The sequence below is a fragment of the Amphiura filiformis genome, chromosome 14 (assembly GCF_039555335.1).
Source record: "Amphiura filiformis chromosome 14, Afil_fr2py, whole genome shotgun sequence".
NCBI lineage: Eukaryota > Metazoa > Echinodermata > Ophiuroidea > Amphilepidida > Amphiuridae > Amphiura > Amphiura filiformis.
Window position 1 is genome coordinate 39,266,346 of NC_092641.1, and position 288,358 is coordinate 39,554,703.

At 36.3% G+C, this 288,358-nt stretch overlaps 7 protein-coding genes, 2 long non-coding RNA genes and 1 other non-coding gene across 10 annotated transcripts; 5 read left to right on the plus strand and 5 right to left on the minus strand.

The window, feature by feature from the left end:
- Window positions 1-18,731: 18,731 nt before the first annotated feature.
- On the minus strand, window positions 18,732-195,170 carry LOC140170072 (uncharacterized). The gene is made up of 2 exons (XR_011861473.1): window positions 194,998-195,170; window positions 18,732-20,354 (listed from the first exon to the last, which is right to left on the minus strand). It is a non-coding gene; the product is annotated as an uncharacterized lncRNA (long non-coding RNA).
- Window positions 21,549-33,509, plus strand: LOC140170070 (trehalase-like). Its single transcript, XM_072193390.1, has 13 exons — window positions 21,549-21,837; window positions 22,738-22,838; window positions 23,190-23,322; window positions 23,727-23,814; window positions 24,058-24,158; window positions 24,403-24,495; window positions 25,890-26,135; window positions 26,320-26,369; window positions 27,304-27,492; window positions 28,858-29,087; window positions 31,023-31,247; window positions 31,391-31,444; window positions 33,191-33,509. The coding sequence occupies exons 1-13, from the start codon at window positions 21,704-21,706 to the stop codon at window positions 33,335-33,337; spliced, it is 1,791 nt and encodes a 596-aa protein (XP_072049491.1). The 5' UTR covers window positions 21,549-21,703; the 3' UTR covers window positions 33,338-33,509.
- LOC140170068 (trehalase-like) lies at window positions 39,596-53,227 on the plus strand. The gene is made up of 13 exons (XM_072193389.1): window positions 39,596-39,965; window positions 42,868-42,968; window positions 43,244-43,376; window positions 44,050-44,137; window positions 45,304-45,404; window positions 45,723-45,815; window positions 46,492-46,737; window positions 47,623-47,672; window positions 48,136-48,324; window positions 49,250-49,479; window positions 50,809-51,033; window positions 51,555-51,608; window positions 52,480-53,227. The coding sequence occupies exons 1-13, from the start codon at window positions 39,784-39,786 to the stop codon at window positions 52,624-52,626; spliced, it is 1,839 nt and encodes a 612-aa protein (XP_072049490.1). The 5' UTR covers window positions 39,596-39,783; the 3' UTR covers window positions 52,627-53,227.
- On the plus strand, window positions 55,834-69,045 carry LOC140170484 (trehalase-like). Its single transcript, XM_072193844.1, has 13 exons — window positions 55,834-55,970; window positions 57,816-57,916; window positions 59,477-59,609; window positions 60,290-60,377; window positions 61,030-61,130; window positions 62,252-62,344; window positions 62,744-62,989; window positions 63,389-63,438; window positions 65,527-65,718; window positions 66,082-66,311; window positions 66,703-66,927; window positions 67,618-67,671; window positions 68,899-69,045. Exons 1-13 carry the CDS (start codon window positions 55,834-55,836, stop codon window positions 69,043-69,045), a joined length of 1,797 nt encoding a protein of 598 aa, XP_072049945.1.
- On the minus strand, window positions 72,351-81,517 carry LOC140169015 (uncharacterized). Its single transcript, XM_072192305.1, has 2 exons — window positions 81,393-81,517; window positions 72,351-74,606 (listed from the first exon to the last, which is right to left on the minus strand). Exon 2 carries the CDS (start codon window positions 74,373-74,375, stop codon window positions 73,116-73,118), a length of 1,260 nt encoding a protein of 419 aa, XP_072048406.1. The 5' UTR covers window positions 74,376-74,606; window positions 81,393-81,517; the 3' UTR covers window positions 72,351-73,115.
- LOC140170071 (uncharacterized) lies at window positions 115,714-174,669 on the minus strand. Its single transcript, XM_072193391.1, has 7 exons — window positions 174,225-174,669; window positions 171,126-172,307; window positions 170,302-170,474; window positions 169,304-169,469; window positions 159,994-160,103; window positions 126,549-126,657; window positions 115,714-116,368 (listed from the first exon to the last, which is right to left on the minus strand). Exons 2-7 carry the CDS (start codon window positions 172,288-172,290, stop codon window positions 115,785-115,787), a joined length of 2,307 nt encoding a protein of 768 aa, XP_072049492.1. The 5' UTR covers window positions 172,291-172,307; window positions 174,225-174,669; the 3' UTR covers window positions 115,714-115,784.
- Window positions 195,171-197,503: 2,333 nt separating the features above from the next.
- Window positions 197,504-228,769, plus strand: LOC140170073 (trehalase-like). Its single transcript, XM_072193392.1, has 15 exons — window positions 197,504-197,623; window positions 198,539-198,664; window positions 200,525-200,593; window positions 205,478-205,578; window positions 205,967-206,099; window positions 206,642-206,729; window positions 208,482-208,582; window positions 210,107-210,199; window positions 210,736-210,981; window positions 220,702-220,751; window positions 221,183-221,371; window positions 225,022-225,251; window positions 226,133-226,357; window positions 227,169-227,222; window positions 227,961-228,769. Exons 1-15 carry the CDS (start codon window positions 197,616-197,618, stop codon window positions 228,213-228,215), a joined length of 1,968 nt encoding a protein of 655 aa, XP_072049493.1. The 5' UTR covers window positions 197,504-197,615; the 3' UTR covers window positions 228,216-228,769.
- On the minus strand, window positions 225,660-225,733 carry Trnat-ugu (transfer RNA threonine (anticodon UGU)). Its single transcript has one exon. It is a non-coding gene; the product is annotated as a tRNA-Thr (tRNA).
- A 7,692-nt stretch (window positions 228,770-236,461) lies between the features above and the next one.
- LOC140169410 (uncharacterized) lies at window positions 236,462-244,424 on the plus strand. The gene is made up of 2 exons (XM_072192669.1): window positions 236,462-236,468; window positions 242,854-244,424. Exons 1-2 carry the CDS (start codon window positions 236,462-236,464, stop codon window positions 244,422-244,424), a joined length of 1,578 nt encoding a protein of 525 aa, XP_072048770.1.
- Window positions 244,425-253,596: 9,172 nt separating this feature from the next.
- On the minus strand, window positions 253,597-280,229 carry LOC140169017 (uncharacterized). The gene is made up of 3 exons (XR_011861321.1): window positions 280,215-280,229; window positions 261,575-261,664; window positions 253,597-254,338 (listed from the first exon to the last, which is right to left on the minus strand). It is a non-coding gene; the product is annotated as an uncharacterized lncRNA (long non-coding RNA).
- Window positions 280,230-288,358: the final 8,129 nt, after the last annotated feature.

The window sequence follows — 288,358 nt, forward strand, 5'->3', positions numbered from 1 at the left end:
GCCTTGGGACAGATTTTCAATGATTACGGTAATGTTATGTAGCTACTAGGTATGATAAAATGATTTGTAAATTAAATACTAATAATGCCAGCTCTTTGTTATGTATAATGCACTTATCAAATGCAACCCCGGCCCCTGGGGACCCGGGGATGGCCGGGTCGTGAGCCGTGGATGTTGGGTTTAAAAGTTCAAGTCCCGGGTAAACACCTGGCCAGTCCCGGACCCACCCGGGCAAAACTCTCAGCCACTCCCCGGCCCTCCCGGGGCGAATATCCGATGCAAACCGATACAAACCCCGGGTATTCCTCGGCCCAAGTTCCCGGCCCTGAGCATCGGATATAGGCCTGGATCTTAATATGGTTTTAATATCGCGGCAATCTTGTCATGCGGGCTCAAAATTCGGCAGGTATGTCTTCAATGGACTGCCAAGCTCTGGACATGCTGGGTGGATTCAAACGCTTCACATATAGGCCTACATGTGTGTTCCATTGTAAATACGTCAGAGGGGGATCCCTGTGTGCCATCACTATATTTAATATGCATGCTTGTTTTAAATATTATAAGGCATGAAATAAACCAGGAATCTTGTATTGATGTAGGGCCTACATGTAGGTCTATGATTAAAACATCAAAGATATGAAAGAAACAGATCACAGCATTTACATCTATCCAGGATACGAGAGTGGCGAATGTTCGATCTTCGCATTAACATTTTATGCACATAATATTATAGGCCTATTTATGATTTGTTGATGTCAATACAAAAACTTCCAATTATAATGCGGCTATTCTGTAAAGGCCCATAACCCCATTCAAATAGGCCTGTCTTGTATCTTGTTTAAAATCGAATGACCATCTATCAAAATTTTGGCGCACAAGTTATTAATATTTTGTTTCATTTTGGATATTATTTACCGGGATTATTTAAAACATCCTTTCAACATCCTTCCAACATGAAAATATAATATAGTTTTGAAAATCTGTATATTAACACAAGACATTGGATTCAATTTTTATATCATACACCTATAATTATTTTTTTAAAGAAGAAAAATACAGCTCTTTACTCTGCGGGGGTGGTTTTGTCCATGATACGGGAGTGGCGAATGTTCGATCTTCGATCTTTGCATAAACATTTTAAGCACATAATATTATAATAAATAAAATACATTTGTCATAAATAAGCATATAACAGGCTCTCGTTTGGACGTGCATGTCATGAAGCCAGTGTGGTCTGGTTAAACATGTTAACTTTAGAGGCCCGCTAAACACCAGATACATGGCCTGCTGCAAAATTTGGAAACAACAGCCAAAATTTTGTTTTTGAAATGGATTTATATGAACAGTAACATTAATGTGGCAACTCAGTTGATTATTAATATACACCCACGGCTCAAGTACGGCAAAAGTGATAGGATTACCCGGCCCATAAATGCGGGCATCCTTACTAGCAAACCACGGCCATGTTCACGGCCCGTTTTACTGGTTGGAAAACCCCGGGTAAGGTACGACATAATCCCGGCCCTCGCCCTGGTAAAGTCCCGGCCCAATTTCCCGGGGCTTTGGCCGACGTCAATTCTTCTACCAGTCCCGGCCAACACCCGGCTCCCCCCGGGACACATTTTGAGTCAATCCCGGGTCACATGATGTCAAGTCCCGGACCATACCCGGGTCCCCAGGGGCCGGGGTTGCATTTGATATGTGCATAAGCATAGGAAAGGATCGTATATTCAAGTACACCCATATTACCTCCAACAGAGATCTTAAATTTCGATAGGATATAATAGCAAACACAAAGAGTGATTTAAATGAAATAAAATTGTCGAGTCAAGTGAATCTAGGAAAAATTAGAAAAACGTGTAAAAATAACTATTATCAAAAATATTGTCTAAATGTTATTGTAAATAGGTAAGCAAGTTCGAGCGATCTGGTATTTATTTCTGGAGTACGCATCCTTTATTGTAAACCTTGGTGTCTAGCATTGTCTTAAACACATACACCCACTCGCTTCTAATAAATGTTATAAAAATTATATAACTGTTATGGTAAATAGGCAAGCAAGCTCGGGCGAAATGGCGTTTATTTCTCTTGTACACATCCTTTATAATCATGTTTATTGTGATTCTCACATGTATATTATTGTGTCTAACATTGTGTTATGCTCTGCCTACATGTTTTTCCTTGTCATTCCTGGTTGAGGATATGTGATTTTATATCAATTATTGGCTATGAAAATGAAGAGTCAATGCAGGTTTTTATACTTGTGATCATTCATGCTTAAAGTTAAGTAACCCCAATTACCATTATTTCCATAATGAGAAAGTTTCAGGAATTATCAGGAGTGGTAAATGTGTGTTCAGCATTATTGTTTTTTCTGATAATACTGAATCAGGAATCATCAGGAATAACAGTAAACAAAGGGGAACTACCACGACCTCCCAGGCAAATCAAGGAATAAAATTGGTACAATCAGGAATCTAGATGTGCTAGTGAGGTATGCATAATCGTATTAACATGCAAACCAGACAGGAATATCATCCGCACCCAAAACACAACACCCCTTTACCAAAATACCATACACACATGCACGTGAATCTACAGTATCCACTGCAGCTTTTGCTGTTGTATCTCTTTCTTTCTCCCCTTTTTATAAAGCAATACTTACTTTTGTTAAAGATGTCAACATACACATAATAATTTTTATAGTCGTATACACCTTTTTTTTTATAAACGCAGATGTTGGCATACCTCGTTATGTTCCTTTCCCCGATCGATTATCCTATCACGGCAAATTCAAACTTTTTGTCAGCGCACGAATTTATGTAGCATAATAAAATGTGTCGTTGCGCTTGTCGTACAAAAGCTACGTTGAAAGATGTGATGCGATCAAGCAAAATCAGTCGGAACTCGGAAATATCGATTTTGAGATATAGCCAAGCAAAGGTAAGATTTCCTTTTCTTTCCTATTGTTTTAGAAACTCTTTAATTGCTCATATCTTTGGAACTGGTTGTTCAATTTCAATGGGGCTTTCTGCAAAATCCAGCTTTGTAAATGCTGTTTACAATCCTATAGGAAACTGAAAATTTATTATTGCCGAGTTCCGACTGATTTTGCTTGATCGCATCACATATATATCCCGACCCCGTAGGTTGTACGGCAGATAGACGTCTCATATCTGAGAGGTTACGACTACGGCCGTGGGACGTATCTTCCACAAAGAAAAAGAGAAACGTGGTTTTAATAAACCAGGTTTTTCCGATAAACTTGGTATCTCGATTCGTCGAGAATCCAAATTTCTCGTTTTGGGAAGCAATTTTTTTTTGAAAAACTTGGTTTCTCGGCCGAGGAACATTGTTTTTCGTTCAAGAAACTACTAGATTTTTCGAAAACATAGCTTATCGAATTTGATAAACCTGTTTTTTTTTTATTTGTTTGTCGATTCAAAATGCTAAGTTTTTGAAAAACTTGGTTTCCCGAGCGAGAAACTTGGTTTATCGATCGAAATACCTGTTTTTTTTACCGAAAAACCAGGTGTCTGTCTTTCATTTTGCAAAATACATGCACCATAGCCGTCTAACTAATCAAAATGTCGCGCCATACGAGAACGATTTAGTTAAACCACCGTACAACATGTATTACAAGGAATTACAATCTCTTAAACATCTCATTATTATCTTACAAACCACTAACAGGATCGTGACTCACCTGTTCGACGATTCTTGATCAACTTCTTCCTCCAGCATGTCCAGTGTAACCACCTTGACGCCATATCCTTCAATAGCAGCAGCCATTGATAGGATTACTATGAAAGCTGGCGGACCTGAAATTAGGCAAAATTGCATAGCCGTCTTATAAACAATGAAAAAAATCCAATAAAGGGCTCTAGAAATTAAATTCGCGCTTCGTCAGTCATTGTACCAAAAAACGATACACCCTTAGAAATATTTTACTCTACTTGAGTAAAAAGTCACAACTCAACACAATGAGTAAAAAATTACTCAAATTGAGTAAATAATACCCAACATTGAGCTCACTTTAATAGATATTACCCTTAATGTTGGGTAATATCAATATGAGCTCAATGTTAAAGGGCAGGTCTATAGCAAAAACAACATCATATCATTGGCAAGCTAATATTATGAGGACAATGACAATGACTCCTTTTTTGAGAAAATCAGACGTTTAAAATTAATAAAACCAACTTAAGCGGTGAGTTCCTTCGAACGAGACAGATTTGGCCTAGAAAAACGGTGACGTCATAAAATGAGATGTGCCCGCTGTGAGAAAAGGGACTATAAACGCTCTCAATGGTCACAGAAAAAAAATCCAAATTAAGTATTACAAATTTCATGGTTTTTAAACATATGGATAAAATCAGTCGCTTCTTTTTTTATATATTAGACAATTGTGATATTACAATTCATATGTTTATCAATATCATGAGAAATATTAGGCCTAAAAAATAAATACATAATTTGAGCTCAGAATTTCATCTGAGACTAGCATATAAAACCGTGTTAAGTCCACAAACTCGTGTATCTGATTTCCCTGTATATTGCAATGCTATAGTTTCAGCTAGATGACATTACAAAGCAAACGCATAGTAACAATTACTGTGTGGGCTTTGTTCCCGAAAGAGACCAATATTGTGCATATTGTTATGCAGCATTGTTATGGTATTAAGTGATAGTACAACTCATTGTTGCTAATGTCAAACTTGTCAAAGTGATTGTGATTGTATGATGAGAGGGGAAGAACACGTACGAAGCTGAACTTTAAGCACACAATTTCTCCTTTTTCAGGAGAAATACGCACAAAAAAATTGCAACAAGTGTCAACTTGTAATGTAATAATTATTCTCTTCGAATAGAGATAAGCTTGTTTTTGCTATAGACCTGCCCTTTAAGTAATTTTTAATCATTTGTTGAGTTATAACCTATATGTGCTCAATGTTGAGTATTTTCTACTCATTTGTTGAATTGTGACCTTTTTACTCGATGTTGAGTAAAATATTTTTGCAGTGTACAAATTGATCTCTTTTATAAAAAAAAAGCAAGGAATTAAAAAAAAATCATACCATATCCGATAATTAGCCAGAGCCACAAAGGGACTTGTTTGCGAGTTGACAGTGTTAAATTCGTCTTTCTGCACAGGTGGACACCCTCGATCATCATCCAAAAGAACACGCACAGCAATGAAAAATGCATGAACACGGCAATAGCTGTACACCCTATCTGTAAAATAGAAAAGTGAATTGAACCATTGGAGTACAACATTATGCAAAAATAACCTTTGCTTTTATCATACTGGCAAACCCGGGTTGTCTATGATCAGCACGTTTATATTATTCGGACTATGGAGGGGGACCTGACGATGTGCGTAAGGTTCATGCTAACCTGGTATTCGACATCATGCAGACAACCACGATGATTTTTAATATTTTGTCAAAAGTTCCAGTGGCGTAGTGTCATAAAGAGGTCTGGAGTGGACACTTGCCGGCAATCGATCAGAAAATTGTAAAAAAATACCATAGCAAATGTGCCCCCAATCAGACCAGTGTCCCCAATCACGGCACCACCCCTCCCCTCCCCATATGATGACCCACGCTACGCCACTGAAAAAGTTTAACATGCGTACCTCGTTTTTGGTTTCTATTCCAGTTAGAAACAGAAGATCAGCAACGATCAGAGAAATTGCTAAATTGGCGTGGATTATGATACGTTGACTACTGTAGATGCTAGATAAAGAATAAATCATCACTGAAACAATTTAAGTTATAATATAAAACAAAAACTCAAAATACGTTCTTACTTGTCTAAGGAAAGTCGGGTTTCGTCACTTCAGTTAACGCGGAACGGTAAACTCCAAGATTATTCGCGGTTTCGCCAGTCTAATTTAGGGTTGAGCTTGCTAATCTAAGGATTGGGCTCCGAAATCCTATATTCAGTCTGCTGTCAAAGATGTTGCTGTGTCGAAAGTAAGGTTATCTAATTGTCGAATATAAAATAAGGTTTCCTATATGTCGAATATGAAAGAAGATTAGCAGATTTCGTTACCGTAAATACAGGTATAATCCTAGTGTCACAGCAAGGCAAATGATCGACATCGAGACACAGGTTTTGGTTAGAATATCCAGAACGATCTCATCTTTCTTGCTAAGATTAATCTGTTATAAAAAAAAAAGCAAGGCAATTTTGATTCATATAGCACCTTGTGACAAAGTTTGTTTATGATTAATGTGAATTTTGGTGATTGATATGTATATACAATACATATCCATATGCTACGACACAATTTCAGATTCAATGTTAATCAAGTGCCGACATTCTTAGGTAGTTCAAACGGTGAAAAGTATTTTTTGTTGTTTTTGACACATTCAAAATCTATTTGACCCGTTTCCACGGCATATGATCATGATGATAAGAAGACAATGGGTCATACATTGCGATATGAGAAACTAATGTGATTTGTGATCTGACTTTAAGATTGAAGAATATTTCACAAAGGCAAACAAGCAATTCTTACATTAATCATATGTTATCATGGTGGGTGTGTGTCCGGTAGTAATTTATGTTTGATGGGTAGTTTATAAATGGGGGTGTGTGAGGGTGTAGGGGGAGTGTTTGGTGGGTAGGGGTGGGTGCAGTTGTGGTAGGGGTGTGTTGCACTTACCTGTCTCAATTGCATAAGTACAGCAAAACTGGTCAGGTGGTTACATTCGCAATTGATATGTGTAGTAGTGTAACTTGTTAGTTTACAACCATCAGGCGACCATACCCTTTGATAAGGAGAATACATACATCAAGATTTGTAGATAAAACATAAGTTTAGAGCGGTTAATGAATAATACATAAATAGGTTTATTTTCTTCTTTTTAAATTTCTTCTTGAGAAAATGATCTCCCAACTTCCTAATAATAATCCCACCACTACCACCAATATCATTGTTTATGTTCTAAAAATCTCTTACGTTGTAAAATGTTTAAGCATATATCTACAATAACCATACTTTCAGCTTAAGTTATTTTAATGTAGAAACAATAAGGACATGCTCACTCTTTACTTGGATTCCAATATGCGCAAACAAATTCTATTACTTCTGTTTGTATGCCATCAGAGAGAAACTTCTGCAGCTCAAACTGTCAATGACAAGAGTAAGAGTAAAATTAAGCTTTCAACATTTTTACTTATTTTATGGAAAGTCTTTAATGCTTATAATTTAATGTGCAGTAATTGTATGTCACTCCAGTACATTTGAGAGAATAGCTTCTCTCTCTATTATGTACGTATCAGTTTGTTTCTTCTTTTTGTTTATTATTAATCCGACGGTTTTTTAAAGTCATCTTCAAGCACTTGCCTAACTTTGAACTAATAACGGATTCATGATGTATATGATAGATAATTACTTCGCACAAGTTGAATCGATTTTATAAGAAACGTACCTGACGTGACGATAAATTCAACTTTATCGGTTTCTCGAGAAATTTTGTGACTGGTATCCCAAAACTATTGTAGACGTCACAGGCCATGATATTGCTGAACAATAATGAATCCATTTGGGGTGATGGTCTGCCCTGAACATCCGTAGGTACGAGGTCTGTAATGACCTTAGGACTTGACACTATCGCAATTCCTTTTATAGTAAAAAAAGTAGATGTAGTATAAATTACTTTTGTACTCTTTCTTTTGAGCAGAGTTTTTCAAATTTGCACAGATGGTTTAGTGTTTGAAAGGGTAACATTTGTCCCACGTTTGTATATACGCTGGCCAAGTGACATGATAAATCGAATTAACTACCATAGCAAAAGGTGAAAACAATTTTGAACATATCGCGCTGCACTACAAGCAGGTGCAATCAGCGATATAGAGTAATAACTAGATAATTAAAGGACCAATCACAGGACGAGCTAGCTGGAGGAATGGCGACCATATGCTAATTAGGAGATTGTTGTTTATGTCCGTGACGTTATTTTTTTGACAAAAATTTTTGTGCTGAAAAATCACGAACAATTTCAGGTTTTTTTTCCATTACTGTTATATTGTGAAAAACCATATAGCTGTGGAGTTAGTCCAATATGTTAGGAAAATATTCAAACCGAGGACCCCATGTTGACACTGGCTAAATAAGCTGTATTTTCACTCGTAAGGGTGACAGTCACTGTTGCAATTTCGTCATTTTATTTTTCACAGACGAAATGAGAAGATTTGACCTTTTGAGGTCATTTAGTAGAACTGTTTACCAGTCGTTTTGATTTTCGTAACAACAGTTCGCCCTTGAAAAGTGAACTTTGACGTACGTGGTGGGAAACTTTCTTGCTACCACTTGCCAAGTTTTCTTACGATGCTTCCCGAATCTTTTTATCGTGTGGTTGATAAATCAATGAGCGGCAATGACACACGGCACCAGGGCATTCGCTTAACTGCCTTGGATGCAATCATAGATTGAATACAATACCGGTATTTTTAAAGATACTTCGATGACTTCGCCTATTTATCTGAGGACAGTAACGTCATGTTGACCATGTGTCGCCACTGACCATGCTGACGGCAGTGTCAATTTTCTGTCATTAATTTGTCATGAGGTCCGATATGTTTTTAATGACTTCATCTTAATGCAAGTCTTTATAGCAATACGCTGAATATTACGAAGCGCCGGATGTAGCCTCCTGTGTGGAAGCTTCATTATTCTGCTTCAAATAAATGACATTTGACCTTTTAAATGTGTTGGATGCGTTATCACACAAAGTATGCATTTGGCTATCCACACATTTTTGTATTGAGCGTGTTAATCTACTGTAGTAGACCATTTTAATTTATTATCCCTCTAATCCCTCTTACTATTGAAGATCCACCAATGACCTGTTCTGATCCAACTGCTAGCTCTGGGTAGGGCAGTCACTGGAGATGTGTTGTGTCTTATGCATGGAATGGTATGAACTGTTTATCAAAAAGGGAATGCAGAGCAGGCTATGAGCGTGTGGGCCTTTAAGAGTTGAAAGATCCCTGCATTTACCTTCTTGGTGTACATCGAAGCTATCACAAGGCACCGTCACACACGAATCAACCGCACGGATGCATACTCTATTCTCTTCGCAAGATGTGCATATGCTGGCAATCGTTGTTTCTACAAAAGAATTGTTAAAAGTGTGTACACCTAGACATTTAAAATTCACCAAAGGAATGACGAAAAAAAGAAAGAAAGAAATAAAGAAAGAAAGAAAGAAGGAAGGAAAGAAGGAAAGAAGGAAAGAAGGAAAGAAAGAAAGAAAGAAAGAAAGAAAGAAAGAAAGAAAGAAAGAAAAAAAGAAAGAAAGAAAGAAAGAAAGAAAGAAAGAAAGAAAGAAAGAAAGAAAGGAAGGAAGGAATGAAGGAAGGGAGAAAGGAAGGACGGAAGGAAGGAAGGAAGGAAGGAAGGAAGGAAGGAAGGAAGGAAGGAGGAAGGAGTGAAAGAGGCTTTCGTAATATGAATTACCGAAATGTTCGCTGACGAATGTCTTTTCTTTTCGGATATGACTGGTTTCCAGGATGATGTCACTCATACTGCCTCCTACTTGGTCAAAACCATTTAACACGTCATATACGGAATGAGAATGGTTCTGTCCATGAATAATAAAGACGCATTATTTTGTTAACGACACACATTTTTAAATGGTCTTTGGCGCGCCACGCCGGAAATATTTGAGGGGGTTCGACCGCCTCAGAAGCCTATAATAAACTAAAAATGAAGCTCCAATTTGGGATCTGGGTGATTCTCTGAAAAGGTGAACTTTTATGTCCCGCGACTTTCGGCGCTCATAAAAGTTTTAAAAGCGGATTTTTTTTTCTTTTTTGGCTTAGTCATGGACTTTTGTATGTATAAAAATAGTTAAGAACATCCAAGTGGGGAAAAATTAATTTCTTGGAGTCAAAAAATTCTTCAATATCTGACGACCCCCCTGAAAACCCCTTGTCCCGATGTCACGCACCGAATTTTAGTGATTTTGTAGTATTTTTGTGAACAAGTGTGGGAAGTGAAAATTACCACTGACTGGGGTAAATATCATGTCGAAGAAGGTTTAAATGCTTAAAACCACTTCTAAAGTCAATTTTATGGAATAATTCAAAAATGTGTGTCAAAAAATTGCTGTCCCTTAGTTTTGCATCATTGCCGTCACATTGGCATCAAAACGGCTGGAGGTGAAGACCAAATATCAGAGGTCAATAATTTGACCCCGTACGCTGCCGTTTACAGACGACGAAAAAACATCAACCCGAAATAGCTGCACATTGGCACTCTTTTCCTGCCAATTTTGAGGGTATCTTCAATTATACAGGCGCGTACCTTTATTCAACATCATCTCCAAACGTTTCTGATCAATTTGATATAAGTGTTATTGTTGAATTTTTCCGGAAAATAATGATGGTTGAATATGTCCCACAAGCTGTTGTGGTGATATATAACACGTGGGTAAACTTTACCCTGCTATTAACCGTAAGCAATGTCTGAACCATCATCTCCGCTACATCAGTTGGCGTCACAATTTGCCGTGGCGGAGATGATTCTCTATAGGAATTTGTGTAGAAATATCATCTCTGTCACATCACCATCATCTCCATCACAACACCGGATCTTGAGATACAGCGAAATCCAGTTTAGTTTATCAGAAAATGCTTACCAATTCTAAACCTTCTCATCTGTATGAATTTCATTTTCAAGTAGTGTGAAAACATTACTGAAATCAAATTTATCGGTGCAATTATAACGGAGATGATTCTCTATAGGAATTTGTGTAGAAATATCATCTCCGTCACATCACCATCATCTCCATCACAGCAATGTCATCTCCATCACAAATGTTGTTGACCTTTATTTGACCTTTGACCCAGACAACATGGAATTTACTATTTGGAAATGTAATTGATATTGTATGTGTTTACTATGTCAATAGAAATTTATTTAGTTATTTCAAGCAAAATTATGAATATACTTAAGTTTGTATAAAAAAATACCAACAGACATGACTTTTTCCGTACAGCCTGCCTCTCATTGTCCCAACTAAATGACGAAAGTACAAAATCATATTTTTTTTAAATGAAAAAGCAAACATGAATCAGGCAACTGACAAGTTATCCATAAAACTCATATTAAGAGTTTTAACAATTTTTTGTCCTTTTTTCCTTTTTGGCCTAAATGTGACGGAGATGATGCTCAACTGGCACAACCTGCAGATTACGCCCTCTATAATATAGAGGGCGCCCCTAAAGATTGCGCCAAATATTGTTTTCATGCACTAGAGACTTACATCCTTACAGATATGTAAAGGAAACATTTTTATAATCATTTTCAAATTCATATATGCCTATCTTCCAATAGTACACCTTTTCAGAGAAATACCCATCTATCTGGCGCACATTTTACCTATTATTGGCCAACTAGAATAAACCTTACAAAGTGTGTTGATTATATGTCTACTAAATCAAAGGCAAATCGCCCATTCACCTTTTTTCAAGAACATTGTCACGTTCTCATTTTTGACAGTGGAACATTAAAGGTTGATTGATGTGTTAAGGAAAAGGATGCCGACAGTGTACAAATAGAACCTGTGTTACAATTTACCAAGAACAGATAGTATTAATCAAAAACATGCAATAATGGTTACATATCGATATAGTCCGAAGGGTCCTTGACCTAAAACCCAAGGGTCGAAACTAATCATTACCCTATCTCTAACATATAACCTATAACACAAGCCCGAATTCTAACCCTAATCCTATCCCTCACACCAATTCTAATCTTCATCCTAACCATACTCTACCTTAACCCTAATTCTATTAACCTAAAATACCCTAAATCCTAACTTCAACCATTCTGGGACTAATGACAAAGCTGTTCCCATAATAATGTGCAGTGAATTCTCATACATTTTGTCCATAATTCGAATTCGCTTAGAAAGAAAAGCAGTATCTTTCTCATGACGATAATAGAAAAATTAGATTTTTTGAGACACAAAGACTAACCCTATATATATATAACCTTTTTTGATATTCTTCAGAAAACGGGTTATATCAAATGATTAATATCAGTTACATTAAATGATACCTTCTTTCTCTTGTTTACATTATGTACCAAGATACAATTTACACAAATTGGCAGCCATAGCAACAAGTTAAAGTATGGTTGAATTCGGTGATATTTATCAGTCTCGCTTTGTAAATAGTTTGTAACATAGCATCACCAAGGTTGAATATGTTAGGCTCCCATGATACTTTGCGAGAACAGTGTGCAACATGCACGCAACATGCTTTATTCCTTACATTCAAAATGTTAACGATTTTGGTTGTGTACGATCTTTGAATATAAATTCTTAAAAAAATTAAGGTTCATTACGTCACTACAATATACTAACGTCCATGGTGCGTTCTCCAAAATCGGTGCATATCTCTTGCCGAACAACGCACTGCATTATGGGTCCGATATCGCTGTCTCCCTTAACTCTTAAATGTCTTCAAGTGAACTCTATTCTGTTTGCATTATAACAACGTAACCATCGTGTAAACGTGACCAAGGCATGAGACAATAATGTTGTATAGTTTCGGTTGTATAATTTCTTTACCAGAGCTTGCTCTCATTATAAAAATGACCCATTTGCCTGGTTATTACAGCTTATTCCAAGTAGTGAAGACAACTAAAAACACCCTCTTGCTGATATTACTTGCATAAAGACTTACATATGAAATTAGTTTATGAAGCGTTTAATAAGCATATTAAATGAAGTCATATAGCTTCAGTCGATCCTCCTGCATGCGATATGCATATTAATAGACGTTTAAACATATCTCGAGCGTCTATTCTTTTGTAATCTCGTTGGAAATATTTATGTCAATGGTCTATATTTTTCAAATGGAAATAATCCTAGGGTTACTTGGCCAAATAAATCACGTTTTCAAATGAAGATTGAATATTGTTCCCCTTCTCTGCTCGTGAATATTGTACTGCAAAATTAAAAAATATATCTTTTGTATACTTTGATAAAGGTAAACTTCAAACCTGATATTCTGCGTTTCTGAGTTTCTAGCAAAGGGTACAGACAAAGATATCGGCAATGACCCCAGTCAAGAGCTTAGGCATGATAAAAGGAAACCACATATAACCAAAACCAATACTAAATCCTGAAACTCATAACTTGAAACGACCAAAAAACATATGCGCTTCACTATGTGGGTCAAGACTTTTGAATTTGCCGAGTTCAAGTTACCCATATTAAACACTAACCCTAGTTGTAACAAAAAAAAATACAATTTAGAACTTAGTACTAGGCAAACATGCAACTTATTGACTGTATTAAATATTACTTTATCGTCGAGATATTTTTTAAGCTACTATATACATATTAAAGCTCTTTTTCAATGAAATCGGTGATATACAAGCGATGATATGGCCAAAATATATGAACAAAATGAACGTTATAATAATAATCTGGTAAGCAATAAAAACCATTATGAATGGAATACACTTACATATATGTTATTCATAGCGTCGGTGTAACTTTTCAAAACAACGTCCGATGTCTATAATGAAATACAAAGAATATAAATAAGGAGTATGCAGCTGTAACTGCCCGGCAGGGTTCATATTAAAATGGTCATAGCTTTATAATAATATTGACATATTTTTGCATAAGCAGACGATGCTGTCGTTGTATAATAAATAATGAAAATAGTCATTGTATGTTCAGAAAGAAAACGTTAAGAAGAAAAGGGAAACGAGCAAAAAGCAAGGACGTTAATTTCAATAGAAATATATTCAACGAAACAGCAGCAAATAAGGGGTTGTGCAATATTACGAGCCCCACGAGGGTAACATTTTCAAATTGCTCGCCAAAATTGCTCCCCCCTCCACTAGCAGACAAACATATGTGATCGGTTGAAAAATCCGTGAAAAATCTGTGATCCAACACAGATGTTTCTCGGATTTTTCAACCAGTCGGACTACCACGAAATAGTCTTACTTTGAAAGTAAAGTCATTAAATATTAATAAAGTGGTCTTTAATCTACAAAAAAATATGTTTTGGCAACCATTGAAACCTGGTTAATCTTGTTTTTTTAGTCAAAATAAAAAAAAAACATGCTGTATTCAGGTAGATATAAGACACGAGTACCACTAAATTTTATGTGCTTCGCCTTGTGACCAGATCAGATGTTAATCTTTATTCCAGACGCCATGTTCGCCTTCGTGACGGAGGAGCACAGTCCAGCTTGGAACGGAGACTAGCAATATGTACGCACGTTTGGAACGCCGTATAATTGTCCGGTCCAAACAGCACGTATGGAACTACGCAATCTCTCTTAAAGCCATATTATAACATTTTCTTTAAAAATAGTTTAGTATTCATTTTCAATAAAATGTTAGCATCATCATCATCAGTCGGCTGCGGAGCAAGCGAAACAATTTTGTTTGGCTGCAGCATCCCTTCAGTATCTCCCAGGAGGTGCTGGACATACTGTAAGTACAGTGTGCGCGGCCGTCCCGGTTTCCTCTTCCCATGTGGTGGAATATAAAGCGCATATTCTTTCCCAGGCTCGCCATCTTCAAGACGCAAATGTTAGCAAATGTTAGCATTTACTGTCAGATATGTCCCCTTTTAATTTTGAGCCGAACAAGTGAGGTAAAGCAAAGAAAATTGGAATTTACTATAGCGCAAATGCATGTTACTCCGGCGGTTGTAATATATGGTACGATCCTCTGTCGTGTGTGTGTGTGTGTCCCGCACACACACTGCATGTGCGTATTTTTGGGGGGGGGGGGGGCTTTGGGGGCGCCAGCCCCCGGGGTAAAAGCAGAGGGCGGTCAAAATGAAGGGGCGGCGGAAGAAGAAGGGGCGGCAAAACAGGGGCGGCAAAAACGAAGGGGGCGGCAAAAAGAATTAGTAAATAAAAAAGGGCGGAAAAATTAGATTAAGCATGAAAAATTGTGCAAAAATGGTACTATACATGAAAATGTGCAGCTTTTAGGGCGCTAGCGCCTGAAACCCTTTTTCAAACGACCGAGAAAAAAATTGGGTCAACCTTTTCGGGCTGTTGAGGAAGGGGCGGCAAAATTGAATTTTCTTCAGCCCCCCGGGATTGGGGCGGCCACGGTACGCCACTGCACTGTTGCTGTCTTGACATCGCATACGCGTTCGACTAATATTTCTATCGTAATTATAAAACGACGGTTCCGGCGGTTTCAAGTTATTCAAAATCTCGGATTTTGACAAAACTACAGCACCTAAAGTCTTGATTTTTGCAGAGAATATTTGTTTACTTAAGTACATTACAATCGTGTAAAAACCTGAATTAAAAACATTTTTGAGGGCGTTCTCCTCAGCAAATGTTATAATATGGCTGTAATATATATTGCCGAATACTTACATCTAAAGAATCATTGGAATGTTGACCCAATGGTCCTGTGGTTGACGAGTCATAACTCCCAAGACATTCTGACGCAGGCTTAAATGTGGTTGGCACTATTTGAACACCTGAATCTAAAATGAGAACAACAAGTTATTAGTTTTATTGAAGACTTTGATCTATGATTTGTAACCCGTAGACAGAGAAAATCAGTCCTTTTTAAAAAAAAAAAAAAAAAAATCCTGCTTCTACCATTAATACGAGCAATTAAAGTGTAAGGGTTTTGTCATTTTCAAGGCCATGTGTAAAACTGTTTCAAATTTATTTACAATGTAATTCAGTTCACGAATATTTTGGCGCATATCTTTGTGTAAAAATTAAAACGTGCGTTGTTTTATCCGGACTGTTAATCAAAAATAGTAAACAAACACATGTCACACAAACATAATATAATACAAATTGTAAACCTACCTGAGTTTGGCACAGCTACCAAAAGAAATACAAGTACCGATAACAGTATGAAAGCCATCCGAAATATTTTATCAGGAATGACACTAAATTCCAGCAATAATCAAGTCAAGCATTTATCATGTTTATTATCAGATTATCGTTCCAGAGTGACGAGAATCAAGGGAATCTGTGCATTTCTCGTTCCAGCGTAGCGTTTCGTGTTGTAGATGTGAGTTATTTTCACTTTCCTTTTTTATACGTTAATAGACAACTTTATTTAGCTCTTGTTAATTAACAACTAGTGTATCGTCTTCTTTATACAGGGTGATCAAATAGCCAAGACATAGTTTATAGTAGATTATCATTACGAAAGTTAAGATGTGCATGTGATTCATAGTGTAAAGCTATAAGCATCATGTTTAGATTAAACCGTATACTCACATTCCTTTTACTTAGAAACAATGTCGCATTGTTAAAGTCAAATAATTATCTTGTGCTTTGTTCCAGTGGATTGGTCGCTTGAACCACAAAGGGATGTATCAACCCCCTAAGTTTTTACATCCGGCATAATAAAACGCGCGCGTTTACGCCAAAAGGACTTATTGCAATCGTAGAGCCATACTTTGCCCTTATTTCAGAGATAACATTTTTACCCCCAGGACCTTACCCGGGGTAGGACCTATCATTACAAATGACCAGGGGGACAATAGGTTATTACAGTAAAATCCATGATTTTCAGTTTGCTCTCGTACAATGATTCAAAGAGGAATGACTTTTGTGATGTGCCCTGAGTAATTTAATTGGATGATTTATCTTTGTTTACAAAATTACATGAGTGATGACATTTTGGGGAAATTCCCCTCTCAAATTGAGCAAAACAAGTTGAATCATATCTAATTTGGAATATTTGGAAACCCTCTGAGGTTGTAAATTGAAGATGACATCGTATGGGATTCCCCTCAGGAAGTAATGTCACGGGGATTCCCCTCAGGAAGTGATGTCATGTGAAAGGTTGATGTTATAATTAAGGCTTGGGAATTTCCAAGATCACATTTGGCTATTAATATGTGGGACTTCCCACTGCTTGATATATAAGAAAATGTAAACACAATTATTGTCACAGTTTATAGTGTTGATCTGGGCTAGCTAGCTAATATGCTTACAGTCCAATTCCTTCAAAGAAAGGAAATTGCAAACCAGAAATATTTTATGTAGTCAAAGTACTACTATTTACCAGTGTTGTCGGAGAAGATCTAGAATACGTCAAAGAACGTACTTCTTCCAAGAAAGGAATATATATTCTTCTGTCGACTTGCTGAAGTCTGGTGTTTTGATTCAACGCAACTGTCAAAATAAGTGGGGACAACTGCATCGCAGTCCTGCTTCCTGAAGATATTGTGTGAAAGGTGGAAATAGCACCAAGTTTGGAGAAAGCAGCGCAAGGAGTTTAGTATTGGAGAACGGCGCAAGGAGTAAAGTGATTTGGAGAAGTGCGCAAGGAGTTTAGTATTGGAGAACGGCGCAAGGAGTTTAATATTTGGAGAATTGCGCAAGGATCGAGTTATAAATGTGTTTGGAGAACGACGCAAGGAGTTTAGTACTTGGGAGAAAGTAACACCATTTTCGTATGAGGATTTTATACGCAAGGATTTATAAATGCAAGTGTACAATGGACTTAGCTGATTTTCGCAGGACAAGTGAATAAGGATATATTACATCAGTCGTCCAGAACATTGCAAGAACTTTATGATCAATGAATGAATGAATCTTTATTTCCATAATAAAAAACAACAAAATACAAAGAAATTCAACATCATAAAAATAAAACAAGACAATTATGGAGGAGATGATCGAAAGGCCAATAAGGCCAGCATTGACCATCCCCTTAGAACTAAATTAATACAACAACAAACAAAAAGAGTATATTAAGCATATCACACAAGAACAAAAACGGGGCTCAAGAACTAGTTGTAAAATGAGATTAGCTGTGTTTTGTTTCGAAAATGTTTGATTGAGTTTGCTACTTTAAGGTTATCGTTCAGGGAATTCCATAACAGTGGGCCGGCAGTCCTGATTGAATGATCAGTGAATACTTTCTTGTTTCTTGTTTGATTATTCTTTTTACTGTTTCTTGTGTGATAGCTATGAAGAAGAATGCTGGCTAAGTACTAAATAGATAATGAGTTATTATATTTGATTATTGTGTATGTGCATTTGTTGTCATTGTACCAATAATAACGTGCTTTCAATTAAAGACTTAGATTGTGTTAGCTTAATCAAACAGTGTATTTGTGTTGTGCATTCGTGTGAGTTCGGGTAAAAGGTGATTTTTGAGTCAAGTACGACTCGTAACACTTTTATGATGAAATAGACTTTTCCTGTCTAGCCTGTCTAGCCAAAAATCAATCTTTCCTGTACTTTTGTATACGTAGCCAGAATTTTCTTTTCTACTTGAAACCCATACACACATGACTTTAGTCTCCCACTACAGTACGACAGCAACTTAGCTCACTTCCGGTAATTTTTACCGGCGTGACCTTTGCTGTTACGTAACGTAATGTTGTAAATCAGGTGGCAAATACAGTTTTTCAGAAAACATCAAAAAAAATGGAATACACGAGTGGTTTCTCCCTTCATTTCCATATTGAGCCCATAGATAAGATATGAAACATGAGTATAAGGCAAACAGTAACGTGTAAAAGTCCAATTATTGTCGAGAAAATGAATGTTTATTGTGCGCGAAGTAGCCTAAAAAATGAGAAAAAATGCATGTCACGATCACCAAAATGGTTATATCTGCAACTATACGCCAACGCCGGTCGTATGCTTTTCTGTAATGATAGATATTAGCTAACTTAAGCTTGTATTAAATTTTCAGCGAAAATGATTGGTGGAACAATCGAGTCGTAGGTTGGAAAGTTGCTTTCAAAACGGCTTCCCCTCGCAATCGTGCGTGACCATAAGTGACCAGTGTCAGCAGGAAAATTAACAGCCGGCCTTGTCCATATAATCGATTAATAATTGTCAGGATCGTCCAGTTGACTACAGTGATATTTATTTATTCATACAAAATACTGCCCTGTCATACACAATATCGAAGTCAATATAAAACGTAATTTCAAGCCATTTGACTGAACTTACAAACAGTTTATAAAAGATTATTGTTGAACGAGACACTGAATTAGAAATAACATTGCAAAAGGTACGAGAATAAGTCGGCAGGTTGTGATGGTCTAGTGGCTAAGTCCGTGCCTGAAGTGCGTGAGGTTGGAAGTTCGAACCCTACCATAGCGGGTTTTTTTTGTTTTTTTTTGAAAATATTTATGATATTACATGTAGTAAACAACTTTCAGGAAGGGTTTCTGATCATTTGAAGCAGAAATAATGAGGTAAAATGAAAGAAAGCATTTTTTTATCTTGACCGCTTGTGGTGTTCTATTGAAGATAATTAAAGTTACTCTAGACAACGAAACGCTGATTCCAATTATGTGTATGTCTGGGTATGGTGTAAGAACGGTGTAAAAATTACAAATAATATTGTGCCAAAATATCAGGTTTGAAATTCGTAAATTATGGCTGACGCTATCTTATTTTTTTTAATATGTAGGCCTACGCATAAAGAAAAACATTGCAAACGTGTTGCATAGAAATATTTTTAATTGATCATAATACTGACGGGCCTACACCATAGGCCTAACAGAACAAGAGAGAAAAAAAAATCGAAATGCTGTAGGATTCGAACCTTCAACCTCTCGCACTTCAAACCACGGCGTCAACCACTAGACCATCACAACCTGCTGTAACATACTCGTATCTTTTGCAATCTTATTTCTCATTCAGGGACTCGATCAACAATAATATTTTTAAAACTGCTTTTAAGTTCAGTCAAATGAGGTGATATTACTTTTTATATTGACTTCAATATTTTGTAAGTCAATGCAGTATTTTACTTGAATAAAGAAATATCACTGGAGTCAACTGGACGATTCTGACGATTATTATTCGATATAATGACAAGGCCGGCTGCTATTTTGCTAGTGACACTTGTCACTAACGGGACACGCACGATTGAGACACGGGCCGTTTTGAGAGTAACTTTCCAACCTACGACTCGATTGTTCCACCAATCATTTTCGCTGAAAATTTAATACAAGCTCAAGTTAGTTAATATCTATCATTACAGAAAAGCATAAGACCGGCGTTTGCTCATAGTTGTAGATATAACCATTTTGGTGATCGTGACATGCAAGTTTTCTCATTTTCCCGGCCACTTTGGACATGTTCAAGCTTCTTTATTTTCAATATTATTCAACTTTTACTCGTTTTTTGTTCTTTGCACAAATGTTTGGTATCTTATCCGTGATCATGGTACACAATTTAAGCAAATAACGACCCGTGTCTCCCATTTCTGGAGCTATTTCGCTAAAACATGTTTGCCGGCCAAATTTTCAACATTTAGTTACGTAACCCGTGTTCACCAACCCGTAAAAATTTTCTATCGAACAAAAGAGGTCACGAAGTTGCCGTCGTACTGCTAGGGGAGTGCGAATTTTAAATGGGGTTAGCATGGGTGACTCCATTTCAAATGAGGTTACCTGAATGGGTGATTCCATTTCAAACAAACGGGGTTACCTGAATGTGTGACTCCATTTCAAATGGAAGATTGAGGTAATACCTTCCACTGGGGGTGTATGGATTTTAACTGGAATAGCCTATAATACCTCATTCCTGAATTGAGTCGGACAATTTATGTCCGTTCAGAATAACTTTAACTCTCTTCTAAGTTTGTATCGGTATGTTTGCCAATTGTAAATTGGCGTCTGTCAAAATAACGAAATTGACCCTTGAACATTTTGAACACGCGGTAGTATCTTTAATGCAATACTCAATCGAAAAGTAAATAAACGTGGTGCTATAGCAAATATGCAACCGTACTATACCAAGTGCTCCGTAATATGATGCTCCAATTAGTCAAAATATACATCAAGCATTCAAAGGGGGAAATAATAGAAAAGGTTATTCCACTTGAAATCCATATACCCCTTATGGTAGCAAGATCTAAATCTCCCACATAGGGTTATATATTTTAAACGAACTCCCTCATTTAGGCAACCCTATTTGAAATTCACACTCCCTGTGTGTGTGAACGATTAAGATCATGTCTTCTAAAAAGAGTGTGTAGATTTCAACTGGAATAAGAACGTGAGATTCTTTTTACAAATTGAATGGCTCACTATAATTACACATAAATGAAGAAATTAACATGAATTTCGAGGGCTAGGAAATACAAGGCCTCGTGTCCAACTTTTTTCAAAAATGAGATCAAAAATTTCAGAAAGAAATTATCTTTCTAGTAAAAGCCCCATCCACATAAAACACATTTTTAGAGTCAGAAGTCAGTATAACAAGCTCTCATCATGCGACCAAATTTTCAATCCTTTTCTCAAATTTTCAATCCTTTTCTCAAATTTTCAAAATTTTCTCAAATTATTTAAATAGATATAAGGCCTTGTGTTTCTAAGCCATCGGTTTATAAAATAAACGACTCGTGCAGGAAATCGCATAATCAATCGTTGAACATTAATTTTCTTTCACTGCGTAATACTTTGACTGGCAACTGGTAAATAGTACAATGTCAATAACTAATTAGATTACACAGTGTTGCAAATCAGAACGGTAGTAAAGTTGTGACTCCTATTTAGTCGCAAGTCATATGGTAGAAAAGTTGCAATTAACTGAGTAACTTGTAAAATTCTACTTTTTTCGGTCAACGCAATGTATGTTGTGACATTGATGAGTGTTCTCTAGAAACGTGCTAAAACGAATGTACATGTGAAGAAGGATTCGGTGCATACACCTATCAGTAGGCTTACGCTTCCGATTATGATCAACATGAGGAACATTAGGTCCACTCCACTTCTAATGGGAACTTGTACAACTCTAGGGATATTAGTAAGCTTAACTCTTACTGTGAGTGTAAGGGGCCAGGAACTATCTGATGCATTACCGTGTGACAGGTACAGTATAATCATGATATTGTTATCATCGGATACGTTTTTCTTTTTTACATATTAAATGGTTTAAAACAATTGTGTCAATTCCCAAAACAATTGTTTCGATTCATAAATAGAATTCTACCTCATCTTCTGTGAGTTAAAAATAATAATTTGAATAGTATTGAATAAAAGAAAGAAAAAAGAAGAAGAAAACATTTTGTACAGAAAATAAATTAAAAACAAAGAAAAAATAGGTTTTTGTTATTTATAAAAATAATTAGATACATGATCACTTACTAATACCTTCAATGTTACACAGATTTTATCACAATTCAGTTTGGACCATAATAGTCAAATCACGGTTTCTTTAATTATAAAACATGTAAAATGTACGACCTGACCTGCTTCTGTAGCTTTTGAGAACATCTATTTCATTTTTTGAACAATGTTTAATTATGTTTATTAAATATGAACAACCCACGTATATCGGGGTTTATGTCACGTCTTAACTATGCAAATTTACCATGGACAATGAATATTATGTACTTTTTACCCACTCATGTTTACGCTAACATTTTAGACAAAAGAGCATTCGAGACTTTTATGGCTTTAGCAAGCTTTGGGTCGCAAATCAATGTTTGTTACATGAAAATTTCACACGAAGTACCTAGGGAGCTAGTACCTTTGAAAGGTTTAATCAAATTTCTCAAGCTCTGTGCATTGGTGTAAACTTTCATTGATAAGTAGATATGCTTTCTTGACTGGAATTCCTAATAAGTTCCGGCAGTATTTCTACGAGTACACTGTCGGTTATCACAGTACCGGTGCAGGCCTACTCAGCATTGGTGGGTACACGTCAGACCAATGAAAATATAAGTTATAGTATATAAATCTTCCAGAATATCTACCTTTAACTTTCAGTAAAATCTTTTGCGATGGACCCCTGCTGGAAGCGGCGCAGAATGCTTACATATACAATGATTCTAAAACGTTTGTTGATTTGCACCTCAAGTACCCACCAGGTAAGATACAAAACACCTACCAAAAAGTAATTACCCCCTAAATGAATGACCATTATTTCAAAACGTTTGATCATATGCCGAATTTGGGATATGCATTCGAAACAGAATTAATTGCTGCGCATTATGACACACGATATGTTGCAATATATAGGCCCTATATCCTTATATATTGATGTCGCAGCGTACATTTAAAAGAAAGTAACCCAAGATTTGAACGTTACAGACAAATCCCATTGTCTTGTATTCAGTATCCATGGAAGGAAATGTTTTCAGCTCTCATTTAATTATTCTTCTTGTTTCGTGATTTTGGAGGAGGTCAAAACATGTGATAATTTGTATGTCTTTCTTCAGATGAAATTCTAGCTGCTTTTGATGATTTAGACGATCCCACTGATCCAGAACTAATGCGGATGTTTGTTGAGACATATTTTGATGGTCCAAATCTGGAATTCACGGAATGGATCCCTACAGATTGGGAAGAAGAGTAAGATTTTTTTAATTTCCCTCAATTTTACAACTCTTTAGAGAGAGAATAAAGAAACAATGCGAAATTGTTATTGTTCTCCTTTGATTCGAATTTCAAGCAAGTCTGAATAGATTATAATTACTGTCCCTCCGAAGGACCAAATTTCCTTTTAAAGCTGAATTTAATCGTTACTTTTTATGTACAAAATGGACACAGTATTGGCAAAAAATCGAAAGTTTAGTTGGGCTACAAAACTGCAAATATTAATTAACATTGCGAAGAGAATAAATTCATTAACGGACAAGAACACAAAACAAACCAAGGATCAATAGATTTCTAAATTTATAAACAAATTCAATTTTAAACAATCTTCCGAATAACTTTCATGTACATTTATTTATATATGTTACGTTTTACATCAGTCCAGACTTCCTGAACAAAATAAAAGATGCGCAATTACGTGATTGGGCAGACGATCTACATGCGCTATGGAAGGAACTCGGAAGAAAGGTATTGCGTGATCTTAATTTTGTTTGTTTGAGTGTTGGTTATGGAAGTTCCATACTGAAACACGCTTAATTGTGTGCTATATAGTGGTGGGGTGCATTCATGATATGTGATCAAGCTTCAGTATAATTATTCTAAATTTTATGCAATGAATGTAGAAAACCATTGAAAAAGAACTAGTGCTATAACAGACTACACTTTCTTTATTGTTACTTTGGGTCATTTGTTTAACCTTATCAATATCAGATTAACTCAGACGTTTTAAACAATCAGGATCGATACACACTCATCTATGTGAAGCAACCCTTTGTTGTTCCTGGAGGGAGATTCAGAGAATTCTACTACTGGTGAGAATCGAAACCGTTATTACAAACGTTTAAAAAACGTGCTGTTGTCTTCTTTCTAAAAGGGTTCTTTATCGAGTTTGCACATTGTGTGTACAACTTTATAAAAGACACTAAAACTAAATTACAAAATAAAGTCGACAGATAGAGAATTTTGCGTAATTTGATACCTCATTAGATTTTATAAACTTTTCAAAATTCCTATTTACTGATTTTAAACATTTGATTATAATGATTTATTTTGTAGGGATTCATATTGGGTGATTAAAGGCTTACTAATATCAAGTATGACAGAGACAGTGAAGGGAATGCTATCAAACTTTGCTGACATGGTCGACAAGTAAGTCTACCTTCTCTCGCCATTGACCTGAATTTCGTAATGATTAAGGGGGTACTACACCCCTGGCCAATTTTGTGCATATTTTTGCATTTTTCTCAAAAATTATAGCGCATTGGTGACAAGTAAGGTATGTATATTATAGGGGCAAGAACTACAACTACTGCACTGAAAATTCAGCATCTCAAGGCAAGTATTTATTGATTTATTGATCAAATATTGGGTTTCCCTCATTTTTTTTTGTAACTCCACAACTGTTGTCTGTGCTGAAATAAAATTTCCAGTGCAGTAGTTGTAGTCCTTGCCCCTATAATATACATATCTTGCTTGTCAACAATGCCCTATAATTTTTGAGAAAAATGCAAATATAGGAACAAAATTGGGCAGGGGTGTAGTACCCCCTTAAATTAATGCATGTAGAATTTCAATCTTTTGTTTACTATATCAAATCATGTAAAGGCTGGTCATTGGAAACCAGTCTTTAATATTTTTTAGGCTTTGGGGCTATCGTTGGTTTTATCAACCACTTGTGTTGTGTTTTTATTTTCATCTACATCTGTGCTGATCACAATAATATGCAATGTCCTGGTTTAAATGTATGACTGCGTTTATGATTGTCTGGTTCCGAAGGATGCATTTTTTATGTATTCACGTAGTCGTGATAAATCTGAAATGAAATTATCATATCATATCATATCCGGGATCATATCATTTTATTTGCCAGTAAAAAGCACATATACCTATAAAATATTGCACAATATAAAAATTACACACAAATATATAAATTACACATGCAAAGATATAAAATGTAAACCATGGAAGGTCATAAAGCAAGAAATTGAATTGACCCAGGTTGGAGAAAATAGAGAGAAGACATGCATTAACTAGGAACAAAAACAATGGACAAGAGAACCCCTGGCAGGGATAGCCAGATAGTGACAAAGTCACTTTCAAAGTGGCTAAACCTAATTGGTTCCCACAGGAACACAGACAAGCAACACAGGGAACGGGGCAAAGGATGAATCTACCTATATTCTCCAACATTCAATTATAATTTTGCAAAAAAAATAAAAATGAAAGCATTAAAAAAAACCCGTTTATATGAAAAACAACAACACTGCAACAAAAATTTCAAAAATGTTGTCACAATATTATTGCAAAACAAAATTTGGCAAACATTTTCGGAAAATATTATGTCAGCACTTAATGACATTATTTTTCTAGCGTTTAAATAATCCGGCAAATAAACGTTTTCTGTAAAACTTTTTGTGTCTGCTGGGTATATGTATTGAGCCTAATAGTAGTGTGATTTATAGTATTGTTTACTGCTTATCAGTCATGTCTAGGCATATGAATGTAAACATCGTTTACATATTTCAGTAATTTCACCATTTCAGACTAGGGTTTGTGCCGAATGGGAACCGAATATACTACGAAAACCGAAGCCAACCTCCATTCTTCATACCATCCGTGTACGAATACTTTAAAACAACTGGTGACTTTGAATTCGTGAAGTCTCTTCTACCAACTCTAGAAAAAGAGTATTCGTTTTGGATGTCAAACAGAACGGTACAAGTACAGAAGCCGGGAAGCGACGAGAGTCACCTGCTGAATCGTTATGATGTGTTTATGGGGAAACCAAGGTATTTCTGTCTTAATGTTAGCAAAACTCGTTTCAGTTGAAGCCTGACTAACTGTGTGCGTCATGGTTTAAATTTAAAGACACATCGAAAAACTTGTAATTGTCATATAAATCAACAAGAAATGGGGGTGCGTGTTTGTCTAAGTGTTGTCTATTTTTGTCATTTTTTGTCATATTTCAAATAGACCTGAATCATTCCGAGAAGATGTTATTACTTGTTCCAGTAGTGACCAAGGTAGGAAAACGAAAGAGTGTATAATTTTGTTCTCTATCTCTATATCGTGTCATGTCATACCGGATAGGCAGGTGGTTTAGAAGATTATCGTATTGGATTGGACCTAACTATACTCGTATACATCCCCAATGACACGATTGTAGTGACAACAAAAATTCCTATCATTTATTCTCATTTTTAGTGAGTTAAATTTATTTCATGAAAACTCTCCTCATTTTACAATGAAGGCGACTAATCTAGTTGCGCGTACGGTGATCGCGTTTGGGTATTACGTCTACCCAACAGAGGTCCATTAATAAACTAGAGACGGTCCACTGTACATGTTCACGTAACCTCCTTCGATCAACTAATACTTTTATATACCGGGAGCGAATTCTGAATTATTCTAATTAGCACATACCTTTGGATACCTCCATATTTGGTATTACATAATTAATTATTAATACCTCTACGTTGTTTTGTTTACATAGTGACGTCATTTGAGCTGGTCACTTCGTCAAACATCCGACGAACGAACATTTGCACTTTTCTTTCCATTACTGTTATATTTTGAAATACCATACAGCTGACGTGTTAGTCCAATATAAATAAGCTGGTTTTTCACTGAAATGAGCCGGTTCTTGGCCGCAAAATCAATTTTACAACAACACGCTTGCACACATTTGCTTAAATGTTCATTCACGTCAATTTTCATAGAAGTGTACTTGTGCCACTATTTAACCAACATTATTTGTCCATGATAAATAATTATGTTGAAATGTGCAGTAATATTTTTTTATTATAAAGGTTTATCTGAAGAAAAATATTCTATCCTTTTCTATCAGTTCAAACACCGTGTTTATAACTGATTTTTACATGTTTTACCGTCTAACTATGACAAAACATAAACTTATCCTATACTAAACCTTGCATCTAATCTGATAATCTATTTTAGGGGAGTCGGCCCGGATTTGCTCTGATTTAGCATCTGGCGCAGAAAGTGGTTGGGATTACAGCAGTAGGTGGTTTCAAGAAAAGCAAACCGATCTAAAATCAATCCGCACCAAACAAATAGTTCCTGTAGAACTCAACAGTATACTTTGCATGAATGAAAAGATATTAGCCGAAATGTTTGCAATGGATGGTAAGTAAAGTAATTTAAAAAAGTGCGATGAATTACTTATCAGCGACCATATATTTATAAATACGTATTTATAAATACGCACGTGACCCATGGGCACGATATACCAAGATCAACAAGCGTGACCAAATGCTCGTGCCATTGAAAAGGATACGAACTCTATAGATAAATATAATCAAAATTAAGAATTAATTAAATAGCTAAATTATTTCAAATGGGGGGATTCCGAATTTATAATATGTTATCAAAAAGAATATTTTGAAAGTATTTGGTGACTCAAACAATATTTATTGAGGTTTACAACTTAATTACAATGTTGAACAAAATAGACAGTTTTGCTACACAGTAGTCTCGTGTTGTATACCGCCTTTGCATTCAAATGTACAGGAAGATCACCCGCTATGTAGAAGGTCACTTCAAGACTTACTGTCTACAAGCTGTTATGGCAGCGCGTAGGTGGTCAAGTGCGTATTTATAAATACGTATTTATAAATATAGTCGAAGCATACTTATCAAGGTTCTCAGTACGAAAAGAGTATAAGACGTGCTAAATATTAAAACCCTCTCACACGGGTTTCGACTGCAGAAGACAAGTTCCAAAATGTATTTAAAAATGAAAAATCTCAAAATTGTACACTTGCATGCATGACCAGATTTCACTAATGGAAATTTATAATCAGAATTCTTTCAAAAGCGGTACGAATTGGGCAAAACTATGAGAATTGAAAATTTTCTTATTTCTATGAAACTTTAAACACTCTGGGACTGATCGGGCATGCTGTACTAATTAGCAGGTTAAATTTTCCTCGTTTAATAAAATTATGTGACAGGTTGTTTACACGTTAATTGGTATTTTTTATTAATTAGTTTTGTCCAATTCTCATTACTTTTGAAAGAATTATCATTATAAATTTTCATTACATTACAGTCTAGTATTGGTTCAATAGTTCTTGAGATAGCTCTAATGATTGTTTGAGAAAATATTTTAAAAACATGCACTATACATATTGAAGCCTATGGCCTCACAGATCTGTTTAATAATGTCCTTATTGCTTAAAACGTTTTATTTTCTTACAAGAGAGTGACGTCAAAAAGTATGACACAACTTCATGAACACATCAATATGACATCATGTGACCAAAACTAAAACCTAGAACTTGATGAAGGACCATTGTCTTGAATTCTTGAAAAAAAAATTACATTATTTATTATAGTCTAATAGCATGCTGGGATTGCCCATAAATTTTAATAATCTGTACCCAAAACAATTTACGATTGTTTGATCCGAAAAGCCTTATTTATTGCCTTGCACTCGTGTTTACAAAAACAGGATGAAAAAATATTAATACATAGTACACTCTCATCCAGGTCAACAGAGTAAGGCTGACGAGTACATGCAAGCCCACATCAGGCGTCGCCAAGCAATTCAAGATGTATTCTGGGCCGAAGATACCGGGGCGTGGCTGGATTATGATTTGGAATTGGCTCGGAATCGAAATGAATTTTACCCCTCTAATGTCATGCCTTTATGGGCCAATTGCTACGCAGAAGGAATCGGTGATAGTCAGATTGAAGAAAAAGTGTTAAATTATATGAAGGTTAGTTAAAATTTATTTTCCTTGTTTCACTTGCGAGGATGAAGATAAAAATGTCTATGTCACTCGCAAAAATAGATTCTAGACAGTTCATTGGTTGCCTTGCACCAATCACAATTATTGTTATCATCAGCAACGTCGCTAAAATATTATCCCGTTTTAACCATCCCAACAACACTCGCGGCGCGCAAATCAATATGACCCTCCATGTCACTAGCTGGCATGCTGACGCACAACTCACAATCTACATGCATGCTATTGAGATTGCTTCATGTGCTAATGGCTCACTTCCTAAGTTTCGCTAATTTAGCAATGGGTAAATTATGGACAAGCATGATTTGTTACGTCTCGCAAAACTTTGTAAAATGAAGTGATAAATGAGTATTCACGTTACAGACTCCTGAAACAATCAGCCATATTTCATAAAATAGGTGGTATATAAATACTCATCGAACCACACTATGATAAACCGCCTCAGGCGAAGGACAGTTTCTGGAAATCTGGATTGAGCAAGGTCAATTCTCGCTATTCGCAATAAGGGCGCCGCCAGCGGTTTGCGATGTAATCGTGATGTATCATGGGAAATTCTTATTGCGAATAGCGAGAATTAATGTATACTTATAACATCGCGGATTGATTTCAAAATATTTTATTTTGAGAATTGTCTTGTTACATCTCGCCAGAAACATGAATTACGGAATGAGAAAAAAAGTCGATTGTGTTTGCGATAGTGTATACTAGTGTATCTATACTTTGATCAGCTCGTAATCGACGGGCCTTATAACATCGCGGATTAATATCAAAATATTTTGAACAATTTCTTGCGACATCTCGCCAGAACCATTACGAATTATTAAAGGTGGGTAACCTGATTTAAAATCTCATCACCCACCAGCATCAAAATGCTGATTTTGTATCAGATGAAAGCTCATATTTTTCTCATAAACATATTGAAATTTGGCGTTCCAAGTCGGTGTATTTCCGAAGAAATCATCAAAAAACTGCCGTATGGTATACCATACACTGATAGCCAGAATGGAGTCAAGTGACTCTATAAGTGGAGTAAACTAGCACTGACTCTCCAAAGGAGTCACCTGATTATCACAGGAGAGTCAGTTGACTCTATCTGTGGGGTCAATTGACTCTACATTCAGAGTCGTAGACAGAGTCAAGAAATTTATGACTCTTCAAGGGAGTCAGATTCTGTAATTGCTTGGCTCTTGACACCATGGAATGTATATTCTCCCATTCCAAGAGGAAGGTGGTCAAGCCAAATTTTCTCCATCGTGTCGTCTGACAATCGCCTATGGCGTGAAACTCGGAGTAAAGTCTCCTATATATCCGGTAAGTCTATACTTTGAATTTTTATGTTGATGTACATCTATGTGTATCAATATTTTGTCTTTCTTCGAATTGTCGGAGTGACCCTGTAATGGAGTCAGGCTGACTCTATTAATGGAGTATGGGTTACTCCAGGAGCAGAGTCCAGCCACTACGGGACTCTATGTCTAAAATGACTCTATAATGGGAGTCGAATGACTCCTATGTAGAGTCATCAACCAATCCAACTATAGTAGCTAAATATTATATCGTCAGTTATAGTTTAAAGTAAAAGTTTGATGAAAATAAAACCTTCTCTATATTCCACAGGTTAGTGGGGAGTGCGGCTGGGGATTTGGTTGGTTTTGGGTTATTGCTCGGAGGATCTGGTTTGCGGGTGGGAGGCATGTGGTAGTGATTTGGGCGCTTTGGTTATGAGGGTGTCGATATCCAGTGTCATCAATCTTGTAATTTTAATCTGTTGTAAGGGTAAATTTTATATTGTATATTTTATGTATGTGTATTTTCCTTTTTTTTTTAGTTGTAAAGCGCAATGGGGCATCTGCGATGCAAATTGCGCTGTAAAAATATTGGTTTATTATTATTATTATTTCTTAGGATTTGGGTGTTCTGGACTATCCAGGAGGAATCCCTACCTCCTTACTTAAAACTGGCCAACAGTGGGACTACCCAAATGCCTGGCCACCCCTTCAAGAAATGGTCATACAAGCTCTGGATTCCAGCAGCGTGGAAGAGGCGCGGGTATATGCCTTTGAACTGGCACAGAACTGGACAACTACGAATTGGAAGGCATATATAGAAAAGGATGTTATGTTTGAAAAGGTAACATCATATCAATCAATTCATTTTCAAAATTAGTTTATGCACTTTTACTATCTTATTTTTCAATATTTACCTAAATTTATTTACACTTTTTAACTATAATTTACGTTGTCTTACTGCTTCTTAATTATTGTTTTCCAAAGTATGATGTCGAGAAACAGGGGGTTCCAGGACACGGCGGAGAATACGAAGTACAGGTAAGCATATTGGAAAGTATATCCCAAATTATAATCGTCTGCACGATAAAATTACACCGTAATATTGTTTATCTGTCATTTTTTTGCTGAATTTAGTGAATAGTTTGCTGAATATGAATATGAAATACTAAAGACATTGTTACAAGTCGTTAATGTCTCAAGGCCAAAACACCTTTTACCCATTCACTTCAGAATGCACATCAAAACACACTGTTTGATTAAGTTAACAATATCTGAATCTTTAATGAAAAAAAATTATGATTTAACGATAATTTGCGAGTGAACATTAATACATAAGATCATTGACAATCACTTTCAGATTTCACACCACCAAATAGTATTATACGGTCGTGCGCCCTGAATGCATTTCTCAGAAAAAAGCCATGCATCATAAGCCTAAAGTAAGCATTAAAATGAGCAGAAATTTGCATAACTTTGGCTAAATTTGGATTGGTCATGATTAGTAATATCAAATCCTGCAAGTGTACCACAGATGGGAGAGATCGAGTATCTTTTAATGATTTTAAGCAGTCGTTTCTGTACAGAAACACTGGCATGATTTTTGGGTAAATTAGGTAATTGCCGGACATCATAGACTTCGAGGGCCAGTCGTAAAAAATAATGACGGTCAACCTATATTTTACAGTCAGAGGGATCAGGCTAGGACTAATTTCAACCGTCATAGCTGTCGCTAAGAACTGAGTCGCTCTTGCGAAGAAAAAATGACGTTTTCTTGAGGCGAATTTAGTACATATCTCTATGGGGATTTATTTGGTGGTGTGATATTATAATACACTGTTCAGGAATGTCTCCGGCAATCTTCTTTTTGTTGATTACAAAGCTCAGTTGCACTCAATGTTCCGGCTGATGCATAATCCTGATTCACCTGTCCTGCGAAAATCACTGTTAAGCAGCAAAAAGTCCATTGTTCACTTGAATTTATATATCCTTGTGTATAAAATCCTCGCACACATCACAATAAGTAGGTATGAGAGGCAAACCTCAATTAACACATTTGCTAGTCAGCCTAATTCGCCTAGACCGGGGCCAAAACACAATACATATTTACATAGAAATTTAAAAGAACAGATTGGACAGGCTGGTCAAGGAAACCTACATAAATATGTTTTCTATACTTCGCTTGACCCAAATATATGATTTTTTTATGGTGATAAGACAATCGTACATGGAATTTTAGAGTGATTTTGATAGCAGTTCCATTAAAAAAAGCTGCTATCATGAGACTAAGATCTAGAAACACCACCGAAAATGCTGTTTGGGGAATTTTGCTAGCAGAATCTTTTTGATGAAAGTCAATCTTTGACAAGATGTAACCTTGCTACGGAAAGTGCTATGACAAAAAGGTTTTCAGTTTTCGCTTTCTTTACTCAAGGGCTTTAAATATAAAATGATGCAGTTTGATGGCAAATTTGAATTCACCTAGAATACCTACAATAAGGCAGGTTGAACGGAGAGTGTAGTCGTTCGATCAAGCATGTCGACATACCGTTCCTTGCCTTTGTTGATAAGCATTAAGATCAACTCATCTATACAATCGATAGGTGTTAGCAAAGGCAGAAGTGAAGTGACAATGTTTAATAATAAAACACATCGATGGCATTTCAGCCATCTCAAATTACAGAACAGGTGGTATCATGTATAATCTGCTTTATTATAATTTAATTAATGTAAAAAAAAACATATTGGAAAACTTTATACAAAACGCATTTTTTGTCTCTTTTTAAGGCTGGTTTCGGCTGGACCAATGGCGTTATGTTAACATTACTTGAGAAATATGGAGACAGATTGACGTCGGCTGCTAACAAGACTCAATTATGTGACACAAAGACAATAATGGTGTTCCTGCTTATTTTATACGGAATGTTAATATAAATACTATATTTTGTACATTTGTGAAGAATATGGTTAAAGGCTCGGATAGCGACGTTTTCACATTATTTTATGTTTGTCCTGAGAGCACATCATACAGAATTATCGAATTGCGTTTTGAAAATGGAAACAAGGAATGTCCGTTTGATATCAAATAATTTTGCCTTTTTTTAAATATTCGCGATATAATACACATTTTATGGCATATGATTTTAAATCATTATTTTTGAAGAAACCTCGAAGTCCTCGAAGTAAGTTGTATAAATCTAAACGATATATACTTTTAGCCGTCCATCATATGAAAAATTTGACATTTAGTATTGAAGATATACATTTTTCCCCAAAAAACCTAAAATTGTAGGTCTTTTTGGGGAAAAATGTATATCTTCAATATGAAAGGTCAACATTTTCAATTGATGGTCAGCTTTTCATCGCAGCTTAGATTTATAAAGTTTACTTCCAGGATTGATAAAATATCGAAAATATCAAAAACATCATATAATATTTTGAGAATTTCAAACAAACCTAGATTGTTTGATATATGAATGACATTCCTCGTATTTAGAATGCAATTTGATATGTTTGATGTGCGCCAAGGTCCCACAAAATACTGTGCAAATGTTGCTATCCGATTCCTTAATTTATGCAAGCATCATTTTATTTTTTCAATTAACCCTATTCTATTACCCCCACAAAAGTGGTATATTTGAGTGCTGTGGAGGTATCATATTAACTATTGCATTGCAGTGTTATTGGTCGGGTAAAAACCAATAAGTGGCATACCATTGGCAAGCTTGGACTTTAAGCTTTTAGAAAAGCAAGTTTATTATTTAATTATGTAAATATTATGCAAATTAGCTCATGAATAATTAATGAGCTCATAGCCAAATATGATCAAACAATTATTTTCATTTACAATTTTGAAGTGTATGAGTACATCAATGTGGCATTATGCAGTTTTAAATACACTGCCGTGTTTCTACATATAATAAAAAGAAATCCGAGTTACTTTGGACCATATTTAAAAAGTTTATGGACAGTTTTGGGCTATTTTTAGGGCAAAATTTGGCCTAAAAATGGTCAAAATATGCAGGTTTCCAACATTTTAAACCATTTTATGATGTGTTAATGGTAGTTGTATTAGGAAAAAAGGTGTTTTGTTGATAGAGAAGTGATAAATTATCAAAACTATTCCAAAGATAAGACCTTTATTTTGTGTAAATAATTTTTTTACATGCATATTAAACCATTTCGTGCCACTTTATGATAATGATCTTCATTATATTTTGGGTTTTGGTAAAAACGATTTAATAACATTTCGGGTTATATAAAGGTCATAAAAATGTTTTAAAAAACGTTTTGTATGAAAATCCAACATAACATCAACAGCATTTTTAACATATTGTCAAAATGTTATTGTAAAATATTTTTTGTAAAATACTTTTTGCCAAATATTGTAATATTTTGTCAATACTTAAATAATATAAGAAATACTTAAATAATGCTACTGTCTGTTCAATTAGGTTAGATTCTTGTATTTTTAAGATAATTGAAAAAAACATTGTGGTCAAAGTCATCAAAGAAAAGTGTTAGCACAGCCTTAGACCCAACGGGCGAATTTCTCGACGGGTGGCTTAGCAATTGGCTTGTCTAGCCTCAAGGCTTAAGAGGTCGTAAGACCAGGCTTAACTGAAAACGTATTTCCCGAAGCACGGCTACCATAGCCTCGAGGCTTCGTTGGCCCGTGGGCCAGGCTTGTAGGATTAGCCCCAGGCTTCAGTAAAATTTGCATTTCTCGAAATCAGTCTTCTGTAGCCGTAGTCTACGCAAGCCTGTTAGACCAGGCTTACAGTGGCTTTTCTTGGCATTGCCTCAGAGCAGGTCTTAGGTCGTAAGCCTTGGTCTATTTCAATTTACAAATTATTTAAATTGTAACGCAAAGTTTATCTTTCATATTTTTGACGGTCTTTCAATTAACATGAGTAAGCAGTCGCGTAACTAGGGGGGGGGGAAGCCTCTTGCCCCCCCCCCCCATGAAAAAGGTAAATTAGGCCTACTTCTGAGAGTTATTAATTAATCTCATATTTGGTCATTTTAACCTTAAAAACTCAATTTTAAGGTTAAATAAATTGCATTTATCCCACTTTTGTACCATTGGCCTATATGTCACCAGCTTTAATAGCTTAAATATGGCATTTGTACCATAATTGTTTTTTCAATCCCACCTCCGTCCACCCCCCCATGTCAAAAAAAAAGAAATATACGCCAATGTTCCGGGGACACATTCCAAGCAGATCCCATAACTCCTCAGACCCACTCCACCCCTTACAAACCCAAACAGCATGAACGATACCTGCTCCTCATTTATTATGTTTGTCCCCGCTTTCCCCACCCACCCCCAAATGAAAATGTCTAGTTACGCCACTGTGGGTAAGTAATTGTTTGATTTAGTTGAACATTTCAGCATTTTATTTTAGTGTTCATTTGCGTTAGTTGAATTTTGTGAAGTAGCTGTTGCTATCATAAGACCTACTCAATTTGAATGATGATTTTTTTTACAACGAATATAATTTTTAAAAATTCTTTCATCATCATCATGATCATCATCATGATCATCATCATCATGATCATGATCATCATCATCATGATCATCATCATCATCATCATCATCATCATCATCATCATGAAGACCTATATGATACCATCTGTCCCTATAGTTTGATACTCGTACTTTTCATAAGTAGGCCTATTACAATATTATTTTGGAGTGCCTATATTATACCAGGTTGGACATCAATTTAATACAATAGAAGGACAAAATTGGTAAGATATAGTAAATATTTGACACGAAACAATAGTGCATGCAGTATTAAAACTGAATTTACGGATAAGATGCATATAATATTGCTATATCTTCTACTTAAATAATTATAAATATTGTACCAACAGATAACTTCATGTGAGATCTGAAAAGACTACTGATATCAGCAGTAGGCCTAGATAGCACGTTGGTTGCTTTCCTTTTTAGGGGAATCACGGATTCCTTTCCATTAGGCTTACAGTTTTACCCTTTTTGGGATGCAAAGAAAAAATCACAAGTATAAAGCATAGACGTATCATTCATACAAGTTGGACTCATAAAAAGTCAAGCGGAAATAAAATAATACATAAAAGACACAAAAACAGGCACAATATTCTTGCATCAAGTTGTGTACGGTATAAGCCCAAGCACAAGACCGCGGGTCCAGGCTAGTCTTTGCGCCGGGAACATTGCGATAATGAAACGGCAACCTTGTTAGTACGGTAAACCGTGAGGACCACAGCTTATGTGCATCTACCTCCAACAGCCTATACAATTAAGTCGCTTGTTGAAAGGGACGAGGTTGTCAAGCGTTAAGCCTGCAAGGCCACTAAGACTAGGTTGAATTTGCGTTGAAGAAATCCGGCTAGAGTTAAGACTCGGGCTTCGAGAGCGGGCTAGGCTTAGTAGCCTCAAGGCCACCTTAAGACTACGGCTTAATAAGACTCCTGTCGGGAAACTCGCCCAACGTGATTTATACTTTTCAAATTCCAAAGTTCAATTTGAAACCCCATTTCTTTTCAATTTTTGTCTTTTCCCGCTATATTTTTATAAAAAGCCGTAGATCGTCGGGTACCATAAACTTTTTTGAATCAATCCATTTAGTGCAATGGGGGTGAATGTCATAATAATTAGATGCGCTGATAGAGTACTTATTCGATCATCCGCATCATGAAGTATTGTCCAGCAAAATAGCTATATTTGCCTGTAATTCGTGTTGAAACCCCATTACTGAAACATTACGTTGTTATAAAAATGTGAAGGTGAACTAAGGTTTTCCGAATAGGTCCAGGTTATATAGATACATTCCTTGTGTATTTATTTATTTATTTATCTATTTATTTATTTATTTATTTATTTATTTATTTATTTATTCATAACTTTATAACTTTATTTATAACTTTATTTATTTATAACTTTATTTATAACTTTATTTATTTATAACTTTATTTATTTATAACTTTATTTATTTATAACTTTATTTATTTATAACTTTATTTATTTATATATCTATTGTGAGGATGAGTTTGAAAAGGTGCGGGGCCTCAGTAGCGTAGCCAGCGAGGGGGGGGGGCAGGGGGGCAGAGGGCCCCCCTGACAAAAAAAAAAAATGAAAGAAAAAGTGCCCTCTGACATAAAATGAAAGAGAAAATCAGGAGGGCAAAGGAAAAGAATTCAGGGCCAAAATAGTGTAAAATACAACTTTTTTCCACGCTACGCGCGCACATTGTAACAATATAGCCCTTTTTTAGCCGGATAATGGGCAAAAATAGTGTAAAATGCCATTTTTTTGCGCTGCGCGCGCACATCATCCCAATAAGGCCCTTTTCGGGAAGCTCGAAGACATACAGTCTCTATGTATTGTATGATGCAACTGCAATTTTTTTCGTCTGTGCCCAAAACAATTTTATTTTGCCCCCCCCGACCAAGAAAGCTGGCTACGCCCCTGCGGGGCCTAGGCCTATTTTAATACTACACGTTTATTTTCAATTTGTATTTCGTTTTGTTTGTTGAATACACACTATGATAGAAAAAACATTTAGAAACAAAAGAACTTTTGTACAAGAAAATATAATTGAAAACAATTACTTAGGTTACAGAAAACAATGATGGTATTTAACAAAAATAAATTTAAATTGTATCAATGAAACCAGTTGAAATAAGAACGAAATCCATAATTTTAATGTCATTGTTTAGGAAAAAAATAATGCTCGGATCACCTAATTTCGTGCAACAAAAACCGGTGGATCATCATCACCTGTAGAACCTATCCAATAACCGGAACGCTATAACAATTGAAATTGCAGGACAGATTCGATAGGGTCTATGCCCTAAGTTGAGAATGGACCGTCCCACTCGATTTATGAAAAGGTCGCTAACCCTTTTGGTGGACCCAAGTAACTGCCTAAAATGAGGCTAAATTGAAAAGAAATGGGGTTTTAAATTGAACTTTGGAATTAGAAAAGTATAAATTACGTTGGGTCTAAGGCTGTTCTAACACTTTTCTTTGATGAATTTGACCACAATTTTTTTATTTTTTTCAAATATCTTAAAAATATAAGAATCTAAACTAATTGAACAGACAGTAGAATATGTTGCATTTTCAAAAAATAATGTTATGAAAATGTTTTTTCCTTTATATAACCAGACATTTAAACGTTTTCTGGGAGAATTTTCTAAACTTTCTAAAAATGTTGAAATGTTTTGCGGCATATGATGCTATTCTAGAGAAGAAAAAAAGGTGTGACTGGGTAGCCGCAACCAAAAAAAAGGGGGTCTTTGGGTGACCTCAACTAAAAAAGGGGGTCATCGGTTATGACTTTAAAAAAAGGGGATGATCGAGGGGCCTATTGACAGGCACATATATACCGTCACTTCCAAAGTTGAGTGCCCACCCCGGGAAATGTTGCAAGTATATCGTGGGTAAAATTGTCTCACACACAAATATCATAACGGTAAGGTAAGGTTTAATAATGACTGTGTCCATATTTTGATTGATTTAAAAGTTGTGACCGTAATGGAAAAATGTACTAATATATTCATCGTAATTATATCGACATTTTAATATAATTTGTAAAATTAAAATTGAAGACAGGATAAAGTGTGCATTTGTTCTACTTGTCTGAAATAATCAAGTTTGTAGCTTACTCTGAACTTTGGCAAGTTGATAATACAATGTCTGTGACTTCTTCCTTACGTGAACGATTTTACGATTAAGTTCATTACATTCATTGAAAGGTCTCCACGCTTCATTATATGTGATGCGATCAAGCAAAATCAGTCGGAACTCGGAAATATTAAATTTTCAGTTTCTTATAAGATAGTAATAAGCATTTGCAAAGCTGCAATTTGCAGAAAACCCCATTGAAACTGAACAACCTGATCCAAAGATATTAACAATTAAAGAGTTTCCAAAACAAAAGGAAACATAAGGAAATATTGCCTTTGTTTGGCTATATCTCAAAATCAATATTTCCGAGTTCCGACTGATTTTGCTTGATCGCGTCACATATTGAATTGCGACGTCACTGTATGGCAGCGTTCTGTCTGAATCATTCAACCAAGGAAATAGTAGATTTCCATGATTCAACATGCTATGGGCATTAATTTTCTTACCATGCGTAACGCTTGGACTGGCAGCTTGTATACAATGTAAAGAACTTGTTTGATTACACAGTGTTGGAAAACAGAATTGTAGTATAAGTATAGTAAAGTTGTGACTCTCATTTAGACGTAAGTCATAATGGTAGAAAAGTTAAAATTAACCGAGTAACTTCTAAAATTCAACTTTTCTCGGTGAACACAATGTCTTACTTTTGCAAGACATTGATGATTGTTCTATAGAACCGTGCCAAATTGACATGTGAAGATGAATTCACCTGTCAGTAGGCCTACACTACAGGTTATGATCAACATGAGGAACATTAGGTCCACTCCACTTCTGATGGGAACTTGTACGACTCTAATGTTGACTCTGGGGATGTTAGTAAGTCTAACTCTTACTGTGAGTGTAACGGGCCAGGAGCTAGCTGATGCATTACCGTGTGACAGGTAAGTAACGTATACTGGTATGCCTATTGCCAAAAAAAATCATCGCGAACATTTTTCGGACCCCCTTTCAGGTCTCAAAAATTTCAGCCCCCACCTCTTTTGACATGCAAATTATGGGTCAACCCCATAGAAAATCCTATAAACGCAATTTACCCAGGAAAATTTGTGGTCATTTTTTTCAAGGCACCGCTTACGAGGGTCAAAACTTTTAAAGCCCCCCCCCCCTTTTTTTTTGCATCAGCCCGCCCATAACAAATGTATGTGGACGGTCCCTTACCTGTTGGTAGGGGAGACCGTCCAACTTCGTGGGTAAAGGGGCTTGTTGAGTACTACATTTTTGTCAATTTGGTAAGATATTTTTTTGTAATATATATTATTAATATGCATGTCACTTTGTATAATTATGTTATAATAATGGGTTTCTATCATTCCTATCACACTGCCAGTATTTGTGATAAAAAGCACAAGTTCCCGGCATAAGTTTCACTTGAATAACTCGACTCTAATCTCGAAATGAACGAGGACGCAAATGCCACGACTTTTGTCGAATCATTCAGTTAAACCATTCCAATATCTGTGGTTAAACAGCTACCGCGGTAATCATTCGCCTAATGGCGTACATGGGCTCCTTTTCCTTGGGGTAAAATTCATGAAAATCCCAACAAGAATGAAGGTTGTACATAAAATCATGTTATGTTATGTCAAGGCATCCCCGGAAGGCAGCCCAGAGCGTCATTAGGCGAACGTTTACTGTACTTTATTTATAGTAAGAGTTATAATTAGCTATAATACATACGATCAGGTTGTGTAATAAAAATTTAATATATTCGGCCAAAAATATGGGCATTATACATGTTCAGCGGAGTGCACCAAATCCGAGTAAATTACTAGTTTAGGACATTACTTCAGGGACCTTATTATTACTACAGGGTTCAAAAGAAATAACTCCCCCCTAAAATTACAAAATATTTCTTTGCATAACTTGACATACATTTGGTTGATTTGAAAAATTTAAAAATCTGTGAATAGAGGAATCATTTTGCTACCCTCCCAGTTTTCTTCTTTTTGAAAATCATTTTTTGTTGGTCAAAAATTATCTCATTTTCCAAAAATGATGCTTTCAGAAAAAGTTGCACTTTTCAACTTCCTATACATGTAATGTACAAAAACGTTCTTGATATCAACGTGATCAATGTAAATTGTTAGTTAATTTGTCTTAATTTTTATGTATTCGATTACTCAGTCACCCATGCAATCATCTTTCAGTATAAAACAATTATTCATTGACATGAATTTTGACATGAATGGGATTTTCAGTCGGTGTTTCAAATATGGTTAAATCATTAACGGAGTAAAGATAAGGTTTGCAGTGTGATGCTTATTTCTTTCGCTGGCTAGAAGAGATGAAAAATTTACTTGCAAATTGCAGACTCAAACAGTTGCAAAGATCTATCGCAACGGCTCTCTTGAATAAAGACGTGCATGGCAAAGAAGAAATGGGCAACAAAGATTGGAGGTTGGATGTCAGCATTCAGCCAATTAACTGCATGCAGCCAATCTCTTGTGGCCACGTCATGAGTGTTATACCTTTATCCAAGAAAGCCATCATTTTAAATCAAAATGCAAGATGCCTCAACTGACCCAATACAGGTAAATGTTCACCCTTTTGGCCAAATTTTTCGTGGAGAGCTCATTTCTCCTTCCTAGTGATTTTATCATTTTGAAACAAAAACTTCAAAGAAAATCTCATTTTACGCCGAAATTAAGTTCAACAAATCTTTGTTTTGCACTGAACGATGATTGCATGGGTGCCTGAAGGATCAGAGACAGAAATTGGCGAAGGAAAAAAACAAATGAAACAACGTTGGGAGGGTTGAAAAGCGATTCCTCTATTCACTAGTTTTTACATTTTTCAAATCAACAAAATAAATGTTAAGTTATGCAAAGAAATGTTTTGGAATTTTAAGGGGAGAGTTATTTCTTTTGAACCTTGTATTTGGGAAATGTTTGTCACTCAAGGTCGCCTAAAGTCACGTGGTCCATAAGTGGTATACCAATACCATGTTTTTTTGGCATGAATTGACATGGGCCAGTATTGGTCAGTATCCTTCCCGGTATACTTAGTAGCCACCTGAGGAGGAGGCCCTCAATATTTTTCACAATTCTGTTTTTTTATATTGTACATTGAACAAACATACCCTGGAAAAATCAAGACCCTGTGTACTATAGCTTTGTCAAGATCCTAGGTTTTGAATAAAACGCAGGAACCGTCGTTTTATTATTACGATGGAAATATTAGTATTTAATACACTCTGTCTGGAGTTGTTCTTTTCACCAGCTTATATATTGCCTCTTACTTTAATTATAAATCCACTGATTTGGGCCAAAATGTCATTTTGGCCCAAAATCACAAAAATAACGGTTTTTGGCCCACTTCTTTTTCGTAAAACGTAAAAATTCTTGGGCCAAAATTGTTTTTTATTATTTTTAAAAACTATATAAAAGTATCTTTTTTTTAATTTTTTAAATTTTGACCAACTTCACCAAAATATTTGAAATTTGGGGGAAAATCGGGCTTTTTTAGTGCAAATTTTGGTGCAAATTTCTCGAAGTTAAAAAAAATGAAAAAACTGCTCTTAGATACTTTTATCTAGTTTTTTAAAAATTAATAAAACAAAAAAAAATTGGCCCAAGAATTGTTTTGTTACGTTTTACGAAAAAGAAGTGGGCCAAAACCGTTATTTTTAAGATTTTGGGCCAAATCAAGTCTTTGCCATTCTAAATATGTATACTTTTATATACTTTTTAGACCAACAATTTAGCAGTTATGAGGCCCGAAAGTTTTCATAATTCCAGGGTTCAGACCAACCTTAATCTTCCATAATCTACCTTTAATTATCAGTAAAATCTTTTGCGATGGACCCCTGCTGGAAGCGGTGCAGAATGCATACATATTCAAAGATTCTAAGACGTTTGTTGATTTGCATCTCAAATACCCACCAGGTAATATACTTCAACACTGTTTATTTCATAAGTAACAATTATGTTCTTTTTTTTTAAGTTGATATAATTATGATGTAAACTACAAAATGTACCTTGTAAAGCGCATTATATGCGGCTAACACACATACATTGGTCTTATATTTGTATATTATACAAAATTCAATTCGGTCAAATCCCCAGGATCAGGACATCTTTTAGGGCTAATGACAACGGTTTCAGACAAATCGTTATATATATATAATGCATGTTCCACTATCTTTTATTGTATCCATCAGATGAAATTCTAGCTGCATTCGATGATTTAGACGATCCCACTGATCCAAAACTAATGCGGTTGTTTGTTGAGACATATTTCGATGGCCCAAATCTGGAGTTCACTGATTGGATCCCTACAGATTGGAAAGAAGAGTAAGAATTTATTTTTAATTTTCCCTTAATTTTACAACGAAACTCTTAAGTAAGCGAAATAATGTGAAATCGTAATTGCTCTTATCTGATGCAAAATAGTTCCCGATGCTTATCGCAACATTTACATAAGTGTAAATATAATACAATTACTGTCCCTCCCGAAGGACCAACATTCCCCATATAGTTTGTCCAGCTCGTAATTAGACGGGAAAGGTTCGTTTTTTGCCACTACGCCGAAAAGTAGACCCACGTTAAGACTGCTATTAGTTGACCTGTCTGGTCTAGATTGTGTGTGTTAAAGAAAGTAGACAAAGTATAGGACTTGAATCATTATTATTCCTGATGCTGGCGAGATGTCACAAGAAAATTCTTTAAATAAAAAATTTAGATATTAGTCCGCGATGCTATAAGGCCCGCCGATTACGAGCTGATCAAAGTATAGTCCATGTCGTTGTCTAATTTTAAAAACTACTTTTTTTACGAATAAAATGTTCATGATATTGGCCAAAAAAAAAAAAAGGAAAGCCAAAAGTTTAGATGGTCCTTAAAAATGCAAATATCAATTAACATTGCAAGTTGTTGTGTGCACAGCATATTTTTGAAATTCATCAACGAACAAGTACACAGAACACATCATTAAAATCATATTTGCATCTCTTCCGTTTTACATCAGTCCAGACTTTCTGAACAAAATAAAAGATGCACAATTACGTGATTGGGCAGACGATCTACATGCACTATGGAAAGAACTCGGAAGAAAGGTACTGCGTGATCTTAATTATTTATTTTGTTTGTTGGGGTGCTTGTGGATTTGTTGTTTGTTTGTGTAAAGTTTTGTGATCAACGTTAAGCATAATTATATTAAAGTTTATGTAATGAATGTAGAAAATCAGATTAGAAAAGGTTAGAGGACATCTCCTATTCCAACGTGTGTTGTGAATTGACCACGTAATAATCGCACACTCAAGGGTATAGGTCAATTGCACGTATCCACTCCATCTTGCTAAAGAAATGTATTTAGGCCAGGCGGCGGATGACATGATCGAGCCGGCAACTTGTGAAACCGCTCGGCTGTATGGCATTTTCCAATATAGTCGGTTAGTTTTGTGGGGTTCATTATCGAACCCCAACGATTTTAGCTTGTATTTATATTATTTATCAACATAGACCTATTTGTTTGTGATATTTCAAGCGTTTTAAAATGTCAAAATAATCCCATTCAATTACACGGTTGACGATGAAAATTTACTGAATTTAGACAATGCAATGCGGCCACCACCAGATTTAGGCCAAAATACAACAATTAATATTGATTTGAATATGTTATCTTCATATTACACGCCACCCCCCAAAAAAAACCCCAAACATTTCACTGTTTCGTAGTGAATGTGAATGTGGATGGCGGCGTGTTGTCATTCATACTACAGTTCATTCATTAAAATATCAAACTCACTCGATATTATCGACCATAAGGCATATTCTAGCCAAATTTGGACATAATCCGGCTAGTTTTCCTATAGGTACCTTGCAATATTCATAAACATTGGTCGTAATGCCCATATTTGGCATTTGGCACATAAACAAATATTATACACAGAAATATATACCTAAGAAATTAACACACACGAAAAACAGCTAGCTCCTCTTTTGATGTTTACTGAGGTATAGCAAGCTTGGTCTTCAGCACGCAAAATTGGGAAAGCTATTTAGCATAACAAAGGGTTATTCCCCATTACTCTGTGGAGCAAGGAAAGTGGTTATTTGCATAGTAAATACACTATTAAATCACGACGAGATTAGGTGATGACGGTCTTAGCTCATCAAAGTTTGTCACTCGGTGAATTGCAACTTGTTGTAATGATTGAAAAATAACTAGATTAGACCACAATTTTGTTTTGATCATTTTGCTTAACCTTATCAATATCAGATCAATACAGACGTTTTAAACAATCCAGATCGATACACACTCATTTACGTGGAGCAACCATTTGTCGTTCCTGGAGGAAGATTCCGTGAATTCTACTACTGGTGAGAATCAAAACCGTTTTTAGAATCGTTTTAAAAACGTTTTGTTGTCTTCCTTCCAAAAGTTTTCTTTTCCGAGCGTGCACATTGTGTGTACAACTTTATAGAAGACTTTTACTGACATAATCGTATTGTATTTTGATGATGTACTGCGCCCAAAAAGTATCCGAACACATAAAACAAAAGCCATTTCTTAAAGACACTAAAATTAAAATACAAAATAAAATATTCGATAGATAGATAATTTTGTTTTTCGTATTTTGATAGCTCATTTTCCTATTTATTGATTTAAACATTTGATTATAATGATTTATTCTGTAGGGATTCACATTGGGTGATCAAAGGCCTGCTAATATCAAGCATGACAGAGACGGTGAAGGGGATGCTATCAAACTTTGCAGATTTGGTTGACAAGTAAGTCTTTACCTTCCCTCATCATCTACCTGTTTTTTGTAATAGATTATACAATCAATTAGAATTGTATTATTATTTTTTTAATCAAAATGGTAAAAGGTGTATCATTGGAAATCAGTCTTTATTATACCTTTGACTTTTGGGGATATCGTTGGTGTTACCAACAAGCTGTGTTTTGCTTTTGATTGTATTTTGCTTTTTATTGAATCTGTGCTGATCACCAATGCAATACCCTGTTGTAAATTAATGCATGGCGGTGTTATCTTCAATTTATGATTGTATCCAAATGATATTGATTTATTTAGTTAATTAGTGGTGATAATTTGGAATAGATTTGATATGAAATGAAGTGAGCGGTTAGAATAATTTTGTAAAAAAAATGAAAATATTTTCTTTGAGCCTAGAGGTGTGATTTAGAGTACTGTTTGTTAATCATTGCAAATCTTTCATTCATAAACTTGTTATAATCTCCTTATAATCACAATTGGTTAATTTATGTTACGCATGAATTATTTTTGAATTAGCGACCAAGGAATTTACAACTCAGCTCAAGACGGCAGTAAATCAATTTTTCAACGGCGATAATCGTACTGCTGCCAACTAGGGCTAAAGCGCTTGATCTCTTGTTCTCTTGTAATATAACTTTATAACTTTATCACATATTTCACCATTCCAGACTAGGGTTTATGCCAAATGGGAACCGAATATATTACAAAAGCCGAAGCCAACCTCCATTCTTCATACCATCCGTGTACGAATACTTTAAAACAACTGGTGACTTTGACTTCGTAAAGTCTCTTCTACCAACTCTGGAAAAAGAGTATTCGTTTTGGATGTCAAACAGAACGGTACATGTACAGAAGCCGGGGAGCGACGAGACTCATCTGCTGAATCGTCACGATGTGTTTGTGGGGAAACCAAGGTAAATGACCACATAGCTTTTAGGGGGGAGTGAAGCACACCATTTGTTTATACAGTAAAATCAATGATTTTCTTTTGGACCCTCAAACTCAAATCACATACGTTAATAATGCTTTAGCGATTGTGGAAACGATCGATTTCGATTATTCTTTTTAATTGATTATTTTCGATATATAGTGAACATCCGTAACGTGACTGTAATAGGTTGAGCATCATTTGTTGGATATAATCCCACTATTAAACATTGCTGTGGGGAAAGATGTATTTAGCAGTTATTATTATGGTTGTAGTTTCAGCTAATAATCACTACAAATATTTAATATTTTAAAAAAAAACACATATTAGTGGAAAACATTGCTTAAAGAATATATTTGCTTAATAAACAATCGATTAATTTCGATAAAACCAAAATGTTGATACTTCGATTACGGCGTTTTTAAATAATCGAGTACACGATTAAAAAAATCGATTATTTTCGAGTAATCAAAACATCGCCCAAGTCTATCGCGTTAGTTGGTACAAATATACTTCTCTCAAATATCACGGAAAAGAAGACGGTACGCCTTTTGTACGTCAATAGAGACCGATAACTCAAAAGTATATTTCATTCATTCTATAAATTATTGGCAAAACTCAAAGCCTTCAATTAAAGCCTAGCTAATTGTGTGGGCCTATTTTTGTGTGTGCCATGGTTTAATATCACACGTTGTAAAACATGTAATTGTTATTGAAATCCACAAGCAATGAGTGTATTTGTCTGAATTTTGTCCTCAATTTTCAGTGCATGAAAAAGTGGAGTAAAAATTTCGTAATTTTAAATATGTAGCTAAAGAGCAAGAAATATCTGCAAATATGTTTATCACTTGTTTTTTCATATTTCAAATAGACCTGAATCATTCCGAGAAGACGCGGTTACTTGTGCTAGTAGTGACCAAGGTAAAAAAACAAGAGTGCAAAAATGTTAAAGGTCTGGTGCCGTATATTGTCCAATCAGAAAAAAAAATATTCAAAAATTAATCTGTATACAAATATATAATAATTATACACCACACACACGTACAAAACAACAACTGAACCAAAAACAACAACAACAACAACAATAACAACAAACGCAACAAGCAAACAATGATCGATTAGGGAATACACGATGTATTATGTGTCTATCGGGTCATACTGGATATATGCATGTCCACATCTACGTCTACGTAGAAATAGACGTAGATGTACTTTTACCACTGTTTACCAAACACCACTTTGTCCATATAAATAATTATTGTTTATTTGTTATCACAGTGCAAACCAAATGTATAATAGTAAATATTTCGTTTTTAACAAATCTTTTACAATCCATCAACGCCAGTATAATTACCATGCATCTAAATCTGATAATCTATTTTAGGGGAGTCGGCCCGGATTTGCTCTGATTTAGCATCTGGCGCAGAAAGTGGTTGGGATTACAGCAGTAGATGGTTTCAAGAAAAGCAAACCGATCTCAAATCAATCCGCACCAAACAAATAGTCCCTGTAGAACTCAACAGTATACTTTGCATGAATGAAAAGATATTAGCCGATATGTTTGCAATGGATGGTAAGTAAATTAATTAAAAATAGTGCGATGAATAATTATTGTCAAGGATAATATGATATAAATAGTATCAAACGTTCTTAGCAATTAGCACTTCAAACGGATATTGTTTAAGTGCATATTTGGAAATTCCAGTTGATACCCATACACCCCTATGAACACATGACCTTATAATCTTCCACACATTGAGTGTAGATGTCAATTGCACCCATTTCACCCCGTTTGAAATTCATACTCCCTGTGTTGAAGATTATGGTCATGTCTTCCAAAGAGAGTGTGTGGATTTCAACTGAAAAACAAAGTGAATTGCTAAAACGTTTTATTTCCTTCCAAGGCAGCGACATCCATCAGTTTGACGTACCTTGACGAACACATGTGACACCACTTGACTAAAACTATAACGAAGAACTTAAAAAGGGCCCATTGCCTTGTTTTCCGATTAAAAAATGCATCATTCACTGCCAGCCAACACGCTACGTTTTCACGACGTTCGCTGACTTTGTACTTTTAGGTTGTAATTACGTAAATTTGTGAGCTTGTATTTGTTTTGTGACAACGTTATTCTCGGCGTTAATTTTCGGACATTGATAACGTTAACGTGGTAATGACGTGCTGTTTCGACGTGAAGTTGTGAACGTATTATTCAAATGTCCCTATTAAATCCGGCCGCACGTTGTAACAACGTATGAATAATAATATCAACGTCCGAAAATCATCGTCGCAAATAACGTTGTCACAACACGAATACGAGCATGACGAGTGACGTATTTACAATGTAGATGACACCCTAAGTACAACGTAGATTACTTTTATACGACGTTTTTGGCTTGGAGTGCCCATACGATATATGTGGTATGGAATAACTACTGAGAGAGAACTATTTTTGCATTAACTCTTTAGACTACACCTTTCATAAACTCTCCTGCAGGCCAACACAGTAAGGCTGACCAATATATGCAAGCTTACATCAGACGTCGCCGAGCAATTCAAGAGATATTCTGGGTTGAAAATACCGGAGCGTGGCTGGATTATGATTTGGAATTAGCTCGGAATCGAAATGAATTTTACCCCTCTAATGTCATGCCTTTATGGGCCAATTGCTACGCAGAAGGAAACGGTGATAGTCAGATTGAAGAAAAGGTGTTAAATTATATGAAGGTTAGTTAAAATCTCTTTCATTTCCGTTCTTTACTTGCGGCGATGAAGCCGATGAAATCACAATGGTTACAATCAGCAAAGTCGTTAGAAATGGTATCACTTTTTAACCATCCTAAAAAAATCCGCGCCGCGTAATTTGATATAAAGAATTGAAGACATGAGCGCAAGAAGACCGTAAGTCCACTTGGCCCCTCAACATGTATACACTAAAGCTACGTATAGTTTCTTAGGGTTTTATAATTTTTAATACATGTTCCAGGGTGAAAACATCATGAAAGTTTGGGAAATATTTGTTTTGGCCCCTGAACATATATAAAACATTACCAAACTATACGAAACTATACGAAACTTTCGTGTATACATGTTGAGGGGCCAAGTGGACTTACTAATTGCTGAACCAAACAAGAAATGCTAACAACTTACTTAATGATACTACAAGAAACGTATAATAAAAAGTTTAAAAGACGTATAAACTTTGTTCTATAAAATCTAGTTTTCTCTGCAATAAAATATCTAAAATGTTGGTGCGTTTGATATAGCTTTACATTGTTTTTTTTTTATAAGTTTATACATAATTGTTAGAATCCGTTTGAATATCAAATGTCACCCCCTAAAAATCCACGCCGAGTGATTGTTTTCTCCTTTTTTTGTATTATGCTACACACCATTTAAAGAAATGATGTCGCCATATCAGAACCAAATGCTGTACAAATTAGAAGCCCGTTTGCAAAGAACATTTTGGAGAAGCTTGCATGATAAAAAATGTTTTGTTATATTATCGATATCTTGATTGTGGAACGTTAATTTTGACATCCAACTACTTACATTATTTCTCAACTTGCTGTCACTCACTATTACATTTTCACTCCAAATTGAAGCTACTCTGGCAAAAAACGATGTTTTCGCTATCGGTATGTTTTGAATTCCAGAGTCGACAGTCATAACAGTATGTAATGGCACTATTCGCCGTAGAAGTGATATAATAATCGGATTAACTACCGAAGTAATAGGGTAAAATAATTAGGAATATATCGCACTCACTAGTACGTTCACGCAATACCTTTGAACCATATCAGGCTGATCACTCGTACCTTTAATTATTAGTATCTTTGAAAAGAGCGGTATTGTATTCAATCTATGATTGCAGACATATACACAGGTGATGAGTGCACCCTGCTTGTAGTACAGTGCAATATATTCAACATGTTCATACATAAATTTACAAATTGTCACTATCAAGGAAAAGTCGAATGAGAAACAAAATCTAGCAGCGAAATATTATGATATAAGTTTGGGTTGTATAAATAAAACCTTTCATATATTTCTTAGGATTTGGGTGTTCTAGACTATCCAGGAGGAATTCCTACCTCCTTACTTAAAACTGGGCAACAGTGGGACTACCCAAATGCCTGGCCACCACTTCAAGAAATAGTTATACAGGCTCTGGATTCCAGTAGTGTGGAAGAGGCGCGGGAATATGCCTTTAAATTGGCACAGAATTGGACAACTACGAATTGGAAGGCATACATGGAAAAGGATGTTATGTTTGAAAAGGTAACATGACATGGGCAAAGTATAGAGATGCTAATAGTTATATAAAATATATGTAAACAACAACTTGAATTCTGACGCAAAATTTACCTAGGATATGAATAAAGTAATTAATTGATTCACATTGGAAGCTTACTTATTTCCATAGGTTGTCATCTGGTATTTCGTTCACAATAATAACTGGAGTATCCTCTCATTATATCTAAATGGGATATTTCAGTTGAAATCCATACACCCCCTATGGAAGACATGACATTAATCTTCCAGAGGATTTTGTTTGAGCCTTGTCCAATCAGGACACAGGAATTTCAAATAAGTTACCTGAATGGGTGTCTATGAATTGCCCAATGTACGATAATAACAATTTTTACATCAATGTTGATATTCCGGTTCCAGAAGCTCACAAGTACTCGCTAAAATGATCTATTAATTATATTTCTAAATCATATTCATATTTCAACGTGGATTTATATTTTTTCTTTATTTATGTTTGTTTTCTGCTTCTTTTATTCATATTTTTCAAGTATGATGTCGAGAATCAGGGCGTTCCAGGACACGGCGGAGAATACGAAGTGCAGGTAAGCATATCTGAAACTGTTTCCCTAATCATACTGCTCAGGCTGTACTGAAAATGAAGAAAGTGAAATAGATTAACTGCATGATATTGTTATCTGTCATTTCTTGCTGAATTGTTTGCTGAATACTTGAAGATATTTGTAATTTCATGCAACAAGTCCAAAGATTTCCACTCACTTGCAGACGTTTCGAAAACTGACAGGTTTCTTTATCGATGCTATTGTTGCAATGACGATCTGTATACAGCTGATGATTTCTGCTGATTAGCAACGGAGTTGCCATTTGATTTTTCTTCAGTTATCAGATTTTCAAATACGTGACTCACGCTGTATTGCCCCTCGTCTCTAATGGTGATCGCCTATGCACCTCTTATTACTGTGGTTGCCGAATATATGAATATGAAATACCAAATACATGAATAAAGAAGAAACTTAATATTAAGTTCCATAAGCGAGCCAGATAATAGAGAGATTGCGATTTCCAAACGTACGTATCGTCCGCCCGTCCCGTCAAAGGAGAGTAATTTTAAATAGATACACGGGCGTATGATACGCATGTTTGAAAATCGCAACCTCTCTGGTAGGACCATTTTAAAGTACCTGAAAAATGGTCTTACACAATACCATCTTTACTTGTGAAACTCAAGACAATTGATTGGCGTGGGCAAAGACAGAGACCGAGACAAAGTATTCTTGTCAGTTTGTGAAATGACAATGATTTAAAAACAAATACGCCGGCATTTCTCAACTTATTTCATCCAGCATTGTCTCAATTAACAGAACAGGTGATATCACGTATAATCTGCTCGTATTATGATTTAATTAATGTATTGGAAAACTTAATACAAAACGCATTTTTGTCTCTTTTTTTTAGGCTGGATTCGGCTGGACCAATGGCGTTATGTTAACATTACTTGAGAAATATGGAGACAGATTGACATCGGCTGAAAACAGGATCCAATTATCTGATGCAAAGACAATGATGGATTACCTGCTTATTCTATACAGAATGTTATCCTAACGTAGAATGTAGATTTATATTTTTCATGATCTAAATCAATATATTATTGAAAAATAACAATTTGATGTTTTGCAGAAGTTCATTCTACAAATCATATACTTTGAAAACTTGCTTTATTTATTGTTGTTAATGAGTTATTTAAGTTTTATAAAAGTGTTGTTGTTTCAGCCCTCTTTACAGCATATTAACTCAAGAACCACAGGACCTACAAAAGTATATCTGTGATATTTGAATTCTTCTACACACTAGCTACGAAATGAGTAATGCAATTTTTGCCAAAGCTCACTGCCATTCCAACGCAAGATGCTGTGAACTACCAAATCGCAATGGTTTAAGCTAAATAAACTTGTGGAGAATATGCTTTATTTAAGAATAGTGGGATGGCCATATTTGACCATTTTTAGCCAAATAACTAAACTTATGCACTGTACTTCTTAAAATATTAAAATATATTATGTATATTAAACTATTAAGGAACTGGAATGAGCGTTTTGAGCGTTTCGATAGTAATTTTTGTGGGACATGAGAGCACATCAGACATATCGAATTGCATTCTGAATACGAAGAATGTCTTTCTGATATCAAATAATTTTCATTTTATGAAAATCACGATATAATACAAATTTTATGACAAATTAATAACATTTGATATTTCTTACATTTTTGAGATATAACAGTCCTCGAAGTAAATTTTATAAATTTAATGATATATTCTTAAAGTGTACGTAGCTGGGAGGAAAAGCCGACGATCAATTGAAAATTTTGACCTTTCATATTGGAGATAATTTCAATTTCAAAAGGTCAATTTTTTCAATTAATCGTCGGCTGTTCATCCTTCCTACATACACTTCAAATATAAATCATCAGATTTATAAAGTTTACTTCGAGTACTGTTAAATATCAAAAATATCAATTTGTAATGATTTGCCATAAAATCTGTATTACATAGCGAATTTCAAATATTTGATATCAGAAGGACATTCTTCGTATTCAGAATGCAATTCGATATGTCTGATGTGCTCTAATTTCCCACAATAAATACTGTCCAAACGTTCACACCCCTTCCCTGAATACATTGATATTATATGAAATGATTAATGAAGCCGCTAATTGTATATATCATTTCCATAGATCATTTTACGGTTCTTGAGTTAAGGCCAATAATCTATTAACGAAAGTTTTGGGAATTTCCCCTACCGAGTAAAAATCATGCACATGGGAGGAAATGACACCCTTTATATCAAGCCATCTCCTTGATAGAACCCATCTTATTACGTACTTTTACAAGGCAAAAAGCAACTTTTCTAGGCATTGTTGACATGGTGCCTTCGCACTTTTGAGCATGTTTTGAGACGCTTTGTATGTTTGAAGGTGCAAAATTAACAATAAGGTGCCCGCTTTTACCGCCGCGTTCAGCAACTCATATCATCACGACATTTGTAAACAAACCGTGCTCGAGTTTGATTGACAGATGACGTCAGACGCAAACTAGTCTTTTTATCTTTGTCTTCCATAATAGCAGCTATTGAAATTGCGAGGTTTTGCCAGAGCAGTGACGAATTAGCGACGAAGATTATCGCGCTCATTACAATAAAAACTATAAATTAACATACAAACTTTAAAACTTGCTGCTTGGGCGTTACAGTTTGCAGTCATAGTTATATTCTGTCTTAGGTGCGCTGATGACAAGGCCTAGATCTGCTGCTGCAGTTGTAGTCATAGTAAGCTGCGACTGGGCCCGGGCTGTGGAAGATTCCAACGGGCAATATCATCAGCAAAATCCAGGTCATTCAGCATCCAAGCAGAATACCTGCTTGACCGACGTGCGTAGGTAACAATTCCAGCGCCAATTCCAGAAGTTGATTTCTTCAGAAGGTAATCTACCAGGATAATGAACAGGAATGGTCCTAACACATCACCCTGAAACACCCCAGGTGTTACTTGGAAAGGCTCTGAAATACTTCCATAATAACGGCACTATTGGAGTTCTTGTAAAGCACCTGGATGGCATTTACTTTGGTATTCCATAATGCCGCAGCACTGAAAACATGACGGACCTGTCATGATGATGGAGTCGAAGGCTTTTTTGAAGTCCACAAAAGTGACTGTCTGGTCAAGGGAAGTTGGTAATCCTTGAAGCCTTCCATGATCCTCCTCAAAATGTGACCCACTAAGAGCCCTGTGGGAGGGTAAAATGGGGGGGGGGGGAATTATTTGGCGAACCAAAGGGGGGGAGGGGAGGGGCAAGCACTTTTTGGCAAACCAGCCGGGGGCAAGCGATTTTGGCACACATTCATCGGGCGCCTTTTAAATAAAACGCTCTAAAAAGGCTTAGGAAAACAGTACGGAAACGCTTAAATATGCAAATACAACAATTTGGCATGCGCAATGGGGGGGGCAAAGAATTTTTGGCGGGCCGAGAGGGGGGGGGGCAAGCAATATTTGCCAGGCCGAGAGGGGGGGGCAGGCAATTTTGGCAGGCCGAGAGGGGGGGCAAGCGATTTCTGGCGAGCCGTTTGAAATTTTACCCCCGGGTGGAGCTCATAATTATTGCACAGCCCCTAAATAGAGTATAAATTATACTACGTGTTTATATTGCTTCAACAGTATATACACTGTTAAAACGTGTATTAAAAGATACCTATTAAGATAGTGGTTAAAAAACTCCCGTTGATTAGGCTAAATATTAAATAGATAAACGTACATTATACGGTTAACTCCTTTATTTGGGTATATTAACTAATGTAAAATTTGCTTGTTGTCTTCCGCTGAACATATTGTGTATTCGTTCACCTCAAATTGTATGAAACTGAAAATTTTCGCGCACTGAGCGTCCAGATATGCCGGTAAAATTGAACCAAAATAATGCACGTATTTTTCTTTGCCGCCAGCACCCCTGACAAAAAGTCCAGTATGTCACTAGTAGGGGAGCGTATGTTTTATGGCATCAAATTACAATACATTGCGTTATCTATTAGATAAAGACGAAATGCAAAGAATAATAAATTTGTACACGGGGGCTCACGTTTAACACACTAGGTTTTGCATGTGACCTTTGGAATTATTATTACACAGTCTTGAGCCTTACAAATCAGAACAGTTGTTGTAACTGTTACTAAGTCGCGCTTCTGTCGTGTGGTAAAATAATTGAAATATTAACTGAATAATTTAATTGCATGCTGTGCCTTTATACTTAGCAAATTAAATATGAGGAACATTGTGTCCACTCCACATTTACCGATATATCATACCACTGTGGGGATAACTCTGGGTGTGTTAGTAATTCTAACTGTTAGTGTGAGTGTGACGGGACAGAAGCTGGTCGATGCACTACCATGTGACAGGTAAAGTATTCATAAGCTCTTTATTAGCTACAGGTTCCCTTAAGGTTTCGGCCATAACAATCTCTTATTGGCAGCTTTTATAGTAATTTTTGCCCCTGTCCTTAAAGACAAGTTAACCTATTTCGCATTACCCATAAGGCCCCGGTGCTTAATCTCGCCGATTACCTCTGCGTCGTCTCGCAGCATTTCGATGGCTCTCCTGCGGCTTGCAGTTTCAAGCCGCAGCACGCCGATGAATTAATATAGTGGCCATATCCCTGGTTGCAAATTCGCGAGCAATTATGGGCATCGAGTTCGCGACATCTTGCCATCTTCTTGCTCTGCGGTTTGCCATTCATTGCTTAAAACCTTTATATTAATGTTTATTGTAGTACTTACTTGAGTTTACTCACCGTGAGTATTTGCGGATCAGTCGATATAATCCGGCAAAGAATCAACGCACTCAAGGACACTAATTTGTAAGGGTATTGTTGTCAAGTGTTATAAACCGGTTGCGAGAAATGTAAGAGTTGGTCCGATCAAGCCGATGAACGGGTGACTGAACATGGCTTTTCATCGGGCAGACACACATTTTGTTAGTGCATATCGCAACAGTATTTTATTTCTCAGCATAGGCGCATCGGCGTGGGTCTGCGGATTGGGTTCCGGGCACGCCGCAGAGTTAATCGGCGAGATTAAGCACCCAGGCCTAAGGCAATATATACGACCTAAATCACTGCTAGATGGAGATTCAGCAGTCCAGCTTTCCAGAAAGTGACCTTTGCTGACATACCTGAGGGAGCTGGTAATCACATGTTGAATGTTGGTAACAGGTGTCATTCTGGAAACATATATTGGCCATGTGGTTAAACGAGCCACTACCTCCTTACGTTTCAGCTATAAAGACGTCGGGGTAATATAATTTCGCTCTGAAATAGTCTGAAGCGTAAATGATTTGAATTATACCAAAAGAGGGCGCTATCAAGGTTAAATGTTAAAATAGGATTGTCCGATAATCCTACTTTTTCTTTGATTTGTTTGAATTTTGCGAGATAAAGTAAAAGTTTTTACATTGGTTAACTCCTTACTCTTACCACACATCTATTTGACCCCGCAAGAAAACCCTCTTACCACACATCTATTTGATCCCGCAAGAAAACCTCATTTGAACCATCAGCTCAGTTAGTGTTGCCGATACCTTACAAGCAGTGAAAGAAGCATAAAGGCGTGGCAAATCAACAATTGAGCCAAATGTCCTACGTCAACTACGTTTATCCAAACGGAGAGACACTTCATTGATAACCCATCCAATACTTATTGATGTATGTTGCTCCGTCAACTCGTAAAGAAAATATACTTTCAAACAATATCCAAAACCGGGGTCTATAGTTAAATATTCATATGAAGAGTCTATGAAGCCGTGGCAAACGATCTTATATTATGCACTGAACTGCCACGAGTTGGTGCTTTAGCCGCAGTGTTGGTAACACTGTGCTATAATTGCCAATGATTTCTATACTTTTTGTTCTGGATAGATGAAGATACAAGTTGTGCATATAACTAACACTCTATGCTCTTGCAAGCCTTTAGATACATAAGAACCACAACCATCCTACATCATAGAATAACCATCACAGCTCCTTCGAATTTCATACGGGTAGACCGGGAAATTTAGCAGTTAAGCTATAGGTTTTAACAATAGAAGACATTACTTATGATACTGCTGGGCGTGAAGTGATGCCTCTTACTTTATATAAATAAATATATTTATAGACTCAAATCGGGTGTGCGTCCACAGTTAAATTACTGATACATTTTGCAAATCATTTTAAAAATATTACCAGAATATCTAACTCTAATTTTCAGTGAAATCTTTTGTGATGGACCCCTGCTGGAAGCGGCGCAGAATGCATACATATACAATGATTCTAAGACGTTTGTTGATTTGCACCTCAAGTACCCACCAGGTAAGATGCCACAACACCAATATAATTATTATCAAACTTAACACAAATGTGTTTAAAGTTCATACGTGATACTGTATTGATATACTGTTAACTAAACATCTATCAAAATTGAAAACTGATATAGCCAAAGGAAACCCAGTTTTGTTTTGCAAATTTTGATGCCTCATTTGTCTTATTTGCTCAAAATTTGTTGCCATCACGGTGGCCCATTGAATGAAAAGTTCACCTAAACCCATTAAAAATGTTGCCGAGTGCCTGGTCGTCACTGGTCACCGTGGGTCATACCGGTGACATCCCGTTATCTCTAAGGACCGCTATCTCTAAGGTTCGCTATCTCTAAGGTTCGCTATCACTAACGTGTAAAGATTATGGAGATCAGAATCCCGCTATATCTAATAGAGAAAAGGGTTCGCTATACCTAAAAAAAGGTCCGCTACTTCTAAGGTTCGATATCACTAATTTAGAATAAGGTTCGCTAGTTCTAAGGTTCGATATCACTAATTGAAAATAAGGTTCGCTATCACTAATTTAAAATAAGGTTCGCTATCACTAATTTTGAATAAGGTCCGCTATCACTAATTTATTGAAGGTTCGCTATCTCTAAGGTTCGTTATCACTAATTGCAATACAGGTCCGCTATACCTAAGGTTCGCTATCACTAATTTTGTTTAGGGTTCGCTATCCCTAATTAATTAAGGTTCGCTATCATTAAGGTTCGCTATCTCTAAGGTTCGCTATCACTAATTTCGATTGGGGTTCGCTATACCTAAGGTTCGTTATCACTAATCTTAAATAAGGTCCACTATCTCTAATTTTAAATAAGGTCCGCTATCTCTAATTTAAAAAAAGGTCCGCTATCTCTAATTTTAGAAAAGGTCCGCTATCTCTAATTTTAAGTAAGGTCCGGTATCTCTAATTTCAAATAAGGTCCGCTATCTATACCTTATTTAAAATTAGAGATAGCGAACCTTATTTAAAATTAGAGATAGCGAACCTTACTTAAAATTAGTGATATCGAACCTTAGGAATACCGAACCTTTTCAAAATTAGTGATAACGAACCTTAGGTATAGTGGACCTTTTTAATAATTAGTGATAACGAACCTTAGGGATAGCGAACCTTAGAGATAGCGGTCCTTAGAGATAACGAACCGTAACCCCTTGACCAGTCATGTCATGATGTATAAAATGTAAATGACTTCAGTAGCTTTTTAGTGCAACTTTAGAAAATGCATCTTGTTTATTCAAGGAGTCACCATGGCTACACACTTTTTTAGGCTATCTAGACAAACGAGGTGTCAAAATTTGCAGAAGTTTGATTTTGATATTTCAGTTTTTAAATTTGATGCATAGATGTTTTAGTTATATATCGTAAAAAGGGGGTTATTACTTTTTGATAGGCGGTTATATACATAACATATACCGCGCAAAGTCTCTAAGGACAATGAAGCCATTAAACACAAACCCCAATTCAAATGTCGAGCTTGTATATCGGTGTATACTAGTATTATGATGACGATTTTATACAAATAATTAAATATATTTTAATCACATTCTTCAGATGAAATTCTAGCTGCTTTTGATGATTTAGATGATCCCACTGATCCAGAACTAATGCGGATGTTTGTTGAGACATATTTTGATGGTCCAAATCTGGAATTCACGGAATGGATCCCTACAGATTGGGAAGAAGAGTAAGTGTAGTTAAAATGTGCGTTTCGTTTGCTTATTTGTTTTCCTTCAATTGTTACAGCGTAATTCTTCAATCGAGCAAGCGAGATAATGCGAACATGTTATTACTCTCCCTCGATGCCAATAAGATACTGATGCTCACCACAACATTCTAGAAGTGTATATCGACTATCTATGGATAAGCTTCAAAGGAAGGAATATCCCAAATATTCCCGTGGACTATTCCATTTTTGCCAGTATTGGCAAAAAGGGTAAATTATTGTACATGGGCTGACTCTAGTTGAGATATAAACCCCTATGGAAGTGTGAATTTCATAAGGGGTTACCTGAATGGGTCACTCCGATAGTGGATATGTGTAGTGGGACTATAGCGACTATAGTCGGACTAGTAACGCGTGTCGGACTAGCGGCGTTTCGGAGTGAGCGGTGCACCCTTTTGAATCCTATCAACATGGAACTTTTATTGATTCTGCTTGAAAGGTACAGGTCAGCATATTATGTTCACATTACATATTCACATTGATTATACATATAATATATGAGTGAATGTTCTTAGTCATCCAGCAGTTGTAAGTGGAGTTTTTGAACTAAATCTGATACAGGAACTTACTTTTTGCAACTGCAATATACACTTGATCAGACAACTGACCAGTAAATCGAATTCTATCATCTTTATCGCCAGCCCAGCTTTTCTTAACAAAATAGATGATGCATCATTACGTGATTGGGCAGATGAATTGCATGCGTTATGGAAGGAACTAGGAAAAAAGGTATTAACCCTAACCGCTTAGGGGCTTTTTGGTGACGGAAGGGAAAGAAGGAAAGAATAAAGAGAGAAAAGAAGGAAAGAAGTTGTTTGCTCTGGGTGGGATTCGAACCCGAGACCCCTCGCATGCCAAGCACTCGGTCGGCGACACTTGGCCACGGGTCTTGGGTTTCGCTGGCCAGCGAAACCGTGCCTATATATCACTTAGGGCGATTGCGTCATCACACCACGTGGGATGCATGCACGAACAGCGCATATATGGCCAGCGAAACCGTGCCTATATATCACTTAGGGCGATTGTGTCATCACACCACGTGGGATGCATGCACGAACAGCGCATATATCAAGTAGTATTTTGTAGTATTCAGGAGCGTTAGGGTTAACAGGGCCGTTCAGTGGGCCCGCTCGTGGGTTACAATCTGGGTGGTGGTAAAATTATGCGATGAAAAGTATAAAAAAAAGAAGAAAGAAATTGAAAGAAAAAGCAAAAAAAGAAATGTTGTAATAATTCGTAATGTACGTCTTCTTGTAGGCTACTATTATTGTGCCCCAATTTAACAATAAAATATTTTTTCACCGGCTTTGAGCGCAGTTTTCCACCACGGTTAAAGATCACACCCTTTCTTGTTGTTCTTTTATAACCTTATCAATATCAGGTCAATAGTGACGTATTAGACAATCAAGATCGATACACACTTATCTACGTGGAGCAACCCTTTGTCGTTCCTGGGGGACGATTTCGAGAATTATACTACTGGTGAGAATAATTTTAAGAATTTTTAATTTTGTCTTCTTTTATTTTCATTTCCAATAAAGTTCCTTTCTTCCTTTCTCTGTTGTGCGTACATTATACAATGCTTTTACTCGAATTCTCGATTATACTTTGTATCGAGCACACGAATATTTGTTTTTGTACGTTTTAATCGTTTGTGACTTGTGCTTTATATTATTTAGGTGGGGTTGAGTTGATGGGGGTAGGGTTGTGCGCAGACATGTAGGGGTGGGGTGTTTTTAAGTGGGGGTGTTGTTTTTGTTGGCCTGTGTACTAAAGTGTGCGGTTGGTTGGTTGGTTGTTCGAGTTGAGTGATGTCTACTCTAAGCTTTTTAGTTTACATTAATTTTGGTTGTCAAGTCAGGCTTGTTTTTATAAAACTTTCAAAACCCAAACCCAAGCCTTAGACAGTATACTTCGACTATATTTATAAAATACGTTTTTATAAATACGCACGTGACCCATGGGCACGACATACTAAGACCAGCACGTGTGACCAAATCATCATGCATTGACCACTATACTGCAGATACGGGTAGGACCTCTGTAGATAAATATCATCAAATATCAGTGAATAGCAAAATTATTACACATGGGGGAATTCCGAATTTCGAAAGTATTCCAACATTTTGAAAGTATTTTACGACGGGAAAAATATTCAACGACGGAAACGTTAACAACACAATCACAAAGTTGAACAAAATAGACAATGTTGCTGCACAGTAGCCTCATGGTGCTATGCCTTTGCATTCAAATGTATATGAAGACCATCGGCTATGTAGAAGGTCACTTCGAGACTTACTGTTTACAAGCTGTTATGGCAGCGCGGAGGTGATCACGTGCGTATTTATAAAAACGTATTTATAAATATAGTCGAAGCATACTGTTGGAGAAACGAATAGCTCAAACTCTTGTCTTAGCAGGCAATAAGTAGAGACACGCTCCTTAAATTGTTGTTTGCCTCTGCAGCTGACATGGTATTATTTTTCATGAAGTGTAAATGCATAAGATAAGAAGTATTTTTAAGGACTAAAAATACAATAAAAGTACTATTGCTATGTGTTGCATTGAATTACATATTTGATTTTAATTATCTTATTTGGTAGGGATTCATATTGGGTGATTAAAGGCCTACTAATATCAAGTATGACTGAGACAGTGAAGGGAATGCTATTAAACTTTGCAGACTTGGTCGACAAGTAAGTCTATCTTCTATCATCATTTATCGGTTTCTTGATTATTTTAATAATAAGCCTATAAACATTTTTCATATCAATATATGAGCTATTCCAGTTGAAATCAACATACACATCTTGTGAAAGACATGACATTAAACTTCCACACAGAGAGTATGAATTTCAAATGGTCCCTGAAAACGTTTGGGTTAAAATATAAAAGTTGACATTTTTGGTACAAAAATTTTCAATAAGCACTTGAAAAGGGGCGGGATTGTTTGGTGAAAGTAAAACCAAAGAAAACAGTGTTCAGTGGGTGAGAGCGAGTAGAAAATGGGGATCAATTTTTAGGGGATGAGAGGGCCTTGTACCCTCCCCGTTTATTCCTATTCGTATACTCAAACATTGTGTGCACTTTTCCAGACTAGGGTTTGTACCAAATGCTAACCGAATATACCAAGCAAACCGAAGCCAACCTCCATTTTTCATACCATCCGTGTACGAATACTATAAAACAACCGGTGACTTTGACTTCGTAAAGTCTCTTCTACCAACTCTGGAAAATGAGTATTCGTTTTGGATGTCAAACAGATCGGTACATGTACAGAAGCCGGGGAGCGACGAGACTCATCTGCTGAATCGTTATGATGTGTTTATGGGGAAACCAAGGTAAAAGTCGTTTTTCACTTTAACTCTTCGATCCAACATATCTTTCCCAATCCAAACTATCCATTTGATGCAAATGTAATATCAAACTTGCTAAATGTCACGAAAAAGTAGATACCAGTACTCTGTGTGCCAAATGTGTATTTTGTGTATTGGTTTATTAGGTACTCTTCAAAATGAACCAAGAAACATGAAATCAAATCATTTAATATCACCATGAAAATCACCAATAAGCAATGTACTCTAATTTTGTCCTCGATTTTGCATGAAAAAGGGATACATTTGATGGCAAATCATGACGTCAAAATAACTTATAAGAGCAAGTTTTACAATTTCTGAGATATCTCTAATATTAATTTGTATTTACTCTTTTCGTATTTACAATATTCTTATTTTAAATAGACCCGAATCATACCGAGAAGACATTGTTACTTGCGCCAGCAGTGACAAAGGTAAGGGGATAGCTTAAGAGACCTGGTGTTACCTTTAACAATTTTACCTGGGAACCCCCCCCCTTGCCCAGTACAATAAAGTAGCTCCTTTGTAATGTTTATTTCGCTAGAATTAATCGGGAAATTAATGTTTAGTTTTCCATCATAAGTGTGCAACTTTTGCGGACAAGTGAGGGAAGTTGAACCAAGGTATATTATGTTACATTATGTCGTTAGCATCAATAGCTTAATATACGGAGGTCCGGGGTTCAGTTCCTGGTCCAGGGAGGTTATTTCTAGGCCATCTCGAGGGAAAAATTAGTTAAAGCTGATAACATAACATGTTTATATCAGATTTCATGAATTGAGTTATTTATTTCAGTTGGGGTTATTTCCAAGCACTCACAGGAAATACATGATATTTATCTATTTATATCTTCCACACAGGGAGGGTAAATTTCAAAAGGAGTCACCCATTCAGGTAACCTTGAAATTCACACTCCCTGTGTGAAAGATTAAGGGTGGTCTTAACCCTGAAATTATGGAAATTTTTGGGTCTGGAAACTGCTAAATCGTTTGGTCTAAAGTGGCTTATATGAAAATATACGTATTTAGAATGGCAAAGACTTGATGAATTTCTAATAAAGAGCTTTGGGTTTAGGACTCGCTAAATATTTTAGGCGGCGAGGTAGGTACCAGGATAAATCACACGGCTTGGTTCACTCGTCTCGGCTAGTCCCTCAGATTGGTAGTTCTGTTCATCGGGTGTTTATCGTAGATTTGGCATTGTATGAGCGCTAATAAAAAGCTCTCCATAGAACTAGAGGTTCGACCAGGGTCTTATTTAGGCTTTCAGACTCAGCCAAGCACGAATATTATCACACCAACAACAAGACAATATAAACCATTATTATGTTCTCAGAATCTTCCTTCCTATACTTTGTACAGAGTTGAAGAGTCCAATATAATCAACACTTGGACTCAAAACATGGACTCTGTTGGATAGGCTCACTTTTCCCCAAAAAATTGGTTTCTACAATTTTTTGACCAAAACTCATTTTTGACTAACTCATTTTTGACCAAAAATCACATTTTTGATCAAAAATCACATTTTTGACAAAAAAATCACATTTTTGACCAAAAGTCATGTTTTTTACCAAAAGTCATGTTTTTGACCAAATAAAGATTCTGAAAAAATAATAATGATAAAATTGGATGTTTTTTTTCACCCAATACAAAATTTATTGGGCTCGCTTTGAGTTTAAAAATATTGGACTCGATTTCGTCTCGTCCAACAGTTAAAAACTCAAAGCTCGACCAATAAATTTATGCATTGGGTTCAAACCATCCAATTTTATATCATAATTTACTGATATTTAAGTTATTTATTACCTTACTACATCTTCTTCATTCCGCATGAAACTTTATATTAAAACTAACAAGTGAACTGGGAGTAGAACAAACTCCATTATCAAAGTAATAATTAGCGAGAATTGTTCTCGCTCTAAACTAAGAAGTTGCGTCCAAGTCTTGACGCACACGGATATTTTATAGAGAGTTGTTATCTCTCTGAGTGACTGCTACAAGCTACAACTCATTCTCAGTTTGCGTCGTCCACAAGACCTCCGTTTACAAAAGACCATTGTGACGTTTTACGATAGTCTAATCGAAATGATACGAGAGAGAGATTTCTCACTCGGGGTGAATGACACCATAATTTTGATTAAATAAATAAATGAAAATAGAAGGGCACGGGATAATAAAATAATATGTCGCCACAACAAATTCATCAATGAGATCAAATCTGGGCAAAGATGCTCATTTTTGGCCCATTTTTTTCGGACTACGTCTTGAGTATTTATTTATATCATTATTAGTAATAGTAATTTTTACAAACTAGATATAAACCTACTACTAGATAACATATTGGAATTTTGAATTTTGACCAACTTTGAGAGATTTGCACAAAAATGGTTGAAAAATGCTCAATTAAAGTAAAATATTCACAAAAAACAAAACAGAAAAAACCCCGATGTCTTCCATAGGGGTGTATGGTTTTCATCTTGAATACCCATATGTTAAACTAATCTGAAACTTTGTTTTCTATAGAGGAGTCGGCTAGGATTTGTTCTGATTTAGCATCCGGCGTGGAGACTGGTTGGGGTTATGGTAGTAGATGGTTTGATGAAGATAAACCAACCGATCTGAAATCAATCCGCACAAAACAAATAGTTCCTGTAGAACTCAACAGTATACTTTGCATGAATGAAAAAATATTAGCCGATATGTTTGCAATAGATGGTAAGTAAATTTGTTACAGGTCATAATCTGACTTATTCCAAGTGTTAAACTTTGTGAACACGTTGCTACACTATAAATTCGTAGCCTCACAGCTCACTTCATCATATTTATGGAAATCTGCCCTGAAGATATCTTGCTTTGGTCATATATACAAAACTTGTCAATCTGGAAAATCCTAGCTTTTAAAACGCCTTCTGTCACAGTCACCTTAATATAGCAACAGGGATTTTCCATACGCGATGCAATATAAAGAACATTCTGAAAGGAAAATCAGGGGATTCCCCAAGATGTATTATATCAGGCAAAAATATGCGGATATTAAACACAATGATATAAACTATCCGTTTGCATTCCTCTAACCAGGTCAGCAGGCTAAAGCTGACGAGTACACACAAGCTCATATTAGGCGTCGCCAAGCAATTCAAGAAGTACTCTGGGCCGAAGATACGGGGGCTTGGTTGGATTATGATTTGGAATTGGCTCGGAATCGAAACGAATTTTATCCGTCTAATGTCATGCCTTTATGGGCTAATTGCTATGCAGAAGGAGACGGTGATAGACAGATTGAAGAAAAGGTGTTAAATTATATGAAGGTATATAATTTTCTTTACTTTCTAAACTTACGGCGATGAAGATTAATATCGATGTCATTCGTACATATTCTGTACACTTCTATGGTTGTTGTAAAAAATGCTACCCAGTTTTAACTATCCCAAGAACGCAATTATCGTGTATTCGAAGATATTTCCCTCCGTGCACCGCCATGTAGACGCACACGAGCAAGTATCACCATCGAGGAATAACAGCATGAATGTGACTTGCAAAATGTTGCATGAGATCAACTTTTGATTAAATTTTGAGTCAATATAAATAACAGCGAAATACTCGTACTATGACTTCAACTTGGCTTTTACATTTTCCTGTACATGTTAAAGTAAAAGTATGCTGAGAGTATAAATAAAACCTTCATATATTTTGTTTTAGGATTTGGGTGTTCTGGACTATCCAGGAGGTATCCCTTCTTCCTTAATTAACACTGGCCAACAGTGGGACTACCCCAATGCCTGGCCACCAATTCAAGAAATGGTCATACAAGCTCTGGAGTCCAGCAGTGTGGAAGAAGCGCGGGAATATGCCTTTAAACTGGCACAGAATTGGACAACTACGAATTGGAGGGGATATCTAGAAAAAAATGTTATGTATGAAAAGGTAAGCGAAATGTGCAATGTAGATTGACGGGTTCAGATCCAAAAAAAAAAGCGTTATATCCATTTTTTTCGATTCGAGATGCATGCCTAGGCAAATAACTCGTCACAAATAACAAACTGTTATCATAATTTCAATATACATTGGATCTTTCTTTAATAGAGTGTTATCATTCAAAGCTTGCACAATAGGGCAAATGTTGGTAGTCTAAGGAATAATGTAATTAATTGATTATTTAATATGTGACCCATCACATCCAAACAGACCACTTCGCGGCTAGCTTCATTGGTAGATAACAATGAAAGAAGATGGCAAAATATAAAGAAAATATAAAGAATTCTGAGCTTGTTTTGCCATATAAAACATTTTTACTGTGTCTGATTTCAACAAGTAAGGTGTCATTTTTAAGCTAAAAAGCAGCAGTTTATCCAAGTCTTTAAATCTCCATTTTCATTTCTGCCCCGAGGTTGTCTGTTTCGATGTGATGGGTCACATATTCCTCCCAAATAACCCATGAAATAAAATAATGTGCTCCAAGATTAAGCTATTGTGGATCTCTGCTCTTCAAACACACAAGCACTCACCATAATATTATTAATTACTATATTAATTACTTATTAAGTTTATATTTATATTAATATTTCAATTTTTATTAATATTTCTTTTGCTTCTTCTTTTATTCATATTTCCAAGTATAATGTCGAGAAACAGGGTGTTCCAGGTCACGGCGGAGAAGCTGAAGTTCAGGTAGGCCTATGTGAAAATGTATTCATAATCATATCGTTTAAATATAGGTTGTAATTCCTAAACTCCGTGCCCGTACGCCCGTCTAACGAAAATCATACTCCTTTGACGGAGCGAGTAGTTCGGTACAGGATATTGAAGGAAGGTCAATATTATATTAATAAAATGATCTATTTGTTTGTAGGAAATTATTATAATATTAAAAGCAACAGCGAGTTGTGAAATTTTGACTTCGTGCATAGGCGCAATTCATACGCGCGCATCTTGTCTGTTAAAATGGGTGTGAGATCGGCCGTATAAAAAGAGATTGCAACTTGCATCTTTGACTGAACTTCCGTGTAACGCACTGTAGGCGTTGAAATTGGCAGTTTTGTACGAGCTGCGTCACGCGGTTAATGCACCGTGACTAATGCTCCCCGCGAAAAACAAAGGATGGCGGCGAAGTGTATCGATAACAAATTCCGAGCCTAAGCTACGACGATATCAAACCATGTTACTAAAACTAAAACTAAAACCAGAAACTTGAAAACACCCATTGTTATCTGTCATCTAAGACTTGTATGAACAGACAAAAAGGAAATATGAAATACTAGAGACGCCACGTGAACAGCGACAGTGTTGCAGCGTGTGGCACACTGGTTAAGGTCTTTGCCATTGGTGTGAAAGATCTCGGGTTTCAATCTCCGCAGGACCAAACATTAAAAAATAAAGAAATACAATTCGCTCTCCCCGTAGCTCATGTAGAAAAGGCGGGGCATATGAGCTATGATAAACGACCTCGTTGCAGTCGGTTCCAATTAGGACAATAAGCCCGATTGTTTGCTACATTTGCCTGTCCTGATGCCCCGACCAACTTCTTCAGGTAACTTGTGCGTTTGTGCCTGGACGAAGGAATTTCAGCTGTTAATGCCTATGAGCGCACCAAATAATAACACCAATTGAAGGACTTGAAAATGATTGTCCATGGACAATGCCCGGGCACAATGTCATATGTGAAAATCAAATGCGAGTGTCAGTGTCAGTGTGAGTAATAGAAGACACACAGAAAAAAATGACTGTCGTTTTGTGATAGGACGATGATTTTTGTTTTATTTATATTTTCCTAGCCGATTACATCCAGAATTGTCTCAAAATTGATGCTAGCATTTTACAGACCTCAACATAATGATTTAAATATGTATTGAAAAAAAAAACAAAGGCAACACGTTTCTTTTTTGGTCTTCTTTTTAGGCTGGATTCGGCTGGACCAATGGAGTTATGTTAACTCTTCTTGAGAAATATGGCGACAGATTAACGTCGGCTGCTAACAGGGTCCGATTCTTTGATGCAAAGACATTAATGATTTATCTGCTTATTCTGTACGGAATTTTATGGTAAACTGGTTTTATGTCGGGGGGGGGCACCGACCATGATTGAAAGGGGGGGGAACCGGTCTGATTGGATTCACAAGCCGTTTTTCGGCAATTTTTCTATGGTGGTTTCTCAATTTTCACATCGATTCACATGTGTACCCAACCCCCAGCCCATATGACGCTACGCCACTGATTCCCAAGGAAGAATACGTATGAATACATGAAATCAAATCAGGCTAGTCCTCTTATAGACGAATCCAACGAGCCAAGTGATGGTCAACATTTAGGCGGCCATTACTGGGTCCTGTCTGCACAAAACTGGTGTTGTTACTGCCCAATTAAAAATTGATGTTGAATTGTATTGTGTTGTAAACTTTCATCATTCGTTTGTCTAAGTGTAACACGGGTGATGGAATGCAGTTTAATATCCCCGCCAAGGCCACATCATTTCACATTTTAGGTGGAATAGACCTAAGGGGAGACCCAGTTATGGCTGCCATCACATATATTGAGGTGTAGGAATGCGTGAAATTGGATTCGTCTATAATGACTGATTCGTCCGTATTCCATAGTGGCGTATAGTGGGGCGCCGCGAATAAACAACTTTTCGAGAAAATCGGGTTTGAAGAAATGCCAATTTAAAATCGAGTTGTGTAAATGAGACATTCATTATATTTTGTAAATGATGTGAAATTTCTGTAGTAAACTAAATAGATTTTATTGTTATATATTTTTCAAAAGAAATAAATACATACTATTGCTGGCAAACTGACAATAAAACTATACGTCACTATGGAAAACGAACAAAACGCAATACCCTAACCTTACGTTAACCGTACGCCACCTCGGTCGCCGTGTAATCCCTATGGCGTTACTTTTCGTCGTTCGTATTCCATAGTGGCGTATAGGTCCGATACGCGTACGCCACTATGACATACGATGTTTTTCATTTTTGCCGATATTTCATAATTATAAAATGTGTATAAAAAGTGGCGTATGGTCGATACGCCACTATGGAATACGAAAATGTCACTTTGTAACTATACGCCACATTTAATTAATTAATTACTAATTAATTAGCTAATTATGACTGATGAGACTTAGAAAAATGAAAGAGAACATCATTAAAAACATATGTGCCAATTTTCAAAAAATGACCAAATATCACTATACGCCACTATGGAATACAGCCGACGATTTGTCCTCATGATGGGTTAAGTAAACATGTGATGGAAGTATAAGAGTTTGAAGGAGCAATCCGAGCAATGTAGAGATGGTTGAACCCCGGACCTCCCATTGCAGTTGGACGTGTTTATATTGTTCTTCTATTCAACGGGGTTGGAGAATGGTTAGCTTATTTAATTAAATGGCACGAACTATGATATCTCTACTTTAATAAGCATTGCGTAACAATGCATCTTTTAACTCTCTTTGTTTTAATAATATGGTTATATCTAATCTTTCAGTTTCTCTGAACTGGTGGAAGTATTATTATTATTATTATAATCTGACGTGGACTGACCAGGTACTTAATTTAGAACCTGGGTGTAAGGTGATGTAAATGTAATATTAACAATGTCTCTAATAATGGATATTCGGATTAAATAATGTATCACTATCAGAAAAACAGAGGTGCCAACGAGGCTTTCCTTCGACTTTCTTACTGTCTGTCCCAGAATGTTTTCTTTATTATTTACTTTTCCAACTTCATTATTGTCTTTCATTCCGTCCTGTCATTGTATGTTGCACTAACAATATGTGACCGTTCACCACAAACCAGCCGTAAAGTCGGCAAATTGTATTCTGCAGTTAGTGTAAATTGTGCATAAAGGTCGTATTCATAGGTACCTCAAGTTGGTGCTACGTGTATTTCATTTTGCTAGCGCCAGTCAAACACCTTTTAAAACAATCAATAGTTCTATTGTTGAAGAGGATAATGAGCTTCTACTTATGTCTATGGAATTCTTAAATAGCTCTATTCGTGCAATTTGTTAACGCACAGACACGCTACGCATACGCAACGCTTATCTGCATGCACGGCGCATCTCATGGAAGCACCACGGAAGCACTAATTTCACAAAAACCTAGCGGTCAAATGGCTCCGTTTTAGCTGATAAGATGTGCATTTTTTCAAGTTCTTTCCCCCGATTTAAACATCAAGATATGAATAGATTGCTCCCAAACTTCTCAAGGTGCTGTGTATTTACCCGATGTTCACGTAATGTAAGGTAGAAAAACGAGAACTGCCGCAGTCTCCTGTGAGCTTCGATCAAAGTTCAAAATGTGACCACTTTAAACTTCAACCGCTATAATTTCAATGTTCATTTTCTCGGTAAAATGACGATAAGGTAAGCAATTATGCTCATCATAAAAAGCATGATCGATTCATTTTCCGATTTTAGGCATCATATTGTGCAAATAGGCATTTGTAAATTTTAAAAAGTTAATTTCGATGCCTTATATGGTCAATATCTCAACAAAAAAAGGCCAATATCAAACCACTAAAAAAAACCCGGTTTTTGGAATGGTACTTCAAGATTAAGAAAAAATATAACAACAATTTTTGGAAAGAGTGTTTTTTTTTGTTATGATGTACCAAAACAAAATTGCCAAAAATTCACTTTTTGTAATTTTCTTCATAATTGTTTTTACACCAAATCTGTATTTATATTAAGATTCATTGATGTCTTGCCTTTATAAAAATGTATACTTTTATTTGTCTTGCGTGAATAATTACAAAGTTATGACACTTTTACTACATGCGTGTCTGAGAGTATACAGCCACCTTAAACAATTTGAATACCTGGGTTCAATGATAGAACAAAGGTGATAGCACATCTGAGATCAAAAGAAAATTAGCTATGACATCGTGGAAGGGAACGTCCATCAAAATCTTCATGTGAAGAATGTTTCATCACAATGAATGTATGGTGCAACACGTTTGGCTTCTGATAAAAGTAGATGGCGAATCATAGCGTGCTCTTGTGATGACCACAGCAGTGCAATCCTGCGCGGATGTTTTAATAACCAGATATACACATCAATGAAGATTACAATCTTCTTACTTTGAATAACGTCTCTGTGATAAAGCGCACAGGCTCTTTCAAAAATATTGGGACATGTCCCAGCTAAAATGCGATACGTTACGGGCAAAAGAGCTCGTAGCATTTTATGCAGGATTTTATGAAGGTTTCTATTTTGGGTGTGTTCTGATGTAGGCTTTGAGATCACTTTTTACAAATTGCTTTAACATACAAAAATTGCAACACTTATTCAAATTGAGGGTTTATTGTATTTATTTTCTCACTGTAGATTTATCTTACACTGCTTCATAAATTTAATAGTTAACGTGATCATATATCGCTACTACTACCATTCAATTAATGACGATATTAACAGCATATTATGAGACCCACTGAAACATGCCGACACAAAACCTGGAAAATGACGCTACATTTATTTATTTATTTATTTGGAAAACGCTTTTATAACAGCGGCACCCACCGTCTTGGCGGTGCATCCATATAAACAAAAGTTAACAAGAATTAAAAGATGATACTGAAAGTATTTACAAAAGTTAACAATACAAACAGAAATACTAAAAAGAATACTTAAAATACTAAAGTAAAAATACAAAAAAGAATACTAAGTTGGCTTGCATTCATCGTCCGATAAGGACAAGCCCCATAATTATCGAAATTGTCCAACTTTGTCCTGGTTTTGGGAGGTCTCATACATTACAGTACTTTGCACCACAGGAGAATGCGTACTAGTTGGAAATGCTTTTCAATGGAACATGAATTGTGCCGCCTAATGCTGCTACTTAATGTACGTTATATTCCGTATTGATAAACGTTTCTAAACGGTTACGCACTCCATGATTTCTTACCATCATGTAGAGGAGTTGTTTACTTTGAATACAAGTTTTGAATGCATCACTAACTTTCATAGACTGTACGTGTTTATGTCACAAATAGCACTGTTGACATAGCAGAAAGCCGAATCTTGGCCGAGTTACACAATACTACGATAGAATTGCTTTATTCCGTGTGGTAGTAACTGGATAATTAATATTTATCTTTTTATTCAATTTAATTAAAAAGTACTCTGCGTAAAATATCTCTCATATAGGTTTTTCTTTGGTGTGCGTTCTGACGTGGGTCTTGAGATCTCCAGTTTGTCCGAAGCTTTTCTGACAATACTCGCATTGAAATCATTTGTTTTTGGTGTGAGTTTTGATGTGCTTTCTAAGAGTCCACGAGTGTGAGAAGCATTTCTTACAATTATCACACTGATAAGGTTTCTCTTTGGTGTGAGTACTAATGTGGTGTTTGAGATTAGAAGAATCCCTGAAGGTTTTTTGACAATACTCACATTGAAAGGGTTTTTCTTGAGTGTGACATCTGATATGATATCTAAGTTTACTTCCTTCTTTGAAGCCTTTCTGACAATATTCACACTTATAGGGTTTCTCGCCTGTGTGTGTTCTGATGTGGATTTTAAGTTTCCCACGAAGTGCGAACCGTTTGTGACAATACTCACATTTATAGGGTTTTCTTTGGTATGAGTTCTGCCGTGGTTTTTGAGGCCATCTGAACTGGCGAAGCATTTGCCACAATATTCACACTGAAAGGGTTTTTCCTTTGTGTGAGTTCTGATATGCCGTTGGAAATGTGGATTTCGCGAAAAACATTTCTGACAGTACTCACAATGATAAGGTTTTTCTTTGGTGTGGATTCTGATGTGCAGTTTGAGACGACCAGAAGTTGCGAAGCATTGACCACAATACTCGCACTGATAGGGTTTCTCTTTAGTGTGTGATCTTATGTGGTATCTAAGAGTACCAGAATCCGCAAAGCATTTGTAGCAGAAGTTACATTGATAAGGTTTTTCTCCGGTGTGCGTTCTGATGTGACGCTTAAGAGCACTAGAATCTCCAAAACATCTCTGACAGTATTTACACTGATATGGTTTATATCCAGTGTGTGTTCTTAAATGTCTTTTGAAATCCCAATTGCTACAGAAGTATTTCCCACAATAATGGCACCGATTGATATGAGTTTCGATACTTGCGTTCAGATCACCAAAGTGTGCCGTGCTTTTCCAACTAAGGTCACACGGATCTGGTGTCTCTTCGTTGTAAGTTCTCACATCGTGATTTTTAAGTTTTGCATTTTGTGGGCGGTATACAGTACATTGTGCATCCAGATAAGCTTTGCCTCCAATAGTTTTGCTTCTATGGGTCCGTGCATATTTCCTCTTGTGTCCTTCAACATGAGTTTTGAATCTGTTCATAGAGTCTAGGTTCATTCTACAAAATATGCAAGTAAACGGTTTCAAAAGTTTTACTTCCATTTATCTTAATTTCGGGTCGAGTCTAAGTAGTGAACTACAAAAACACTATAATGTGCACCTCAAATCCTGGCTCCGTTGAATTGGCTGGCTAAGCTGTCCTTTGGTGAAGTAGCATTCGAGATTAGATCTTCAAATGGGCCTCTGTTTAATGTTAATACATATCCTGGCCGGTTATCCTGGTGGTGCTTTTAGACTGCGACTGTTGGTCATTAGATGATCCAATAAGATAACCTGAAATGAAAAATGTTTATAATATTGGGCATTATACTATCAAACAATACAATGCTCGCTATCACCTTTATCTTTTTAACTGATCAAGGGTTTGATAGAATTTGCCCGGGGTACTCAAGTTTGGTTTTGGTAGGGGTGTGCCGCTGAGCTTTTGAAAGAGCATCCATCAATATAACTATTTTTTAAATGAAATTTGGACCCATCGATATACCAAAAGTCAAAAATTTCCGCAGAATTGAACCCAAATTGTCGTATTTTTTTCCAACCCCCCCCCTCTCAAATTGAGAAAACTTTAAAAAGGGACCCGTCATATACCAAAATTGGCTTAGAAAAAGGAGTCATTGATATACCAAAATGACAAAAATGCTACCCATGTTTGCGGCACATCCCCGTATGGACATTTATACTGAGTCCCCCCGGATTATTTGGGTCGTTGGCCTTGTTCACATCTTTAATTTTATTTCATTTAAATGCTGTCGAATCTAACAAGAAAAATCACTGCATCCCACATGATGCCATGGCACAATCATCGTATTCATACATATGCACAGATACCCCCGTGGCCACCGGTTTTTGATCCTGTGGTTGGTATGCGCAGGGTCCAAGGTTCAAATCCCGGGGTACCAAGAAAATATGACCTTTTTTAGGCCACGTAAACTAAAAACATAAATTGTCTGCACTTTCTCAACATTTGGTGACGGAGGCCCTTATTAAAATTAACCAATTTGTTACAAATTTACTATCCGTTTCTGTGTAAAATTGCAATTGCAAAGGCTTTGTCAACACTAATCATAAAAACGGGGAGGCCCCTAATATTCTTGTTCCCCAAAGCCCTACCCCTAGCTTGAATAAAGTGTTTGCAATGTGTTTATAAATGATACCATCGTGACCAAGGATTTCTGTACATTTTTTTTGTTTCACAACCATTTCAGAATCAAAGTAAGGGAGCAAATATCAAAAATATTTGAAACTCCCAAAATCGGTGAGGATGGGGACGATTTACATGTTATTTTATAATTTTTGCCTTACTATTATCATTGTTATTATTTAATACATTGTTGTACATTTTTCCCGGGACATTTTTATGGTATTATTCTACAGTGGTTGAATTAATAGTACTGGGTTATACAACCATGATGCTTCAGATTCCTTAGGGCTCAGGCTTATTTGATGCAGGATGATCTTCTGAACATTTTGACACAGGCGGACAGGCAGTGCCGGCCAAAAAACTTATTCGGACAGTGGGTGGGGGGGGTCTGAAAATTGTCATTTTGCATCAAAAACAAAATTCAATGCCTTACTCTATTGATATTGGTGTTGTTTTATATGTTATTGTTGCCAAAAAAAAATGGTGACATAAATGGCCGTTTTCAAGAATATGGATGCTCTAAAGCTTAATGCAACTTAAGGGGTACTACACCCCTGCCCAATTTTGTGCCTATTTTTGCATTTTTCCCAACAATTATAATTGTTATAATTGTTATAATAATAGAGCATAGGTGACAAATAAGATATGTATATGGGGCTAGGGTTGTAAAATTCCCGGGAATTTTCAGAGTGGAAAATTCCCACCGGCAATTTTGGAAATTAACGGGAATTTTCGGGAATATTGGGAATTTTCGGGAATTTTCATTCAAATCTAAAAATCAAAGTTTAAACAGGGGAATCACTGTGTAGATTAGGGTATTGGAGTAATTTATAAGAGCATACAATCATAATAAAGAACTTCAAGAATGATCAATAACCATTTTATCAAAGAAAACAACAAGCATGACCAGATCTTACTGCGTTATGTTTTTGTTCTGTAAAACATCTTACACTAGCTAGTACAATGAGTTTTTGAACAATAAACACAAACTCTGAAGGGATAATCATTATCTTAAATCTTATTACATGTACATAAAGACTTGAACTATTATTTAAGTAATAGAATACTTTAGCACAATCAACATTTTTGTTACCAGCTACCAGCTAATTGATCTTGAATATTAAATTTAAACTCTCATTCAGTGCGTAGCTCATAAGATGTGAACTACAAAGATCTTGTATGAGATAATGCACAGGAGTTAACATCGTCTGTTCAGTACCAAAATACACATGTTCCATGACAAAGGCCTACATACGCATTTTTTTGCGTTTGGTTGGACTTTTGAAAATTAAAATACAAATAATCACCAATTATTTTTCATAATCACCAATTATGTTTCGATCCCAAAACACAAATTTTACAGCATTCATATTCAACAGGGTTGGTGCGATTTAAATCAAATGATTTTTTTTTAATCACCAATTTAAATCAAGTACAATGTATTTCATATTTTACCATTTTTGATGTAAGTTAATTTCTTTCTTAAAGGTCCACAATCGTTGGCCTGGTCAACTGGTAGGTGACCTTGTCCTTGTACATGTAGATCACACTCCTGTATACTTGTATACTTGTCTGGACTAAGGTGGTGTCTGGACTGACATGCCCTGGGCCACATAACTCAATTATGTAGTTCATTTTTCCAGATGTGGTGGTGGACCTTTAAATTGACTGTTTTACTCCATTCCTAATGCTTCTTCAACTATTGGATGTAATTAGATACCTCTATGATGTCAGCTCTATTGCTACAAATTCATCATCTTCAAGGTGCAGAATTCAACAGGTTTATTCCCATGATTTTACCAAATTTTGTCTTTGAAATTTTCATACGGTATCATGTTAAAACATGTTTTGATTTTTTGTAAATACCTGATAGGATTGTACATGTCTATCATTCCACTGAACTCTTTTGGCTTTATCATTGGGTATAGCAGTTCTTGAAATTAAAAAAGATTAAAAAAATCGATATAAACAAAAAATCTGATTTAAATCAAATAAATCGGGTTTTTTTATGTTAAAAAAAAATATTAAAAAATCTCCAACCCTGATGATTCAAGAAGTGTAGTATCACTTGTGCTGTTAAAATATTTAACAAATGATTTCTGAAAATGAGAAGAATATTGTCCATTTTCATAGCAATTTAAAGTTCGATTGAGGAAGTCAATTATATGACATGGCAAGTTACATCGTCAATCAAAATGACTACCATATCCTAAAGGCAAAATAAAGAGGAATGTTTGTCTCAGTGACTCAAAGCTATTGAAAAATCCCAACTGCGTATATATTTGGTTTAAAAGAAATAGCAATTGGCTATTATAATGGTAATTGGGAATTCCCAAAATATGCAACATTTAAGGATGAAAATATGCAAGATGCTGGACTTAGAAAATCCCACGTGAAAAAATCTTTGTAATTTTTTTAATACTGAAAATCTATGGTAAAAGAACATATAAACAATGGCTATTCTTCATTGGTAGCACTTATCTGATTGTAAACATCATATACAATGTTGTGAAAAGATTAAATTTGCTTTCAATTTGCTTTCTGAATGATTAGATATTAAAATTTTAATGTATTTATACAATTAAAAACATAATAAAAGCCAATAATTGAAAATTCCCAAAATTCCCAATATTCCCGGGCCCTTCAAAATTCCCGGAAACTTTCCGGGAAACTTTCCAAAATTCCCGGAAACTTTCCACCCCTTTACAACCCTATATGGGGCAATGACTACAACTACTGCACTGGAAATTCTATTTCAGCACAGACAACAGTTGTGGAGTTACAGTCAAAAATGAGGGAAAACCAATATTTGATTAATAAATCAATAACTACTTGCCTTGAGTTGCTGAATTTTCAGTGCAGTAGTTGTAGTCCTTGCCCTTATAATATACATATCTTACTTGTCACCTCACATCCATATTTGGATGTAAAACAGCCATTTTAAGAAAACGACAACTCCAATTTTTATGCAACTTTCATAAATGGAATTCTAGACATCAATTACATACAAATCAGCACCAACTTTAACAGAATTAGGCATATAATAATGATTATTGTTGAAAATATTGATTTTCAGACCCCCTGCAGACCCCTGTCCAAATACTTGTTTTGGCGGCACCCGGGGGCACTCAAATTTTATTTTTGTAGGGTGTGCCACCGCCAGTTTCGTACTTGAGGTCTAAGGAACTGATCGGCCGGCCAAAAAGGGGGGTCTAGGGAACTGCCTCAGCCAGTCAAAAAGGGGTCTAGGGAACTGATCGACCAGTCAAAAAGAGGGGTCTTGGGAACTGATCATCCGCCAATCGGGAATTTATCAATTTTGCCACAGCCGAAAGAATCCGTGTAAAAGCTATGCATCAAATTTAATCACGATTTTGGGAGACTATTTTAATCCAAGCATGGAAGTACTCTCTGGATCAAGATCATTTACATGAATATAGGCTAAGGAGAATTTATGAATTATGAGAATATCAACCCCATATCAACCTTCATTGGGGGCCTACACTGGGGTTGAATGACCAGACAGACCACAATTTAAAGTAAACCCCAAAATAATGGTTTTTCTTCTCAATCAATTATCTGCCGTAAAGAAAAACATTTTAAGCCTACCCATTACATGTGTGCTGAACTGGCTGAAGTAGGCCTATGCAGAATTCGTCAGTCTCTCCACAAGATTTGTAGACCTCTCTTCACTATTTATACAGTTCCTGGCCCAAGAAAATATACATATTTGAGGTATAGCCATAACATTTTCCCCTAATTTTATTCCTAGTGGTGTTCTCATTTCAAATCACGGTTGTTTGATGTATATAGAATTGGCTTCATTATTAACTAAATGCAAACTATAGATGGCGCTATTTATCCTAAATCATATTTCTTTATTTGCAAGGGGCAGGTGATTAATATTGCCATTAAAACAGCTGGAATAGGTGAAACAAGCAACAAGGAAATTTTATAAACACATTTTAGCAAGCAATAAAAGGAGTTGTTTGTATTAAAAGCTTAAAAGAGTAATTTCCAGTAACTAAACAGCTCCACCAATTTTGTCATTAATAGATACATTTTATATCCGAAAAAGCTATAAAATGCTACAAAAGTGAATAATTTTGTAAAAGAGGGAAAATTAAAGTTGAGAATGACTCAAAAGCATCTGTATACAATTAGCATGATATCACATTTAGCTGTTCAGGCCTAAAATTTGGTTGTACATGATGTTTTGTTTGAAAAACTAATAAATGATCCCATCAAACAACCGTGAAATGGTCATGGTCGTCAGCCAAAAAGTCACCACTGAGCTGGTCGGACGATCCACCCTTGCATTAATTAGTGTTGCCAAATATGGAGCCCAATATCCCGCCCAAAGAACTATTTTCTGTGGGTTTCAATGGAAGAAATTGACTAAAAAACACCTTTTGAAGTTTTGGGCTTGCATAAGTCATGGAAGTAGCACAGGAAACATGCCGATCCAAGCTAGTCATCAGAGCGACCTGATGAATTATGGTAGTCTGAGGAACGGATAGATAACTTGCCGGGCAACAGAGCGGTGATCCATTAATTTTGGGGGTCTAAGGAATTCGGCGGTGCTGAAAAAGGGGTCGTCACCGCGGCACATACCCGTATAGCCTGGACATGTGAGTGCCCTCCCCGGGGCCGGCACCAACTCATTTTTTGGCCGATTGGGATGAAAATGATGTCAAAATGCTCAGGAGATCATGTACTGCATCAAATAAGCCTGTTCCCTAAGAAATATGAAGCATCACCCTTTTTAAAAGGCTGTTTAACCTACCCCTACTCAAATTTTTGAGACAATAATTAACTTGAGGAAGAAGTTTGTATTCATATTCCAGACATTGTGCCCTGCATGGCAACTGTGTACATGTGCCAAAAAAGGTACGTGACATGTGAACAAATACTTGCACCTTCTAACTTAGTTTAGTATCACAAGCTATCGGTTGTTCATACTAAAGTTAAAATTTTCGAACAACTTGAACTGGAAAGCCGCCCTGTACAAACCAATTCCAGTAAGGATTTCACGAGGGTGTCCCCTTTGATAGATGTGGGAATTGGGTAAGTGCAAAAATAGATGGAACAGCCCGACCGAGACTGGTGAGAGAATTACTCCATACGTACGCATTGCTGTATAAGTAATGATATTATATACTGTAGGTATCCTAGGTGAATTCAAATTTGCCATCAAATTGCATCGTTTTATATAAGCCCTTGAGTAAACTAAGCCAAAACTGAAAACCTTTTTTTCATAGCACTTTCCGTAGCAAAGTTACATCTTGTCAAAGATTGACTTTCATCAAAAAGATTCAGCTAGCAAAATTCCCCAAAACGGCATTTCAGGGGTGTTTCTAGATCTTAGTCTCATGGCAATGGCAGCTTTTTTTAATGGAACTGCTATCACAATCCCTCTAAAATTCCATGTGCGACTTGATTATCACCATAAAAAATCATATATTTGGGTCAAGTGAAGTATAGAAAACATATTTATGTAGGTTTCCTTCACCCACCTATTCTCGACAACTCTTCCACTTTCTATGTAAATATGCATTGTGTTGGGGCCCCGGTCTCGGCGAATTCGCTGACTAGTAAATGTGTTAACTAAGGTTTGCCTAGGTTACCTATATACTGTACATGCATGCATGCATGTTACCATGTTAGACCTGCCTGCATGTCTTCGGTCCTATCCTTCAACATACTGACATTTACTGGCCCGTTCGGTATCCGATAATGTCATAATGTTAAATAAAGATACCGAGTTACAGTTACTGGAACTAGTTACCATGTATGATGATAAAGCTTACCGTACAACAATGCGTACGGTACATCATCATGATCATAGTATTACATTGTGTCTGATTGTTGTAACAGTCATTACTACACAGGGTTTGTACATTTGTATGAACACTCACCTGACGAATATGAGAATCACCGGCATGAGCCGCACCATGATATTATTTAGATTTCTTGACAAGAATTATGTGAATAAAGGACGGCATTTATTTTCCAAAAATATTTCAATATCGATTTATTTATTTCTTAAAGGCAGCTCGTCTGACAATATTAAGGGGACACACCACTAAATGAACCTCACACTGAAACATGTATTTAAGGTTAGCCGAGAGTTTTTCATGCGCTTGATTTCAGAGGGGCGTAAGTTCATAACAGAAACAGCCATGCAGAAAATGAACAAGCGTACCGGGACGTAGGCCTACTTACAATAGAATATCGATCCACGGTCGACGGTCAAGACATGAAAAGGCTATGAAACTTTGCTTAGCTCGTGCCCGGAGCTCGGATGCCGGGGGGGGTGGCACAAGCCGTTTTCGGCAATTTTCACAAGGATTTTATAAATTTTAAAATTGATTGGGGGCACTTCGTCAAGCTACGCCCTGGAAAATGTGTTGATTTTGAATTTATAGCCTTGATATCTTTGATGAAATCAATGCTGCTATTCCCCTGATTTATACAATGTAAGGGTAGGCAACAAGTTAACAACAACAACAATATCAAAAGGCAATTATTTGTAAATCGAATTTGGGATGAAAATCAACAAGACAGACTTAGCAGGCCTACAAATTTCTGAATTATATAAAGTGAAAAACAATAAATCACGATTCACTGCACTCAGCGAATCAATCAAATAAAACTAAAAAGAAAGGAGCAAGAAAGAATAAAGAAATAGTGAAAAGAGAAAGAAAGAGAGAAAGAAAATGAACGAAAAGAAAAGAAAGAAATGAAAAAAAAGGAAATGAAAAAAGAAAGGGAGAAAGAAAGGAGGAAAGAAAGGAAGTAAAAATGAGAAAAGAGAAAAAAAAGAAGAAAATTCAGCCACACGGAGACTCGAACCCACAAAAATAGTTCATATTAGATTCCCAGTCCAACGCTCTATCCACTCGGCCATAGGTCAACTTACGCAATTGACTGTTCTCAAAGCGGATGATATAACTATAATTGGATGCAATTACAATGATTACAATCGCGTCCGCATTATGGCTCTTAGAATAAACACGCATGTCGGCGCTGAAATTTTGAACGAACTGATGGAGGAAAACCTCGTTTTTTTTGCTAAACTAGCTTCAATTTGGAGTGAAAATCAAATGGAATAGCAATTGGCAGAATGTTGAGAAATAATGTAGGTATTCAGATGTCTAAATTAACGTCTCGTAATCAAGATATCGATAATTTCACAAACCAGCTTTTTCTCAAGCAAATTCTCCAAAATTTTCCCCCCAAACGGGCTTTTAAAATTTAATCGGTACTGTATTTGGTTCTTCCCCATGGCAACATTATTTCTTTGATCGATTTGTAATACAATACGAAAAAGAAGAAAACAATCGCTCGGTGTGGATTTATACGGAGCGCACATTTGAATAAAACCTCATGGAACGTGTTTTTGATCTTGTGAACATGGTGGGTAAAAATGCTTTAAACGAAGGATTTTCAAATTTATTCTAATAATTTGTATATAACACACAAAAATGTTAAGCTGCATCCAATGCACCAACATTTCACTCGCTGCGATATTTGATTACTAAGAAAACTCTGTTTTAGAGAACAACTTTATACGTCTTTTATACGTTTTTTTATACGTCTCTTTGTGTAACCTTAAAGGCGCATATTTGGAATGTCATCTTTCCCTGGGTAAGATCTGACACCAGGCCAGCCCATGGCCAGAGGGTAACATGAGTAGGTTTGTTTCACATATGGCCTACTTTCCCCTAGGCCATGCAATATGCCCATATACAGTAGGACTACAACTGGTATCTATTACTGGTCAGTTTACACTCCTATTTCCACTCTGTTATTTTAACATGCTCCTTTAAATTATAGGCAAAGCAAGTTTATTTTCCACCATCCCATGGTTTATATATACCTTCAATTTAGTTTAGTTGCCATTTATTTATTTATTTATTTATTTATTTATTTATTTATTTATTTATTTATTTATTTATTTATTTATTTATTTATTTATTTATTTATTATTTATTTATTTATTTATTTATTTATTTATTTATTTTCGATATGTGGGGGGGGTCATGAACTTGAATTTAGGGGAGACGGGGCAAAGTGGCAGGCCGAGAGGGTGGAGGCAAGCAATTTTGGACAGGTCGAGAGGGGTGGGTGGGGGCAAGCTTTTTTGACCAATAAGCCCACCCCCCCAAAAAAAAAAGGACCTAACTTAACAAAATCTCAGTGCTCCAATGGAACTCATTAGGACCTTCCCTCGAAAAGCCCTCATTTTTCATCTTACCTCAAATAACTCCCATTTTATCAAATGCCCGCGAAAGACCTACGTTGTTTTTGTTTTGCATTTGCCCCAATAGACCCCATGCTGAAAGTTGCGACGGCACGCATGTCACTTTACTGTCGATGTCATATGTACTCATGTGAGCGCTCTTTTAGCAAAGTCATAGTTACTTTAAAACCGTACGACAGAACAGGCGAAAATATAGTAACTTTTTGCACTAAATTTTCAGTTTAAAGAGAATTGGCCATTGCTCATTGAAACGAAGCTATAGGGCCTATAATGGACAATATAGTGTGCTCTTCCATTTAATAACAACTAAAATTTGAAAAATATTGCATGGAACACTCGGGGTTAGGGCTATGGGTCAATGATTTTTCCTCAACATTTTTTTAAATATTTTCTTTTTCTTTAATATTAAAGAATTTGAGGTGGTACATCCCCAATAACCCCACCCCCTCAAACAGTTGCCCTACTGACGACCAAAAAGGTTTATTTTCATTAGTTGCACAACTTTTTAAACCACTTCAAACCAATTCCTTAATTGCTTAGGGTGTTTTTATTTGAGTAAAATCCTTGTTTAGGGTTTGTTTGACAAATTCTCGACATCCTATAGTTTAGGGTAGGCCTACATATCATATACATGTAGGCCTATTAAACAAGATGCTTTTAGCGATAGACATTATAAAAAACACCCTTGAACATGTAAATCGAGGAATTGGTTGGAAATTTGACCCTAAACAAGGGGCGTGAATTGACTTTCAAAAATGACCCTAAACTAGGATGTCGAGAATTTGTCAAACTAACCCTAAACATGGATGTTACTCAAATAAAAACACCCTAAGCAAGGAATTGGTTTGAAATTTACCCCTAAACAAGGATAGACATTATAACAACACCCTTGAACATGTAAAGCGAGGAATTCAGGTTGGAAATTTGCCCCTAACAAGGATAGACATTGCATGTGTCGGTCCAGTGATATCGGTATGCTTAAAATATGCGCTGGTGAAGTCGGCTCCAATTTTTCTTTAATCTGGTTTGTAAAATTGCTCATAAACCACTCTTTTGTGCCGAATAACTTGATAAATATGTCACCACTAATGTTCGTTAATTGGGTAATTCTATCCTAAGCGAGGATCGTCCTTTAAAAAAAACACCCCTTCTGTGAGTAAAATCGGAGTGTTTTGAGACCCTAATCGCGGATCCGCGCGATCCTCGTTTTGCTTTTCAAAACCGCCATAAATCCGCGTTTTCTTTCACGCGGATGCTTACAACTTTTGGCCCGGTGCTGCTGCTGTAATTCTGTTTAGCCCACTCACCGCTTGAAATCGAAGCGCCAGGTAAGGTGGTATGCGCCGTGCATTCTCTAAATTCAGTAAATTTCCATCGTCAACCGAACCGTGCAATTGAATGGGATTATTTTGAAATTGTAAAACACTTGAAATATTTTTTGTGGAAAATTGGGAAAAACAGCAAAAAAAATAGGTATAAAGAAAGTCAGCATCCGAAAGTCTGCGTGGCACATCCCCGTATTTTTTTTTCTCGAAGAACCACCCCACCCCCGGGCCACTCGCCGCCTGCGAAGCGTTTTAAAGTTGTCTAGCGCCATCTATATTCGTTTTGGAATTGTATCAACTTTTTCACCACAGGGTGGTTTGAAGCAGGCAAGGATAATTCCATGGTTCCCAGTATTTTGTATGTTTTCTCCTGTAAAATACACTCGAGTTTGTAGCTATATATGCCTAATAGCATAATATCAATTAAAAATAGCAATAGACCAAACCCTAATACCTTACCCATAACCCTGAAAGTTGCGACGGCACGCATGTCAGAATTGGCCATTGCTCATTGAAACGAAGCTAGTAGGCCTATATAATGGATAATAGTGTGCTCTTCCATTTAATAACAACTAAAATTTGAAAAATATTGCAAGGAACACTCGGGTTATGGGTCATTATTTTTCCTCAACATTTTTTTTAATATTTTCTTTTTCTTTAATATTATTAAAGAATTTGAGGTGGTACATCCCCAATAACCCCCACCCCCTCAAACAGTTGCCCTGCTGACGACCAAAATGGTTTATTTTCATTAGTTGCACAACTTTTAAACCACTTCAAACCAATTCCTTAATTGCTTAGGGTGTTTTTATTTGAGTAAAATCCTTGTTTAGGGTTTGTTTGACAAATTCTCGACATCCTATAGTTTAGGGTCATTTTTGAAAGTCAATTCACGCGGATGCCTAAAACTTTTATACATAAGTCCCCCCCTCCTATCATGTACATGTATTAAACAAGACGTTTGAATAGCGATAGACATTATAACAACACCCTTGAACATGTAAAGCGAGGAATTCAGGTTGGAATTTTGCCCCTAACAAGGATAGACATTGCATGTGTCGGTCCAGTGATATCGGTAAGCTTAAAATTGGCGCTGTTATTTAGTGAAGTCGGCTCCAATTTTTCTTTAATCTGGTTTGTAAAATTGCTCAGAAACCACTCTTTTGTGCCGAATAACTTGATAAATATGTCACCACCAATGTTCGTTAATTGGGTAATTCTATCCTAAGCGAGGATCGTCCTTAAAAAAAAACACCCCTTCTGTGAGTAAAATCGGAGTGTTTTGAGACCCTAAACGCGGATCCGCGCGATCGCGGGCCTCGTTTTCATGGTTTTGCTTTTCAAAACCGCCATAAATCCGCGTTTTCTTTCACGCGGATGCTTACAACTTTTGGGCCGGTGCTGCTGCTGTAATTCTGTTTAGCCCACTCCCCGCTTGAAATCGAAGCGCCAGGTAAGGTGGTATGCGCCGTGCATTCTCTAAATTCAGTAAATTTCCATCGTCAACCGAACCGTGCAATTGAATGGGCTAAACACTTGAAATATTTTTTGTGGAAAATTGGGAAAAACAGCAAAACTAGGTATACAGAAAGTCAGCATCCGAAAGTCTGCGTGGCACATCCCCGTAAATTTTTTCGAAGAACCACCCCCGGAGCCACTCGCCGCCTGCGAAGCGCTTTAAAGTAGCGCCATCTATATTCGTTTTGGAATTGTATCAACTTTTTCACCACAGGGTGGTGTGAAGCAGGCAAGGATAATTCCATGGCTCCCAGTATTGTGTATGTTTTCTCCTGTAAAATACACTCGAGTTTGTAGCTATATATGAGCTTATATGCCTAATAGCATAATATCAATTAAAAATAGCAATAGACCAAACCCTAATACCTTACCCATAACCCTAACTTTAAACACGGTGCCCATTATGTATAACCATTTAGCCCACTTTTTTTAATAAAGGCCTATATCCAATGATCCCAGCGAAAGTGTAAACAAGAAATGTCTTTAAAAAGACAACACAATGGATGAAATTCATGTTTCATAATTTTACATTGACAAGTAGGCCCCCCCTACTTGGAATGCTAGTAATTTTTGTGTGTGTAGCACATGCACAACTAACCGGGTTGGAAATGTTGTTACCACGAATACCACCAATGACATACTATAAGCTAAATTGAAAAATGTGTGTTAAATAGGTCTACATTTAATTTATACTTAATTTATACTTGTACAAACAAAAGGATCAATGGAAATCACATCCACCGAGTTTCGCATAAATCCAAAAATATATATTCAGATGACTTTGTGATTACGTTTTATGACATGACTTTGAACATGCTGACAATCCAACAATATATACTTATTCCACCTCAGGCTCAGATGACCTTTAACAATTATAATCAAAAAGACTGATTACTCAATCCCAGGGGCCTAGGGGTTCCCTGGCTCAATTCAATCTTTATTTTCTGAATGTGTTGATTATAATTGTTACTACTAACTGCCCAGTTGCTCTATCAAAATGTATAAAACCAAAGCAACTATCTACCCAAATTACTGGTATTTACCCCCCCCCTAGTGTCACTCCCAACATCAATTAGTGATGGTATAACTAACCCTAGTTAACAGTGCAGGTGCCTGGGCACCTTAGTGCATACATTGTTTAAAAGTGAAGGACAAGTCGTTGACATTATCATTAGGTATTTTTGAAATTAAAAATTTAGCAAAAAAAAACAAAGTTGAAGCCCCAACTAATACAGTACTTCTCTGCTTCTCTGCTGATTTTTTTTATATAATAATTTTTTAGACCTTTTCATGAACTGACATCCATGGAAACATCTGAAAAAATAAATAAAATAAATGACACGGGTTATTGATTATTATGATAAAAATAAAAATCGCTGTATCATGATAAAATACAACGGAAAACATTCCATATGAGTTTGGCACCATGGAGGCATGCAAACCTTAACAATGAAGTCAGACTAACTAATCTATCAGCATTAGACTTGTTATTATTAATTTTGTCAATAGATTACAGTGACATTCATCAGTCAATGATCCTTGGCATTGCAAAAAAAATGAAGTTACATAGTAAAGGTCCAAAATTACATAAAATGAAGGATATAAAACCCTTCATTTAATGCTCTAAATTCGGAATCTGGTAGAAACTATTGGTCCCCTCGTCGGTTTTTTTTTGTTTTGAATTTTAATGTATACCTTTATACAGAGTTGGGGGTTACTCATCAGTGAGGCATTTTGTTTGTCTCACTAGTGGGCGAAGTTTTTTTTTTTCCAAAAAAATCCCATGCCGCCCCCCTGGAAATCAAATGGTGCGCCCCTTAGGCACATTGTCTCCAGTTCACGGGACTGACAATAGACCACCATCAGATCCCTCATGAGCAGTAAATATTTGTCATTACGTTTGGGTTTTGGAAAGAACCTTCTGTTAAATCATGCATGACTCAATTACAAATCTCTACATCCCTTTCTTCTTGTCTATTGATATTTTGAATAGTGTTTATCTTTCCTAATAGATAACGCCCTGATCGATTCTTCCTGCATATCAATATGCTTCATTTACATTACATTACATAGATCGGACACTAATCCCTACCATAACAAACCATGTATAGACTCTACATGCAAATACAGGTGATATAACAGGTCTATATTACAGGATTAGATTAGTAAACTATGATCTATTTGCAAGTATTATATTGATTGAGCAGGAAAGATTTGATACTATTTTTTTGTATAGTAGTCTAGTTGCCGGCGTGCGTTATTTCTTTCTGCAACCATAATGGGCCGCAATGCGATAACACATAGTACATACATGTAATTAATAGGCCTATGAGGCTAGATATAACACGAGTTTATTACCATTATTATTTCCTCTTACTTAATAAAATAAAAGAAATCGATAGAATTAAAATTCTATAACGGTTTACCTGGGGTTCGAACCCACAACCTTTGTATCCATAGTCTAATGCCTACACGACTGTGCTATAATTCGTTGTGCCAGAAAGGTGTTTGTTTATGATACTTATTGATTACGGAATAAACTGCATACACAGAATATACTATTACTAGTATAATAAATACGAATATAATCCTAACCCTAACCCTAATCCCTAACCCTAACCCTTACCCTAACCCTAACCCCTAACCCTAACCCTAAACCCTAAACCCTAACCCTAACCCCTAACCCTAACCCCTAACCCTAACCATAAGACCCTAACCCTAAGACCCTAACCCTGACAATAATGAACCTTGCCTCGGACTATGCGGTTAGTGATATATTGCGGCCCATTATGGTTGCAGAAAGAAATTACGCTGCCGGCGTCAGGTATAGATAGAATTTTTTTTTATGATGATGACATGTATGATGCAAACTAAACTCATAGGTGTTGTGCGTTTGGCAAGTTGGGAGGGGTGGGGGTTCAAAATGACCCCATAGGATTATAAAATTGCGAAAATACCTCTTTCAAATATATCAAATTATTTACATAAATAAACAAAAATAAATAAATAAATGAAAAAAATAGAACAAATTGCAGCGTAACATTAAAATCATAAATATCACCATTGCTGGCAGGAGGACTCGAACCAATGATATTGACATTAGCAGTCTGATGCTCTACCATTGAGCCATGACAGCATCTAGTGATGAGGGTCGAGTTTTTAGCTTATACAGTGTTTGTCTGTGATAATACCGCCTCGTGAAAGAAGGAAATATAAAATCTCAATTTTTAATTTAAATTTATTTGATAATTTTCTAACCTATATTTTCTTTAGAGCAGGGACAAATATTTCCCCTTTTATCCAATTTGACCGCTAAATAAGAATCTATATACTTCTTTTATTACTAATTTAATTCCGCGATTAAGCAATATCAAAGATTAATGTCAAGCATCGCACAACAGATATTTAGTTAGCTTAGTAGTCTTGCACAGTGCTTTTTAACCGCGAGGTACCGAGATCGATTCCACCGCTGCCTGCATTTTTTTAAAGACTGGGAAATAATAACTTGACATTCGCCGCTGACATTCGTACTGCAGAAGCGGAGTTATAACTTGTTAAACTTTGCTCCTTCCGTAAAAGGGTACATTATTTTGGCACTGCATTATTTCTTTTTTTCCACATTACTGGTATTAAATATCAAATGGTCATAATTGGCGCGGCGGTCACTTCAAATCATCCCCAACTGAACGAGGTTCAGGAATGTCCTCTCTTGAACAGGATTTAGCCAAAGCAAACAAAGACTTATACATACAGAAGTATAAGCTTATTATCCTCTTCAATAATAGGATTAAAGATTGGTGCTTGACTGGAATTACGTGATAGTGTCATTGGTTACTTTGATCATAGAGACATGGGAATTTTACAGTAGGCCACTGGTGTAATGTGATCTTCACTGACGAGACCCGGTTCCTCCTCTACAGATAAGGTGGCCGATTCAAGGTCTGAAGACAGGTTGGTCAAGCCCTACTTCAGGATTGTATCCTGCCTAGAGTCCATGGAGATGGTGGTGGAATCACAGTATGGAGAGCATTTCACAGTAGTTCGAAATCACACCTATACATGCTAGGACACATGAACCAGGACCAATACCTGCATGTACTTGGTACAGTTATGCTTCCGTTTGCAAGAAGAGACTTCAGGAACAATTTCGTGATCCAAGATGACAGCACCACGGCGGACAGAGCCCTACCTGCGAAGGAATTCCTTGAAAATGAGAATGTAGGACACCTGGACTGGTTACCTTTGAGCCCGGATATGACCCATATACAGAACGTATGGGCAGAAGTATCCCGCAGGTTAGGTAGCATGGACAACCAACCAATCACCCTGCAGGAACTTAGATACGCCCTCAATGCTTACTGGCGAGATATTCCACAAGGAAACTTGGAAAACCTGATCGAAGGAATGTCACGTCGCGTACATGACCTTGAGCTGGCAAGGGGTAGACACACCAAATAATGAGTTGTGTTTTCTCAAGCAAGAGACCTATCTGAACAAGTCATATAGTGAGAGTTTAAATTCTTGTTTAAACAATAAAGTTTGCTATACCCAGGGGGGGCACTTCAATATGAAATGGATATAGGTGTAGGGCTGGCACTTTCGCACTAAGGCCTCGTATCCATAGGCTGTTCCCTTGTGGCGTGTGCCCTTGTTCCGTGTATACTTTTTCCCATGTGACCTACCACACAGACAACGAACCTTTGTTTTGCTTAGTGGCCGCTACGGTTCATTGTCTGTGTGGCAGGTCACATGGCACGGAACAAGGGCGCACGCCACAAGGGAACAGCCTATGGATACGAGGCCTAAGGGCATTCGGTGAGAGCAAAATGTAAAAAATATGGGGTCATTGGGTGAGAGCATGATTTTTGGCATTCGGTGAGAGCAAAATGTAAAAAATATGGGGTCATTGGATGAGAACATGACCTTTTTTTTAAATGGAATCTTTGGGTGAGAGCCGAAACAGCGCCACAAAAACCTCGAAAATCGAATTTCTAGTTCTAAATGGCGTCAAATTTCATTGTTTTGTCAAAATAAGTAACAAAATCATTGAAAAATGAAAGTTGCTGTTCAAATTGAACTTGTAAGGGTCTTTGGGTAACAGATCAAATGGAAAAATAGGGGGTCTTCGGGTGACAGAGCATGTGTTCGTAAAAAATATGGGGTATTTGGGTGACAGCGATGATGAAAAAGGGGGTCTTAACAGCCCTACATACGCGTCACCTCCAAAGTTGGAGTGCCCCCCCCCCCGGGGTTGCTAGTGTCTTTAATCTCATTTTGTGATACAAAGAGACCGCCAAAAAGTGTTGCGATTGTGTGATCCTTCTATTGTAATGCGCTTCCTCAGATAACTCTTTGTTTAATTGACAAACTGTGTGATATAAACATCAAAGAACATTTGTATCTTTCAATTAAATTCAACTGAGCACTACTCCAGAACAATAAACCTGTTCCTAACATGATTGAAAACTACATTTGATAAAAAATATAAATATTCCAAACTTTTGCCCATGACTGTAATAAAAAAATCCTTTTTTTTTTAATTTGATATAAAAAAGATATGATAATAGGAAAATCCTTCAAGAAAGGAATGGGTCACTTTAAAAAGGAATATTTAATTTGATGTTCTGAAATAACTATAATAAAAGAGCCATTCAATGTCCATTTTAGGAGATTAAGTCCACTTTTTCTATCTAAACCGATTTCGTTGCAAAAAAAGACTACATAATGATTTGGAAATTAACACGTCTGAATGCCGGCCATTAGTTACAGCTGATTTCCCCAGTAAATTATTTTCCCTTATTAGAGGGTAAAAAATACTTATTGCCCACCCAATAAATTATCCTTATTTATGTTGACGTATATGGCAAGCTATAACCGTGTCATAACGTACATAATTTGCATAGCTTTCATTGTCTACTTAAATATAGATTGGTAACTTTTTTGTAAGCAAAAATATATTACGGAGTGTAACTAGCAATACATATCCACCCCCCCCTCTTTTTTTTTTTTCTTCTGTTTTTTTGACACATAATCCTGGAGTAGGCCTATTGCATATTCTAAGCATGTTCTACGGTACAGAAATTCTGTTCAGTGATTGTCATTTTATTACTGATCGATCTCGAACAATAACGGCAATGACCTTCGGTTTACCCCCGAGTTAGCCCACACACACCATGGTCAGATGTTTATAAAGATCCGTTTTTGTATGTACGTGTAGGCCTACAGTGACAACTAGTTTCTCCGCTATATTCCCTATTTCGGAAAAAAATTATCCTGATTTGCCAAATGAAACATATCTAAATCTTAAATCCTTAAATCTTAAATCCTGAACAGGCAATCAAATATCATATATAGGCCCCTACATTTAGGCCTATTAAGAGTTTAATTGACCATCATTCTTGTTGTACACACTTGACATTGAATATTCGTAACCCGATCGACAACATCATCCCCCCGATTTTTGTCATTGTTAATGAGTTGTTGGTATCACAAAATAGATACTATTTTTCTCATTATCCTGAAATTTGACGCTCCAAGTCGATGTATTTCCGGAGAAATATTCCATATTAAAGGTCAAGTCTGTATAACAATATAAATAAGCAACAAATACAAAAAATATACTAGCGCAGTTTGGTAATAAAGTAAGAATTTTTCATTTTCTGCCAGTAAATAAATGTGGTGTTAACTAACATATTTCTACTTTTTTTTAAACGGTCCATGTCGCACCCCATGAATGAGTGGTATAATGCTTACGTCGTAAGACGAAGAAGAAGCCCGTCATACTCATTACATATTACAATTGGCCACAACATAATATGTAATCGCACGTTCATTGCACCATTATTACTTTTTTCAAATTTAAATATAAACATAATAATATAGTCCTGTTCCTCGCATCACACATTCGGCAATCCATGTAATTTGTCAACTTTTTGGGCGTAATCGCCGCAGCGAGTACGCACTCATTATATTGTCACTTTTGGCCTTTCAGATCTCACACCACCAAATCAGAGTCCCATAGAGATATGTGCTAAATTTGCCTTTAGAAAACGTCATTTTTTCTTCACAGGAGCGACTCAGTTTTAAGCGACAGCTATGATGGTTGAAATCAGCCCTTGCCTGATCCCTCTGGCTGGGAAAAAATATAGGTTGACCGTCATTATTTTTTACGACTGGCCCTCGAAGTCTACGATGTCTGGGAATTGCCTATTGTACAGGCAAAACCATGCCAGTGTTTCTGTAAAGAAAAGGCTGCTTAAAATCATTAAAAGTTATTTGATCTCGCCCATCTGTGGTACACTTGCAGGAAATAATATTACTAATCATGACCAATCCAAATTTGGCTAAAATTATGCAAATTTCTGCTCATTTTAATGTTAAATTGAGAATCCATGGGTTTTTTAAGAAGTGAAATTAAGGGCGCACAGCGATATAATTCTATTTGGTGGTGTGAAATCTGAATGGCGTTTAGTATGAGATGAAACTTCGTCACAATTTTTGTAGTCTGAAACGACGCAAGTGATATTGTGCGATGCAGTTCCGATGGAGTATTTGTATACTAATTACTCACTATAACATTAACGATCCATTACATACAAGCTAGACACGTACCTCACGGTGATCTTTTAATAGAAGTAATAATTATTGGAAATACTAGAATCACATTTGACCCATACCGGATCTTGCAGAGAAATATTATGGCCATAGTATTTGCACAGTACAACCATGACAACGGGCAGTACAATTGCCAGATTTTTGTCCACGTTTTCGCCCAATGAAAGTGCCGCTGTTTGAGGGCGGCAGACAGGTTATAATCAGCAGTATCAGACACTAATTTTGTCCCAGCCTCTCAGATAAGGACCGTGCACTGTACATAACCCGTCAAATATTATGTGCACAACATTGTAAAAATGTTGTCTTATGTATCAAACTTACAATATGTGTTGCAATAATTGTCATGACTACATGCATACTTAAAACTTATCATCCGCAGTATATTATAGGCCTATAATATGTAGGCCTATGCATTCTTACATAACTTTTCTTCTTTTTGTAGCCCTGAACCCCTAGACCAAAATTATTGAGGGTGCTAAGCCTCGACAAGTCCCTTCCACGGTTCCTAAGACTATGCAAACGTGGACACATGCAACCGTAGACATCCACGCTTAAACAAAGACAGCGTAAATAACGTATACATTTACAACTCCACGTTGGGGGTTCAATACAAATCACAATTGCATAGCATGTTGTTGGGTGTTGGTAAGATAGGTGTACCGTGATTCAAGGTATCTTTATCAATTTGTATCCACATTTTCATATAGTAGGTCTATGCAAAATGGGGTCCTTGTGTGCAGATACTTACAAACAGGGATGTGTTTGCAATATACAAAAAAAAAAGCGTTTTAATCACACTTAAAAACCTTTTCAAAAATCGTAAAATACTACACGTGCTTGCTTGTTTATCCCAGTTCACTCATTCCTACTATTATTTCCAATACTTATGTCAAACATTTATAATACCCTACATCATGCGCACTTTCTTTGGTACGCCCATTTCCTTTTTAAAGGAATTTTTATTTCAGCTTCACGTGCAAGTTTACTCGCAATGTTTTGATATTAAACCAAGATGGCGATTAAAATCATTATCACCTTCTGCTCGTCAGAGAATTTACATGTCCTGTCAGTGTTAAACATGTTGTTGCGGTAATAAACGGAGTTTGATGCTAGTTCAGACACACAGTCTCGTTTCCGTTTCTCCAGCCGCGAGCTTTGTACCACTCGCTATCCACACAAAGCTTTTGTGAGGATGGAGTGAGCGGCCGCAACTGGTGGTGGGTGAGACGAATGACACGCCGTTAAAGAAACTCGATTTATTTAAATGTCAATCATGTATTGCAGCAATGTTTTTAGTATTTTACTGCACGACATTCTGCAAGAATCGTGACAACTTATGCCGTAATTTTCCCCAGATGACCCGTATAAAGTATATTTCTGCAAAGTGATCTGTACTTTTGTAACATTCATATCACTTTTGATCATTATCGGCGAATCCACATTTTTCGTAATTGACCACTTCGTTGACGTTGGCGGCGTTTGGCTCTGCTAACTCCAATTAAGCCGGAGTTTGCGAAGCGGCAAACTGAAAGTGCGACTAAAGAGGTACATACGCCGAATTATGCAAAGCTAATTAGCCAAGTAACTATGAGGACTATCTAGCTGAGACTGCAAGCATGATAGAAGTATATTGTGTTTAACATTTTGCTAATTATAATCTGCATAATCAATTAGGGTTAATTTCTTGAAAAAATCAAATGAACTCTGATAGGGGCCGTCCATAATTTTCGCCATTTTCACTTACGTACAAAGCGTACATAACTTTTTACCCCCCTCCCTCCCTTGAGTTACGTACAAATAAAATGGCGAAGGATTTCCACAAGTAGGCCTAATACAAATAGCAAAATTGAGATGTTGGGTTGGTGTTGGGGTCAGAGTTTAGCTTAAAGGTTTGATTAGGTTAAGTTTTATGGTTATATTAGTGTTCCAGGAGGACAGTTTGTTTTGGATTAGTTTTATTACAGATAAGTTGAGAAATGCTGTTCAAAAAAACTTTCTTTTTAAACCATATTTTCATGAAAATGAAAGCCATCAATAAATTAAAATACGTATAGCTTAAAATGCAGCCCGAATCTAAACTAAATGACTTATGCACTCCAGGGTTCGGTTTTTGCCGAAAAAGTGGCAAAAACCTGTTTTTGCCAGTTTTTGCCTGGTTTAAACCGGCAAAATGGCAAAAACTGGCAAAAACCCATGTAAAGTATTAAAAAGTAACACAGAAAGCTGATAAACAGTAACACACATCTTTTAATGAATCATTCCACATATTTTTTGTCTCATCAAGTCCTTAATTAAAATGAAAAAGTTTTGAATTTGATAATGCCACATTTCAGTTAAATGCACTAGAGAGCAATGAAAACTCATGCCTTAAATTTGTTAATATGTTATTATAAAATCCGGCTTTGTTACATCCTTGAATAAATTCCATCAGGTCTGTAGGATCTCATCTGGTTAAGACCAATCCAAACTTACATTTTCTGGACGTTTCATCAACCATCAGTTGAATTCATCAGCAGTGTTGCTATTTTGAAGTGCATAAGAACTTTGACACAGGGGTTGATGCTGGTCTAACTTTTAGAGTTACTGGTTCAATATCACACAGCACTTCAAAATAGCAACACTGCTAATGAAGTCAACCGATGGTTGAATGAAACGGCCAGAAAGTTTTGAGTGGTCTTGATCAGATGAAATTCTTTATGTTATGGCTTTGTTACACTCTGAAAATTATTTTTATAACTTCATAACTTGTTTTGAGATGAAAAAAGTGAACTATTTATCACTTTTTTAGTTTTTGCCATTTTTGCCGGCAACAACTGGCAAAAACTGTTCTTGCCAAGCGGAAAAAAACGTGATTAAAACCGCGGTTTTTTCCACCTGCGGCAAAAACCTGCGAACCCTGATGCACTACAAAATCTGCTGAACATTCTACACTCTCTCACATCAAAATAGAGGGAACCAGGGGGACATCCCTTTGGCATGTTTGGTGTATGTTCTTGCAATTAAACTATGGGTTTCATGTCTTTTGTCGCAACAATGACAATCCACACTAGAGCCTTTGCTGCCATTGATCCTAGTAAGTAAGCATAATGTAAATGTAAAAGCTTGTAAAATAGGACCAATGTGTATTATATTGGACTCAAAATTAAAGAGAAAATCATTGTTTGCATCGCATGTTATAGAAATTGTTAAAAACGAGCTGAACAATGTTAGGTCAATTGGTTATAACTTAAGAATAAAATATTGGAAAATACCATAATTTTTCACTTTCATTTTTTTTATTGCTCAAACAAATCGCCATTTTTCTTACGTACAAATGCCCAGGATTTTACCCCCTCCCTCCCTCTTACGTACGCTTTAAAAATTTGTACGTAAGTGAAAATGGCGAAAATTATGGACGGCCCATAGTCTCTAATTAATTATGCAGATTAAAATTAGCAAAATGCTAAACGCAATATACTTTAATTTTACTTGTACTACTAACCAGTTTCAGCTAGATATATTTATAGTAAAACTCATTTTGCGTAGGCCCTGCTTCGCTAACTCCGGCCTAATTGGGGCTAGCAGAGCCAAACGCCACCAACGGCAACGAAGTACTCAGTTACCAAAAAGTGGAAAAATAGTTGTTTTGGCTAAATTAAGAGCTTTCAACCTGTGCTAAACTTGAAACATTGACTAACCGGTGTATTTCATTGACTACTATACACGCACGGAAGCAGTATGTACGTCCAAGCCTGGGTTGAAATTATGAAAAGAATAGACCTAGTGTCTTCAAACAGACGTGACAAGTGTTGAACGACCTTGACCACTCTTCAACCATGACTTTAAATACGTCTGACCAGGTCTGACACATGGGCTATTCCAGTTGACTGTTTGAAATCCATACACCCCCACAGGACGTGTGAATTTCAAATGAAATGGTTGACACTATACCTCGAATCTAGCTCATGCCATGAACCAAGCTTGCTTAGCCCCCCTACAGGATTCCTTATCGCCAAAAGAGATTTATTTTGCATGAAAGACCGGTCGAAAGAGGACATATCGGGGAAACATTGCCAAAACGGTAGGCAAGAGTCACCAGCTCGATATTCTGCTGCAATTAGGCTTACTGTCTATCTATACCAAATGTTTACCACGTTTTCTCATATTGCAAGCATTGGTCGTGACTGAGTGATGAGTTCCGATATGGAACGCACCTCGTCTGTACGGCTCTTTTCAGAGCCACCAAGACTACAAAAAGGTTCATTTGGCCCATGAAACAGTATTTATCAATTCTGATCTTTATCTTTAACTACGATAAATCTTACGTGGTATCCTCCCTCGCTTATATAACCGTTAAAGCCACAGATGTTTAAGTTGAAGGCCTCATAGAAATTGTCTATTGTGAACAAATAATGCGCTATTCCAGTTGAAATCCATACACCCCGTATGGAAGGCATTCTCTTAACCCTCCCCACACGTACACACCTGCAGACGACAATTTTCACACAAAATCAAAATTCACAACCATGCACCAAAATGAGTACCAACGAGCCTAGTATTGGCTCAGTGGTACGTGAGATAGCTTTTGATATTTTGACAAAATTCTCCAAATTTGGACTTTTCTATGTTGATGTCGATAGCCAGCATGTACCAGGTAAGCCCGTTTGAAATTCACACTTCTGCATGTGGAAGATTAAGGTGGTGTCTTCCATGGAGAGTGTATGGATTTCAATTGGAATAGCTAATTTCGGTGTCAAAAACTTCCGAACCGAATATCTTGGTTTCTACAGTAAAATCAATTATTTTCATTTAACTCTTGTAAAATTATTCAAATGAGCTACTGGCTTTTTTACTTGTTAGGCTGAAATATAGTCATTTCCTTTTATATTGAGGAAAAATTGCTTTTTTGTAGAATTTTAGCCGAAAATCACCTTTTAATACCAGAATAGCCAGGATTTTCCAAATTTGCATGGGCGCCATTACATTATGACGTCATAGCGGCATTATGTTGGGCATGTTTGTACTTATTTTGGTATCACTGGATAGAGGAGACCCATGGCTATACATTGGTACCTAATACTGATATGACGTTAAAAATTGTAGTCCCGATTGTAGTCCGTGTTTTAAAACATGGCTCAGTAGTTCCAGGGTTAAATAGTTAGAGGTTAATAACTGCGCATCGGTTATTTGGAGGGCATTGTGAAAAATCTAAACATTTTGCCTTTGGAACCGAGGGATATTCCGAGGTCCAAAGCAAAATGTTTAGATTTTTCACAATGCCCGACATATTACCGATGCAAAGTTATTAACCTCATTCATAACCGTCACTTTAATCTCTTCACCTTACAAAATAACACAAAATTTTGCTCAAAAGTTTATAAAAATAGATGATTTTTACATCTTCCCTTGCCAAAAATCGATCAGGCTAAAACAGAACGACCAATAACAAAAGTGCGTATCACAATCTGTGCAAATATGGTAGCGCGCAATCCAAATACGGCAGCCAGCGCGCGCGCAGTTTGTTGGACGCACAATACCGCGCACGCAGAAGTCAATTGTGTGCGACATTGGAACAATTACGCATTTTGCGGTCAATTGTGAGATATTAATGACCTCGATTTGCGTTCGCGTTTTCGCAAATAATAAAATATGATTGGATCGCACGCATCGCGTTTATTAATGAGGTTATGAATAAATGTTAAATCTCATACAAAATCTAGCTGCAATCAAGCAAGAGTATCTGGTCCCAGCAAACACAAAAACGTTTTAAAAACGTTTTAAATAAGTTCTATTTTGCCTTCTGGTTTAGGTAAAAATGTTTTAATAACATTAACACGTCGGGTTATATAAAGATCATGAAAACGTTTTGTATGAAAACACACTACAACAATATTTTTAAAATGTTTTCAAATTGTTAATGTAAACTATTTTTGCAATCATTGTTTGCCAAATAGTTTGTCAACACTTAAATTACTTTATGTTAAAATATTTGCACCCAGCTAACACAGAAATGTTCTTAAAATGCTTTTTTTAACGTTTTAATAACATTTAAATGTCGGGTTATATAAAGGTCATGAAAACGTTTTTAAAACAACGTTATTGCAATTATTTTGGGCAACACATTTTAGCAAAATATTTTTTCAACCCTAAAATAACATTCTGTTTAGAATGTTTTGTATCAAGTTCTCAAAAATGTTTTTAGAATGTTATTAAAACGTTTTTATATCCTCTATATAACCCGACATTTAAACGTTTTCTGTAAAACATTTTGTATTTGCTGGGCAGTAGATTATCAATAATGTTTTTTAATGTTATGAAAACGTTTTATACCCATAATATACCAACAGAGATTTTTCTCAATAAAAAAAAAAAAAAAATCCACTTTATTTCTTAAATTAGGGTCGTGTAGGGGTATCCTCCCGGATACCCCTACACGATCCTAGTCCGTAAATTAGGGATTCAATCATGTTTCACCGTTGTTCATCACCGTTTAACAACGATGCGGCCGCGTCTGCGTGGTTTACTTCGCTCGGGCAGCTTTAGCTGCCCGAGCGAAGTAAACCACGCAGACGCGCCGGACGCGAGTTGTTAAACGGTGATGAACAACGGTGAAACATGATTGAATCCCTTTCAACAACGAAAATAAGCTTAATATCGTATAATTCACGATTATTTTACGAGGAATGTCAGTTAATCATTGCCACTCAGCCTTACAAAAACTTCGATGATTTCTCTTTTGATATCAGCAATAAAACTACAGAATTCTCGCGATTCCAAATACAGCGCGCCACCAACGACGGCAGTGAAAATTGGCATTTCCCGTGTCTGGGGTCGACATCCTTTTTCATCAACCATAGCTGACCATGCTTATGATTATTTATTACTCTAAAAACACAATGTTTTATAGTACTTTTTGAATTTTTTTGAGATTTTCTGTGTTGAAGTGAAATATTGCAGTTTGATATTCACCGATGTCCTTTTCTAAAACCCGCAAACTTGATGTTGATACTAGGCCTATGTGTTTCCTTTTTGTTATTCATTTTCTAAAACCGCCCTTTTTTGTTTTTAAACTTTACGATGCTTTTCAGCCTGATACGCGCGAGCCTAGTCAATGCGAAGTAGGCCTAGGCCTGTCCTTTTTTTTAAAATGGAAAACGCATAGGTTTTATTTTGGTTATAAGAATAAATTGTTTTAATTCTTTCTAAATTTATTGTAATACGATAATAATATAACACCAGCATACTTAAGAACATCCATACTATTATAGGTGTTGCGTTTTTGTAATCGGCCTACATTTTCTAAAAATGGTTTTTTTTTGCACGAAGGCGCTTATAGCGGCCCGCCGCGCGGGATAGGCCCAGCAAAGAAATTCAAGTAAATTTTAAAAAGATTCTTAATGTCTCATTACTTATAAACATGCATCACATTGGTTTGCCGTTTTTGTTATTATTGTAATTGTTTGATTTGTCCTTATTTTATTTTTAATTAGGCCTAGGCCTATATTACTATCAAACATTAAAAAAATTACGATCGCAATAAAAACACTTTGTAGGCATAGCCTACCGCATAAAATAACATTTATTTTTTGTTAATATTTCAATTTGAGACTTTAATGCATAAGTTCAATAATACCTCATAGAGTTCTAGCATTATAATAAAGATGAAGAAAATTTCTAACTGCAAAAGAGTAGGCCTACATGAATTTTAAAAGATCATTATTTTAAGGCATATCAAGAAAATATGCATAAAAAACTTCATAACTTTAGAACCAAGTATGCTAGACTTTGAAAAAGATTCTTAATGTCTCATTACTTATAAACATGCATCACATTGGTTTGCCGTTTTTGTTATTATTGTAATTGTTTGATTTGTCCTTATTTTATTTTTAGCCTAAATTTGTATTTTTAATTAGGCCTAGGCCTATATTACTATCAAACATTAAAAAAATTACGATCGCAATAAAACACTTTGTAGGCATAGCCTACCGCATAAAAATAACATTTATTTTTTGTTAATATTTCAATTTGAGACTTTAATGCATAAGTTCAATAATACCTCATAGAGTTCTAGCATTATAATAAAGATGAAGAAAATTTCTAACTGCAAAAGAGTACATGAATTTTAAAAGATCATTATTTTAAGGCATATCAAGAAAATATGCATAAAAAACTTCATAACTTTAGAACCAAGTATGCTAGACCTTTGGTGTTTTCAGTTTAAAATGATAGCCTATTGTACGTGTAATGTATAATAATGATTACAGTAACACAATTTTCAAAAAGCCTCCTTTGGCCCCCATGAACCAGATCGTGTCACAATTAAGGTTTGAATTTGACAATTGTCATGTCCGATTTTAATATAATTCATGTTTCTTTTTCATATTATTTTCACTTCCGCTTTCTTGCATGTCATACCATCTTTATTTCAACTTTCCCCTTTAATAATTCAAACCCGGTAACCCAAGGAAATTTACTCTTAATGTAGGCCTAGCTAGGCCTACTCCCAAATAGCACACGTTGGTTGGAATGAGTTTCTTTTTAGTCATATTATCGGTCGGCACAACATTGAAAAATCAAAACTTTTTCGACTAAATATTCAATATTGGATAATTTTAAACACCTAGGCCTAGGCCTAGGCCTATACATGTTTTTTATAAGTCAACACTGTGGAAAGAACTGAACTGTATAAGTGTAGCCGAACCTTTACGGCATTGTGGACTTTGACCAAATTGGAAAGGTTTAAATTCGGAGGGTCGACATTTCTTGCATCATGGATCAGGCCCATAGATCAAGGACTCAACCTACAAAGTAAAGAGGGATGGACTTTATTGGAGGGATGAACGCATTGTTTAGGCCTGCTTCATTTGAGACTGAAGGGGCGAACTGGGACCCCCCCCCCCCCTCCCACCGCGCCCACCGACTTACGGTGAAGGATATAGGCCTACTGTACAATAAGGGGCAATTTGCAGTTGATGTTTTTGACAAAACCAAGATAACTTAACATGCTTAACAATGTAGTTTGGAGGCCATTATATGTCTAAATGAAAATGAAAACGTGCCTATTCATACAGAAGGGTAGTCCTATTCGAGCCCCCGCACCAAATTTATTGAGGGTCTGAGCGGGGTCTGAGCCGCCAGCCCCGGTTCATAAGCCTATGTAATTTGGTTGACAGAATTGCACCACGAGAGTTTATTTTAAAAATTAACAGGTTTATTTGTTTAGTGCAAGTATATAGGCCTATTTTCTCCCGACATTATACATTGGGGACCGTGAAAGTGTTTTGTTTATAGGGCTATAAGAAGGAAATGGCTTCTAAATTTACGACCTTTCGTGATCATACAGTAGGCCTACATCATGCTACAAAGAGCGTTTCAAAACGTCATCCCGGAACGTCACACGAAAAATGCTTTAAAACAATTAATTCATATCTATTCAAGTTTGTAAAAGGTTATAAATGTAAAACATCTAGGCCTATAAAAATAAGACAAGTTGTTCAAAACATTTACATGATTTATGAAAACCAAAAGCTTTTATCTTAATCATGTATCACGCATGGTAATAATTATGGGAAAAGATATCCAAACAAGAAATAAAAAAAGGCACGAATTTGCGTTTTAGATTTAATTTCCTGTTTGAAATTGTCTTGCATCAAAAGCATTTGCTTTTATAGGCCTACCCAACTCGAAAATTGACATTTTGACATCGGGTTTATAGGCCTAGATGGTCGATCAGAGACATCAACATTTTTGACATCGAGTTTTAACCGTAGATGGTTGACTATAGGAATAGAGTAGGCCCTACATTTGAAATAATATTCGAAAACGTTTTAATCGTAGGCCTATTAAACAAAAATAAATGCTTTACGTTGTCCATGCTGTTAAAACATGTATTGAATCTTTCGTTATTCTAAATATTGAGGATTAGGCCTACTTTACTTTAAACAAACAAGGTTTAAAATTGGGGTTTTTTTTAAAGGATATATTCATGGGTTTAAGTAGGCCTATCCCCAATCATGTTTTTCAGTGTTTTCTTTTCTTGTAAACGAGAGCCTAAAGTATTGTCCCAAGCGCCTCGGATCGGGTTCGGAAAAGTTTGAAAATAAGGATTTAATGCCCATTATTTTGTGTGGGAATAGGCCTAACACTCTGAACATTCACAGAGGTAGGCCTAAACCATAACTGTCGAAATTAACTTAATTAAAAAGGAGGCAGAAAAAAAACTTTCCGCTGTCCATGCTGTTAAAATTGTATTGAATAGGGGCCTACTAGTATTTCGTTATTCTAAATATTGAGAATTAGGCCTACTTAAAACAAACAAGGTTTAAAAATTGGTTTTTTTTTAAAAGGATATGCATATGAGGGTCTAAGTAGGCCTATCCTCAATCATATTTTTTTAATCAAGTCTATTATAGGCCTACTTACAACAAAGCTTAAGACCTGAAAGTGTTTTCTTTTTTTTGTAAACGAGAGCCTAAAGTATTTTCCCAAGCGCCTCGGAAAGCCGGTCGATGGATAACATCGTCGACGCGTCATGGATGTCGACTTTTACCCATAATGCTCTGCGCGAAGTAGATCAGCCAGGCGTGATCGTAGGTGGCGCGCTGTATTTGGAATCGCGTCAATTAAACGGCAATGTTTAGCCGCTACCTGAAAAATACTGAATTCAACTTGTAAGCTGGCATACGCACAAAGGTTCCAGACATGACGAATTTTACGCGCTCTCGCGTAACGCGTAGTCTCGCTCGCGTTCGCGTATACGCTACAGTAAAAGTGTGGGTTCATCACGGTTTAACAACGGTTGGCTCCTGTACAAAGGTATAGGAAGAGTTGTTGAATACATCATGAACATGGAATTAAACAGGTTTTATAATGGTTATCCTATCTGATATCACGTCCATGTTCATACACTTTGTCATGGAGCTGAATCCGGCAGCCGTGACCTCCACAACCGTATCAAAATAAATTATAATTTTCCAAATGAAAAATATTATGTCAGTCCTATCGCAAATAATTATAATCATGCATTTAATATAATTGAAAGCAAAACAAAGTCACCAAAATTGCAGATTGTGCTTCAATTCAATGAGTTTAAATTCTGCACTATAACGAGTTGCACAATTTTTGCATTTCCGGTGTGGAAGCTTGCGTATTTCACCCCCCCCCCCCTTCACTTGCTTTTATTACGCTACGCACACCATAATTGCAAAGATTTGTGCCAAGTCTACACGTTTTACAATAAGCAATGAACCTTTTAGACGGCGACAAGCCTGTTTTAGGCTGATTACATGTCTGTCCTTTAAAAATATAAACTTTTTTTCATTTTTTATATGATCAAAATAAATTGCAATTTTTAGGTATTTTTTTTGTTTTGATTTCAAAACTGGACATTTTTGAGTCCATGTTGAGAATAAATTCTGTTTACCCTTTATACAACCCGACATTTAAACGTTTTCTGACAGCCTTTTATAGCCTTTTGCGAACGATGTCGAAAACGTTTTGTGTTTACTGGGATAGCATTTTTGAAGTAATTCTGATTCTGAAATGAAATCGATGCGTAACATCAAATCCAAAGAAAATTTTCATTTTGACTCTAGTTAAAAAAAAAATCTTGACGTAAAACGTAATAGTCTTTCCTTCGTGCATGCATAACATTAGCCAATTGTTAAGACCTATAATCCCAGTCTTGTTAGGCTCTTAAGCCTAACAAGACAGGGATTATAAAGCTTAAATATTATAATAAAGATTATTACAGATTAAAATCTGTATGCCTAATTCGCTGTCGTAGGACACGTTAGTAACCATTGGTTACTGCTCCAAGCCTGGGCTCATACACCTGTTCCGAATTTTGGTATGCCATAGGCTTTGTTTTGTGATCATTTCGATCAGTGGTTCGTAACAAAGAAAGCGTGATCCAGTTGGCCTAGCAACGGTCATATTGTAACGTGCACTACGACAGCGAATAATATCCATAAATACTTGTTGAGTCGACAGCAATTTTTGTTTTCAATATCTTTCTGAAATCGTAATATCCTTATTAGGGTAATTGTTAAAGTACGATTTTAAGAAAACACGATTTGTCATTTCAACAATGAATGGTAGTACCCTGTACACGGTACGGAATCATAATTATGTCTTTTGTGTCTATAACAATACCAACACATTTTACGGGGGATAAATGGTAACAGAAAATATTACATCATTCTGCTTTTTTATTCAATGTACATCACCGTAAAAATAGTAGTTAATTTCAAATATTACACTGTGTAGAGACCCATAAATATAGTAGGTTAAATTACTGGTAATAAATATGCCTTTACAATCAACAAACTATACATAAAATTACAAAATGAACGAAGTCCAGCTTTTATTATTATACAAAACATTGATGTTGATTAATTTCTTCATGATTTTACACAACTTATAATATACATGTAATACAATGTATGCCTTTAAGGGATCTGGAATGAGCGTTTCGACAGTATTTTTGTGGGCCATGAGAGCACATATCAGACATATCGAATTGCATTCTGAATAAGAACGTCTTTCTAAAATCAAATAATTTTCATTTTTTTAAATTCACGATATAATACACATTTTATGACAAATTATTATATTTTTCACATTTGTGATATATAACAGTCCTCGAAGTAAATTTCATAAATCTAATGATATATGGCCATGCGTTTTGAGTTGGGCCGGTAGTGCGTTACATGTTTTCGCGAGATGAAAATTGCATGTTTTTTCGTTTAGATATAAATATTTTCACATATTATACCTAACATATATAAAAGTATACATTTTCTGGCTGCAAATGAACCAAGGAATCCAAAAAGTGCACTTTAAAATGACACAGGGTGTAACACTAAGGAGTTATGAAACTGAAAATACCAAATATTTTAGGAAAAAAATGTAAAATTTGACAAATTAAAAAAAAGTTAGCTTCACCCCACATATTTAAAAGTTCCATATTTGAATTCCTCTCAGTCAGAGCTTTAAATACATATAACATCACAGGGTTCAATAAAATTAAAATGATTTTGCGCCAGCCTCTTTGAAGCCATATTTTCCCATTGACTTCAATGTGTAACCCGAACGGAAAATATAATATGCAAAATTGCTTCTCAAAGCAAATTAAATGACCTGGAATATGATTGTATGGTGTTATAGTATGCAGTTTAAAGTGAATTGTAAAAATGTGAAAAAAGAAATGGACCTCTTGCATCATATGACCCCTGGGGGTCACTTTTATTAAATTTGCTCCTCCTGATCCTCCTCCTCCTGATCCTCCTCCACCCACACACTATGCCAATTAGATTCAAATTATTCAAATGTTAATAACTTTTTTAAGGTTTACTGTATTGGTCTCATCACAAGCTTTAATTTGACACCAAATTTAACCACATAGGCTGCATATTAACTGAGAAAATTAAAAAGATGAACGCTAAAATGTTTCGCGCATGTAACATTTCACCTATTTACTGGCCCAACTCAAAACGCATGGCCATATTCTTAAAGTTTATGTAGCTGGGAGGAAAAGCCAACGATCAATTGAAAATTTTGACCTTTCATGTTGAAGATATGGATTTTTTCCCCAAAAAGACCTAAATTTTTTTTTTGTGTGTTTTGGGAAAAAATCCATATCTTTAATACGAAAGGTCAACATTTTCAATTGATCGTCGGATTTTCATCCCACCTACATACACTTAAAGAATAAATCATTAAATTTATAAAGTTTACTTCGAGTACTGTTATATATCAAATTTTTTAATCATTTACCATAAAATGTGTATTGCATTGCGAATTTCAAGAAATCAAAATTATTTGATATCAGAAGGACATTCTTCGTATTCAGAATGCGATTCGATATGTCTGGTATGCTCTAATGTCCCACAATAAATACTGTCCAAAGGTTCATACCCCACCCCTTAAGTAACTACATAATTTGTTCGATTTTAACCGAAGTTGTTTAATTAATTTAAAAAAGTTCGTAATAAATGAAATTTATTGCACTTTGTAATTAATGAGCTACATTATAGCTACCGTGGTAAGAGGTAGAATAATCAAATGTGACACGATATGATCCAATCAGATATAAGTCGGAAAATAAATCAGACAACAGTAGGGTAGTTTGAGTTATATTTATACCATTCAATAAACTTAATTACTCGGTACCTAAATTTGATTTTGTTGAAATCCCAAAGTCACTGGCATTTATTATATCAGGGCCGGATTTACGATTGGGTTAGATGGGCCTGAGCCCAGGGCCCCCAATTTTGGGTACCCCAAAAATTGCCCTGTTCATCTTCCTTTTTACCCCTTCTTTGGGCCAAAATAGGGTGAATTTGCATTATTTTGCGCGTTTCGCGCGAACTGGCCCGTCATATAGCAATATTCACCTTCATTTGGGCTAGTCTCTGAAATAGAACATTTTGTGCTCGCTTCTCTACCCGTTTCCCTCTAAATTGTAATGCTCTCGTTGCCACCACTGTCGATCTCATACCTAAACCAAAACGTAGCCACTTAATGCTTAAAGGGCAGGTCTATTGCAAAAACAAGTTTATCTCTATTCGAAGAGAATAATTATTACATTACAAGTTGACACTTGTTGCAATTTTTTTGTGCGTATTTCTCCTGAAAAAGGAGAAATTGTGTGGGTAAAGTTCAGCCTCGTACATGTTCTTCCCCCGTTTGAAGCGTACGTGTCCTCCCCCGTTTGGCTGATGGCGTATGTAAATGAAGCGGGCACTATAAACACAGACAAAAAAGAAAGTCTCCAGTAGTTCCATCCCAATTTAATCAGATTCTGATGAGTTTATGGCAAAATAATTTATATAATAATTTTCTATACACTCTCCTTCGAAGATTGGTACCAAATTTGATATTAAAAGTTTAATCATCGTGAGCATGGGAACCTTTCTTTGGAAATTCGTGCAATTTTAAAAATGACATAGGGAGTTGTATCACGCGGCGGAGCTAGCGTGTGCTAAGAATTACGTCGCCTGAATAGGCCGGCAGGTTAATCGATAAAGCGTGACTGTTTCTGACTGCGGGAATTTCAAATGGGTTATAACATGTCGGGCTGTATGTGTAGCTGTTGCACACATTTCGGCGTTGTTGTAAAGTTCTTTACCGTTAGATTTATTGAGTTCAAGTTCTAAACAGTTTGCGCAGACTTCAAAATAAGTAATGAGACAAAAACATTTTCAATACGTTTTCTTGTAAGCATCATCAACATAAAATATAAAATTATCAGCATTCACACAACATTATCTGCAATGGCTTCTTTTACGACATTTAAAAAAAATATTTTTTACATCTACACATCTACACGCATCTGAGAGGTCTAAATTCGTTGTCATTAAAGGTTTACCCATGCATGTCAAAATGCAAATCAAATACCCCGCTCTTTTAATTGTGCGCAGGCAAGCATGGCAAGTGTACAATGATTCCTGTACGGGTTGCTTCGGGCCACATAATACGCTGATACCATGCATTGACTTTTGCGTGGTCAATTCGTAATTTGTCATTTTTTAAATTGCACGAATTTCCAAACAACGGTTCCTTTGCTCATGATGATTAAACTTTTGATATCAAATTTGGTAGCAATCTTCGAAGGAAAGTGTATAGAAAATTATGATATAAATTATGTTGCCATAAACTCATCAGAATCTGATTAAATGGGGATGGAACTAATGGAGACTTTCTTTTTTGGCTGTGTTTATCACGCTCTCATCATACAATCACAATCACTTTGACAAGTTTGACATTAGCATCAAAGAGTTGTACTATCACTTACCATAACAATGCTGCATAACAATATGCACACTATTGTTCTCATTTCGGGAACAACGCAAGCACGGTATTGTAACTATGCGTTTGCTTTGTAATATTTCATCCAACTGAAACTATAGCATTGCAATATACAGGGAAAACAGATACATGAGTTGTGGAGTTAAGGGTACTTGCCCATGAATTTCATTCAGGGGCGTGTTTGAAAAGCGGCACAGCGTATTAGTAAAAAGAATAAAAAATACTAAAATTTACACCAGGGTACGAACCACTGCCGATACACTATGCTGAACAGTGAACGATGCCACTGTGCCACGGCGGTACCTGTGGTTAATGTCTGACGATTTTCAAAGATATGCATATCAACACGTTTCTAGTGTATTGAAAAGCAGATTTTGGTAGTAATACAGTCATAGTCAGACATTGGACCCTATTTGTCTGATTGTTTTTCATTTAATACAAATTAATTTTGATGAATTGAACTGGTATGACTCTTAGGACTCGTAATAAACGACGATTGATTTTCTAATAAATATAATAAAAACGCTGGGTCATTCAAGACGTCCTTGTAATTTATGTCAAAACCAGGGGAGCGACAATACACCTCTAAGTGTATAAGCCTACTTGCGCGATCGATACTCAATGATCCAGACAATAGCATTTGAATATAACGCCCTTATGTATGCATCTGATTGACATGTCTGGTACCATAATAGCTTCCTATAGCCTACCCCACCGTAAATAGCTCTCTTCATTTCTTTGCTGTGCCAATATATACGTGTCATGTACGTAATTTCGAGGCATATTTTGTTCAAAAATTATAGGAAGGGACTGTTTTCAGCCAAAATATTGGCTGTCACCAGATGCGCAATGGTACCGGGAAGTGTTATTAATTCAAAATATCACATTTTAATGAATTCGGATGCGAAATCCGAAAAGGGATTGACAGGTCAAAATTCTCACACTGGAAATATTGTGAAATAAAATAAAATCAAATTTAGGCTCCGCAAACAACCTTCCAATTATTCCCATTGGTGTTTGCTACACGTGTATATAATAAATTATGATTTGGGGCTAATTTGAGAAGAGTTATGGCCTCGAATTTCAAAATACACCGAGGGACGTTTTTTGATTATAAACCTCGTCAATTCAAGACTCTGTAAAAACAAATCAAGAATTTTCTGGGATAATTGCAACTAAAGTATATGCAAGTTATGATCTAAGCTACCAGATGCATCATTAATTTCCTGAATATGATATTTAGTTGTGGGAAAAGATTACTTTAATATTTGTGCGGGATTATTTCCCGCCAAAAATTTCAACCAAAAAGAGCATGTAGCCTTAACACGGTTTATATGCTAGTCTCAGTTGAAATTCTAAGCTCAAATTATGTATTTATTTTTAGGCCTAATATTTCTCATGTTATTGATATACATATGAATCGTAATATCACAATTGTCTAATATATAAAAAAGAAGCGGCTGATTTTATCCATATGTTTAAAAACCATTAAATTTGTAATATTTAATTTGGAATTTTTTTTTCTGTGAACAACAACAGTATACGTTCTGTCCATTGAGAGCGTTTATAGTCCCTTTTCTCAAAGCGGGCACATCTCATTTCATGACGTCACCGTTTTTCTAGGCCAAATCTGTCTCGTTCGAAGGAACTCACCGCTTAAGTTGGTTTTATCAATTTTAAACGTCTTATTTTCTCAAAAAAGGAGTCATTTTCATTGTCCCCATAATATTAGCTTGCCAATGATATGATGTTGTTTTCGCAATAGACCTGCCCTATAAGTGCACATTCCTTCCTCCTGGTGAGATTGGGCCTCCAAATTTGTCCTGGCCCAGGGCCTCAGAAGGTAAATCCGGCTTTGGGCATATTTGGTTGTAAAGTTACGAACGTTTTGTATGTCCATATTATGTTTTTTATTGTATTGTTTTGTTTTCTCTATTTTTTTTGTATGCCGACTTTGGCTGTATAACATCTTACTGTCCGCGTCTAGTGAACGCACGTGAAATTAAATAATAACCGTCTCCGGACCGGTCACTGGTAACGCCATTTTAATTATGATGATAACGACTTTATTATAGTCGTCGGGGACAGGAGCATCACTTTGTCACTTTTATCAGGTTCATTTCTAATTCATGAGGTGCCTTAAAATATTAATGAAAAACGATTTCACATTCTAAATGACTGGATCTTGCAACCTTGTCCCCTTTAATTTAATTCTAATTTCGTTGCCCTAAATATACACTGAAGTCTGATTCACATTGGTCATCACAAATCTAATATAATTTGAATCTCAGAATGGTCATTTGGCCCCGATATTATGCCGTTTCTATTAAAACGTCGCTGTTGATAAATCACTCATCTTCATACAGAGCCGGTCTTCATCATGTTCAGAGAAGACAAATGAGCTATAAAGGTTTGAGTTTAATAATTATCCGAGGATAATACCCGGGATCCAGGATTTTCAAAGCATGCTATTACATACAATAAAATAAACCCACAATGTTAAAAACAAAAACCTGTTCTACGGGCGGACGGGATTGCCAAATAGGTCAGTCGGTCGGGCTTTTTTTCCAGATCAAAAACACAGATATTTTTATTGCATCCAGTTAAATAAAAATTCCTTTAAGAAAGGAATGTGGCGCCCAATATGAACTTGGACGTGATATGGCGAATTCCATGGTGTAGATTTGGTATTATATTGATTTTTCTAGGGAAGAGTAGAAGATGATCAAATGCAAGAGAAATGTGTTTGATTGGGGAAGGTGTTCTGACAATCCAAATATAAACTTAGTCCACCTCAAATGACCTGTAACAATTTGTGATTGACATTACTTAAAGGAGTATTTCGTGATCCTAGCATCCTCTTTTTATGAAATTTTTCAGTACATATCCACGAAAAAAGCATATCGCTCATTCTACAAAATCCGGTGCCAATAGCCTTTTTTCCATTCTTTGGTCCACAAAAACTTTGTCGAGCATTTAGGGCATCAAATATGTTGTTTTTCTGGTAGAACTCAACGAGATCTACACGGACATATATAGTTTTCCATACTTTAAATGCTTTCTTCAGCCTGATTAACCCTTGCAAAGGCTCAAAAATCGCTAAAAATGCGTTTCCACAGCTCAAGTGTCACATCTAACCCTAAATATTTTCTTTGAATAAATGCGATTTCTTTACATATTTGTTGTTTTTTAATTAGATAACGCACCATCATATTGTTTATCAACATTATTTTTTAGTGATTAAAATGTCTTTGTGTAATTCTAAAATAAATTGCACTTTCCACCAAAACGCTGTGAGCTACGTTACCCTTTTTAACACATGATATTGGAAAGAAGTAAAACAGAGGTATCAATGTAATTTGCGGTTTTTGAAAGGAAACACTCATAGGTTTTTAAAAATCACAGTAAAAATCGTGATGCTGTAGCATTTTTGGCATAGAAATGTTGTAAACATTGAAATTTCGACCGACCATGTTAAGATTATTCCCAAAATTTCAGTTGATTCCGATTTTGCGGTTGCGTGTTATGCGTGATTATGTGTATTACACTGCTAACGAATTAATCTGCAAGAAATATTTTGTACATAAACATTATGTAGCCAGAGTATTCCAGTGATATAAAAATCTCAACTTTTTTTGAGAAAAGTGGGGGATGAGGCTGTGGATCACGAAATGCCCTTTTAATTCACCTCGGATGACTTTGATCTGACATTCAACATTTTCGCGCTTACACCAATCATATCCATAACAATTTAACTCTTACAACTTCCTGTCAACTCTCTAATTTAAAACTCTAAATTTCTGTCTGTTTGCCTTTTCTGTCTTGTACCATTTAGTACACTACAGTTTGTTACAATTATTAAGATAAGCAAACATTGCTGGGTAGATAACAGGATTTAGTTATTTACTTAATCCAATCATGGAGGTAGTAGCTAGTAGCTAGTACTACCTCCATGCATGATCCAATCATGGCATTTAACGTCAATTTTGGTTTTCAGTGTTTTAAAATACAACAATGTAGAACATGTATAATTAATATGCCGTGTTGTTTGCATGCAGTTTGCCGCCCAATTGTGCCAGCATATTGCAACTTTGGCAATAACCGCTATATAGATTCTATGGTAATTAGCAAACAAAAGCCATCAGTTTAAGAGGCCTCGTTAATTGATCTTATCAGTGAAGTTATCACTATGGACCACAAGAGTCTCATCCCAATGGCATAGTCCAATAACCTCAATTACATAATCATAGTGCAAAATTTGACCTCAAGTTGCAGAGTATGAGTTTGTGTACCCAAATTTTCAAAGGATGAAGGTACAAATGTATTAGGGTTTAAGAACTGTTCCCATGATAGATGAGCATGTTGTGGATCCTAGTGTATGGTCAAATGTCACCGTCTATCGGGTTCTAAGGCACACGGTAAACTGGTTGAACGCATACAAAGGTCAGGATTTATTTGGTGTTTTATAAATCCTAATTTTGTATTTTAAACAAAGAATATACGCTCACCATTTTATCCCGTGCATATCAGAAAACAATAATAAAATAAAATCCAAGCAAATTGTGGTTTTATTTCTGAGCTGGGCATAATTTTAGCAAAACAATTGCGAAGTCAATCTAGCAAGAGTGAAATTAGAATATTTCACAAATTCATGCCTATATTGTGGCGCCTCCGTAGAGGGCGCCACAAAACAGACCCAAAATGACGCATAATCCGGGTCAGTCAGTCTCGGGGGTCAGCCCAGAACAGGGTTTTTTTTTCGTCTAAGGGACGCACCATTTTATTTTCAGGGGGCATAAGAGTCTCACTATAGTGAGCAAAATATTACAAATAAATTCATCCACTCTCATCCCTGAAAATTAAATGATGCACCCCTAATGATACCAGAGATAATAGCAATTTCATTGAAGATATAATTGTTTTATATCTCCTATATTACCGGTACATTAAAATTTTAAGACAGAGTGTCACCGTTGGTGATTAGGGAGGCTGGGGTGGTCACTTCTGGGTCAATTGCTTATCTGCTTTAGTCCAGTTTAATTACCATGATTACGGGAAAACCCGGTTTAGCCCACCATTAAATAGCAACAGATTCCATTTCACATGTATCCATCTCCGAAAAGCTAAAACAAAACCAAGCAAACAACCAAACAAATACCAAAGGTCCCGGAAAAAGAGGTGAAAGGCAAGTGTATCAAATCTGGTTAAAATTAGGAATTATTTCTTCCTGGTATTTCTCTTATCATATTAATTCAAACGTAATTATGCAAACGCTCGCGATCATTTCGTCATTTTGGACTGTCACTGTGCTCACAGATATTGGAACACTGCGCTATAGTTGAGAATGCTCTGATTTTAATCAAACTGGTCTCAAATTGTTTCTTTGGCAAAAATGAATCAAACTTAGAATAGATACATTATTGTTTTGTTTTGTAACATAATAATTTCACCATTGCCTAAACGATCATTTTGGACTTCATGCAAACTATATGCACCTTTAAATTTCCACTACTTGGATTTCCAAGACTTTTTATTATTTCTGTTGAGTGATTCAAATACCATGGATACAAACATTAATCATGAACTTGTGAAGTGGTAATTGTGTTTACTTTATAGATTATTGACCCATCAGCTGGAATGATAGCTACGTACCCAAGTTAGACTACATCAGCAATTTACAAAAAACCTTAGAACTCCTCTCTGAACTGAGAAGTTTACTGCCCTGTATTTCAATCGCCATTGGCCTGCACGCCTGGTTGGTCAGATCGCGTCACATAATCATTGTAACATGGAAGTTCTTAATCCGAATGATTCGAACTAACACTCGATTTTCGATTAATCTTGTTCTGGAAGTGTTGCTGCACCCACTGCAACAGCGTGATAACAGATCGCGTATCTGGAATCCTGTACTTGGCGCTTGTCTTCACCGGCCTTGAATTAGTAACCCTGAACGTTGCTGCCATACCTTTTAAAACTGTCATCGCGTCTTCGTCAGTAGTGTCATCACCTACGTAGATAATGCGCACGCGCTCCGACCAGTCAATCCCAAAAGTGGTCCGCAGCAAGTGTATTGAGGCACGCCCTTTATCCCACTGTATCGGGGGTCGAGCTTCCACAGCGCAATGGGCCTTCATCGGCTTAAAGCTATGCTTGAGGATAACCGCAGTTGTCTGCTCGACAAGAGCGGGGCGTTTCTCGGTGGCGACGTTACGGTAGTGCATCGTCATAGTGGATCCTTTTGCTTCGATCCAAGCTCCCTCAACATTGGTCGTGACCGATTCAAGTTCTACACGAAGGGCTTCTATCAGAGGAGTATACTTGATTTGATCGGGGTGGGTGAACATCGTACCATCTGGGTGAAGAATATCAACACCATGATTACCTGCAAGAAATATATGACAAATTCTGTATCGTTGATTATTCTTACTCCCCACGCCAGAAAAATACTGCACTAATTTTTTGGGATTCAAAAAATATTATCAAGTTCTGCCAAATGAAACATAGCTCAATCCTAATCATTCATGTAGTCCTAACTGGATATAAAAGAAAAAGTTCACTTTTTTTTACTAATCTCTTGAAAAAAGAGCCATAAACAATTAAACATGCATTGTCGGCATGTTTTCTGACAATCGAGTCACAAAAATCAAAGACTTTGAACAAGTGTAAGCATTAAAAATCTTGAGTATATAAATGCCAACATTTTGCTCTATATTTTAATTTTTTTTGTTACTATAAATAAATGATTGGTTACAAATATGGAACATGTCTTTTCCAAAACTTAGAATGCGTAAATTGAAATTAGCCTTAGTACAAGTATTAAGGCTTGATTGTCACCATAAACAGAAAACACCCTAAAAACACACCTTATTTACAAAAATTGGCCAAATATTAAAATTTCACATTAATTGCCAGTTAGGACTATAAATAAAGGATTAGGATTTAGCTATGTTTCATTGGCAAAACAGGATAATACTTTTTTATCCCCCCAAAAAATACTATTGTATTTTTCTGGAATAGGGAGTAGTTTATTGTAACTCGGCTCGACACATTAGCTTGAAACTCGACTCAAATTTAAAGTGACTCACACTCGACCTTTAGGCTAGACTGGCCCCCAGTCTCGGTTCGGTTCCATCTCTGGATAATGTAACAATAAATAATTACGTAATGCCCTATGAAAAAAAATGCCAAGTCCTGTAACCCCCCCCTATTTTCTTCAATGCCAAAAACCCATTCCTCTTCATCCACAAATCGACGCCACTAATTACACCCACCACAGTCAACCATGCAGCAATATAGAAATATACTCGTATTATAAGTGAACGCGAAAGTCCATTGAGCGCTGATTGATTTTTAATGCTATGTAATCTACATTACCAGTCGTTCTCCACGGACCCGAGGGAGGGTCTACCTTTAGGCCTACGACTCCAGCCGGGTTTACCCATGGACTGTAGAAAATCAACAGTCCATGGTTTACCTTTTTGGGGGCCCTAGGCCAGACCAAAATTCGGAGGCCCCAAACTCACCGTGAGGAAGGCATATGCACTCAAGTGGTCAAGTTTTGGTTTACATATATAGGGGACCTACTATAAGATCGATTTTACTAGGACATTTGCGAGCAAAGCGCGCGAAAAAAAAATCAATTATAGCCCTAAATGAAGGTGAGTTTTGCTATAATTATGCAAATGGCCATTGTGCGAGCGCGCAAAAGTTTACAATTTTAGCATTTATTGGTCCAATACATTGTGTTTTCGGGCTAAAAAGAAACATGGACATGGCAACATTGGGGCTCAAAAATTGTTGGGGCCCTGGGCCTGGGCCCATCTGACCCAATGGTAAATCCGGCCCTGGAATCCAGTCTTAAGTTGATCAGAATTGTTATTGTGAATCTACAAAAATATCTCTTATTTCATTATTAATGTTAAATGTTACATGCGCAATTAAAATACAGGTGTTTTATTGCATATTATTTACACTCTATGGGAATTCTAAAATAGAATTATGCAGCATATGTTATGTAAATTATTAAAATATGTAAATTTTAAATTTTAACCATGAGAGACTCTTTATTACTATATACATACAAAGCAGTGCAAAATGCCACAACAATGGATTTTGCACTCAAAAAAGTGATAGATATATAAATAAAAACGGACTTTGGTATGTGCAAAGGGCCAGGGGTGGGTGGAGGGAAAACTAGGGTGTCATATTGGTATCATTCTCAATGTTGATAAGTCCCACATATACTCTATTGTAAATTAAGGGCACACAGAGGGGCACAAGTCACCCCCACCCCCGCCCCCACTCCGCAAAAAAACAAAAAAACGAGATCTGATTGCGTTCGCCTGCGACCGCGAGCATGCACAGCCAGCAGTGACAAATGAGTTACGACCCCGAATCTGTGAGAACCTGAAGTGATCCCTTAATTACCTTTGACCCCGCAAAAATATTACATAGTGCTTAGGATGTCATAAGGAATATTCCTGGTGAATTTCAGCTTAATCGGAACCTTTGACCCTAAATGAAAAAATACCACAAATGCACAGAGTAACTACAATTTATTTGTGAACATACCGTTACTGTCCTATGTTTTTCTTAGCAAATAAAAATTTTTGAAGGTTTTTCGTTTTATACCGGAAGTGACCCCTTAATGACCTTTGACCCCAAATCTGTGAGGACCCAATAGACACTGGCTAATAACAATGCATGTGTGCAAGTGGTGTCACTCTCCTACGTAATCTGTGAGAGAAGAAGCATTTTGAGTTGAAATCACGTTTTTGACCCCTATGACCCCTGCGTGACCTTTGACCCCATGAGTTCCATGTGACATGTAGGGGCATGGTCAATGATGGTTGTGACTAAGTTAGGTCAAAATCGGTGTAAGTATGTAAGTGCTAGAGCAAATGTAGTGGTCGGCAGAAAGAAGAAGAAGAAGAAAGAAGAAGAAGAAGAAAGAACCTGTAAGAAAAAAGACACAGCCGTGACTAGTCACGGCTGTGTAATGAGTTATGACCCCGACATTAGAAAATCATATTGGAAGAAGCCAAGTGTTATTTATCTCTAATGAGCGACCCACATGTAGATAAGGGTCCAATAGTCATTTTGTTGATATAGGCCATTGTTCCCTTGTTTTGATATAGGCCTATTGAAGTTAAATTCCCTGCGTATTTTGCTGTGATGATTAATAAATTTTGAAGAATCACAGAAAATAGAAACTGGCTTTTAAAAAATAAATTAATTTAAATCAAGTCAGACACCCTCTGATGTCGTTTCAAATCAAATTACTTTCAACGTTCCTTAGTTCCTTAAAAGCTTAAATATGAACATAATATGCGTGTATTTCCACACAAATATTTGTATTACATCATTTTAGGGAAATATATAAAAGTTGAAATATTCTAAGGCAGTCAGACATGATATATCGTGCATAAACTTGGCGCATTGTTTCAATAACAAATGTATTTCTGAACGCCTCGTGGCGGCGTGTTTTTCCGTATTCCCCCCCCTTTAAAAAAGTGGTATTTGAATTGCCTTTGTTTTGTATTTTGTTTGCTTAAATATGGACAAAGTTTGATTTCTGTTGTTAATCATGCAAATAAAACACAGATGAGAGATATCAATTAGTTTTATTAACGTCCGACTTCTTTTTCATTAAGTTTGTTGTTTTACCTCAATTATTTATATTTGGCTTCGTGGCACAATCGGTTAGCGCGCAGTAACGTGTTTTTTCATATCACGCGTATATCCCGGGTTCGAACCCCACCGAAGCCTTCTCAAATGATTTTTTTTGTTTCTTCTCTTTTTACATTTTCCCAGCTTGTGTTTTTGAATCATATAGAACTGGTCAAATTCATAAAAAAAATGTTCTTTTTTTTTTTCGGTTTGTATATTTAATTGGAGAATACTGTCAACTTTTTTCCTATTCGGGGGGGGGGGGCGATTATGCAATTATGTCGAAAAGTAAACTTTTTAAGCCTATATGCTGTTAAAGTGCAAAATTCAAGTTTCAAACGTTATTCTGATTTGCTCCCGGGATATGCTTTGCTGAGAAAAAGCACTCTCGAAATATATAGGCCTATCATATACCGCTCACACTTTTCACTTGCAACATAAATTATTAGGCCTACATTTTTTCCAGATTTTGAAAAAGCAATTTGAGTACTTTTGAAAATGTTGAATATGAAATTAAAGAGTATTTTGTTTTCAGTAATAATCAGTTTTATTTTTATTTTTCGATTTTTTAACTTTTTGAATATTTTATAACAGTTGCGTGCTCTAAACATCGATCTACATAAACTCCTTGACCTGAGTATGTTTATAGAATTTTCGGAACGTGTTGTGTGTGTGTGGCGGGGAGGGGGGGGCGCTAGAACATTTGTTTTGCTAAATTTCAATTTTTTTCTCATTTCCTGTTGTATAGACCTATGCCTATACGCGCGAGATTCAAACATTCTAATAATAGGCTATTATTCACCAAAGGCAGAAATCAGTGATGATCAGGGACTCTATTGTATCTATTGTAATATAATAATGCTGGGTTTTATCCATATCGCTTTGCAATGAATCTGTGAGAACCGGAAGTGATCCCTTAATTACCTTTGACCCCGCAAAAATATTACATAGTGCTTAGGATGTCATAAGGAATATTCCTGGTGAATTTCAACTTAATCGGAAATTATACATGGATTTTGGGTTTTTTGATAATTTTGGTTTTTGACCGGAAGTAACCCCTTAATGACCTTTGACCCCAAAACTGTAGGCATCCTAAAGACCCTAGCTAGTAGCGATGCATGTGTGCTAATGGCGACTCTCTGCTATGTAATTTGTAAAGACAGTGATTTTTTGAATATTTTGTACAAATTTGTCAGACTTTTACCGGAAGTGACCCCTTAATGACCTTTGATCCCAATTCTGTGAACAACTTTTAGACACTGGATATAGATGATGCATGTGTGTAAGTGACGTCACGATGCTATGTAATATGTGGGAGGAGAAGCATTTTTAGTGAAAATCCAAGTTTTGGCCATTGACCGGAAGTGGATGACATTTGACCGGAAGTTGATCATGTGACATCTGTGGCACCACCAAACGGTTCTACTGACCAAGTATGGTCAACATGCCTGAAAGCATGTGGCTACGATGGCTGATCATAATGTTGACAGAAGAATCCGAAGAAGAACGCGGTAAAAAATGCACAGCGCCGATGGCGGCTGTGCAAGAAGAAGAAGAATTTTTTTTAAATTTATGATTGACCTTTTGACCCCTTAATGACGTTTGACCTCAATGAAAAAAAAACCACATGTACACCGACAAAATGCATTGTTCCAATTTTAATTAAAAATTCTACTTTGTTTAGTTGTCGAGATAAAAACTCTTAAAGTTATTTAGCTAAAAACAGGAAGTGACCCCTTAATGACCTTTGACCCCCAAAATAAAAATACCATGCATACATCAAGTAACACTGATTCATGTATGATGAGTATATTACTCTGGTCTGTTTACATTTTGAGATAAAAATTTTAAACTTTTCTGATAATTTTGGTTTTTGACCGGAAGTAACCCCTTAATGACCTTTGACCCCAAAACTGTAGGCATCCTAAAGACCCTAGCTAGTAGCGATGCATGTGTGCTAATGGCGACTCTCTGCTATGTAATTTGTAAAGACAGTGATTTTTTGAATATTTTGTACAAATTTGTCAGACTTTTACCGGAAGTGACCCCTTAATGACCTTTGATCCCAATTCTGTGAACAACTTTTAGACACTGGATATAGGTGATGCATGTGTGTTAGTGACGTCACGATGCTATGTAATATGTGGGAGGAGAAGCATTTTTAGTGAAAATCCAAGTTTTGGCCATTGACCGGAAGTGGATGACATTTGACCGGAAGTTGATCATGTGACATCTGTGGCACCACCAAACGGTTCTACTGATCTAGTATGGTCAACATGCCTGAAAGCATGTGGCTACGATGGCTGATCATAATGTTGACAGAAGAATCCGAAGAAGAACGCGGTAAAAAGAATGCACAGCGCCGATGGCGGCTGTGCAAGAAGAAGAAGAATTTTTTTAAAATTTATGATTGACCTTTTGACCCCTTAATGACGTTTGACCTCAATGAAAAAAAAACCACATGTACACCGACAAAATGCATTGTTCCAATTTTAATTAAAAAATTCTACTTTGTTTAGTTGTCGAGATAAAAATTCTTAAAATTATTTAGCTAAAAACAGGAAGTGACCCTTAATGACCTTTTGACCCCCAAAATAAAAAATACCATGCATACATCAAGTAACACTGATTCATGTATGATGAGTATATTACTCTGGTCTGTTTACATTTTGAGATAAAAATTTGTAAACTTTTCTGATAATTTTGGTTTTTGACCGGAAGTAACCCCTTAATGACCTTTGACCCCAAAACTGTAGGCATCCTAAAGACCCTAGCTAGTAGCGATGCATGTGTGCTAATGGCGACTCTCTGCTATGTAATGTGTAAAGACAGTGATTTTTTGAATATTTTGTACAAATTTGTCAGACTTTTACCGGAAGTGACCCCTTAATGACCTTTGATCCCAATTCTGTGAACAACTTTTAGACACTGGATATAGATGATGCATGTGTGTAAGTGACGTCACGATGCTATGTAATATGTGGGAGGAGAAGCATTTTTAGTGAAAATCCAAGTTTTGGCCATTGACCGGAAGTGGATGACATTTGACCGGAAGTTGATCATGTGACATCTGTGGCACCACCAAACGGTTCTACTGACCAAGTATGGTCAACATGCCTGAAAGCATGTGGCTACGATGGCTGATCATAATGTTGACAGAAGAATCCGAAGAAGAACGCGGTAAAAAGAATGCACAGCGCCGATGGCGGCTGTGCAAGAAGAAGAAGAAGAATTTTTTTAAAATTTATGATTGACCTTTTGACCCCCTTAATGACGTTTGACCTCAATGAAAAAAAAACCACATGTACACCGACAAACTGCAGTGTTCCAATTTTAATTAAAAAATGCTACTTTGTTTAGTTGTCGAGATAAAAACTTTGAAAGTTATTTAGCTAAAAACAGGAAGTGACCCTTAATGACCTTTGACCCCAAAATAAAAATACCATGCATACATCAAGTAACACTGATTCATGTATGATGAGTATATTACTCTGGTCTGTTTACATTTTGAGATAAAAAATTTGTAAACTTTTCTGATAATTTTGGTTTTTGACCGGAAGTAACCCCTTAATGACCTTTGACCCCAAAACTGTAGGCATCCTAAAGACCCTAGCTAGTAGCGATGCATGTGTGCTAATGGCGACTCTCTGCTATGTAATGTGTAAAGACAGTGATTTTTTGAATATTTTGTACAAATTTGTCAGACTTTTACCGGAAGTGACCCCTTAATGACCTTTGATCCCAATTCTGTGAACAACTTTTAGACACTGGATATAGATGATGCATGTGTGTAAGTGACGTCACGATGCTATGTAATATGTGGGAGGAGAAGCATTTTTAGTGAAAATCCAAGTTTTGGCCATTGACCGGAAGTGGATGACATTTGACCGGAAGTTGATCATGTGACATCTGTGGCACCACCAAACGGTTCTACTGACCAAGTATGGTCAACATGCCTGAAAGCATGTGGCTACGATGGCTGATCATAATGTTGACAGAAGAATCCGAAGAAGAACGCGGTAAAAAGAATGCACAGCGCCGATGGCGGCTGTGCAAGAAGAAGAAGAATTTTTTTAAAATTTATGATTGACCTTTTGACCCCTTAATGACGTTTGACCTCAATGAAAAAAAACCACATGTACACCGACAAAATGCATTGTTCCAATTTTAATTAAAAATTCTACTTTGTTTAGTTGTCGAGATAAAAACTTTTAAAGTTATTTAGCTAAAAACAGGAAGTGACCCCTTAATGACCTTTGACCCCCAAAATAAAAATACCATGCATACATCAAGTAACACTGATTCATGTATGATGAGTATATTACTCTGGTCTGTTTACATTTTGAGATAAAATTTTTTTAAACTTTTCTGATAATTTTGGTTTTTGACCGGAAGTAACCCCTTAATGACCTTTGACCCCAAAACTGTAGGCATCCTAAAGACCCTAGCTAGTAGCGATACATGTGTGCTAATGGCGACTCTCTCTATGTAATTTGTAAAGACAGTGATTTTTTGAATATTTTGTACAAATTTGTCAGACTTTTACCGGAAGTGACCCCTTAATGACCTTTGATCCCAATTCTGTGAACAACTTTTAGACACTGGATATAGATGATGCATGTGTGTTAGTGACGTCACGATGCTATGTAATATGTGGGAGGAGAAGCATTTTTAGTGAAAATCCAAGTTTTGGCCATTGACCGGAAGTGGATGACATTTGACCGGAAGTTGATCATGTGACATCTGTGGCACCACCAAACGGTTCTACTGACCAAGTATGGTCAACATGCCTGAAAGCATGTGGCTGCGATGGCTGATCATAATGTTGACAGAAGAATCCGAAGAAGAACGCGGTAAAAAGAATGCACAGCGCCGATGGCGGCTGTGCAAGAAAAAAGACACAGCCGTGACTAACGTCACGGCTGTGTAAAGAAAGAACGCGGAAAAAAGAATGCACAGCGCCGATGGCGGCTGTGCAAAAACAAACAAAAAACAATTTTGTAGTTTATAGACCTTTGATTAAAATGTATTTGACAAGTTTGCCATACTGTATATATATAGTATATAGTTGTCAAAAGCTTAAACTTTTTCTTTAACGGATTCGTAATATACACACCGCTGAGCAAAACCCCGGGGGGGGGGGGCACTCCCATATATTGACATACGTCATGTACCCATGAAAAGACCCCGTTATTTTTGGCAAATCCTACACCTAATGACCCCGTTTTTCCAGTAGCCTACAATGAATGACCCCATTTTTAGGCGGGCTTCGCGCGCATTTTGAAAAAATAAACGAGTTTGTAAATTTTGTAAAGTAAAATTGGGTAAAAATCACCCCATTTTTGACATTACCAACACCGAATGACCCACCTTTTTCTGACCCTTAGTTTCGTACGCTGGTGGGCACAGGTAAGTCACTTTCATATTCGAGTGCCCCCCCCCCCTTCCCCGGAGCAAACCATCTAACAGAGAGCAACAACATTTTCAGGACACACAGTATATCATGTCATTTTTGCTAACGAGCCCTGGATCTGGATGTTTATTTTACTTTGAAGACATGTCGTTCAATCAGTCTGTTCCACAAAGCTTGTCGTATGTAATGGGTGCTCATCAGGTATCACCAATCATGCTCGAGTGCCATCTGCTTTCCCTCTGTGACCCCCGGGCTGTGACCACAGCCCCCCCCCCCTTCTTAATCACTCCACAGCTAATGGCGTCCACAGTATAAAAAAATGACAATGTGCAATATGCTCAGAAATGGTGAGAATATTAATTCTTTTAATCTAAATAAATATTTTTTCTCAAGTTATTTGTCTTTTGGCGCCCACCTCCTGTTTGATATAAAAGGCAAAATGAATAAAAAAAAAAAAAAAAAATCTAAATATAACACCAACATATGATACAAAACGAATAGCCTATACTCCCATATTTATGGACGAAATCAAAATTCGACCAGCGGTTGACATGCACCGGTTCACGCGTCCAGTTGCTATTGTTCTAAACAATGGTAACCGGACGGAACCGGTGGTTGACCGCCGGTTGAGTTTTAATTTAATCCCTAGCTTTGTCAGCATTTTAAATCAAAAGTTTTTTTTAAGTCATGTTGAATGTGCATGTCTCAATAGGTATATTTGTTGTTATTCCAAACTTTAAAGAATTGTTGTAAACATAACAATGTTCTTATCGCCTCATTGCGACTAGAATATAGTTAGATATACCCGAAATGAATGAAATGAAATGAATGAATGAAATGAATGAATGAAATGAATGAAATGAATGAAATGAATGAAATGAATGAAATGAAATGAATGAAATGAATGAAATGAATGAAATGAATGAAATGAATGAAATGAATGAAATGAATGAAATGAATGAAATGAATGAATGAATGAATGAATGAATGAATGAATGAATGCAATTCTCAGGGTATGTGCAATTCGGCGACACCCGCCAATAGTCCAAAAAGGGTTAATGTTAGGGTTTTAAGGGCATTATTAGGGACAAAGTTAAGGTTATGATTAGCATTAGGATTAGGGTTATAGGAATAGGGTTATGCTAGCTTCAGAGATAGGATTAGAGTCAATGCTATATATTTAGGGTTAGGATTAAGGTTTATACTAAAGTTAGGAATGAAATCAAAATTCGACCGGCGGTTGACCGCCGGTTCCGTCCGGTTTCTATTGATCTATACAATGGAAACCGGACGGAACCGGACGGAACCGGCGCGGTCAACCGCCGGTCGAGTTTGGGTTTTCGGACCAATAACCATTCGGACTAATTGACCATTAACCGGTAACTATGAAGATGAATAGGATCACCGTCCACCTACCGGCAAAGATGAAAAGGACCACCATTATGATTATGTCAAGTTGATTTGTGTGATCCGTACTAACCTGCATACGTGATATTACTAATCCCCACCATTGATTTGAGGTTGTTGACATTCCTCCCGGAAACAACTGCCACGTAGACATCAGGCATTGTCACTAGTTGTTCTAGGATCTGTAATAAAAAATATTTTCCAACATTTTAAACACTGACAAAACGAAATAGCAGTTAGGCATATAGGGCTATTGAATTAAATCATTCTGGTGGCCATGATTTTGGACGTAATATTGGATCTGAGCAAGCATGCTTGATAACAGTCACCATTTGGTCCCCACACCATTTACAAAAGTATACAAATAAAATAAGAGAAAAATCACAATTTGTGAGCGTAACGAGCAAAAACAAATACGTTTTTACGCTTTTATAGGTAAAGTCCAAATTTTGGAAAGAAATTCCACTTTTTCACAAAATCACACCCTGAAGGAAAAATTCTTGCATACGGGCCTGATCACAAACCACAGCAGATAGTTTTGTTAATTAAAAGTGTATTATTATTACTTGTGGTAAATATTGTATACCTGTGTTTTTAATCCATTATATATATTTTTATATTTTTGATGACAATTTACACAAAGTAATAATTGCTAAATGTTATTTTGCCATTTTTTGCCATTTCTATTAAGCCACTGTTTGGTTTGATATTAGCAGCAGGTTTCGTCTATTAGGCCTACTTTGGGAACAGATCGATTCAAAATATTTTCTTTTTGTCTTTGAAAAATATTTCTATTTTTAATAGATGGTTTCAAAACATTGAACAGTCAGTGAAAAGGTAAGAAGAGTCAAGCGGTAATAAAAGTTAATAACTTACTTTATTTAGCTTACTTTATTAAAAGTTGCCAAAAAGGCAACCAAAGCCTTCTTTTACATATCTTTTTTTTTTTAAATCCAATCAAACTCACACAAACAATACAATACAACACAATACAAAGCACAGGCAGACAATAACAACCATACACCAAAATAGACAAACAAAAAACACAGGCAACCATGACAGCAACAGTGTACCTGGACATTATAGTCAAGTCACGAAAGCATTAGTACATCGTAGCAAATGTCACGTGTAAGCTGTTTACATAATTATATTTTCCAAGCAAACACAAAGGTTAGAAAAGGTTTACTGTACAAAGGGTATACGTAAATCCAAGTGTTAAGTGTTTCTGTAACACTTTTTAAACACTACAAGGTGTTTAATTTTCATTTACACAGTAAACATGGTAAAAGTATAGGACACCTATAGATACCAAAGTAAACACATAAACACAAAGAATAAACACATGAGAATATTTAGATTCTAAACATTCAACATGTTTACTTTCATTTTGTTCGGAAAGTAAATGCACATGTGTTTAATTTGTAAACATTTGTTGTGTTTAATTTGTAAACATTTGTTGTGTTTACTTTCTAAACAATTTTGAAAGTAAACGTGTTGAATGCTTAGAATCTAAATATTGTCACATGTTTACTCATTGCGTTTACTTTGGTGTTTAGGTGTCCTATACCTTTACTGTGTAAATAAAAAAATTAAACACCTTGCATTGTTTAAAAAGTGTTACAGAAACCCTAAACACTTGGATTTACAATGCTATATAAAGAGTATAGATTTATGAAAATATACAATATCATTATAGGATTTTTAAAATGTAGTTGCAGTGTATTTTCATACAAAACGTTTTAAAATGTTTTCATGAAGTTTATACAACCCGGCATTCAATGTTATCAAAACGATTTCACTAAAACCGAAAATACAACTCATTCCAGAAAAACACAGAACTATTTTTAGATTAAATAAATATTATCAAGTCCAGCCAAATGAAACACAGCTCAATCCTAATTATTCATTTAGAACTGGCAATCAAAGTTAAATTTCACTATTTGACCATGTTGACCTATAGGCTAATTTATAAATTTAAGGAGTTTTTCGTGATCCTAACATCCTCATTTTATGACATTTTGCAGTAGGCCTATATATCAACAAAAAAAGCATATCCCCAAACTTTAATTGATTCTGACTTTACGTTTGCCATTTTGGCGATTTGACAAATTTGACGATATTTTTGCTATAGTCTCAAATCGTTCATCATAGAAAATCCCACTGTGGAAAATCCATGCAGAAAAATAATAGTTTGTATTGTGTATGATGCTTCCTTACATGGGTAACCATGCTAAAATATAGCAAAAAGGACAAGGTCTGTATACGATTCAAAGGACATTGACCTTTGTCACCAAGTTACCATATAGTACCGTAACTAAACATTCCAGCTATGGCAAACTATTCTGTGAGCTAATTGTTTACAGAAGACGAAAAATGTGAGACTATTTTCAAACAAATCGGAGTATTTTTCAGGTTTTGACCCCTGTGGAGATCAAATGGTGACCTTTGACCTTTCTGCTTATAACTCCAGAAGGGAATGTCTCAGATAGGTAAAAGTATACTTTTTCTAGATCGCCATGACAAAAGGAATAATTTGGAGGAACTTTTCAACAGCATTTGAGCAATTTGAATTTTGACCTCTGTGTGAACTTTGACCAGCCATATCTCAAAATGCTCAATGCTGACAGAGTTCCAGTAAACTTATTTTTGAAGTTGGTGGTCTTGAGAAGCAATATCCATCAAAAACAAAACTATGGACACCAAAACAACGTCATACACAGTGGCAGCCGGACTAAATGGAAATTGCCATAATCATGATAATTCGCACCCATCCGCCGGGCAATGACGTCACATATCAAGTGGTCTATACTGAACATGCGGGTGATTCGCCAAGCTGCAAAAGCGATTGCGTATAAATTCAGTTTTAGAGTGGAACCTGCATGTTAGATCAAGCAAAACCTGCATGTTATAGAAAGTTGAATTTCCAATATATATTTTTAAAAACTTTTCAAACCGACTTTTAAAAGCATACCTCTTGTGTTTCTATGGGCAATCGGGTGTCCGGGTAGTTTGTCGTTAGCTATAATACCAGAAAATGCATAATTAGTTTAAAGTGGTTAAAATAGTAATTTTGCCAACATGACCATTCAAACTGTTAGCATAGAGAATATTAGTTGGTGTTTTCTTTCTTCAAAAGTATGGCCTATCTTCCAACAAATGTTCTGAACTTGAAGAAAGGCTAATTTTGATTTAAGAAGGTTGCCCCATCTATGTGGAAATCGACCACCATGGAAGGACGTGTCGGCTAATTGTGGCCAAAGTTTCGAGCCTGTTTTATACAATTCAGAGGCCTTATGCACAACATTTATAGTGGGGTCATAGTATGTACAACCTGAGAAGTAACATGTCCGGAAAAAGAGGTAAAAACCTATCTAAAGAACAGGTGACACTAGAAAGTATGTTTGCTGGTCGTAATACTAGTAATACACAGCGGATAGACAAAGAGAAAATGGCGGACAGTATGAACACTCCACTGGTCAACGTGGTCAGCGGCGAAACCGCTGAACCCGAAACAGTTACAAATGCAGAGTTAAAGGGCCTACTACTGGATATGGACAAACGATTAAATGCAAGAATGGAATCCATTGAGACACAGTTGAGAGACACCACAGCCAGAGTAGTAAAGAATGAAAACAAAATAGCCCACCTTATTGAGTCGGTAGAACTAACCGATAACCACTGTAAAGCCCATAACGAGGAGGTGACTAAGAAAATTGACAACATGGATGTTAATGTTCATCTAGAATTTGTGAGACAAGAGCTCCATAACAGAAAACAGAACTTGCTTTTTTACGGCGTAAAAGAAGAAAAAGATGAAGATATATATCAAGTCATGAGGAACGTCTTTAAAACTGACTTTAATTTTAGCGAGGAAGAAGCATCGGGTGTGTTTTTTGTCAACGCTCATAGACTACCGCGGCGGAGACGTGATGAGCAGAATGGTCAGAACCAGAGCCCGGACCCGGTTATAGTACGCTTTGGGTGTATGTCAGACAGAGGCTATATTCTGGATGCTATGAAAAATCGCGGGTTTATTGAAGATAGGAAACCTGTCATGTGTTATACGGACCTTCCCCCTACAATGAAGCGCAAGAGAGGGCAGCTGGCGGCCCGAGCAAGAGATCTCAAGAAGGAGGGAAAATCGACCCGGATAAGAGTGGATGGGGTTAAAGTCATACTAGAGTATAGAAAGAAAAATGCCCGAAATGAAGCGTGGAAACTATACACAGACTAAATACATAGTATGGTTTCACTGAGGTCGGTGCAGCAGAACTGATTTTACTACTCATAAATGACATGAGAAAATAACAATGGACCTTGTTTGCTGTTTAACAGATGACAAAAATAATGCCAGAATTATTATAATAATAGGGGAAAAAAGAAAGAAAACAGTTTTTCATAATTTTAAAACTTTTTTTTTTTTTAATATTCAAATGGCTGTGAACTTACTATAATGCAATCTTACCATTTTACTGTATGTCTGTGGCAATACAAAAATGTTTGGAAGGTGTTGCTTAATTTCTTACACAGCTTTTCTTTGTTGCTGTTTTTTGTTTTCTTTTATATTTTTTCAAAGCAAGCAAAAAAAGCAACAAAAACAAATAATAATAATAATATTAAAAATACCCATTTGTTCAAAAAATTAACAAAGGGGTTTATCTTAATATCTATGTTGGATGGTATTTCATAGAACACTGACTTGTTTAAATAATAATGTCATAACTGATGCATTTGTTTGGTAATTGTTCACTACAAACATGCTTGGGGATAGACAGTCTACAAAACAAAATATTGGCCTTGCAATATCTAAGAACATAGTAAATGTAATATTATACTTTATCAATATGTTAAAGATGTACAAAACATGTCGGGACTGGCCACTTCATTGGCAGATAACAATGAAAGAAGATGAGAAAATATAAAGAAAATAAAAAGAAACTTGAGCTTGTTTTGCCCCATAAATCATATTTACTGTATCTGATTTCAGCAAATAGGGTGCCACTTGAAAGCTAAAAAAACAGCAGTTATCCTAGTGCTTAAATATCTTTTTTCATTTCTGCCGCGGGGTGGTTGGTTTCGATGTGATGGGCCACAAATGGTATTGCAAGGATCGGTCCGTCATGTTTATAAAACATTTTTGCCAGTGTAATGTTTTTGTAATGCTGTTTGTTAGAACAAAAATATCAACAACAAAAAATTGCACTAGATTATAGGCCTATACGATATTATATTAGAGATATGTCCAGTCGCAGGTATGTTTGATAAATACATGCAGAAATATCCAACTCGCTAATGCATTGTTTCAGAATGTATGTTTGTACTTTTATTTTTGGCTCGGAAAGGACCCACATTATCAGCAATTTTTGTTTATAATGTATTTTTTCTTTTCTTTTTGGTATTAATTTTTTTCAGTTTTGTATGTTGTCTGTCTGTTGTATTTTCGATGTCAAAAACACAGAGGAAAACAAACTACAATCAATCAAGAGGTTCATGATGTAAACTGTGAAAAATATTATTGTGATGGGGTACAAATGTCTATTATGTTTAAAATCAGTTACGTAAGGAAAGGCGGAGAGGGTGATCGATTATTCATATCATTACTTTTTGACTCAATAGGTGTAAACATAGAAGAAAGAGATGTGAACGTAGGTTGGTCATCTTGCATGAGTTTTAAGGTGATCACGATTAGTATATTTTGTGTAGGCCTACAAGCAGGTCTACAAGCAGGTCTACAAGCAAGGTTACAAAAAGGATTCCCACATTCACATGACCAGTGACATGAACAAACATTTTTCAATAGCTTCCATGAATTGTCGCGGCTTAGCTGAAAGGAGGGAAGAATTTCAACTTGCACTCAAGAATCGATTCACAGCACTGGATATGGATGATATGGATATAGACGCAAGATCTACACTTATATCCAGCACAGTGACAGAGGCTGCTGAAGAGATAGCACCACAAGAAAGAACAAAGAAACCAAAACCAAAGAAGATATTGAGATTGAGGAGCTAGATATTAAAAGAAAGATACTCAGAGAAATCATAGACAAAACTACTACTCAGAAAGTAGAGTACAAGGAAACTGTGAAGGAAGTTAGAAAGAAGAGGCGTCAGAGAAGTAGAAGAAAACGAAGAGAACAAATTGACTCCATCCTAGAAAGTGGTAAAGGACCAAAACAGATCTCCAAAATGAACAGTAAGAAAACTAGAATCAGCCAGATGAAAGACAAAAATGGTATTCCTACATCTAGTAGAGAAGAAATACTCAACATCTGTGCAGAGTTTTACCAAGACCTATATAGCTCTCATTCTAACCAAAGTAAACCAAACTTCTTGTCTCCAGATCAAACAGACATACCAAATGTAAATGTTAAAGAAGTAGAGACAGCAGTAAAACAAATGAAAGACAACAAAGCACCTGGCACTGATGACATATCCAGTGACGTGTATAAGATAGGAGGTGCGAAATTATCACTCAATTAACAAGACTATACAACCAAATATTGACAGAAAAGAAGATACCAGCAGCCTGGAAGGAAGCTAAGATTATTCTTCTACATAAGAAAGGAGATAAAGAGGATATCAAAAACTACCGACCAATTAGTCTGCTATCACATGCATATAAAATTTTCACACGAATCATTCAGAATAGAATCAAGAGAATCTTGGATGAAAATCAACCTAGAGAGCAGGCAGGCTTCAGAGAGGGCTTTTCAACAACTGATCATTGGCTATATAGATTACGAGAAAGCATTTGATTCGGTGGAACACAGTGACTTATTTGCAGCCTTAAAGTCATAATGTACGATCTTTTTTCAGAATTTACCTTTATTTTTTTCAAAACCGATTTTTTGCATATTTGTAATACTTACACATGTTCTAACTTAAATCTATGAGCAAGCTGTCAAATTCGTCCTATTTGTAGTAAAACGGACGATTTTCTGTTGGTCCGACATAAAGTCATAATTTTTGTAGATTATGACTCGTACAAAACTAAAGCTTGGTTACGCTCCCTCCACATGTGGAGGAGCGTAACCAAACTGGCCGCGTAGGAGACTAACTCTGAAGCCGCACTCGCTGTCCTAATCCAAATAGTGCGAGATGTTTCGAGTGATAGAGGTGAAGATTATGATATTGTTTCTTTGCAAATTCCCAATGTTTTTCGCGTCCAAATGTATTGGGAACTTTCATAATGATTGTATATTATCATTTTAGAAGAAAAAAAGAAAAATCTAAAAATTTAAAAAGATCGTACATTAAGGCTTTAAGAAGGATTGGAGTCAACGAAGGGTATGTTAAGATTCTGGAGGACATTTACACAAACGCCACAGCTACAATCCACATAGATAAGGATGTCTCCAAGCCTATCCACATAAAGAGGGGAGTACGGCAAGGGACACAATCTCTCCAAAAATATTCACAGCTGCCATGGAACAAATTTTCAAACAACTAGATTTAGACGAAAGAGGTATCAACATCGATGGAGAATGGTTAACTGACCTGAGGTTTGCAGATGATGTAGCCCTTACATCACCATCAGTCAAAGACTTGGAAGTTCAGCTAAATAGTTTGAACACTGAGAGCAGGAAAATTGGATTAAAAATACACAAAGGGAAAACGAAATACATGACCAACTTTGACACTACAGAGTCCATTGAAATTGACAATGAACCGATTGAGAAAGTAGATAGCTACAAGTATCTGGGCAAGACAGTCAAAATGGAGGACAACACAAGAGAGGAAGTCTTACTAAGAATCAAGGCTGGCTGGTGTTGTTTTGGCAGGTACAAAGACATCCTTTGTGATAAAAAGCTACCAATGACATTGAGGAGGCGCATGTACGATCAATGTGTGTTACCCACCATGACCTACGGCGCTGAAACCTGGTCGACAACTAAAGATCTGGAACATAAACTCACCACGACACAACGAGCCATGGAAAGACGTATGCTGAACATAACTATACGCGACAAAATCAGAAACAGTGACATAAGAAATAAAACTGGAGTCAAAGACATCACGGAAAGGATCGGTGAAGCAAAATGGAGATGGGCAGGACATGTGGCAAGAAAAAACGACAACAGATGGACAAAAGAGTCACCGAGTGGCAACCAAGAACAGGAAAGCGTAGAAGAGGAAGGCAAAGACGAAGATGGCGAGACGATTTAACAGCATATAGAGGCACCACATGGGCAAGGGATGCGCAAGACAGACAGAAATGGAAGATTCTTGAAGAGGGCTTCATACTACAGAGGATGAAACAGCCTAGGTGAGGTGAGGTGAGCTGATGTAAAAAAACGTAGAGATGTACTTCACTTTTTAAGAAAGAAAAATCATTCTTTATATTGTTTGCAGGACACTCATTTTGTAAAAGATGTAGAAAATATAGTTCGTTCTGAATGGGGTTTTGATTGCTATTTTAGTTCATATAAAAGCAACGCAAGGGGCGTGGCAATACTATTCAATAATAATTTTGAATATAAAGTTAATCAGTTTAAGGGATCTAAAATGAGCGTTTATTGCGTTTCGACAGTATTTTTTAGGACATGAGAGCACCTCAGACCTATCGAATTGCATTCTGAATACGAAGCATGTCTTTCTGATATCAAATAATTTTCATTTTTGAAAATCACAATATAATACAAATTTTATGACAAATTATAAAAATTTGATATTTTTCAAATTTTGATATATAACAGTCCTCGAAGTAAATTATATAAATCTAATGATATATTCTTAAAGTGTATGTAGCAGGAGGAAAAGCCGACGGTCAATTGAAAATTTTGACCTTTCATATTGAAGATATTGATTTTTTTCCCAAAAAGACCTATTTTTTTTGGTGTTTTGGGAAAAAAATCCATATCTTCAATACGAAAGGTCAAAATTGTCAATTGATCGTCGGCTTTTCATCCCACCTACATACACTTTAAGTATAAATCATCAGATTTATAAAGTTTACTTCAAGTACTGTTAAATATCAAAAATATCAATTTTAATGATTTGCCATAAAATGTGTATTAAATTGCGAATTTCAAAAATCAAAATTATTTGATATCAGAATGACATTCTTCGTATTCAGAATGCAATTCGATATGTCTGATGTGCTCTGATGTCCCAAAATAAATACTGTCCAAACGTTCATACCCCAGCCCTTAAGTGCGATACAAAAGGAAACATGCTTGTAATTGACATTGTAATAAATGGTTGCAATATAACATTGATTAATATATATGGTCCCAATACGGATGAACCTGAGTTTTATGATAATTTATACAATATAACTAATGAGTTTGATAACGAACATATAATTATATGCGGCGATTGGAATTTGGTAATGAATGAGGCAATTGATACTTACAATTATGTTAGAGTTAACAATCCAAATGCAAAAAAGAGAGTTGTAGAACTTTGTAATTCATTGAATTTGACGGACGTATGGCGCATAAATAATCCAGATCTACGCAAATATACATGGCGGCAACATGATACACTGAAACAAGCCCGTCTTGATTTCTTTTTAATATCGTCAGAATTAAATTCCAAACTAACTAAATGTGATATTAAACCAGGTTATCGTACGGACCATTCATTAGTCGATATACGTCTAGATTTCAATGATATTGAACGTGGCAAAGGTTATTGGAAGTTTAATAACTCTCTTTTAAAGGATACAGAATATGTTAATCTGGTGAAGAAAACTATAAAAGAAGTAGTAGAAAAGTATGCGACACCTCCATATCTTTTGTCAAATTTAAACACAATCCATCCTAGCGATATCCAGTTTATAATCAATGATCAACTGTTTTTTGAAATGATTTTATTAGAAATTCGTGCTAAAACTATATCTTACTCATCTTTCAAAAAGAAAGATTTGGGAAGATTGGAGAGAGAACTTGAATCTGAGATAACACAATTATTTTCAAAGGTCGCCTCGGGCGACCATACTTTAAATGTACAATTGAATATAAAGCAGAACGATCTCGAGAATCTGCGTAAAGATAAAATGAAGGGGGTCTTGATAAGATCTAAAACTCGCTGGTTTGAGCTTGGTGAAAAACCGTCTAAATATTTTTTGAACATGGAAAAACGTAATTTAGTTAACAAAACAATAAATAGAATAGTTCGTACAGATGGTTCTGTTTTAACCAACTCAAAGGATATTCTTTCGGAGGCAAGAATTTTTATAAAGATTTATATTCGGAATCTGAAATTGATGATAATGCTGATATTGACTCTGTTTTTGCAAATTCAAATACTCCAATCTTGTCAAACGCCCAGCGCGATAGTCTTGAAGGCCCTATAACATATAAAGAACTTTTATATGCGCTTAAAAACAGCAAAATGATAAATCACCTGGATCTGATGGATTTAGTTCAGAATTTTATAAAGTATTTTCAATGATCTTGTATGGTATTTGCTTCGTTCGTTAAATTATGCGTATGAAAATGGACAACTTTCTGTGACTCAAAAATATGGTATAATCACTTTATTACCCAAAGGAGATAAACCACGTCAATATTTGAAGAATTGGCGGCCTATTTCCTCCTAAATGTATCTTATAAACTCGCCTCGTCGTGCATCGCAACCAGATTAAAATCCTGTTTGTCCGATATTATACACGAACACCAAAAGGTTTTGTCACAGGTCGATATATTGGAGAAAATATACGTTTAATGTACGACCTGATGAGTTTGGCAGAGAATAAAATATTCCTGGCCTTTTTCTCATGATTGATTTCGAAAAGGCCTTCGATTCGGTGTCACATACATTTATAATGAAAATATTAGATAAATTCAATTTTGGCAATTCTATTAAAAAATGGATTCGTGTTTTTTATAATCAAGCTTCATCATCAGTCCTAGTAAATGGTAAAGTCCTTATTTATTTATCCTTTGTGTGGAAGTTCTAGGTATGATGGTTCGAAAAAATCAGAATATTAAAGGTATTAGAATAGGGGATGCAGAATATCGCATATCAATATGCTGATGATACTGTTCTTTTTCTTGATGGCACAGAGAAGTCAATGAATGAAGCTTTTAAAATCCTCGATTCGTTTGAAAACATGTGTGGTTTAAGGGTAAATATAGACAAAACTAATGTTGTGTGGATTGGGTCAAAAAGTGGTAGCAATGAAACGATTTGTGATCAACTGAACGTTCAATGGATCCATAATAATAATTGTTTCAGAGCACTTGGTATTGAATTCACTGTGTCACTTGAAAGAATTGTGCAGATTAATTATGCAAAAACAATGGAGTCAATTCATGAATTAATTCACCAATGGTCAAGACGCAACCTTACAGTTCTGGGCCGTGTAACAATAGTTAAATCACTTATTTTATCGAAGCTTACCTTTCTGATTTTAACCTTGCCTAATCCACAATACGAGTTAATAAAAGATTTAAATCAAATAATATATAAATTTATATGGAAAGGTATTGATAAGGTTACAAGAAATCAAATGATACAAGACTACGGTCAAGGAGGTGTGAGAATGGTTGATGTCCAGTCATATATAGATGCGCTAAAAATAACCTGGATCCGTAGAATCATTAAAAATACGGAGACAGAGTGGGCAAAACTCTTTCTTAAGACAACAGGTATAAATCGTATCCAGGACATTGAGGGTGGATCTATTAATATTATGAATTTCATGAATAACAACAATGATAAACCGAATCAATTTTGGAAAGATGTTTTTGGCATGGTTTAGTTTTTCTAACTGTCATCAACCAACTACCAGACAGGAGATACTGAAAAGTTCACTTTGGTACAATGAAAACATTAAAGTGGGTAAACAAAGTTTGTATTACCAGCATTGGGTTCGTAATGGTGTTGATCTTGTAAATGATCTTTTAAATGAGAGAGGGGAATTCCTCTCGCTAGAGGATTTTACGAGTACTTTTCATGTTCGCACAAATTTTGTTGAGTACGGTGGTGTAATATTGGCGATCAAAAAGTCATTTCCAAAATTCTTTGACAAACCTGGTGATACTCTTGTTTACCCTACTATTCCATTTCACTTTGATGTCCTCTTTAAAGATAGAAAGGGTTCCAGAAGAATATATAATATTCTGGTTTCGAGAAAACCAATTGTTCGTAAATATGTACAAAATGGGAAGAAAAGCTTGAAGCTACATTTGATCCTTCAAGATGGAATGTTATTTTTAATACACCCTTCAAATGTACAATAAGTACTAAACTCAGGTGGTTTCAATTCAGAATAATTCACAGAATCCTTGGTACAAACGCATTTTTATTTAAAATAGGGATAAAAGATTCCAGTCTGTGTACCTTCTGTCTGGAGGAGAATGAAAGTATGATTCATATGTTTTGCGATTGTCATGTGGTTAAGAAATTTTGGGATGATGTGAAAAGGTGGATCGAAAACAAAGTTAATATAAACCTCTCTTGGAAAAAAGATAATCTTCTTTTTGGCGTTGGTCCTAGCTATATTATTCTGGATTTGATTCTAATTTTATGCAAATTCCATATATATAAAATGAAAATGAAAGAAAATAACCCTTCGATCCACATTTTCAAGAAAGAACTGCAAAATCATTACAAATTAGAAAAATATATTTACATATGTAATAATAATATTGGTATATTTTATAAAAGATGGGGCATTTTCAATTCACTCTGTAGAGAATAAGATTTAGACTCTCATACACGGGGAGAGGTTTTTGCATGGCGATGTGTAGTGGCAGAACCTTGTAATGTGAGGTTCTGTACTTACATAGCGTTGTGCGAGAGCCTCTCTGTGTGTATTTCATCATGTGTATCATGTAATATCATTGTGTATCATGTGTATGATTAATGTTTACCTCTGTTTAAAGTTTAACTTGAATAAATGTTTTTTTTCCTTTTAAAAAAAAAGGAAAAAAAAAAAAAAAAATCTATGTGGAAATCATTACAGATTTATTTCTGACAATGATTAATGTGCTTTGGATATTTGTTCAAATAATAAATATCTAATGCCAGATAGTACAGTTTTACTGAGTATCATGTCTTTTACACAACAAAACCGATACGTGTTCAGAATAGCCTTCATTGGTGGATACGTGTTCAGAATAGCCTTCATTGGTCCTTTCCATAAGTTGTTGACTTCGATCGGGTCAGCACTTGTTGGTCTCGGACGGGTTTAGGATGTGTTTAGGATGTGTTTAGATACAAATTCAAAGTGTGATAACTTGTACACCAAAAGGACTGTGTTGATTGCATTTTGGATTTAAAAAGCCTGTTTCTGAAAAGGTACACAATAACAAGTTGGCTAAACACTAAAAATTTTTACAACTAGGGATTTGCAGTGTAAGTGCTGACATAATGTTTACACTTGTTGTTACGCCTTCAGTAAAAGCTGCAGCCGATCGATCTTAATCGACGCTGCAAAAACAGTGTTTAGCGATTAAACACTTTTCTAAACACAATTTTGCCATCACTTTGAATCACGTTTAGAAGCTTAACAACATGTGTCATAATTTTTGAACATTGGTCAGTGATGGTGTTTAATTTCTAAACATCTAACATCCATATTCTATAAACATAACGTTTCAAAGCGTTCTTGCCATCACTTTCTAAACACTGTGTTTGCAGTTTACGTGTGAGGAAGTTCATTTTGTTTCTATTAACATGATTAAACTGCGTAAAGATAAAATGAAGGGGGTCTTGATAAGATCTAAAACTCGCTGGTTTGAGCTTGGTGAAAAACCGTCTAAATATTTTTTGAACATGGAAAAACGTAATTTAGTTAACAAAACAATAAATAGAATAGTTCGTACAGATGGTTCTGTTTTAACCAACTCAAAGGATATTCTTTCGGAGGCAAGAATTTTTTATAAAGATTTATATTCGGAATCTGAAATTGATGATAATGCTGATATTGACTCTGTTTTTGCAAATTCAAATACTCCAATCTTGTCAAACGCCCAGCGCGATAGTCTTGAAGGCCCTATAACATATAAAGAACTTTTATATGCGCTTAAAAACAGCAAAAATGATAAATCACCTGGATCTGATGGATTTAGTTCAGAATTTTATAAAGTATTTTTCAATGATCTTGTATGGTATTTGCTTCGTTCGTTAAATTATGCGTATGAAAATGGACAACTTTCTGTGACTCAAAAATATGGTATAATCACTTTATTACCCAAAGGAGATAAACCACGTCAATATTTGAATAATTGGCGGCCTATTTCCCTCCTAAATGTATCTTATAAACTCGCCTCGTCGTGCATCGCAACCAGATTAAAATCCTGTTTGTCCGATATTATACACGAACACCACAAAGGTTTTGTCACAGGTCGATATATTGGAGAAAATATACGTTTAATGTACGACCTGATGAGTTTGGCAGAGAATAAAATATTCCTGGCCTTTTTCTCATGATTGATTTCGAAAAGGCCTTCGATTCGGTGTCACATACATTTATAATGAAAATATTAGATAAATTCAATTTTGGCAATTCTATTAAAAAATGGATTCGTGTTTTTTATAATCAAGCTTCATCATCAGTCCTAGTAAATGTATTTCTTTCGGAATCTTTAAATGTGGGTAGAGGATGCAGACAAGGCGACGGACTAAGTCCTTATTTATTTATCCTTTGTGTGGAAGTTCTAGGTATGATGGTTCGAAAAAATCAGAATATTAAAGGTATTAGAATAGGGGATGCAGAATATCGCATATCTCAATATGCTGATGATACTGTTCTTTTTTGATGGCACAGAGAAGTCAATGAATGAAGCTTTTAAAATCCTCGATTCGTTTGAAAACATGTGTGGTTTAAGGGTAAATATAGACAAAACTAATGTTGTGTGGATTGGGTCAAAAAGTGGTAGCAATGAAACGATTTGTGATCAACTGAACGTTCAATGGATCCATAATAATAATTGTTTCAGAGCACTTGGTATTGAATTCACTGTGTCACTTGAAAGAATTGTGCAGATTAATTATGCAAAAACAATGGAGTCAATTCATGAATTAATTCACCAATGGTCAAGACGCAACCTTACAGTTCTGGGCCGTGTAACAATAGTTAAATCACTTATTTTATCGAAGCTTACCTTTCTGATTTTAACCTTGCCTAATCCACAATACGAGTTAATAAAAGATTTAAATCAAATAATATATAAATTTATATGGAAAGGTATTGATAAGGTTACAAGAAATCAAATGATACAAGACTACGGTCAAGGAGGTGTGAGAATGGTTGATGTCCAGTCATATATAGATGCGCTAAAAATAACCTGGATCCGTAGAATCATTAAAAATACGGAGACAGAGTGGGCAAAACTCTTTCTTAAGACAACAGGTATAAATCGTATCCAGGACATTGAGGGTGGATCTATTAATATTATGAATTTCATGAATAACAACAATGATAAACCGAATCAATTTTGGAAAGATGTTTTTTGGCATGGTTTAGTTTTTCTAACTGTCATCAACCAACTACCAGACAGGAGATACTGAAAAGTTCACTTTGGTACAATGAAAACATTAAAGTGGGTAAACAAAGTTTGTATTACCAGCATTGGGTTCGTAATGGTGTTGATCTTGTAAATGATCTTTTAAATGAGAGAGGAGAATTCCTCTCGCTAGAGGATTTTACGAGTACTTTTCATGTTCGCACAAATTTTGTTGAGTACGGTGGTGTAATATTGGCGATCAAAAGTCATTTCCAAAATTCTTTGACAAACCTGGTGATACTCTTGTTTACCCTACTATTCCATTTCACTTTGATGTCCTCTTTAAAGATAGAAAGGGTTCCAGAAGAATATATAATATTCTGGTTTCGAGAAAACCAATTGTTCGTAAATATGTACAAAATGGGAAGAAAAGCTTGAAGCTACATTTGATCCTTCAAGATGGAATGTTATTTTTAATACACCCTTCAAATGTACAATAAGTACTAAACTCAGGTGGTTTCAATTCAGAATAATTCACAGAATCCTTGGTACAAACGCATTTTTATTTAAAATAGGGATAAAAGATTCCAGTCTGTGTACCTTCTGTCTGGAGGAGAATGAAAGTATGATTCATATGTTTTGCGATTGTCATGTGGTTAAGAAATTTTGGGATGATGTGAAAAGGTGGATCGAAAACAAAGTTAATATAAACCTCTCTTGGAAAAAAAGATAATCTTCTTTTTGGCGTTGGTCCTAGCTATATTATTCTGGATTTGATTCTAATTTTATGCAGATTCCATATATATAAAATGAAAATGAAAGAAAATAACCCTTCGATCCACATTTTCAAGAAAGAACTGCAAAATCATTACAAATTAGAAAAATATATTTACATATGTAATAATAATATTGGTATATTTTATAAAAGATGGGGCATTTTCAATTCACTCTGTAGAGAATAAGATTTAGACTCTCATACACGCGGAGAGGTTTTTGCATGGCGATGTGTAGTGGCAGAACCTTGTAATGTGAGGTTCTGTACTTACATAGCGTTGTGCGAGAGCCTCTCTGTGTGTATTTCATCATGTGTATCATGTAATATCATTGTGTATCATGTGTATGATTAATGTTTACCTCTGTTTAAAGTTTAACTTGAATAAATGTTTTTTTCCTCTGAAAAAAAAAAAAAAAAAAAAAAAAAAAAAAAAATCTATGTGGAAATCATTACAGATTTATTTCTGACAATGATTAAAGTGCTTTGGATATTTGTTCAAATAATAAATATCTAATGCCAGATAGTACAGTTTTACTGAGTATCATGTCTTTTACACAACAAAACCGATACGTGTTCAGAATAGCCTTCATTGGTGGATACGTGTTCAGAATAGCCTTCATTGGTCCTTTCCATAAGTTGTTGACTTCGATCGGGTCAGCACTTGTTGGTCTCGGACGGGTTTAGGATGTGTTTAGGATGTGTTTAGATACAAATTCAAAGTGTGATAACTTGTACACCAAAAGGACTGTGTTGATTGCATTTTGGATTTAAAAAGCCTGTTTCTGAAAAGGTACACAATAACAAGTTGGCTAAACACTAAAAATTTTTACAACTAGGGATTTGCAGTGTAAGTGCTGACATAATGTTTACACTTGTTGTTACGCCTTCAGTAAAAGCTGCAGCCGATCGATCTTAATCGACGCTGCAAAAACAGTGTTTACTTTTTCTACTTTTTGCATTTTTGTAATGTCCAATGATGTAAATACCATGTGAAAGACTAAGCCTGAAGTGCTTTAACTCCCGCTTAAACTACTGTAAGAGCTAGAAACAACAGATGTGGAAATGAGAATATAAACTGACTAGTAGATATGCCTAACACTTGTAGTTCTACTAATTCATCATTACATTAATCGATGGCCCAGGAAAAAGTTAGCAACATGTTTTGGTCATCATAAACATTAAGCTATTATGCCGTGGCTATGCAGACAACGGCCTGGGTTAAATAACAAGCACAATATTGTACGTGGTTCAAAATAACAGTACACAATTGCAATAAATTATAAAATTCCGTTTGGAAAATCTGGTTCACAAATACCAAAGATATGCGCTGTTATTCCCTGTGTTATTGGGATTATGCTATTTTAAAAGATGGGAACCGAAAAACAAACCGTTGATGTATTTTAGATTAGCATTATAGTAAAGCAGGGCTAAAACGCCCTGTTCACCTATGCTTTGTCATTATTCGGTTGGCATTTAACATTTAACACAGTTATAGCATTATTTCAATCACCATTGAAATAAACTAACCTAATTTCCAAACTTGACTTGGGTTACTCCTTCATGTAATTATACATGAAATTAAGGTTAGGGTTAGGGTTAGTTTAGGATTAGGGTTAGGGTTAGAATTAGGGTTAGGATTATGGTTGGGGTTAGGATTAGGGTTAGGGTTAGGATTAGGGTTAGGATTAGGGTTAGGATTATAGCTTACACGAAATAATTACATGAAGGATCGACCCAAACTTGACTTTGATTTAAATTGGCAACAATTCAACACATTCCAAACTAATTACTCTACAGGGTGTAACAATAAAATTTGTACAATTTTGAAAGTAGAATGACACAAGTATGCGTCCTATTTTTTGGTTTAATATTAATATGTCTATCAAGATAATTTCTTTAGCCACCAGAAAAGCTTTGTTTCAATAAAATCGTAGGTATACAAGTGAAGTTATAGCCAATTATGTAACCTAGTCTTAAAACCGCTTGGGCCACTTTTGTGTTACAAAAGTGACTGAATAGAATTGAACCACGGACCAGTTGGACGGTGCTCTTATGATAGGTCATTTAAACAATGGGGTATTCGAAGTGGTAGAAATGATTACATAATAGAATATCTCCTTGGGTTTTTGAAAGTAACAACTAAGCACTGACATAACAACCTCATTTACTAGAAATCGTGGCTGCAGCTCAACACCTTCAACCCCAATTCACGTTGGAAGAGCGTATTTTTATGGTTGTGACATTCGGTAGCACATGGAGTCAAGCAGAAACCATATGATTGTTTATAGCTCATTTTCCAAACTCACGTCTTCCTTCAAGGCTAACAATAACATATAACTATAAGAAGTATGTAAAATTTGTTTACAGAAATGCTGGCAATAGTGGCCGCCCCATAACAGTTAGAAGCCCAGCTGAACTTAATTTCAAATTTTTATTGTTTTGTACTTATGGGTGCAAAAATTATGAGGATATGAGAAATTACTTTATTTATAAGATAATTTGAAAGAAATTTCATGACTTCATTTATAGAATTTAAAGAAATATCACATTATTATTAAATTCATGTTAATTATATGAAGAAACACCACTTATAATTCTTTTGTGTCAGTTCTTTGATGTTCAATGCGCGATAAGCACAATCTACGCGTTTCAAACTTGATTTACGCTAACATGACAAAAGTGGCCCAACACGTTTTCTGGACGATTTAATTAATCGGACATAACTTTTGAACCCAAACTAGTAAAGAAACCAACTAAACGTCCTCTTTTAGCCATGATATTACTGATTCCATTGCATATAACATTTGTGCCGTAACTTTTTTAGTTTTTTCCGGAGAAGTCAAAATGCAATTGTACAAATTTTATTGTTACACCCTGTATATTCAACTCTATACGTGAAACTGTGTAGGCTTGCCATTATGCAGTTACTGTCCGTTTTTCCTATTCAGTGCACACACAGCGCTCCAATTGATGATTAACCTCTAGCTCACTCACTGTACTGTAGGTATAGGCAATGGACTAGTTTGTCGGCTGGTGGGAAAACCCTTCACCCAATAATAGCCATAGAAACTCACATGTGAATTATAATGTTCATCCTTAAGGGGGTACTACACCCCTCGATAAATTTGTGTCTATTTTTGCATTTTTCTCAAAAACTAATAACACACTGGTAACAAAAGTTCTGTATTATAGGGGCAAGGAATCCAATTACTACACTGGAATTTCAGTCACCCAAGACAAGCGGTTCTTTATTTATGATAAGAAATAAGGTACCGCTACCATGTACCTCATTTCCTAACATATATACTGAACCACTTGTCTTGAGTCACTGAAATTTCAGTGTAGTAATTGGATTTCTTGCCCCAATAATATACATAACTTTTGTTACCAGTGTGTTCTTATTGTTTGAGAAAAATGCAAAAATAGTCACAAATTTACCAAAGGGGTGTAGTACCCCCTTAACATACTACAATTTGAAGTAAAAAATGACAAGGGAAAGCTGTTGTCGAGCTGTTTTCCCGAAGAGAGTCTTCCAAAATTTCATAATTGTGGCAAATTGTGCTCATCAGCTGACTCGCGATAGCTCCAACTTCAAACGAGCACCATCGTGTGATCGGTTTGATCAATTTTCACCATAGAAGCTGTAAATAAACTTCAATTCTTTCCCTCTATGGTCATTTAAAAATGATTAAAATGCGATTTTGGGAAGATTGTTGTCGAGCCATCCCAAATATGGAGTTCTGACTGCCCGATAGGGAGCTAAAAAATGGAAAAACTTTTTCCAACCCGTGTTAAGTCCAAAACCACATGTTTCTCATGTACTTGTGTGATACGATCACAATAACTGTGACAAGTTTGACATGAGTTGTACCATCAACATGGCTGGATAACAATAAGCAGACTATTGTTCTCATTTCGGATACAAAGGCCACGCTCAGTATTGTTACTGTGCGTTTGCTTTGTAATGGTGCATCCAACTGAAATTATAATACCTATTACATTACAGCACATTGACATATCGCACAGGTGAATCAGAAACATATGTTTATGGATTTAACCAGGGCTATGAGACACATCCCTGATTTAACATAGTTGAGTTGTTTTCAATGAGGTTTATCTTGGTTTAATGGGGTTTAAGTTCTGCAAAGGTCGTGGTGAATTCTGCTGTATACATGACTGCATAATGCCAATACCAAACATGACAGAGGGCAGGCAATTGCAGAGATCCTCTTATTAAAAGTATAAAAGTAATAAAGCATGATTTGATTTAACAGTATCCTATTTTATTTTCATCAAGGGTGTTGTTGGGTTAGTGTCTCTTTTGGACAGTGGCGGCGTTACGGGAGAGGGGCATTAAAGCACTTTTACGAGGTATTCTAGTACACCACTGGGAATTATAAATGCAAAAAGTAGAAATCCGAGTAAAATTGAGGGCGTCGCTGTGAAGCAAATCATACTTGGCTTTAAACAGTTATGAGGCCCGAAAGTTTCCATAAATCCATGGTCAAGACCAACCTTAAAGTTATGCTGCATAGTGAAATATATATTGCTATTTTGAATGCTGTCACATTGCCTTGCTATACCGATGTACCGTATTTCTACTCCCTTGCATTGACCGATTAAAATATTTCAATCTTTTAACGATGGGAATCAATCTAAGTACAATTCTATATATTAAAAATAAATTGAAATGGATGATAAGGTTAATTCGTATTCTTTTATACTGACTTCTCTATCCAATCAATTATTGTTACTCCTACTACTGATTAATCAAATGACATGCATGCGTTTTATATGATTGGATTGAGATATTTTTAAAACTTCTTTAGCATGTTTAGAGTGGGTAATATTCTTAATCTTTTTCATAACTTTGTCCGTAAATTCAATTAATTATAGGCCTTAGCGACCTAATTTTTTACATAAGTGTCATAAATTTTTAAAAGACCCCCCTACGCGCATGAGCGAAAAAGATGAATCTAGGCCTATTACATTCAACATTCAATCGGGAAATTTCATAGAGTGGACACGATATTTTTTTGACTTGCACAACAAAATAACCCTTATTGATTTAAAAGTTATATGCAAATAATTATATTTCTTTGTTTTAAACTATTCAGAAATACTTAAGCCGATGACAGGCTGTACGGTGACTGGCTGACTGGCTGTACTAAAGCCATTTTTTTTTGCAGTGCCAACTGGAAAATTTTAGTGAACATGAAGTGCCAACATATAAACATGATAAAGGGAGGACGCTGTGAGGCAGCACATGTACGGCTGAATGCATATAGCGGGTGGGGTCTAGGGGCCCGCCTTATAACCCCTGGAGGGGTCCAGTGTCAAAGCCCTGGCGGGTGTCCAGGGGGCAGCGCCTCCTGAAGCTCTGAAATTTTAGGGGTTTTTAAAGGCTCAGATTTGGCATTTTCACTCCTTTTTCGTTCAAGATTATGTGACACAAATAGTACCGTGCGCCACTCGACTAACTCCAAGCGCCACAAGCGGCCTGAATGTTGCACTGGGACTTTATTTGCGTGCGCGAAACATTTCAATTTTAAACCATTTTAGTTAGTTTGTTTGTTTGTTTACCCAGGTTGGTCCGTGAGGAACACATGCTAATCCATGGAAAACCATGGACCGTTCCAAGCTCATACAAATGCACAAGCCTGGATAGTCAGTGTAGGCTAATATATGCATGCTGGCCTAGATAGCTTTGATAAACAAAGCAAGAAATGGAAGAAAATAGCTAGGAAAACGAGAAAAGAGAGAAGGCCACTCCCAAACACAATTGTACAATTTTACTCTTAGCCCTTACTTCGTGAGAAAGGAAACTGGAATTCCAATCTCAGGCCCCGATGCAAAGGCTAATAGCTGCTGATGGGATGTGTTTTATTATTTTGTGGGCCAGTGCGCGCGAAGCGTGCATAACTTTGCCCTATTTGGACCATAACAAGGTGTTTTTTGTACTAACGGGGCAAATGTACAGGACAATTATTGCTTTACCCCCCCACGACTGAAACAAATGCATGGCAGGACCATTTTAAAATATCGCCCATGTAAAATAAAACATTTTTTCATGTGCACATAAAATGATTCTGAGAAAAAGGGGTTGATGAATAGACGTTCGTGCAGTGAGATTAAAAATCCGTGCAGTGACAATTGAAAGTCCGTGCTTAACATATACAGTTGAGATGTTTGTAGAGCCTTTCTTACGCCAACTTTCAGGTAAAATATCAATTTTTTCTCGCGCTTTTGAGGGCACTCAACACTTCATCGACACTTCAGCATTCCTTTTCTTGAAAACCATTTCATATAGCCTTATGCATATAAAAACAGTTTATACAAACCCAAAAAAAAATATTTGCCGAGTTTAGGAACAGCTACTTTACCTTAGAGCAGGCGCGGACATGGGGGTACCCTCCCTAAGAAAGGGATGAAGAAAAGGAGGACAACGAGGAGATATGCGAAAGGAGAGAAAAGGAAGAGAAAAGGGAGTAAAAGAGAAGAACTTTGAAGGTTAAATTACGTTGGTCTGAGTCGGATCCGAATTTTTACGGCAAATACGACCCTTTTAATCATGGGGGGGGGGGGGGGCCCTCAGATTCAGAAACTATGCAAATGCGAAAGAAACGAAGAACCTTGATCAAAATGTATGTGCATAAAAATATACGTATTATGTTAAAATGGAAACTAAAACACAACATTAGGCCTAGATCACAATCTCACAAACACAAATCACAACAATAAATTATTTCATGATGTTCACGATTCATCTGTTATATTGTACCGGTACTATAAACATCTCGCAAAATGCATGATATTGTACATAAATTTCAATCAAGCGATAAATCAGTATTGATGTATATATTTTAACCATAACATATGGGGTGTATGTAGGGATGGTAGGGGTGGTACTCAACACATTTTAACCATGACTCACAAGTGTCTAACAAGAACTGTCTTTAAAAAAGACAACGCAATTAAAAGGCTAAGCTAAGGGGTTAACTACTGTAGCTAAAAAGTGAACTACTTATATCATAGCTATATATGTTAGTGGGCCAACTTTGTGAAAAATTGAGCGATTTTAATCAGTTACGTATCAATTTGTACTAAAATTGATAATTAAAACACAAGCTATGTCAATGTGAACGACATTAATAAGTCCATAATCAGTTAAGAATATTAGGACATTTTCACAGGACATGTTGCATGAATAATCGCCGTTTTTTTTATATCTGCCAAGCAGGGTGGGGCGAAATTATGTAATTTTTTTCTATATGTACATTTTTCCTCTTTTTGTCTCTTTTTCTTCTTCTTCTATTTCCACTTTCTTCCTTTGTATCATCTCTTGACTCCTTTTTGCACTCCTTTTCTTCGCTTTCCACAAACTAGACAAGGCACACGGTATAATTATTAGGGGCAGATCCCGGGGGGAAGATCAAGGTTTTGAAATGGAAAGGGGCTGAGAGCCCAATCATGTAAAAATCGTAGAAGAACATTTATTTGCACACATGTTGTCAAAATCGCCTAAACATTTTTCGAGGTGCCGAACTCCCCCTGGGGTGGAAGGTCCAGGATTATTTTAACGCCGCGTCGGCTATAATGTCTATTTGTGATATGGATATAAAATATAGTGGCCGTTTTGGTTTCTAGTTTGGACAACGTGCATGTACACTTTTGTTAAAGCTATATTAGTGTAAAATATGTGCACCAAAATTTAATCGGACCTTTATTTTGTCAACTTTTTCCAACTCAAACACCCCCTCTGTGGAGCAAGCGCGACGCCATGACACACCCCCACCCACCTCACAACTTAACCCTTTGCGAACGACAGTGGTTTACAAAATCCGTCATATCAAAACGTTTGGGTCACTCTTTCTATCCACGCACTGCTGCTCATTTTCCCCTATGGTGGACTGACCTGAAAACCGGGTTTTTTAGGTATATTTCTCCATAAAATAAATATCTTAACACGCTTTGCTTAGTTCTGCCAGTTATGTGACAATTAGAATCTGCTTATTCTGGGAATCTGTAAAAGAATAAAATGGAGTTAGATTTAATCGCTCCAATATGAGTTCAAACTTTTGATGATCAGCCAATTTTTGGCCATTTTTATGCTTGAGACAGCCGTTTTTCATGTCCAAAGCCCATTTCAACCTACCATCATATTATTATAGCGCCATCGATTTCACTGGTTGCCTTGAGTGAAGTTTCTTGATAAGTTTTCCTAACTTCAACACATCAGTAAGGTTTGCATTCTCCATAGAGTTGTACATTAGTCATTATACATGCGAAATCAAAAATGTGTACAACTCTATGGAGAATGCAAACCTTACTGATGTGTTGAAGCCATCGAGTCCCAAAGCCAATATCTCTCAGAAATGTTGTCCAAGGACATATCTTCAACATACCCGAAGTTGATGGTGGGGCAAAATGTCTGACATTGGTTTTCAGGGGGGTCAAAATGTACAAAAAATGTACAATTGGGGTTTTGCATGGGTAATATCTCAGCTAAAAGTATTCTAATAGGCTCAATATTGGATATTTTTACTTTTGGAGTTTTGACCCCCCAAAGTTGGTCCTGGATGGACGAAGTTGCATTTTGAGGGCCCTATATCTTTTAAAGTAAAGGAGTTACAAGTTTTCTGATGCCAGATTTGAATTCTACACAAATAAGTACCCCAGAATACATGGTTCCCTTTATACATTTATGGACCTCCAAACGTTGTCTTTCGCGTTGCGACACATTTTTTACGCTGACCCACCTAAATTTTAAATTGATGCCACAGGAAAACGAAATGGAGTATGAAGCTCAAATTTTCGGAATTTTACTTTCTCATCAATATCTACCACCACACAGAAAAAGAAACAAATTGAAGAGGTGCTGCGGTGCACATCCCTGGAGTTGACATGGAATGGGTCCAGTGAGAAAAATATGTGAGTTCAGCTGCTCACTGAAGCGGTGTTGCCAAGATACACTGTATGCACCTAATTAGGCTACTATGGGCAAGTTTTCCCCTCGTTTTTGAGCTTTCTTGATGTGAGTTTTTCTTTTATATAAATAAAATTGATACCAAAGAGATGAACCTGTTATTTACTATTACTTTTGTACGTGAATAATAGTCTTATATGTCTCAGGAATAAAATATGGTGCAGTTTACTGTGGTTTGACTCAACAATTTGGGTTGAAGTTCTTCTGGTTTTGAGAGGACCAAAACATGTCTGCATTTCTGGTGAAAATTGTGATTAAGTTGATAGTTTTATGAAATAATTTTTAATCAGTAGTATTAGGAACATTGTTTAGGTTCTTTCTGTTGAATATCAAATTAATTGATTGTAAAATACATCGGAAACTTGGATGATATTGTAGTTGTTTGTGAACTGTAGTGTATGCAGTATGCTCGCGTACCCTACTACCAAGGGGGTGACACTAAATTCACGGTTGTTCTATTAGCAACGCAAAACCTATGAAAATTCCGCTGGTTTACTAGCTAGAAAGTGAGGCCAGTTATCAATCCGTTATGAATAATTCATGTTCGACCCCTTGGATCATGTTAATTGATATTGGCAAATAACAACGTTGTTAGTTTTGCGAACTTTGCCTGTTCAATGAGAGTATAGCGCGCCCCAATACATCTGGGCACAAACCAGGCGGAAACGAGCCAGTTTAATGAAATGGCGGACGGGTATTCCCATCAGGCACCAGTGATGTGTTTTTTCAAAGAAAGTCTACTAATTTGATATGAAATGACATTTTGCAATAGCAAAGTCAAAATTAGGACTTGCTGTGAATAATATGAAGGAAATATGTGACAGAGGCAAGGTGTGAAATACAAGTAGTATTTAAAGATACAATAACCTTTGATACCCGACCTGACCTTCTATCATGGCGCCTTATTCGTCTTATGTATTTCTATTATGCTCTCAAGTAAAATAAAATACCAATCTGCACTAAGCAGACAGAATGTTACTTGGCTCCCAGCATGAATTATTGACTTTATACGGAGGTAAAGAAATGCACAGTTGACTACGACAATGTGCAAGCCGTGCAACAATACTCCAAATATTTACGGTAAATTTGAATAATGGTCACATGTTGACATATCATGTGTTCGGGAAATCACGTGGCAACATTTTAAGATTTCAGACTTGTTTACTAGTTAAATTGTCATTTGTATTATTGATTATTTATCTTTGTTAATTAATATATCTTTTAAATGCTGATAAATCATGGTTGGCTGCCCATAATGTCTGTTAAATTCAATGTTTTATGAATATAATTCTACCACGCAGAGGGGGGTCACACAGCATAATTTCACACCACACGACTTAGCTAGATTTCGGAGCTCTGCACTTCACATAAATTTCAAAGTTTATATTTAATATAATACTTATTTGTTTGTTGAACAAACTGGTACACTAAATATACTAGCTTATTACCTATACAGAAAAGGGATTTATACACATTCACTCAGCAATTTGACATGCCTAGCCTGGCGCATCGAGCCATTCTCTGTCTGCATAACATGACTTCCGCCCTCTATAAGCCTGGGCACAAATTTAAATAACAATACGCTATTTACATATCAATGCGGCCTCATGCTAATTTCTATTGCCGCTTCCAGGTATTGTTCTATGCTGCTACGGCATCATCAATGTCATCATTGGTCAACCTTCCAACACTGGCCAACATGTTCCAGATCAGGGGCGAACTACTACATATTGGTAGATCTCGGCTGCTGTGTGTCCAGAAATAAGCTGAAACAGGGCTGATCACCCGTAAAGCTGCTGGGACTGGACCAAAATAATTCCCAGCAAAATTCATGATTACGAAAACTACAAGCAAATCTTCGAAAATACCGAGGGTAGATGAGCGGCAGTCTACTGTTGACTTCATGACGGACCAGCGGGAACTCGGCACACCATCACGAACTGTTGGCCCTGATTATTGTCGCCTGTCTACCTTCAAACCTCTTGTAATATCTACTTATAATGTCCGTACTGTAAATCAACAAGGGAAAATGCATCAGCTATTCATGGGCTGTGCTGATGCAGGTATTGACATTGCCGGAATTCAAGAACATCGTCTCATTACACCACGCCCAACCGATGAACTTTGGTCAGATGATAGGAACTGGGTTTTATTATTCAGTTCTGCTACCAAGCAAAGGCACGGAGGAGTTGGTCTGGTCATGTCCAAGCACATTCACAGATGTCTTAAGAGTGTTGAAGCTGTTTCCGAGAGGATACTATTTGTAACATTCCATGGCAACCCTCAGCTCAGCATCACTGTTGTATATGCACCCACTGAGTGCGCAACATCTTCTGACAAGGAGGAATCCTATTCATCTCTATCTGACCACCTGGATGGTATAAAAAGGCACAACATCCATCTCATCCTCGGCGATTTTAATGCCAGAATAGGAACAGACAGTCATCTTTCCCATCCTTGGGTCATTGGTCCACATTGCTACCATGATTCAACAAATGACAATGGTGAGCGTCTGGTCAACACCTGCCAGGAGTACAATCTCAGACCGGCCCAGATGAGATTCCCGCAACCAAGGAACCGCCTCTGGACTTGGACCCATCCAGCTGGATCAACCCATGCACAGTTTAGATCACATACTAATAAACAGCAAGTGGGTAAATTCTCTCCGCAACTGTCGAGCATACAACTCAGTAGAAGTGGACTCCGATCATCGTATTGTGAGCATCCGTCTAGCTGCCAGTCTGCGAACTAGCAAAGGAAAACCTTGCAAGAGACCAACATTCAACTGGAAGAAGTTGCAAGATACTGATACAAAGGAGAAATTTCAGCTGGAGCTATCAAACAGATTCCAGGTCTTGAGCATGGATGACACCACACCCATCTCTGATAGGTATGAGACCTTCGAAACAGCGGTCCGTGAAGTTGCTGAGAAAGTTATTGGAAAGCAAGAGCCATGCGGACTACCAAGTTGGGTATCAGATGCAACCATCAGACTTAAACTTGAAAGGGATGAGGCCAAAAAGCGTTACTCCATTTCAATGTCTCGTCAATCTAGAGAAAGATGGAGGAACTTGAACACCAGCCTTAACAACTCTTATAAATCTGACGAGCTTGCTACCCTCAATAAGCAGATGGAAGACCTGAAGCTGGCCAACGAGATGGGGAACTAAACCACCACCTGGAAAAGTATACACTCGCTTTCTGGGAAGAACTCAAGGAAAGGGGTGAAAGTCAAAAAGAGAGATGGATCAGCTCCAACCAGTGACCATGAACTGCTTGAGGAATGGAAGGAATATTGTAGCTCGCTCCTTAACAACGACAGTGGCACAGCAGCTTCAGAACTTCCTGCACCAGCTGTTGAAGATCTTCCTATTATCACTGAGCCCCCAACTCGTGAAGAAGTAGTCAAAGCAATAGCAGCCATGAAGACCAACAAGGCAGCTGGATTGGACTGTGCTATAACTGCAGAAGCACTTCAGGGAGGAGGGGATAGCATGATTGATATGATTCTCGAATTCTGTATGGAAGTATTCTCAACGCTGACACCGCCACGTCAATGGGTTACGAATGTAATCATTCCTCTGCCAAAGAAAGGTGACCTCTCTCTCATGACAAACTACCGTGGTATTTCGCTTATGTCCATTGCCGCAAAAGTGTACAACAAGATCCTTCTGAACAGGATCCGACCCCACATTGATCCTTTACTGAGAAGCAACCAGGCTGGCTTTAGATCGGGTCGCAGCTGTGCTCAGCAAATACACATTTTGAGGAGGATCATGGAAGGCTTCAAGGAGTACCAACTTCCCGTAACAGTCACTTTTGTGGACTTCAAAAAAGCCTTCGACTCCATCAACAGGTCCGTCATGTTTTCAGTGCTGCGGCATTATGGAATACCAAAGGTTGTGGTCAATGCCATCCAGGTGCTCTACAAAGACTCCAATAGTGCCGTTATGGTAGATGGCAGTATCTCAGAGCCTTTCCAAGTAACAACTGGAGTGCTTCAGGGTGATGTGTTGGCACCATTCCTGTTCATTATCCTGGTAGACTACCTTCTGATGAAATCAACTTCTGGAATTGACGCTGGAATTGTTACCTACCCACGTCGGTCAAGCAGGTATCCTGCCAAGATGCTGAATGACCTGGATTTTGCTGATGATATTGCCCTGCTGGAATCTTCCATAGAGCGGGCCCAGTCACAGCTCACTAGGACTGCAACTGCAGCAGCAAATCTAGGCCTTGTCATCAGCGCACCTAAGACAGAATATATGACTGCAAACTGTAACGCCCAACCAGCACTTGAAGTCTATGGTAGTACCATCAACCATGTCACAGACTTCAAGTATTTGGGTTCCAAGATGGGCTCTAGTGTTGGAGACCTAAAAAGAAGAAAAGCACTAGCCTGGGCAGCTTTCTGGAAACTGGAACGCCTTTGGAGAAGCCCGTCTTTGCCAATCGAAACAAAAATCAAGCTCTTTCAGACAACGTGTGTTACTGTCTTTCTGTACGGGTGTGAGTCATGGGTAATCACCAAGGACATGGAAAACAAGATCAATGCATTTGCAACATCTTGCTACAGAGTCATGTTAAACATCAAGCGTGTGGATCGGATTCCAAATGAAACCATCTACAACCTGACCAACACCACTCCACTGGTTGCCAGAGTCAAGATTCATTAACTCAAATTTCTCGGCCATATACTGCGTCTTGAAGATGGCGAGCCTGTGAAAGAATATGCGCTTTATATTCCACCACATGGGAAGAGGAAACCGAGACGGCCGCGCACACTGTACTTACAGTATGTCCAGCACCTCCTGGGAGATACTGAAGGGATGCTGCCGTCAAACAAAATTGTTTCGCTTGCCCAAGATCGCATTAGTTGGAGAAAGCTTGTAGTCGCCTGTTCCGCAGCCGACTGATGGTGCTACGGCATGCCCCACACACATGGTCAGTGTTGGGCCATGGTACTTTTGAAATGGGGGTGTTCTGAGTAGTATTGTTTTCTGCACAGCATTAATTTATCCAAAGAAGAATGGTAAATCAATTGTGCAGGGCAGGTAGCTGCAGGTAACATCCCGCTATCTCTAAGGACCGCTATCTCTAAGGTTCGCTATCACTAACGTGTAAAGTCTATGGAGATCCGAATCCCGCTATCTCGAATAGAGAAAAGGGTTCGCTATACCTAAAAAAAGGTCCGCTACTTCTAAGGTTCGATATCGCTAATTTGGAATCAGGTTCGCTAGTTCTAAGGTTCGATATCACTAATTTAAAATAAGGTTCGCTATCACTAATTTTGAAAAAGGTCCGCTATCACTAATTTATTGAAGGTTCGCTATCTCTAAGGTTCGCTATCACTAATTGCAATAAAGGTCCGCTATACCTAAGGTTCGATATTACTAATTTTGTTTAAGGTTCGCTATCCCTATTTAATTAAGATTCGCTATCTCTAAGGTTCGCTATCACTAATTTCGATTAAGGTTCGCTATACCTAAGGTTCGTTATCACTAATCTTAAATAAGGTCCACTATCTCTAATTTTAAACAAGGTCCGCTATCTCTAATTTCAAATAAGGCCCGCTATCTCTAATTTTAAATAAGGACAGCTATAGCGAACCTTATTTAAATTAGAGATAGCGAACCTTATCTAAAATTAGAGATAGCGAACCTTATTTAAAGTTAGAGATAGCGAACCTTATTTGAAATTAGTGATAGCGAACCTTAGAGATAGCGAACCTTAGAGATAGCGAACCTTAGATATAGCGGACCTTATTTAAAATTAGAGATAGCGAACCTTAGGGATACCGGGATTGTTAAAATTAGAGATAGCGGACCTTATTTTAAATTAGTGATAGCGAACCTTAGAGATAGCGAACCTTCAATAAATTAGTGATAGCGGACCTTATTTAAAATTAGAGATAGCGAACCTTATTTAAAATTAGTGATATCGAACCTTAGAAATACGGAACCTTATTAAAAATTAGTGATATCGAACCTTAGGTATAGTGGACCTTTTTCGTAATTAGTGATAACGAACCTTAGGGATAGCGAACCTTAGAGATAGCGGTCCTTGAGAGATAGCGAACCGTCGCCGCAGGGCATGGGCTCAATTGGGCTGGTATGCATGGATGTGAAAATTTCATGGGTTTTTTGTATTTTGTATTAATATTATGGTTCACATTCATACATTCTTAACTTTAATATTTAAATATGGTATATTTATATAGTAAACGAGTAGCATGGCTTAGTCATATGACTAGACAATAATATCAGATTTTGTCTTTTGTGCATTTTTAATTTTAAAATTATATTTCATCAATCTCAACTTACTCACAATTTTCGCCAGAAATGCAAACGTGTTTTGGTCCTCTCTAAACCAGACGCTATGTCTGTTTATTCAATGTTGTGTAGCGGCAAAAGATCTGCTTTTTATAAATTAATCACAAAAACAGACCTACATGTATTTTTATATCCTGTTTAGTATGTATGTTCTTTATACTGCACTTCTGACTACCCCTATTCAATTAATGCATTAGTCCAATTATACTCACTATGGACCACAATGGCCTCATCCCAATGGCATAGTCCAATAAGCTCAATTACATAATCCTAGTGCAAAATTTGACATCATGTTGCAGAGTATGAGTTTTTGTACCCGAATCATCAAAGGTCATTCAATGAATGTACAAATGTATTGGGGTTTTAAGAACTGTGCCCCTGATAGATCAGCATGTTGTGGATTCTAGTGACTCCTCACTGAATTTCTGAAGGTGAAGGTTACAATGTAGTAGAGCTCACCTCATATGCGTAAATGCTTGTAATAATCAGTGTCCTTTTTGGCCCAAACGTTTTGATATGCCGGAAATTAAATTACCGTGCAGTGACTTTTCCCCATTAAAATAACCCCTGTCAGCGAGACCAAATAAAATGTAACTGAATAGTTAACTTCCGCACATGCTACTTTGCAAAATGCATTCCCTGCAAAAACATAGTTTATAGACTATAATACACTTTTTCTAAACACTAAATTACGATACGTTTCTTAACATGTTTAAACGTTGAACATGGTAGGAATTTGCCATGGCTTGTGGTTAAATTAAACACACGAAATAAAATTAAAATAAAATCAAACCCTTGATTAAACTTCATTCAGCAAGAATATCTCCAATATTCTACATTATAACATTAAATCTATTTCAGTCGTTTTGAATTGTGAATTGTAAATGTTAGAATAGCTGAAATTACGGCACCGACGCTTCAAGTGACTTTCTTTTAATCATATTTACGATTTAGCAAAGGAATTAATACGTATAAGGGACGCACCATTTGATACTCGGGGGGGTAGGAAGTTGGGGTCGGGGAAGAATTTTTTTCGCCCCGAAGGCAGCGAAGTTGTGAAGGCGACAAGTTTGTTTGTTTTAATTCCATGCATTATACACAGTTAGGTGAGGGAAGGTTTTTCTTCTTTTTTTTAGGGTTGGTGGGGAAAGTTTTTTTTTTTTTTGCTCATGTAGTACGTGGGTGAATTTTTTTTTTGTGAAAACTTCCTACCCCACCCTGAGAATATAATGGTGCGTCCCTAATACACACAAATTGGAGATATCGATGATGTATTATATTGACATTTTATTGACATTTTATAATAGGTAAAATTAACCGACGGCATTATTAATAATATGCCCTTCCAGACTGCCATTCTGCCCTCAAAATATGTCCTCCACCGACGGCTAAAATAGTATAAAATGTTGCACCTCAAATTAAAAAAAAATCGATAGCCTCAAAGGGAGGGGGGGGGGACACCCATGACTCCTGCAACCCCACCCACCCCACCAACCGCCAAGTGATTGCATTACATCGCCTATAATGATCCGCGGTGGGGGTGTTCTTCGAAAAAAAAATAGAACGGGGATGTGCCACGCAGACTTGCTGACGTTCTCTATACCTACTTTTTGCTGTTTTTACCACCCATCAGTATAACAATTTTTCACAAAAAAAAACACACCCAAAAGCACCAACATTTGCCCTAATTTAGGTCCAAAGGAACCCGCTCCGGGATATGATCCATGAGGGTAATATGAATTTTAGTCATTTAGTTGAGCAAAAATTTACATTAGAGAATGAATTTGGAAAAACCTTCTGATAATTACAAACATTCGCTGAGCAGCAAGACCTTCCCTCTAAGCTTTTAATCCGATAAGCTGATTATCTATTTGTTTTCATGAATTGGAAGACATTCTTTGATGTATTACTGAGCTCAATCATCTGAAATTACTGGAGCGTGAGCCACCCAGGCTGGTGGCTCAGCATAGTATTTTATTAACAGAAGGTTTTCTCCAAATTCATTTCCTAATGAATGCTTACCCATTTTGTTTCTTCAGGGAGATGGGCCACATCTGGATGTGAAGCTATTGGTGCTAATGTGCCATCGTAGTCAAGTAGCAAGACTAACTTCATAGTGTCACCAACATATTCTGTAACAAAATGAAGGAAACATTACATTAGATTCTAATGAACAAATGAAACATATAGATCATGACGAAACTATTGCTAGAATCTCATACGTGCTCATCGATCAGGGCATGTTTATGTAACAAACGACCTAAGCTAAAGCCTAATCGTAGATCCATCCTCATTTTAATGATAACAATTTTTACAAGCACCTTACCCGAGGAGGGGAAGGGGGTACCGTAGGACTGACCATCAAAGATGAGGGGAGGGGTTGATAAGGGCCCACCAACCACCATTGGTTTCTACAGTAAAATCCATGATTTTCATTTCGCTCTTGTATCGCAGCTACATACACTTAAGTACACATCATTTGATTTGTGTGTTTGTTTTTAAATTCGCATTTTATTGCAAATGATTAAAATTTATATTTTTTAACTGAATTTAACAGACCTCGAAGTAAATTGTATTAATCAAATGATATGTACTTAAAGTGTATGTAGATGCGATAAAAAGCCGTCCCTCATATGAAATTTTGACCTTTCGTATTGAAGATATAGGGTTTTTAAAAGAGCGAAATAAAATAGGAGATTTCTCAAAAAAATTAACCAAAACATCAACAACCAAGTCTATTAAAGTCCCATTCAGTGATCCCAGCGAAAGTGTAAAAAAAATGTTTATAAACTACTTGAAAGTGAAATATTAGTCATAAAAATTATCATTTGGAATTTTTGAAATGAAAAAAAAAATGGCAAAAACACCAAGATAACAGCAGTATTTACGAATTTGAAGTCCCAATCAAATACTTGTAGCTAATTTAAGGGCGGGGAGGAATCGGATTTCCCCCTCATGACCTGCCAAAAATCGCTTGCTCCCCCCCTCTCAGACCGCCAAAAGATCTTTGCCCCCCCCTTTACACATGCCAAAATCGCCCTCCCCTCGGCTGGCTAAAATTGCTTCCCCCTTCGTCTCGCCAAAAAATTCTTGCCCCCCCATTTCACCCTCCCCAGGGCTCATAATTATTGCACAGAACCTTACTGTCAGTATATAAATTACAGATTCATGTAAATACCGTATTTTGTCTTAAATACACAGCTTTCGGCTGAACCACTAACAGGCTATGTTAGCACATCTATGAAAACAAGATACATATTTGGTGTATACGCACCAATATGAACCTCGCGCCAATCGATCCGTGTTCAACGTATAAGTGACGTATATTTTATTGCTTAAGCATTGGAGAAATAGGTAACCTTGAAAATAGGGACCCAAATTTTATGATTTTTATTATAACTTGACCTTTGACCTCGCTTGACCTCAATTTTATTTCGGGCATATATTCCCCTCGTATCAAGGATTCCACCCACCAAATTTGAGCCCGATCGGACAAAGTTTGAAATTTGACCCCTCCGTAATGACCTTTGACCTTGGTTGACCTCGATTTTATTTCGGGCATGTAATCCCCTCGTATCAAGGATTCCACCCACCAAGTTTGAGCCCGATCGGACAAAGTTTGAAATTTGACCCCTCCGTAATGACCTTTGACCTCGCTTGACCTCAATTTTATTTCGGGCATATATTTCATAGAGGGCACGGTGGCTCAGTGGTTACGGCATTGGACTCATAATCTGAGAGCTTGCTCGACGTGCGTGGGTTCGATTCTCCTTCCCACCACTGTGTTGCGCCCTTGGGCAAGGCGCTTTGCCTCGCTTGCCTCACCCCACCCAGGTGCAATGGGAAGCTGTTAGGGGTAGTCACAGTCGTTGTACTGATGGACCCTGCGCCACTTGCAGGCTGCAAACGTGGTTCCGACATATTCTAATGACGGCGGAATAAATGTAAAGCGCTTAGAGGCTGTTTACGGCATTAAGCGCTATATAAATATCTACATTTATTTATTATTATTTATTTCCCTCGTATCAAGGATTCCACCCACCAAATTTGAGCCCGATCGGACAAAGTTTTTAATTTGACCTCTCCGTAATGGCCTTTGACCTCGCTTGACCTCGATTTTATTTCGGGCATGTAATCCCCTCGTATCAAGGATTCCACCCACCAAGTTTGAGCCCGATCGGACAAAGTTTGAAATTTGACCCTCCGTAATGACCTTTGACCTCGCTTGACCTCAATTTTATTTCGGGCATATATTCCCCTCGTATCAAGGATTCCACCCAACAAATTTGAGCCCGATCGGACAAAGTTTTAAATTTGACCTCTCCGTAATGACCTTTGACCTCGCTTGACCTCAATTTTATTTCAGGCATATATTCCCCTAGTATCAAGGATTCCACCCACCAAATTTGAGCCCGATCGGACAAAGTTTGAAATTTGACCCCTCCGTAATGACCTTTGACCTCGCTTGACCTCAATTTTATTTCGGGCATATATTCCCCTCGTATCCAGGATTCCACCCACCAAATTTGAGCCCGATCGGACAAAGTTAGTGACGTATATGTTGCTTAAGCTTTCCAGGAAGCTTTCCCTTTAAAGGGAATTTTATCAAACACCCCAAACAGAAAGAATTTCTTGCCAATTTATCACCACGCATGCTCAATGCAATTAGTAAATCAACCTCTATGCAGAAAACAAAATATCGTTTTGTCTAAAAACACTATTTTCTCTAAAAATAGTGAAATTTTATATTTTTTATATTACACACTATCATCGCTTGAATATTTGTTTTGATGAAAGTATCATAAATATTTAAATGAAGGTAAATATAATTTACTATAATCAGGCTTTCCCCATGTCCCCACGTTCGATTCAGAAGTAAACACTAATACCTCGCGCCTACCGGCGCGAGGAATGACAAAGGTAACTATTTTTACGATCGTTCGGATGAGCAAATCACTGAATGGGCCTTTAATTGCACGAAACAATTGCAGAGAATTTTTTTCACAACAAATTTCAAAATAGAGCAGCTGGCTGATGAGATATATTTTATGACAGATAATTTATGACAGATAAGAGAAATTTAATTTGTTATCAAATATGGACTGGCATTTTAGTTTGAGGAAAAAAACATAGAAAAGTGAAAAAATGGAGACATGTAACTAAATAGCATAAGGGGTGGTTCTTTGCCCCCCCCCCCCCTTACACATGCAAGATTTTGCATATTTGAACGTGTTCGTAACGTTTTCCTACGCCATTTTAGGGCGTTATATAGAAACAATGCCCAAAATATATGTGCCAAAATTGCTTGCCCCCCCTTTCGACCTGCCAAAAATCGCTTGACCCCCTTTCGACCTGCCAAAAAATCTTTGCCCCCACCCTATAATTTACCACCTCAGGGGTACACATAATTATTGCACCACCCCTAAGTTTAATACTAGAATATAATATAAGAATATAGTATCGAGCATTGCTAAGTCACAACGATAGTTTATAAACTTAAGCTTAAAGAAAGTTGTTTACTGTATTAATTATGTCATGATCACAGTATACTAAATGAGTATTGTATTTTTTGTGTGTTGCTAATCTTCGAGTATCGAGTTTCGAGTTCGAGTATCGAGTTTCGAGTTGAAATTTTCGAGTATCGAGTTGAAATTTTCGAGTATCGAGTTGTAATTTTCGAGTATCGAGTTGAAATTTTCGAGTATCGAGTTGAAATTTTCGAGTATCGAGTTGAAATTTTCGAGTATCGAGTTGAAATTTTCGAGTATCGAGTTGAAATTTTCAGTATCGAGTTGAAATTTTCGAGTATCGAGTTGCAATTTTCGAGTTGAGTTGCAATTTTCGAGTATCGAGTTGAAATTTTCGAGTATCGAGTTGAAATTTTCGAGTATCGAGTTGAAATTTTCGAGTATCGAGTTGCAATTTTCGAGTATCGAGTTGCAATTTTCGAGTATCGAGTTGAAATTTTCGAGTATCGAGTTGAAATTTTCGAGTATCGAGTTGAAATTTTCGAGTATCGAGTTGAAATTTTCGAGTATCGAGTTGCAATTGTCGAGTATCGAGTTGAAATCTTCGAGTATCGAGTTGCAATTTTCGAGTATCGAGTTGCAATTTTCGAGTATTGAGTTGAAATTTTCGAGTATCGAGTTGAAATTTTCGAGTATCGAGTTGAAATTTTCGAGTATCGAGTTGAAATTTTCGAGTATCGAGTTGAAATTTTCGAGTATCGAGTTGAAATTTTCGAGTATCGAGTTGAAATCTTCGAGTATCGAGTTGCAATTTTCGAGTATCGAGTTGCAATTTTCGAGTATAGAGTTGAAATTTTCGAGTATCGAGTTGAAATTTTCGAGTATCGAGTTGAAATTTTCGAGTATCGAGTTGAAATTTTCGAGTATCGAGTTGAAATCGAGTTGAAATCTTCGAGTATCGAGTTGCAATTTTCGAGTATCGAGTTGAAATTTTCGAGTATCGAGTTGAAATTTTCGAGTATCGAGTTGAAATTTTTTTCTCAAGCATCCAAGGTGTCCCAAACTATTCTTTTCTTATACCAAATGACAAGACGAACATTTTGCGACCATTTTGAAGAAAATCCGAGCAACTTTAATTTCTGACCCCTGTACAAGACCTCTGACCTTTAAAGGACCCTATCTTGAGAACCATAGGTCGCATTGAGAAAAGAAATGCATTTCTGAAAACCTTGGAGTACCCGAAGTAATTTGATATGCTGCATACTGACATTTTGACTCTTTTAATTTTTCACCCTATTTACCCGTGTACAAACTTTACCCCTTATATCAAGGTCATGTGGGAAAGAAACATTTTGGCAGACAATAGATTCGGAATCTCTATACCCAAAAGGACAAAATAAAGGTGGTTGCCAGCCTTTACGCGAATTTGCGTCTAGCTGAACGATTTTTCCATTTTCGCACCAGACTATACGTTTTCAACGATCAGATCGCGAAGTACTGTAGTCTAAATCCCAGTCGTCGAAAAAAAGTAAAAAGATTGCGGCAGCCGCCTGCTTGACGATATCAAAATAAAAATGCTTGACGAGAAAAAAATTTGACAAATGACTCCAAAATATAGGAACTGTATACAAGTACTAAATTTAGAATACGATGATATGATCATGGTTGTGTTGTTAGTGTCTAAGTAGGCCTATATATGTTTTCGGAATAGTACATTTGTCGCGCATATTTAGGCAAATTAATCTAAATTGATCTGAAGTAGGCCTATGTTGCCTTTCATATATAGTAAATATGGATGAGACTCGAATATTAATCATTTTGCATGTTTCAGTTTGAAACTCGAGTAGGCTCATATCAGCGCTTATTTCGTAGGTTTTCGAGTTTGTTACTCGTAATGCGCTCAAATGAACGAAATTCGAGTTAAACTTTCCTGTTGCAAATGATACATTTTTAGGCATGCGGCCCTTATTAACCCTCGTCCTACCAAGCCTTTTTTACTACGTATCTTAACAAGGGGGGTGGTTACCACCCCCTCGGGAATTCGTTATAAAGCACCCCACACTTGCGAAGTATGTTGCCTTTCATATACAGTAAATATGGATTTCACTCGAATATTGGATATTTTGCAGGTTTTTGAGTTTTTAACTCGAAGTACGCTCATTGTGCAGGTTTTCGAGTTTGTTACTCGAAATGCGCTCAAATGAACGAAGTTCGAGTTTAACTTTCCTGTTACAAATGATACACTTTTCGCACATGCGGCCCTTAATCAAAGTGGTAAACACATATTATTAGGCCAAATGTTAATCTAGATTGATCTGAAGTATTTTGCCTTTCATACAGTAAATATGGATTTCACTCGAATATTGATCATTTTGCAGGTTTTCGAGTTTTTAACTCGATGTACGCTCATTTTGCAGGTTTTCGAGTTTGTTACTCGAAATGCGTTCAAATGAACGAAGTTCGAGTTTAACTTTCCTGTTGCAAATGATACATTTTTCGCACACGCGGCCCTTAATCAAAGTGGTAAACACATATTATTAGGCCAAAGGTTAATCTAAATTGATCTGAAGTATTTTGCTTTTCATAGTAAATATGGATTTCACTCGAATATTGATCATTTTGTAGGTTTTCGAGTTTCTAACTCGAAGTACGCTCTTTTTGCAGGTTTTCGAGTTTGTTACTCGAAATGCGCTCAAATGAACGAAGTTCGAGTTAAACTTTTCTGTTGCAAATGATGCATTTGTCGCACATGCGACACTTAATCAAAGTGGTAAACACATTTTATTAGGCCAAAGGTTGATCTAGATTGATCTGAAGTATTTTGCCTTTCATATATAGTAAATATGGATTTCACTCGAATATTGATCATTTTGCAGGTTTTCGAGTTTTAACTCGAAGTACGCTCATTTTGCAAGTTCTCGAGTTTGTTACTCGAAATGCGCTCAAATGAACGAAGTTCGAGTTAAACGTTTCTGTTGCAAATGATGCATTTGTCGCACATGCGGCCCTTAATCAAAGTGGTAAACACATATTATTAGGCCAAATGTTAATCTAGATTGATCTGAAGTATTTTGCCTTTCATATATAGTAAATATGGACGAGACTCGAATATTGATCATTTTGCAGGTTTTCGAATTTTTAACTCGAAGAACGCTCATTTTGCAGGTTTTCGAGTTTGTAACTCGAAATGCGCTCAAATGAACGAAGTTCGAGTTAAACTTTCCTGTTACAAATGATACATTTTTCGCACATGCGCATGCACAAAAGAAATGTGTGCTAAAGCTTAAATAAAAGCGTTCTGGGTTACGGTAAACTTATCTGTTGGGGTGTTGGATCCCGGGCTGGATACCACGATACCACCCCTTCGTTGGACTATATGGTTAATCTAATGATCTGAAGTAAATTTAGTTTACCTTACATTATGAGGTATGAATGAAACTCGAACATTTAAAATTTTGCAGATTCTCGAATTTAAAACTCGAAGTAGGCTCATGTTAAAGGTTTTCGAGTTTGAAACTCGACGTATGCCAAAATGAACGATTTTCGAGCTATATAAAAAGTAGAGGGTGCTAAAACTAAATAAAAGCGTTTTAGGGTTACGTTAAAGTCATCCGTAAGGGGAGTTGGATACCACGGTACCATGCACCCCCTGCGTTAGAGTAGGGTTAATCTAATATGATGTGAAGTAGTTTGCTTTTCATTATAATAGGTATAAATGAAACTCTAAAATTAAACATTTTACAGATTTTCGAGTATAAAACTCGAAGTAGGCTCATTTTGCAGGTTTTCGAGTTTGAAACTTGAAGTATGCTAAAATGAACGATTTTCTAGTTTGAATTTTCTGATGCAGATTTTCCTTTTTTTTCTTTATCCACGAGCCCTTAATATAATGGTAACGTGTATATATCCCGGTATATATATAAGTTAACCCTAGTCTAATTTTAGTCATTCTGGTATCAATGTAGGCCTACTCGGGAGGGTAATACCCCGAGGTTAATACCTATCCACTAGTAGGCCTACCCTTTTATGAACAACTAGTGTGCTTTTTACCGGGGCTTTTACGAATTCCGTGGAGAACGTAATAACAAATTGGATAGAGAAGGGTTAAACATTTGTGCTTTCTCTTCATGTCGGAGAGGGGACAACCTATAGCCTACTTCAAAAGCAGATTGAAAATTAAAATTGCAACTCGATACTCGAAAATTGAACTCGATACTCGAAGATTTCAACTCGATACTCGAAAATTGCAACTCGATACTCGAAGATTTCAACTCGATACTCGACAATTGCAACTCGATACTCGAAAATTTCAACTCGATACTCGAAAATTTCAACTCGATACTCGAAAATTTCAACTCGATACTCGAAAATTTCAACTCGATACTCGAAAATTTCAACTCGATACTCGAAAATTTCAACTCGATACTCGAAAATTGCAACTCGATACTCGAAAATTGCAACTCGATACTCGAAGATTTCAACTCGATACTCGACAATTGCAACTCGATACTCGAAAATTTCAACTCGATACTCGAAAATTTCAACTCGATACTCGAAAATTTCAACTCGATACTCGAAAATTTCAACTCGATACTCGAAAATTTCAACTCGATACTCGAAAATTTCAACTCGATACTCGAAAATTGCAACTCGATACTCGAAAATTGCAACTCGATACTCGAAGATTTCAACTCGATACTCGACAATTGCAACTCGATACTCGAAAATTTCAACTCGATACTCGAAAATTTCAACTCGATACTCGAAAATTTCAACTCGATACTCGAAAATTTCAACTCGATACTCGAAAATTGCAACTCGATACTCGAACATTGCAACTCGATACTCGAAATTTTCAACTCGATACTCGAAAATTTCAACTCGATACTCGAAAATTTCAACTCGATACTCGAAAATTTCAACTCGATACTCGAAAATTTCAACTCGATACTCGAAAATTTCAACTCGAAACTCGATACTCGAACTCGAAACTCGATACTCGAAGATTAGCAACACTCGTATTTTTTTGCACAACGCTATATTATAAGTACGTACGTCTGCACCATCTGCCCTGTGTTCTGTCAAGGCCAAAATTAAGTCAGAAAGGCACACAGTGACCGTTAGCCAGAAGAACTTAGAACTAGTTTGAGCATTGTCGTGAAAGAGTTGAACTTACAACTAGTTTTAAGTTTGAGTATTGTCGTGAAAGGGCAGTGAAAGCGACATGCATTGTCGAATTGCAAACAAGAAGAGTCCTCAAAAAGGACAAAGTTCCGCTGATGGCCTACTGGTATTGAAAATAATAAATCTACTCTTTCTTGACTCATGACGTATTATTAATAGTTTTTAAATTTTGCTACAAATCGTCGAAATTTGGTCGCAATTCTCATAAATTGAGCACTTAGGCCTATTAGGCTCGTAGCGAGCAATCGTTCCCCATTTTGTTTATCTGTTCTTGTGCAGGATGCGTATCCCCATTACCTACCGGTACTTTACAATAAGTTGACACTATCCGTAACCCCAAAATGAGAATAATTGTTTTTCTTCTTCTAATATTGACTTTTGAACACCAAGTCATGAAGTGACAGAGCAATCCTGGCAAGTTATACATCACGATATATAGCTTATGATCCAGAGATTGAACCTGGTCATAAACCCAAGTAAAGATAAGCACCTTTTCTTTCATGTGTGGCAACACAGATCTAAAGTTGTTTTTAATGTTTCCCAGGTCAATTAATTATGTTTAATGTCTGCTGCGATTTTAAATCGATACACGTTATATGCATATACGTAGGCGTAATATTATCGTGTTTTTCAATAAAAATTACTTATATTTTCGATATTAGCATTGAAAGTTGACTTACTTGCCAGCCATTTTTCAATCTGGTTGATGGTTAACGGTTCAGCCAGGGAGCCGTTGTCTTCTCCATTGAAAGCTTTCGTGGCTTTAAGGAACGTCTTCACCCAGTGGTGGACGTCATTGGTGCGTTCACGGCGTCTCAACGCAGACATACGCAATTCACGTTCACCCTAAAAGTGAGGAAAATGTGAGGTTTATCAGAGACAAAAACACATAATTGGCCATTTTGGGGATATCACATGATAGAGGCCATGCAGCAAAAAAAAATGCTCTACGGTTTTCGCAGGACAGATGTTTCAAATGGACAAACCATATATCAAAATTTTCAGGATAGGCCTACAAGAATATTTGTCATTTTGTCAAATATGTAACCGGCGCGTTATATTCCATTTCCATGGCAAAGGTCACGTTATTTAAAGATTTTTGCCATTTTTTACCGACAAAACAGGGGACATATTTTAACTTCTTTTAAACTAAATGGAGTAGAAACTTCATATGTGCAGAACACATAACACGTGGGTATTGAGTACCTATGAACAAAATCATCTCATAATTCAATACACTTAATTTATTTGTGAAAATGTCATTTTTCGTGATTTTTGTGTAGTTTTGACCAAGAAATTTAACTTTTACATGGGAAATTTTTTGAAATGACTTATATGCTTATCGAAATTGCGATCAAAAAAGTCAATTACAACATTTTTCTGTGACGTACGGTTTTTTTTTACCCATGATATAATTATCCGAATCCATAAGTACGGTAGATATAAAATGCATGTTTTTACTGATTTGGGACATGGTAGGCAAAAATGGACCAAGTTTCATCTTTTTTTAGCAATTTCTTGCATTGCAAGACTTTGGATTAAACTTCATTAAATTTTTTTGATACACAAGGCCTCTTTAATTTCAAACCATTAAGATATTTCAAATACTAGTAGTTTCCATGCAACGGTCATTTATGCTCATTTACTACTGAAAGTGTACTAAAATACGTTCACCTACCAGTGGCATGGCAAGAGCTCTATGCATGCATTCAGCTAGACCATACTCTTCCAATGGATTGCAAATGAGAGCCTCGTGCATGGTCTCTCCAGCACCAGTAAATGGAGACAGAATCAATACTCCTGGCTCGCCTATCTGACAGGCTACGAACTCCTTGGCTACCAAATTCATACCTGGAAGAAAGTATGAGTATGAGTATACTCGTTTATTCAGCAAAATTTCGCTTTTTTTTTTTTTTTTTTTGGGGAGTGCGCAACTTAAAGACAGGGCCAGATTTACCATTGGGCCAGATGGGCCCGGGGCCAGGGCCCCAAATTTCCAAACTTGCCCTGCGCATCCAAAAAACACCCATGTTTGGGGACAAAATATGGTAAAATTCCAAAATTTTGCGCGCTTCGCGCGCACTAGCCTTTTATATAGCATTTTTTTATGTTCATTTTTGGTTAAAATAGCCTGAAATCGATTTTTTTTCGCCCGCTTTGCGCGCATATTAATTGTAAAATCTTAACATCTAAATTCAATTTAATGCTTCCGCCTCTACTGTGGATAGTATACGTAAACCAAAACTTGGTCAATCGACATGCTTGAGTGCACAATCTGCACATGCCTTCCTCACGGTGACTTTGGGGGCCTCACATTTTGGCCTGGCCAAGGGCCCCCAAACAGGTAAATCCGGCCCTGCTTAAAGAGTGTACCTCTACTGCATACCCTAAAACTAACCCATTGAAAGTCAAAGTAAAATTTAATTGGCTGTCGATCAAGCGGAATGTTGAACAAACGGATCAGAGGAATACATTTAATATACATTCAAATATCTGTCTTACCATCTCTTATCGGTGTAACTAAAGCCACATACGCATCCCTATAAAATGCACACAGTTGGTCCTGTTTCAGACACTGGTAGATATAACGAATTGGTGACCACTTGTGTGTTGAAAGCCGTCCGTTAATCCTGCCCACTTCTCTGTCCAGTTCATCCTTCAACTCCATGTACTCTTGAACGCCAATTCTCGATGGGACTGCAATCTGCATCAACATCACCTTCTCCATATGTTCAGGGTGTTCATCTAAGAGCTTCTCAAAAGCTCTGATTCGATGGATTATGCCTTTTGTGTAGTCTAACCGATCAACACCGAGGATCATTTTACAGTCTGGGTGTGGGACAACTTCGCTCTTAACAACGCGCGACATCTCTTCGAATTGTTTAAATGGTACCCCAATCGGGAAGGACTGAACGCGAATCGTTCTGCCATCATAGTGGATCACTTGATTCTCACGATCAACTCGACATTCCAGTCCTTTCACGCAGCATTCTAAAAAGTTATCCACGTAGCCATCAATGTGGAATCCGATGAGATCGCATCCAAGAAGTCCTACGAGAACGTCGTCAAACCACGGGAAGAGTCGAAAGATATCCCACGATGGAAAAGGAATGTGCAAGAAGAATGCGATCTTACAGTGTAAGCCATGCTCGTTTATCATATCACGGACATAGTTCGGTACAAGCATGAGTTGATAGTCATGGATCCAAATCAATGGGGCGCGTCCATTTGGATGCATATCAACGACGTTCTTCAAAGCACTGAAGGTCTTTTCACCAAATAGTTCATTTACTTGAAGATACGATTTCCATCCCTCTTTCTTAAAGACAGCTCTATCGGGCATCGAATGAAGCAATGGCCAGAATGCAGTGTTGCAACACCCATTGTAGTACTCATCGAAAAGTTCACTCTCGATATTGACGGACCGGATCTGCTTCGGACCTATGCGTTCAGCTGCATTGTTCGATTTCTCATCTCCTTCAGGTATGACGTCATTCTCGTTTAAATAAAGCCCGGGCCACCCGATCCAAAGACCACCCTTTTCCGTCACTACCGGTGACATTGCAGTCACCAATCCACCGGCAGATGGGTGTCTTGACAGAATACCATTTTCGCATCTTTTCAGCACGAAGGGCAGTCGGTTTGATACTACTATCATCGAAGTCATCTTTGCTGATTTTTATTCTGTAATACATAGAATAAAAAAGAAAAAGTGTGGCAATGAGCTGTTGGATAGAATGAGCTATAGTATTCCAGTTGAAATTCACACTGCCCCCGTTGAAGATTTTTGACAAAGGTCAATGTCCATTGCATCATATAGATCCAGACGCTTTGTTTTGCTATGTTACCATGTTACCCATGTAAGGAAACATCATACACAATACAAACTATTAATTTTCTGCATAGATTTCCTATGATGAACAATTTGAGACTATTTTGGTAAAAATCGAAGCATTTTTCAGGTTTTGACCCATGTGGAGGGTCAAATCGTGACCTTTGACCTTTTTGCTTATAACTCCAGAAGGATATGTCACAGATTGGTTTAAGTATACTTTTTCTGGATCGCCTTGACAAGAGGAATAATTTGGAGAACTTTTCAACAGCATTTGAGCAGTAAAAAACTTATTTTTGAAGTTGATGGTCTTGAGAACCAATATCCTTCAAAAATAAAACTATGGACACCAAAACAAGCTTCTGTGGCAAAATTGCGTTTGGCAGCTGGACTATAACATTTTTGACGACTGTGACCCTATGTCACCTTAAACCTAGTTATGATCATGCGACATGTATGTGACATCATCTCACGCTGTTTTTGGAAGAAGGATTTTGTACGAAAATCACGTTTTTGACCACTGTGACCTTGTGCTAATTTGCATATAACTTAAGAAAGAAAGGTCCAATGAAACAATAACACCACCTTCAGTCTTCCTTGTGAAATTTGCAACATTTGGTATCAAGGTCGATTTACTTTTGACAATGTTTGACTTTTTATGCTAAAGTAGGCCTAATTACCTAATTTGCATATAATTTGAGACAGAAATGTCCAATCACAAAACTAGCATCACATACAGTCTTTCATGTGAAATTTGCCACATTTTGGTGCCAAGGTCGATATACCTTGTTTAATGTTTGACATTTTTATGCTAATTAGCTAATTTGCATATAACTTGAGACAGCGAGGTCCAATCACAAAACTAACACAACTTTCAGTCTTCTTTGTGAAATTAACCACATTTTGGTGCCAAGGTCGATATACGTTGGACAATGTTTGATATTTTTATGCTAATTAGCTAATTTGCATATAACTTGAGATAGAAAGGTTCAATCACAATACTAACACCACTTTCAGTCTAAGCTCTTGAGTAACGTCATTATTGATATCTTTGTTTGCATCATTTGTTAGAAACTTGTTATGTGACCGCAGGAAATCAGGTTTGGAGTTACCTGGTCAAATTATACAAAAGAAGTTTTTAAATTTCGCAGTGCAATATTCACGAGCAGAGAAGTCGAACAAGTCAATCTACATTTGAAAGGGTGTTTTAGTTTTCGAAATAGCCTAGGCTTAATTCACTGTGAAACAATATAAACCATCGAAATATTTCCACCGAGTTACAAAAGGACACCATGAGAAGACACTTGAGTGCTATATACACTATTATACACTACTCTATTTATGTGAATATCGGATGCAGGAGGATCGATATAATAGAAAGCTATATGACTTCCAATATAGCTGGTTTAAATTGACTTTAGGTTAAGTTATTTATTACTCGAAAGAAATGAGAAGAGAAAGAGGGAGAATAGAGAGGGGAAGAGGATGTGTGGGTGATGTAAAGGGAGGAAGAAAGAGAAAATGAGCATTGGAAGGGGGTTATATAGGTGGAGATAGAATGAATCATCTTCGATATAACCAAAATTAATTACTGGTAGGCCCTATTTGCATGTGCCAATTTGCGCGCGCTCCGCGAGCAATTGTTTCAAGAATGGGGAGGGGTGTGCCATTAGCCCTGGGCGCCACAACCCCAAGCTATGCCACTGGCCCGTTATAATGTTTATATAAATTTGCCAATAAATAATAACAAAAATCAGATAATTACTCACATATTAAATCAGCGATCAATGTTTCAAATTAAACGTTGGTGTTGAATTCGTCACGTCTGCATTGTAAAATCATGAGAAATGAAAAAAAGTGATACAGATACAGATCAGGTATTCAGCTTAGGTGTGTATGTGCGCTTTCGATATCTCGCCAACATGGCCGGTGAAAGTCACTAAAAGTTGCCACACGTGTTCCTTGCGTTTGGTCAAACGTCAAACTGAGCCTGGAATTAAAACAATCCCGGAAAACAACACTGCACAGATCTCCAGGTTTATCGCATGTTATGTGGTATTAATTATGCTCTCATATCCTAGAGGTGACATTGATTCTGCCATGAAATACAAGCGAGGTGCCCGTCAGTGATACAAATGACTGGACTCTCCAAAACAAAACGCGAAAATGATTGCTCTGTGTGATCGCGAGCTAGATTGCGCGTATTAAATGAATTGGACAATATCGACTGTTGCAACTGAGAGCTGGCTGTTGCACTATAATTATGATGAAGGTATTTAAAGGTAGATTTATATATCAGTTCGGGGGCACTGCTAATTCAAAGACGCCTCTGATATCAAATACTCTTGAAGCGTCATGTCACATAACAGTATCATATTTCAGAGACGTCTCATAAATCACATACTCCCTAGTTTCAAAACCCAGTCGCAAACGATATAAGTAATTTTGAAGAACGTGCCAGCGCAGTGGGAATAAATTTGTGTATAGGCCTTATCAGAGTTGTAGCTAGCCCAAGTTGAGCATGTTGAGTGCCTACTAATTTTACTATCCAATTCATAAATTGGATAGTAAAATTGGGATTTTTTTTACTTAAAAACATTTGATTTTAGCCATTGCAATCTTAGTGTGTTCTGGGACCATTTGTCAGAATTTGCACAGATAGATATAATTTTTGCACAGGTAGATATTTGCTTAACATAGGAAAGCTTATTGTAATACACTCAGCTTCGTTCCGATGTGCTTCATCGAGCGCCGAGCTGTCAACAAAGCTCGACGTATGTGATATCACAGACCCCCGTATGTGAAATCACTGACCCGTCTTTGAAATCAAAGACGTCCGGTTATTACGAGTGCCCCCGAACTGATATAAATACCCAAAATATATATAAACTGCAAGGTCGAGTAGCGCGGCATGATCGGTGGCTTGGTCACGGTCTTTGAACGCTTTCTTCAGTCTGATTATCCCTTGAAAAGGCTCAAAAATTACTCAAAATGCGTTTCCACTGCTCAAGTTTCAAATCTGACCCTTAATATTTTCTTTGAATAAATGCATTTTCTGTACACATTTGCTGTTTCTAATAACACGCCATCATATTGTTTCTCAACATTATTTATTAGTGATTAAAAAACGTCTTTGTGTAATTATAAAATAAACTGGACTTTTCACCAAAACGCTGTGATGTACGTTACCCAGTTTTTAATTTATTTGACGAAGTAAAACAGCGTGACGTTCTAACGTTTGCAAATCACATCAAAACATTTAAAAACGTGAACTACGTTACTGACAGTTACGTTACGCACTCACTTACGCATTTTTAAAACTTCTATGAAATGGTAAAATCCGTTTTACATTTCACTCAAGTAACCTTGCGTGTATGGATTTAGTAAAACCAGCCCAGCCGGTAACGTAGCTCACATTAATTTGAGGCCCAAACAATTTAGATCGTTTGCAATCGTTTACATTCGAAAATACATATTTACTTTAAAAACAAAACAAAAAGCATGTCTTTTTTTAATAGTAACTTTTATTTTTTCGGATTTTGTAGAATAAAGGCGGACATGCGTACTTATGTGACGATGTGTGTGGTCAATATGACGCTGAACTAATTTCTTCCTATGGATTTTTGTTCATTTGTTGTCATTGTGCTACGTGCAAAACCACATACTTTTGCAAAATATGATATTTTGCAAATGCAATCAAAAATAACATTTCATAGTCAAAAGTGCATATTTTTGATTGTTTGGCACAGCCACCAAGGAGATGGGCATGTGATTTGTGACAGATAATTTTTAGAATTCACCACACCGGGGGTAGTCCTACACATAAATATTGCACAACCCCTAATGTTAATAGTAAGCCTAATATTGAAGCAAAATCGTCTATGCCCCCCCCCCCTTTACACAGGAAAGATTTATTTTAGGGACCCCAAATTTAAAACCTTAATATTCAGCGCATGAGCGAGCCGCAAATTTCACATAATTGGACATGTTGTCGGGCGTGTTCCCAACGTTTTCGTACACCTTTTTTTAGAAATATAATTTAGAAACGGTGCCCAAAACATGTGTGTCAAAAATCGCTTGCCCCTTTCGACCTGCCAAAAAATCGCTTGCCCCCCTATAATTTCCTTTCGTTTCTTTTTGTAATTCAGCACCCCTGGGATACACATCATGATTGCAACCAAGCTCATATCTAGTCGAAAACAGTGGAATTCCATTTTTAGCTATTTTTAACTCGCTCGATAAACTTTGAACGACTCGAATTTTCGTTATGCATGCTTATCTGAACTGCATGGTGGTATATTCGTGCACACGCTTCATCTGATAGTCTAGTTATGTCATTGAACAATCTAAAATGGATATTTTTAACGGAGTAATGGTAATATATCACAGAGCATACTTTTGAGGGGGCTATTGCTCTTTGCGATCCACAGAACAGCTGCGCCTCCCAGAGGCAGACACAGTATCTCACGTGAAATCCGACACACCAGGGATCAAGTTGAATTATGGGAAGGGTGACTGGAATTACGTCACGATTCAAGTGTACCTATATATTCTAGGGCTATTATGCGCCATTATCGGCCATCTTGCTTCCTACATATGATCATAGTTCATATGTCGTAATACATTGGTACAAAAAATACATTTATAGTGAGGCGGATATGTGAAATAGATGTTCACTTCTGGCAGAAATCATAAAAATTGGTATTTGGGGGTTCTGAAGTATGCTGATTTCAAAAATCTACGGATACTAATGATACGAGTATCCGTTTGGCGGCCATCTTGGATTTCAAAATGGCCGCCCTTGAAATATATAGAATATTCAATATCTCAGCCTGTGAAGGTCACATGATGCTAAAATGGTGGCAATACCCATATTTGTATTGCCAAGGGACCCATAAAAAGTATTTTTAAACATGAGAACTGTTACTATAAGGGACCAGCTTCGATTTCAAAATGGCCGCCATTTCAATACAATATGTTGAATAGATTGGCTCGTGAAGGTCACAGGATGCTAAAATTGGTGGCAATACCCATATTTGCAATGCCAAGAGTCCCATAATTATATATTATTACAAACCTGAGAAATTCTATTTTAAAGAGACATATTTGATTTCAAAATGGCCGCCATTTAAGTACAATAGTCACAGACTACTACAGACCATGTACCAACAGTTAAAGTCCATGTGCATTGTATGCTGTGAATTCTCACATATTGTGATTGGCCGATTGTCGATCCTGCCGTTTCTATATTGTAAACAATCACGCCAGCGTTTGTGCCTTCGCGCGTTGCGTGCCTTAACAATCACGCGATACCGTAAAATACGCGGTAAGTGCGTAGCCATTTTTGCCTGCCGCATTTCATGGAAGAATCAGCCCTCATTATCGGGTGATGCTAAGACTTTGAAATATGTGATTGCTTGTACGCGGTCTGTTATCTTTTACGTCCATGACAATAGTATATCATTTGTTATTTGTGACGTAAGCAACACAAGTAAAACGGTACTAAAGTTTGTTTGGCTCCCTCATCTTAATACTAATCATGGCGTGTCCGTCCGTCCGTACCTCTGTCCGCGCGCTATCGCGTTCGCGCGGTGCTTTCACGCTGTGCGATATCGCATACGCGCTGTGCGATATCGCGTGCTCGCGGTGTGCTATCGCGGAGTATCAACTGGGTGTGCGCAGAGTACCGCATTGCGCATCGGAAAGCATTACAGTGTGACTAACAGGTGCATCTCAACGGACCAATAGGCCTATTTTCAAGACATGATTAACATAAAAACCATCGGTTATGGTAAGGCCTATATAACCCGTTTGCGTTCACATTTCTCCCGATTGAATAAACGGCCTACATCCAGACACTACTAGAATTTCGGGGTATTTTTGGGTCCTCCAATGTTGTAGCAGGACAGGGCTTGGAAGAGGCGAACGATGGGTTACCAGATTATGGGTACCGAAGTAAGGGTCACAGCTACAAAACAGAGTTGATTAAGTTCTGTCTTAATCATTGAGAGACGTATATCGTAGTAGATTGGAAGGTCAGGACAATTATTATGGGTAACGGGTGTTGGGTAATTAGAGATAGGCCTATCACGAGAACCGCCCAACCCGAGAACCGCGAAATCTAGTATGTATTAATATAGAATAACATGAACACAGTTGGGCGCATTAATGTTTACGCGAGTTGTGCGTTGCGTAATGTGTGACTGGCGCACACTTGCGTGAATTTACGCGAGCCTGAGTTGGGACTTTATTGACGCGAGCAGTAACAAAAGCCGAATAGTTTCCGCCTTATATAAGCCGAACAAACTGTGTACATTTCGATTTGCATCATAGTATTTACACCTTCCATGACAGTTCCTCTTGCAGTCACATGTATTCCCCTACATGCTTTGGATGCTTCTGGAAGTGCTGTTTAAACAAGAGCCCAGTGTGCTATGTCGTCTTCTTTTACCCGTCAAGCTTGAGATAGGCGTTTGAAGACTAGCTTTAGTTGTGTCAACGATGTTCAAACTTTCCAGGCAGTATCACATCCACAAACAGCATGCATGAATAGAAGGCTCCATGAACAATCTGTACGTAGCTGATTGACAATACCGTGTGCCGATATGTATCTAAATTTGGATCCATGTCTAAATGCCAGCCATAGTTCACACCCGAGCAAACACTTGATGTTGCCATGACTAATACAAGCACGTCTGTATCTGTGGCAAGTATCATTGCTTACTCGTAGTCTCCATGAAGGACATGCATAGTACGCAGCAGCATCCTGTAGTCGGGCTCTTCATGATTACAATTATTCAGATATACTTGTGATGGTGGGTTTGAAAGAACACGTTCTTTATTGGTTGTCACGAGCAATTTACCTTCTGGTACCGAGACTGTTGCTCATAGTCCTGCTTTATTGGAATCCTCACGGAGAAAAAAATTCCAGTTTCTTGAGATTCTTGTGTTGTCAGCAACACGAATTGCTTGGCTATCACCACGATACAGCCTTGCATATGAGACTTGAGACTTTGTCAGGTTTGTATGTATCCCATATCACAGCCAATCTTCTAACTTCGCGGTATGGAAAGAACACTTGGTGTGCATAGTCATTAATTGTCATGACTTTATAGTTGGTGATTTCTTGGGGTCAAGCATGTGCACCAGTGCGGCACCATCAATGATTAAGAACGCCACAAGTAGATGTGAAAATGATTTTCACATCCACTTGTGGCGTTCTTTTGGGCGTGGTACCAAATATTCCAAGTATCCAAGTAAACCAGTCTTGTTACACTAACGCATCATGTTGTTTTCAGCAAATGAAGGTGGCTAGCATGGTTCTCATGTTCAAAGAAAGAATCAGTGTTTCCATATCTGGCCTGACATGATATATACATTCTTGAAAACAGCTGTACATTACTTTTCATACCTGTGATCTTCATCTTGGACTTTGGGGATTTATTTTTGCCCGACCTGTGTAACACAGTTGCCTTTTAAGAATTGAACAAAAGCACCAGGACACTGAGCGTGAAGCTGCATAAGATCTCTGACAAGGACTGAAAGCCATTTTGCGTAGTGGTAGTGATCCATGATCCATCCCGTTGTAAAGTGTTTCTACATACAGCGGGAAATTTGCCTAACGCTGTGCCCTTACGAATTGGAGGAAGAGTAGTTCCAGTTGCAGTGTTGTACTCAAATAGCTGAATTGCGGATGGTTGACTTCCATATGATGACACCACTCGGAGAAAGAAGTCTTTCTGACTGAGTTGTACTTTCTTGATGTGTTTTGTATGCTTTTCCCTGCATGTTGACTGCAGTGGTAACTTAATGTGCCCATTGTGCTCTTGATGTGTGAGATCCCTTCTGAAGACTGCCAGCTCTTCCTTTTGTTGTGACATTTGCGGTAGCCAAAACGGTAATCCAACCATTACCATCCCATCAGTTTCCAATTACTTTCAACGTTTCCATTTCTATATGAAAACCACACATTAGTACAACATACTTTTCTCGTGAAGGTCACAGGATGCTAAAATTGGTGGCAAATATTCTCTGGACGAAAATTGATTTCATTTCAAAATGCATTATTGTGGCAACTGTGTATAGATCACCGGAAGACTCCCCCTATTCTATAAATGAAGATGTACTTGACATTCTAGAGACTGAATATGCTCAATATTTATCAGATTACCCAAATGCCATTTTTATTATTGTTGGTGATTTTAATGGAAGAACAGGTATTCTCAATGATTTCATTGACTCGGATGAATGCCCCGAGGGTTGGGACAATGATGTGTATGATGAAGATGTCCCCCCTCCCAAAAAGATCAAACCAGGACAATTTTGTAAATAGATATGGTCGTGAATTGTTGAATTTTTGCTGTAACACGGGTATAAAATTGTAAATGGTAGAATTAATGCTATTCGATCAAGCTTCTATACATTCATAAGCCATCAAGGGAAAAGTGTTGTAGACTATGTGTTATGTAATGTTTCCACCTTTCAAAAGATCTGCAATGTTGATATCCACTCAAGAATTGAATCGGATCACCTCCCAATTACCTTTTCATTCATAGTGGGTCATTCTTCTGTACCGTCTGATATGCCGGACCCATGGCAACAGACAGCATGTAGCTCGTTACATAGATATGTGTGGAAACCAAATCTACTCAACTCTTTTGTTAACAGGTGGAAGCATACAAAGGTGAATGAAATGAAACATGCTTTTCAAAGAGCTCTAGACTTGGTACAAATTGACAAAGCATTGTCTGCTTTGACAGATATCTTTGCTTATGTAGGGAAAGCTATGCAACGCCCTTTTATGAACAACAAAAGTAAGGCACATTGTAAGTCTACGTGGTTTGACGATGAGTGTATCAGGTTTAAAAATAGAGTTCAATACAAACTCAGATTATTCAGATTAAGTCGCTCTGAAGAAGCTTTAACTGATTACAAAAATACGAAGCATGAATATAAAAACTTCATTGAGGAAAAGAAAACAAAATTCAAAAACCAGCAACAAAAAGAAATTTTGGACTGTTTGAAAAATCGCGACAGCAAAGGTTTCTGGTCAAGATTGAAGGAAGTCAAACATCAATTTCCAGTGAGATTTCATCAGACAATTGGTTTCAATACTTTGAAAATCTATTTCGAGTTGATATACCAGGTGGGGAGCCCACGTTGCAAAACCAAGTTGAGGGTGAACTAAATCACCATCCAGATTGGACTGCATTTTTGATGCCGAGATAACACCGAGGAAATTAAATCGAGTATTGATGCTCTTAAAATGCCAAGGCTCCCGGTATTGATGGTTTTCCACCCGAATTTTTCAAAAACAGTCCAATTAATGAGTTGAGTGATATTTTGGTGAAGTTTTGCAACCTGATCTTGACCACTGGATCATTTCCACTCCAATGGGCATCCAGTCTTATTATTCCTATTTTTAAAAAGGGGAATAAAACTGATCCAGCAAATTACCGTGGTATTTCTTTACTTCCTATAATGAGTAAAGTTTTTTCTAAAGTTTTGCTCGAAAGGTTAAATTTTTGGGCTGAGGCTGAAAATGTTTTCCATCAAGAACAGGCCGGCTTCCGTAAAGGTTTCAGAACCACAGATAATGTTTTTATATTGGATACAGTTATCAATAAATATCTTTCATGGAAGCGTGGAAGGGTCTATATAGGCTTTGTAGATTTTCGTAAAGCTTTTGATTTAATAAATCATGATGCTCTATTATTTAAGCTGAAACGATATGGTATTACTGGTAATGTTCTTAATGTTTTGAGTTCAATGTATATGCAATTAAATGCTTGTGTCAGAACATCAACAAGTATAACAAATGTTTTTTCTTGTAAGGCTGGAGTTCAGCAAGGTTCTTTGCTGTCACCATTTTTATTCAAACTTTTTATAAACGATTTGAGTACACGACTGAACTCTGACGACACTGAAAAGTCCAGATAAATCAATGTTTTATCAGTCATCTACTATTTGCTGATGACTTAGCTCTTATAAGTGGCACTATCTTTGGTCTACAAAAACAACTTGATGTTCTAGCAGAATATTGTCATGAATGGGGCCTTTCAGTAAATATAGATAAAACTAAAATCATGGTATTTAAACGAGGTGGTGTTCTTAAACGTACTGAGAAATGGTTTCATAAGGGAACAAGAATAGAAGTGGTCAATACCTTCAAGTACCTAGGTAATGTGTTTTCAAGTAATGGGAACTGGCTTAATGCACAGAAATCCACTGCATCGCAAGCTAACAAAGCTTTCTTTGGTCTCATAAAGATTTTGAAAAGCTATAGTCCTCTCCCTGTGGATGTTCTATTCAAGATTTTTGACACAAAAATAAGACCTATACTCCTTTTCGGTAGTGAACTTTGGGGAACATCTGAGTCCCAGATAATTGAAAGAGTACATATTAAGTTTTGTCGTTATGTTCTTGGTGTATCTAAATCATGTAAATCTATCCCACACTGTGCCATTCGTGGTGAACTTGGTAGAAATGCACTGTTGGTAAATTCACTTATTAACTGTATTAAGTATTGGTTTTACATTTTATCACTGGATAATAACAGGTTTTTAAGACAAAGCTATGAGTTTCAATACAAAAGGCAGAGAATGGTAAAGAATGCTGGGCTATGAAGATCAAAAATATTCTGTACTCTTACGGTTTTGGTGAAATATGGATTGCTCAAGGTGTTGACAATGTAAATTATTTTATTGATGTTTTCAAACAGAGATGTAAAGATATTGATATACAAAATTGGCGAAATGCATTAAGTACATATTCATCACTTACTTTTTATACTCAAATCAAAGAAAATCTAGTGGTGGAAGACTATTTATTGTGGCTGGAGAAACCATTTCATAAAATACTTCTGACCAAAGCCAGATTGGGTGTTCTTGAGTTAGAATATGTTCGTGGAATATGGTTTAAGGTTCCTCGAAATTTACGTATTTGTAAAATCTGCCACACTGGTGAAATTGAAGATTTGTATCATTTTGTATTAAAATGTCCTGCTTATGCTAATGAAAGAAATCGCTTATTGCCAGAGTGTATTACAAATTTCAATTATTTTATTACTCTATTTCAGTCTAGAAATCAACAAACTATAATTTCATTATCAAAATTTATTTTTAATGCTCATAAAATCAGGCAAACTCTTTTGCCCCCTGGTGATGGGTAAATATATTGTGCTGTACTTTATTGTATTGTAAGGCCGAAGGCCTATATATACTGTGAAATAAAATCTCTCCATATGGAGAGAACTGAACTGAACTGAACATACTTGTCCTCGCTATAGCTGCTGGGCTAGGACCACTGTATCCTCTTGGCAACTGCATACAAAGGCTGGTCCTCCGTCAACACTGGCACAGGATTTACATGAGTAGTTGCTTGTCTGATGACATCCATACCATGCTTAACCATAGCAACTGAATGCGCTATATCTCTAAACAACGGTAGCTGTCCAATTCTTGCTGGTGGTTGAGGAACTGAATCCTGTAAACAAAGTAAGCTGACCAAGCTGGTCATCCACTTAGTTTGCATTTCATCTGAAATGAGTATTAGTGATTCAGGAATCACACAACTGATTATATTTTAGGGGGTTGTGGCATGGTGTTAGGCAGGCCTTGTGGAGGTATAAAAGTGTAGTTCTCAGGCAATGGCTTGATGTGTTTGGATTTAGGAATGGATGCATTATATAGAACTATTCTATTGTCCTGGAGTGGAGTACCAGTCTCTTCTGAATACAAATGCTGGGTGAGAGACAGTCACGGTGGTACCATGGAATGCAGCACATGCTAAAGTTGACGTTGGGTTGTGATCTATGTTGTCCAGGTTGCCAGTGGTATAACTAGCTCATATATGTTGGATAAACAACTTCATTATGATCATAAATAATGTCTATGACCTTGCAACACGAGACAGAAATGCCCTTATCTTCGATGAGACCATGATTTCTCGTTTTGTTGTGAATCAGAAGGCCCAAGTACATAGGCAGAAGTGTTTCTCGTTCCACAGTATGACGTACAAAGTGGCTCTCGGCCCTGCGTGGCTTTCCCAGCAAACACAAAACGTTTTCGACATCATTCGCAAAAGGTAATAAAAGGTTGTCAGAAAACGTTTAAATGTCGGGTTATATAAAGGGTATATTAAGAGTATAAAACGTTTTCATAACCTTAAAAAACATTTTTGATAATCTAATGCTCAGCAAACAAAAATGTTTTACAGAAAACGTTTAAATGTCGGGTTATATAAAGGGTATAAAAACGTTTTAATAACATTCCAAAAACATTCTTGAAAACTTGATACAAAACATTCTAAACAGAATGTTATTTTGGGGTTGAAAAAATATTTTGCGAAAAATATTTGCCCAAAATATTTTCAATAACGTTTTAAAAACGTTTTCATGACCTTTATATAACCCGACATTTAAATGTTATTAAAAGGTTTTGAAAAAACATTTTAAGAACATTTCTGTGTTTGCTGGGTTCAAATATTTTAACATAATGTTATTTAATTATTGACACAATATTTGGCAAAATGTTTGCAAAAATAGTTTACAATAACATTTTTGAAAACATTAAAAATATTGTTGTAGTGTGTTTTCATACAAAACGTTTTAAAACGTTATCATGACCTTTATATAACCCGACATTTTAATGTTATTAAAACGTTTTTACCTAAACCAAAAGCCAAAATATAACTTATTTAAAACGTTTTTAAAACGTTTTTGTGTTTGCTGGGTTTACTGTGTTGAACATAATAAGCTGCGTCAAAGAAGAGACAGCACTGCTGATTGTTTTGTTATGTGCTGTCTTCATATAATACCAGCGGAGTCACATTTTAAAATAATTATGGCAGCAGTTATCATGAATAACAATATATATGGGACTCTTGACATTACAAATATGGGTATTGCCACCAATTTTAGCATCCTGTGGTCTTCACAGGCCATGATATTCAATATACTATGTTTAAATGGCGTCCATTTTGAAATCCAAGCTGGTCCCTTAAGGGATCTAAAATGAGCGTTTATTGCGTTTCGACAGTATTTTTTTTGTGGGACATGAGAGCACCTCAGACCTATCGAATTGCATTCTGAATACGAAGCATGTCTTTCTGATATCAAATAATTTTCATTTTTGAAAATCACAATGTAATACAAATTTTATGACAAATTATAAAAATTTGATATTTTTCAATTTTTTGATATATAACAGTCCTAGAAGTAAATTATATAAATCTAATGATATATTCTTAAAGTGTATGTAGCAGGGAGGAAAAGCCGACGAGTCAATTGAAAATTTTGACCTTTCATATTGAAGATATGGATTTTATTCCCAAAAAGACCTAATTTTTTTTGGTGTTTTGGGAAAAAAAATCCATATCTTCAATACGAAAGGTCAAAATTTTCAGTTGATCGTCGGCTTTTCATCCCACCTACATACACTTTAAGTATAAATCATCAGATTTATAAAGTTTACTTCAAGTACTGTTAAATATCAAAAATATCAATTTTAATGATTTGCCATAAAATGTGTATTAAATTGCGAATTTCAAAAATCAAAATTATTTGATATCAGAATGACATTCTTCGTATTCAGAATGCAATTGATATGTCTGATGTGCTCTCATGTCCCAAAAATAAATACTGTCCAAACGTTCATACCCCAGCCCTTAAGGTAACAGTTCTCATGTTTAAAAGTACTTTTATACAAATATGGGTATTGCCACTGATTTTAGCAACCTGTGACCTTCACAAGCGGAGAAATTTAACATACTATATATTCAAATGGCGGCCATTTTCAATTCCAAGATGGCGGCCAAACGGCTGCTCGGAATATTTGTATCCGTAGCTTTTTGAAATCAGTACACCTTCAACCCCGTATATGGTCGAATCCAACCAAAAGTGTCCACGGGCCAAAAATAAAAGTCCGAAATAAAAATGTCTCCACAATTTTTTCCTTTTGCCCATTGATTGATGACATATTGGCCTTATAGAAACCAAAAGTGCCATTACTAATCTTGAAAAATAAATCCAGGACGTGTGATAGTAAATGTGATATCAAAACCCAATGTTACCTACGAATACCACTAGGATGCTTTCACTATCGCAATACTAATCAACCTAAAACAAATGGAATATTCCCATTAACGCTTTTTTCGTGTAATGTAGACCACAGGGTATCAGGAAAATGCTAACTCAACCAGAAAATATTTGTTTTTATTTTTATAACGCGATCAATATGATCTTAGTCAATTTATGCTAGTTAATTTTTGAAAATGAAGTTTAGGTCAGTTTCTGTATTTTATTTATCAAATGAGTATGAATCAATTTACACATTGTATAAGAACGAGTATGATATATGTTTTCAAGAATATTAGGAATTATACGCATACACCTAACGCTTTATACAATGAAAAGGTGAAGAAACCCGGGTATTCGTAGGTAACATGAGCGATTTAACAATATCTATATTGAGTTTATAGGTTTAAATTTTGCTATTATGGTAATGAATTAATAAAATGGTAGTTTTTTGATCCCTTTCAGATGGTACGTCCAAATGAATAAATGCTATTACCTTAGATCAAAAATTTTTTGATGCTTTTAGCAAGATTTTGACAACTTCATTTTGATATACAAGTAGTTAATCAGCAATTTTACATAATAAATAATTGTTGAATGAATCCGTATATGGGTAATAATAGTGTCCTGGGGTACCGCTTAAAGTTTTTGACAATTAATTTCCATTGGTAGGGACACTTCATTACACATGTCATGTATTATGCTGTATTCGTAAGTAACATTTCAGTATTTGTAGGTAAGAATTAGACTTTTGGTGGATATCGCAATCAAAACTTCATTTTATAAAGCACTTTGAATGTATTATTTTCTTTATGTGCGTTTATTGATACTTTAGACCATATCATGTATTAATAATGTCGGTTCACAACGGTTGAAAGAGGATTGAAGTAAGAAACACAGGCACTAAGGTGACTTTAATTTGCTTAATTGCACACAAATCGCTTAAAACCGTTATTGCAGACTTGTGAAGTCCATCTTGGAGTAAGTTACGTCTTGTGGCCTTTTCGTTTGAGGGCAACTACAATTAGCTTTATACCAGGGTCCATCAATGTGTTGTCTAGATCATGAGACAATGAGAACAGTCGTTTTTCCATGGTATTCGTAGGTAACCTTAGCGAAAACGTCAAAAGTTACCTTCGAATAAATCAATTTGGACACAAATTACTAAGAAACCAGAAGGTCGGTAAACATTTAAAATGAAGCACACATGACAGTTGACAAATCCAAGTATTTATCCCTTCTAATCTTCTTTGAATCTGATTTTTCTTTCAAATGAGCAGACCGTCGTCTATTTCAGTACATATTTTTTACCAATTAAGCCGTATTCAGTTTTGCTTGGTGGGCATGTATGTTAATTTTTTACTTTCATTGACATATGATTTGATAGCAAACATACAGGCCTTCGTTATGTACCAATATGGGCATTGGCATGAATGGCGGTGTTTCACAATACTGTCATGATGTCAAAGTGTATTCGTAGGTAACATTCGGTTACCGAAATTTACCTACGAATACTTGCTTTTATTGTTGACATCTCAGAAATATTTAAACGCAGGTTATTGAAACTTGGTAGAAATAAAGAGTGTATTACCCTGCACCTATTGCTTAACTTTTGTTTACCATTCTCTCACTTTGTGGAAATGGCACAGCTTTTAACATGTATTCGGAGGTAATGCATATTTTTTACCAAACCTACCTTTGTGCCATTTACAATTTCTGGCAGCTAAACACAATAATAAAGATGTCCGAATGCAATGCATTTCAGTATTGGACATATCAAAGCTTGTATCAATTGCGCATTTATTAGTGATTTCCATTTTTAAAAGATATATCTAGTGCTAGGAAAAATTGTATTCGTAGGTAATGTAAAAAAATACCACTCAAAAAATTATCACAAAAATTTCATAATTATGTACAAATATGTGAAAAATTGAACAGGCAATCTTTGAATACACACCTTTCAGGAAATCAATTTAGATTCAATCCAATGACTTCTTTTCATAACTGATTTAGATGTTTTAAAAATACTTTAAGAAATATTTTGAAAAAATGGGTAAAAATAGCATGTTTTGGGGTCTCTGTGTCTAAGTTTTTCACAGAAGGGGTCTTATTATATATGGCGCGAAGCGTATGATCAAGGCGAATAAACACAATACAAAAACGAATGCCAATTGATTAATACTTTTAAGTTATGGCCCTGAACATGCCGTGTACACTTTTCGTTGGATTCGACCATATACCTATTTTCATGATTTCTGCCAAAAGTGAACATCTCATCCAATCTATGTCACATATCCGCCTCACTATTATAGTTAATAACAGGTTTACAATTTTAAATTATAAGTTCAGCATGCTATAATTATTATGTAGTAAATCGATAGAATATGACGGTGATTGTTGAGGTATGATGCTTGACAGAGTGCTTGATAGAATTGGACCGTTCTAATATTCTCCTCCGCCGTCAGTGTACGTTCCAGTCACCCCACATCAATAGTGAGTGCTGCGAAAGGCGGAGGAGACTCAAGATAAAGTTGACGAACAGGGGGGTGCGTATTCTTGTGTGTATCGTAGGTCCAGCAGTGGTTGTAACCATTCCACCCGGCTTTGCCCTTTGAACTCTCACCTTCTGGAAGCAGCGCCTATGATTTAACTTTTCATGGCGAGGTTAAAGTTCACGCTGCTGTTACTTTTTTAGGACGCCGCAAAGGCTAGCGACAATATGGTACGTTCCAGGTACGGCGCGGTATTGTTTTGGAATCACATGTAGGCCTAATGTGCCATAAATGGGGATGATTATTTTAGATGGAGACAAATTAGATACACATAGCCTGGAGAATACTGATTTCGGCAGCAGTTTAGAGTTACAACATGGAACTCTGTGAAATTTATGTTAGCAAGAAGTGGTACAAAAGTTACCATGCATAAGTGAAGCCTTCAAACTTCCGATCGGTTCGCGGTTCTTGTGTGTTGTAGTAGAGACAATAGTGCTCGATTGTTTTGTAGACTCAAAGAAGCGGCAGACTGAAATATCTCCATCAACGAACGGTGGTATTTCGCATACATAGGGTCTTTTTATCTTTTCAGTTTCCGTAAGTCTATTGTTCAGATACGAAAACGCAAGTGATTCAGTAAGTTCACTGTAATCTGACTTCATTGTTAACTTTGAAGTACCAATCAGCTTATTTCAATAGAAGCAGCACTGAAAACTTAAACTAGTCAATTGCAGGCTGGACTAGCTTTAAACTAGTCAAACTGGTTAGTCAAGCCTGCTTGACTAGCTTAAGCTAGTATTTCAACCTAGTCAAGCCTGCTGGACTAGTTTTCAGCCAGCTGGACTAGTTTTTGATTAGTCCAGCTGGCTTGACTAATGTGATTTGACCTGCTGGACTAGTTTTAAGGATTGACTAGCTTATGGTTAGTCAAGCGGGAATGACTAGCTTAAGTTGGTAAATGAAAATGGACTAGTTTAACATTAGTCGAGCTGGCTTGACTAGCTTTAAGTTAGTCAAGACGCCTGCTTGACTAGCTTAAGTTAGTCAATTTGCCAGTAGTCTGTGGTATGTGACCTCTGACCCAACTGAAATCTATAAGCGGGGAAACATACATTTTGTAACCGTCAACTGCTGAGGTCAACTGGATACTGCTGTCACTTCACTACAGAGCAACATTCTCAAGTTATTGCCACAAAATGTCCTGGAATTAATTCATCAAGATTTTGTAGAACACGAACTAAGGTAAGTCTTGCTTTGTGTTGATATATGTAAGGTTGCAATTTGTTTTAATATTACATCAGAAAGACAAAAATAATATCAGCTCAGAATGCCAGTCACTAACCCTATATGCACTATGTACAGCAGTGGTAACAGCACAATACAACATGCATACGTGCTACTACTAGTAATTTTATTGTTTATAGCAATCATGTGTGCACTATGATATTCTACAATGTACTTGCAATTGGCATGATTGGGCCTTGGTCATCAATTAAAGTGTAAGTTCAAGTCTTGGCATCTTTATAATGATATAAAGGTATTGGTAAGCTAGCTGATGAGCCCAGATCCTCCAAGTTAAATTAGGGACTGCCTGTGTACAGTGCAGTGTGTAATTATATTATAACATAAGCCGCCACTGAGGATGGGGGTAAAGTTGTGTACTGTTTTTGATACTTTATTCTTTGTTGCTATAATTTATTCTAAATGAATTAGAAGAAAACTACTTGGAATAAAGTGAAATGAAATTGGGAGAGGGGGGGGGGTGTTGGCTAACCGAAAAGGGGGGGCAATTTTGGCACACATTCATGGGGCACCTTTTAAATAAAATGATCTTAAAAGGCGTAGGAAACAGTACGGAAATGCTATGTAAATTTTCCCGCTCGCAATATGTTTGCAAAATTGGATCCCAAAAATTTGGCACATAGGCCTAGGGGGGATTTTGGGTAGGCCAAGAGGGGGGGGGCAAGCATTTTGGGGCATGCCGTTTGGAAATTCCTCCAGGGGCTCTCAACTAAGAAATGCTATGTGCATGGGCTGCAAAATTATTAATTATCACTTTCTTTAGAATAACAACCACGACCCAAACAAAATCTACAGTCGACATTATACCATTTTAATGTCATGTATTTTTTTCATATAGGCTCTGTTCCTTTTTTGACGATGCAACCGTGAAGCTTGAAAGACTCAACATATACAGTCTGGAGGATTTCACTCAAATAACAAAGGTAATTGAAAAAATGTATGACCAGATGACAGCCTCAACACATTTTGGGTTAAATTGCTGCAAAAAGTGAAAATTTGAGGGACCAAGAAAAATATGGGGGGAGCAAATGCCCCGTATTGCCTCAACTATTGGTTTTATGGCCATTGTGAAACACATTTTTGCTGCTAAATGTTAAAACTGCTACTAGTGCAATTTAACTCAAAAGTCATCACCAAGAAATTAGAAATTAGTGTGATGCCAGCCTCAATGTGAGGTATCTTCAAAACACAACAGAATGCCAGAATCTGACCATGCCCTTTAAGACAGTACGCTATATTTGAAAACACTGTCCCTGGTGGTGGAGTGGACTCTAAAAAATGATGTGGAAAAATACATGACCAACCAAAATTTTGGAGGTGTAAGAACATCCTTAAATTTTGGTGGTTTAATTGGTGGGACTATTACGGAACCCCCAAAGTGACATGGAAGAAAAAAAACTTGGGGCCCGAGATTGTAACTTCCCAGCAAACACAAAAACGTTTTAAAACGTTTTTAATAAGTTATATTTTGGCTTTTGGTTTACATAAAAACGTTTTAATTACATTAAAATGTCGGGTTATATAAAGGTCATGAAAACGTTTTAAAACGTTTTGTATGAAAACACACTACAACAATATTTTAAAAAGGTTTTCAAAAATGTTATTGTAAACTATTTTTGCAAACATTTTTGCCAAATATTTTGTCAACACTTAAATAACATTATGTTAAAATATTTGCACTCAGCAAACACAGAAATGTTCTTAAAATGTTTTTTTTTTTTTTTTTTAATAACATTTAAATGTCGGGTTATATAAAGGTCATGAAAACGTTTTTAAAACGTTATTGCAAATATTTTGGGCAAACATTTTTGCAAAATATTTTTTCAACCCCAAAATAACATTCTGTTTAGAATGTTTTGTATCAAGTTTTCAAAAATGTTTTTGAAATGTTATTAAAACGCTTTATACCCTTTATATAACCCGACATTTAAACGTTTTCTCTAGAACATTTTTGTTCGCTGAGCAGTAGATTATCAAAAAATGATTTTTAATGTTATGAAAACGTTTTATACCCTTAATATACCGTTTATATAACCCGACATTTAAACGTTTTCTGACAACCTTTTATAACCTTTTGCGAATGATGTCGAAAACGTTTTGTGTTTGCTGGGTTGGGGCCCTGACATCGTAACTTGGAGTCCGAGTTAGTAACCCGGGGCCCCAAAATACTATCTCGGATTCTCGGCTTAGTAAGTCGGGGCCCGAGTTACTATCTCGGACCCGAGTTACTAAGTTGGGGTCCCGAGTTACTAATTCGGGGCCCTGAGTTACTATCTCGGGCCCCAAGTTACTATCTCAGGGCCTGAGTTACTATCTCAGACCCCGAGTTACTATCGCGGGGCCACAGGTACTATCTCGTGCCCCAAGTTACTATCTCAGACCCTGAGTTACTAAGTCGGGGCCCCAAGTTACTATCTTGGGGCCCGAGTTACTATTTCGGGCCCTTATGTACTATGTCGGACCCTGAGTTACTATGACGGGACCCCGAGTTTCTATGTCGGGACCCCGAGTCTATGGGACCCCAAGTTACTATCTCGGGACCCTGAGTTACTATCTCAGGGCCCCGAGTTACTATCTCGGGACCCTGAGTTACTATCTCTGGGCCGCGAGTTACTAAGTCAGACTCCGTTTTTTTCCTTCCATATCACTTTGGGGGGTCCGTAGACTATACATGTATTAAACTGTAAATAAAGTTGTCGCTGACACAAAATATTTTTTTTTATTTTTTTCAGATGTGAAAGCAGGAATATTCATTTTGCCTATTAAAGTTTAACTAATAGTAACTTTTTGTATAATTTGCTTTCAGGTGCTGCTGAAATGTAACCCAACTGTGGTAGAAATAGACTTCCAACAATTGCAACTCATCAAGAAGAAAATGCTGTACATCAGTCGTGCAAAATAACGAGTTAAGACGTTACACAAACAAGTAGTGTGAAAAAAGAACCTTGCACTGATTTTGCCTGTAAAAGATGGATTTATCTGAATCATGCACATGAAACTTGTCTGATTCATGATTTGACGAACATTCAAAATTGATTCATCAAAACTCTTGATTGCGGTGACTTCATTATTGTGAATATGAGTGACAAACTTTAATGACTATTTTTCTCACAATCAGGCATTAAAAAAATTATATAATGCCCTTTCCGACCAGCGGTGGTCCGCTATCTAAGGACCACTATCTCTAAGGTTCGCTTTCTCTAAGGTTAGCAAATATGAATTGTAGATTTAAAAAAAAGGAACATCATGAGTTTGTTTGCTGGATGACTATGCAATGACGTCACTGCCATATCAGGGTGAAAAATGATATCATACCTATCCATGATGCTTATTATGTATGTTAATTTGTATGACATCTGGATAGACTCTATACTGTGAATTGTAATCAATTAACATGATCAATATTAATGTTTTTAATCTGTCAAACCAAGCTGTTTTAAACAAAAAACAGTTAAGGTTTTGACAGATTAAATACATTTATAATTAGTTATTTATTTACTAAATTTCATAAACAGAAATCTTTGTAATTTATGTTTAAGGCTTTTATATGAAGAGTTGGGTATATCATAATGTTGGATGCAAGATAAGAATGTCATAAAGTTTTTTCTAATGTTATTTTGGACTTTGAATTGTTTCTTATTTCAGAATCTATTGTGTCCAAAAGAGGATAGGATACAGTCTGTGGTGGGTACTAGGTAGGCAGATGAAATGAGACAACATGGTCAGAAGAGAAAATCAAAATCCTCGCCAACATGCAGGTCTAGTTCTGTACTAATTATTGGTGCTTGCTTTTGCTTCATATTTCACTATTTATGCTGCATGATTCAAGATTATCTATGGAATAATTCTTGTAAATTCATGCAGGGAAGCAATAAGCAAACATTAATCTCTCTAGACTAAATCCACATGTGGCTCATTTACTTTCCAATTGTATAACCCTTATCAGACTGTATCCAATCTGCAACTGCATGTATGGTTTGCATTAGGTTTGTTCGGCTGGCTGGACTAGCTTGAGGTTAGTCGAGCATGTTAGTCAAGCCAGCTGGACTAATGTTACATTAGTCCAGCCCTTAAATAAGCCCTTAAATCACAAAAAGTCCGCTTATGAGCATGTCGCGCCCCAATGCACTTGTGCAGGGCCACAGTGTCGCACTTCCCTCGTATCAATGTTTATCTCCCTATTTTGCTTCCTCCTGCCCCCCCCCCCTCCCTCCCCGGTCCCTACTCTCTCCTCTGGGGCTTTCTCTTTCTAGTCTTTCCGTCTATCCTCTCCTCTCTTTCTTCCTCACCCTCCCACTCTCACTTGTTCAGTCTCAAGTATCTCCCTCCCTCCCAGTATCAGTATGATCCATGACTGAAAATAAGCTCTGCAAAAATAAACATTTAAAATAAACCCGAGTCTTGCATATAGGCCCAACCAATTATCAGATTAGCTTGCCATTGGTACGAATGAATAGAATACATTATCTTTGCTCCAATGCAATTATCTTGTATTGCATTTCAATATAAAACATGATTACCAAATCACCACTTGTACGCGCCTCATTGGGAGATATTTGACTATTTCAGACGCTCGTTTCATCGCCAATATGAAAGACTTTGCTTATAACTTGGCAACGTGGTTAGTATATATTTCAATGCAAGACAATTTTTACGAGCCACTTACGTCTAGGCGTAAGTGCATATACACCAAACACAAGTCAATTGAAGCCGTACAATTTACCGCGAATTTAGGACCGTAAAATTTAGACTCTTCTTTTGTCTAGATTAGCACCCAACCGCACATCTCAAGGTTTTATGTAAAAATCAATATAACTTACCAAAACGAAAACTGAAATTCACGAGCTTCAAATTTTCAGTAACTAACAAAAGGCTAGAATAAAAGATTGGTCACACCTGGGAGACTACCACTTCAGAATAACAATGACTTACAAAAACTATTACGGATACGGAAACAGAAACTGAAAAGATAAAACGACGGATAGTGTGTTATCTGTCTGTCAAGTAGAGCTGAAAGCTTGCTCAAGAGATGGCTTAGATAAGTAACCATATAGCAAAAGTAAATATTTATAATAATTGTAAATTTATCTCTTGTATGATATTGTATTTTGATTGACAGCCACACTGCACTTATTAATAAATAATCATAAGTTGTTATAAACAGTGTGTTTGTGTGTTTAGTGTTGAGTGAACTCTGTAGCAGGTGATTTGGCCTGGGTCATTTTAGTGACCGTAACACAATTCAATTACTGCCCCTCAATGATTTCCCCCTTTTATATTTCCTTCTTTCATCCACTTTCATACTTTCTCTCGTACATTCCTTCCATTCGGCCTACATTCATTAAATTATAATTTACTTTCCCCTTCCCTTCCTTAAGTTCCCTTCGTTCTCTTCCTTTCGTCTTCATATTCTTCAATTTCTTCCCCTTTCTCTCATTCCTTCCCCTTCCACTACATTCACTTAAATTACTCCCCTGGAGATTACTTCCCCTTCCCCTTCCTTAAAGTTTTCCTTTCCTTCTTCATTTTCTTGACCGTCTACCTAGAGTTCTCCGTAGTCCACTTGCCCATTGTGCATACTCTTAAAACTCCGATTTAATTAATTTGTGCACAATTGATAGATTTTCACATCTGATCTTTTTAGTCACCGTACTCCCTCTGTTTGTTGGCTTCTCAAGTGGACTACTTACTTTCGATTGCGGTTAACACGACGGTTGTTTATACATGCAAAGATAAAATCGTATAAAAATGTAGCTTTACTTTACTACCATTGATAATAATAGAAGGAAAAAAAAATATTCTAAAGGATTTGATGCCTAAAATTATATGCAGGAAGATCATAAGTCGTATAAAAACACCATGCATTTACAACATCTCTAATCTCTAATAAAATTACTTTAAACACGATAAGATGAGTTTATAATATCAGTGACTGTTTAGCCATGTTTACAAATGCATTGTTGTTTCCTTAAGGGATCTAGTATGAGCGTTTATTGCGTTTCGACAGTATTTTTTGTGGGACATGAGAGCACCTCAGACCTATCGAATTGCATTCTGAATACGAAGCATGTCTTTCTGATATCAAATAATTTTCATTTTCTGAAAATCACAATATAATACAAATGTTATGACAATTTATAAAAATTTGATATTTTTCAAATTTTGATATATAACAGTCCTCGAAGTAAATTATATAAATCTAATGATATATTCTTAAAGTGTATGTAGCAGGAGGAAAAGCCGACAGTCAATTGAAAATTTTGACCTTTCATATTGAAGATATGGATTTTTTCCCAAAAAGACCTAATTATTTTTGGTGTTTTGGGAAAAAAAATCATATCTTCAATACGAAAGGTCAAAATTTTCAATTGATCGTCGGCTTTTCATCCCACCTACAACACTTTAAGTATAAATCATCAGATTTATAAAGTTTACTTCGAGTACTGTTAAATATCAAAAATATCAATTTTTCAATCATTTGCCATAAAATGTGTATTACATTGCGAATTTCAAAAAATCAAAATTATTTGATATCAGAAGGACATTCTTCGTAATCAGAATGCAATTCGATATGTCTGATGTGCTCTAATGTCCCACAATAAATACTGCCCAAACGTTCATACCCCAGCCCTTAAGTTGCTAAGATAATTCAGCAATATCAAGGATTACTATCAAACTTCTCACAGCTTCTCGGTTGGCTTAGTGGTAACGCACTGAGTTTCGATTCCCACCTCTGCCTATTTTTTTCAAGGCTGAGAAAAAATGCAATTTCTGATTGCAAACTTATTTGGCGCGCGATCTGAGCGATCCTTTTCTAGTGGCTGTTACAGGCACACTCCCTGGAATCCAAACCAGGTTCACGCTCATTACACTGCCCTTAAAACCATATTGTTATATTTCCATAAAAATAGTATTTCACATCTGCCAATTAAACACAAGTCACCCAATTTCGAAAATTGGACGTTGAATGTACACTATCATGAATATTGATTGGCAACAATTTCCAATATGTCAGCGCTCAAATCGGAAACAATAGATGGACACATGCTGCAGCCCGTTGATTATACACTATCCCCCATACTTTCCCTGATATGTTACTCTCCGTCGTCTTTATGTGTATCCAAAATAATATTGACTGAGAAATTGAGTGATAATAAATCGACCTGACCTGGACCTGGACCACAGGAAAAGCGCATGCTCAGTATATATGTGCTTGTTTATTTTTTAGAGTCGTGCGTGTAAACTGTGTTTGTGATTGGCGGTATCTGTAATGTGATTCATGTAGCAGGAGCATGATCAGGTGATTATTCATTATTTATGCATAAATTGATTTGTAATATTTTAAGACTATTTTAATATTATTACGTGTGCATGTACATGTATATTTTGTAGGCTATATCGGACCAAAACAACTGGTCACAGCATGCTCTAACGCACAATATCATTTAATACTATGAACACCCGGCACCAACAGCAGTAGAGCCATTGTATTTAATTTTCTATACCGTGCCAATTGCTGCGGCAATATAATACATGTCTGCCATAGGCCTATACATTATAAGTTATACAAGGATCTTTATAAAATAGATCGAATTCCCTCTCTGTTATAATTTAAAGCCATAATGTACAATCTTATAATTTATTTTTCCAACCTGATATTTGTAAGGCCAAATAAAAAATACACATGTTTCACGTCCCCTCCCGCTTCCTTTTTTGAGGTTTCTTCAATTTTATTTTTATTTTTTGAAATTCAGGTATAATGTTTCAAAAAATATGTCTAGCAAGTTGAGATGCTTTTTTATAGCCTTGCTAATATACAAGGAACACTTTTAGAAGGTTTTGTGATAGTTAGAGGGGGCCTATCTCTCAGAACAACAAAATAATAAAAAGCGGCCTCCTCCTTTTTCCAGGCATTATTGTATAATAATTATGCTAATAATAAGCTCTAATTATGGGTATTTACACCAATTTTGCAATAAAAAATTTAAAAAAAATAAAATAAAAAGGGCTTCTTCCTCACTTTTTTCAAAAACCCGGACGTGAAACATGTTTATTATTTTACTTGGCCTAGTCCCAGCAAACACAAAAGTTATATTTTGGCTTTTGGTTTCGGCAAAAACGTTTTAATAACATTAAAATGTCGGGTTATATAAATTAGCTTCGCGTAAAATATATTTATGTATACCTTTTCCTGTTGTTTTCTCTGAATGCAAAGACGAAAACGAAAATGTGTTCTGATTCTCGTCGGTGGGTGTCTAGTGTTAACATTATTATGGCCGGTAACTGTCGTGTTTGGGATGCGGCGTGTTGGAATACCTACAATTAAACCATTTGCAATAAAGTAAGGACTAAGTTTATTCTTCATTTACAGTATAATTTTATAGCTTTGTGGTGGAAATGTCTGCGGTGCTTCTCAAAACCTTAAAAAAACGTACATTGCTGCACGTACCCCTTATCCATGTTAACCCATACTCCCCTGTTGCGTACGGCGAACCTTCACTTTTTCTCACGGTTCCTGTTGGACATTAACTTCATTTCGAGGGCTTAAAGCCAGAACTACCTATGTCCATTTATTTTCTCAATTACATGTTACTCATTTCGGCAACAAATGGCCGGTTAATAATTATGCCCTCCATAATAAACATAAGTGACTTTGGGGTATATGCATGGTCACCATGGTCACTTAAACAGTTAGATAGACACAAGTGACTATGCATACCCCTAAGTCGCTTACATTTCCGTATGGAGGCAGAATTAACCATCCATTTATTACCGAAATAAGTAACATGTAATTGAGAACACAAATTGACATAGGGTCACGTTTTTTTTTTTTTTCACCAGTTGCGTAGCATGTGTATTTTTCAAACAAATCACATGCTTTTACAGGTTTGGTACTATAACTTCAAAAGTTTACATTAACCCAATAAAAGTATATATTCTGAGAGCATATACTCAGACGATTTCAGAAACAATACAATGGGAGTCATTATACAGGGTGACCCATATAATATACAGGGTGTAACAAGCAAAATAAGGATGAAAATATTAATTCAGTTAGGGGTGTCACCCTCGACGTACATTGATAATGTAAAGTTTTGACACATGTTTAATATAGTTAACTTAATTGCCCACCCAGCCATATGGAACTTTTAGCGGTCAAGTACTTCAATTATGTAAATACAGGGTGGTCAAAAATCTATCAAGATTTATATAAATTTCTTCAAAACACCCCTTATCTGGCACTGCAGATGCAAATTTTCATGATTGAGGCATGTAACTAGATGTAAAATAAGCTCAACAATCCAGTTTTGAAAGTTAAAAGAGAATTCGACAAAGCGTTTTCGTAAAAATGGACTTTTTAGATCAAAAGTGAGCATGAGGGCGCTCTTTCAGATTTGTCGCAAACTTTCTTTGTTTTACTAGTTTTTAGTTTTCTGAAGTAAAGAGGATCACAACCAAGGTCTGCTTAAGAAATTTGAGTCTTTTATCATGTTTCGTTTGTCCATAGCACCCTTTTGAATGTTGCCTACATTAAATCCTATTCAAATACATAGAGGGCAACGAACTTTATTAATGTAGCAACAAGTAATTAGTAATTTTTAATTGTCTAATTAACACATACTGAGGCAATGAATGCTAAATATGATATCACTTGGCTGAGATCAAGTACAGATAAGTAGAAATCCATCAATAATGTTTATTGAAGATCATGTGGCGTAGGATCACCATTGTACAGCATTGTGATCCTCCGCCACATGATCCTCGGCCACATGAGCCACCCCTGACTAATTAGACTTAACGAGTTACAGTAATTAGTACAAATGAAGTTTTTGTTTCAGAAATTGAAAGACCAATGTCTAAGGAAAAAAATAGTACTAAACAAGCTCATAATAAAATATCAAATAAACAAGCTACATGCATGTAAACACGTCTTGATGAGTAAGAATGCAACAAAGCCACCATTTTTAGGTGCCCAGTATACAAAATATGACCATAGGTGGTTCTGGCTTTAAGCCCTCGATTTGGTGATCACATGTTTCTGCTGTCGCATCAAAAACCCGTTTTGGGTCCCCCGAGGTCCCCGTTTTACAGACGCCCTCTTTAGGGGCCAATACAGAATAATATAATAGTAAAGAAAGTTTATTTGTTTCGACCGACAATCATGTTTTGTTGTTTCTTTATTATTATACATCCCGTGTAGAAATGGACAGAAATCGGTGGCAAAAGACGTACATTGTAACACAACTCAGAATATATCCCTTGACGCATGGTAAGACATTTTCTAACCCAATTGTTCATACTGGTACAAGAAATTGGTCTGGCAATATATAGGGCCCACAGCTTATAAGTTCCCCCTGATACTTTGGTTTAAATAAGTCGAAAAATATGTTACGAAGTGTAAAAAGGTATGTTTAGGCCCTACATGTATAGACCTGTTTATTTTACACATGTGGACCAATTTATAGCGTCACACATCATTGCGTTCAGCCACAATGGTTAATTATGTAAGAAAAGAGGCCGTTTTCAAAGTTGCACCTGAGTCCATAGCAGTCAGGTTGTCCTTAACAAACACATAAATAGGCCTGACCAGGGGGCGGGGGGCAAAGGGGAGCAAGACATATTTTAAGGGGGCACCTTTTGGCGACAAAATCAGTTAATATTACAAATGCGCGCGAAGTGCGCACTTTTTGGGTTAAAATGGCAAAATATAATGTAAATTTGGTCAGAAACACAAAAAAGTCTTAAATGTCGGGGCGGTCACCATCCCACGGGGGGGGCAAGAGGGGGCAAGACAGCTCCCCCCCCTTGGCTACGCCTCTGGGCCTGACTTACCGTACCGTAGGCCTATTTGTTTAAGAGTTGACTCCTATGGACTCAGATGCAACTTTTAACACTGTTTAAAACGGTCTCTTTTTTACATAATGAACCATTGTAAATGAACGTAATGACGTGTGATCCATACCATTTTACACGTTTGCATTTCGTCAAATATTTTTTGATTTATTTAAAAAGTATTTAGCGGTGAACTTATAAGTTGTAGACCCTATAGCTGCCTTTTCTTATTCAAATTTCCGATCACAGTTTTAAATGTCAAGTCTAAATCAAAAGGAAAGTAATTGACATTCTTTTTATTTTTTGATTCTTATAAGTCATACGTGCAATTGTAAAATTCAGCATATTGGAGCTATTCCACGCCGTACTTCATGCATGCACAATAAAACAGCGATTTAAAAAAAAGGGAAAAAAGAGCGCAGTGATTTATAGTGCACTACGCACAGGTACACCGTTGATCCACAAGCCTCAGCACACTTTACAGGTTGTCGCTGACCACTACGGCCCCACGTCATTCCATAAATCATTTAACAACAAATCAGGGACTTCGCTGCTTCAAAAGCGCACACCCTAGACATTCCAATAACCATCGCAACCAGGATCAGCTCCCCGAGTTTCGTACGGGTTATAACGAGACAATTAGCAGTAAGTTCCTTGTCTGGGGACCACCAGGGTTCGAAGCCGCAACCTCTCGGACCATAGTCGAACGCCTTAACGATTGAGCTAACTTGACTACCCAGGAAATATCGTAAACGTTTTACAGAAAACGTTTAACTAGTGGATTTTATATATTATTTTTCAAAATAACATTTTCAAAACTTGCTGCAAAACATACTAACGGAATTGTGACATCACTGATGATTTATCTATTTTGCAATTTTAGTTATTTTAGTCAGACGACACGATGAAATGCCAGGGGGTGGCGGGGGGTGACAGAGTAACGACTACTATTACGCTCCTGTTTTTCTCCGATATACATACTGACTCTGGGATAGACTTTGGCTGTGTTGACACCATGGAATATATATTTGTTCACATTCATAAGAGATGGTAGTCCCTCCAAAGCATTTCATCGTGTCGTCTGACGATTGCCTCTTTAGGCATGAAACTCAGAGTAACAACCTACCTATTCTAGAAGTCTGTTCAGAGAGTAGATATTCTTGAGAGGGCACTCTATTCACGTGGTTTCTTTTCCAACGCTAAAAGATCACGAATTTTGGTGGTTTGCAATGAAAAGTGTCCGCACTATCGATTGATTACGTAACTGTTATGAATAATTTATTAGGTTTTTCAATGCAATCGCCTCGACCCATTAATATATATTATCTGTATTATCAAAGTACTTGGAATAGCAATCCGGTGAGTTCACTGAACTACGCCCTAATACTGATGGAGTTTTAATGGCGTTTAATGGCGTTTCTCCTCTCCATACACAGATGAACAAATAAAATAGATGAAGGTCAACACGTATGACCTCCTATGTGACATGTTATATGTGATGTACACAAACCTGAATATCATAAAGATCAGTATTCGTTTGTGCATATGAACTGCACATTTACGTTGCTAAATATTACTCATTATATATTATGACAAAATTGGTATTATGCCAATACGGTATATACATTATATATAAAACGACTAAGATCCTACTATCATGGCGTCAGGTCAAGGTGCACAGGTAGATCCGTGTTTTTTTTTATTTTCATTTCTTTTTAATGAAATAATTAAGGTTTTCCACTGCACGGGGGCCACAAGGGTGATACTAATTTTAATGCTATATTTTCAAAACGAATACGTGTTCCCGGTTGCAATATTTTTTTCCGTAGTTAACATTTGAATAGGAGAAACTTATAATGCATAATGTACATGTATAGTGTTACATGTATTATAGGCTAGGTTCCACCACATTGCGATTAATTTCTTCTTACTTAACAAAAAGAAATTAGATACATTAGATTTAAAATTCTACCAAAGGATTGATCGGGGTTCGAACCAACAACCTATGTATGCATAGTCAGACGCTTTACCACTGTGCTACGAGTAGCTCTGCAAGAAATGCGTCTGTTTAACATACTTATTGATTACGGAATAAAGCGCAAACACACGATATACTATTACTAGTGAACACGGTATAATCTCCGATCAATATTAATAGGTATATAATTGCCTAAACAGGCTCCCTATTCAAATGTGAACTACGGTTAAATAATCCGCTTCCCGGTTGGCTCTATAGCGATTTCACAGAAAAGGTATTTCTAGTACACGGCTGTTTGATGTATATAGAATTGGCTTCATTATTAACTGAATGCAAACTATAGATGGCGTTATATCCTAAACCATATTTCTTGATTTGCAAGGGTTAGGCGATTGATACTGCCATTAAAACAGCTTGAATAGGTAAAAAAAAGCAACAAGGAAATTTTATAAACATATTTTATCAAACAATAAAAGGAATTATTTGTAGTAAAAGCTTGAAAGAGTATTTTCCAGTAGCTAAATAGCGCCACCAATTTTGTCATTAATAGATGCATTTTATATCCAAAAAAGCTTTAAAAAAATAGTATAAAAGTGAATAATGTTGTAAAATAAGGGAAATTAAAGTTGAGAACGACTCAAAAGCATCTGTATACATTAGCATGATACCGCTTTTAGCTGTTTAAGCCTAAAATTTGGTTGTACATGATGTTTTGTTTGAAAAACTAATAAATGATCCCTTAAAACAACCGTGAGTACAATGCAGCGTCGGACTCTAGCTGAGAGCGTAGCCTAAGTCATTACGGACTACAAGAAGGGCTCTCCGTACACAAATGAACAAAGGAGGGTAGTCTCCTCCGTGACCAGCTTGATTTCTATGGAGCAGAACCAAATTGGCTGCGGAGGAGACGGGTCATTTTGCTATGCAAATGAGGTTGTGTCGGTGCCCTGGTCTGTTCTTTGACTTTTTATACGCTCTCCCTTTTTGGGATTGAGGACTTTATCAGGGAAGAACAGATTGACTTTATTCAACAGATAGTCTAACTATGAGTAAAATGTAGTTAGTTTTTTGCGACTTTTTGCGACTCATGTCGACATTAGAAAAAGATCAGAATTTATTCACCAAATGTTTGTTGACAAAGAAAACTGGAATCAGCCATTACACAAGCAGCCCAAAATTGGACAAGCGATTGCTGGTACTATACTTTTCTGGTGGTTACCTAAAAGTAGCAAAAGGGCAAGCAAGCAAGAGACAACTTTGTTGATGTGAATAAACATCATGACGAACTCCGCCGGGACAAACCTGGAGTACATGTAAGTTGACTCATAAAAAGCAAAGATAAAAGGGCAAAGCAAGCATGCTAGAGACAACTTTGTTGAGTGAATATACCTCATGACGAACTCCGCCGGGACAAACCTGGAGTACATGTAAGTTGACTCATAAAACGCCCAGATAAATATTAAGGAGACAACTTTACCCGGTATGAAAATACCTACGTGGTGAGCTCCATTCGTGATTACCTATAGAGCCGGTTGCTCACTAAAATGCCGCGGTCTTAGCAAAGCTGAGGCCTTCAAATATAAAGATAATTGATCAAAGCATGATCTCAAGGAAAAAGCAAACATTGACTGGCTGAAACCTTCGTTTTCCATATAAATACATAGCGTGCTCCACTAGACTACTGAAGCCATAATTGCTCTTCAGGAAGATTACCTGACAGAAAAATAATGATTGTTTTGAAATAACTGGTTAATTTAATGTAAGAACTACACTATTACATTAAATATCAAAATTCGGACAGAAAAACTGCCCTCACGCACTTCACGTATCAATTATACTATAAGTATCGAGTCACATTGCCATCATTTTGTGGTGAATATAATCTGCTTGGTTGGCTTTGTTACTCGACTAGTAATAGTAATAAATACCCACTCTACCTATTCACGAAGCCTCATCTATGACAATGATAATTCTTATACTAATTCTGGAAAGTATTTCATATTTTGTTTTGAATATGAATAATATCTTCAATCAATATATTCCCTGCCTCCACCATTAATGGGTGTGGTGGGTGGGAGAAAATTTTTCACCGATATTCCTCCAATGCTTCAACGACAGAGAATGACGCTCTAGCTCTAGCAAGCAATACCGACACACGTGATTGGACCCCGCATCGCACCAACGAATCACGCCATTGGCCATTGGCCAAAGCTAGTTACCCGGGAAACCTGACCTTTGACCAGGCCTGAAACTTTCTTTCTGCAGGTGATAAATTGAGTTTCACCGCGATGTACGCAATGAAACTGTATTATGTTACTTTCCATGACTGTTTTTTTTTTTCAGTAAAATTTTCTGCGAAGGGCCTCTATTAGCAGCAGCACAAAATACTTATATTTATAATGACTCTAAAACATTTGTGGATTTACATCTTAAGGGTTCCCCAGGTAAGCTTATCAAATTATTATACAAACTATTATAATGACGCCCACTATGCATGTGACTATGGAGGCAGAACTTTTTGAATGACCCTCGTATAATGTTTAAACAAAAATATTTGTAGGGTGAGTATACATGGTATATTGGACATATACCCGGTATTGTTATACATTAAACCCGCTAGAGCAATACAACTAAAAATTAGACAACGCATTTTAATGGTAGGCCTATATATTAAGATAGAAAACATAATATGAACAAAAATTGTATACCAGCCACCTGCGAGAGACATTGCTTACAAGTTTGTTAAATATTGAATTTTATATACTTTCTGTGTTCTGTATATTATAAGATTGTTTATCAAACAGGCATTGTTATATCTTCTTTTACTTGCAGATGATGTTCTAGTTGCTTTTGCTAAAGTGAAAGACCCGGATGATACCGCAGTTATGAGTAACTTTGTGAAGACGCACTTTGATGGACCTGGCACAGAGTTCATGGAGTGGATACCTAGAGACTGGGAACAGAAGTAAGAATTTTTGAAGTTCAGTGCTATTTAAAAAGATCTATACCAAACTTAACTATAGTAACTGTAGATGTTTCTTTGTTATGCTGAATCCTTTCCCTATTTTCTGTGCACAAGGTCCTTCCTATACAGGTGAATGCAGAGGAAAAGAGTGTATCGCACGAGTATAACGTGCGATGTAAATATCGCGATAGTTGTGTCAAATAATGTAATGTCCGCCTTTGCATTCAAACGTATAGGAAGACCATTCGCTATGTAGAAGGTCATTTCGAGACTTACTGTACACAAGCTGTTATGGCAGCGCGGATGTGGCCACGTGCGTATTTATAAAAGCGAATTTATAAATATAACCGAAGTACACTGCCTATGGCATTCTCACATACCTTAGCTGTGACGATCCACCACGAATGTGATGTAATATCGGAAAAGCTTGTTTTGTAAACGGCCCATTGAACCTCGCAATAGTGTTTTTAAAAAGTATAGCTTCTTTTCTTTTCGTCACGTTATTAACTATGCTATTCATCTTGTGACATCTTGTTTTACAGTCCGGAATTCTTATCCAAGATCAAGGACCACACCCTTAGAGAATGGGCAAAAGATTTAAACAGATTATGGAAGAAACTGGGAAGAAAAGTAGGTGTTTGGTAATTATTATGATTTATTAATTACAATAATTATCATCCCCGGTTATCATCACGGCTAACTAATAAAGAATTAATAACGTTTGATTCATATATGTGACCGTCCACGGCGAATGAGCCGTAAATTCCTCCCCTGGTCAATTTTGTTTTATTTCGTGTTTAAAAATAAACATCATAAACTTTAAAATGGTATATCATTTGACTTCAAACGATATCCAGAAGCGGGGTTATGGTTTGTTAAACTTTGCTCCTTCAACAAAATTATAGCTTTTTACGTTTTTACATGTGTCTCTTTTTCCACATTGTTGGCAATAAATATCAAACAGTCATAATTGGCGGTCATTTCAAATCATCACCAAGTCAACGAGGTTTAAGAAAGTTCTCTCATTGTTGGTTATGCATACCTGTACAAAATACAATGCCTGGTAACCCACCACTTGAACAGGATTTAGCAAAAGCAAACAAAGACCATAGCTATTAAAAGTTCTATAGTCGGCCATCTAAGGTAGAAGCTTATTATCCACTTCAACAATAGGATTATTGATTAGTTTTTGACTATCAAAATGAGACGGATGTCGGGCCAGCTTAAGTTATCGATGAATACGACCTTCGTACACATTTTACACCGTAACACAGAATACAATTTAGGGAATGTACGGCTCGTTTGTGCTGCCGGGTCACATATTTAAGTTGGGGGAATCGAGACGCGTGCCCCTTTCACTTTCGAAAACCTGCCTACGCCGCTGATGATAATGTCCCAGTAAAATGTTTGAATACATTGTGGCACTTTTATGAGTAATACTTTTTGATATTAAAATTGGATCTTTATAATGCGCTGCTTACTAAATCGAGATGCACAATGTTTACAAATTTCAGGAGATTTGAGATTCAACGCTATTAGCCAAAAATGTGTTATTTCCAATAGTTCTTTTATAACTGCCATTTAAAAAATAACTCTAAATGTATATAGACTTGCTCAAGTCCTTTCGGACCTGAGGTCTGTGATATGATATCTTGTTCTTTCGTTTAGTTTATATGGCCCTGGTCACTCCATCGCCAAGCAACAGTTCTTAAACATGTTTAAAATAGGCCTACTAAAATAGGCCTACTAGAATAGGCCTATATACATACCAAATTACTTAGTATTCATTCCATCCATTGGTACATGTATATGATGTATACCCAGCCAGTGTCCAAAGTCCCTGATCATGCTGGTTATACTATAATATTTGTCGTGTGCCAATAATCTTTGCTAATTGCCCTAATCTCTTTTTAAGTGCTGAAGATTAATAGATGTGATGTTCTCCCTCCCTCCAGCTGTTTTATATATAGTGACAGGCCTTCAAGGAGTTCTTGCTGTTTGTGCAAACTGAAGGAAAGAGTGACAGTTGACATATCTGGACATATGGTCATAGACATAGTGGTTGACCATAGATGACTTGTGGCTATATTATTTTTATAAAAAACATGAAAACACTGGTAGTCCATGGATCAACTGTGGCATAATGACAAAAGATCTCAGAGTAGCTAGTATCTGTGTAGAAACCACTAATAGAAGCACTTACGCCTTGAAATCAAGGCTAAATGTATAGGGTAACCTTTTTGTTGTGGACTTGAGTTTCAGTATCTAATACATTCAAAGGTCATGTGATCAATGTACAAACATATTGGGGTTAACGAACAGCGTCTGGATATATTAGCATTATTATTTTACCATTGTGGTCCGAAACCGTTCTTGTTCCAGATCAAGCCCGACGTATGTGATAACCAGGATCGCTACACACTTATCTACTTAGAGCAACCGTTTATCATACCTGGAGGGAGGTTTCGAGAATTTTATTATTGGTAAGACTTATTGTTTGTTTATTTGTTTCCCTTGTTTGTTTGTTATTTCGCATGCATAAACATGCCATATCAGTGCATGTTGCTGATACTTAAAGATTTCTGAGATTATTACAATAAGGTATAGTCCTATGGACAAGAGAGCCCATCAGACATATCGAATTGTATTCTGAATAATGAAGAATGTCCTCCTGATATCAAATAATTCAGAATTTGGAAATTCGTGATATAATACAAATTTGATGACAAATGATTAAAATTTGATATCTTTTAAATTATTGATATATAACAGTCCTCGAAGTAAACTTTATAAATCTAATGATTGTATGTACCTGAGATGAAAAGCCGACGATTAATTGAAAATTTTGATATTTCATATTGAAGATATACACTTTTCCCCCAAAAGACCTATTTTTTTTGTGTAGGGGGGGGGGGTCCATATCTTCAATACGAAAGGTCAACATTTTCAATTGATCATCGGCTTTTCATCCAGCTACATATTATTAGATTTATAAAGTTCACTTCGAAGACTGTTTTATCAAAAATATTACTTTTTAATCATTTGCCATAAAATGCGTATTATTATATCGCGAATTTCAACAAAATCAATATGATTTGAAATCAGAAGGAAATTCTTCGTATTCAGAATGCAATTCGGTATTTCTGTAGACTTCTCCGTAGTCCACTTGCCCATTTTGTATACTTTGGCTATTACATTTAAGCATAAAACTCTGATTTGTATTAATTGTGTGCACTTGATAGATTTTCACATCTGATCTTTTCAGTCACCGTACTCCCTCTGTTTACTAGCTTCCCAAGTGGACTACTTACTTTGACTTGCGGTTAACATTTTTAACACGAGACATGGAGAGTTAGGCCAATTTCTGGCCTAACTAAAATTGGCCATGATTGTGATTGGTCGCCCAGATCTCGTTATGGTTTAAATCCTCCGAGCACGTGCCATTACCATTGATAACTACATCGTACACAACTAGTCTACAACTATGCGGCGCTTTGTGTACTAGGTGCATGAGCGCGTCTTGTACGTCTCCTGCGGTTAAATTGGATTGATAAACAAGTATGATTGACAGTGTGTGTTACGGACTAAGTCCCCGGTCAAAGTCCTGTTAAAAAGGCAATGTACATAGTCGATTTTCAACTCGGGCTTTCGCGATTAATAACCTGGTAGATTCTAAAATCAGAATTGTTCAGTATTTGAAGTGCCATTATAATTATGCCATTATTGCATTCAATAATATAAGCCTACGTATAGTTAACTGTTACTGTCACTAATATAATTATAATAAACTTTTTCATAACCATTTATTAGTATTTTGATGTCATAGATATAAGTATACTTTCGAGTTCAACTGAATGCGTTCATCATGATTAATAACATATGTTTATTTCTCAAAAATCGACTATGGCATAGTCTAGTATTTCTGATGCGTTCTCATGTCCCACAAAAACACCGCCCAAACGCTCATACTTGTTTAAAACAAAGATTTGTTATTATTTTGATTCCAGGGATTCATATTGGATCATGAAAGGTTTATTGGTATGCGGTATGACAACAACTGTACGAGGAATGCTGTCAAATTTTGCATACTTGGCTGACAAGTAAGAGCGTACTTTCTTCCTAATAAAATGGTAGCTTTTACTATCAAATCAGAGTCAAATATATCCCCTTTTAATTTTGAGCGAACAGCTGAGCAAAGCAAAGAAAATTGGAATTTACTACCAGCGCCGATGGAGCAAATGTGTGTCACTCCGTCGGTCGTGCTACGGTATGGTCCTTTGATGTGTGTATGGCTGTCCCGCATACCATCTACGTACTGAATATTGCGTATGCGTTCGAGTAATATTTCTATCGTAATAATTAAACGACGGATCCTGCGTTTAATTCAAAATCTCGGATTTTGACAAAACTACAGTACCTATAAAGTCGGTGATTTTTGCAGGGTATGTTTAGTTTAGTACATTACAATCGAAGAGCTTAGATGCAAAACGTGCTGAGTCCATAATTACATGTTACTCATTTACGCTATTAATTGATTGAGTAACGAGCCAATAATTTGTCAAACTTGCACTCGTTTCTTCATTTAATTTAGGTATGAAGTCATATAGATGTATTCCACAATCTCCCACTTTTTTAGGTTCGGATTCATACCCAATGGGAACCGTATCTACTACACTATTCGCAGTCAACCACCATTCTTTATACCGTCCGTCTACAATTATCTTAAGGCCACCGATAACTTTGACTTTGTAAGAACTCTATTACCAATCCTGGAGAAGGAATATATGTTTTGGATGACGAATAGAAGTGTGGAGGTACAGAAGCCTGGTGGTGATGAATCGTTTGTACTGAATCGATACGATGTTAATACTGATAAACCAAGGTAAGCTTTATGATATATGCTGTATAAGTATTTCAAGTTTATTGTCATGCTATATAAGCACAGATGATTTGTCCTACGTTAAACGTTAAACTAAATATAATTTATTGTTAACATTATCTGTTTATGGTACAGTATTTGCTTTAGTTTTTAATGGGAGCTACTATCATATAAGTAGACCCAGAGGCTCCGGAAGATTTGTTATTATTATTATTGGGTGTCCATCTATATGAGGCCTTAAACACTGAGGGGTGAGTGCGGGAGATTGTATTCCTCTCCTGCGTGAAGCGCGGAAGCCTTTGAAATACACGCATTTACATGCATTGTACCTTTAATTCTGAATAATGCCTTACAAAAGTGAATTTTTACCCTCAAATTTTGAATTTTACCTTAAATTATTGAGGGTGCTGGGCTCCCCAGGTCCCCAGTTTCGGAGACTGATTCATAATAATTATCAACAAAGTGAGTAATGGTGATGTGGTGAATGAACACTTCCTTTTACTTCGGATCAGAATAATTGAAAACATTCTTAAGGTGGTACTACACCGCTTTAAAATGTGTGATTATTTTTTGCATTTTTCTCAACAAATAATAACACACTGGTAACAAAAGTTATGTATATTATAGGGGCAAGGAATCCAGTTACTACACTGGAATTTCAGTGACTGAAGACAAGCGGTACGTTATTTATGATAAGAAAAGAGGTACCGCTAGAATGTACCTCGTTTCTTAACATTATAATGAACCACTTGTCTTGAATCACTGGAATTTCAGTGAAGTAATATTTATTGGATTCCTTGCCCCTGTAATATATATATATATAACTTTTGTTACCAGTGTGTTGTTATTTTTTGAGAAAAAAATGCAAAATTAGTTACAAATTTTATCAGGGAGTGTGTAGTACCACCTTAAAGGGGCATTTCGTGATCCACAGCCTCATCCCCCCACTTTTCCCAAAACAAGTTGAGATTTTTACACCACTGGATACCTCTGGCTACATAATGTTTATGTACCAAATATTTCTTGCAGATTAATTCGCTTAGCAAAAATATCGCCAATTACAGCAGTGTAATACACATAATCATGCCATGCATAACTCGCAAACGCAAAATCGGAATCAACTGAAATTTTGGAAATAAGCTTTTTTCTTGGATATCTACTGAAAAATGTCATAAAAAGAGGATGCTAGGATCACGAAATGGCCTCCTTTAATATCACTTTATAAACATAATCGGGTCGGATTCCTAAGCATTAATGTTTAAGGTAAAGCTTGCGAGGTGAAAGTGATTTTTTGATATATTAGTCCTATCAAGTTCATACTTTTTCACAATGATATCTCAGGTGAAACCAATTTGAAAAATGGGTGAAAGAAAAATTCTGCGGATACGGTTGCCATGGAAACTGCGGCCATCATGGATTTTAAGGATATCAGATTGCGCGCAGTTTTTTCTTTACTTCCAATTCTCAGAAATTTGTTATGAGTACAGGGTATGTATACCTTTAAACTCAAATGGAAAACTTGTTTTGAAAAATTAAAATTAATTAAGGTAACGATGTCGTTAAAATCCAAATAACGCATTTTCCGGCCCAAACGTTGGAAAAAAATCACTTTTTTTTACCAAAATTGAGCAATTAAAAAAAACTCTCTCCATTTGAGTTATCTCTACACACATGCCAAATTTCATTGAGCTATGATATACAGAAGTTGAAAAAAGCTGCGCGCAATGTTAAATAACCCGAAACGACAAAATGGCTGAAAATGACGTTTAAAGTCTAGAAACACTGAATTTTGAAAATTGGGTTAAATTATTTAACTTATCAACTTCATATTGTCAACATTTTTTAAATAATATTGTTAAACACTAAAAACTGTAAAAAAATCAGGTCAAAGGTACCTTAAATTAGCTTAATTCTAGAAATGTGTTCAAAATCAACTCCTGAAAACAATAAAATACATAAGAAATTCTGCACATGTAAAAGGATAGGAAATTTACAATTTCGTCTGCGTGTATTTCATTTTAATCAAGCAGCATTTCCAAACCCCAAATCGGATGCAAATGAAATAAAAAGCATTCGATAGCTAAGATTGTACATTTTAAACTATTAAAAACCTCAAAATACATTTTTTAATCTCTATTTCCTGTTTTCACCTTGCAAGCTTTTTAATTGCTAAAACATATTCATCAATACTCTAAACATGTTAGTAATTCAAACATATTTGCAAAGTGACAGCAGCATGTGATTAGACAAGCTTTCTAATGACTACAAACGCATTATATTTTCTGCATTTTGACTTTGTGAACAAAATAGATTCAAGGCAACTGTCTGCTGCCTTCTATAGTCTAGGTCAAAAACAATAATAATATATGTTTTGTTACTTTGGCGAGGGAGGGCGGTATTAACCGATTTTTATGTAGCCAGCATGGCCGGGGTAACTCTACAGCAAATGTATACGCATAATTATTATTTGGGATACTTTATTTTATTCTACCCTTTATACCGTATTGTGATTCCATTATCAGACACATTATTCCAAGAATTAATACAAATGTTATGTTGACTAAAATATTACCGCTTCAGGAATAGGGTCTGGTCTTGTATGAACAAGCGGCATATCCCTATTGACGTCGTAGATCTGTTACCAGTTTACGATCAAGAAGACATTGATAAACTATACAAGGTGTCTAAAAAATAACCATTTTTTGCTCTATCTAGAGGTCCTGAACAATACTTTTCAAAAATGTTTGCCAAAACATATATTTTGCATTAACACCAAGATGACATTTTAAATATATGAAGTTGTATTTTTTTTAGTCATATAAAACGGTATTAAGGTGGCTGTGTACTCTCAGACATGCATGTAGTAAAAGTGCAATAACTTTGTAATTATTCGCGCAAAACATATACAAGTATACATTTTTATGAAGGCAAGACATCAATAAGGGTAAGGGTAAGGGTAAGGGTAGCCAGGGCAGTGTATGGGCTTCACAAAATCTGCTACTATTTATGCCCATAACTGCAAAATAATCCTATGTGGGATGTGCAATATTATTATATAAGAGTGTGTATTCATTGGAAATGCTAGAGAACCAGTTTTCTTGCTACATTTGCCTGACTTTGATGACAACTTTTGAGTCCAGGTTTGTACACAAACAAGGTAGCAGAATTTGGCACCTTTGGCACCACTGTCACACAAGTCTTGGTTTAAGCTTACATTAACTTTATCATTGACTGCTTCATGTGCAATAAATTAACTATGGCTCCATCAACAACTATTTTACTGCTATGTATAGTTTTATATGCTAGTTCCTTACATTCCACCATGGGAACTTGTGTAAGCTTACATGCTGCAGGCAAAACAAAACTAAGTTCTCATTACGGGCGGAGGTTCTTATCATGCCCAGTCACCTATTATAACAATGGGACAGCTACGTTTCATCCATCTCGTGTTTTGTTTTTATCTAATGATGTGGAGCTGAATCCCGGCCCTGGTCCCCCCGATAACCAGCCTACTGATTCATTTTTCAACAATAGTGATCGTGGTGGGGATTCGTCTAACTTCACTTTAAACTCATCAGCCCTCTCATCATCTACAGACTTTAATTACCGGACAAATGTGATCACATCTTTATTTTTTAATGCTCGCAGCATTATGAATAAGCTTCCTGATTTCCACACTACGTTGGACACAGAGAACCCGGACATTGTGGCTATAAATGAAACATTTCTTGCTGATTCCATCTGCGACTCTGAAGTCATCGCTGCCCCATATGTGCTTTTCCGTCAGGATCGCTCAAGGAACGGCGGTGGTGTAATGATTGCAGCTAAAGACAGTCTCAGCCCAGTTAGAATTACACAGTTTGAACATGATAATTTAGAACTGTTATGGATAAAAATAACGACTCATAAAGGTTCCATACTATATGGCTCCTTGTATTGTCCTAAAAAGCCAAAATTATCTTTTTTTACTGATTTAGATGACTGCATTGAAAGAATTCTCCAACATGTTAATTCATATTTAGCTGTTGTTCTTGTTGGAGATTTCAACATCGATGCTCCACATATTCAACCTTCTCAAAAGGTCTCCGAGGGTGACACAAGATTATACGGTTTACTTTCTCAGACATTAGACCCCCTTAACATGACTCAACTTGTTAATTTTGTTACTAGGAGATATTCAGAAAATGATCTTGATGGTACCCTCATCGATCATCTATATTCAAATAACTCTAATATTATTAGTAAGGTAATGCCACATTATGGCATCACAGGTGGTGACCATGCTGGTATTCAATTTACACTCAGTGTTGCTCTCCCCAGACCGACGCTTCCTCCTGGATCTTTTCTTCAGTACTCCAAGGCGGATGTTGATGGGCTTCGAAACGAGCTTGGTAATATTGATTGGCACAAAGTCATCGGTGGCAAATCAATTGATGATGCCTGGTGCGCTTTTCGGGATAGATTTATGGTATGTATCCACAAGTATGTGCCGTCCCGGAAAGCTAAAAAGAAGCCCAAGAAGCCTTGGATTACAGTTGAGACTATAAATCTTGCTAGGAGGAAGCGCCGACTGTATAGAGCTAGCCGTAAAGCTCCTGATAACTATAATAAATGGAACCAATATAAGAAGTGTCGTAATAAACTCAAGTCTCAGATTAGAAAGGATTATTACAATTATCTCAAAGATATTTCTGCTGACAACTCAAACTATGGCGCAAAATTTTGGTCCTTTGTTCGTGCATCCAAGGCCAAACAATGTGCCACATCTTTTAAAGATGGAGATATTTTTATTACTGACCCTGCAACTATTGCAACTAATTTTAACACTTTTTTTGCCTCAAATTTTACAGATGTAGACTCCAATGTTGATACCACCTGTGATGGACACGTTGGCTCACCTCTAGTGGCCATCGGTACTGACGCTAATGAGATATTTCAGCTTATCAATCGTTTAAAGTCAGGTAAGGCCCCCGGGCCTGATGGTATTACATCTACCATGTTAAAATTACTGCTGGTCAAGTTGCGATGCCACTTACCCTGCTTTTCAATTTATCTCTTAGCGAAGGTAGAATTCCTGATGACTGGAGGAGAGCCAACGTAGTGCCAATTCACAAAGCTGGTGATATTTCAAGTATTAAAAACTATAGGCCTATCTCATTGTGTTCTGTGGTTGGTAAACTGCTGGAGAGGGTGGTTACTGGCCGTATGGTCAAGTACATGCGTAATGTTGGCCTGATTTCTCATCAGCAACATGGTTTTGTTTCTGGTCGGTCATGTACCACTCTTCTCAGTTCTGTTTGCTATCATTGGGCTCAGATTCTTGATGAAAGATCACCTCCTGATGTAGATGTCATTTTTCTTGATTGGAGCAAAGCTTTTGATAAAGTGAGTCATCAAATTCTTTTAAAAAAGCTGCACCATTATGGCATTTGTGGCCCTTTGTGGCATTGGATTTCATCCTTTCTTATGAATCGTTCTCAGTGTGTCCAATTCAGGGGGGCTTCATCCGGATGGATCCCTGTTCAATCAGGGGTCCCCCAAGGCTCGGTCTTGGGTCCTCTTTTATTTAATTTGTTCGTTTTGGATTTACCAAACTATGTGCAATCTTCTCTTCCGCAATATGCGGATGACACACTTCTTTACAGGCCTATCCGTTCTGAAAATGACATCAACATCATACAAGGTGATCTTGATAATATTACTTATTGGTGTCAAATTAATAAAATGTCTTTAAATCCTGATAAATGCAAAGTTATGCGTCTAAGTAGGAGAGTTGGCGTTGCGCATCGCAGTCCCTCTTATAATATTCTCAACTCGCCTTTGGGTGTTGTGCAAAGCTACAAATATTTGGGTATTATCATTTCTTCTAATCTGAAATGGGGGATCACATTAAGCATATTACTTCCAGGGCTTCAAGGCTCCTTGGTTTCATCAGACGTCTTGTTCGCTGTAATGATGCTGATATCCTTGTTAGGCTTTACAATACATTATGCCGCCCCATTCTTGAATACGGGGCCCCAGCTTGATTCCACATCAGTCTGGTCATCTTAAAAACTTGAAAATATTCAGAAGCGCTTAGCACGCTCTTGTATCCCTGCACCTAGGGGCGAGTTGTCTTATAATGAGCGCCTCCAAAGACTTAGTCTTACTTCACTGGAGAACAGATATACATATCTTGCCATTGCCTATGTTACCAAGTGTCTCTGTGGTGTGTACGACGTTGATCCCTTCAAATATATCAAGATTAATTTGCGTCATGCAGACACTCTTAAGTTTCATCATTCATATGCCAGAACTGACAGTTTTAAATTCACAGTTTTTAATAGATTTCCTGTTTATTTTGACAATTTACCCTCTCATGTCAAGGACCAACTCTTGATGAGTCTTCCTAGTTTTTTACAAGGTACAAAAAAATATTTAAGTGAAATCAGCTGGCAGGTCCAGAACTAATCCTGATTTCTTTTTTACCTTTTTGGGTGCAATAACTGTAATTTCCTTTCTGTACTTTTGTATTTTTGTTCTTGTTATAATTTTTACATAATATTTATTTACATTTTATATGTTCATATGAGCTGCCTGGCCTGGTGGGAGTTTTGCTCTTCATCCTGGGGGGTCTCTCAGCCCTTTTGTTGTTTTGTGTTTGTAGAGAGCCATACGGTTAGCCACTTTGAAAGTTGACTTCTTGTCACTGTTTGGCTTTCCCTGCCAGGGTTCTCTTGTTTTCCGTCCTGTTTTGTCAATTGGTTGCTCCAACCCACCCTCCCAGGGGTTGGTGCTATCTGCCCAGCAGGCCATGTTGCTCAATTCCCATATGTGTACATCCATATCGGGGCGGTGCGCTTGTCGGTTGCTGCATGTGTCTCGTTTCGCATGATAGCTGGGGGTGGGTGCCGGGCTTGTCTCAGGTGGGGGTCGCTTCAGGTCGTCCCCGGGTCGCATGGTTTGGGAATGCGTTTCTGTATTCCTGAATCTGGTGACTTCGGTATGGCTTGGGGCGGCTTAGGCTTGGGACGGGTCTGGTATTTGTCCCTGGCTGTTTATGTGGAAAGGAACACGTGTGGCGGCCGACGGGTGCATCGTTTTGATGTGGATGTACACATATGTAGTGCTTACATACATGTAGTACTATTGGTGAATTTTGTTTTGGGGGTTCGGTAGTTTGCTCGCGTTTTGGACGTCTCATCTTCCGGTTGGGGGACGTCATTGGTGATGCTGGGCTGGCGGCAGTCCTACTCTCGTTCCGGAGTGTGCAGACTTTGCGGTGGTTGGTCATATGCATGATTTGGTGAGTGTGTCCCTTCATCAAGGGACATGACCACTAAGTCATGTGTGTGGCTGGCTGCTGTGGGGAGCTGTGCACTCTGGAGATGGGGGTGGGGGTGTTGCTGGTTCGTCGTGTTGCTGAGGGGGTCCTCCGATCGGGGGGTGGGGCGTCTGGAGAGGGAGTGAATTGTTGTACTCGTGAAGCGGTTTACCATTGGTATGTTATCTAACAGTCCTGTTGAACTTATTCAAGGGGCTTATATTTAATCGTTCTTAAATATCTAATTGTTTTTGATGTAGTACTTATAAATGTGCAATATATGTATTTTATAATGTTTTTCTGGCGAATAAAATGAAATGAAATGAAATGAAATGAAATAAATCTTAATATAAATACAGATTTGGGGTAAAAATAACAATTCTGAAGAAAATCAAAAAAAAGTAAGTTTTTTTTTTTTTTTGTTAGGAAAAAAAAAAAAAAAAACACTCTTTCCAAAATATTTTATTTTGTTTTTAGCTCAATCTTGAGGCTCCATTCCAAAACGTTTTTTTTATTTTTTTGATATTGGCCTTATTTTTTGAGATATTGACCATATAAGGCATCAAAATGAACTTTTTAAAATTCAAAAACGCCTATTTGCACAAAATGATGCCTAAAATCGGAAATAGACCAAAATATAAAAAAATGATAAAACCGTTTCTTGAGTCGATCATGCTTTTTACGATGATCATATTTGCTTACCTATAGATGCTGTATTTATTGAGTTATCGTGTACCTAAATCGTCATCAGAAAATGAACATTGAAATAATGGCCGTTGAAGTTTAAAGTGGTCACATTTTGCACTTTCATCGAATCTCACAGGAGAATGCGACAGTTTTCGTTTTTGTAACTTATATTACGTGAACATCGGGTAAATCCACAGCCCCTTGAGAAGTTTGAGCGAAATCCATTCATAACTTGATATTTAAATCGGGGAAAGAACTCACATTTTATCAGCTAAAACGGAGCCATTTGACCACTAGGTTTTTGTGAAATCAGTGCTTCCGTGGTGTTTCCATAAGATGCGCCGCGCATGCAGATAAGCGTCGCGTATGCGTCGCGTATTTGTGCGTTCACAAATTGCGCGATACGCAAAGCGATGAGTTGTTGCGCGCGTGTACCTTGCTGGTACAACAAAGATTTTCTTTCCTTTTCAATTTCAAACACGAGTGGAATAGTGAAATAAAATCCTTAAAATATTGCAGTTGGAGTTTACAAATCTGGATTTTCATTCCTTGTATTTATAAAAAACATAACAAGGTACAAACATATCATAAAAACTAAATTTTGAGAAAGAAACAATGGCTAGAGTACACAGCCGCGTTAAACACGTTTTCATGATGTCTATAAATTACAAGACATTAAAATGTTAATAAAACGTTTTGATCAAAACCAAACTACACGTACAGCAGGTTTTTTAAACATTTTTATGTTTGCTGGGTTTAGAAATTAAGCAGGTTTAACAACAACAGTCGACCAAAAAATTGTCTTTGATTTAACCAGCAATGTCAAACACGCCATTTTGTGAAAACAGCGAAAAGTTTTGAAAATGAGATGGAGTAATTTTTTTGACAATCTCTTATTTGTTGTAAATAGCATTAGCCCTATGCCGTTCTGCATTTACAGTGAGCAATGATATGCCGCCTTTTCATTCAGGCACACATCTTATTCTTAACCCTGTAATATTTAGTCTACAACAAATGTGTATTAGTTCTTGGAATAATTTGTTCGATAATGTCCAAATCACAATTCACTTAAATGTTAAATCATTAATTTATACTGGTAATTTTAAACCGTCAATAAATAATAATAAAAATATAAAAATAAATACTGAAAGCTTAAATGGTGCTGAAACATTGCAGTACGTATGTTGCTTTTCAGACAAGTATGGCTTGATGCTAGTCCAGCAAAGAAACAGTGCAATTTTGCATTTGTAACCGTCCACCAGAAACGAGCCCAAAAGAAAGCCCCTACTTAAATTGAGAATTTTGCAGATTTGGAAAGAATGATCATACCTGGACGTAGCTTCACAATGACGCTTAAACCGGCTTTGTTTGATAGCCTGAAATGAAGTCATGTTTCTTCAACATTTGCCTTACAATAGAGTGACACTGAGAAATTGCACTGAAAGTTATCAAAATTATATTATTTATGTTGAAACCAGGTCCATAAAATGTCAATTTTTAAAATTCTTTTTAGTTTTGTATAGCCGCGTAACTTTACAGCAGTGTAAGCGAAGTATGACATATTTCAAATCTGTGAATATCTATTTTTTTTCTCAAAATATGACATTTTTGGATATTTTACACTGTAGTTCAAAATCACATTTTCCGACTTCAGGGCTCTTTTGTGGTGGATGGTCACATTATCGTATTTTCCCAACTTAATGTATTTGGATCTTTACTTGGTCCCTTTTCAGGCCGGAATCATTTCGCGAAGACAGTGATGAATGCCCGTCATGTTCCAAAGGTAAATACTGTTTCTTACTTGTTATAATGCATCTAAACAAGGGTATATATTTTGATTCCGTTGGTTTAATCGGAGAATACAATCCATGAACGATCAAAACCAAAACACCCAGCAAGAAGTTGAAATATAAAAACGACGACGAAAACAGTTACACAGAGTAATGAACAAACTTTAATATCAATTGGCTCGATGACTCAATTAGTAAGCGTCGTGCTTGTATTACGAATATCGCCGGTTCGGATTGGTTTGTTTTTCAACGTTTATGTGCGCTATCTGCTCTGGGTAAAGATTAGTATTTGTTGAACTACTACAGTAAGTATATTAACTTTCATACACATATTAATGACGACAACAATTACACATAGAAATTTATCCAAAAAAAATCGTAGAAAAACCTGCTTTTGTGTGACTGACCTTCTATTAATCTGCAGAAGAACAAGCTAGAATTTATTCTAATTTGGCCGCTGGTGCAGAGAGTGGATGGGATTTCTCCAGTAGATGGTTGAAGCACAACGAGAAGGATCTGAAGAACATACGCACAAGTCAAATAGTTCCAGTAGATCTGAACAGTGTCCTCTGTTTAAATGAAAAGATATTAGCTGAACTTTTTAAAAGGGATGGTAAGCCAATGTTTATAATTGTTATATTACGGTATCATATCATGCGCGAAGGTCTCTTATAGAATATAGATGAGGTGACATGTGTTTACATTTGATACGCCCTCTGTTGGTCTGTGATCAAAATTGTCAGGCAAAAAACACTATAGTTTACATGGAAGAAGTTGATTTTTATTCATTAACTTTGGTTTCAAAGCAAATAATACAAAATCAATCTTGTTTATAAATGCATCGAGCTATATGGTCAATTCCAGCGAAAGCGGGACAAAATTCTCTCTATGTTAACTTTCCACTTTAAAATGTCATTAATAAAGGAAATCACGTTATTGATGGAGCATATCATGTCACGTCCAATGTGCTCTCATTGTGCATATAGGCCTTTACTAGCAAGTCATACCAGGGGACAAGTTATGATGGCTTAAATGAATTGGCGTTACCCACGAATCCAAAGATAAAGCACCATATATGTCATTGAATGTCCTTCAATCAAAATGAAATTATTACCGTTAGACGTTTGCATGATCTCTCATCATATGTAAAACGATTGAATTCCACCAAAGTTTGTGGACTCTAGAGGCCATTAAGTCAATTTGGCTAATAATTTTGTTACCCGCGTATCAAAAATAAAATGATCGTTCTGAAAAATGTTAAGTGCATATGCCATAAATAACTATATCATGAAACGAAGTTTCGTTCTATAATTCTGAGGTCCAAGTGATTATTTTATGCAAATACGTTTTACCCATAAAATTCCAAATTTGACGTTACCCACGTATCAACTGTTACCCACGAGTCCAGCAAATATAATTGCCATAACTTAAATTAACATTTAATGACTTTGGAGACTGAATTTAGTTTGACAGGCGCTTAAAATTGTAAATCGTAAAAATACGTTCACCGCTTTAAAAAAGAATCTACGACGGTTTAAACTTTCGTTACCCACGAATCCCGAATAGATGCTAACCTTGAAAAACAAGGAGATTGTTTATTTTAAGTTCAAATCAGCACATATTCAAGCCATGGGTATGCTATAATTTTTACAGTACTTACAGTTTATGCACCTAAGAAACGCAAACCCCAAACGGTACTATAGTACTTATAGCTTTACCCACGAATTCGGCGTTACCCACGAATCCAAGGATTTACTCGTAAATTATATGTTTCTTATGCATCTTAACATTTTGAAAACATGCGAAATAGGTTCCAAAACAGTCCTGTTTAATAGCGTCCTCTTGAAGGTATACTGAAGCTGTATCATGAAGTTTTGATTGATTATCCTCAATTACCATTTTGTGGGTAAATGCAATTGGTTAGAGAAACGGGAATCGTTGAAACACAATGGAGGAATACCCGCATGATGGTTTCCAACCTTCTGTAATATTTTCTATTTTGCCGCTTACCAATACATACCTTCAAATATGTGTTACCCACGAACATTTTGGTTACCCACGAATCCCTACTTAAATTATAGTTAACAATGTATTGATAGTGTTTTAGTACATAGGAACTGTCAAACACGATTTAATAGAATATTGCTGCATGAAAACATGGAATGATTTTACTAAAATAATAATATAAAACTGTTTGCTCTGTCTATTTGAATTTGGCAACTTCATTATTCTCAAAATTTTTATACCCAAAATGCCATAATGATCCATTCTAAATATTCCATGTAGTTTGTATTTTGATTAAAATTCATTTTAGTGCCATTGCAGCCGGAATTATTGACATACAGAAAAGTATTTTTTATTTTTATTTTAAAAAATTAGGGATTGCTATTTTCCGGACGATGTTACCCACGACTCCATCCGAGATCCTCATCCTGCGACGAGATACAAAATCTAACTTTATATTTATATGAAGCATTTATTCTAATCTTTCGAAATAATACAGTAATGTTAAATGACAGCCACTTTGGAAAGAGTTCGAAGAATTGACACAATCTTAACTGTACACCTGGTTCTTTCTTAAAATTTGTAATAACCAAAATATTTCTTTGTAGATATACGTAATAAAATTCTATTTTACGTTCAAAGTCTTCACCGATTTCTAGTGTATATGAGTCACACATAAAATATTGAAAGATATTAAAGAAAGTGAAATTTTATGGCGTACAACAGGTGAAAAAGGCTTGAATTCGTGGGTAACATGCATATGCGCATTTAACACTTTATTTGGTCTAGCAAGAAAAGTCATTTTTCAATCCGATGGCACTTCCACCTGATGATTCACTAGATATGATCGTCTCATTTGATAAGTCTAGAATTGAAAAGGAAAACATTTTCAAAATGGCCCCCAGAGAGAATTTTGTCCCGCTTTGGCTGGAATTGACCATATCGTCGGCTGTATTCCATAGTGGCGTATAGTGATTTTTGGTCATTTTTTGAAAATTGGCACATATGTTTTTAATGATGTTCTCTTTCATTTTTCTAAGTCTCATCAGTCATAATTAGCTAATTAATTAGTAATTAATTAATTAAATGTGGCGTATAGTTACAAAGTGACATTTTTGTATTCCATAGTGGCGTATCGACCATACGCCACTTTTTACACACATTTTATAATTATGAAATATCGGCAAAATGAAAAAACATCGTATGTCATAGTGGCGTACGCGTATCGGACCTATACGCCACTATGGAATACGAACGACGAAAAGTAACGCCATAGGGATTACACGGCGACCGAGGTGGCGTACGGTTAACGTAAGGTTAGGGTATTGCGTTTTGTTCGTTTTCCATAGTGACGTATAGTTTTATTGTCAGTTTGCCAGCAATAGTATGTATTTATTTCTTTTGAAAAATATATAACAATAAAATCTATTTAGTTTACTACAGAAATTTCACATCATTTACAAAATATAATGAATGTCTGATTTACACAACTCGATTTTAAATTGGCATTTCTTCAAACCCGATTTTCTCGAAAAGTTGTTTATTCGCGGCGCCCCACTATACGCCACTATGGAATACGGACGACGATATACATAATATCACACAAAACTTCAAAGGTTTTTCAAAGTTGAGTTTTAAAGAGATTTACGTGGTCTGTCATAGACACTTCTGTGTTATTTTGCCTGCTTTGAAACAACAGAGTGCGGTCTGAATGTAAACATGTGACATCATAGGTCACCTCATCTATACTCTAAGACGTTTGGGTTAAAGGCGATCAAGCGGTCATTTGGGATCATTGTTAAAATATGGCCTCTTGTAGGCCTACATGTAACTTTGACAACACATATCCACGAATAGTGAGATATTGTGTAATTTTTATGGTTTTACCAGTCAAAGATCCCCAGCAAAGTGCACAAACACTCCGTGCAGAGATCTATTTGGATTTAGATCCTATTTCAGTGTAGTGATCCTTGGGTAAGGCGGTGTACCTCACAAGTGATCAGGTTTGTGGAGTCTGCATAATCATGTAGTTCCCGTGGTCAAGTTATTGATCTACATGTCTCAAAGAGGTCCGGAGTGTGATTCCCAGTAAAAAAATTCCCAGAGGGTAAAATGGGAGGGGGCTCATAATTATTGCGCAGCCCATAGCATGTTTAAAAATGCCACTACTGTGAATCCTTATAAATTTGAAGAAATGTCTCTTTCATAAAAATTGATTTTGACTGTTTTCTCACTAATGTCTTGTATAACTTTTTAAAGGTGACCAGTCAAAAGCAGACACATACACGAAAGCACACCAAAGACGAATCCGCGCCATCCAAGAAATATTTTGGGACGACGATGTAGGAGTATGGTTAGATTTTGATTTAGAACTTTCCCGAAATCGAAACGAATTTTATCCTTCCAATATAATGCCAATGTGGGCTAAATGCTATTCTACGGACAATGGGAATGCTGAAATTGAGGGGAAAGTCGTGAAATATTTGGAAGTAAGTTTTTAATTAAAATTAATTTGTCTTACATTTTGTAGCATTTTGAAAAAGTCCGTCCCGAGATAGATATTCAATAAAGCCACATCAACATATCATGCCTTTCTGTGCAACTTCGTCTGGTCTTAATATGTTATTTAAAAAGAACATTCTTGGCATTCATTACACAAAACCATCAGAAAACACCCTGATGAAATTATTACGAATATGTTGCACTTATTGGTGGCCCATGCACTCAAACATTCTTATTCCAAGTTTTGAGCTAAATTGCGCCAGTCATTGTTGACTTCCGAGAATAAGTTCGTTACCACCAAACTACCATGCAGGCCCTGCGAAACTACCACGTTTTTAAACATACTTTTTCACCAGATTCGCCGTCGCAAATAATATAGGAGACAAGTAGAAAAGTGATCCCGCCTGGGAATCGAACCCAGGACCTCAGGTTTACAAGACCTGTGCCTTAACCACTGGGCCACTGGAGCTTCATGATTAGGCTGGTTGAAATTCGAACCCATAAGCGGTCACTTAAACTTATCTCCTCCCCGCAAATAGCCCATAGTAGCTAGGCCCGTAAATGCGAGAAATAAATTGCCATCATCCCTGTGAGGAAATATTACATGGAAAAACAGTTTTTTCATGTACCACGAAACATATCTTAGGCATAACATTTGCACTTGGCTTATAAGAAAAATATGAGCTTTCACCTGATCCAAAATCGTCATTTTAATGGGCAGGTAAAGTAGAGGGGGTACGATGATCAGGTCAGCTACCTTTAAGCCGTTGCAATGGTTTCCATCCAAGTTCCTGACGGTAAAGAAACGCCAAAAACAGGACGTTTTAACAAAGTCTGACCACATACACTCATTGTATTGCTATTACAGAAACTTGGAGTGCTAAATTATCCAGGCGGTATTCCAACATCTCTACACGATACAGATCAACAATGGGACTACCCCAATGCATGGCCGCCACTTCAAGAAATTGTCATACAAGCTTTTGATTCCAGCAGTCTCCCAAAGGCTAAGGAATATGCCTTTAAACTGGCACAAAATTGGACAATTACGAATTGGAAAGCTTACAAAAAGAAGGGGATTATGTTTGAAAAGGTAATTTTACTTTTACTGTTCCTGACCATTCTGAAGAGTAATTCTGTGGCAAAGTTTGTAGCAAAAAGGGGAAAATCATTCTCACCCACTCTTGACTGATGCAGCAATTTTAATATTGGTTCAATCTTAAAATTGGTTCAATACCAAAATTAATAGCAACCAAAAACCAATCTGAATATTCTTTATTCCAATGACATCAAAAGTAAGGTGGTAACTAGCGTTTGAAACGTCTCACGGCCTATACCTTTTTGGAAGAAAATACTTCTGCCTAAAAACTCTGGGAGTATTTATGGAACATTTTGGCTTCTGCTTTGTCATGTGTTATTTGTTAGTGAACACGTAAATGCTATTATTTTATAATTCACTGTTAACATACTGAGCCATGTTTTATAACACGGACTTCGAGGGGGGGGGGTGCAACTATAAACGTTATAAACGTCATATACCATTATATTTGGTACTAATGTATAGCTATGGGTGCCCGCTACATAGTGATACTAAAATAAGTACAAACATTTCCCACATAATGTCGCTACGATGTCATAATGTGAGGGCGCCCACATAATGCAAATTTGGGAAAATCTGGCTATGTAAAAAAGTATAGGCAAAATTAATTTTAGGCTAAATTGTTTTACAAAAATGCGATTTTCACCGAAGTTTCTCCTAAATATTAAAGGTAATGACTATTCAAAGGTAATGACTATTTGCACCTAACTAATGAGTTGAAAAAGTCGGTAGCTCTAAGAATTATTTCACAAGAGCGAAATGAAAATCATTAGGGTCTGACCATTGTTTTTACATGACTGTACAGTATGATGTTGAGAAGCAGGGAGTGCCTGGACATGGTGGCGAATATGATACCGTGGTATGTATAATAACAAACTCATTTGTCGAGTTCATTCAACTCATTATGTTGAGTACAGAGACTCATACTGCAAAACTTTCAGGTTATACTTTGATAGATTTTTGATGGACAAAGACAAGGTCATGGTGGTGCAGCAAAAGGCTGTGACTCGTGCATCGCGAGGTAACTCGAGGTAATAGGCGAATCAATTTTGCGCCGACGTTCTTCTCACTTATGTATTAAAGGCGCTTTACCTCGTTTGCTCCACCCACCCATGTGTATATGGGGAGCTGTTAGGGATAATAGTGTGTAGTTTTCATGTTAATATTATATGGTTGTTGTTGGTACAACAAACATTAAAACTTAAACGAGGGTTACCGTTAGAGGTTTTATATTGCACTTCCTGGTTAAAATATGCATGTACTTTATTAGATGTTTTGCAAATTTATAATAATTGGTGTGTTACAGTACACGGGTAAACCAAATTCTAGTATGCATGATGCTGTACAAAAGGTGTTGAAACAACTATGAAGAACTTGCAATGTGTGTTTCTGTTAGCATGGTTAGTTTCAACCTGCGTGCTGAAATAACGCTTTATTGGTGTCAAGACTAAACAACCTTCCCTATCGTCCACTGTCCCTACTTACGCCCACATTGTAAACATCCCAATACTTTTAGGATTCCGGGTATACTCCCAATTGAAATCAGTATTCCAATACTCACCCATTTTCACCGTTTCTGCTTCCCTCTATTATACAGATTGGATTTGGTTGGACGAACGGTGTCATACTAACTCTCCTCGAAAAATACGGAGACAAATTAACGTCAGAAGTACCCAGAACTTTAAGTTTGGAAATGACTGGCCTTATCATAGCATCAGCGTCAGTGTTACTTGGATGCCTTATATTTGTAATTACCTCCGTAATCCGCAGAATCGGTCAATGCAATATTGCTTCTCAGTCAGTGCTTGATAATTTGCCATATCAAAGACTTGAGTCGGAAGTAGCAACATGACGAATGGACAAGTCTGCTGAATTCTGTAACCGCTGTTGAAGGAGTAGAATATTCGAAACGTTTTACTGAAATATACTACAACAACTTTTACAGTACTAACTTAAAGCCTTAATTAATGTACGATCTTTTTATATACATTTATTTTTTTGGCATATTTGTAATACTTACACATGTTCCAACTTAAATCTATGAGCAAACTGTCAAATTCGCCTTATTTGTAGTAAAACGGGATGATTTTCTGTTGGTCCGACATATCATACTTTTTCAGATTATGATAATATGTCTAAACGATCGCAAATCGTAGTCTCCTACGAAGCCAGTTTGGTTACGATAACCAAACTGGCTGCGTAGGACACTAACTCTGAGGCCGCACTCACCGTCCTAATCCAAAAAGTGCAAGATAATTCGAGTGATAGAGGTGAAGTTTATGATGTTGTTTCTTTGCAAATTCTAATGTTTTTCGCGTCCAAATGTATTGGGAACTTTCATAATGATTGCATATTATCATTTTGGAAGCAAAAAATCAAAACATTTATAAAGATCGTACATTAAGGCTTTAAAGCATCAATTCTGTACAGAAAACAGAAAACACTTTTTAAACACATGGAATTACAGATTCATAGTTAGTGGTAAATAAAATGAAAGTTATTAAATTAAACTTCAACACTACTTGTTTATTTCGCTAACCGGGAGCGCTTTCGAGGAACTTCCTCGTCATCAGTTGATGTTGTTAGCTCAGATGATTTCTTGGAAACGGCTAGAGACCAACCTGATCAGGTGACGTCACACTTGGTGACGTCACCGAAGTCGGAAGTTTCCTGCCCCTGGTGTCGCGGGGTTTGATCAGGTTGTCCCTCACAGGATCTAATTCCAATCCTGTGTCTCGGTTCAATGAAGGTCCTTGCTTCTTGATCTGGATAGCTTCAAGGACCTCCTGGGAAATTCTTTTCTTTCTCCAACACTTTTACGTTGTCCCAGTCTATTTGGTGCGCGTTTTTGCTCGCCTTTACATGTTCTTGTACAGCCGATTTGGAGCCAGCAGCTTTCGACTTGTGTTCCGCAAGTCGCGTTTCCAGCTTCCTGCCTGACTCTCCGATGTATGTGGCGTGACAATCTGCACATGCAATTTTGTAGACTTCCCGACTGTTTCAACTTGTCTACCTTGAATGGCCAAAAAGTAATTACTCCCCCTTATCACCAGATAAAACTAAAAATATATTATTCAATAGCAAAAACATCCCCGGGTTAATTCTGCAAATTTTGATACCTCATTTGTCATGTTTGTTTAGATAGCTCAAAGTTTGTAGCTATGGTGACACCTTGAATAAAAAAGATGCATTTTCAAAAGGTGCGCTACAAAGCTACTCAAGTCACTGCGCCATTACATCCTCTATATTACCGGTCAAACCGCGGTGACCAATGACGATCAGGCACTCGATAGGGGTCTTTTACATTCAAATAGTCATCATGTCAACAAATTTGATGGCTATTAAGACAAATGAGGCATAAAACTTTTCAATACAAATCTGGGTTTCTTTGTGCTATTTCAGTTTTAAATTCTGATGCATAGATTTGGAGTTATTATCTCATGATAAAGGAGGGTAATTACTTTTTGGTTTATACCTAATAATTATTTGTTGTTGTTTTTTCACATTTTCTGTAGTTTTAACTTCATATTTCGGCTTTAAATGTATATAAACCCTTCCGGACATCGGTTTTTTTCTGGAAGAATAACAAATTACAATTTGTTAGAAATATAATGGCTATTAGTCATTTTTACCAGACAGGACCTGTCATGTTCTGTCGACAAAGTACTAATCTCCAATTCAAATACTAGTCTCAAGTAGTTTGTACTCAAACAAATATCAAGTCACCTCATATACACATCTTAAAAGTGCAGGTTAAAAAAAATGAACTAACTATATTGCATAATTAATCCACCCATAGCAGTCATCAGCATCCAAATCTGCATATTCCTCGTTATTTTCTCGTCTACAGGTAAATAAAGACTTCACAAAAAATATAAGAAGTATTAGGCATAGGCCAGCGAGGGGGGGGTCAGGTGGGGCAGAAGTGCTTGACAAAAATGAAAGAAAAAAGTGCCCCTCTGAAAAAAGATTAAAGAGAAAACCAGGAAGGCAAAGGAAAAGAAAAGGGGCAAGGAGCCCCTTTTCTACTAAAATTCAGCCCGATCATGGGCCAAAATAGTGTAAAATACAAAAATTTTGCGCTCTACGCGCGCATAATGTAAAAATAAAGCCATTTCCATCTTGATATTATGGGCGAATATAGTATACGCGCGCACATCGTTTTTTTCGCCTGTGCCCCCGCAATTGTAAATTGCCCCCCCCCGACCAAAACGGCTGGCTACACCCCTGCTATTAGCAACAATTTTAACATGGTTTATTTATTTACGCGTATTTTGATTAATACCCCATTCTTTTAATGTCGTTCAATAGTACCATCATTGTAGTTAGTCTGGTATCTACGGTAATTTGATAATGACCCCCACAAGACTTTACCAAACCCACTTTTTTTAGCTTCCTTTTATGGTCCTATAACACATATATTAACAAAAATACTAGTAATTCCCGGCACTCCAGCCACTCAAGGTTGAAGGTCAAGACGGTGGTCAAATGTGGTTAATAAGCACATCAAATTATTCCTCTCATTGCAAGGATTCAGAAAAAGTATAGTTTGACCTACCTGCGACATACCCAGCCATTCCTGAGTTATAAGCAAAAAGGTCAATTTTTTTTTGAGAGGTGGTCATTTTTTTTTTTGGCCACGCAGGAGCCAACAATTAAAAGTGTTCAGTCACAATGGCTAAAAAAGAGATCGTTTTGAATAGTATTAAAAGTTGCATCTGAGTCCATAGGAGTCGATTCTCAAACAATACATCAGGTCAGGCTATAAAACCGGACTGTTTTGGACTCAGGTGCAACTTTTAAAACGGCCTCTTTTCTTATACAATTAACTGAACGCAATGGTGTGTGACGCCCTAATACGGTTTTTTTTACATATCCTTTACATTTGTAAATTTCGGACGTCATTGCCACCCGCAATTTCGGCCCGGGAATTTTGAATATCTCTTGTTTTATTCGTTTTTATGGTCAATATGAGTTTGCTCTAAATAAAACCACGTGATTCGTGCTTGATAGTTTTTTGTTTTGTTTTTTTACATATAAGGCATAATGTTGTGATTGCCGGCGATTTCCTTTAAAGATACACGCATTTATGCATGCTTGTTCTCCAACTATAGGTTTTTTATCTCCTTTGCCTAAATCCCATTATGCCATGAACATGAACATAACTACCAAAATCTCATTTCCATATGAAGATGAGGCTATTGGCCCGATTGCGCTCAGCCCTCGACATACGTTTTACTATTTCCAGTTTCGCCTGATGTATGATATGCATATGGACCAATCAAAAGTGTTGTACTGATTGCTCATTATATATTGTTCAGGCTATTTCCAGACGTGGTCTAATTCTGCATAAAACCGGGCAGCCTTATTTCTATAGATCTGCTGCGCATTCAAATTGCATTGTATTGCATCGTAATTTCATTTGTGTCTATGCTAATTATGTTTACACAACATGAACTCACGTGTTGTCAATCAAATTCGCCGATAATAGGTGATCAAAAGCGATCGGAATGTTACAAAAGTACAGATCGCATTCAGCTTACTTCATATGAGATGATCTTTGGAAAAATACGGCACAATTTGTCTTGGTGCTTGCGGAATGCCATGCAGTAAAATATTAAAACGTTGCGGCAATTCATGATTGACAACTAACAATTCGTCCTTCGTATCCTCCGCTGTCAATTTCTTATCCACTCACTAATCCTCACAAAAGCTTTGTGTTGATTACGTAATATATGAAGGCAAATTGCAATGCAATAAGTACAATGAAATAATGAGTAGGGCGGGCTCCGAGGCGGGTTTCTTCTTCATCTTACGTAACAGTATTGTTCTCCAAAAAAAACCCGGAAGCTTGTCGTCTGGCGCTCTAGCTGAAATACAGCAAGATAATGTACGATAGTAAATGTAAACCTGTATTTTAGTTAGAGTATCTCGAGCTAGCTATTTCTGTAAAATTCAAGGGAATTTTAAAAAGATCGCTTCTTCACAAGTCGTATAGTAGTTTACATATTCGTATCTTTAGAAAACAACAAAACAGTCAACTTTAATTCGGTCTTCTTTTTCAAGTTTATTTTTACACTACCAATAATAAATTACATCTTGACTACAGCAGCAAATTAACAATGAAACTCGCAATATTCTTTTGTTATTCTCCCGCGTTATAATAACATGTTAAAATCGGGATTGTAACGTGTAGACTATATACTAATAACAAGACGTTAATGATAGTTATGCAAACAGAATCGTCATTCAACTGTGATATAAATCAAGAACGACTACTATAGATGAATCCAATTTCACGCATTCCTGCTCCTGAATGGCAGCCATTAGCCGCGACGGGTACCCAACTATCCCACCTAAAAATGTGGGATGATGCGGCCTTGAAGGGTATTATAAACTGCATTCTATCACCCGTGTAACACGTAGACAAAGGAATGATGACAGTTTACAACACAAAAGAATCTAACATCGAATTTTAAGCGGGTTTAATCCACCTAATTGGGTACTCACAACACCTGTTTGGTGCATGCGGGTACCCAAATATGGCCGACCAAATCCTGACCATGACTTGGCTCGTTGGATTCGTCTATACTACAACATGATGAACATCGTTTTGTGTATGTATACTTAAGGGGTGGGGTATGAACGTTTGGACAGTATTTATTTTGGGACATTAGAGCACATCAGACATATCGAATTGCATTCTGAATACGAAGAATGTCATTCTGATATCAAATAATTTTGATTTTTGAAATTCGCAATTTAATACACATTTTATGGCAAATCATTAAAATTGATATTTTGATATTTAACAGTACTTGAAGTAAACTTTAGAAATCTGATGATTTATACTTAAAGTGTATGTAGGTGGGATGAAAAGCCGACGATCAATTGAAAATTTTGACCTTTCGTATTGAAGATATGGATTTTTTTCCCAAAACACCAAAAAAATTAGGTCTTTTTGGGAAAAAAATCCATATCTTCAATATGAAAGGTCAACATTTTCAATTGACCGTCGGCTTTTCCTCCCTGCTACATACACTTTAAGAATATATCATTAGATCTATATGATTTACTTCGAGGACTGTTATATATCAAAAATTTGAAAAATATCAAATTTTTATAATTTGTAATAAAATTTGTATTAAATTGTGATTTTCAAAAAATGAAAATTATTTGATATCAGAAAGACATGCTTCATATTCAGAATGCAATTCGATAGGTCTGAGGTGCTCTCATGTCCCACAAAAAATACTGTCGAAACGCAATAAACGCTCATTTTAGATCCCTTAATAATAATAATTGGTCGCCAAATGAATAAGAGGCCCGTGGAATTGAAAGAAGACGCTTATTTGATGATCTAAGGTTACGTGATGGAATATTAAGTTATCTAATATAAGAAGGTGCCATGTCATGGAGCGCTTTCCAGGTGAGAAGAAGGAGTTTGAAATGAAGGCGATGCCGAATTGGTAACCATGGAATTATAATATAATGTTAACCAACTATGTATATTATTTTGTTACTTTAAATTCAATTTTAAATTGTAACCTCTGAGTACACAATAAGTCAAATACTGATTGTTGGATTTTTTTCACATTACAAGCATCAGTATCATTTTCATTATTAATTGTAACTCTCGATCACCAGAGAAAATATTACTGTGAGAATTCCACATTTAAAAATAACTGTATAGATGAAGTAAGTATGCATAATTATACATTATTACGTTTTAGAAACATAGGTTTATCCTGTACGTAGTTCATGTAGTTTGTACAATTCATTTCGAGCCTTGTCTTCCTATAATTATCACTGTGCTTGCCATTTATATGTGATAATGTCGATTCGTCGCTATGCAGAGTCAGAGCGAAAACAAAAGAGAGTTTGTGAAATGCGGTTCAAAAGCACAAACTTCAACGTCTAGAGGACTAAAGAGGATTATCTATTTGAAACCACTCTGCCATTAAAACCTTTAGAAGTCGAGGTGATCGCGAAAATCTACAGTGAACATTCAAACATGCACAAAAATGCGTCAATTTAAGAACAATAGTTTTATTACTTCCTCATGCAGTACGATATTATAAGTTATCTAGTTAGAAGACCAATTATTGGAAATCTCTTTTGGTTTGGGTAAAAACACGCCACAGATTGTTGAAAATTAGTGATTGAATAAGGCTAAATTATTTTTGTTCCAATTTTAAAAAGCATTTTCTTTTTTGATAATGGTTATCACTATATCTTGATTAATACAAAAAAAATGACAATGTATATACTGACATTAACATTTCGAATCAATTAATTTCCGAGCAGTTGGATATTCTGGAAGCAAGTCTCGATGATTTTCCACTCTTAGCATATTCCGCAACACGTGTTTAAAAAGGCCAAACTATTTTTTAAATGAATCAATTACTAATTATTTGGCCCACCTTTAATGAAAAGCTATTATACTGGAACTGAAAAAATATATATTATCCTCATTCAGATTTTTATGACCATTCACAAATAATATAAAAATAGTAGCTCTCCGCCTCAAAATAAACAAGTTCGATGAATAAGGATTCATCTTGTTTGTACAGAAAAATTAAAACATGTTTCAGTCACCTTTTTGTTACTTTACTAAAAAGTTCAAACACATGAAAATGTAAATGCCACGAGGTAATATAAAATATTGATAATATCTATAAATTATTTATACATGTCCTGTTTGTGTCCGTTTTGATCAACAATTAAAATATAGTTATCTGCAAATGTCTGTATTGATTTAGTTTTAAGTGTTTTTCCTTCTTTCTCTTTACCTTCGGTTTAAAATTAATAAAATAAAATCATCTTAACAGGTATTAAAACATTTCTCTGTTGTGAAAGAACAGAAAGTAAAAAAAAAAACCCGAATATAACGACTTGTCGGAAAAACATTAAGTGAAAACAAAATAATCGTTTACAATTATTATGTAAAATTTTGTTTACAAACTCTAATTTCATTTCGTACCATTAATTTTTTTAATATAATCCCTACTCCGTAACTATTTAATTTTATGAGATATAGTGTTAATATTTATTAGGTATAATATTACTTTGAACCGACAATCTTATCAAAATGAATAGTTTCCGTTTCATTTTAACTATTCAAATTGACAAGATCAAGATTTTGACAAGCTTCTATTATGCCCCCGTTTGAGAAGATAAACTACTCAAACTTGATAAGTTGACACAACCTAGTCACCGTACTAAAATTATCATATGAAACATTCTACAACTGGTCTTAGGATGATCATATCAATCATTTTAGTGCAGTGATATCGCCATCTGTTGTTATTAAGTTTTTGCCATGTATAAAACGTATTGACGCTATATATTTAAATATATATTCTATGGTGCTAAAACACCATAGAATATAAAAATATGTAATTTGATAAGTAAGGTTATAAAGAAATATTGTAGATAACTTACAAGGTTATACAAGTTTTTTGAATTATAACCCAATTTTTGGTTACACATTCACGTATTTTTAAAGTAAGGTTGCGCATAGTTAAGGTTAATGTTACACGGTTATGGTTACGCATAGTTAAGGTTACGCATAACTAAGGTTGCACATTTGTTAGCCTTGACGAACTGGGGCTCAGTCTAAACAAAACAAAAAATAAATCAAGGCCGCAAGCCCGTAGGGCTGAGGCCGGAAACTCCCATAGTGAGGACTTGCAACTAATGGAGATCCAATATATAATGGCCCTACAGGGCAGGGAAGCAAGGCGTATTCTGCGGGGCTACCTTGAACAATATTATTTCTGAGCGGTTTTTTTACGACCGATACCCACCCCCCACCCCCCCCTTCAACCTTCCCGTACACCATTGCAGAACTTTACAAATTAGAATTTGAGACCATAGAATATAAAAATAAAACATGTACCGGTACATGTTTTGTTTTTATATTCTATGGTCTAAAAATATAACTTCAAAACCTTTTATATACGCCATAAACTCAATAACAACAGAGGGCGCTATCGTTGCACTAAAGTGATTGATATGATCATTTTAAGATCAGTTGTTGATTAATAATGAGGGAGACTGGGTTAGTTTGCGAAAATCTATTCTTTCTAAATAACAATGGAGAGTATCCACGTATCCAAGCGAGACTGACTACAATAGTGTTTGTTCACATTCCCCATTATGTTGCTTTCAATAGAGTTTGGTTAATGACCGCGGTGAATGGCCTCAACGTGTTATTTTGATAGGTCATTTTGAGAAGAAATTTGTTATGTCCCCATCCCCGCCCTTGTCAAAGTTTCTATTAATTGATATACAGTAGACTGATTCTGAAAAATGCTTTACATTTTTTATGAGCCATATCCTATCATTTTGTTCATTTTAGTGAAAAATAAACTTCCGTTTAGAGGGTGTTACCGGGCTTAACTTTTGCATGTGAAGTCAAATGGATATTTTTTTGCTTAATGTTGGCAAACCACTGGGAAATGTTCCATTTTTGGTATATCGTCAGAAACCAAAAACTAACGTTTTTGCCGTCGTATTTACATAAATCGATGTTTTCGCCGTTTCACAAACTGATGTATTTTGTCGGTTTGAAATACAACGGTGTTATTTGCGTCGTATCTCACAATGTGTAATTTTTTGCCGGTTCACATAGGTTCTACTGACGTGTTTGTTTCTTAGATGAATACTTGAATAAAGTGAAGCATCTATGACTAAAATATCATTTATATTAACTCGATGAATGTCTTCTTTAGACTGGAATGGCATTCGTTCAACTAAATACTGTATTTTAAGAGTCCTGAAACAATACATTTGTCAAAACTTCAATGCATTTTTTCTAGAAATACGCATTTTGCAAATACGTCACTTTGTGGTATGGCCGACGATAAGTAGAGCGTTCATCCAAATAGTACATCCACTAGTGCCGCCTCGTGACTGTCACCGACTGTCTGACCATAAGAAACTGATACATTTCACAATTCAATTGGTACTTTGAAAATGAAAGTACTAACATATTGTTTTGAAGCAAATTAACCCATCAGGTGCAACTATCGGGAAGTCGATTAATAGCAATACTTAACAGTGACGCGTTAGCGTATTTTCTATTAAATTAAAAAGGTCTGGCATATATTTGGAGTGTAATGTATTGAGTTAAGGGTCTTTTTCGGCTTAAGTTCACGACCTGATTTCATGAGTAGCCATTTGCAATATGTGGAGTGGTCGTATAGAAGAAACCGTGTTTCACACGCATTCATTCTCAAGAATAGTTGTTGACCATGCAACCATATGTTAAAAGCCAAGTTCATTTTTTTCGCGATTGCGTAAGATATATTAAGATATGGTTTCAGCGTACTTATGACGTTAAAGGTCAGTTCTGTGATTTGCTAATCCGCAGGATCCAAAAATTGTCCAAATGCAGATTTTGGCACCATTGTTATAGTCTTAGATTTGCTAACATAGCCTGCTAGTGGTTTAGCAGAAGCCGCATATGAAAGACAAAATAAGACAGTTTAAATGAATATGTAATATCTCTACTTAAGTACAGATATTCGCCACATGTATTTGAATGGGGGCTTCAACTTTTGATAATATTGCTGTTTTTATCGTTTTTCGCCAAATTTTTTATTTCAAAATTTCAAATGACAACTTTACTTTATAATTACTTTTAGCATGTTTAGGCAATTTATACACAATTTAATTTTTTACACTTTCGCCGGGATCACTAAAGTGGCTTTTTTTTTTAAATACGCGTATTAAAATATACGTGAATACGCGTATTAAAATACGCGTGAGAATGCGCATATTAAAATACGCGAAAAATACGCGTATTAAAATACGCGTAAAAATTTTCACGGGTATTAAAATACGCGTGATTCAAATCAATACAGATAAAATGACGTCAATCGTTGAAGCCCGTTTACGCACACAAATGTTATCCTTAATTTGTTCGCCTAAATTTCAAATAAAGACACGTGTTTTCTCTAATCCAAAGGAAATTAGTTTAATTCTTATAAATGTGATTTTAATAATGCATCCCCACCCCCATTCAGTTGCTGTGTAAGACGTCCAGGTTTTGAGTTATGCAATGATACGAAAGAGCAATGACTCCTTATACAGCCCCATCAGCGCAACAGTCTTGAAGAACTACCCAAGTACAATTATTGTGTTTCCATGCAAAACACAAACGTGTCAAAATTAGTTCATTTTCCAACAATATGTCAAGGGATTGTCAAAATGGGCTGTGCAATGACCGTTAATTTTTACAACGAATCACCGTCATGTCAAATCTATTCTTCCGAGTAAAAAGGCTGTTTTTAATCATTCTGTTCATGACTGTTCAATGGTATAATGATTGGGCTTAAGGGATCGGATAGCGACGTTTGCACAGTATTTTTGTGGAACATGAGAGCACATCAGACACATCAAATTGCAATCTGAATACGAGGAATGTCCTGATAATTTATTTTTGTTGAAATTTGAGATATAATATAAGGAAAAAATGAATAATAGAGAGATTGCGGAGAGGCGTTCACTGCAAACGCCATACGGGTTACGGATTTCTGCATTTTGCGGTAGAACGTCATAGTCCCGTTCACATCCAAACTAGCCTCCTACACAGCCAGTTTGTGTCGGTCCTAACGCTCGTCGTTCCTAGTATGTTCGTGATAGCCGCATAGAGTCTGAACCAAGACTACGTGTAAACGCAATTGCAATCATGATGGCGCTATGCTGAGACAAATAATCTAAAGGTAATAGGAAGCACCCATTGATTCACCTTGGGTGCATCGAACCAGAGAAGATTATCTTCTTTCATCGAACTACTTTCCTCGGTATTGATATGCAAATACGACTGGCTGTATCTATAATGCTCTAAGCATTCAGTCCATATTTGAGTTTTGCGGGCTATTGGAAAATGAGTATAGGCCTATGTTCACACGTGTATGCTATTTGTCTACATAATCTAAACAGAGTTTGGTGTTGGATGCCTAGGAAGTCTTGGTGTATATTATTCGATAACAAGAAACAAACTCCTTTATCATAAATAATACCCTGTTTACTTTCTAAAGCAAAATGAAAATAGATAATCTAATATGCCTAGTTCGATTACTACCCAGCAAACACAAATATATTACAGAAAACGTTAAAGGTTATGTGAGAGTCAAGGGCATTAAAAGTTTTAATAACATTCAAAAAAACCCTTTGTTCTAAACTTGCTGATAAACGTTGTAACACAATAGACACTTAAATATGTTTGCCAAATGATATTTTACTATAGCATTTCGAATTTTGGCTTTAAATGTTGTTGTATTATTTTTCAGTATAACACGAGTTTTCATGATTTTTATATAAACATACATCGATATGTTATCAAAACGTTTTAACTAAAACCAAAACACATGCATTATCATGTTTTAAAAACATTTTGGAGTTTGCTGAATAGTATCCATAAGCAAAACACGTTGACAGCTGTTTAATGCAGAACGAAAAAGCAAGGCGAAAAATAGCGTTGCACGAACTTCTGTTCCCCGTCCCAAACAGACAATTATACCGCATTTATGCCGTAACACGACACAATCTTGCCTAAAACGCCTCTTCGCAAGCTGATTTTTGGACGGCATTTTCCACACACAAATGAATAGGCAATCTGCCCGTTCGAATTCGCGTCGAAAAAAATCGAAATTTGTTCACTTCTTCTTGTCTATACGAGATCAAATTTTAAGCCCCAAAATGGATTTTATTACATGTCGGACTCTACTTGCTCTATTAGGATACTTTGATTCGTTTCATAACATGATAAACATAATATTTTTCTGCATTTTATAATGCGTTTTTTTGTCATTTTGGAACGTCATTTTTTACTACCAACCGGAACGTAATCGCCTAACGGTAATTCCACGATTGACCAATTCACAATAGATTTCACCCTCTAGAGGGCATAATAACCGATTTTCGACTAATGTAGCTTGCTGTTCGCGTTCCCGTGTCACGTTTCACGTAAATTTCGCAATCTCTCTAATCTTCAATACGAAACGTCAAAATATTCAAATGATGGACAGCTTTTCATCCCAGCTACATAAAGTACATTATCTTTAGATTTATAAAGTTTACTTCGAGGACTGTTAATATCGAAAATGTAAATTTTTAAAATAATTTGCCATGAAATTTGTATTATATCGCGAATTAAAAAAAAAAGAAAATCAAAATTGTATGATGCAATAGGACATTAGAGCTCGGATAGCGACGTTTTCACGTATGTTTTGTGGGACCTGAGAGTGCATCAGACATTATAGAATTGCATTTTGAATACGAGGAATGTCCTTCTGATATCAAATAATTTTTATTTTTTGAAATTCGCGGTATAATACACATTTTATGGTAAATGAATAAAAAATTGATATATTTGACATTTTTACAGTCCTCCAAGTAAATTGTATATATCTATGATAAAGTGAATGTAGCTGGAATGAAAAGCCGTCCATAATATCAAAATGTCGACCTTTCATATTGAAGATATAGATTTTTCCCTAAACACCCAAAAAAGGTAGGTCTTTTTGGGAAAAAATGTATATCTTTAATATGAAAGGTCAAAATTTTCAATTGATGGTCTCAGTGGGGTTTCATCACTTTTGCTACGTTACCAAGATAGCGAAACAACCTAGATAGATCAAACTATTCAAACCATCAAATATTTTATGTCTTTTCGTCTGATAATGATCAGATCATATACGTCAAATGCGACACAATTTACAAGATTGTAATGTGAACTGAAATCTCTTAAACTAAACAGTCCCTCTTTTTAAAGTTACATTGACCAATCATGAATTATTTAGGTAAATACAAATTGACGTAGAACATGAATTTTGAGTGTAAAGTTCTTTGTCATTATTTATAAACCAAACAAATCAAAACAGAATATTATATGCGCAAACAAACAAATTCAAGAAAATATCAAAATAAAAAAGTCTTCCTTCAAATGCTTCAATTCGATGAGAGCACGTAATTTATAAATCATGAAAGTTATAGTATTGACTCTGAGGTCCTTAACACGTTTTATAAGTGCCTGACAATAAGATATTAATCAGATAACTACAAATGATTGATTTTATCTAAACAGTTCTCGATAAACTAGTTATAATTTAGGAACTTATTATGTGAATGTCAATATGCTTTTATTTGAAATGTGTTTTCAGTCTTTCATCGAATGTCCCATCTGAATGCTTGTGTATAAATACGATCTGAGATAAGCAATTTTGATTCGTTAGTGTTTTCAAGACACCTACGTCTATAATAATACACGGTCTGATTACTAGAATTTAGAGTATCCGTCGTAAGGGAATACAAATAAATTTGAGTGTTGTCTCATATCCCCGTTAAAAAGGGGACACTAGAAGAAGATACGATCGCCGCATTAGGCTACAAGAAAACATATTAGTCCTACCCCCCCCCCCCACACACACACCCACACAAATCCAATTCGCTTAACCCTAGAACTACTTTTGTAATACGGACTACGAAGGGAGGGGTTGTTTCAATTACAAACGTCATATACCGCTGAAGTGTCACTACGACGTCATAATCTGAGGGCGCCCATGCAAATTTGGGATATTCTGACTATATACAAAAGTATAGACAAAATTGATCTTCGGCTACAAATTCTACAAAAATGTGATTTTCACCGAATTTTCTCCTCAATATCAAAGGAAATTACTATTTCAACCTAAGTGACAAGTAAAGTCAGTAGATCTTGGAATAATTTAAATAAAGTGAAATGAAAGTCATTGATTTTACTGACTGTAGAAACCAATGATGGGCCTCATCCCCCCTCGTAGTTCTAGGGTTAAGGTATCGGATAACAATGTTTGTACAGTATTTTTGTTGGACCTGAGACTCTCAGTGAGAGCATAATCAGATATATCGAATTGCATTCTGATATCCTTCTGATATCAAATAATTTTGATGTTTTTGAAACTCGCGATATAATACAAATTTTATGGCAAATTTTGAAGCAACTTTTAATATGGTAGATGATTCGATGAGCAGTCAATCAATCAGTCAATATCAACTGTAAGACAAATATGTTTTCCTACTCAGTCTCAACGCTGGACAACCGATTCTTTAGAAATGCATAGTCGCGCTAAAAGTCGATCGATACATGTTAAAATCAGCACAATTCAGATATACACCTTTTTGCTATGAAATTAGTTTTCTCGGTCAAATATAAAGCAATATTTTTTTCTTTTTTTTATGTCAGTTAAAAACATTGTGCTTGGATATACATTTTTTTTTTAATCCTGGTGTTAAAATTAGGTATGAAATTGTGTCGTTTAGTGTAAGATTTATGAATTTTATAGGCCTTACATCCGTCCACGAGCTTTTTGCGGAATTCATTTTTTAGTGTTTCAAACTAATATAATTCGCTAAGGAAAGATATTTCCCACCTCTGTAAAGCACATCGTGTGGGTCTATCTATTATTGTTTTCATAAGAGATATGATTCTTTTCCAGTAGGAAGACCGATCATAAGCGGATGTGGTACAGCTACAGAAAAGATTTCTCTTTTCGTTGATCAGCATCTAAAGCCTTATGTCAAGACCCTGCCATCCTATGTGGAGGATGATAACGACTTCTTGCGGAAGCTAGTTCAGATCAACGAACAACATGGTCCTCTTCCTGATGATGCTATCCTGTGTACTATGGACGTCACTGCACTGTACACAAACATTCCTACTAACGAGTTCATTGCAGCTTGTCAGCACTATTTGTCCCAGCAGCACTCAACTACTGAAGTGGAGGTGCTTAGCAGATTTATGGAGCTCACTCTTACTCAAAATAACTTTGAACTTGCTGGAAAACATTATATCCAGGTTCTTGGCACTGCCATTGGCACCCGCATGGCTCCTTCTGGGGCCTGTCTATTTATGGGTCGCTTAGAGGAGAACTTCCTCTCTGTTGCTACCAAAAAGCCTCTTATTTGGCTGAGGTACATCGATGATGTATTCTTGATTTGGACACATGGAGAAGAAGAACTTGACAAGTTCATCGCTCACTGCAACACAAGACATCCGACCATCAAATTTACGGCTGAACGATCTTGCAACTCCATTTCATTTTTAGATGTTATGGTTGGCCTTCAAAATGGATTTCTTGAAACAGATCTCTACTCCAAACCAACTGACACACACCAGTATCTTCTATGGTCGTCTTGTCATCCTAAACATACAAAGCAGAGCCTCCCCTATGGTCTTGCTTTTAGATTACGTCGCATTTGTTCTTCTGATGATGTTCTCGCCACAAGAGTTGACCAACTGAAACAACACCTCCTAGATAGAGGATACCCAGCAAAGGTCATTCAGAAACAAATCCAGAAAGCCATTGATGTTCCTAGATCGGAAGCATTGGAACCCCGTCAAACTAGTGAGAGCAAGGGTGATGAACGCATACCATTCGTCATGACATATGACCCTTCGCATTCTTCAATTGCTTCTATCATCAAGAAGTACCTCCCCATTCTTCATTCTTCAAATCGTTGCAAAGCAGCTATCTCTGAACCGCCTATGGTAGCATTTAGACGGCCACGGAACATCAAAGATGCTATAGTCAGATCGGCCATGAAACCAACTTCTCAGGTCCAGTCGAGAGGGTTCCAGCCATGTAACAAGTGTGCGGCATGCGAACATAAACACAATACATGCTGTACACAGCACACAGTCTCAAGTCAAGATTTTTCGAGCTATGTTACTGGTCAACATTTTAACATCAATCACCCCCTAAATTGTCTGTCGACTAACGTGATTTATCTCATCAATTGCAAGAAGTGCGGACAACAATATGTTGGCGAGACCAAACGTGCCTTGAAAACTAGATTACTGGAGCATTGTGGGGACACAAAACATAACAGAGACAAACCGGTGGCCAGGCATTTCAACAAGCCAAACCACACTTGTGATGACATACAGATCATGGCCATTGATAGACCCAGTAGCACTAACTATTTCCACAGACTAGCTCTTGAGTCTAAATGGATCAACATTTTACAGACTTCTGCTCCTCTGGGTATGAATGTTAAAAGTCATCGTTAAACAAATTTTCTTTGGTCAGTTATTCTGGTCCTCCCTCATTGTTTTTCTTCAATCTTTTGTTTGTTGCAAAATCGGACCACCTTGGTATCTCTGGTACCCCGCTGTATGGTCTGGGAGGCGGAGCCGACGCGTGGAGACGTTGGTACGTCCTGGATGTCCCACCTAGGCGGGCTGTACAGTTTCGGGTATCGGATGGTACCAACAGTGGTCCTTTATTTTTTGTTAGGCCTTTGGCTTTTCAAAATTTTCCCTTCCCTTTGATATATTACTGTTTGTTTATCTTTTGACTAGAATGGCTGACCATAGATTTGCTTTTTCCCTTTTTGACCTGGTTGGCCTGCTATACTTGCACATGCCTGTTTTTCTCACCTAATTGATTTTTCCCTTGTATGTTCTTATTATCATTCTAATTTCTTTTCATTCTATGCTTGTCACTTTCTTTTGCTGTCTTTCTCATTTAATCTCTTGCAGTGCTAGCTACTAGTGCTACTTGTTTTAACCTTGCAAAGGGATGTTTCTATGCTCCCGAAACGTCGGTTGTTTTGTCTTTTTAACCCTAAATTTTGGATGTTGTTGTACATATTAAACAGTTTTTAACATTTATTATTGTTTTGTCAGAATTTCCGTTTTAATTTCACCTTTTTTCACGTCATGATCCTAAAATCTCAAACTCAGTACTTTATCTCGAAAGCAAGCAGCATAAATAGTCGATAATTCCATTGATCTAATCCAGGTCTCTTCTGCATTGAAAGCAAGGAATACTCGACGGGCGATTTTGTAGCCCAAATCTCCCATTTGGGTGCTTTGGTAAATTAAAGTGAATTTTGGATATTTGCTTCCGTGATCATGGTGATAGCCTGCAATGGCAAATATGGTTTCCATGATTAGGCCTATGTCGACCATTTTGTATGTTTGTTTGTTTACCTAGGTTAGTCCGTATTAAGAGACGCACGTTGTACTGTCCAAACCTAGAAAAATTAGTGGTAAACCATGTAGCAAAGCAAGTGGTAAAGTTATAGGGGATTTTATTTTTCTGTCCCTCCTATCTCCAGGTGAATTTTTCTATGACCCCCCACATCGCGGGTTGGCATTTTCATTACACCCTTCAGACTTGTGTTCGGGTTTGTTTTTAACTTGACATGTAGGCCTATTTGTCATAATAGGGCTATACTATTTAAATGTATAGCTATAACGTGCTACTGCTATATAAATATTATTATACCGGTATGTAATATTATGTATAATAGGCCTATCGGGTGTGTGGTGGGTGCAGAGGTGTGTGAGGTGGGTAGTAGGGGGTGTATATAGGGACACTTTGGGGTGGTACTCAACACATTTTAAATATGACTTTCAATGCAAGGCTCATTGTTGCCACAAATGTGTTTTTTTTTCCTTTAGGTTATTTAATAGGTTTTTTATAAACTTCCATGTTTAATCTTGTATTGTTTTGGCTGCTTTCTTATGACTTTCGCTGGTTTTCCAAAAGCAGTTTCAAACAAACACAAACAAAAGGCACCATACCCAGTCAACTTCATGACAATTGAAACACTAGGTCAAGTATTAACATCCAAGTTATTCTGTTCTATTCAAGCACTTTTAATTAATTGCTTGAACAGGTTTAAGTTAACAATGATAATGAATGGTTCTTATAAGTAGGGATGACCAATGAACCATCAACTTGATTAGAACACTCCCATAGACATGCAGGGAGCTCAACTGTGCACTGCTTGCACAGACATTTCTAAATTGAGCTCATTCTTTTATTTTTCATAATTTTTCGGTAAAAATTGGAGATGTTAATGCCAATTATGTTTTGTAACTATCCTGCAAATTACAGCATCATAACTTATTTGGTTTTTCTGTAAGTGTGAGTCAAAATTGGCCCATCGCCACAGTGCGCTTAATTGCCAGTGGCCCAGTGCAGCACTGCTCAGAATGGCACAAAATATTCAGATGAAAAAGATCAGGTGAACACCTTGACCTACTGAGCTGTAATTTGGCAGAGTTGTTGTTATTACCTCTATCATACCCTCTGTAAAAAGGGAAAAAAGGGACAAGTAGATCTCGAGTCAAAAATTAAATCACCAGCTTCCCTTTGGAATTTCCAAACACCTTTCGAATCATGTTAAATAGACACCTTTCTGAACATAAATGTGAAGTTTCATGCTCATTTGTTGTATTATTCACCTGATCTCAACCCTAAACATTTTCTTATATTTATACCATCTGCACTGACTTGCTGCTATACACGCACAGGAGCTGTACTTTTAAAATACGCGCCTAATCAATAATGAGTCTTTCACTCCATTGTTAAGGTACTGGTCTCACTGTAGCATATGGAGTGACCAGGCCCTGGATGTGATGGTTTTGCAGCACATGACAGTATTCATTCAAGCCTATCAAGGTCTGTTATTAGCCACTTGCTGAATGGCTGGGCATTATCAGCTATCAAAGAGATACCTTATGCTGCTGCCAATCACAATAGAGGTTAAACATTTTGTTAAAACCCCAGAAGTGATATCAGGACAAAGCTGTGCATGTTGGTACTTGATTGTTTGGATTCCTATGTTGAAAATCCCTTGTAGTACATTAGTATTTTTCTTATGTGTAGTGTATATTGTTGTGGAAAAAAGTTCACCTGGACTTTTGATTTTGTGCCACTTTGGCCATTATGGATGATTTTTGGCAAATGTTTTCTAAAAGCATGATTTCAGTGCCTCGGTTTGAAGAAATACTTAATGCTATTGACTAGTAAAGTGCCATTTCATAAGAAACCCTTTGATACTTTCACAATATGCTTGTTTCATGTTTGCATATATATTAAAATAAAGAAATATAAAAAGGTAAATATATGCTAATACCAATTTTGCTCACATTGCTATATTTAGACTTTGTCAATTTATTTCGTTCCAATGACCGGTCAGAATGGGAAACTTTGAAAATTCATAATTCGAAAAGTTTTTGACCGATTTTGACCATTTAACCACCAAAATACTTCTGTTGATGAGTTCTTTCCAGCAAAAGGGGCAACATGAAAGTATGATGGTCATCCCTATTATAAGGCACAATCTCTTCCGATGAGGAACTCAAAGCGCGTAAAGCACGACATTGACATACAAACATAAAAACCATCAATTTACAAAAATTGGTTTTGAGCTGGCGTTTAAATACGGTAACGAAAGCCTGGGGATGTTACGAAGGTTATTTGGAAGTGTGTTCCAAACAGTTTATAAAACATACAGCGTAATATTTATGTTTTGTAAATGAAAGTTTTGTTTAAAATATTGCCCAATTGCATGTAAGATTGTTGATTTTTTTACCAAATGTTGGGCAAAGTTGTTTTGAGGAGAAGCACTTCAACACATTGGTCCGATGATCACGGTGATAATGAAATCAATCACTCACAGTGTCATAGGAGCGCTGGGCCTGGGAATTTCTTTTCTATATTGAAGTTCTGGCAACACTGTAGCCAGGCCGGTCTTCATATCACTGCATATGGCACACAGGGATATCGATTTACAATGCCTCGGATTTCACGCGTTGATTTTGAAAAAATTTCAGCTGGCAGTAAAAAAAGGTGAAATCAAAACGGAAATTCTGACAAAACTATGATATATCGCTCACGGTGATGTGCGTTAGAAAGTTGGGAAAAATCCTTCGTTATCCAACCATATTACTTTGAAAAGCTAAAAGGTTGATAAAAAAAAGGCTCGCGGGTAGAGTTGAAGCCTATCAAAATCGAAAATCTTACACTAAATGACTGAATTTCACGCCTAAGTTTAACACTAAGATTTGAAAAAAATACAGTATCAAGCATTACAGTTTTTCCTGACATTTACTGAAAAAATGAAAATTATTGCTTTTCATTTGGCCGAGAAAAAAATTTTACACTGAAAAGGTGTAACTCAAATTTGGTTCATTTGAATACCAAATTCGATCGTTTGTATTGCCTCATTGAATGACTGAGTGAGCCTTGCATAACAATAAGAATCGGTTGTCCTGCGTTGAGACTGTACTTCCATTTTAGGACATCATTGTATGCCCATTGTCTCAGGTATTTTAAAGATTATCTCTTCTCAAGTCCAGTAGTCAAGTTAGCTCAATCGATAATGCGTTCGACTATGGTGCGAGAGGTTGCGGGTTCGAACATTGGTGGTGTTTAGTATACTCTTGTGTAAAATTGAGTTAGCTTGAAATTTCCCTGGACAAGGAACTTAGGTGCCGATTGTCTCGTTGTAGCCCATACGAAACTCGGGGAGCTGATTCTGGCTGCGAAGGTCAATGTGAAATGTCTAGGGCGTGCGCTTCTTAGATGCTTTAGCTCGCATTTTTAGTTCAACGTGCTATACACAGATCGTTAACAACCACGCACTTCAAGATGAGTTTGCCGGGTGCATAACGAAATAATCCGGTTTAGTAAGATGCAACCATGAGCGACACGCAAGCATGCAGAGTCGGTACTCTTTATTTCTAACTCATTGCTTGAATTAGACATAGCAAACATAAACAAAGCAGTCAGGTTTAATTTATTCTTCTTTTTCAAGTTTATTTTCCACTAATAAGTACATCTCGACTACAGCAGCAAATTAACAACGAAGCTCGCAATATTATCTCATTACTCTCGCATTCTAGTATGATATTTCACACGTTTAATGTAGGATTGCAACTTCTAAACTTGTGTATATAAATAACAATACTTTGATGATAATATGTCACCATCTTTCAATTGTGATGTAAAAAATATTTTTACAACATTTATTACTTAATAGTATCTTATTTCGTGGAATTTCAATGTTTCATCGCAATCTAAACCAATTATGTTATTATGTTTAGTAATATTCTTACTACAAGGTTTTGAATTGAAACAAATACTGGAACTTGCATTTTTTGCAACTTGCTACGTTGCGTCTGAAACCATCAGACTTCATCAGGCAACTGATCCGCTGGGCTGGTCATGTGACGCTTTGAGACGGCTAGGGATCGTCTTGATGGCCTGGTCCCATGCGTGAGATATATGTGTCTCAGTCCCCCTTTCTGCTGCTCTACTCTCTCCCAGATGGCTTCCTTGATGCCTCTCCTATGCCACTGTTCCTCCTTATCGAGAATCACTGCGTCATCGGTGTCAAAGTGCCACATGACCAGCCCAGCGGGTCAGTTGCCTGATGAAGTCTGATGGTTCTACACGCAACGTAGCAAGTTGCAAAAAATGTAAGTTCCGGTATTTGATTCAATTCAAAACTCTGTGATTTTAACGACTGGATGACTGAGAATATTCACTATTTTTAATATTCTTACTATTTACCTTATTTTTTATACAGGGTGTCCCTGAAAGAACTTAATTATTTGGGTATTTTAACGCCACAACTAAACATAACTAAATACTTGGTGTAGTTAAAGAATAAATCAGTATTACATACATTTTGTATTTTCACAATTGACCATACCGTTCTTGAAATATAATTTTACGAAAATCCCTCATTTTCAAGCTTTCCATTGATTCAAACATCAATCGAGGATCTATATAGTATAGTCAAAGTGCTAATAATTCGCCTGAAAGCCCCCGCGCGCATTGTTAAAATCGCTTGATTGTTTTGTTTTTTATTTCGCGAATCGTAAATCTTAATTAAAAAATCTTTACCATAGTGCAACCTCCCCGAGAGATGAAAAGGTGGTCTATTCTTGCCACAGACACCCAACATTAAAGTAAAAAAATAAATAATTAAAACTGCATTACGTATTATGTTTTTAATTTAGGAAGGCCTTTGAGATGAACTATTGAGATTAACAATTTATATTATTAAGGGGTTACTACACCCATGCCCAATGTTGTGCCTATTTTTGCATTTTTCTCCAAAATTATAACGCATTGGTGACAAGTAAGATATGTATATTTATTGGGGCAAGGACTACAACTACTGCACTAAAATTTTTATTTCAGCACCGACAACAGTTGTGGAGTTATAGTCAAAAATGAGGGAAAACCAATATTTGATCAATAAATCAATAACTACTTGCCTTGAGTTGCTGAATTTTCAGTGCAGTAGTTGTAGTCCTTGCCCCTATAATATACATATCTTACTTGTCGCCTATGCGCTATAATTTTTGAGAAAAATGCAAAAATAGGCACAAAATTGGCCAGGGGTGTAGTACCCCCTTAAGATGGCCTAATTACTGCGCATCATTAGCGCATGATACGTCCGTTGTTATTGATAGATATTGACTCCGTGGAAAGGCTTGAAAATGAGGGAGTTTCGTAAAATTCTTTTATTTCAAAAACGGAGCGGTCAATTATCGAAATTCAAAAAGTATGTGATAGCGGATATGTTCCTCAACATCATCAGTTTAGTTATATTTGCTTTATGCGCTAAAGTACCAACAAATCAGTTCCAGACGATACAGTTCTTTCAGTAGATATTTACATTTATGTTTAAAATATTCAAAATTGCAAGATTGTTGGATCTTTATTTTTCACATTATTAGTACCAGTATCATAATCATAAAGTACTTCTGATAATTTCACATTTAAATAATTTTTACTGTTAATTAGATGAAGGTAATTAATTATATAAAAAATTTAAATACTACAAGTGTTTAGAAAGGTTACTTCTAAGAGTACCATTTCCCCATCGTTGATGTTATCGTTTTGCTCACTGATAGTACCATTTCCCTCTCGTTAAGGGGGTACTACACCCCTGCCCAATTTTGTGCCTATTTTTGCATTTTTCTCAAAAATTATAGCGCATTGGTAACAAGTAAGATATGTATATTATAGGGGCAAGGACTACAACTACTGCACTGGAAATTTTATTTCAGCACAGACAACAGTTGTGGAGTTACAGTCAAAACTACTTGCCTTGAGTTGCTGAATTTCCAGTGCTGTAGTTGCAGTCCTTGCCCCTATATTATACATATCTTACTTATCACCAATGCGCTATAATTTTTGAGAAAATGCAAAAATAGGCCCAAAATTGGCCAGGGGTGTAGTACCCCCTTAATGGCATCGTCGTACAAACTCGGATCAACTTAGGAAAAACGTATGGATTGGTTTCATATAAGATGACGATTGATCAATTATCGATATATTCCGCCCTCAACTGTTGCAATTTTCTTGCCTTTAACTCAAGAAAATGTCGATTCGTCGCTTCGCAGAATCAAAGAGCACAACAATGTAAAAGGGGAAATGCAATACTCTTAGGTATTATAATTCTAAACAATATTTATTTTATAATAATCTTTATCATTATAACTAATTATTGACAAGGTGCATAATTATTGTCCATAACTAACAACATATTCTGCAGCATGTGTTTAAGAATGGCCGCAAGTTAGTTAAAATATAAATCATTCATTAATTTGAAAGGGTTGGACGTGTTTAAATCGACAGCCTCACCCACCTTTATCCTAACAAAATGAAAAATTTCATGTATGTAATATTGTGACATTGACAACCTGAAATAAGTTCCATTGTGGTTATCACCCGTACTGTTGTAATGGGCGTAGTGAAACGTATTTTTGCTTGTAATATCAAAACCGGTAGTGTAACTCAACTCAGAACTTTGGAGCAGGTGGCGCCCTGCTGTGGTATTCACAGGAGTACGCCATCTCAATCGATCTGATGCCAAGTGCGTTGGGCCATGCATTCCAGTTTTGGACATCCTCCTCCTCAAAATTTATTTCGCGACACATCCATGTTTCCCGATAATATGGCCAAAGTACTTTAGCTTCTTATCGAACTACATTCTTAATAACAAATAATTATGCCTTAACTGAAATATATTTGAACAATATTATTCATCAAAAGTATTATGGAAATTGCAGCTCTCACCTCAACATTCGAATTCTATGAATACTAAATTCATCTTGTTTACACGTAAAAATTGACACATGCTCTACAATCACATTCTCACTACTTTACTATAATTGTTAAAACACAGGAAAATGTAAATGCCTCGAGCTAATATAAAATATTGATAATATCTATACATTATTTATACAATGTCCTGTTTGTGTCCGTGTTGAACAAGAAGTAGAATATAGTTATATGTAAATGTTCGTATTCCTTTTCAAAACAATAAAAGCAATAACACTCTCTTAAAATTTTCGATTGCATATTCAAATAAAATAATTATTCCGATTACAGGTAGAGACCAATCGTTTTTGACTGAAATCATTGATTATTCAATCGAATGACTTACATTTTGCATTTTTATCAGATATAATAACTGCGTATCTTTAACGTAGATCTACGACTAGTTGATATACAGCTATACTGCCTTACCGTGACAAAAAGAAAGTAATGGACAATTTGATGTTATTGCGATTTGGCACAAAAACATAATTTGAAGCAATTTTTTCAAACAGATACCCTGATAAGTTGATGTTTGAGTACCGGTATTAGTTGTAATTACGTAGTATAATTGACTTCTAACAATAGTGACTTATTTGCATAAAATTAAGCAAATTGTCTGTCCATTACTTCCTGATACGTTGTATGTACAAAATCTAAGGAGCAAGATACGTTGTATGTACAAAATCTAAGGAGCAAGTATTTGTTGTAAGACTAGTCAACTTTTCATAGACGTGTAAGGCACCACAACCAATTTGGTCCATTAGAACTATCGTTACCCGGTAAGGTACCGATAACTCTTAACATCGCTCCCTGGATATGTAATACATTGTATTAAGCATAATAACGAACATTTGCATAGTGTTATTGTTTTTAATTTAAATAAAAAACGAATGCACTTTACAAATGTTCAGGGTACGATAAAAAGTGCCATCGGTACCTCTTCGGGCACCGATACTTCTATAGGACCAAAAAAGCTGTTGTGCCTAACAGAATTTTGAAAAATGTGTCCATTACATCCTACTGTCATGGTAGGGCAGTATAGTTGAGGCATTTTTCATAATATAAACAAGTACCGTACTGAACTGCTTTAATACAACTGGTGAAAAATGCTGGCTTTTACAGAATCAATATAATCGCTACACCATGTCAATTTGTAATTTTTCTTTATACCTGTGCAAGTGTTTAACTTCAGAGGTGGAGTGGATGGACCATGCGGATGACGTCACAATGTATTGTCTTTACTATTTGTTAAGTTAACTTTTAATTCGCATGAGGCTCACTTAACGAACAATGACCAAGCTTGACCTCCATATGACTCCTTGCTTTTATTTTTTTATATTTTTTTTGTCAAGGTGCCGTTGAGGTTCAACCAGAAATCCACTGAAGACATTTGATTTTGACAGTTGGCAACTCAATAAGCCTTGAATAAGTCAGCTCCCTATAATAGTAATACCAAATATGTCCATTTCCAGCAACAAATTGCAACGTGCCCACCCCTGCTAGGGGTTGCGATGAATAGGGCATTGATCCATATAAAGCGTGCATGGTTTTAGTGAGCCAGATTGTCCGTTATTTAGCGTACTAGTACTGCTAAAACAATGGATAATTGGATATTGCAGTATAATCTTTCCGGGGATGATCCAGCCACTATAAACACGCTCATAGTGCATCCACTAGTGCCGCCTCGCGACTTTCAAAGACTGTCTGATCATAAGAAACTGATACAATTAATTCAATAGGCACTTTGAACCAAGGTATTATAAAACCTTGTTTCAACTGAATACAAAGTACTAAAGTATTGTTTTAAGGTGAAGTAACCCTTGAAGTGCAGCTATCACGTGGTCGATTAGGAGCAATACTCAGTAGTGTGTTAGCATATTATCTATTAAATAAAAGAGTCCGGCATATATTTGGAGTGTAATGTGGCTGTGTTGAATATAAAATAAGATTTAAGGGTCTTCTTCGGCTCACAAAGTTGACGAGCTGTTCTCACGAGTAGCGATTATAAAATGTTGAGTGGTCGTCGAAGACACTGTTTAACACACTCATTCATTCTTAAGAACAACTGTTGACAGAAAAGATAATATAAAAATTGTTAGAAAGCTATTATATTTTATGCGATTACGTTAGATATAAATATATAAATACAGTATTATGCATTTCATAATAAAATATTGGCTTTCAGCGTACTTGTATTTGATGTTAAGTATGCGTGATGGCAATGTGACGTCAGTTAAAAGTATTGATTGGTTGTACTGGTAAAATGACATCAGATTGAGGTATAATTAAAGACAGAGATAAAAAGAATTTATCTCGGCATCTGTCAATTAAACTCGAGCACGGTTTGTTTACAAGTTGTCGTGATGATGACTTGCTGAACGCGGCGGTATAACCGGTCGCCTTATTGTTAATTTTGCACTTTCAAACATGCAAACCATCTCAAAAGTTAGGTCTTTATAGTAGGAAACTTTCTTTGGCGAAGGCACCATGTCAACAATGCCTAGAAAAGCTGCTTTTTGCCTTGTAAAAGTACGTAATTTTTCGCCATTTGCTGCTGTTCATTTTCTCCGATCAGCACCAGATAGATCGGTCTTCATTTTACGCGCTATTATTCTGTGTTAACCAATCAAGGATCGTAATTGACAGTGACATCAGACGCGATAAATTCTTTTTATTTCTGTCTTTAATTATAATTCGTTGAAGGGCAGGACTACGGTGGTCACCAGCTTCTTTTGTTATGCATATAAAAGTCGCGCTAAAAGTCGATCGATACATGTAGAAATCATTACAATTCAGAGATACATCTTTTTACTATGAAATTAATTGTCTCGGTAAAATATAAAGCAATACGTTTTCCCTTCAGAAATGTCAGCTAAAACATAGTGCTTGGATATACATTTAAAAAAGTCCTAGTGTTAAAATTAGGCATGAAATTGTGTCTTTTAGTGTAAGATTTTTTTATATTTTTATAGGTCTTAATTTCGGCCGCGAGCTTTTTTCGGAATTCATTTTTTAGCGTTTCAAACAAATAAAGTTTGCTAAAGAAAGATATATCTCCACCTCTGTAAGGCACATAGTGTGGGTCTATAGACGAATCCAACGAGCCAAGTCATGGTCAGGATTTGGTCGACCATTACTGGGTCCCCGCAGCACCAAACTGGTGTTGTGACTGCCCAATTGGGTGGATTAAAGCCAATTAAGGTTACACAAAGAAACGTATAAAAGACGTATATAGTTGTTCTCTAAAACAGAGTTTTCTCAGTAATCAAATATCGCAGCAAGTGAAATGTTGGCGCATTGGATGTAGCTTAACATTTTTCTTGTGTGTTTATACAAATGTTTAGAATAAATTTGAAAATCCTTCGTTTAAAGCCGTTTTACGCACCATGTTCACAAGATCAAAAACGCGTTCCATGACTTTTTTTTCAAATGTGCGCCCCGTATAAAACCACGCCGAGTGATTGTTTTCTTCTTTTTTGTATTGTACTACAAATCGATTAAAGAAATAATGTTGCCATGGGGAAGAACCAAATACAGTACCGATTAAATTTTAAAAGCCCGTTTTGGGGGAACATTTTCGAGAATCTTGCCTGAGAAAAAACTGTTTTGTAAAATTATCGATATCTTGATTACGGGACGTTAATTTAGACATCTGAATATCTACATTATTTCTCAACATTCTGCCAATTGCTATCCCATTTGATTTTGGGTTCATTTTCTGCATGGCTGTTTCTGTTATGAACTTACGCCCCTCTGAAATCAAGCGCATGAATAACTCTCGGCTAACCTTAAAAACCGATGTTAGATTCTCTTGTGTCATCGTTCTTTTGTCTATGTGTAACACGGGTGATAGAATACAATTTAAAATACCCTCCAAGGCCGCATAATTTCACATTTTAGGTGAGATGGAGCCGACGGAGACCCCAGCTATGGCTGCCATTGAAGTGTAGGAATGCGTGAAATTGGATTCGTCTATAATGTTGTCAGAATATCTGTTTTGATTTCACAATTTTTTACAAGGGACTGCCAAAATGTCCAACCAGTACCTCATTTCTAATATAACTAGCAGAAAAAAAATCGATATTTCTATTGTGGCTTTCAAAATCATCCATCCATGGGTATATTCGCGAGTTGATTTTGACAACATTGGTAAACGAAATTGAAAAATGGGGCAATCAAAACGGATATTCTGACAAAACTTTGATATATTGCTCATGGTGATGTGCGTTAGAAAGTTTGGGGAAATTCCTTCATTAGCGAAATATATTACTTTGAAAAGCTAAAAGTTTGATCAAAAAAGCTCGCGGGCCAACTTGAAGCCTATCAGAATCGAAAATCTTACACTATATGTTACTGAATTTTACGCCTAAGTTTGATACCATTCAGTATCAAGCATTCTTGTTTTTTTTTCTGACATTTACTGAAAAATGAAAAAAAAAAAAAAAATATTGCTTTTCATTTGGCCGAGAAAATTAATTTTACATTGCAAAGGTGTAACTCAAAATGTTGCTCATTTCAACACCAACTTTGATCGTTTGCATTGCCTCATTAAATGACTGAGTGAGCCATGTACAACAATAGCTATCGGCTGTGAGTGCAGAAGGTATAACAGCAGATGGAAATTCAAAGCAACCGATTGGATAGAATAATGGCAGAGAATAGTTCCAGATAGAACAGAATGGAAAGGTAGTGAAGATGCCTTCCTCCTGCATTGGAGGCTAAAGAAGAATGATGTTTTTGCATTTTATTTTTTATATATTTTTTTTGTCAATTGACCGTTATAGTTCATTAAACTGCAAAAATTATAGGAAATTCTAATCTCACAATTTAGCACTTACGGGCTTTGAGACATGTATCGATACGAAAAAGAAATGACACCTAAATAATAATACCCCGTCAACTAAAGAATCACACAAGTGCAATAATTGTGTTTCCAGCTTGAACATAGTCGTGTAAAATTAGTTAATTTTCTAAGAATATGTGAAGGGATTGTCAAAATGGACTGTGTAATGACCGTGACTTTTTACAACAAACCACTGCTATGTCAAAACCGTTCTCCAAAGTAAAAACAAGGTATATGCAATTAATGTACTTAACTTCTGTTTGCGCAAAAGAATTAAGGTACCATTTCGTTGGCAGAATGCAACACTGACGTAAGTGGCATTTTTGGCGAAATTTTGTTTTTGACATAACAAGAACAATATATAACAGTGCACATTGCAATAACGCAAGTGCCACATTGGTCACACATTTAATGATTATTTATCAAATATAACTCTAGTGATGCATAGGTTTGCATTTACGTTAGTGTTGCATTTAAGACTACTAAACGTAAGTGACACTTACATTATTGTTGCATTAACCCTAAAATCACCAAATGCACTAACGATATCTTATTTTCTATGTATCTCATTTTTTTATTAACAATATTTTATTCAAAAAGTTAATAAGTGAGTCACATTTTATGTCAAATATGTATAGATAAAAACGTTTACCAACAATTGAAATACAAAATGCTTCTCCTTTTAAATAGAGAATAATGCATTTGCGTTAGTGTTGCTTTATGCCGACGAGTTATGTTTACTCCTTGTTTGACATAAACAAAGACAGATAATCATACCTGGAACCAGTAGCCAATAGCTACATCTTGTAGCTCGAAATAAAAACCTCATTAAATAAATAAATAAATAAATAAATAAATAAATGTAGATATTTATATAGCGCTTTAAGCCGTAAACAGCCTCAAAGCGCTCTACATTTATTCCGCCGTCATTAGAATATGTCGCAACCACGTTTGCAGCCTACAAGTGGCGCAGGGTCCATCAGTACAACGATTGTGACTACCCCTAACAGCTTCTCATTGCACCTGGGTGGAGTGAGGCAAGCGAGGCAAAGCGCCTTGCCCAAGGGCGCCACACGGTGGTAGGACGGGGAGTCGAACCCACGCATGTCGAGCAAGCTCTCGAATTATGAGTCCAAGGCCGTAACCACTTAGTCACCGTGCCCTTTCATTCGTTGAAATCGTTCAAGACATAAAGACACGGTGATCCACTGAAACCCGAGGAAGATGCAAATTCAAAAGTGGCAGTTTGCTCCACTGCTTACCCTATTGATTTGCACACAAAGCGTTCTCGAGCAAGGGATATAGCGTCGTGCTTTCTTTGATTAGAACACGAACGGACAACTTTTGATTTTGTTTCTTCCTTAGGTTTTAGATCACCGTTTATTTAATCCTTAACCTATTCTAAATAGTATTATCGGCTGCTTGTTTGAATTTTGACCTATTTTCTTAATATTCTTTGACGCACTGTATATTGCCTTTTAACACTATTCATGATGAACATGATGAACTCTAATCGCGGGATGCACCAAATCCGCGAAATAGTAAATTTGGAGTAATTTACTATTCTAGTAAGGTGGCGGGTATCTCGCATTTCGTGACTTCCCAATCGGCGTAAATTACTAGACTAGTAAAGTACTATTGTAAGTTATTCGGCAACTTGATTCTTCATTTTTTTACGGAGTAAGTTGGCGAGTATCTCGGAATTTCGTGACTTTCTGCTCTTTTCCAAGTGGGGCAAAATATTCGCCTATGGTCGTGGTCAGAAAATGTGTAGCATAAAAACGTGTAAGGTATTTCATCTTCATAGAGGGGCACCTTTTAATGCCTGTTGCTTAGAGTTGGCGATAAAAAATACTGTGGTAATTCAAATTTACATCCGCATGGTGTGTTTTACTAAATTGAATAATGCAATGACAAATCGTCCAGGAAGTTCTTGATTTGCTTATTTTGTTGAAAACCGTACTTTTAATCATATCTGGTATTTTAAATCCAGTTGCCCTCCGGGCATGTTATTTTATCTGTGTTTTGGTTACCCTGCGTCAAATTCTAGTTTACCCACACAGCTAGCTGAGCAAGCTATTCTGCGAGCCCGATAAAATAGTAATGATTATATTATCGAATGTCAACATCTATATATTTTATTTGAAAATTACTATTCATTAATTCACCAGATGCCCCATCTGAGTGCTTGTGTATAAATACAATCTGAGATGTATTGACATCACAATGTTTATTAAGTTTTCTCAAGATACCTATGTCTATCGAATCATATTGGTATTAATACTCTAGTAATTAGATTTTAGAATACTCTGAAATGTATCCATCATAATGCATGAGATAATGGGGCATGGGAAAGAAAATCCGCATTATACTCTTGAACGGGTGCATTAGCGAAATTATCCGAAGGTTCACAAGTTTTCCTCCATTAATGACACGTCAATTAACATGGCAGAATCGGTTCTCTTTGGTTCTATATACCTCATTTGGGGTCCCTAACACAGAGTGTCGACACCATGTATAATAAAGATATTTTTCCCTGCAACTTAATGGTGAGCGACGGGCGATTGGTATTTCACCGTTCGCAAGAAAAGGAGTCCTATCTGATTGGCTAGGGATCGATCGCTAGATCGCTAAGTGCTGAAGTACAAACTCAATGTAGAGATGTATTCAATTCGATAAAAATCAATATTCTATTATTGACGCAGATAAAGAAAGTTGCATATTGTCTGGATAACTCTTGATATAGTGCATTGTATTATAGACTTGTGATTTAATATTCTATAGAGCACGTGGATCTGATTTTAATTCTCAAACAGTTGAATATATCACAATTTTAATGTACGATTTAAAAATCGTAATGTAAAAAATGCAGTAAGCTATATGAGTATAACAACAGCAATCGCCTATTAGTGTATTGAATTTCCAGTTAGTGTATTGAAAACAAAACATGGGTTTTACCTGACAACAAATCGACTTTTCTTGTAATGGCAAAACCATATGGGGTACTGAGTAGGCGCAAATCTGTGGTATCTTATATCGTGTAGATGGTATGCCTAGCCTGAATCGCTCGGCATATCTCGAACAAAATCGCCATGCGTAGATTTTGAAAAACGAGAGGATTCGCCGTACTATCACGGCACTTTTTGACACGAAGATATAGGGATAATGACGCCGTGTAACACATCGATATGAATTTAGTCTCCCTCTCAGATTGGCACATAAACCGTTATGAATTTGCATTTCAATGGCTTTTATCGACGGGGGATCTTGAAATGATACAAATCTAACGGAGAAATTATTTCATTCATTTGTCGTAAATTTGGTACGATTATCCATTCATTCATTATTACCGATATCCTCTTAGGTACCAGTATTTTAATGGCAGTTGTTGCCGCATACAATATCGGGAATTGTCAGGTATATCTTTACTCTAGAGCACCTTATTATTATGTAGCATCCGTCCACAACATCAACGGAAGTCTGGAAGGCTCTTATTCATTATTTATAATTTGCTAAGCAAGTCGCTAAGCAAGTTGCAGGAACAACTACAAATTTACACTACAGCCAATAAAAACAAAGTTGCAAAGTACATAATTACCATTCAGTACCACTTTCTACCATCTCATGTTCAATATATATGGTAATTATGTGGCAACTGACTGTATACATATAACAAAATAAATTGTTCATAATAATTCTGCTTTTTATATGATTTGAAACTTTAATATGCTTACACTACCAAAATAACGAACAGGAAGTGTTGAGTATAATATGCTTGTTGGACAAATTAAACCATGGCTGTATAGAGGAAAATTTAGGGTAAACATGATCGTTGCTTATTAATAATGTTATATATAAGAAATGATAGTTTTGAAAGTTTCACTTTGATACATTTCTCGCATAATAGCATTTGAGAGTTAAATGAGAGTTCTTTACATACTGAGCCATTGTGACCAAGCGCACCGATGTGTATGTTTTTCTAAATTGGACTAGGTATTACGTTAAACAAAATCTGTTAAGAATTATTCTTTATCATTTTTTAAAAATCGGGTTAGTCGGGGAACTCTTTGCTTTAGGACCTTCACCCCAAACATGTCAAAATTTTAACTGTCAGCCGATGCCTGAACTCTTAGGCTCTGATTTTAAGACCTCGTTTTTTGAAATTGCACTAGTTCTCTTGATCGAGAATGCAGTGTGTACTTGAACCAATAGGGCATGCAATGGAGCAAACTGATCTTTTGTATTTACATCTTTCTTGTTTGTTTTTTTTGTTTTTTTTATCATCGTGTCTTTATTTCTTGAACGATTTCAAGGAATGAGAGCTTAAATGATGCAGCTATTGGCCGCTGGCTCCATTTATGACATACCTGTCTTTGTTTAGAATATACAGAGGCGAACATGACTTGTATCTTAATTCTTTTACGCACTGTACTTGCCATTACACGAACTAAACCATACCTTGGCAATTTGTGGGTTCTTCTTTTTCACTACAATCACATACATATTTAATATTAGCCATAGTTTGCAAGCATGGATTGGTCAAACAATCTGAAACAGAAAAAAGAAAATCAAATATCATTAATAGCTATAATTCTCCCCGCCGAGTAAATGCCAGAAAATCTGCAAATAAATATTAAACTAAATACTAAATATTAGGAGACATATGTGTATTTTACGGTGCAGGTATTCTGAAGGGTTTTTTAATAGTTTTTACTCCGAAGTCATCATCAACAGTCGGCTGCGGAGCAGGCGACTACAAGCTTTCTCCAACTATTGCGATCTTGGGCAAGCGAAACAATTTTGTTTGGCTGCAGCATCCCTTCAGTATCTCCCAGGAGGTGCTGGACATACTGTAAAGTACAGTGTGCGCGGCCGTCCCGGTTTCCTCTTCCCATGTGGTGGAATATAAAGGGTATCTTCTTTCACAGGCTCGTCATCTTCAAGACGCAGTATATGGCCGAGAAATTTGAGTTGATAAATCTTGACTCTGGCAACCAGTGGAGTGGTGTTGGTCAGATTGTAGATGGTACTCTATTCCAAAATAGTCTTTGATCCGAACGGTCATTTATCAAAAAAACGTCTTCCTTCAGACATGTTTTTATTGTTAAAGGTTATTATTACGAAGGGACATTACTCCGGAAATATAATGACAAGCGTGTCATCAAGGGTTTTTGCCTTAGGATTAATGCCCCTATTTCAGACTAATAGTCCTACATTTTGTTATGACTAATGCTTCGTCGGAATAAAACTCTTTCGGCGAATAATCGTTCTGATCAATAATCATTCGGAGTAATTGTAGACTACCCCGTAGTCCACTTGCCCATTGTGCATACTCTGGATATTGTATTTAAGCTTAAAACTCTGATTTAATTAATGTGTGCACAATTGATAGATTTTCACATCTGTTCTTTTCAGTCACCATACGCCCTCTGTTTGTTAGCTTCCCAAGTGGACTACTGACTTTGGATTGCTGTCTATGAGCTTCTATGGATGATATTGTCGGAAATCTGGCCTACTAAAATTGGCCATGATGTAATGCATCTTTAAATGGATCTGGCTTGTGATTGGTCGCCCCGATCTCGTTATGGTTTAAATCCTCCGGGTGCCTGTCATTACCATTAATAACTACATGGTACACAAGTATGTGGCCTACCCCGCATTTGTGTTGTGTAATTGCATGAACGCGTCAATAAGTGCATGAACGCGTCTTATATTTGCTTGCGGTTAAATTTGATTGATAAACAAGTATGATTGACAGTGTGAGTGTTAGGGACTTTGCCCGTTCAAAATCCCGTTTAAAATTGAAAGTCCATAGTCTATTTTTAACATGGAATTTCGCGATTAATAAACTGGCAGATTCTAAAATCAGAATTGTTCAGTATTGAAGTGCCAATACAATTATGACATTATGATGTGTTGCATTCAATAATATAAGCTTACGTACACTTTACTTTTACTGTCACTAATATAATTATATAAACTTTTTCATAACAACTTTATACTAGTATTTTGATGTAATTAATATCAGTATAATTTCGAGTTCAACTGAATGCTTTCATCATGATTAACATCAAAAATAGACTATGGCATTATTTTTAACATTGAATTTCGCGATTAATAAACTGGCAGATTCTAAAATCAGAATTGTTCAGTATTGAAGTGCCAATACAATTATGACATTATGATATGTTGCATTCAATAATATAAGCCTACGTACACTTTACTTTTTACTGTCACTAATATAATTATATAAACCTTTTCATAACAATTTTATACTAGTATTTTGATGTAATTAATATCAGTATAATTTCGAGTTCAACGGAATGCTTTCATCATGATTAACATCAAAAATAGACTATGGCATAGTCTAGAGTAATTGTCGACATTGAAACGTCCCATTGGACTAAATACCTTTCGGACAATTCCTTATGACCTTCTTTAGTGGTTTGACAAGACACCCTTTAGAATAAAAGTTGGAACAAAAACCTTATTCCTTTTTGGTAGTCAATCTGCTCCTTATGTGAAAATACAGTAACTATATTATAGTGAACAATGACAGCAGATTCTGCATGTTTTGGATGGGGAGATATTTTGAGCGAATAATTATGTTCCTGAAGTAAGATACAATCTCTTCTATTAATATCTGTATCAGGTTTTTGGCCGATACAACAAAACAATGTATTGTACACTTTTTGCAAAGTACCCGGATGCAATACAATAATATGGTTTTCAATATTGTACACCATCGCGAGCCACCATTTTCACAACACCAACATACGTCACAACAACACAGTAATTATACAGCTCACGGGATATTTCATAAACAAGTTAAACGACAAACTAAATGTGTGATAATTCGGGATGAAGAATAACCTTAGGAACAAACAAACCTGTACATATTTTGTTTAGGAAAGAAAAAGCAGGATACTAAATTATTAAAGGTACGCTTACATGTAAATACGCATTGATTAGGCCCAGTGGCTAGGTAAGCTTAATTTTTGTTATTTTACCACATAGGGAAAGCCTGCGATAAATAATGATAATATTGAAAGGCTTATTTTCGTATGATACAATAATATAGTACACTGGATAATGCACTCGTCTTCGACTCGTGCAATATTTTTTTCCATCTCGTGCAATACATTCTTGTTTCACCTTCAAAGCCATTCAATATAATATAAATATTTAATAACAATAATTGCGATTAACCTTCGTATTCAAATATATTTCAAATAGATTTTGTTAGACATTCGCTGTAGTTGTTAAAAACAGAATTTTACATCTTAAAAGCTAAAGAGGAGAATAACCCAAATCAAGTTATAATAATAATAATAATAGCAAGAATAAACTGTGTCAAAGACCCTTGGCTGTTTAATCGTCATCCAATTAACCCTATCCAAAGTGCACTGTTCTCTGAATCTGAGACAATATCGATTAGCAGAATATTCAATGACGTAACATATATTAACCCTGTTAAGTAGACTTACGAGTATCAGTTATTTTACATTTGTTAACACTTTTGTAAAGGACAAGTAGAGACATTTATCGACTTAAGTACAGGGTGAGTAAAAAAAAGTGCAATAGAGAAAAGAATCCATTTTTATTTAAGAACCGAGTTGAACCTTTTAGATTTTAAAACATTTTATAAATAACATATCCATTAGTGATCTTGTGTGAAAAAAATCAAGGACTTGGCATTTAGCGTTTTGTTTTTATGACACATTTTATAGCGATACCCAATTTTAATGTTTATCCAAGAGACACCTAAAATTTGAATGTCAGGCCACTCTGTGTAAGGTAGATTTGGAACCACTGCCAGTTTCTTAACCTCATTGGCATTGAAATAAAATGAAGCACCCAAAGCGTTATTGTCCTTGGTCTTGTTTAAGGAGAAGAAACATTATCTGTTGTTGTTTTCATTTTCCCTTTATTTTAAAGATGTTTATTCTCTATCAAAACCATATAAATTTGTAGGCTGGTTTTTCAAATGTCGAAATGAAATACGCGCAAATTGGAGTGGAGTGAATTACAAAAGATCCAGTAATTTGGACATATTGGGATTAAAAAAAACTGGAGTTGGAGTCGAGTGAGGTATGAAGGACTTAAAGTAATGTTAGAAAGTTTGTTTGAACAGAAAAAAGAAATAAGAATAACGCAAAAATCAACCCTTTTTATGTTAAAGTCAGTTTCAGAGCTGGGGCATTTATCGTGCATTGTGTGCTCCCATTCAAAATACATGGTACCTCGTGGACAAATAATGAAATTGGGTATCGCAGCAAAAGGACTCATAAAAATTAAACAGTAAAAGCCAGTCACTTCATTTTTTCACAGAAGGTGACTATTGAGTGTGCCATTTATAGAAACTTTCAACAATGTGAAGGTTCAAATTGGTTCTTACATAAATATCGATTTTTTGCTGCATTGCACTTTTGTTGACTCACCCTGTATGTTAAACGAAACCTTGTAATATTATGTATCAGAATATTATGATATTCTCAAATGCTGTTTTTCTTTCAAGCGATGACAGCTATTTGCTAATACGCATATTCGCTGTAGAAGTGACGTACGGCTACCATAGCAATAGATGAATACAATTGTTGACTATATCGCCCGGCACTATGTAAACAACGTTCACGCGGTATCTATGCAATGAACCATCTAATACTATATACCGGTATAATGTTTCATTAAATAGCTTAATAATGATCTTGATTTACAGTAAAATTCTGGACATAAGAGCCACCTAAAAATGATTCAGAACAAGTATGCGCAGAATACATCCAAGATAACATTAACAAATACTGAAGAAGACTACAATTTGCAATGTGTTAAATTATAAGTGGTTTAAACGTAGGTTTAAGCAAAAATGCGGAATTTGAGGCGGATTTTATAATACTTTGCTGAAGATGCTAAGGCGAGTTGGATAGCAGGACACATATTTGTCTAGTTTTAGTCATTTAACTAAAAACCTGCACTGTACTTCTTTATCCTAATGTACAGTGCACAAATACTTTTTACCCTTGTATATCCTAAATAAAGACAGATATATGTCATAATTCGATCAAGTAACTAATAGCGGAATGTTTTTTAAACCTTATTCACTAAAATCGTTCAAGAAATAAAGACACGATGATCCAAAAAACCAAATTAAGGAGCAAATTCAAAAGTTGCAGTTTTTTCTTGACCAATTTCAACAAATGTGATGCGATCAAGCAAAATCAGTCGGAACTCGAAAATATTAAATTTTCAGTTTCTTATAGAATAATAGAAAGCATTTACAAAACTGTATTTTGCAGAAAACCACATTGAACAATCGGTTCCATGGACTTGAGCAATAATAGTTTCCAAAACAACAGGAAACAAAAGGAAATATTACCTTTTTTGGCTATATCTCAAAATCAATATTTCCAAGTTCCGACTGATTTTGCTTGATTGCATCACAAAATGAGGTCTTCAATCAGAGCTAAAGAGTACATGTACTGACTGCTTGCTTTTAATTTTAACATGTTTGTCTGTGTTTAGAATATACAGGGGTAAACATAACTGGCGTCTTAATTCTTTTGCGCACAGTATTGCACTTAATTTTTTGTTTGCTGGAATTAAGACCAATAAGATACCAAAACAAAAGTTTTGGTCGTGATCTCCTTCCCGAGCAAAATCATGCACTCCTGATATCACACTTTGGAATCTCCTTTACAGAACCAATACCATCCCGCTTAGGCACCGCATCGAATTTGGTCCTATAAAACTATCGGTGCCCGGTTAGGTACCGATGATTCTTAACATCACTCCCTGTATATGTAACAAATTGTATCAAGCATAGTAAGTAACAGTTTCACCGTGTTATTGTTTTTCATTTCATTAAAAAGCAAATGCACTGTACAAATGTTCAGGGTAAGATAAAAAAAAGGGGGTAATCAGTACCTCTTCGGGCACCAATAGCGCTATAGGACCAAAACGGATGTTGTGCCTTATGTGTCAGCTTTATTTGTCTCTATATGTGAGTGCAAACACCGCTATATTATGCTCTCTTCCCACTCGCTTTAAGAGCCATCTAAAATTGATTTATATAGAACAAGTATCTGAAAACACATCTCATGTAACATATTAACAAGTGCTCTTAAGAGTATGGAAGAAGACCATAATTTACAATATATTTAAGGAGAATTACAAAAGAAATACAACTACAAGATGTTTAAATTATATCCTTTGAGGCGGAATTAATATGCCTCAGATCAAAATTTATTCATATTAAAAGTCATGTACATGCGTCAAAAAAATCAAAACCGGGGAATAATGGAGTAGTAAATATTCCAGGCTTTCCATTTACCATCACACGAATATTTATGCCCCCTATTTCCATTAGTTGAGCTCAACAAACGTTCGTTACGCGTTCTTTTTATTATTTTTGTAGAAAATATGAGGTAACACATTTTCCTATTCCACTTTTGAACTTTTCCTACAAATAAACTGGATCAAAGCTTCATCAAGAACTTCTAGGCTGTCATAAAAGCTGCTGAAGGAATTCAAATGTTTGTGTCAGTGTGAACGTCCATGTTTAGAGTCGGGAGCCAACATTGTCATCAAAACTCTTAGGCAAAAACGATGACATCTATGAAATTGCTAATACGCATATAGTGTTGTCTCGTTGTCTCCTAAAGCAAAAGGGTAGTGAATAGAGACGACAGCGAATAAATGTTTTCGAAAAGATTTCTGAAGATCATCACTCTGTATATCGGTACGACTTCCGGGGAATATAAATACCACACTATAACCCGTTCTTTACATATCCTGTAAAGCGCACGCAGTTCGCCCAGCGCAGCTCGCGACAATAGCAACAATGGCTTTACACCGCAAAAAAATGAGATTCGCTGGCGTTGGACTATAATAGTCCTCATATTACAAAGGGATAGGGATCATGACGATTTATGAAGACAGGTTGCAGCCCGCTTAGATATGTCATCTAATCTATTAACGAAATTATAATTAGCTAATGAAATATCGCACTTATTAGTGTGATACGCCGTAGTTTTTATATAGCAACGGCATAAACAACTTAGTCCTGTGATTTGTCATACTGGCGTATTCATGATACGTAGCCATACGATACCATGTTACTGTTTGCCTGTAGTGTTGATTTGACATACATATCACATATGGCATATATCACGTGACGTATCACTGTAGGAAAGTATAGAAAGTAATGTTTTGTTTGAATTGAAACACCGACGTTTAACTATAAAGTTTATTACTCCAATCAATAATTGAAAAGTTCTCGTATAGCATGCTCATAACTGCACAATAAACTTTGCCAATAATATGTAGTTCCACTGAGCGTTAAAAAATTGTAAAATTTTCAAATATTTTTTCCCTCAAAATACGTCAAAATAAGATAATATTCAAGTAAATCGAACTTTCAAGAAAATACAAATAAAATTTTATTTGTGGCGCATGTAGACCAGACAAAACCCCTTCAATACCCAGTAAATTTATTTGCAAAACATTTTAACATGTTTACTTTCACTCTCATTGCCATTAAAGTTATCACTAAAACTAAAACATAGCTCGGTTTATACAAACATTAATCCAATATGCCGGAATAATGTTTCATAAAATCGTTTAATAATGATCTTAATTCTGGACTTTAGAGCCACATTAAATTGATTCAGAACAAGTGTATGCAGATTACGTCCGAAATAACATGTTAACAAGTACTTTTTGACTATAATTTGGAATAAATAACATTATAAGTGGTTTATAAGTAGGTTTAAGCAAGGTTACGGAGTTTGAAGAGGATTTAATACGCTCTGATGAAGATGCCACGGCGAGCGGATAGCAGGAGACATATTTGTCTAGTTTTAGTCATTTAACTTAAAACTTGCACTGTACTTCTTAATAATAATGCAGTGCGCAAAACATTTAAGGGATTTGTAATGGGCGTGAACCTGGCTTGGATTCCAGAGGGGGTGTGCCTGTAAGAGACACAGCCATCCGAAAAGGACCAGCTCAGATCGCGCGCCAAATAAGTTTGCAGTTCAGAAATAGCATTTTTTTCTTAGCCTTGAAAAAAAAGAAGCAGAGCTGGGAATCGAACCTGGGACCCCCCTGTTGTTAAACTTAGTGCATACCTTCCGTGTTTAGAAAATATATATCATAAGATTTACAATGATATATCATCTGACTTCAAACAATATCCAGAAGCGGCGTAATGGCTTGTTAAACTTTGCTCCTTCAGTAAAAGGGTACATTATTTTGGTGCTACATTATTTCTCTTTTTCCACATCGCTGGTATTACATATCAAATTGTCATAATTGGCGGTCACTTCAAATTATCCCCAAGTCAACGAGGTTCAGGAATGTCCTCTCATTGTTGATTGTTAGTTAACCCACCACTTGAACAGGATTTGGCCAAAGCAAACAAAGACTAGAGCTATTTACTAACTCTATACATAAGTATAAGCTTATTATCCTCTTCAACAATATGATTAAAGATTGGCGTTTGACTGACACTAAAATGAGAAACATGTAGGGCAAACATTAGGTAAATATGAATACAACCTTTATGCACATTTTGCACTGTAACTCGAAATACATTTGCCGACTTTACGAGCGGTTTGCGATGGATGGTCACAAATAGCCATAGATCTAAAATAATAAATAAATACATAATGCAGAACGCAGTTAGTATTTTAGGTACAGAATTCTATTATTCTATTATTTATCATTTTCTACTATACACACAAAGGACCTGTGCTTTTAGTATCCGCGTCTAATCAATGACGGGTCTTCAATTCACCATGTTCTCTCGATAGTTAAACTATGCTGTATCCCTGTAGGATTATCTACTGACCAAATGCTAAAGTGGATGCTTTAACAGTACCCAATTAAGTGTACATATCAAGGTCATAGCAGGGCATTATACAAAGAATGGTCAAAGGTCAACGTTTCCAAAGAAGTAGAGTATAGAAGTAGACGCAAGCTTTCGTGCGGGAAACATAAAAACATACTCCCCAGTCGTGGCCTTTTTATGAGATTTGATACGGCGCCGAAGACTAGAGCTGTTCCATAATTTAGTAAGAAACCCGGTTTCCAGACTCCAAATTGCAGTCATATAATATATAATATTATTAAATCACCAAAGCGAATGGTAACGTAGGTATGTGGAAAAGAAGTGCAATAGCAATAACAAATATCAAATTTTGGAAAAACGCCCCAAAATTTAAAACATAAAATATATGTCATAGTTAGAAATAGCAGCATCTTTTATTTTATTTCGGATTTAAGACCTTATTCGTTCAAATCATTCAAGAAATATAGACACAATGATCCAAATACGCTGGCAAAGTGAATAATAATCGGATTAATTACTATAGCAATAGGTGAAAACAATTTTTTGAATATACCGCGCTGCACGGGTACGTTCACGCGGTACCTCTGTAAAGTCTGTATTGAACCATATCATGCTGATCACTCGCACCTGTAAGATAAGTATCTTTGAATAGACCGGTATTGTATTCAATCTATGATTGCAGACATACACAGGTGATGAGTGTAATATTCTTGTATTACAACGAGATGTATTCAAGAATTGTTTTCACCTATTGATATGGTAGTTTATCCGATTAGTACATCACTTCGCCAGGTTATACCCAAGGAAGATGAAAATTCAAATGTTGCCGTTTACTACATTGCTTGCCCTATTGATTTGTACACAAAGCATTCTCGGACAAAAGAACTAGCGCTATGCTTTCCATTGATTAGCACGTTAAAACTAGCGTCATGCTTTCATTGATTAGAGCATAAAAGTTCAACTTTTGATTTCGTCCCTTCTTTATGTTTTAGATCGCCGTTTCTTTTAGTTCTCAACCAATTTTAACAAACGAGGTCTTAAATCAGAGCTAAAGAATACATCATGTGCTGCATGGTTGCTTGTTTTAATTTTTTTTTGACATATTTGTCTTTCTTTAGGATATACAGGGGTAAACATAACTGGTGCCTTAATTCTTTTGCGCACTGTATTGCACTTAAATTAGTTATGGAGGCTAATAATCGCATTTATATTTCCTTGAGTTAAGACCAATAATATACAAAAACAAAAGTTTTGGGCGTGATCTCCTTCACGAGCAAAATCATACACAGGCAGTGGCCATTACACCATGATATCAAGCCTTAGGATATCCTTTACAGATCCAATACCACCCTGTTTATGTGTCAGTTTTATTTGTCTCAATATTTGACTTCTCCTTTGACTCGCATTAAAAACGCCCCAAAATTTAAAACAAACATGAACCTTCCAAAATAAATACATATTCGCACTCGGCGGCCCAGTCACTATCTGCCGCTGTGATTTGGGGTAACTCGTTGCTTCCCCTCTCCAGATACCTGTACTTCAAGTTCGCCCATACCCCATGCCTTAAGGTACCAGTTACTTTTTCCCCAAGTTCGCCCATACCCCATGCCTTAAGGTACCAGTTACTTTTTACCCCTGTATATCCTAAATAAAGACAAATATATGTCATAGTTAGAAATAGCAGCGAATAGCAGCATCTTTTATTTCGGATTTAAGACCTTATTCGTTCAAATCATTCAAGAAATATAGACACAATGATCCAAATGAGCTGGCAAAATGAATAATAATCGGATTAATTACTATAGCAATAGGTGAAATCAATTTTTTGAATATACCGCGCTGCACGGGTACGTTCACGCGGTACCTCTGTGTTGAACTATGTCATGCTGATCACTCGCACCTGTAAGATAAGTATCTTTGAATAGACCGGTGTTGTATTCAATCTATGATTGCAGACATACACAGGTGATGAGTGCAATATTCTTGTGTTGCAACGCGATGTATTCAAGAATTGTTTTCACCTATTGTTATGGTAGTTTATCCGATTACTACATCACTTGCCCAGGTTATACCCAAGGAAGATGAAAATTCAAAAGTTGCCGTTTACTCCATTGCTTGCCCTATTGATTTGTACACAAAGCGTTCTCGGACAAGAGAACTAGCGCTATGCTTTCCATTGATTAGCACGTTAAAACTATCGTCATGCTTTCATTGATTAGAGCATAAAAGTTCAACTTTTGATTTCGTCCCTTCCTTATGTTTCAGGTCTCCGTTTCTTTAATTCTCAACCAATTTCAACAAACGTCTTAAATCAGAGCTAAAGAATACATCATGTGCTGCATAGCTGCTTGTTTTAATTAAATTTTTTGACATAGTTATTTGTCTTTCTTTAGGATATACAGGGGTAAACATAACTGATGCCTTAATTCTTTTGCGCACTCTATTGCACTTAAATTAGTTATGGAGGCTAATAATCGCATTTATATTTCCTTGAGATAAGGGGGTACTACACCCCTCGATAAATGTGTGTCTATTTTTGCATTTTTCTCAAAAACTAATAACACAGTGGTAACAAAAATAATGTATATTATAGGGGCAAGTAGTCCAATTACTACACTGGAATTTCAGTGACCCAAGACAAGCGGTTTGTTATTTATGATAAGAAATAAGGTACCGCTAGGATGTACCTCATTTCCGATCATATATACTGAATCGCTTGTCTTGAGTGACTGAAATTTCAGTGTAGTAATTGGATTTCTTGCCCCAATAATATACATAACTTTTGTTACCAGTGTGTTATTATTTTTTGAGAAAAATGCACAAATAGTCACAAATTTACCACAGGGGTGTAGTACCCCCTTAAGACCAATAATATACCAAAACAAAAGTTTTGGGCGTGATATCCTTCTCGAGCAAAATCATACACAGGCAGTGGCCATTACACCTGATATCAAGTCTTAGGATCTCCTTTACAGATCCAATACCACTCCGTTTATATGTCAGTTTTATTTGTCCCAATATTTGACTTCTCGTCTGACTCGCATTAAGAGCCACCTGAAATTGATTCAAAACAAGTATGTAAAAAATATCTCAAATAACAATTGTAACAAGTGCTTCTAAGTGTATGGAAGAAGATTATACTTGACAATAAATTTAAGAGTATTAAACATGAGTTTCAGAATTAAGAAATAAAATTACAATAGGTGTAAAATACCCCGAGGCGGAATTAATACGCCTCTGGTGATGGTTTCTTTATGATAAAAATAATGTGCATACGTCAACAAAAATTGAAATCAGGGAATATAGGAGCATTTATTATTCCAGGTTTTAGAGAGTAAAAAGAAACGAACAAATAAACAATGTGCTTGACTTGTTTCCGTGACTACCTGATATGAACAATTATTGTTAACTTTTTGGCATTAATTGAACTCACCGAACGTTCTTTCTTTTTATATATTATTTTTGTAGAAATCATAAGGTTTTAAAAATTTGCTGCTCGACTTTTGAACTTTTCCTACAAATAAAGTGGAATAAACCTTCATTAAGAACATCTACGCTGTCATAAAATCTGGTAAATGAAATCCAAAATTTGTGTCAGTGCATATGGCGTAGCTGGGATTTTTTCAGGTGGCAACGACCATGTTGAAATTCGGCCCAACTTCGTCCCACCTATTTTATAACACAATATTGAATGATTTTGTAAGTAGTTCTCCTTTGTAAAGACGCAAACGTTACTAAGAAACAGCTGTGCATTGGACAGGGCCCCCTAAAATGGCAAATTTTCGTAGGGTAGTCACCCACCTGCATCCCCAGACAGCAACTCCACTGCCTTGTTTGAAACCGCGGTGTTAATTTCATTGGTACCATGACTGTTTATTACCCAAATTTAGAGTTATCCAGTCAAAAGGTCAACCAATTCAAATCTCGAAGTCGGTAGCCAGAGATTAAGACGCAATTCATGCAAGACGGTAATACGGAGATTGATCGGCTATTTTATACACATACTGCTTTTAACATTTTAAACGTTTTATATTTGTATTGTGCTATAAAAATGATTTTGAGAGAACTTTATAAACGAATTTTGGCATTTAGTATCAATTTTCTTCCTAGCTTCTTAAATGAAAAAGCGGTAAAGACGGTTTTTAAAATGCACATTTTGCAAAACTATTGCTTTGCTATAAATTAAAAAAACAACAACAGCGTAGAGGAAAAGTAGTTATTTATAAACAGTAACAAAAAGCAAAAACAAAACAGATCTTCTGTTATCAATTCTTAATGTTTTCAGCTGATTGATTTGTATTGGTAAAATAGCAATTCGATTTGCCATGCTTTGTCATTCCGTAAGACAGAAGTCAAAATAATATAAGGCAATTAAAGAATTGATTTACCGAGAAATTGACCTATCCGCAGTACTTATATATTTTATTCGTTAAATCAGTGAGGAAATGTACATACTACTGTCAAATTAGCAAAAATACAAGGACGACTGAGAATGGTTCCCTAAGGTGACGTCTGGATTTTTTAATTTATTTTATTTTCACAGTTTCCATCCAAAATAACACCAGCAGCTTAAAAATATTATTTGTATTGTTTCCCTTAACCAATATAAAAATACCAGATTTATTTTAATCTTAATTATCTTTTACACTCATCATAATATATATAAGCTTAAAATATTTGAATGCGGAAACATCGTATGTACTAAATACCATAATATTGTATTAATTCTTGTCCTATTAAAAGCTCGTATTTACATCAAAATGAATTAAAGCCATACTGTATATTTGCTGAGGAGGACGCCCACAATATTTGTCAAAATTCTGCTATTTTACACGATTGTAATGTACTTGATTTTGCTAACATACCCTGCAAAAAATGTGCCCGAACCGTCGGTTGATCATTACGATGGAAATATTAGTCGAACGCGTATACGTGATGTTCATAACACAGTACGTACCGGTACATGGCGTGCGGGACGGTCATAAACACATCAAAGGACCGTGCTGTAGCACGATCGAAGAGTGACACGCATTGGTGACATCTGCGCTGGTAGTAAATTCCAATTTGCTTGGCTTTACCCCCGTTGTCCGGCTCCAAAGTCTCAACATATCTGGCAGTAAAAGTTCACTATGGAAACGAAACACTAAATAATCTATTTTTATGGACATGTTACAATGGCTTTAAGCTAATCGTAGGGTCATTATTTGCGCTCAATTCAGTATTAACAATGTTAATTGACTACCTTATTCTGGTAGGGGTAAAACCGATCGTCAAATATCTAGCTGAAACTCACCAGGTTTCCACGGTAAAATTGTTTAAATTTTGATCTTGTGAAAATATATTAAGATATATGGATTTAAAACTTTGTTTTAAGGAGAAACTCTGGTGAAAATCACGTGAGTTTTTTTAGCCGAAAATCAACTATTCCCAATTCTGTCCCAAATGCTTACATTTTGACGTCACAGCATTGAGTGGGAAGGTTTGTACTTCTTTTGGTATCACTAGATAGACGATACCCATGATAGCTGTACACTGGTAACAATAACTAGTAAATGACGTTTGGTATGGACAAATTTATTATTACACTACTGCAATATTACCAAATTTCCTTGGACATGGTTATGAAATCGATATTGCCTATAACATCTAACCATTGTATACATATAGAAAGGAGAGGTAGACATAGAGAAGGAGCGAGAGAGAGAGAGAGAGAGACTGGGGAGAGGGAGGGAGATGGGGAGAGAAAGGGAGTGGAGAGAAAGAGAAAGAGGGACAGACACGAGAAAGAAAAAAATGACAGACGAAAGAAAAGTAATAAAATAGAAAGACAAAAACGAGAGAGGTATAGATTGAGAAGATTGAAAGCTAGATATCTAGGAGCATTTGCAGTTAATGGGCAATATCGATTTCACAATTAAAGTACATGTACAATGTTTCAATTCCTAATTTGCAGACACGTATAATATAACTTCTAAAACAAAAGTTGTCATAAGGTAAAATTGTATGCAAAATTAGTACGTCCAAGCAAATGCAATTTCCTCGGGTGGCATTGTTCGACCTATTTTTCAAATTGACCAAATTGACGGGGGCTACAAATTATGCAATTGCTTTGCTGATTCCATATTTTTTTATGTCTGAAATGTAGGCTCATGCATTTATGTATATATTGTCTGAAATAAATCTGAATTTACAAAACTATATGAAATAGGATATGGCTCGAACGGATCAAACCTTTTATATTTTAAATTAAACATATCACGAGAGACTTGACCCGCAAAGTACGAGACAGATACGCTGGACCGGTTAAAAGCATTATCAGTGGTTTTAGCTGAAAACTCGCTGACATGACGCTTAAGGTTGGCACTTTTCTGTAAATGTAAATGTTATGCCATATTCTTAAACCACTTATCTAAACTTGCTAATGACATATTATCCCTCTTTGACTAAATCAAAAACTAGGTGTCGTGGCGAGGATTGAAATACAATCCGATAGGATTGGATAAAGCGTCAATTGTTCAGAAATTGAAGTAACCTAGAAATTAAGAACGGCATGTAACACTGTTTACAGAATTAAGGTGTTGTTTAATGCATTAAATTTGCTGTAGGGAACACAAAGAACTAAAATCACGTTATATCTTCTCAGGTAACTAATGTAAGTATTATAAGTCTGGTATATAATTACTTCCAAAAAATCTTCCTACATCGTTTAATATCTGAACTTTATTTTAGAAAATGGGCAAAACACTCATCGCACTCGGCCTTAAGGGTATATGATGTATTGTTGGTTGCAGCAAAAAAAATATAGTTCACAGCATCTTGCGAATGGTAGCGAATGGTAGTGAACAAAAATTGCATTGCTCATTTCATAGCGAGCGTATAGAAGAATTCAAATATCACAGATATACTTTTGTAGGTCCTGTGGTTCTTGAGTTATGTTGTAAAGAGGGCTGAGACAACAACACGTTTGTAAAACGTACATAACTCATTAACAACAATAAATTAAGCAAGTTTTCAAAGTATATGATTTGTAGAATGAACTTTTGCAAAACATCAAAGTGTTATTTTCAATAATATATTGATTCAGATAATGAAAATTTTTGGCTGCTTCGACCACCAATACCTCGTATACCCTTAAGGCACCAGAACCAAATTTGTTCGATCTTTGGATCGACCATCGATGCTGCTTCGATGCTTGTAATATATTTTATCAACTACATCAGAATTACTGATAAATGTGTATTGGTCAATCTCTTTAGATGGACATATGCAAATGTAATCAGAATTGAAAATTCCAGGTACGCAAATGTTTGTGTTGTGATCAAAGGTTTAAACCACTAAATTATAATAGTCAATTAATTGATTTTATAAACGTCATATACCGTCATATTTGGTACCAATGTATAGCTATGCATCTCTTCTATCCAGTGATACCAAAATAAGTACAAACATAAAACTTTGATCTTTTTGCATATAACCCAATAACGATATGTCGTAGATATGTCAAATTATACCTTTTCTGAATCATTATCACCTTTGCAAATACTTTGGTGTGGTTTTTGACCAAATCTAAACAATTTTGAAAAAAAGTTGTATGAAATTGGACCCCTTGACCTCTTGGGAATTTTTTTTTAATTTGTTAACATAGCTTATACTTTATATGTAATTTTTCTGATCAGGAGATATCGGTTAGAGGTTAATTTCCGAGGGTGCACGATACCCCCTTCTTCCAACTATTAAAGCTATATGAAGTAGGTGGGGTTGCATAATAATATTATTTTGTAAGTTGGAAAAACGTGATTCTTGTTTTAATTCATGGTGACAAACACTTTCGGAAGTCCTTACAAAAATGCTACAGATAAGGTATAAAGGATCAGCTATATAAATTGATATAGAAACCCCGATTTTTTTTTTTTTTACAATTCTCTGTGCCAGAATTTACAGGTCAAATCTTGGGAATCCGGTCTCAAATGGGATAGCAAATGCACGGATTCCGAATCCTCTATGGGGTAGGCAATTTTTTCCAGAACAGCCAAACCCCAAAAAAAAACAGGGATAAGGCTTATCTCATGCCGAGCTGCACTATAAAATGGTAATAATAATAATAAATAAATATTTGGTATTCATATAGCGCCTTACCACAGGAGTGTTCAAAGCGCTGTAATTTCGCTGCCATGGTGAATCATCACAATCAGATCGCATCAACTAGGCATTGTGCAGCCAGAATAGTGCAAACCTATCCGCACTTAGATTGTAACATCCACCATTTATCTGTGCAGCTCCCCAAATTCCATTGGGTGAAGGAAGTTTTTGATAACCAAACAACTAATCAGCGATTTTTTTATATTATTATGAAACCGGAGATCCCGGAGAAAACCTGCGAGAGCGAGCATGGAATCGGGATAAACCAAGTGCACATGAGTCATTGGACCGCGCCGGGGCTTGAACCCGGGACCTCGGTGGTGCAAAGCGAAGGAACTACCGCTGCGCTAACTCGCCCTCCCTATGGTATTATAGTTGTGGCGTTTGTTAAGTGGGAAAATCGTAATTCTTTTAAAAAATCTCCGTGACCAAATATTTTGGAATTCCTAAAAAAATAATGCAGATAAGGTATAATTATATTGATTGATAGAACCCCGATTGTTTACAATTCTCTGTGCCAGAATTGACAGGTCAAAACTTGGGAATGCGATCTCAAATTGGATAGCAAATACACTGATTCCGAATCCTCTATCGGGTGGGCACATTTTCCAGAACAGCCCAATTGCCCAACTGACAAACCCTATTGGCATAGGCAAAGACATTTAGGTTTGATAGTAATAATTTTAAAAAATAAGCTAAGGCTTATCTCATGCCGAGCTGCACTATAAAATGTTATTATAGTTGTGGCGTTTGTTAAGTGGGAAAACCGTAATTCTTTTATCTCCTTGACCAAATAAATATTTTGGAATTCCTAAAAAAATAATGCAGATAAGGTATAGTTATATCGATTGATAGATAGTTTTTTTTTTTACAATTCTCTGTTCCAGAATTGACAGGTCAAAACTTGGGAATGCGATCTCAAATTGGATAGCAAATACACTGATTCCGAATCCTCTATGGGGTGGGCAAATTTTCCAGAACAGCTCAATTCGTCGTCCGTATTCCATAGTGGCGTATAGTGGGGCGCCGCGAATAAACAACTTTTCGAGAAAATCGGGTTTGAAGAAATGCCAATTTAAAATCGAGTTGTGTAAATCAGACATTCATTATATTTTGTAAATGATGTGAAATTTCTGTAGTAAACTAAATAGATTTTATTGTTATATATTTTTCCGAAGAAATAAATACATACTTTTGCTGGCAAACTGACAATAAAACTATACGTCACTATGGAAAACGAACAAAACGCAATACCTAACCTTTTCGTATTCCATAGTGGCGTATCGACCATACGCCACTTTTTATACATTTATAATTATGAAATATCGGCAAAATGAAAAACATCGTATTCCATAGTGGCGTATAGGTCCGATACGCGTACGCCACTATGACATACGATGTTTTTCATTTTTGCCGATATTTCATAATTATAAAATGTGTATAAAAAGTGGCGTATGGTCGATACGCCACTATGGAATACGAAAAATGTCATTTTGTAACTATACGCCACATTTAATTAATCAATTACTAATTAATTAGCTAATTATGACTGATGAGACTTAGAAAAATGAAAGAGAACATCATTAAAGACATATGTGCCAATTTTCAAAAAATGACCAAAAATCACTATACGCCACTATGGAATACAGCCGACGAATTGCCCTATTGACATAGTGACATAGGAAAAGACATTTAGTCTTGATAGTAATAATTTTAAAAAAATAAGCCAAGGCTTATCTCGTGCCGAGCTGCACTATAAAATGGTATTTTTTTTTTTTTTTTTGTTGACCAATTCTTAAAAAAAAAATGCAGATAAGGTATTGGCGAATAGTTATATCAATTGATAGAACCCCGATTTTGTACAATTCTCTGTGCCACAGGTCAAAACTTTGGAATCTGGTCTCAAATGGATAGCAAATGGCAAATTATTCTAGAACAACCCAATTGGCCAAGCCCTACTGGCAAAGGCAAAGACATCAAGCCCTGATAGTAATAATTTTAAAAGAAAATAAGCTAAGGCTTATCCCATGCCGAGCTGCACTATGAAATGGTATTATTGTTGTTGCGTTTATTTAATAGCTTTATTGTTAAAGTCAAAATATTACTTACAAACATCTTTGTCTTCGTCTTTGTCTTTTTTACCCCTCGGTCCTTGTTTCTTCCCCCGTGGTCCTTGCCTCTTTCCTCTTGGTCCTGGTTTGTCCCTCCTTTTAACCAGTGAATTGATCTCCATTGCAAAACGTTTACCACGTGGTCCAGGACCGGCACCCCATCTTTTACTCAAATCATCCAGTTGCATATTTACTCTGCCGTCATCTAAATCATCATCATCATCTTTCCAAAAATCTTGCGTCCCTGTCTTTGGGGAGTCCTCCGCTGGACCACCAAAGTCAAATGGTACATTACCTAAGTTTGCAAGCACTTCTAGTAGTATATTTTTGTTCCTGGTAGAGGATGTGTGATCTAATGGAATATAGTCTCGAATAAGATCGTTTAGTGCTTGTTGACGATTTTCAGACGAACGCAGATTAAGAAGAAGTCTATCGAATAAATACTTATTCTCATTATCCGTTAAGGCACCATCGTCTGTAGCAACTGTGTGCCATAAATTGACAACTGATAATAGCAAAATTGCTGAGCTTACACAAGTAACACTAAACATCGCCAACTTTATCTATCAATCGACCGCCCTGCTTGCTTGCTCTACACACCGCAACAAGTCTGTAAAAGAATTAAAACAGAACACCGTTTTATTGAAGATAATAGACTCATTAAATCCCTTTTATTGTTGTAAAACACCCACTTTGAATATAGAGGATTTGAAGTTGATTAGCATTGTCAAATGAGTGCGCCACGTGTGATTATGAGCTCATATCGTAAAAGCTATTCCTGATTAACTGTGAATAACGTCAATAAGACCAAGTACAAGTAGATTGCAAATGCTTTATTAATTGTTTTTGTAACATAATTTATACCAAGTACAAAATAGCGTACTATTACTATTTTTTATTGCCAATACATGATGTATTTATCCACAGAATGAGTAACTACATGTTAACAACTGAAGCAACATAATTGTTTTATCATAAAGAACAAGTTGGATGCTTTTTGATCTCAGTTTCGTTGAGGTTACGGACAAGGTACAATAAAACTAAGACATATCAACTATTATTAAAAATAGTGAGTTCAGCAATTAATTTTTAACTAGTCTATATCGGCAAAGTATTTTATCAATCCAGCGTGTTGTATCAAAAAAGCAAACATACATAAAGAACCGAACTTGAACAAAAATATGTTGAAAGAAATTCTGAAATCGGAAATTATGCAATTTTATTTTGATTCGCAAGATATTTTTAATACAAGTATGTTAATTGCAAAACTATATAAAAGTTAATTATTTTGATTAAAGAATTTGAGTAATTTAAACTAATTTCAACTTTTAAAAATACTAAAAATGAATGTGGGTTTCATTCTTCCCTTTTGGTGTGAACGGATGTAAATCATTTAAAAATTATACCGTTCAAATTTATTCTCACGAATTGTACTCATTCCTTTACTGGTTCTAGTGTTCACAGGAAAATTAAATCAAAAAGAACAATCATTTGTAGTAACATGTCAAATATATACTAAGTATAACACATGTAACTCACCTTTCTTGCGCTGTGTCTTCCCGATGTGTTCTCTCCTCACTTCCTTGTTACTTTTTGAAAACACCTATCCAATTTGAACTGACTTATAAACAATACCCTTCAATTATTACCGCAAATAATATGATTCTCCTACGCAAATTACAGTTCAAATGTCCGGGGATTGTCACAAACTTCTCGAAACACTTGTAAATCATAATTCTTTTATTAATCGGTTCAATACACGCTCTCTCGCAATACACGCCATATAAATATTTAAACATAACAAGATACAACTAAACAAGGAAAAAGAAGTCACAACAGATTTAGCGCTACTATGCGCGTAAATATTTTTTCCTTAAGCAAAATAAGGCATAACTAAACCGGAAAAGGAGTGCTTTTACATTCCTTTACCAAGTTCAGGAAAACTGTCTTATGATTTAGTGCTAATAAAATCATTTAGCACTAGCGATTTCTTTTCGCAAGTGGCTGTATTCGTTTTGCATGATACACAGATACTACTGGATACGATCAATGTGATATAAACCAATTAAAAAGAAGGGATAGACTTGAACGGAGTGTGTAAGGGTTACAGCCTTTTCTCATTTTGTAGCGAGTTTGTTGAAGATAGTGTGACAATACACAGAGCGGCCAAGACAATTTGTTGTGCTCGTAAATATGTAAATATTTAATAGGGAAATTATACCAGCAAACGAAAAATACGGATAGGATAGCGGATGTTCTGTATTATGCTTTATCTGTCTTCAAATGCAGGGGTAAAATGACTATTAATCGTCTTCGTTGTTGGTTATTATTTCGAGGGCTTAGAGCAAGAACTAGCTATGTCCACAATTACATGTTACTCATTTCGGCAACAAATGGAAGGTTAGCTGCCCTCTGTAATATAATATAAGTGACTTTGGGGTATAATGTACATGGTCACTTGTTTAAGTGACCATGCATATAGTTATTTCTCGAGAGCTTATGAGATAGAGGGTGTGCCAGGCCAATGTCCACATATATCAAAGGGTCATTCCCGTTTCCTTGGCGTTAAAGCCATGATTGACATTGGTTTGTTTTTGGCACATTTTTAGGTTTACAGTAAGATGTCATAATTATGACACTAAGTCGCTCTCTTAATACTCCGTATTAAAGAGCCAAAAACAAAACAAACAAAAAACAAAAAACAGGCGAGTGGGGGTTTCTTTCACTTTCGTTTTTGGTAAAGAACAACAAAATTTAAAAAAAATAAACGGAAACTGTACTTAAGGGGCTACTACACCCTGGCCAATTTTGTGCCTATTTTTGCATTTTTCTCAAAAATTATAGCACATTGGTGACAAGTAAGATATGTATATTATACACTTCTAGTGCCCGTTTCTATTCATCGTTATGTATTCTTCTCCCGTGCATTATTTTCGCGAACTACCCTTCACAGCCCAAATTATATAAACCTGCACGCTAAACAATGCATTATCTAAAACCTGCACGCTAAACAATAGATTCTAGATAATACGTGCACGCTCAAATACTAGAAATACTAGGCCTACTTTCACATAACCATATAGTAGAGTTAGGTGACGCTTTCGACACAGAGGTCACATAACTATATAATTGTCTGTTCGATATATACCATCAAAAAAGTACGAATATACATTCTGTGGTGTTAAAATGGTATAGTTACAAACGTGTTCTATAATAGGGTACAATTACCGAATAGGGTGCAACTCGCTAGACTTGAGTCCAGTCCTCGTTTACGGAGTTTAGGGTTAGGGTTTATCATTGTCATAAATTATGATTAATGACCTCATATAAATCAAACATCAAATGAGAATAATCGAGCTTCTGTTAATTAAAAAGGGCCAAAAACAGGTGGATCATAATTATACAAGATGACACCATTGCAAAATATTCAGCATTTTACAAATGAAATACATGTAGGCCTATATCTAAAATAACATAGCCGGGCCTGGAAACACACACTAGCGCATAATATCATGATCATGCTTTATAATACCATAGGCCTTCAAACACATGTGTTTGAAGGCCTATGATAATACTGAACAAATTGTTAAATCCCAATGTCGTGTGTTTTAATATAAGTAGATTATAGACAAGGGGGTGACACTAAATTCACGGTTGTTCTATTAGCAACGCAAAATCTATGAAAAATTCAGCTGGTTTACTAGCTAGAAAGTGAGGCCAGTTATCGATCCGTTATAGCTCGTTATGAATAATTCATGTTCGACCCCTTGGATCATGTTAATTGAGTTTGGCAAATAACAACGTTGTTAGTTTTGCGAACTTTGCCTGTTCAATGAGAGTATAGCGCGCCCCAATACATCTGGGCACAAAACAGGCGAAAACGATCCAGTTTAATGAAATGGCGGACGGGTATTCCCATCAGGCACCAGTGATATGTTTTTTCAAAGAAAGTCTACTAATTTGATATGAAATGACATTTTGCAATAGCAAAGTCAAAATTAGGACTTGCTGTCAATAATATGAAGGAAATATGTGACAGAGGCAAGGTGGGAAATACAAGTAGTATTTAAGTTATAATAACCTTTGATACCCGACCCGACCTTCCATCATGGCGCCTTATTCGTCTTTATGTATTTCTATTATGCTCTCAAGTAAAATAAAATACCAATCTGCTCTGAGCAGACAATGTTACTTGGCTCCCAGCATGAATTATTGATTTTATACGGAAGTAAAGAAATGCACAGTGTATGTGCATGATGTGCAAGCATACTCCAAATATTTACGGTAAATCTGAATAGTGGTCACATGTTAACATATCATGTGTTCGGGAAATCACGTGGCAACATTTTAAGATTTCAGGCTTGTTTACTAGTTAATTGCCATTTGTACTCTTTATTATTTATCTTTGTTAATTAACATATATTTTAAATGCTGATAAATCGTGGTTGGCTACCCATGATATCTGTTAAATTCAATGTTTTATGAATATAATTCTACCACGCAGAGGGGTCACGCAGCAGAATTTCACATCACCTGACTTAGCTACATTTCGAAGCTCTGCTCTTCAAATTCATGTAAATTTCAAAGTTTATACATTTAATATATTTAATATGATACTAATTTTTTGTTATAACCAACTGGTACACGAAATATACCGAGCTTATTACCTATACAGAAAGGTGATTATCAGCCTTCACTCAGCAAATTGACATGCCCGGCATATGCAGCCATTCTCCGTCTGGATAACATGACTGTCGCCCTCAATACGTCTGGGCGCAAATTTAAATAACAATACGCTATTTACATATCAATGCGGCCTCATGCTAATTAAAGCTGCCCCATCCAGGAGTTCATCTATGTTATAGAGCTATATAGTCCAGTTGATATTCACCGTAGTACTAGCAGAGAGTTGATATTCTTGAGAGGGCACTCTATTCACGTGGTTTCTTTTCCAACGCTAAAAGATCACGAATTTTGGTGGTTTGCAAATGAAAAGTGTCCGCACTATCGATTGATTACGTAACTGTTATGAATAATGTATTAGGTTTTCAATGCAATCGCCTCGACCCATCAATACATATTATCTGTATTTATCAAAGTACTTGGAATAGCAATCTGGTGAGTTCACTGAACTACGCCCTAATACTGATGGAGTTTTAATGGCGTTTAATGGCGCTAATCCTCTCCATACACAGATGAACAAATACAATAGGAGAAGGTCAACACATAATGACCTCCTATATGACATGTTATATGAGATGTACAACAACCTGAATATCATAAAGATCAGTGTTCGTTTGTGCATATGAACTGCATATTTACAATACTAAATATTAGTCGTTATATATTATGCCAAATATTGGTATTATGACAACACGGTATATGCATTGTATATAAAACAACTAATAGATCCTGCTATCATGGCGTCAGGTCATTGGTTCATCATATCCCGTATGTTTCTTAAAATTCATTCATATTTGAGACAAATTTCTGTGCCCATTTTATAGGCGTACAGGTGGATCCGGTTTTTTGGTCATTTTCATTTCTTTTTGATGAAAGAATTAAGGTTTTCCACTGCACGGAGGCCACTATGTGATACTAATTTAATGCTATATTTATAAATTGAATACGTGTTCCCGATTGGCTCTATAGCGATTTCACAGAAAAGGTATTTCTAGTACAATGCAGCGTCGGACTCTAGCTGAGAGCGTAGTAGCCTAAGTCATGGACTCCAAGAAAGGCTCTCCATACACAAATGAACAAACACAAAGGAACGTAGTCTCCTCCGTGACCAGCTTGATTTCGATGGAGCGAAAACAAATTGGCTGCAGAGGAGACGGGTAATTTTGCCATGCAAATGAGGTGAGTGTCATCCCCCTGGTACTAGTCGGACATCTAAATCGATCGTTTCCAGGTGAACGAACTGGTTCAGTGCTCTAAATGATCACAACATAAAAGTCAATTGGTTACAAACCATGCGTGAATAAGTTACTAAAGTATGACGTATAGCGCAATCGATACCATTGATAGCAAACTTATACAGGGATTGATTTTCTTTACCAGTTAAATGCTACGTAGCTGGTCAATGTTCTGACGGTGTTTTTAAAATGTAAGATATTTTCCCTAATATTAAAACTAATATAATGAATGCAGCAATTAATATTGCCTATTGTTTTAATAGGCCTACACTCAAAGTGTATGACGGATAATGTATCGTGCAAATGCATTCGTCAAGATATTGCACTTGCCATGGAGTTATTGCATTTAGCTCTTGAGCCTATCGGCTCTCGAGCTAAATGCAATAACTCCACGGCGCGTGCGATTATCTTGACGAATGCATTGCACTCAGTTCATTATCCTTATCATAGGAGCAAGGACTGCAACTACTGTACTGAAAATTCAGCAACTCAAAGGAAGTAGTTATTGATTTATTGATCAAATATTGGTTTTCCCTCATTTTTGACTGTTACTCCACAACTGATGTCTGTGCTGAAATAATATTTCCAGTGCAGTAGTTGTAGTCCTTGCCCATATAATATACATATCTTACTTGTCCCCAATGCGCTATAATTTTTGAGAACTCACCTGGATTATATTGTTGTGGAGGAGGGACTTGCCTCTCCTTCAGCACAGTTACATTTCGAGGGCTTAGAGCCAGAACTAGCTATGTCCATTTGTTGTCTCAATTATATGTTACTCATTTCGGCAACAAATTTACGGTTGACTATGCCCTCCATAATAAATGCAAGTGACTTTGGAGTATATGCATGGTCACTTGACCAGTTAGTTAGACGCAAGCATGGCAAGTGACCATGCATATCCCCCAAAGTCACTTACATTTTCTTATGGAGGGCATAATTAACCGTCCATTTGTTACCGAAATGAATAACATGTAATTGAGAAAACAAATGGACATAGCTAGTTCTGGCTCTAAGCCCTCGATTTGCAACTGGCTCACTGTGCGCAGCTGCGGCATGACGGTAAGAGGTTTGTTGCATTGTGTGTTCATTACCGAGGTTGTTGAAGGAAAAAAACAGTAGCAATTATAAAATGATACCCAAGTTGCGACTATAGTGATTAATTACGTGCATAAATTAGTAAACACTAGGTGATATTTCCGAGTGGGGAGGTAAATAGGGTCTCTAAAAGACGGAGTAGCCATAGTACAAATGTGGTTCCCCGGCAAACACAACAATGATCTTTAGACGTTATAAAACGTGTTTTGGTTTATTCAAAACTTTTTAATAACATTTAAATGTCGTGTTTTATAAAGTTATGAAAACGTTTTTAAAATGTTATTATAAAAAAACACTACAAGAACATTTTGAAAATGTTGTTGCAAATGTTATTGTAAAATATTTGAGGGCAAACATTTTTGTAAAAAAACTACAAATTACACATAGCGCTATTTCTGATGTATATAGTGCAATACTAAAGATAGTAATATTTCTGATACAAGTAGTGTATTTTCTGCTGAAGATAGCACTATTAATCATATTCTAAGGTAGACTATGCCAAAGTCGAATTTTGATTTAAAAAAATGTGTTATTATTGATCATGATGAACGCATTCCGATCCGTTCTGCTTTATACTGATTAAAATTAAAGTGTTCTATACTAAAATGGTCATAAAGAGTTTATGACCATCTTCAAAGAAAACCCCTCAAAAACAACAATATTAACCAACTAACAAACAAGATCGTCCCAATTGGGCCTCGAGGACCGCAAATTAGTTTTAAAATGTCAAATATGAAGATATGCATCTCTTGTCTATTTGACGCGAGATTGCTGGTATTCTGCTTTCTTTCCAGTAATGCAAATTGGTGTTAAAATTACACAATCATTTATGATTTTAGCTTTTTTAGCTGTAATAGGGCTTTAACCACGTTTCGATTCCACATAGAGCCTTAATGTACGATCTTTTTAAATTTTTAGATTTTTCTTTTTTGTTCCAAAATGATAATATGCAATCATTATGAAAAAGTTTCCTATACATTTGGACGCAAAAACATTGGACATTTGCAAAGAAACAACATCATAAACTTCACCTTTATCACTCGCAATAATTTTTGAATACGACGGCGAGTGCGGCCTCAAAGTTAGTCTCCTACGCAGCCAGTTTGGTTATGCTCCCTCCACATGT

Coding starts and splice junctions, on each gene's coding strand:
- LOC140170484 (XM_072193844.1), top strand. CDS start 55,834: ATGAGGAACATTGTGTCCACTCCACATTTACCGATATATCATACCACT. Junction 59,610..60,289: donor CCTACAGATTGGGAAGAAGA/GTAAGTGTAGTT, acceptor CTTTATCGCCAG/CCCAGCTTTTCTTAACAAAA. Junction 67,672..68,898: donor GCGGAGAAGCTGAAGTTCAG/GTAGGCCTATGT, acceptor TCTTCTTTTTAG/GCTGGATTCGGCTGGACCAA.
- LOC140170071 (XM_072193391.1), bottom strand. CDS start 172,290: ATGACTTCGATGATAGTAGTATCAAACCGACTGCCCTTCGTGCTGAAA. Junction 169,470..170,301: donor GAGCTCTTGCCATGCCACTG/GTAGGTGAACGT, acceptor CCTCACTTTTAG/GGTGAACGTGAATTGCGTAT. Junction 126,658..159,993: donor TCCCTGAAGAAACAAAATGG/GTAAGCATTCAT, acceptor TTTTTATTACAG/ATCCTAGAACAACTAGTGAC.
- LOC140169015 (XM_072192305.1), bottom strand. CDS start 74,375: ATGGAAGTAAAACTTTTGAAACCGTTTACTTGCATATTTTGTAGAATG.
- LOC140170070 (XM_072193390.1), top strand. CDS start 21,704: ATGATCAACATGAGGAACATTAGGTCCACTCCACTTCTAATGGGAACT. Junction 23,815..24,057: donor GGAAGGAACTCGGAAGAAAG/GTATTGCGTGAT, acceptor TATCAATATCAG/ATTAACTCAGACGTTTTAAA. Junction 26,136..26,319: donor GTGTTTATGGGGAAACCAAG/GTATTTCTGTCT, acceptor TATTTCAAATAG/ACCTGAATCATTCCGAGAAG.
- LOC140170073 (XM_072193392.1), top strand. Junction 198,665..200,524: donor ATTAAACCATTTGCAATAAA/GTAAGGACTAAG, acceptor CATCCCGTGTAG/AAATGGACAGAAATCGGTGG. Junction 220,752..221,182: donor ATGCCCGTCATGTTCCAAAG/GTAAATACTGTT, acceptor ATTAATCTGCAG/AAGAACAAGCTAGAATTTAT.
- LOC140170068 (XM_072193389.1), top strand. CDS start 39,784: ATGAATTCACCTGTCAGTAGGCCTACACTACAGGTTATGATCAACATG. Junction 43,377..44,049: donor CCTACAGATTGGAAAGAAGA/GTAAGAATTTAT, acceptor GTTTTACATCAG/TCCAGACTTTCTGAACAAAA. Junction 45,405..45,722: donor TTCCGTGAATTCTACTACTG/GTGAGAATCAAA, acceptor TTTATTCTGTAG/GGATTCACATTGGGTGATCA.